The sequence below is a fragment of the Salminus brasiliensis genome, chromosome 7 (assembly GCF_030463535.1).
Source record: "Salminus brasiliensis chromosome 7, fSalBra1.hap2, whole genome shotgun sequence".
NCBI lineage: Eukaryota > Metazoa > Chordata > Actinopteri > Characiformes > Bryconidae > Salminus > Salminus brasiliensis.
Genome location: NC_132884.1, coordinates 25451235 through 25698131, shown reverse-complemented (window position 1 = coordinate 25698131; position 246897 = coordinate 25451235). Strand labels below are relative to the sequence as shown.

Below are 246897 nucleotides of genomic sequence, written 5' to 3'. Positions count from 1 at the left end.
TCACAAGGGCACATTTGAGGAATGTACAGTACCACTGCACATCCACAAGGCTAGGAACTTTAACGAATGCCACTTTTGAATCCCACCAATCCTAATTCCACTGTATTTCATTCTAGCCCAGGGTTCAACTGATGGGGAACACTAAAAAAAGTTTTTCATTGGACAGCAGCATTATGGACTATGATAAAGATATGTGGGGATTATTTTGCAGACCTATTTTTGATCTAATATCGTCTTTATATATATATCAACAGAAATAGAAATAAAGAATAAAGTCTTGATACATTAACTTGCACAAAAAAATCTCCATCTCTTCAGTTACCATTTTGGAGATAAAAGATTTTGTTCAGACAGTGATGACATAGAGCTTGCACATGAAAAAAGTGAACCAGGCTGTTGATATAGCTGCTGAATAACAAGTGGCCACATGAAAGGATTCCCTCCACTTCACTCTCTGCAAAAGTGGAATAACCTCTCATTAGTCTGTCAGCATCACCATGGGTATCTGCACAACTGTGGCATAAATCGTGTAAGTCCAGATAAGCTGCTTTTACAGATAGAGCCCTTGTACAGTTACACCTTAGCTCTTGTTCTCAGCTGTTCATTCTGACATTTTTTTTTTCTGAAACAGGGACAGAAGAGTTGTGGTGGGTTTTGCATCTCACAGAGAAGCAAGCGTTAGCCACATGCTTGCCATAAGATTTTCTTCTGTAGGCCCCCCCATCGTTTACTCATCTTGAGCTCAATAAGCCCTGAGCTATGAGTTTTCCATTGTCTGGAGTCGACACTTAATTATGGATCAAAATAACAGGAGGAGACGTTGGGGAGCTCAAGACACAGGCCTCAGAAGGAAGCGAAGCAAAAGTGAGATAAAGGCCAGCAGTTCAGTGGATAGAGGAGAGGGACTAAAACCATAGAATCTTTTCCTGCACTTAGTAGCAAGCCAAGAATTAGCTCAAAGAGAAATCCAGTTGATAACTATTATATTTCTTTTAATATTATCTCAGTGCCCAATGCCATTATTAACTGTTAACTATATTTCTAGCATATATGTCTAACCTGTGCAAAGCACTTTCAGATGCATTACATCCATGCAAAGGGTATGATATTATTATTATTATTATTATTATTATTATTATTATTAATAATAATAATAATATATGCTTTTTGTTTATGCATGTCATGTAAAAGTAACCAAATAGACAAACGATTATTATTTTGTCATCATTTGTCATTTTGCCTTTTCAATTATTGTCCTATATGTGTTTGTGTGTGTAAATGTATCTGGACTGTTTTTATGAACTTGCTTATACATTTCCAAAAGTATTCCACAGTAGAAAGAGTTCTCTATTGTACACACATTACATTCCTTACACTCAACAGTATGAATAAAAACTAAATAAAAGAACATCATGACATGAGTTGACATCAGAGGTCCTAGTCAAACGCTGAATGCTCTACTTATGACTGTATTAAGCACTGTCAGAGAGAAATATCCTCGGGCTTGTCATGAGATGAACTGTCCCAGTGTGGATTTATAGTCCTCGCCATAATCCTACATTAGTACTTACTGAAAGCCCAAGCTCTCCTGCAACAGGCTGCCAAAACATTCTGAAATCCATGTCAGATTAAAGGAGTCAGTCTTCCTGAAAACTGAACTGAATGTCTGTGAAATTTCTCTGTAAACCTCTAACCTGTCCGTTAATTTATTAAATACATATTATTTAAAATAATTATGTGTTAATATATATATATTGTGATTTACTATTATTTTCTTTTTTTTTTTCTTTTTGAAAAGAAAATTAAACTATTTAATTTCTGAATTTAAAAATGAACAGATCCTAATTTTGTAGGCTTCCCTTCAGCAACAGGCTATTATTTACAGGTTAAAGTAAATTTTAACATATGATTTATGAGAATTTACTAATAACACTCTCATTCTCTCTCTCGCTCTCTCTCTCTCTCAAGAAAGTATTGCACACTGTTCAACTGTGCACTGTAACATGTCACATAAACCTTCCTTTGTCTTTCCTCTTTCTTGCTTGGTTGCTCTGCAAGTTGCCAGAGTACCAGAAGACATCCCAGCAGCAGATGGCTCCTCAACTCCACGTCCAAACTATTTCGCAGGGCAGATGTCTAGAGAGACACTCCTGAGCCCTTGTGTGGAACAAATGTGTTAGGCCTCCCATTGAGCCAAAACTGTCCAATGAAAAGTAACACCATCACACCGCAATACCATCACACGGTAAAGATGCTTAACTGTACAATTCAAAAACTGTTGGATGAAAAGTGTTTTCTAAGGGAAACCCAATCTTGCATAAATGCATTTGTGCACCAATGTATTTAAGCTAGACCAGTAAGGACAAATAAGATATTACTGCAGAATATGTTTCTGAAGCCTTTCTGTCATTAACATGCAAAATCTCACTTGCAAACTTGTTTCCCATCATTGTTTTACATTCAGGGGAAGGAGAGACAATTAGAGTAGTTTAAATCCTCTGGGGAAGCTGTCTTCTTAGCAAGAGCTGAACCACTACCACACTACCACAAACTGTGCCACAAACTTAAAGGACAAAAGCAATGTTCTGCGACATGCTCCACTTTTCCACTTTCCAGTGGATGTAAAAATTGGAATAAATAAAGTTAGTAAGTCTAGTAAGTTTATTTATTCCAATTTTACATCCACTGGAAAGTAGAAAGGTGAAGCATGTAACGGAGCATGTAGCTTTTTGCTTTTGTACTTTATTTATAACAGAAACATCCAGTAATGTTCATAGATCAACAATTTTAATGCAACAAATGCATAGTGAAACCACAGCTGCTGGTATTTTGCAGTACATTTTTATAGATTTGCACATTTCAGAGCACAATTCCTATAATTTTTTGGAATTGAACATATTGGAAAACAACATAATGTGCCAGTACTTTTACACATCACATTCAATTGTAAAGTGAGCAAATATGAAAATCAGCAATGATGAAAATCAAAAACACACGTATGAAAATGTTTTTGAAAATCCACATTTTCAACCGAATTTCTTCACTCATTTTAATAAGCTGTGAGTAAAAAATGAAATAATATCAAATTCCATCACACTTTTATCATCACAGAACAGAGTGACTTCTAAGGTTAAAGCAGTGTACAAAATGAGAAGAAAGATGCCAAGACTAATTGGGTCAGATTAAGCACTTCTGTGTAATGAGACCTCTCACCAAGGGTAGGCTACCTTCCCGGAGGGACCTGATGAAACCGACAGGTTATAAGTGACAGTCAAACGTCATTGTGTTGCTGTGAAACTGTAGTAGAGTGAAAAGCAGCATGTAAAACAGATGTGTGGCTTAATAAATGAAAGACTGTACACTTATATGAAGACCTTGGCTTTTGTTGTGAGGTGGGGGAGTGAGAAATTTGACATATTATTACACATGCACCTCCTGCACCTCCATTCACCTCTAGGTTATGTGAGGACAAAACACACGAAGGCTGAGAAAAAGGTAAATATTTAAAACTGAATTAAAGTTGTACCTGCAGGGCTTGGAGCAGTACTATTGGTTAATACATTTAAGAAGATTTTATAATATAAACAAAAATAAAGATGAGGCAGGAAGGCTCAGAATTCAAACAAAGGAGGTAACTACAGAAGCCAGTGGCAATAAGATGAAACAAGGCCAAAGTGCGCAGAGGAATGGCTATGTGGTGCAGCTCACAACCCATAGGCCTTATTTTTGAATCAAGATCTACAGTAATTGAAAATTGCACAGTGTGTAGAAGAAAAAGGCATCTTTATAGGAAATACTTTCAACAGGTCTGTAAAGGAAAACAGATTGACCTGGAAATACAGAGGTCAGCCGACAGGTCCAGGCTTCCTCTTTTCAGTCTTGTAACTTAGTAATAACTTAGTTGGTAACTGAGGTGGTTTAGATGTAGTGGGCAACATTCTAAAAATGTATAAATCAGAACAAAAATCACATTACTGACAAACATGTCATGAGTTTATATTCTTATATACTATACATTTCTCAGTGAATGTCTTAAGTTACAGTTAATAGCCTCAGTTTTAAAGATATAACACATAACCCATATTGCGTTATTTATGAAGACTTACAACCACATTTGCATCCTGTACTGGGTTTGATGCTTAGGATATTTAAACTGCTGCACTATATTTCTGTGCACTGTTCACACTGCTGTATAGTTACAATTGCTAAAGTTGTACTTTGCTAAATGTGTTTTAATCAGTCTCTACCTCTCTGATTTTATTGTATTTCTTATTTATTATTTTTCATATAGCTTCTAGTAAGGACGCCCACAACTCAGGTTTGTTGTTCTTGTGCAAGTACAAAAAAGATACTCTGTTATAGTCTATTCTGGTTCTCACTAGGCATAGCTGGAGGTCGGCTCCACGTAATGATGCTTGCAACCATGTGACCTGGACCAATCGTAGTCAAGAGGAGAATGCAGAACAAATGAGTCCCATGTTGGCCACAGGGAAATTAATTCACATGCAAAATTGACACTTTCTGTGTGCTATCAGTATGTGAAATCCATGAGACTACCTTTATTGTTGGATTTACTGTATTTATGGTAGTGTTCGACCTTATTCAGAGTACAGTTCAGATCAGTAAGTGCTCTCTGTGTATTGAATTAGTTTTTAACTATGTTAGATCACACTCTTTGCATATTAAATAAATGCTAAAACAATGTTGACAGACCAAGTTATTAATAAAGAGTGATTAAAGTGTTTTTACTGGTATGCTAGCATTTGATAAGTTTGTGTGTGGAACCATTTGAAATATCCCTTTTAACTGTGAATCTTAAATGTTTAGGCATGCAGACAATGGTATGATCATTCTGTACAGGTCCTAACAAATCAAACCACTGCTGCCCACCCTACCATTATCTGCTATCCTCTACTCCACAACATGCAAGCCTTCTCCTGTTGGCAGTCAAAGCTTCCATGAAGACTGCCCCACAATTACCTTTCTCTGGTCCATAGATAAAACCAAAGGGGCTCCCTGCTGCTGATACACCTGCCATACTGGAAGATGTTTGATTTAGTCTCCTCTGGAGCCCACTGGAGTTCCTCCAGAAGTTCTTTTACAGTTCCTCGCCTCAGTGTTTTTGACCATTGTTGGCATGCTTTTCTTCCTTGTTTCACTAGAGACTGCGAGCCCAAAGAATTTATTTATCTACCTCCTTTATTTATCTACCAACCTTCTTTAGATTCGTGGCCAGTGCCTTCATGCATATGGTAAACACACAAACTGTGCCAAGAGCTGGAGAGAGAGGGATGGCATTATTGCTCTCTCTTGACGGAGTGAGAGATGTGGGGAGGGAGAGGAAGAGAAGAAGAAAGGAGAAACAGAGAGCTTTTTGTTTTCAGAGATCACACATACAAATCTAGGGCTCTCATGTGAAAACGTGGAACAAAGTGGTGTGTAGAGCGTGAAGGGGCCTAGACGCAGAAATGAACATCAAGACAGGTAACACTCAGACAGTGTCTGGGCCATGTGGAACAAGGACACAGACGTGTCTCTTACACACACACACACACACACACACACAATATATCAATATACACACACACAAAACTGTACTCACTGGGCACAGAGGGGAATAATCCAATTGGCACAAGATAGTGCTGCCATGACAACAATGGCCTGGACTAGAGAAATGCATGCTCAGTGGGGTTGAGTGATTTGAGTTGGCCAGTCAAAAACATTCCATTTTTGGCTTTAAAAAACACTGTAGTGGTATGTTCTGCAGTAGTGGCATCCTGCTGCTGCCATTGACGGTCACATCATCATTAAAGGCAAGTGAACTAGTTCCACTAACTGCGATACACGCTCATCATGCCACCAAATTTCATGCAGTTTGCTGTTTTTTCACACTTGCCCTATTCTGTTCTTCTCAAAAGAAAGTCTGTCCTTTTGTTAGTGGCACTTTAAGATATTTTAGGTAATTAGGTATTAGGTGTTCATACTAAGAATGTACAGAAGAAATATCCAAGATTTTATTCATACCAGGGTTGTTGTTATCAACTGTCCTGTTCATATCAGGTTCTTGTTTTTAGTTAGGTTTCTTTTTTTTTAAGTTTCTCTCCAAATGTTTCCCCAATTCCAACCACTAGATAGGTCTCCCCCATCACACACATTGTGAAGTCTGGCACATGCCCTCTCTGAGTCATGTGAAGCCTACCACCCTATCTTTTCTAAGTGCTGCTAATGCAATATTAAGCTCAATGCTTTAAGAAAAGTGCTAACTGCCAATTCTGCCATGTCAGCTAACAGATGCCTGTGTTGGTTAGCATCATGTTGAATGATGTGGAGAGAAGGAGGGCCATCACACCCACCCAGAGAGACTAAGACCAATTATAGACTCTTGGACTCCAGTCACAAATGGTTGTGGCATCACCAGCAATTAAATCTTTCATTAGCATAGCTAATGTTATATAAGAACTAGCTAGCTGTGCCGCGCCATTGATGTCCTAAAGTTATAACAGATTACAAAAAAACACTCCATGAGTTGAATAATAGAATAAATATTTTAATTACACAATTTCCACAGACAGTCACTCAACATGGCGTAGAGACAAAATCACCAAAAATACAACATTAGACAGGGTGGGATCTGACAATGTCAATCTCTTTGTATTTGCTGTTAGACAAAAAAATTCCAATGAGTCTTTGTTTAAGTAAATTTGAGGACTAAGGAAATATCAAAGGAGACAAGACAACAATAGAAGCTACACAAAGCAGTTGCATTTGTCTCTGTTTTAAGAGATAGATAGCTAGATAGATAGATTAGTAGTAGATAATATTAGCCAAAGAAAATGGCACACAATGTACACATTCCTTTCTTACTTACATTTAGTTGAAAATGTACTGGGTAAGTGCTAGATATTGCTTTATATGGCACTTTATATCAACACTGAAAATTGCTTCACAATTGTGTTTAGTCTTGCATGTCAAACCCCTTACAATCTGCATATGTTTCATACACACATGTGCAGAGCGTCAGCTGCATTTGACTGGCACATTGAAATTGAAAAGCGATCAGATCTGAGGTGGCCACTGGGATATTCAATCAATTTTAGGCCACCCGCTGAGTCAGCTACTGATAAACGGCATATCTGCACTATCCATTTATTTGCTTGCCCAGTATAAATGTAAATGGTAATGCCATACTATAGACTAAGCCTATTCGATATAGGGCAGCGGTGTCCTGCTCTGGTCTGGTGGGGGCTTGTTTTGTACACACTGAATAAATCTGTTAGCAGGAATGCATAAGGACAGAGATGACTCAACTGTGCAGACTGGAATTCATGAACATGAGAACTCTCCATATCCTTCCATCACTCTGAGAAAAGGGAATCTTTTGGCTTATTTCTTTATAGGCAGGACCAAAAATAAAACCCAACAGAAAATTGTGCAAGTCTCTGTATTATGTTGCAGTACTCTATATTTATATTTCACTGTGGATTCCTTTACCTAAGCTAAAAGCTGGTACCTCCACTGAGGCACCACCAGATACACAATGCTTGTTGACAGATGGAATTGTGAAAGATGACCACTGTCCATGTTGATTATACCGAAACTAGCTAATCAAGTTCCCCTAGTGAGTGTACATTTTACAATTCAGTACCACAGAAGTTGCTTTAAAGCATCATTATGACAAAGATTAATGCTGCTACTTTGTGGTTGTGGTTTGCGGTTTGTAACACTAGACATTTTTAATAATGCAAAGTGGAAGACAAGGAAACAAGAGGAATTCATGAAAGCAAATAGTCATTCTAGCATTAAGATTTTTATATAGATATTACTTGTATGTTTGCTGCTTTATTTTTGCATGTTTGGTTATTCATTCACACCACTGTACATGTTTTGAGCCTAGTAGTAGTTTAGCCCACCCATTCACATAGATAGATAGTACAGAACAGAGAACAATCATGGGGAATGATTTTTGTATTCATTAAGACTGTAGTTAAAACTGATGTATCCAGGATACAGGCAATACATATAATATTAACAGTGGCTGAAAAAATTAGCCAACCAGTGATGAGGATCCATTTTAATGAATTCTCTTACAAAAGGGACACATGACTGACAGCATGATGATGAGGAGGGGCTAAAAACAAAAAAGTAATCTGCACCAATATAAAACTGACAACATCTCTTTCATAGCGCAGCTGCTGATAAGGCATCAATGCAAGTGCACATCTCATATTCCAACAGACGGAAATGGAATAGAGCACCAAGCCGTTCTGACTGATAACCTGTAACAATAGCTTTTCCTTTGGTTTTCATATTCCCTTAGGTGTATGTAATCCGTGGCATCACACACCAGAATTTGTTCTGCATAGCTGATACGCAGTTTCAGAGATGGCCATGAAGCGTGAGATTTGGCTATTGCTTTTAGATGCACGCAGAGCTTTTTCAGGTTCTCATTCCTTTGTATGCAGTTAATGAAAGCAACAGATTCTTTTTCCTCAGCTTGCTGACTACTGTTTTTCGCACCCAAAGCTCAGTAAATGGGATGATGTGGAGAAATATTGCTCCAGTTCCCTGAACCAATATCTTGAGCAAACCATTTTATCTGCTTAGATATGTTATCTCTGCCAATAATCCTTGAGATGGGGTCATTAGTCAGACAGAACATGAAGTTTTAGGAAATGACAACAGCTTGTCTGGCTAACCTTATCACATATCTCAATGTGCAGTCTTAGTAAAGTATAGAATTCTGCTGTAACCCTCTGTCAACCCTGTAAGACAGCTCTGTAAGCGGAATTGTCATCTGCACTATACTGATAGAAGACCTGTTATAAATGCATGTGGATGTATTAATCAGGAATTTAAGAAGTGTGGATTACAGTGGTCTATTTGAGGCTGTCTTGATGACATGAAAATACCATCATCTCATCAAAAGGTTTCAAAAGAAGTGGAAGAACACTGGAAGTTTAATCAAACAAGTCAGAAACCCTATAATTGCATGTTTTGTGAGATCTGCCCATAAGAATCAGTTCCTAATGGTATGAGTTCCAAAATCAGAGCAGTGGTAAACTGTGCCTTAGGCCCTTACTTTAGGCTATGAATGCCAGATCTTACATACATTAACATGTACACCGATCAGCCATAGCATTAACACCACCTGCCTAATATTGAGTATTTTGTGCCACCACAACAGATTTGACCAGAATCTACAAGACCTCTGAATGTATGCTGTGGTATCTGGCACCAAGATGTTAGTAGCAGAAGTCCTGTAAGCCAGTTCAGCGGTTGTCCTTTCTATGACCACTTTTGGTAAATACTGACCACTACATACCAGAAAAATCCCTCAAGACCTGCCTGTTGTTTTGGAGGTGCTCTGACCCAGGCGTCTAGAAATCACAATTTGCCTCTTGTCAGAGGGGCTCAGATCTTTATGCTTGCCTATTTTTCCTTTTTTTAAAATATCAACTTCAAGAACTGAATGTTCACTTGCTGCCTAATATATCTGAACCCTTTGGCAGAAGCCACTGTAGATGAAGATAATCAATGTTTATCACGTCACCTGTCAGTGATGCTAAAGTTATGTATCTAGTATGTTGCAGTTTTACAGTCACTCAGTAAAGACCTGCACCTCTGTTTACCATTTTTAACAACTGTTTAAATCCTGTTAAGGTCTACTGCACATATGCACAATTAGTAGGACTTCCAGAAAACCTAGATTGATGATTCTTCTAATTAAACTGGGCTCACCTATTGTAAATTAAAATATGATTGATTGATTTCTCTTTACTTTCTAATCATGTCGGAGTTTAATTTAATGTGTTAGGTCTTCTGTTTTGCTTGTGCTGTCCCAGCCAATGAATGAGCTTCCTTGGCATTGATACTACAGGAAACAAAATGCTGATGGGACTGTTTTCTGTTTGATGGTTCAGAAAAACAAAACTTAACAATGAAATAAAACTAATTCTATAATACTTTAGGAGTGTACACACAATCATAGTTAAGCCTATAATGAAAATGAACTAAAATTCTACTTCCCAGGAATCATTCAGCCTTCTCTGAAGGCATAGAAAGCCCTGAAGGTTCTAAGCTGCATTAAAGGGAAATTTTATGCGTTTTGTTCATACTACTTCTAAAATGTTTCATACTTCTAGAAATTCAAGTCATTAGCATGCTGCTATTGCCCCCAGCCTCTCCTCATTCATAAACATGCAATGATGTTTGTAAGGCAAATACATTAAGACCAAGGTGCAGAGAAATGCTCAGAGGCAGGTGAGCCTTAACGGGATTTACAAGGCAACAGGGCATCACAGGAGGCCGTTTGACCAGCATCACTGTCAGCATGTACAAGTCTGTTATCAGTGCAGTCAAATAGAAAGAAGCAGCTTGAATATAGACAAACACAGGGGCGGAGAACGATTTTCCATTGATAACACACACTGAGTCAGGAATTAGAAACCCCCAACTAAGAACTACTGATAAGGTTATGAAGGCATAAACCAGACACAAAATTCTCAGACAATTCTTCCCTGGAAACTGAATTTGAATTGCAAACCAGAGGAGCCCTGGGGATCTGGTTCTTACACTGCGACATTCAAATGCACACTAACTGTCAATCAAACATTTACATGGCCTACTGGTGTGACTTATGTCACTTTTGTTACAGCCAGTGACAAAAATGTTCTTTACGCTCACCCATCAGTGTTTTTATTAGTGCTCACGGTAACAGTGTTTTTTTAAAGAACCATCTGCTGAAGGGTTCTTTTGGGAATCTGAAGTGGTTCTACTGTGGAATCACCCTAAAGAAGAGTTTATATATTGGCAAAGTTGTCATAGAGTCAAGCTTCAAACACACATGTTCCACAACCTGTTCTGAGACATCGCTTTGACAAGTGTGAGTAAATCACATGGTCATAAAGAATACATGTAGGATGTAGACTGTAGAGAGAGTGTGTTGGGAGAGGGGATGACCCTTTGCATCTTTCAACTGTGAAGGCTTAATAAAGAGAAATAACTTTCAGAAAGAGGAGGGGAAAAGAAGCTGGGATGACAGAGTGGACTGACAGTAATGGATGAGTGAAGTAGACCTCTGAGCTCCACTGATCTAGCTGGCAGAGAGATGTCATTTATCATTCCTCTGACATACAGCACCTGGACACTGTAAACACTCCTCCACTCACCTGCTCAAAGAAACAGACAGTGAGAGTGAGAGACAGAGGGTCAGAGAAACAGGGTGGTGTTTGGTACATGCTAGTTTACCGCTTTGACATTGACATTAAAAAACATGTACATTTGTGTGTGTATATATATTCTGCATTGCTATAGTATTAAAAATGTATTTGCATGATAATACACAGTACTTAATAACACATTCAGTGTCTACACCTCCAAATTTGCACTTTGTTTTGACTTGCAAAAAATTAAAAAAGGTACACAAACATGTTATCAATTGACCCAGATTTGTGACATCTTTGTTAACAAGCTAGCCCACTCTTTAGTACTCTTCCCCTATCACAAGTAATGCTCCTGATACTGGGAGGGTGAGGACTGACACATGTCTCCTTAGACACATGCCAAATCAGCCACTGTTTCTTTTTGAACTTTCGCCAATGCAACATCACTGGGAAATCAACCAAATGCTGGGTACCCCACACTGCTGCATCTGCAAGCAGTGATGTGGTGTGATGAGCGAAAGCAAGCCATCTTGGGCCCTGGCTGCTGATGACAGGCAGCATGACCTGGGCTTCGAACCAGTGATCCTCAGGTCATAGTGGCAGCACCTTAGTCTGCTTGACCTCTCAGAGCCTGACATTCATGTCTTCAAGGGTTAGCTGCAGTTCAGGTTCCCCTATGTAATGTTTTTTCCATTGGTGGATCTCTACCTTTTCATTTGTTGTCATGTTGAAAAATAACCGACATCGTCAGTGTCCCATCATTTCACTTCCTGAAACTCTAAATCCATTCTCAAATTACTGCCTCAAAATTCTACAGAATTAAGACTATTGCATATGGTACCATTGCATCTGTTATTCTAATTCCTTTTTCTTCATTTATGTCCAAACAGAATTTAAATGCTAAGTACATTTAGCAAAACAATAAATGCATTTGTCATCATGCAGTAAATCTAAAATGTCAATCATAACAAAACGCACCTGTGTCATTCGGCAATATACATTTCACATTTGTATTGGCATGGTTGTTTATTACATGAATCATTGCAAACACTGAATAAATGTCTGGTGGGACCCATGTGAGTCCAGTGACTCAATTTGCCACTAAGTGCTTTCAGACAATTTAAGAAGAAGAACTGTTAATGTTAAAATTTCTTCCCAAACCTCACTGAGGAGTTTTTCTCAGCATGGAGGTAGACTGTGTATAATCTCCCAGCCCCAGGATCAGGTATATTTATAGAAAGCTCATTGATTACCTGCTTCTCTTGTTATTGCAATTATAGCTACATTTAGTTTTGCTGCGATTGTTTCATTTCGGCTTTAAGGAACTACTGTTAGGTATGAATACTGTAACACACATATTTCTTCTTTATTTATTTCACCAGACAAATATTTATTACCATCAACAATAAGTCCATCATCAACAGGGAGGAGGTGCACAATCTGAGCAGGTGGTGCGTGGAAAACATTTCAAAATGTGCAAGATTGTCTTTTAAGTCTTTTTAATTATTACAGCCTGAAGTTTTTAAATAACCCCCTCTCGATTTTGGGTGTCACCCATCAGCATACCTGAAGAACATAGGCAATAGCTCATATCACAAGCTGGAAATATTTTCTTTTCCAAATTAACAAAATTGCAAAATTGCTTGCAATATGAAATAAGCTTATGTTAAGATAACTGAGTTTAGTTGGGTTTTAACACAATAATAACTTTTCTTGTAAGTAATTTAGGTTGTTTTGCACAGGTAATATTTAGTTGTGAGAAATCCTGTCAATCCTCCAGAGTGGCGCCACTGTCTAGGCGTTCTTCATATCATAAAATCATACACTCAGTTCCTTGTGGCTCTGAGAAAGTTAGTGTTCACCTCCAAGCACATTCAACTGTTCAGCTGTATGTGTATAAGCAAGAAAACATAATTTGAACTGAATGTTGTGGGGTTCCCTAAAATTGGACAGGAAATAATATCCACACTGGCTAAATTAACATTTCCTACCATTCTTAATATTCATTAAGTGTTGTAGTGAAGATAAATTAAGCCCTATTCTAATGAATGCATTCAGGTACTTTAGATTGCACCTGTTGCTGACACAGACATGCAAACACACAGCGTATATGGTTTAGTCAGGTGTGGGCTAGAGAGGTATAAAGCCTCCCAGCATTGAGCTGTGGAGCAGTGAAACTGTGTTCTCTGGAATGATGATGCTCCATCTAATTCTTTTAGGATTAATTGAGGAGTTGCAAATGAGGTGGGGTGGTGATCATTCAACATCCTCACCTCACTAATGCTCTTGTCTCTGAATGCAATCAAATCCTCATGACATTGCTCCACAATCTAGAAACAAGCCTTTTCTGTGGCAGACATTTACTTTAACAACAGCTGGATAAACTAAAATACCCTTGATTTCAGAAGAAAACAATGAATAAGCAGTCCTAATACTTTTGTCCATTTTGTGTAGCTCAAAGAGGCTTTGACCACTTCTCTCATATATAGCATATAGCATAATGCTACTATATATACCCACTGACTTTACTAAAGAACCTATGTGTGTAGTGTAGTGTAAAATATTTGCTGGCTGCTGTTGATGTTTGCAAGATGCTCTGTGCAGAATGCAGAATCAGCTGTATCAACAGTAAGTTTTAGATAACAACTAGCCAATGGCAGATATGCTAAAACACTGAAATCAGCTCAAATGGGCTCAACTTTTGACTGAATAGCGGCTCAGTGACTATATGCTGACCATGGTGACTGTGAGTGACTACCGGAGTTTCAAAATGCCTGTTGACCTAAAGAACTGAGAACTTTCCAGTAAAATGGTTCGGCAAATCGGGAAACAGTCACTGGCAGGGGGCAAGACCCTCTCTATTGACCTCAGTCACTGTTGAATAGTTCAGTTTAGCTACATAGCTTTTGTTGCATTCCTATAATACCTGGACCACTCTATCAATTTAGTTCACACTGTGTTGCCACAGTTAAAAAACAATGTTCAGACCTTAGATATTTGCAAGTAATATGTTATGAGCTATTTAATAACAAGGTACAAATTAAGATTGGAAAAAGCTAAATATGTAGAAAATTATTATTTTTATGGTGTTATTAATTGGGAGGTGACTGTCATAAGTAAAACTGTTGTGTTTAAAAAGATCATATTTATTTATTTAGAAATATTAAATTTAAAGTTTTTATATAAGAAATTCAATAACGATATATAGGGTTCAATATTTAGCTAACTACATATCAGTAAAAACAAGACACTAAACACTTTCTCATCATCAACCTGCTTCAGCATTCACGAGTCACATAAATGAACCAGCCTTGCTTCGTGTCGTGAGTAGTTAGATCTCACTTTCAAAGTTAATGTAAAAGAACTCAGTTCTGTATAGGGATAATGGCTGCAGTTATTAATAGCAAGTAGGGTAGGGCTAGGAGAAAGTATAGACAGAATAGACCTGAAAAAACAGGAACATGAAGAGAGGCAACTGGTCAAAAATTGCACTGGTCAGACATGGTGAAATGAAAGTGATTTGAAAGAGAGGCTGAGAGATAATGGAAAAGAGAGACAAAACAGGGACTGTAGTTCTATCTAGAGCGAAGAGGCACCAGACAGATTGAGCATGATGACCCCATAAACATGACGGATGACAAAGTCAAGAAATTCAGAGACACAATCAAACAAAGCCACAGTGAGACTTAAACACAAACCCATCAGCCCCAGAAATGCTGCATGTCTTCAATCACAGTCGCACTTTTTTTTCCGACTCATGAAATTGAATGCTCCGGTTGTTTAGATTCAGGGATACTGAGAGTCTTGACTAAAAAACCTATTACAGCTCACAACTTCACCGAACAAATCAGTTTTAATTTATGTGAGAAGTTTATATTTGTATTTTTTTTAGATATTCCAGATTTAATTTAGGCTTATTTGTGCTTATGCATTTAAATGAGAATTAAGATCAAATGTTGCTGATACATTTTACATCAGTCCTAGTTCTGGTTGACCGAATTCATCAGCTCCACAATAACTATTTAATGAAGTTTAAATGGGTGAGTTAGAGCAGTGGTGATACTAAAATATATGGTGCAGAGACTGGGTCTGTTTAAATGTTGAAACGTGACAACACTGAGGTGTAAAGTACTAAAGGATCATTGTCTGAAGATTTAACAGAGAATTGTGAAAAAATCCTAATGAAGTAAAACTCAGTCCAAAATGTTCAGTTCTTAGAAGATTATAAGATATTATTTGCTCCAACATACACAATATGCAAAAAATAATAATCATTTATATCATAATAATAACAACTAAAAAAGGTGAATAATTCCAAACCAAAATTCATCATTATATTTCCCGTTTCAGATTAATCAAATCTATAAATTCAATCAAATCAAATCAGGTTTATTGTCACATCACATTAACACAGGTGTAAATGTAAGAGAAAATTCTAGATGCATAGTCCCCCACAGTAGTTAAAATACAGACACTTACACTATACATACACTGTACACACACTTTACTATACTATTTTTACTGTTTCAAATGTACAGGTTTAATATATAGTCTGTAAAATGTCATATATGCTATAAAGCACTTGTTCTATTAGGATTAATAGTTCTAAAGGATTAATAGTTATGCAAATTATCACGTTTGAAGAAATAGACATTAGAATTGTCAGAAATACCAACACATTTCATTTTCATAAGTTTACATTTTCAGGCTGTAGAATCACACAACTCACACGGGTCATAAGTAATGTGAGACACAATACAATACAAGACTAAACAATCAGAAGAAAGACTGTTTACATATATTGGTCTTAAAAGCACAGAAAAAATCAAACCCCCAAACCCCCAAACAAATATGGGTTAAAAATGTGAAATGACTTGTGAATTATAACAATTTGTGGAAGGTCTACATAAAGCCATACAGATATCATTATGTTTTCATTACAAACCTGAAAATAAGTGATGGCAACCACAGCTGGCAATGCTGGAGTTATTTCCAGTTCAGGTGTCCTGACATATTACGTGACCAACCATGAAGCTAGCAGTTAGCCAGTAATATGTCATTTACAAGGGCAACAGAAAAGGTCACATATGTCAATGAAACACCACAGTGATTTTTGCAATGAATTGTTCAAATATGATTCATCTGTGCCCTTTCGTTAGTGCATCCATCTATCTCTATCTATTGAAACTGCTCCATCTCAGCACAAAGCACAACACATTCAGCCATGTATCTTTTAGATAAAAGTTAAAAGGCTGAGGCTGACCTGTCTCTCCTGACCCAACTCATCTTCAAACTACAGCGACATTTTAGCATGCCACATCATCCCCCAAATGTAATTGTAAAGTTGCCTGAGCGCTCTCTCACAAGCAGAAGCAGTTAATTGTTAGTGCTGCACTCCAGTGAGATGGCCATGGGACATTCACTCGTCTCTACAAGAGTAATCCTCCCATACATTACACAGCAGTTTGGGCCAGAGTTAGCCATGGAGGATTACACTTTAGAAAACAAACCTAAACCCACCCCCACCATCTCCATGCTTAGTCGAAACTAGGAGAATTATTCCACATGACCTGTTTTTAATGGGAAACCTGGAACTATACTGGGAAACCAAGTATTTTCATGGCTAATTATGTGTATGTAGTATATTCATGTGTGGTGTTTTGATTGGAGTTACTATTTACAGGGTAGTGGAATATAGACAATAACATTAACATAATATTACAACTATAAAAAGTGTTTGTATTTCTATGTATTTATAAACATGAGTGTGTACATGTGAGTGAGTGTAGATTTAAATCTGTCTGTGTGTAGCTTCTATATCACAAACCAAAACTGGAACTTTTCAGGTATGTTTGGATCAGCTGATCATTTGTAAATTTGGATAATAAACCTCCTTTGCAATGAGGCTTGAATATATGCACTTTCTATATGTTTGAGTATGTAATTATTGTAAGTCTGTACACATGAGTGTGTGTATAGAGTGAGCAAAGTCGAACTCTTCCACAGAGAACTCCAGCAGCGATGCAGACGCACCCTGCGGTTTTCTCTCCCTCCAGGAAAAAAATCCAACTCCCCCACTTGGAAGCTAATAAGCTGTTAACAAGTTCACAACCCAGCCTCTCCTCCACGCTCATGCACACCTTCAGGGCACAGCGCTTGAGGGCACTTCTAAAAAATGAATGCTACAAACAGAGTTTAAAAAAATGAACTGAAGTCAAATTGGTATGGAGAATTGTAGGCAATGAAAGCAGAAAAAGTGCTTGTTCTGCATGCAGGAAACGTAGCTGACGTAACTTTACCTGTACGCTGACCTGGATTACGCTCTTAAAAATGCACATATTTATTGTTTGTAAACGAATAAAGGCTGTTGAAGGGACTGGGACATGCAGCCTTCTCCCTCTCCGCCCTTGACTGCATTATGAGGAGGTTGGAGGAGGTTGAGGGGGGGTAGAGAATCAGCTTCAAGCTTCAAATCTGATTGGACTGATCATGCACAGCACTATGATACATTATGTCTTGGAATGCATGAATATTTTGAATGGGTCAAAACTTATATTAGAATGTGCAGCATGTTAGGCCCTAAAAATAATTTCAATATAAAAGAAAAGAAGCTAAACACCACCACCATCCACAAATTCTCATTACACATTCTCAAAACCTGGCTGCTGTCCTGCCATCAGGCAGGAGGTGACCTGTCCGGCACCATCCACCATCACATCTGTTGTGCATTTTTATAAGCCCCTCCATTTCCATTTCAAAGAAGGAATCCGAGATCACACATGGGCTTTACCTTGGCTCATGAACATGCAATGAGGCTGATGGTGGAGGTATATAGTGAAAAGAATACTGCAGGATAAGTTCACCTCATTTACAGAACAAAATGGACAGGGCAATGTAAAGATCTGCCTAACCATTAGCTCTGCTAGTGCTGTATAAAGACAATAACAAAAAATATGTGAAGAAAAACACACACTTTATTAGGAACACTACCGTATGCTAATACTGGGTAGCCTGCTGCATGGATTCCACATGATATTGGAAACATTCCTTTGCGATAATCTCAAAGTCTATGTGGGCTTGACTGTGTCCTGCAGATGTCTCAGGAGCACTTTCATGCTGTGAATCACCCCTCATACCACATCCCAAAGGTGTTCTATTAGATTCAAATCCGGCGACTGGGAAGGTCACTGAAGAACACTGAACTCATTGCCATGTTCAAGAACCAGTTTTTGCTTGGCAGACTTTTGCTTCGTGAGGTTGCCATTAGAAAATGGGTGAACTGTGGCCATGAAAGAAATGCACATTAAGCTATGATTGGTTGGTATTAATGAGCCTAAGAAAGCTTTCCCCACTTCAATACACCACCTACACCAAGCTGGACACAAGACAGGTTAAGTTCATGGATTCATTAATCTGTCTGCAGTCAAGATTCATCAGACTGGCTACGTTGTTTCAGTGTTGAACTGTCCAGTTTTGGTAAGCCTGTGCCCTCTGCAACCTCAGCTTTTTGTGTTTGGCTGACAAAAATGGAACACAACGTGGTCTTCTGCTGTTGTAGCCCCTCTTTCTCAAGATTTGATGTGTTGTACACTCTGAGATGCTTTTCTGCTCACCACAATTGTACATAATGGTAATCTGCATCATGTAGCCTTTCTGTCAGCTCAAACCAGTCTGGCCCTTCTCCATTGACCTCTCTCATGAACACATGTTTTTATCTGCAGAACCGCTACTTACTGGATGTTTTTTCTTTGTCAGTCTGAGTAAACTCTAGAGACTGTTGTACTAAAAATCCCAGAGGATCAGTAGTTGTAGAAATACTGAAACCAGCCCATCTGGCACCTACAATCGTGCCACTCTTAAAATAGAGATCTTTTTTTTCCCCCCATGATTGACTGACTAGGTTTACAAGTCTTCTTTATAAAGTGCTGGGTCAAATGTCAAAAAAAAAAAAAAAAAAAACCTGCAATGCTTTAAATTAAATATATATATACCTATCAGAATTTAAGGAACAGTAACAGTGTGTTTAATGTGAAATGATAAATGTTATGTAAAATACAAATTTATAAAAAAAATCATTCATGATATTATCTCATTAGCCAATTTTAATGAAATGTTGGAAAACATAAAAAATGAGTACTGGTTTGGCACACCACACAAACATAATAAGTGGACTTTAATGTTAAAATGCAAGAAAATGTCATTTTCTCAAGGACCCTTAAAATGAAACAGAAGAGCGTTTTATTATTCTTGCTGTCATACAAATATCTTCACATAGCACATTGTCACTGAAAGTGCATTGGTTTGATAGCTCTTCAAAAGTAACCATCAAAAGACACAAGCTAAAAAGGTTCTCTCTGTACGATTCACAATTTCAGTCCTCATAATGTAGAATAAATAAGTAATTTGCATTTGTTACACAAACAAAACAATGATCAAGACAAAGAAGGAGATTAAATAAACAGTGACAATATTAAGATAAATAACTAAAATGGTTGTCATTATCAGCCTGGAATAAAAATGCAATTTAAATTAGTCACCGAACAACAACCATTATTTGTCTGTGTCATGTCCAGCAGTTAATGAAGAATTAGTGTGTAAAATAGTGAATTGGACAGTATTAGGCAGAAAATATGATGTTTGGTGATCAAATGAGTTAAATGTTAAGCAGATACCTACCCTAAAATCCGTCTGTGCTACCAGTATTACGCATATTGTGAGGATTCACAGAAACAAAAACAATAGCTCAATGATAACAGCTGGTTTTAAATCTACTTAAGTGATGAAACTACTTAAGGCATCCTTCCAAGATCCAACAAATACTGAACTATAGACCTATTTCAATCTTTAAAAAAAATTGCCCAAAACCTTGGAATAGCCTGACCTAGTTCTTGAGAGGAAACAAACAACCAGCTTGGATAGGAGCCATTTAACAGAAAGCACCTTCTTGTCAGTCACAGAACTGAACAGTATTGCATGGTTCAAATCCGGTTAAGAAAATAGACACTATGTCTGTTTTTTGGACATTTTTGGACAGCAGCACTGCTCTTGCTTATTTTATTTCTGTCTTCAGAATCAATCCTTCCAGGTAGTTGGCTTTCTGTGAGCCTCATACTGCCTTACTGGTGGAGTTCTTCAGGGTCAGTTCTTGGGCCACTTTGGTTTTTCTTGCACACTAAATCACTTGGATCACAAGGCTTCTCTTATCACTGCTACACTGACGAAATCTTGCTTTACTTCTCATTTCTATCATTGTTCAACTTTTTTTCCCTTTTAGCTAGTCTTAATAGTCTCTTTATGGCTAAAAACCATCAAGTGATCTTTGATCTTTATCATACTTTAATTTCTCTTAACATATAACTGACTGTATATATATATATATATATATATATATATATATATGACTACTGAGGCTCCTCAACTTTACCTTTACCTTTTACTTCTTCAAGCTCTAGCCTTTTTCTGACTTGACCCTTGTAGTTTTCTCCTTGCAGGCCTTCCATCCTATGCCATTACTCCTCTGCAGATCATTCAGAATGCTGCAACTCATCTGGTCTATAACCTCACACAAGTTTTACTATGTGACTTCTCTGCTGAGATCTGTACTTCACAAGCATCCCGTGGAAGCAGAGTTTTTTTTTCACAGCCCAGCTTTCAAAGAGTTTCTCACTACTTTTTCACCTTGATTCAGAACTACACACCTGGTTGTTGATCTGCTATGTACTTCCCTAAAAACTAAACATGTCTTTAAGGCAAGATTTTGCTGCATTAGTGCCCTTGCAGCTTGAGTGATAAAACAAGCTTCCATGTGAACTGCACATTTAGTGATCTGAAGATTCACCTCTTCATTTTTTAAAAATATGATAAACCTACCATGACCTTCTTGTGTTTTAAATATTTTAAATAAAAAAAGATCATCTCAAAAAGCACATTTATCTTCAAATTATCTCAAGCTGTGGCACGAGTTAAACATTCTGGAACTATCTTCAGGTACTTTGTATTAGTTTGGCATTCACTGTTTATACAAGTTGTAAGATGCTCTAGATAAGAGCATCTGCTAAATAACTAAATGCAAATGTATACTTAAAAGATGGTGTGTTAAATGAACTGGAAGTAAATCCAACATTATTATTATATGATTATTTAAAAACCGCAAATTATGTTTTTTCCTGTTCTTTAAGACTGTAAGGGATGGTTTTTCCTGTTGACTGTAGCCTACATGCAGCAATAATTGTTCAACAACATCTCATAAAACTGCTGCTTGAACACAAATGTGGTTTCACTGAAAAGTTTAGAATCCACATATTTTGCAGAATCTCTCATGTAAGAAGATGTTTACTCTAGAGATGCACTGATTCGATATTCTGATTCGATAGGATCAGATATCAGTCCCGATATTAACAAAATGGATTGGGTCTCGAATAATTAGATAATTAGTCCAATCCATGAACTCGATCCTTTCACTTTAATTTGTTGCTGTGAGACTGCACTAAATGTGCAAATAAATAAATGAAAAATGGCAATTTAGTACATTTGTATCTATGTGTTAATTTGTTATATTATATAAAGTAATGTTTAAGTCATGCCTGATGCCTTAAGTCTCTCCCACTTGGTGAGGTATACAGTTTATTAATTCAGCAATGGTGTCGGACTGGTATTGGGTATTCAACCAATATGCAAAGTTTATGTATCTGAAAAAGCCGCATCCCTAGTTTACATCATTGAGGACTTAGGTGGGACAAGCAGAGCAGATAGGGATATCTTTAATTCAGATTTTCTGTTCCTGAGACAACAAATGAGTCAAAGTCTGTTGTGCCTTTATGTTCGTTCTGATGGAGCGATGAGTATCTGCTGCTAGTGATGATCAGAACACCAATAATCTCTCATTCCATCACTCCTGCCTTCTGTTTTCTGCTGTCCCAAACAGCGGTGCTGAAGTGGTCCATGCTTCAGCACCACGGAGAGCAACTTGTTATCTCTGAACAGCAGCCTGGTGTTTTCTCTTAAGAGTTGCATCTCAATAGGTTGGCATCCATGTGCCAGTGCTTTAGCATGTGTGGTATCTACGTCTTAATTACTGTGGGAAGAAGTCTGGGGCTGGTGGGCTGGTTGCTGCGTCTGTCAGGGGGAGGTGGGTGATTGCAATGAGAAAATGTGGGTCTGTAGCTGCAATGCCGACAACTCAACGCTCCCCTGCTGTGGTTTTGTCTGGCATCAAATCTGACTTGTTTTTCACACACAAAGATACACACACACACACAAATGAGAAAGTACTTTTTGATTATTGCTTAGAATGTTTTTAGATTTTTTTCTATTGTTCTTTAATGTATTTATTTATTTCAAATAATATATTAAATCAATATATAATAAAAGAAGAATTGTGTGCAATCTTAAATATTTTGGCATCAATATGAACAAAAGCAATAGCTAAACCAAGCCTACTTTGCTGAGCATGGAACTGGTACATATAAATGGTTAATGTGGTTTAGGTCCTGTGTTTTTTAAGTACACATTTATAAAAACATTTGCACCTTTTTAGCAGCACTGTTCTGTGAATGGACACACACACACTGCAGGGTGTGACCAGTAGAGAAGACAGAAACTCTGGGTGTCACATCGAAGTGACAGGCACAAAGGACAATGTGACATTTATCTGCCCTCAGACGTTTCTGACACACACACATACACACACATACACACACACACACACACACACACACACACACACACACACACACACACACACAAACACACTCACACTCACACACTCACATCCTGTCCTCCAGAAAAAAGTTGCTCTCATATATCCTGTAGTTCTTGGTTGACAGTTGTTTTCTATGTTACAGGCAACAAACCCATCCGCTCCCTCATGTGGCTATGACAGGTTGACTGTTTGTCATTCTTCTTGGAAAAAAATGTTTTTAATGCCTGGAGGAAACAAACAACAACATGTTTTTTTTTTGGTTATCTATGAAACAAATAATGTCAGAATAGATTTACTTTCTGGAAAAAAACATCATATAAAATCATCCTAGTATAAACTACTGAAATCCAGAATGATTCACACTGAAAAATGAAAAATCTAAACTTTATTATCGTTATGTTGTTCAAAGTGTAGATCAAATAAACCTCATTTGCTATATTTGCAATTGGGCTATTATTATGGCAGTATACACAATATGGGCCAAATTATTGTGACACCTGCTTATTCATTGTTTCTTCTGAAATCAGGGGTATTAAAAAGAGTCCCTCCTGCTGCGGTTGGAATAACTGTCTCTCTCTCTATATATATAAATGAATGAATATGCCTTGTAGCCATCAATATGGTAAACCTATGTGAATGAATGAATGAATGAATGTTTTATAGGTACACTATTGTTAATTTATTAATTAAAAGAGTGAATGACTATATATTGTAACAGCTCTGACACTAATCAAATATACATTAATGAATGTATTCAGCAGTTACATCACTAAATCAATGTGAATAGATAAATGTATGTACTTTGTAGATGCACCAATGTGAGTGAGTAAATGAACAAAAGAAAATGTCCTCTGTCACGACTTCAAATCCACAGTCCAGAAACAGCAGCACCACAGTCTGCTCCTATTTCTGTTCCTTTCTGTCATAGAAATTTGCATTTAAATAAAATTGTTCTCAACATGTCTCCACCAGCTTTAAGGCGCTGCTGAACAAAATATTTATTTATATATTTTAGATTTATCAGCAAATGTCAAAAAAGTATGTTTAAGATAAGGGATGAGCTGGAAAGAACCCGACTGTGGTTTTCATGTGACTTTGATGAGTGGGTGTGTAAACGGACTTTGAGGAGATGTGTATCCAGGCTGGACAGGTTATTATTCTAACGTCTGTTTTAACCTCACAGTGGGTGCCTGCTGTGGCGGTCAGTGGGCCGAGCTGACACATACCAGGCAGAATGACAGTGTGTAGTAACACTCGATTAACTCACCAGCTCAGTCCCTGCAATGAAATCTGGGAACAATGCAGTTTCTCCTTGCAATTGAATCGTGTGTGATTGATTATAGGAAGTCCTGCTGGCAGAACAGTTTTGATGGGCAGCACTACACCTTCAAATTTATCTGTCAATTTTTGTCAGGCCCTTACTGTTATGTGATTTGTACAGTGACAAATTGGGAAAAAAGAATAGAAAACTTGTTTCAGTGGTGAGGTGCAATCCACTGTAAAATGGATTGGTTTACTTTTTCAGGTGAAATTAACTGTGTGTATGAATGTGTGTGACTAAGTGAGAGAGATAATGAGAGCAGCTGTATTTTTCTGGTCATAGCTCAAGTCAACCTTTGTCTTGGCTTAGAAAACTTCAAATTAGTACATAACCTTTAAACTATGCAGATCTTCAAAGTTTTAAAAGGACTACCTATTATACAGGGGGCAGACAGAATTTAGATGTGAACAAATGTATTCTCTGTTTGCCAAATAATATTACTATTTAATAACAGTAATAATAATGTTAATACTCAACATTAGTTTGTGTTTGCTAGAGAACACAGAGTAGTAGTTCACTGTTATTTTGGCCTTTATACACTCATTTTGCCACCTGGCCTTTTTTAATCCAACATAAATAAAACCTATGCATACCTGATGCGAGTTTACTTAATGCCTTTGCTTTAGTGCTTTAGTGGTCTACTATGTATTTTTAGTAGATCATACAGTTATACGTGGCTAAAACAAACACATACAGTTATGAGCTATTATTAACTTTGTCTGTTGTGTGGCTGAATTTCCTTTTAAATAATTATGAACTAAATGGCTGGCTCTGACTGCAAGTATTAGCTTTTGGGAAAATGCTAGGGCATTATGGTAAATGTATTGCCTGTAGTGAATTTGTGTGCCATGCCCAGCAATCTAGAAGAATTGCTCTGTAGTGGAAAATTTACTTTTTACTGCTGTGACTGTGGAGCACAGCATTTTTTGTATAGGGCACTAACGATGCCCTTGCTAAACATAATCCAAAATTATAACAAGGTTTTAGAATAGCAGAGAAGGGCTCAAACTATTGTACACAGTTTCAAGTAAAATGTACTTTTGTCATTTTTTTATATTTCCATAGCCTCCACCCATGGTGGGGTTAGTTTTAACACAAGCCACCTACTGAAAATACAGAGATAAGAGAAGTCTATATCCCTTCACATAAAAAAATCAATTACGCACAGACCTATTGGTCTTATATAAATAGCATATCGCTGCTGCCAATTAAATTTAAAAAATCCATATTTTGTATTTTTCACATAATAATAATATTATTTAACATCATTTAAATCTGACCAACAGAAATGCTCCAGAATGAAAATATTAATGTAGAATAAAGTATTTTTACACTGACTTCCATTAAAAGTTAAGAAAGTCTTTTCCTTATCCTGTGAGGTTGCTATCTAGGAGATGCAAGATTTTTGTGTGACAGTGACGTATACTTCAATCGTATTGCTCTTCTCTGTGTTATGTGCTCCTAGTGTCAAACTAATTTAGATATGGTTCATCACATGTACAAATGCATACAATCACCCTGGTGAGCAAGTGAGTTCGGCTCCTTTAAGGTGTACCCATTACTGACACAGGCATTTATAGTTGCGCATGCACAACTTACTTAATTACCATAAAAAAGCACTGCTAATATAACAGGACGCTCATATAGGCAGTCATGCATGGCTCTAAAGTCACCATGGCCAGTGCCATTCAGTAGATCGAAAGGTATAAATCCTTACAGCACTTAAAAAGGGCCTTTGATTGACATGGGTATTGGGTATATGGGTATATGGGTATTAATTGATAAAGGTATTAATTGAGTATTTTCTTGGAGTTGTGGGGCCCAATGTAATATATTTTCATTTGGGCCTAGAAACCCTGGTAGAGCTGGTAGAGCTCCTCTTACTACTACTTTTAATAATATTCCAATTTATTTACAGAGTTTTTTTAACATGCGTAGCTTAAATTGGTTGAAAATGATCTAAAAAGTAAATTTGAGATTAGTGTGTTTTATTGTTCTTCTTAAAAGTATTAAATCAATCAAGTGTCAATCATGCTTAGGCATAGAAATATAGAGCTTGGTACCATAGTAACAAAGAAAGCTGATTCTCTCCCAGAGAGCTGGGATGGGATGACCAGCAAACTGACCTTAGAGTCATCTAAAGCAGAGTACCAACTACACACTGGCTTGTTTTTTTTTTAGCAGACTTTGTGTCTCTCCATCGCTGTTGAGATGTGTGAGCGGTTCAGACAAGAAACACAGATAGAGCATTTAACAATGACAGATCTTACATTCATTTCTCTCACATGGCACAAATGGGCTCTTACTTTCCACTCTGTACTTTAGAGTTCAGATGCTGTGAAATAATTCGCTGCACTCAAGTGTCACATTTATAGTACCCTTAAAGAAAGCACTCATAAACAATAAACCTACTCTGTACTGGACAAATTCACTCCAGTACTCGACATGTTGTCATCGTCACCCTCACCAGCATCACATCCGCGTCTCTGCCCAGCCTACACCATCTGCCCCACTGGCAGGCACAAATGAGCATGTGTCAGTTGGCAAAGTGGAGAGCAGAGAGCAGTTAAAAAGAGCATGGGAGGAAGTGAAAAGATAGTACAACCACAGATGCTGCCATTAAAAGAAAAGATGCTCCAAGAGAAGCTCATCCCGCATAGCATGTCTCCATAATGGGCCACTAATGACTGGTACATGTTAGAGCCTCTGAAAAATGGATAAGCTACGAGACGCCTTCAGCAGGATGTTCCTCTCTCATTTTTCTGTGTTTGTGAGCAAAGGGGCCATGCATAAACAACAAGGTTTTTTAACAGCCTGACGTGGATGGAAAGGCCACATCTGGGAGAGAAAGAGTGAGAGAGAGATAGAGAAAGAGAGCATGTGTTAACCCTCTGGGGTCGTTCAGCTTGTCGGCACAATGAACAACCCTCATCTTACATTTATTTGAGTAACTCTGGTGTTAACTGTTGTAGAAATGTACAGCAAGTAGCATTTTGCATCCTCAGGGAAACTTCAAACACAATTTTATAATAAATTAAAAATTGGGCCAAGAATGGCTTAGATCCCAGAGGGTTAAACTTGCAGTGATGGATAGAGGAACGAGAGAAATAAAGTGGATTAAATACAGAGGAGGTGCTATAATTCAGTCATGAAGGAAGGATACAAGTGGTGCAAGGTGAACATATTTTATGGGAAACACAACTGAACAAACAGCCTAAATAAGATCCAAGGTTGAAACCAGAGCACACAGGCTGCAGGCTGAAGGGCTGGCAGTAATGAAGAAATACATACATCAGAAAAACAATGGTCTAAAATAGAAAAAAAAAGGCCAAGCAGAAACAAATAACATAGATAGAAGAAGTGATAATTCCCTGTCAACTTTTTTTCTCATATATGCCTAAGGATCTGAACCACTTTGACAAGAGCCAAATTGTGATCTCTAAAAGACTTGATTTTCAAAACATCAGAAAGGTTTTGTGGGTTTTTTCTGGAATGCAGTGATCAGTACCTACCAAAAGTGCACCAAGAAAGGAAAACCACTGAACTGGTGACAGCGTTTATTGGCACCTAAAGCTCATTGATGCAATCTATGAAGGCCCCATCTCACAATTTACACTTGACTTGAAGGATCTGCTGCTAACATCTTGGTGTCAGATCCCACAGGACACCTTCAGAGGTCTTGCGAGGCATCCATGCTTTGAGTGATCAGATCTGTTGTGGCAGCACCAGGTGGACATATTCAGTATTAGGCAGGTTATGGCTAATCAGTGTGAGTATTATGTTCCTATAACAGTCTAGGAAAGGTTTTGTCAAGTTATTAAGTTGGACAATTGTTGCATTACTAAATTGAAAGTTCCAACTCTAAAGTTTTCAACAACTAGTGAATGTCTCATGTAAACACTTTTGTTGATTCTTTAAGCTCTTTAATTCCAGTATAAACATAACTTGCCCAGGTTAAGTACTTGTGTTTAAGATGTTAGCAATGTTTAAGTGCATTCTAGGGTTCCCGTAGAAGTGAATTTCTGTATTTCTATTTTGGCCTAATTTTCAGTTCAAACCTGTTTTGTTCAGCTTGTCCAAAAGCAAATAACATTCCTTTTAAATAAAACCTAAATGCAACAATTTTACTGAAATATTTTTACTTAAAGATGTCACATCAGATCTCTCCTTGTAAAATTGAAGTATGTCTGATGTGGACAAGAACTCTTTCAGGTTAAAAATCTGAAGTGTGATAAGGTGAGGGCTTGTTTTCCATGAACAGTTATGGTTAGTGGCAGAATAGACAGCTGACTGTTACTTTATAAGGTGCAATTGTGCTTTCATTGTGGGTTAGCTTGTTAGCTAATGCTTGACTGTAATTTCACAAGTTGGTTTTACCCAAATACATTAAGTGTGCTGTTTGTAAAACTGGATATATCCCACATATCACTCAACTATTTTATATATATAATATAAGTTAGGTGAATATTTGTTATCACGTTTCAGATTCAAATGGGATCTCTGAGGTGAATCAACTGATAGTAATTTAAGTTGAGTGAGTTTAGTCGATTGCTATCAGCAAATAGATAGTGATTGTTTTATGAAAGCTTAAAATGGCCACACACAAAAATAGAAACTACACTAATGTTGAATTTAATAATTTCTTTCATATTGATGTTTCTCAGCAAGTTCCGTTGACTGAGTCAGATGTGCTGAGTAAAACTCACACCATTCCCATTGGCTCCTGGTATCATCTATTTGCATATTGGGTGTGTCCTCCTCACTTAGTCACCGGCAGCATGTAGTTGTTCCCACGAGACTACACTTGCTTAGATAGTCTGCTGAGTTATGTCTAATGGTTGGCTGCTTGGCCTTAGTGTTGATAGTCATAAATACAGTATGCTGGTTTCTGTGATGCTGGGTGTGGTTTTATGCAGGCTAAAAACTGCAGTGTTCACTTGTAGTAACATGCATGTTTTATTTTAACAATATAAGACCATCATTGAGAGTTTGTTTTATGTTGATTTAAACTGTTATAAGTACTGACTTTCTCAGCAGCTCTAACCTAAAACAGGATGAATTGAGAAAAAATCATAAAATTGTAAAAATAGTGTTTTAATTAGTTTATGATTTTTGTAATAAAAAATCTTTTTACTGTTTGATTTAGGTATGTTTACATACTTGAGAAAAATGAATATATTTAGGTGTACCAAATAAGAGCATTTTAAAAGTTGGTTCAAAGTAATCTTTTTGTTTTTCAGTGTAGACCATCTGAATGCACAATTATTACACCAGTCCTCAGCGGAATCATCTAGCTGACAGGTGTCCATGATGAAGGGTTGGTGCTAGAGCTGGTGATCAATAACCTAACTTATGGGGGGGGGGGGGTATAGGGGAGAGACAATGCTTTCTAGGAGAAATAAAGAAAGTTAAATAACACTCACCATGAGGAATGGTTTCCTTTAAAGAATTCTATTATTTTAGCACAGAGCAATAGATTGCCTTTGACTTTGATGAATGGGCAGAAGTCAATGACTTTGTCAGCGTGAGATGTAATATGCCTGGGGACATTTATTATCGGCACCTTAGCACTACACATTGAAAACAGAACTATCACTATTCAACTTCTCTCCTCCGCTGCTTCAAAACAACTAGTGTAAGCCCACCCATATATTGTCTTCACTGTAGTAAAAAACAAAAACACATAAAATCATGTTGCTGAAACAACCACAAAGCTAGGAACAATGGAAAGGTGGTGACATTTCCTGCCAGCTTATCTTGTAATTTTGAAATTGAAATACTGCCTTTCTGAATATGATTGATATAAGACAGTAAAGACAAGTACACAGAAGCCTCCTAGGATTGTTTTTAAGACTTACTCTGTGTATACGTGTCAATGTGTGTGTGTGTGTGTGTGGGGGTGCGTGTGCTGCTTCAACTAGATGTGAATGGTGATGGAGGCAGGCCATTGGGCACATTGTTCTGCCCTACTTCCTTGGCATTTGCTGGGGATAAATGTGTTGAGGGGAGTCAGAACTGCTGCTGTTGGAGGGCATTCACAGTGAAATGTGTTCAACCTTTTCATGCTGATGAAGGCACTAGGCCTGCCACACTAGCCAAAAGGGCAAGTTGTGTCACTTTATGCATGCCCTTGAACAAGTGGTGGTAATAGTCACACTTTAGAGAACACCCCTTACTTTTTACAGTGTGCTGTCTACAACAAAGAAAACTAAGTGACCCTCCAAAATCTGAGCCCAGATTTTGCTGGTTAATTTTACCTGAATGAAAAATGTGCAAAACCTATTACATTCGTAACCTCCTGACAATAGTTTGTACATTGGAGGTTAGGAACTGCAAACATAACAAAACTACTAGGTTAAATCTATAAGAATCAACTGATAAAAAAAATACAGTAGAGAGAAGGTTCCTTTAGTAAAGACAGTAGTCATGACAACTCAAACAGCTAATTGGACACCTAAGGGTTCTTTGCATTGGTTGAAAAAACAAAACAAAAAACAAACAAACAAAAAAACCCTCCTTAAACACCACTGCAATTCACAACCAACCAACCACAGCAGTTACAGTGTGTAGGGAATGAATAGTGGTGAGTGAAGGGTGCGGGGACACACCTAGTATGCAAATAGATAATGCAAGGAACCAATAGGTAATTAGTTTTTCTTTAAAATGTTGCATATTCAAACCCGGTTTGAGAGGTTTGGCTGATTATATATATATATATATATATGTATATATATATATATATATATATATATATATATATATATATATATATATATATATATATATATAGACAGTATTTTAGTTACAGAAAGTGTATTCAGCCATGTTAAAGTATTTACAGTCTTTTACCATCATAGTTTGACATCACATTCACCTACAATCAATCTCCTGTCTTTGAGTCCACAATTACCTCAGCTACAGGGAGCTTTTCTTCACGCACCTACCTTGAAGTTGCCCTGAACTCCAGTTCTTAAGCTTTCGCCTCCCCATTTCAGCTCCCTTGGGTGTGGTCCAGACTAGCAAAAGAACCCATTGCAAATTATTTTTCTATATAGTACCAAAAAGGTTACAGGTACTATTGTTACTGTTCTATACAGAACCTTTTTTGCTTAGTTTATTCAATGATGTTCACCAACTACTGTCTCCAGTGCACAACAATTAGCATGCCCCATCACTTCTCCCTCTTTAACCTACTTACAGTGGTTTGTTAGCATAATGGCCAATTATGAGCAGATCAATGAGCCTGGCTGTTTGGAAGGAAAGTACAATAAAAGTGGTTCATTTAATTTAATTTACCTCCTAAACCCATTCAGTACTTGCTTTGTTCAGCAGTGACTGTTCTTATAATTTCATCAAATTCATTCACTGCTGAGTCCACATTTCCTTTAGGCCCATTTCTAATCTGGACCTGTACTGCACAGCTGACCTGTTTTATCTCCCTCAAAGCTCATCCAACACTTTGGGCCCGGCCTATCATGAGTCAATCACAATCTTCTTCTTTGCCGCACTGTGCGGTCCTGTGTCCTCAGGCCATTCAAATGTCTGGTTAGTGGGACCACTGACACCATTCCAATCAGCAAATGTCCCTAAATCCAATTCCCTGCGACTAACTCCCTTAGGGAAGAGCTGAAGAAAAGCACATCAAAGCATTTGAGAAACAAGCTTCCTCACTGATGCTTCACAGAGTGGGGTGTTTCATTCACTGATGGTAATTTACAAGAGTTAAATTTGACAAGAATGAGGCTGAGAAAGAGGATGGATGTCGTTTCCATAGCTCAGTACTCCACCTCAGACTACATCCATAGTGAAATTCATTGCAGGGGCACTACATGTGTTTCAATAAGCTGTTGCTGGTACACATAAACATTTCGCTGGCTAGATTGACAGTGATCTTTCCCACGAGGCTCTGGGGGCAGGAGTGGCACCGCGCCTCGGCGAAGCTGCAGGCGGGCGCTTTTGTCCGAGCTGTCAGTCGCAGTTAAGGCTAGTTTTCTTTCTGCTTTTACCTGCATTCTCTATCTTTTCTCCCATCTTCCTTTTCTCTACTCCTCAAGCCATCTTCTGCTCATCTCCCTGACACCACATTAACCTCCTGCAGCAATCTGGAATAATGGAGTGTGAGAGGCCTGGTGACAGAGTGTTATTAGAGCTAGCTCTCAATTACTAACAAGGCCTACCATGCATGAGATGAGCCCATTAGACAGTGGTGGCCACTAAGTTGCTATATGAATTATGTCATCACGTTATGGCCAGTCATGTGACATTGAGTATAGCCTCCTGATTGGGCAGCCCAGCAGCTGTTTAGCACAAATGTAATCTATTAAGTGTTCCCAGTCTGAACTGGAGCAGCCTTTGCTACAGATTCAGTGACTGACATGGCTTCTAACCAGCAATTAACCCAAGTGACCCCGTGCTGGCTAAACTGTGCTTTTGACTGGAATGCCACAGGCATTATGTTCAAAATGGCACTGTAATGTATCCCACTGCCCGGAGTAGAAGACTCCAGTGCACTGATTCATAGAGCCTGGATTAAAAAAGAATCATAAATGAGGACAGGCATCAGTGCGTAGCTTCTAATCACACCGGACAGCTTCCCCCAGAGGCACCCAGGGCTCTAGGAGTTCTTTAACACTACATTAAGCTGAGGAATGCAGACAGATGCTCCATACTAACAGTAGACTAACAGTAACCACAGGCGTTATCGTGGATACTGTTCTTTATATTTAAATCATTAGCAGATCCAGATGACTTGGTTTGTTCAGATGTGAACCCTGTGCTCAAGTCAACATTCTCACACCTAGTACTGAAGAATCTCTCTCTCTCTCTGTGTGTGTGTGTGTGTGTGTGTGTGTGTGTGTGTGAGTGTGTATGTGGTGAAAGGAAGTTTTTGTGAGGGAAAAGGAAAAATCATGGATGCCCCAGGGAACAGTAAATGTGTAATGAAAGAACAACTGCATATGAAATGTGGTGCCTAGGCAGGACATAGATTGAACAGAATCAGAATCAGAATCAGAATCAGAATCTCTTTATTTCACCAAGTATGTTGCACATACAAGGAATTTGTCTTGGTGAGAGCAACACGTATGACAAGTAACAAAATCTGTGTTCCACCACACTTAAGTGAATAGATAGACAGACAGACACACAGATACACTTAATATTAAGAATTCTATTCATTTCTTTAAACATCAGTTGTTAGGTGGATTTCTTTGGTTCCTGTTAATAGTTTCAATTTGTTCTTATAACGCCAATTAAATCTAGAGTGAAGGTGTGAGGTAGAGTGAGAGAGATGGGGTGTGAGTGTGTGTGTTGGTATGAGTAGGGGACTGTGAAATCCTCTGCAGTATAACACTAAATATAATCGATGCATTTAACACACCCAGGTATTTAACACCAATAAAAGTTTGAATTCTTTACAACTATCCTGTGGATATTGATTTTCTGGGGTTATTGATGCTGTTCAGATGAGAACTGACACAGCAGGTCTAACGAAGACTGAAGAGAAATACAAAGCGCTGCCTCTACTATATGAATATAAATAACCACACAGCATTGCATCGGCACCTGCACTGTTCACTTAAGTGTGGTGGAACACAGATTAGTGACGTAAAGGCTAATTCAACACTGTAATTAATAAATAAACACTGGGAATTTTGCTGTGTGTGAGTAGGTACAATATTTGCATTATCACATATAGATTATTAACACTGTGTGGTTGCAGATGTGTTTATTTAGAGTGGGCTCAAAATGCCTGACCACTTTTCGTGTGTCTTTATCGTGATGTATGATGGCAGTGTTAAAGGTGCTAATGTTAAAGGTCCCTGGGCTGGTGACAGGATCAATTTGACAAGGGGGACAAAATCCATTACTGAGGGGGCTTAACTATCTTTAACCTGTGAACAGACTAATCTGCTTAAAATTGGCATGAATTTATTCCACTCAGCACAACAGTTGCCTAGTTGCCTTGTATTGAATCTAGCCTACGCCATCAAACACACACACACACACATATACACCCACGTCTATGGGAAATTAGCCAATTCACCTACCACAAGTGTTTTAAGAGGTGAGAGGAAATCGAAGTACCTGGAAGGAACCAACACAGATACAATAAGAACACACCAAACTCCTCAAACGCAGAGACTAAAACGAGGATCGAACCCACAATCCCAGGCTCCTGGAGCGTCATAAAGCTGTCTCATCTCCAACTTACAAATTTCTCAGTCATTTTATGATTTTTATGTGTAGATATTTTATATCTTATTTATATATTTAGTTTTATACTAAAAGTCTGTTTAGTTGCAGTATTTGTCAAGGTGTACAAAAGTTGAAACATCCCTTATAAGCTTTAATTTTTAAACCCTGTTCCTCTAAATCCAAAATGTCAGTCAAAAATAGCATGACACATCTTGTTCTCTTGCTTGCTGATGGTATGGTACCCAATCTTAAATCCTCATACTGATTTTACATGGTAACATACTCACCTATCAACGTTCAATTTCTTTTTAGTACAATGTGCACTACTGAATTAATTGACATAACTTAAATACTACAAACATTTCAAATCACTTAAGCTGATTAAGTGAAACTAACTCAGAAATGAATAGTTGAGATTCACAATCAGGGTGTGTACTTTTTTGTATATTTTGTGTTGAGATGTATTGATTTAGTTGAGTTATAGTGACTGAGTGAACTGAGTTGTTTTACTGAAATATGGTGACCTTTAGGGTATACCTCATGTTTGGGCAGTGTAACCTTCATGAATGAAACACCTGTACCATTGGCTCCTGGTGACATCTATTTGCAAACTGGGACTGTCTTCCTCCCACTCACTCACCATCATTGTGTATTCATTCCCGCCAAGGCTACCTTCCCCTTGCAGATAGATTTCATAAGTGTATTTTAAATGTTTCAAGAGCAATTTATGTCCTGCATGATTTTTTTTTTTTTTTTGGATGAAACATGCCAGTTTCACTTACAATGCACTTTTTTGTTTGTATTTGTAAGATAAAATTTTTCATGTTTTCATGCTATGATTTAAGGTAAATTATTCAACTGAGTTGTACTGTCTGAGTTGTTCCAGTGAAATATGGTGACTTTTTTAGTGTGCGGTATGTTTGGGCAGTTCAACCTTGACAAGTAAAACTGAATCCTTTCCCATTGGCTCTTGGCACCAGTTATTTGCATACTGGGACTGTCTTCCTCCCACTCACTCACCATCATTATATATTCATTCCCCCGAGGCTACCTTCCCCTATGCAGATAGCATTCATCAGTGTTGAAATGTGGTGTGATTGTATGCTCCTTGGGTTGAAGGCTATTAGAGCAAGTTTAGTTCTATACAGTTTTGAGATTTTCTTGCTCATGTATGACTGATTTGCTTTCAATAGACGTTGAACTTTATCATGTTATGAGTCAGTTTAAATTTGTTTAGTTGAGGTATACTGACTCAACAGACTCAACTGAGCTGAAATATGATGACTCTTTTTGGTGTGCGTTATGTTTGTGCAGGAGATCCTTGATGAGTAAAACTCAAACCTTTCCCACTGGCTCCTGGCACCAGCTATTTGCATACTGGCCCTGTCTTCCTTTCACTCACTCACCATCGTTGTGTATTCACTCCCCCCAGGCAACCTTCCGCTATGTGTACAGCCTCAAAGTCTTTGCAGCTATACCGCATTACAACACTAAAGCTAGTGTTGTAATGTGGTATAGCTGCAAAGACACTGTGTTGAAGGCTACACAAGCATGTTATGTGCTGCATGATTTTGAGGTATTTCTAGTTGAAGCATGTATAATTATCTTGCAATGCATGCTACAGATCTACTTTTTCACATTTTGAGTTAGTGACAATATATTCAGTTGGGTAATACTAACTAAGTTGTTTTAGTGAAATATATAATAATATATAAATAATAATAACAACCTAGAGGAGTAAAACACAATCCTTTCCCATTGGCTCCTGGCTCTTGGTATTTGCATAGTGGGCCTGTCTTCCTACCACTTACTCACCATCATTGTGTATTAATTTCCCCAAGGCCACCTTCTCCTATGCAGTCAGTTAAAAATCTGCCTTGTAGTGTAGATTATTGGGTTCAGTGTTGAAGGGTGTGAGAATAAGTTATCATCTGTACAATATTGTTCTTTTCTTACTTAAGTATGCCTGCTTCAGCTTGCCTATCTGTTTAAAGGTTTAGTTTATCTGTTAAAGTATTAATATCAGTGAAATATGTTGAGTTCTGGGCACTTCTCCTGGCACCAGCTATTTGCACACTGGCCCTGTCTTCCTACTACTTACTCACCATCACTGTGTATTCATTCCCCCTAGGCTACCTTCCCCTATGCAGTCTGCTGAAGGCTGCAATGTGGAGCAGGTGTCTGATTTCATTGTTTAATGCTGTAAGAAGAAGTTGTCAATGTCTGTGCTGTTCTGTGTGGCTATATGTTAGTTAGATGCTAACATAAAGAGGGTTGTGGTCACTGTTCCAGAATTGGTATCAGGTTAAACAGTTTCCTGCCCAAGCAACTGATTCTACTTACTTAGGCTATTGGAGTTTTGGATTGTGCCCCCCATTGCTCTCCTCTGTAATTTAGTTGTGAAGACCTTTGAGTAATGTCAACTTACTACTACTTACTGTAGTTAACTGCATCCAACACTTAACAAGTGGATTGTTTGTACTCAGTTCGTGATGTTATTTAAACTTTTTTTGAGCTAATAAACTTAAGGCAACTGGTTTCCTCAAATCATTTGAGTTTAGATAAAGCCCTTGTGCAAATGACAAATTCCACCTTATTCACATACACACAGACAATTTGAAAATATGAAAAAACACCACACATACAAATGAATTCCTTCTTGCTCTGTCTTGTAGGACTACTGGCTGTGTGCAAATGTAAATTTGCTTTAAAAAAAAAAAATCTAAGTCTCAGTTTGTAAAATCTTGGTAACACTAATTTCAACAGGCTGGATTTTTTCAGCAGTGAGGAAGCTAGACAGAGCATGTGGCGGGGTATTTCAGAGTCCTGCTCTTTCAAAGCTAAATTAAGCAGATTTTATTTTTTTTTCCAGTAATAAGTGAGCAGGCCCTCGTACCATGTTCTGATGAAATTCTTGTTAGGGTGTGGGAATTTTTCCCAGGCTGTTCCAAGCAGACAGGAGTAGAGATTGCACTGGGGTTAATCCGGTTTAAGTCTGGAGGTGGATGCAATCACCCACAGAAATTTCAGGCCACGTGCACAGAAAGACATCTTATCTCTTTTACTGCACTTTAAAGTTGTATTTGTCGTATTCAAGAAAAAAAAAAAAAAAACAAGCAGCGACGCTCATGTTGACACTAGTGCTAAAGGCTGCTCACCCTGTTTCTCTCTCTCTCTTTTTATCTCTCATTTTTGTGTGATCTTTTTTATCCAAAAAAGTCACATTTGGGATATATTTGATTCAGTTGTGCACAATGTTTCCACATTAATAAAGTGTTTTTAATTTTTTAATTATTCTGTTTTTGCACATTGCAAAAACCCTGCTGCGCACGCCTTCTTAAGCACCGTTTAGCTCTTAATTACACAGAGCAAATAAATAATTGTAAAGGATTTCTGAGACAATCTGAGAATGCAGTTCACAGTTTTAGGGACTGACCTGTTTCAGTGCCTGTCTTTTCCTGTCACTGACTTTTGACTTACCATCATTGTTTCTCTTTTGCCTGGAGCAGTTTTCTCTTGGTTGGCATATACTGTCATGATTTTTGACACTGTTCAACTCAATAACAGTTTTCTGCTGGTGCTTGAAATTTCAGCAATGGCCAACATTCTTAGAGTCTACTGGATCTCTGAGCTTACTATGTGTCTTACTATATTAATGTAAAGTTTCTATATGGGTATTGCTGCTGTCCAATAAAATCATGTATCTTCAAGTTAAGTTTTCTCCATGGTTTGAACCCTGTAGCTGCTCTGTTTATTGTTTGTGAATATTTCTGGATATTTAGACCAATAGATATGCTCTAAATCACTTGGAATAATCTCTTATTTTACATAGATTTCTGTTCAAGGTTAAGAACATGTGTGTCTTTTCCAGTAGTTACCATTTGCATATGCATCTTGTAATGTATTTCATGATGTTATAATCATTATCAGCTCACTTTATTCTGGACACATCTAACATGTCCTTTCTAGGTCCTCAATTATTTGAAACACGTGAAGGCAAACATGATGATCTGAAATGATTTCATTTATCTGGTGTAAATATAGTAATGTAAGTGTGTATATAATTCACCTACAAAATTACAATATATCTATTTAAAGCCTAAAGAACAGTATAGAAAACTATGCATAAATAGACATATATATATAAATAATATATATATATATATATATATATATATATATATATATATATATATATATATATAAATAGGACATATAGATGGGAACTGGTTACTAAAACCAAATAGAAAATGATTTCAAGGACATAAGCGAGGGTGACAAAGAGAGAAAAAATAAACTCATAGAGGGAAAGAAAGAGGCAGACTAAGCTAGGGTGAAGCAGATGAAGCTTGACAGTCAAGGTGAGTGTAAAAGGCAGAGCTGGAGGAAAAAGCGTCACCAGCAATAGAAGAGACACTGACAGAGGGCAGGGTGCAATGTCCTCTAATAAAAGTCCCAGGCTGTCATCATACATTACTGTATACTGTTTCCACATTTTTAGCTGTGGCCTAAACTTTATTACCAGAAAGTTGGCTTATAAGACTGTATGACGATAAGAACCGCATTTTGAAGTTTAATTTTTAATGATTTTAAAAACATAAAACTCTTGTTGAAGCGAAGTGAAGTTAAAGTGAAGGAATGTTGAGGTGGAGTAACTTTCACTTGCCTTGCAAAATCTTCTTAATAATTTGTCACCATGCACCAGTGGGTAGGATTTCTATGTTTAATAATAAAAATGCCAACTTTACAGAAGAAGGAAAAAATCCTAAGTTTCAATGAAAGTCAAAAAATCAAGAATTTATTTTGAGTCATTTTGAAGCAATGCGGTGGATTTCTTCATCAGGAGATTTGACACAATGTAAAAAAACAACTACCAGATGCACATGATGTCAAAAAAAAAAGAAAATCTGCAAAAATGGAGACACAAGGTTTTTTGTATTCTGAATATGAAGGGGTTCATCCTGGCTTAGTGTGTTCTCAACAATGGACTGGATAGTGCCACAACTACTTTTCTACTTGTACTAATAAGTTTAAAAGGAACTTTAGAAGTCGAGCTTTGACTGCGAATCAAACAATTCTAGCAAGTCCAAATGACAGACTTTAAAGGCAAAAAAAGAAAAAGAATCCTTTAAAAAGTGAAGCTGCCACTCTTGTCCTTACTACTGAGACCTGTGAGTTTGAGGGGCTTAGCCGTGGAGCTCCTTCAAAGACATGAAAAACCTTTGTAGCCCTGGCACAGTCCTCCAGATTACAGCAGGCTGATGAGACAGGGGAACCCTCGGGCAATTGCACAACTCCTCAGGTGAAGAGAGAGAGCCTGATGGGCACATGAAACACTCAGGTATCCAAAAGGGGAGCACACTGTACTGAATCAGAAGAGAAGCTAACTACAGGACTCCACTTTCTTTGAGATCATGCATTGGTTGGAGCCATTTGATGCAAGATGAAATGGCAAAGCCTGTGCTTTGGCAAAGACTGTGCCAAACCCTGCTTGTGTTTATTTGAATTGTGGTAAAGGCTCTGATTTCAGTGTTATTTCATGAAGGAGGTACCAGCAAGGCAAGCCCAGTGCTGTGTCAGATCTACAGTGTTTTATTCCCCTTTCAAATAGGCGTAGCACCATGGGCAAACATTTTTTTTATGGTTTTATTTCATCATCTTCATCTTGCTTCTCTAACGGATGAAATTCCAAAAGTCCCAGCTGACTCTCACTGCTTTAACTTACCAAATTGATCTGAAGATTTGCTAACTTCTGTACAGATGCTGTTGAGCTCTGCACTGCAGACAAGAGATGTGTGTTTCAGCGCCCTCAGAAAGCTCTGCAAAACCGTTCTCCTTTTTTTGACATAAAAGTTGAAAACAAGTAACTTAACAAAGTGTTGCTTTCAATTTGTAGGATCATATTATGACATGTGGTAGCACATAAACAAAAATGTGGCACCCACACAACTCCTTTCTTAACATTTGCTCTTTTTGTCAAAAGATTGTGATGATGTAACACATTTTATTTCTATGCAACCACTATGTTGCGAAATGCTGTGGTTCTTTTAACCATAACATCATTATCCTTAATGCAACAATATTTAGAAAGGAAAAAGCAACACCAAAAACAGCAATGCCATATTTTAAAAAGATCACAGAAAACTATATGTGGGATGAGAACCTTACTGAGTAATGCAAATTGGTGGCATAGTGACACAGCAGGTAATGAATATGCTTCTCAGATCTGGGGGCCTGGGGTTGTAGATTTGATTCAATGACTCACTCTGGCCATTGCCTGTTAGTAGACTTGTGTGTTCTGTCCGTGTGAGTTTCCTCCAGGTCCCAAAAACACATTGTAAGTGAATTGCCCATGCTAAATTGCCTCATATGTGTGTGTGTGTGTCTAGTACCCTGTGATGGACTGGCATCTTGCCCGAGGGGTATTCTTGTCTTGTGCTCAATGATTCTGAGTAGGCTTCAGACACACTGTGACCCTGACCAGGAAGAAGCGGATAAGTACCCTGTGATGGACTGGAACCCTGCCCAGTAGGTATTCCTGCCTTGTGTTCAGTGATTCTGGGCAAATTATAGACCCACTGTGATCCTGTGGTAAGTAGATAAGGTCAGATTTTGCTCTTTCTCTGATGTTGCTTAATAAATGCATTCATCTGAGTCAAACTGAGTCAGTTGTCTGGATTAAATTAAATATATTTTCAACTTTCAATAAAAGTCAAAGTAAAAAAAATATTTAATTCCAAGTAATTTTGAAGAAAATCTGTTGGTCTATCATGACATTTTGACCCAATTTAAAGAACAACCACCAGATTCATATTATAAAAAATGCAAAAATAGAGTTGGTCTAAGTCTGTTTTTATTTTGATGATACATGCAGTTGGGTTATCTACTCTGAAATTTATCTGAGTTTATCTGCTAAGATATCTAACCAGTCATCACTTAGGCCTTTAGTAACAATCCTTGGTATTTTAAATGCCAAGTACTTTGATAAAATGCCAATATCTCTATAAGCCTTCAAAGATGCTAATTAGGCCAAGGCTGAAGCCATTCCATCTGTATGTGGATCCATTTATTCATTAGCTTATAAACCCAGACCCATTTATGCAGGGCATAAACCTCTGTATGGGGAGACGTACAGAGAAAGAAAAAGTTAATTTGATTCATGACTAGATTTAATGGGGAAACACTGAAGCGTAGGAGCATTTATAATGTACTTTCCATGAATGTTCCCCATAAGTTCTGCTCAGCTGTCAAACCCACTCAGTGCTCCTCAGCTGCACTGCTGCGGAGTGATCGCCCGCACAGACTGCGCAAACCTGGCTGTTTCATGATCAAAAGACAGAAAGAGATGGAGAAGAAAATAAAGAGACAGCGAGGGGGAAAGGAAGCAATCAATTAGCATCCATTCACCCGTAAGTGGCCTCCCATGTCTATATTTAGCATGTGTCTAGATAAAATGCATAAATATTAATTAATCTGCTAATTGTCTGCCTCTCTGCCTTTAAATGTCTACTAAATGATATCAAAAAAGCTCTCGACAAACATAATTGACATTGCGGGGAAATCACTCCCAGAGTTTTTAGTACGTGCAGTGGCAATTATCTTTATCAATTTTTGTTTATGCGTTTGGTTTGAATAAAATTGCATTAAAGCTGTTTAATTCTGCTCCCCCATGCCTCTTCCTTTGAATAATCATGCTTGGCAATAATGATGTGTTTTGCAATGCAAAACACTCACACACACACTGCTCGCTGTCAAACAGCCTGTGTAACCAGGGTGGAGGGTCTTTTGTCTCGGTCTCAGACTAATCCTGGCAGAGAACCTAAGCCGCTAGAGAGGTGAGTTACCAAAATATAAGATATGGTCATTCAGAGTTTCATTTTCTAGGATTATTGCCTCTGTGGCAGTTCAGAAAAATAATCAGATGTCAATGTAAAAATGTTTTAACAGATCCTTTAAGAACCAGAATGGAAGGCGTTAAAAGAGGGGGAGATAAAGGCAGACCGGAAAAATATTCTTTACTAGGGCACATGAGAGCAGTGCTGCCTATGAATTATTTAGCAAATCGTATTAACCTGTGTCAAATACAACAGAAATATGTTGTCCTGGTGAAGCACAAAGCAGCCGAAAGCTCTCTCACACTGTCTGTCACACATTGCAGTTGTGATTAGTATTAGTATATTAGTATGATATAGTTTTAGTATATCATAAAATAAATACAATATAAAATTAATAACTCATTATATAGAATGTGCATAGTCCACTCCCCACACTTTACTATGCTAAAAATAAAGAAATAAATACAAGTGGAATGGCTAAAAGGCCTTTTATGTGTTTTGCAGATAAACCCCCACCAGTATCCCCCCAATAGTTCAAACAAAACAAAACAAAAAAACAGATACATATTGGGTAGAACTTTTCATCAGAAGAACTGTTAATGTAAATGGAATATAAAGGAAAGTTCTATATCATGTTTTCTCCCCATAGAATTGTGTGGCCAAGCCAAAGACACCTTAAAAGCCTTCCCTTTTAAGATCATGTGGTAAGACAAAAGCAGACTGCACATGACACCTGCTGTAAGAAGAGGGCGTTAAGCCAGAAAACCGTGAAACAGGGGTTAGTCATTTCTCAAGGTTACATTAGTCACCAGATGCCCATGTTGACTGGCACTGCTAACAGAGGAGAGGTCAATTATGCTCTCTTGGACACCCAGCATCACCGGGCATTATTTCAAGGTCTCTTGATGTTTTTTTTTAAATTATTTTAAAGGATATATATATATATATATATATATATATATATATATATATATATATATATATATATATATGTGTGTGTGTGTGTTTTTCAACAGTCCTGAAACTGAAGACCATTCATTGTCACCATCTTTTCAATGTTATGGAGTGAAAAAAGATAAAGACAACAGGAACAGTGTTAGCTTGAATGGAAGATGGAATAGAGAATTGTGATGTAGAGATTTCTCTCCAGGTCATCAAGCATTTCGTCAGGCAACCCGGCATGGCACACTCATGAGCCTTGCCATGGTTTTCTCCTTAGATCTTTTAGAGCCTAGCTCCAGATCACACCCTCCAGCTTCTCCACACGCACACAAACTCCCAGACTACCATATGTGCTTCCACATTCTAGGGCATGGGATGTGTGCTCATACACATACAAAGCTCTGCCATACGGAACTTTCAGCTTTTATCTTTGCAGGCTCTTATCCACGATGCTCTTTGAGTTGACTGGGTTGCCTTACACCATCTGACCCCATCTGTTTTTTCTGTGCTCATTTGTGCCCAATTAGGTCTTTAAACTGGGGCACCACTACTTTCGTCATGTTTGACCTCACCAAGAAACGACCCTGAAGCTTTGAGAGCATTGCTTAGATTCAGAAAGGCATAAATTATTAGCTGTATAACCAGGTATTAGCATAATGTGCACCCTAGTGCCATGCAGAGGTGGTGAACAAGACAGGAGTTTGCAAGGCTAGGTGGAAAAGTCAAGCAATTGGCATTTTCTCCTGAGTGCATTAAAATTCTAATTGAAGTGTAACCAGTTCTACAAAAATATGTGAAGGTAGCCTTCTCTTGCTTCAGAAGAAATTTATATAGCCCATGTGGATCGTGATCAATGGTGCCAATATGGGATTGGGAATTGTCTACAACTTTGTTGAGAAACTGAAATACATTGAAATGATTAAAAGAAATTCACATGATGTCCTAAGCTCTCCAAAGTCAAACCGCAGTGTGATTGCAATGCAGCACATGCTTTGAACTGAGCTGAAGTGCTTTTACTTTCTCTTTGAAGGTGCTCGACATTCTGCTCACCGCCAGTCTGAAAGTCAAGCTCTGAGCACTTTCAAAGGTCGAGAAAAGCAAAGTTTTGCTTTTGCATTGATTATTAACTTTCTTCGGTCTTTCTCAATCCTTTAAAGGATTTTTGTCCTTTAAGAGAAAATAGAGAGATATGAGCGAACTATAAGTGTTTTAAAAAGACACGAACAGACGGAAAAAGGCATCAAGAGGCAATGGAGGACGTGTCCCCTTTATTTTCATATTCTTTGGATATCTATATGGGTGGAAAACTAAAGGAAAATAACAGCTGTTTTAGTAAGATGTTGGGCCACTACAAGATGCCAGAACAGCTTCATTGCACTATGGAAGTGTACCAGAGATGGAACACCATCATTCCAATAGATATTTCTTCCTCTTTTTTTGGATGCTAAGACATTGCTCCATAATCTCTCATAGGTATTCAGTTGGGTTTGAGATCTTGTGACCAGTTTTTCCAACCAAATGGCCTCAACTCAAACAGGATTGATGTGCGAATGTTGACAGATCATTGTTGTTTTCTCTTTACCACCAGTGAGCTCCCTGTTGCTCATCAACATGGCACTTCATCCACCAGGCAATCAGTGGGAAAATAACAACAACAAGGTGGCAGGCATAGAACTGCATGTTCACTCGTCATCCTCCAAGAACATTCAGTCTCAAGCCTAGAGCCTCCAACAACAGCAAAGCCCTTTTTATCCTCCTCACTTTCGAGCTCCAATCCAAAGTCTCCTCTGTTGGGATTTTCAGAGAAAATGGAGGGTCCAGTATGCACTGGAACAAAGTTGCTCTACTCAGTCGACTGCTGTCAGGCCACAAGTTTCAGCTAAGAAGTATCAAGGTCGCCTTCTTCCCTCAAAACTCTACGCCCCTGTTATAACCCAGGCCATGTTTTCCATCTATTAGAGCGCTTCGGCCGCTACTACAGTGCCAGCACAAACCATGTCCTTCATCTCCACAGGAAACACACACTACAGCACGCTCAGATAATCAAAAGCATCCTCATTCCCCAGTTAGCAATTTCTGTTCACTACAGAGCACCAGAGAGCGGAGAACTCCTCCCCCACACTCAGAGGGAGAGAACAAAAACAATTGACAAGCTGGAAACCAAGCTACATGGCAGCATGATATCCAGGTTTTATGCATTAGCCAGTGGCATGGGTGTAAGAAACTGAAAAAGGGCTCTAATAACTCCAATTTAGCCAAGCTAATATCCAGCAGAGTCTCCTAAACATCATGAAGGTCTTTCCAGCTGGACATGGCTTAGTAGATAGGACAATGTTATCATTAATGAGGCAGCCCCACCTAATTACTGTTTAAGTAGTGTTTTTAGAGCTGGTACAAATTTAGGGGTGTAGCCTATCTGTATTTTAACATGCTATGCTGCAAGCAAGTATGTCTCTCCAGATTTAAATATCGTCCTATTAACCTGAAGGGCACACAATCTGTTCTAATGCTGGTTATATATTACCCTCCCATGCAGGTTTTGTTTGGTAGTAGAACTCGCCAAGCCTCCTATCTCAGATTTGAACAGATCCATGTGCTATCCACTGGGGACTTTGTTAAGCCCTTGGATTCGGTTACTAATGGCTTCATTAAGTTATCTAATGATTCTGACCTTGCATGTATTAAGCTCTACACACAGACACAGTCATACTTTAGACCTAGTTATATTACATAAGCTAAGAATCTGGGTGTACTACTGTAATGTTTTCATGACAACAGTGCTTAATAGTTCAACAAAAATGTGGTCAGCAAACATTGTTTCACTGATGATTTCTCTCTTTGCCTTATTTCCTCCTGTAAGTCCTTGTATAGAGGGCAAGATTACAACAAGACTTAATGAATGCATTAACATCATTGCTCCATTAAAAACCAAAAGTCTGTAACAGTCTGTGACTTGCATGTCCAAAGCTCCACGGAAGGACTCAACCAACTCAACCCATCATTAACCTAAAGACAGATGCAGGAAAGCAGAACAGAAATGAAGAAAAGGTTTACTGTCCATGATGGCATTTATAATAATCGCCTGAAATTGCGCAATAACCAACTTAATATGACATGGTCAGCTTATTTTTCAAGCCTCGTTAAAGAACATCCTTCAAGTTTAATTTCTTTAAAGAACGATTAACCACTGTCTTCAAAACCCCGTTAGAATTCTCAAATGACAAATGTGATGAGTTCGCTGATTTCTTCAGTCCTAAAATACTTTCCATTAGGGACAGCATAGCTAATGACTATCACCCTCCCACAGACCTCCTACAGTGGGGCAAGAAGTACTATGTCAGCTTTTAAATGCTTTGTCAGCTCATGAAATGCTTACTAAAGTGATGCCACTTCTGAACACTACTATCTGCCCTCTAGATCCTCCATCTACCATTTTCTTTCCAAGTATATGACTTACTATCAAGGTAAGTCATTAGCATTGTTAATTAATTACCCTTAGAGTTTTAAAACAGATCTCGACCCTCCATTTGCATTAATTAGTCATTTCAATTTCCTGGGCAAGATCGTTGAAAAGGTGATATTTATTATTCTGATTATCTCAATTCCAACACATTGAACAATGCATTTCAGTTCAGGTAATGGGCTTATCATACAGAAATGGCAATTATTGCCATTGCTTGTAACTTGCCTGTATTTCTTCTCTTAGATGTTAGTGCAGCTTTAGACTCAAAGATTGCAAAGATTGGGCTGGCCTTTTTGGCTCTCTGGGTCCTAATTTGGTTCCAGTCTTACCTGAGTGGCTGTGAATAATATGCCGCACTTTCTCATTTTGAAATCCAAACATAACACTTTGCCTGGTGGAGTACCCCAGGGTTCCATCTTGGGACCAACACTATTTAGCCAGAGTAATCAATAAATACAATATTTCCTTCCATCAGCACACTGATGACACACAGTCGATGACACAATATCTCCAGCCTTGACTCTCACAGATCTATTAACACCTGGTTTAAGTGTCTAGACAACATTAAGTATTTCTATTTCTATTCTTAGAAACACATTTTTCTACATATTTCTATTTCTATTCTTAAACAGCTGCATTGGTGAAATACTGATTGTTAAATGCCTTTATTAACTTGCTTCACAGTACCTTAGTGGTACGATTATCATTCCCTCAAGAGCCTTCAGATCAGCCATCAGGAACATGCTGGCCGTAAAGGCCAGATAACTTAAAAGTAGAAAGGCAGGATTTCCCATTATGGCTCTAATCTTTGAAACCCTCTTCCTGATGACCTGAGGGCTCCTGATGATCTTTGAAATTTTAATAGAAGGGTTAAGACCTATCTGTTACTATCTGGCTTTTAACTAATCAGACTTACTGTTTTTACTGTTTGCACTATTTCTTTAATGTTTATATGATTTTAGTTATTTTTTGGAGCTCATAAATGTTTCTATATTTCCTTGTTGTAAAATATCTTGTTTTATTTTAGTTATTATGACTGGAGACCAATCAGGCCCACCTGATGCACCTGCACTTGAGTGCGATTGCTTGCAAGTGGCAGTGGGGGGCACCCAAGGTTACATCTTTCATGTCCATCAAGGGACTGACAGTACACACACCATCCACATGGGGGCTACACTTTCACTGGGTGTTTGTATGAGCAGCTCAGATAATGTCTGATGAACATGAGAACATGGAACTCTGCACTCTGACTGTCCAACAGTCTTACTGTCTCACGCTTATAACCTTCCTCAGACCTAAATTGCTTCTCTCATGGGCCTTCCCTAGGTCCTCTCTTGTACTTTCTTTTTCTATATTACTGTTTTCTTGTTTGTCTTTGATCCTTGTTTGACTTTGATGTCGGCATTATTGTGTTTGTTTGTCTTTGATGCTCAATTAAAGGCGCCTTTGGGTTACTGGAAAAGCGGCATATAGTGTTATTATTATTATTATTATTATTATTAATAATAATAGCAGTTTTATTTGAATGAGTGGCTTGACTTTCACCTCTGGTTGTGTTCACAGAAACCTGCACATGGTGGAGCCTCAATTTCACATTGCTTGTGTATAGAGAGCCTACATATTCCAAACAGAACATGCCCCGGGAACTTAGCATGGTAAGTACAGGAAAAAACATCCCTGAATTAAACTGGAATCCTGGATTAGTGGAGGAAAAAGGATTACACGCGGGAGAGTAAGTGAGGCTTTCCACAAGTAAAAACCTTTTTACATTCTTCATCAAATCTTCATAAATAACATTCTGAGCCTGTGGCGACCTGAAACCTCAATTAACTCCCAACGTGACATCGGCATTACATGGCTAATATAGTGTTGGTTGATCCCCATTTGTAGGCCAGAAAGCGAAGTATCAGTGTTTTGGGTGGTTCGTGTTGCAGTTTTGGGTGAAAAGCAGACATCCGTCACCAGGCACAGGTATGAGCTCGCGCCAAAGCGTTGGCGCCTTTTTTTCTTCAAAGTTAGAGCCAATCAGCGTTAACACGAGCACATGGGTGGAGCTTCGTTGCTCGGTAACCGCCACCACCGGCGTGACGTTGCCAGTAAGTGACGGTTGGTGGTTAAAAACGACTCTGTGGGGCAAGATGAGCTCAAAGTTTTATAACTCTCACTTGGGGACGGCTTTGAGTGTTGAAAGGGAGCTGACGGTTCCGGAAAGAGCTCTGATTTACCCTTGCTCTTTAAATCTGCTTTATAGCTCACACTGAGGTTATAAGGCTGAATAATGCCGGCGGTCAGGACCTTCACGTTCACTCCGTAGATGTTAACAACACCAGAGCCGACCAGCAGCTACGCAGCGGGAGCCTTTCACCCCTCACCCGTACAGATGTGCACTAAACTGGAGACAGATGTCCAGCCGGAGCTGAGCAGGCCGGACGGCGATGATGAGGAGGAGATCGACGTGGAGACCATCGAGGCGAAGCGCAGGCCGAGCCGGAGTCCGAAGTGTGCGCGCTGTCGGAACCACGGCGTCGTGTCGCGCCTCAAGGGCCACAAGCGGCTGTGCCGGTGGCGTGACTGTCGCTGCGCCAACTGCGCCCTGGTGGTGGAGAGGCAGCGGGTGATGGCCGCGCAGGTGGCCCTCAGGAGACAGCAGGCGGCCGAGGTGAGCGCACTGCGCAGGCGCGCCGCTCACTCACTTGTATTTTCTAGGGTCGCACATTATCTCTCACAGGCCTTCAGTTTAACAGACTGTCAATGAAAAATACTTATTGCTGGGATTCTGTATTATGTCTAATGGGAACAGTCTGTTACATAAGTTGGTTTACACCTATTTATGTAGCTAACTACAATGTGTTTATTATCAGTATTTGGCCTCACATACAATAAATGATTCCTACCACAGCGTTGGTATGTTTCTTTTGGTGTAGGCAGTGACTTATTATAAGAAGCAGGAGATGATTTCCCTTAGTTTGGTTGCTTTGGGGGCAAGAAGAGTTGGTTATTTGTTCAATAAATCTCTGTATAAGAGCTGTACATTGTGTCAAAAAAGACCTGTTTACGTCTGCTGTCTTTACTGAAGAATATAATCACTATTTCAAAATTCATTTGAACAGTCGTTCATGATCCTAGCTTTTCTATCTACCTATCCTTTTATCTTATAATAAAGCTTTCAATATAACCAAAACAGGTTGAATTCCGTATTTGTGCGACACTCCTAAAAACCAGAACATTGTATTCACTGACTTTCAAAACCAAGCTACCTTTATATGCTGATAACATTTGTCTGTATTCAGACTGTAACTGTATAAAAAGGGACACACGTAATGCAGAATTGCTTTATTTCCTACACAGGGTAAGAAAAGTCAGAGGAGTGCTTCTTTACTCAGACGCTCAGCATACCAGTGCTACAGCAGGGCACCCAGTCTCCTGGCAAAGAGCATTCTGGAGGGTAAGCCTTAATGAACACACATCTCATTAACACATCCAGAGCCTCCCAGGCGACATCAGGAGACAGTGGATTAGTTCAACCATTATGCTACAGATCCCTCTGCCCATAACAGAGCTGTTTGTGTTTATTTAAGGTAATTAAAATTATGCAAATGAAGGTAGGAATTACAGCAGAGTGGACTGATGCAAGTGCTTCAGAGACTGAAGGTCCCTGATGTGCTTCATTCAGCGTCGGCATTAAAGTTCCTGCACTGCTGTTCGTCCTCCAATTTAGATTCATAATATCTTTGTTAGTCAGGCTCTGAATTCTTCAGAAGAGAATTGTATTACGGGTAATGGCAGTGGTAATGGTTTATTGCTTTGTGCTCATTAGGCTCCTGATCAAATTGCTGCTTTTTGTTTATTTCAGGATGTTAGAAAGTGTTCAGCACCTTTGCTTATCCTTTCAATTTTATATGAACAGATGAAATGTTTGTTATGACTGGATTTTGCTATTCTGGTGGATATTTGCCCTGAAGTGTTATTTCCTACATTTTCAAATACAGTTCAAACACAATATTTGAACATGTCAGTAAATTGTCAATAAGGAAGCACTCTAAATAAATATAAAGAAAATAAAAAAGTAATAAAATATATTTGATATTACACAACACTGAAGTTCTTGTATGTGTAAAGCTTTTAACTTTCAGAACCTTATTTCAGTGTAAATAAAAAAGTATGATAATATATTTATATGTCCAACATATATAAATTGCCTATATAGTGTTGCTGTCACACAAAACAAAAATGCTGTCTATTTTGACATATAGTTGTTGTTCTGTACATTGTTTCAAAATCATAATGCAGAAATGGTCCAAAATAACTTTGACATCCATCAGACGTTGAACATGTACATAGACTCTAAAAACACATATTAAGGCTTCTTTATGATTTCCTCATGCCCTAGGCTATAAACCACCAGTGCTGGAGGACTGGCCAAAGAGACTCCACTACCCTCCTTTGAGTGTGAGGATGAGGAAAAGGAGAGCGTTTGCTGACAAAGAGCTAGAGAATGTGATGCTGGAGCGAGAACTGAGACAGAGAGAGATGGAGGAGCTCCCTGAACTTGTCTTCCTCCAGGCCACTGTATCGCCTGCTCCATCCCCATGTTTCTGCCCACTGTCCGACACCAGCCCACCCAGCTTCATGCCCATGTACAAATCCAGTCCAGTGCTGTTTGAGTGTGACCTTCACTGCCACACACAGGAGTTCAAATCCAAGACTCTAGAGCAGTGTCACATGGACATTCTAACACAAAGCTGTGTTCTCCGCACAACGAAAAGCTGGGACCTTTGCAGTGAGAGGGACTCATGCCTGGAATCCTTTCCACTTCCCTCATTTCAAAACTCTTACTATCATTGTAGCAAAAACTCAGGTGTCAACACAGAAAGGTGCATGCCAGAAAATGGCACTGCTGACTCGACTAGCGGCGTGCCAAAAAGTGTTGCTGCTGACAGATTGGATATCGCGTCAAAGCGAGACGGTGCCCTTTCTCTGATTGAAGCAAAGGTGCTGTCACAGGCTGAGCTGCCAGATAAACCCTGCGGGGCACCAGGGCTTGAAAACCTCACACACAAAGACTGGGCCACTGAAAGAAACCCTGTTAAAAATTCCAATGCAAGGCCTTTACCCTTTTCTGTAGAGGCATTGCTAATGAGATGATAAAGGCTATTCTCTATAAAGTCCACTTTTTTATAAATGTGGATAATTGTTTTTCTCTTGCTATGCAATGGAAGAATGCACACCATTTTGAAAGTAAATATTTTGCTTTTTTGATAATATACTGTTTTTGGCTACATCATTTTCTGCCATTTCAAATGAAATATTTTTGTAGTTTTATTTATTTGTATTATCCTCCTTTTTATCTTGTATTCATTCAAAAGCATATTGTTTTACATTTATGCTTTAGTGTTTTATTATGATATTACAAACATGCAAACGTGCTGTGTACACTATGAGCTTTGTGTATAAATATATATATACATATAAATAACTATTATTGGCTGATTCTTTTCTTTTAAGTCACTGCGCAGAGTAATGTTTACCACCCAGGCATATACACTTATACACACACACTGTATTTAAGCAGCAGACTTTTAAAGGCTCTTTGAATGTAGACTTTACATCTATTTTTAAAGAAAACTAATAAAGAAAAGAGCCCTACGGTAGAAAGCATTTTAGAATTACACTGACAAAAAGACATAAATAAAGAAAGAGTTACATTTATTATTGCAAAATATATCAATGTGTATATAATTTTCTTTTAGAAACAGTAATGGGTCTTTTACTCAATACACAAAACATATATGAGAGAGTAAAGCATGTTTTTCCAGATCTATCAGTTTATTCACTGTTCACTAAGCTTTACAGGGTTTTAACAAATTGTTTATTGTGCATTATTGCAACTATTTCACACAACAGACCTCCAGTTTTGTACTAACAACAGTCATAATGATAAATCTTAATGTGTAGAAAATAGCTACGTGTTAGAAACACCTCATTCAGACATTGTTGAACAAAGAGCAAGACCATCATAAAGCTCTAATATTTGGTCCTTTAAATGAAGTGTAACCTATTGTACTTATGCAGGTTTTGTACCGAAAGTCACCTTTTTGTGAGAGTGGTGGAAACATTGACTTGATATCACAGCGCGTGGGCATCTGATAAGGTTGCCATAGCAACATTGTTCTTTATTCTTCAGCATGGCTTTATTCCAGAGCCTTAGCAAGTTTGTTTAACCTGCAGCTGATCTGTATCCTTCCTCTTTTCTCCTCCTTTCTTTTTTTCCCTTCATTACAATTTCCCTGATAGAGGAGGGAGATAGTTTTGACATCTCTGGACCGCGTGGCGTCAACATGGTTGATAGCACCCTGCCCTCTTCTTTGTCTGTCTGTATCTCAGTGCATCTGGGAGCTCAGATAGGGGCTTCACATCTGGAGGCTTGCAGAAGAACTTTAATCGTTCCCACGGGAGAGCAAGGACGAAAATTTTCAGCGTCTCTGAAGCCCTTTCAAAATGAATGTTACACTTGACACCCATGCAGAGCAGAGAAATTCACACACTGCATTTTCCAATGTGCTGTGTATTGACAGACACCCTCCACTGGATGAAACGAGTGATCCTTTAGCTAATTTTAGAATAGATAAACATAGATAAACCTATTTTCTATGTGAAATAAAGGCCTTCACATAATAAATGGATAAACCGAGAAGCATAGTGATTCCTAGGAGAAAAAATGGGAAAAGGGATCAGTTTTTCTTTTTCAGAAAAATTTACATTTATCTTCCTCTTCCTTCCACAATATGGTTGTTCCGCATGATAAAGAGATGCTCTTTAGTTTTTTCAGGATTCTAATCTCTCATAGACTTCCAAAGAACTTCCAAAGTTATGAGGGACAAATAAATCTTAAATATCCCTGCTATGAAAAGACACGCTTCAATTTATTATAGATGTTCTTCTAAAAATTGTGTGGTGGGCTGTACTGAGTCAAAAATAATGTGATGGTCTCTAGCAGGGCAGGCAGAAGGCTTAACCACATTGTTACTTCTATCCCACGTCAACAGATCCCAGCTCCTGTGCCAGTTTTTTTGTGCTAAAGCATCAACTTTAAGACTACTCTTTCCTCCTTATTTCCATTTCAGTCACATTTTTAACAAGACTCACCACATTTGAGACTTTGCTAACCCAACCACCCCTGTGCACCACACAGGGTACGAGAGAGAAAAAGTGTTATTGCAAGGCAGCGCCCCTGAACCCCATCTTCTGTGGATTTATTTTTCCTCTCAATCTGCTCTCATAGCGTGAAGTCACCCCAGCGTGTTTGTGTAATCTAGATATCAGTGTCTGCTCTTTCCTGACAGGATATCAGCAACGTTTGGTATCAGGGCCCACAGGGGCTGCTTTGATCCCCCTGCCAGCTCCCTACTCCAGCAGAATTCGCTGGGTTTGACTCCCTGTGCTTGGCAAGTAGGCTTCCATCCCCCCAAAAGCAGCTCTAAGGTTACACAGTCCCCCATTCCCCAAGCGGGGGTGTCTCTTTCTGTGTGTGTGTGTGGGCTGGCCTTCTGCCCCTCACCTGCTGCACCCAGTAAAAAAAATATGTATGTGTCATTGGCTTAGAATAAATGGATATTAAATATAGGGTAGGGACCTATTATGACTGTGACACACAAAGTGTTATAATCTGAGTTGAGAATGATGTTGGTCAATAGTTGTAGGGATAATGAGCTGGAACTGACCGGTGTGTACCTGGCTGTTAGGAATTAGCTGGTTTGCCATAATATGGCATTATGAAGACCATTATGAGGGTTATTTGTGCTAAACTTGATTATATGCACAAAATTGTGTTCTAGAGAAAATTAAGTTTTAGTGGAGGTTATGTCATTATCAAACCATTAAAATATGAAAATTTATGGTTAAATACACTACACCTTAACACTGTTAAGTGTATTCAATTACACAAGACCAATAAAACGATTTGTTGTCAGAATAATTTATACACAATACGTCCTAATTGCTAGCCATTTGCATTTTGAATTAAAGCATTGAAATAATGAAAACAAATAAAATAATAAAAAGGAGAACATGTTAGTTGTGTTCAGAGTAATTATCAATGAACAGATCTGTGCAAGATTGACATTAAGAATAAGGTCTGGTGTGTTAGATATAATTGTCAGTTCTTATATACTATTCAATAAATATTTACATTTATGGCATGTGGCTGATGCAACTGCTATGAGATTTGCCCAAGGATTCCTATTGGTGTAGTGTGGCGCTTTTCTTGGAAAGGAAATCAAACCATAGTCTGCAACTAGAAAGGCACATGACAAACAGCATTAAAAATAGAAACTATTAAACTACGCCTATAGTGCAACAATGATGAAATAAGATCAAATAAAAGATTGGTATGGCAGCTGAGTATGCATTTTTTATTTTTATTTTATATATATATATATATATATATAAAATATATATATATATAATAAATAGTAAAAATTTACAAAAGTGATTTGAAGTCTAAAAATAAAAATACATACAAGAAGAAGTGCTGTCACAAACAATTTCTCTTCAACACAAATTTAAATGTGTTAATTTTTTAACGCAAATGAATCATTTTACCAAGTTTGGCCCCAATTTCCTTCTGTACGACACTCTTTTTTCAGAGCTAAGTGGCGTATTAGCAGTATTACCACTTCTTTTATTTATGCTGAAATTTGGATTAAATCTCATAACTAACTCTGCTAACATCTCTCTCTCTCTTTCTCTCTCTCTCTATCTCTTTCTCTCTCTCTCCCTCTATCTCTCATTCTCTCTCTTTCTCAAACACACACAGCTTCTCCTCTCCTTGCTTGCTTAATCCATCCATTTATCTCTTAAATAATTGTTAAAGCATTTTCTCAATTAAAGCTTCTGTGTCCAAACATGTTTGATGCTAAAGCTTTACAAAGTATTTATAAAATGTATTTATTAATTTCATTTATTCGATCTCCCACCCAAACATTCAAGCATATGCTAGCTAGCCTTTTAAACTGTAATTATTAATGATAAATCACAGATTATTGTTGTGATTAATGTGATTAAACTGTTTAACAGATTGACACCACTAACAGGAATATATACAAACTAAGATGATATGAAACTTAAACACATTTATTTGCACATATGAACTACATGCAAAATATGGCTGCAATTACCAACAGTCTTTGTGGAAGGCCTTTATAAACCATTAATGTTATATCTCCCCATCAGAAGTCTGTATTGAGGAGTTAAGCCAACTTTGTCTATTTCATGAACAGAAAAGATCTGTTGTTAAGTGTGATCGTGTTTCAACCCACAGTCAAAACAAAAGTTCCAATAAACTTCAGAACCAATCTCTCAGCACATCTACACATTCATATGTGCTCGGGCTTTTTTAGTATTTCTGAGTTGAAATTTCATAAACATTGTTGAAACAGGATGGATCAAGTTCCTTCTGTACCTCTTTCTGAGTTTTCCTACTGTAGAATGCTGGAGCTCCCTCTCTCCCCCTCCGCTCCCACCTATGCCCACTGCCGCAGCTGTGTGACTATACTGTTACCACCCAGCTCCCAGAATCCACCTTTACCCGTCCAAAAGCATAAACCACTGTGTTTCCTGACTCTAACCGCAGTGTCTGCCAGCACACAGCCTGTTCCTCAGGTGTTACATTTGAACGACATGTGAGCATGCCTTGCTTTACATTTACTGCATTTGGCTGAGCCTCTTATCCAGAGCGACTTACTTTTGAATCACGTTACACAGGTAGGTGAATGTAGTGTTAGAAATCTTGCCCAATAGCTCTTATTGGTGTAGTGTGATGTGTTAGTCCGGCAATCAAAACCCTATAGTCTAGTGTTGTTAGGCTATATTGTTACCCACTGCTCTTTACTAACCACCACTCGCCTATAATGTCACAGTCCTGTACATAAAAGGAAGTGATGATGAATTGCCTTTCACAGCAGAACCATTTACAATTATACAAACACTGCTAAATAACCCCAGTAACCCTCACCCATCTCCAATGCCCCTGGGTGAAGGCCAGGATTTTAGATGCCTGTGGAGTTTAATAGGGTGGGCAGTGATATACAGATGAAAATAGCCGTGTTCCCCACCCTGTGAAACCATTAGTGAGGTATTTAGCCTGCCTGGGTTTGAATCTCCTCTATGGGTAACCTTAACCTCCGGACAGCCATAAAAGCCCACAGTCCTGGAAAGCCGATCCCCTCCACTGCGTGTTATGTGGTTGCTGCTCCGTAAAAGTGGCATACAAATGTATTGGCACCTTCTTATGAGTGATTAATTGCAGTAGTGCAAGGCTGCGGAAGAGGAAAAGAGGGGTTATTGATGCATAAACCTCCATTGATGATGTTGAGTTAAAGCTCAAGAAGAAAAAGGATGTGGCTATTGGTGCAACTGCTTGGCCAAAAGCAATGTGTGTGGGGAAAGCAAGGAGAGGAGGAGAGCAAGAAAGAGAGAGAGAGAGAGAGAGAGAGAGAGAAAGTTGAGTTGGCAGAATGTAAGAGAAGTGAGATGGCGTGATATAGCAGAGAAACCTGGTATTCAGCCCAGCTGTGCAGCCTGCAACCCGGCCAAGAACAACACCATGTTTAAGGGCTATTTATTCTAACTGGATTACCATTACAGACATGACAATCCATGCTGTGAATTCTGAGTGAAAGCAAGACCAGAGGGGTGGATTAAGAACTGCAGCTCATTCAAATATCTGTGACAATATATAGCATCAATAAAAACAGGAATCAACCGTTTGGTTCATGATGAAATGGTGATGAAATCAACCAAACAGAGTCCAGTCCAGAACATTTGTTTTGGGGGCTCAACAGTGAGTTTCCTGTATGAAATGCAACACTAACTGAGCAGATGGCAGAGAGAGTGTTCTTTGTAATTCCTACTTGACCATTTAATCACCTTTGTACTAACATGCTTTCTGGAAAACACTGTCCAGAAATATGTTGTAGTTTATTTAAACTATGAAACAATGACAGAAGCTATTGGTCACATGTCATCAAGAAAAAAAACTTTTAAAAATACTATTCTTTTGCTTCATTTGCATACAGAAACGCACAGCGAAATGCGTTAAAAACAAGTGCAAGTAGACACTTGCTGTAACAGTGTGATCTTTCACACACATGCAAAGCAAATATCATGTGGTTTGAATAATGTCCTATAAATGTATTTAAGAATTTTGACAAAACCTTTATTGTAAACTACAATTTCCCATTAGATCTAATGGTTTTCTTTTTGACAACATTCTTTGACGCCCCACTTTGCAACAGTTGGTATGAATTGACACATTTGTGGGTGGAGCCTGGACAGGCCACAAAAAGATTGGTGTTGACTCAAAACTCCAGTAATATGGTGTGCATTCTCTTATGGTTAAGATGGTGGGTTAAGTCTAATTGTTAGGAAACAGCCACTAATCATTCGATTTAAGTAGTATGAGAAAAGCGTTCACTCTTTCTCCCATTCTATCTCTCCTTTTCACACATCTGCAATCATACTTTGACACTTACAGCATGTCTGTAAAACAATAATCAAGTTGAGTATTAACAGTGGCTCTTTATATGAAGCCTCAAGTCAATATTGCCCTTTCCGCTGCCACTCCCACACTTGCTTCCATTACCAGTGAGTATTAGGCCAGGGGCTTTTCACCTATACCCAATGGCCCTCAGGCTATTTGCACCTTCCTCACTGTGGCCATTCTCTGCCTTGGAGGCCCTTCACCTTCTCTGCTCTCCCCCAAGCTCCTGATGGCCTGTCCCCTTCTGGAACATTTGGTCTCTAACACCAACCTTTCTGTCTTGTGTTTTTACTTCAAACAAAGCTATTAATCACCTTAATCGCCCTCAATTAACCTGCTCCACCAGATGCTCTGCACACGTCAAACTCTGAACTGCTCCAGACAGCCAAACAGGACATAAATCAACGCATGGAGCAATTTGTCAAGGCAATTCCGACTAATATTTGTGGAAGCCGGATAACAAAACACTCAACGACATGGAAACAGGCATCTCAGGCTTGGACAGGTCCATGAGCCGAAAGCATTGATGGTAGAGTTGCTATGGAAGGTCCGTGTGCTAAACTGGGCTAGGAAAGATTTGACTCTCGCCCTCCCTGTACGAGAGGCGTAGAGACGTTTACTGCACTCAGCTCTGACCAGTGCAACTTTACCGGGGGTTTCACTCCCTGGGCTGTTGCCAAATGTTTGATATTTTAGACTAAAGTACTTGCTTTGAACGTACACTTGGGTCTATCTTGTTACACTGGTACGAAGACGAAATAAATCGGTACGTGGTCATGTTGTTGACAGGTGCAACGCAGAAGCCTGGATCTATCAGTGAAGATAGACTTGATGCCATTGTGACATTTATGACACTGTGTCAGATTTCGACAGAGGAATAAAAAAGGAGCTGTCAGTGCAGTATTAGATTAGAGTCTTATGGTAATCTAGCAAACAACACATGACAGCCACATCATTACAGACATAACAAATACTGCATCATAATACGTTTGCCAGCATTTGAAACACTGAGCTGTTACATATTTACAGAGGGAAGAAAACCTCTATCATTCATGTCAGCTTGAGCTGTAAAAAAAAGCAATGAACCCGATTTACTCTACACATTATTTAATTACAATTAAATGAATATTTATCCATCCATCCATCTTCTCATCCACTTCTATCTGGTTAGGGTTACGGTGGGTCCGGGGCCTACCCTTAATCATTGGTCACAGTAACACCCCATGGACAGCCAAGAATATTCCCTGGGAGCCAGTCCATCGCAGGGTTTAAATGGATTTGATATTTTTAAATAAATAATAATAAATCCATTTAAAACATTTTTCGAGTTGTCTTTGATGTAATCAATGTGAATTTAAAGCATTCAGTACATTGACCTGGACTTGCTTTTAAAAGCATGTGTTGTGGAGTAGGAGAATAATGAAAATATTGCATTGATTGGTAGCATATACAGCCTGTTTCCCTTCAAACGAATAAACATGGGAACGGTAAAGACATGTGACAGCAAGAAGCATGTCATTCCCTGTGGTTTTATGATATCAGAATGTATTTTGGACATTTGCTGGATAAAAAGGCTGGAACCGTTTGATTTAAAAGAATTTATATTGGGAAGAGCAGTTTGGGACAGAAGCAGTGGCAGAGCGAGTGAGAGAGAGCGAGAGAGAGAGTGTGTATGTGTTTGTGCAAGAGGGAAAGATTAAAATCAAAAAAGGAGAGCATGCTAGAATGCGAGAGTTGTTTGGTGGCTGGAGCCCAAGTGGGATTGTAAATGTCTGGCAGTGTGCCAGGGGCTGAATTTGGGATTCCTGCTGGAGTGTCATGGGCCCTGATATGAACATGTAGTGAGGGCTTAGCTGGCAAAAATGAAAGCAAGGCCCACCTGATCTGTGGCTGGGGCACTTTGAGCAGGGATCAAGGTCTCGTTACAAGGCTTTCGAATATAGCAAGCCCCTCTAACCAAGCAGTGGAGCAACACGGCTCAGCTGCATATATCAGTGGGATTATCGGACAGTGCCTGATACATATGGTATTAGGTGATCTAGATGGATTGGGCGCATTCTCACTCTAAAATAGTCAACCAGTATCAGTGGCCATTGTTAGGCCCACAGTTTCAATCCTCTCACTTTTAGGTACAACCACAGTAGTATCACATGTGCAAATATGAAGGTGTTACAAAAAGTTGGAATATATTCATTAATAAAATAAATATGTTTGTAAAAAAGATGTGTACGTGTGAAGAACCTTGTAAAGATTTAAAGAATTTAAAGAAGTATGTAAAAAGTTATTTACCAGTGTACATGTAAAAAGCATGTTTATTTACACTCATACATCTCTTTTAAAGGATATGTTTCTTTATGGAACTAAAGCTGCTCTTCTATGTCATCACTCAAGGAACTCTACACCTTTATCTTTAAGAGTGAATGACAGCCTTCGAAAAAAGCTAATGTACAAAACTACACACAGAAACACATATGTTGAATGTAAACAAAAGCACCTGTTAACAGGCTCTCTTTATCTGGTCTGTATTTTACAGTCTCTGTGCCCTAAGTGCCCTTATTAGAATACGCTGACCAGGTCAGCAAATACACACTAAATGACTCAATAATATGAAGAGACATAATTTATGATCACATATTTAATTTAGGACTCATTGTAAAACTCCCATGTGCAAAGTTAACAATTTATAAATAACATATATTTATTTTAGTCTGATTAAAAATGCTAGTGCTAATGTGTTAGTTTGGCTGTAACTTAACAAACAACTATATGAACAAAGTTAATTAAAAGGGCTAGAATATCATGTACTTAATATTTTGTTTGCCTTTATGAGGTTACAGTGTATAGTAAACATGGTAGAAACAGATTAATGAGTAATGCTGTGCCCAACATGTTTGAGAATTGCTAACTTTTAGGATGGCTATATAGACTCATTGGTCAACTCGTTGACTTGTTTCTGATTATTTTGGTTCAGTGATTCAAGAGTTAGCAGTTACCAGAAAACTACAGTAATTCCATGCAGAGAGAACATTAAAAGAGCTAATTCCCAATATGTCATCTGTCAATCTGTGATTACATGAGGTTATATTATAAAAAATAATTATTAGCATAATAATTACTATTATTATTTACTATTAAATCAGTTTAATTGATTTATTGAAAAGAGCCACTTCACAAGACAATTTGTTCAGACATCACTATAGTAAACACTATCAGCCAGCTCATTTGCTTGCTTTTAAAACTTTTTTTTTCTTGAAATCCACACTTTGACAGGGTAGGGAACTCCGGTCCTGGAGCGATGAATTCCTGCAGTTTTGTGCGTTTCCTGTTAAAGCACACCTGATTCAACTTAATTGCCATGTTTAGAAGGTGTGTTAGAGCAGGGAAATCAGCCATCAGTTCCCCACCCCTGTACTACATCTTGCTCTGAAAGGCTTATTGTTGACGCAATGTGCAGAGCCAGCAACTGCTTGCTATGGGTGCATTTAGCTTCATGCTATCTCTAAATTTTGCGATGGTTCATAGACACACAGAGAAAGAGTCTGCATGTGCGTGTTTGTGTGTTTGTGTGTGTGAAAGTGAAATCAAAATATCCATCAGGGCACAGACAAGTGTCTATGAGCTGACTTGACAAAACTATGTGGAGCAAATGCACAATACACAGCAAACACAGTGTTGCTTTAAGTGGACGTTGTACAGAAAAGCTCAGGATTTCATCAGATGTTGTTCACACTACTGAGTTTCAGCTTCAAAATCATGTTGATGCTCCACTGACCTCGGCACGCTATGAACTGCACAATGTAACTATGCATTATGAGTCATATTTGTGTCAAATCCTGTAATATTACTCTACTGTGTCTATCCAAACGCTTCCCTCACTCTCGCCACCTCTGTACTACAGCTTGCTCTGAAAGGCTTGTTGTTGATGCCCTGCGCAGAGCCAGCAACTGCTTGCTTCTAATGTATTTAGCTTTATGCTAGTTTGTTGTCTGCTAAACTGATTAAAAAAACATGTATACACGGCACAACAGTGGCCTTCTTAGTGTACATTAAATAGTAGACGTGTCAGGCCTAAGACTGTGGGTCTAGGGGAAAATATGAATCAAAAAGTCATGAGTCTTTTTTAGGAAAGTACCTACAAGAAGCTTGGCTGATGCTTGTAAGGGTGTTCCTAGAACGGATGAAATGAAAAATCCTGGCTATCAAAACCTAGACAGCCCAAGCTGCAATCCACAGGGGAGTTTTATAGTAGGTGGTTTTCAAAGGCTTCACACACCAGCGTTCTGCCTTCAGTGGTCAGAGCACCAGTGCAGTGCAACCCAACCTTGCGGTGACTGGACCAAGCTATCGTTTTTATCCGAATAATTATTTTGATTTCCTGAGGCGTCTCGTTTTGCATGTCTCCACACACAACCTTCCTGTTTGCTTTGGGCTTTGCGCTGAGCTGGGAGAGCAGGCCTGGCGTTTATTTTTAGTTTCCTTTTACGATGAATTGGACAGTTGTGGCCCCGGGAGTTCCATTATGCCATCAGGTGTACAGCACAATTTTGACACAGCTCATTTTGAGAGCCCACCGTGAGGACGGAGAACATTAGCACCTGGAGCGATGGTATTCTGCCCAGAACTGCTCTGTGGAAATACTTCTAACTCTGCATTTAACAACAGCAATGTAAGCGGAACACCATTAAGCCAGAAAGTAGCAATGCTGGAAATTGATTCTCAGTTCTGGCTGCTTCCTTTGTGGAAAAAAACGGATATTGTTGGCACTTATGCTTAATGGAAGTGTGTGAATGTCCCGCAAAGATAGAAACGACACTTTACTAGTCCAGACTGGGCCATCTGCTTCCAGAAGAAGTTTTTGTTGGTAGCTTCATGACTTCTTTGGCATAATTGATGAGGTTTATTTTAAGGTCTACGATGTGGCATCAGTTTTCAGCACATTCAAAGGCTGTGGTGTGTGCAGGGGAGTATATTTTTCTAATGGTTGGCACCATTTTGCCCTGTATTATGGGGTAATTTGTCAATTTGTCAGACTGACAAATATAGCTCTACTCACATTAACTAATAGAGCATGTATAGTCATGCACATGTGTAGACAGAGAGAGAAATGTAATGTGATGGTTCTTCCACAACAGCCTAATTAGGCACGGGATCTCATCAAAGAAAGAAAATACAGAGATATACACTCAGCGAAAATGACTTTAAATGACTTCAAATAAGAACCATCTGTTAATGTAATTTATAAGTCTGCGGGCTGCGCTGATTTAGACTAAAATGAATGTGGTCACATGAAGGACTTTGAGTTGGGAATAATAATGGCATAATAGTTCAGTTGTTTTCTGCTTCAGATCTGGCTTCACTTTGCTGAAGGAGCCACTGAGAGCTGATGAGACTGATTATCAGTGTGCATGTCTGACATCTACACACACACCTACGCAAGAATCTCTTTTCCATCACTACTTTGGTGCTCCTTTTGTTTGGATTTCTGCATCTTTCCACTCAGTGGTGTGTGCTGACGCTATCAGAGAATATCTGTGAGCAAAAAGAAAACCTTATGTCTCCAGAGAGCGAAAAGATGCATGACAATACCATCTCTAAATTGTGTGATGGTTCATAGACACACGGAGAAAGAGTGTGTGTGTGTGTATGTGTGTGTGTGTGTTTGTGTGTGTGTGTGTGTGTGTGTGTGTGAAATTGAAATCAAAATATCCGTCAGGGCACAGACAAGTGTCTATGAGCTGACTTGACAAAACTATGTGGAGCAAATGCACAATACACAGCAAACACAGTGTTGCTTTAAGTGGACGTTGTACAGAAAAGCTCAGGACTTCATCAGATGTTGTTCACACTACTGTGTTTCAGCTTCAAATTCATGTTGATGCTCCACTGACCTCGGCACGCTGCGAACTGCACACTGTAACTATGCATTATGAGTCATATTTGTGTCAAATCCTGTAATATTACTAATATTACTATGTCTATCCAAACGCTTCCCTCACTTTAAGTGACGGTTTTGTATCTCTTGGCTCAAATCACGAATTACACTTTCCTGACTGTGGTGGTGGTGGTGGTGGTGGTGGGGGGGGGGGGGGGGGGGGGGCAATTCTCGCATAATGCTGCTTTAAAGTGTGAACAAAGCTGCTGTAATGGCTAGCAGTGATTGATGCTTGAAACTGCATCTAGGCATATACATGTGACTTTCTGATATTACAGCACAGGCCTGCAGAGGTAAATAGAGCAACTTAAACTTATACTTATGTACTTACAAAAGTATTGTGACCATTGTCAAATAACTTAATAGCTTAAGTGAGAAAAGGTCCCAGAGAGCACAGTGTAAAAAATATATGTTTGTATCATACTAAAATGTGTGATTCAAATAATGTATATTCAAAATTCATATTTTACAGCATCTTTGCTATGTTCACATCTGTTATGGGTTAAATAGTTATAGTAAAAATGGACTAATATTTTTTCAGTGAGTTAATTTAGGGCATATGCAATGTGAAAAGAGACGATCACAAAAAGCATTATGAATGAGAATTAATATGATTATGATTTCATTTTTCTGTTGAAATCTAGAACCAAAAACAGGGATAAAAGGATTCATTTTAACATAGCAATGTTACACACACACACACACACACACATATATATATACACACTTCACAGTAAGGTCAGAAGGAGAACTGTAAAGAAGTACAGGACTCCAGGGAAGGCACAGAAGGCAGCCCTGTGCTTAACTGTCTTTCTACACTGTTCAGAAAAAAAGGCTTTGGCTCTGTGAAGAACCACATAGAAATGAATAATTAATACTTTCTCTTTGGTGCTTTTGGGCTTCTTTTCTTCCTTGTCCTCTCATTCTTTCTTCAGTACCATGAGCATGTCTTATTCAAGAGATTCAATCTGGACCCTACAAACATCATGGCATAGCATGGTTTGAGGCTACACCTTTTCCACTATGGACATGAGGCACTGTGCTACAACTCAAACTTTAGTGGATGTTTATATCATTACTGTGTTGACATGATACTTCAGATAGCACGGAACTACTTCCATCCAAAATGAAGTGAGGGGTTTAATTATGTTTTATTGTGCACCTATTTAAAGACTCTTATTTGTAGCATAGTAAAATCAAAGTAGCTTGTGTTTGGCTTTCTCCTGGATCTACAGCTGGTGTGGAGAAATTGCATGCATTTATTCTTTTCTTAAAGATGAGCAGAAGTTCTCTAGAAGTATCTCTGGAGTTAAAACCAGTTGCCGACCACCTCAGTCGTTATAGTGAGGTATCCAAATCATGGAAAACCAAATAGCTATCAGTTTTTAAAGCAGCATCATGCAAGAATTGCATTTCTTTCTCCTGGGCTCCCCCTACAGCCAGGAAGTGTAATTTGTGCATTAAGCTGCCGCTTTACACGTGCATTTGGAGTAATGTTATTAATGACAACATCATGTAATTCTTGCAAGCGTTCTACCCCCTGTCCCCTACAGAGGCGCTACTCACACTTTTTCAAGTCAGAGGAGCACCAACATGATTGAAGCTGTTATTTTAAGTTACATAAGGTTGTAAAGGAGTTAAAGGATAGAATTGTTAAATAATTGCTACAGTTTCAAAACACACACTGTACCCCCTGCTGTATGCATCACAGGGTGCTTTGAGGTACTAGAATCTTATATATGCAAAATTACACCTAATATAATAATAATAATAATAATAATAATATAAACATTTGAGTAAATCTTTAAAACCTAAGTTTCAGAATTTCTTAGTATTTGTGATGAGTTTTGTGATGACAGCGTGCACTCAAGCTGACATGTACTCCACTGGTTTGTGCAAAAGTCTATGATGAGTAGATCAAACCCACCTGAGATTTGTACACAGGTAGGGATATGATCAGTGCCTTAAATTTGCTTAAATTCAGTCTAGTATAATAGGATGAAATAAACAGCATAGTCTACATGTTTTCATTTTCTCATGTCATTTGTCACATGTCCTTACCCTTGAAACCTGTAGTGCCATGACGAATTTAGACACACATAGATTCCCAACTTCAGGTTGTTAAAAGGTGTAGGTGGGGATGCAGCATGTCCGAACAAAGGAGAGACTCTTGAGCTAAGTGTTTCAGTAAGAGGGGCCCCCCAGTCAGCGTAACCTGATCATCGTTTGAGCTCTACCTGAGTGACAAACCAGTGATTGGCATCATCCCCCCGACACAGACACTGCTGCTGCAGTGCTGGATAAGGAAGAGGAGAGGAGCCTTTGTGTTCTTATCTGGATGGACGTGGAGTCGCCAGCTCTGTTTAGGATCTGTCTTGCTGTCTCTCTTTCACCTCCCTCTGTGCACTATAACAATAACAGTGAACACCACCCAAATCCTAGCTAACATCTCCCTCATGCTTGGACACGTACAGTAGGAGTGTACTAGTTTGGGAACAGGGATTGTGCTATAAATTATCATATCTTATGCTTTTTAACATAGAAATGCTGGCCTGTATTACTATAGACCTGCAGACCTATTCCTATCTTTTTTGTAATGCACTTAAATGTATCCTTTGCCCTTCATACAAACTACAGAAAAACATAATCCAGTACTCCATTTATAGCTAAAGTACATGATTTCACATCCGTCACAGTTATCATCCGCAAAACAAAAGCATGATGTAATTTAGTTTGAATGTTTTGTTACTCATGGCGCATTAAAATAAGCAGAGAATCTCTCAGAAGTGTAGACCATAAATCAATTTATACCCCATGTGTGTTAGCCAGGGTTGGATAAAGAATGAAATTCTTGTATTTGAGTAAAAGTAGGGATATGTTTGGTAAAATGTTACTCTGATAAAAGCAAATACCCAACATTTATCTGTCTAATAATTCATGGGAATAAAAAAACAAATAAAAAATAAATCAGTTAATTTTATTAAAAAGAATCATGTCTGTATTTAAGCTCATCAGTAAAGTAATAGTCTCATTCCACAATTCAATTCTGGTTGGATTAAAAAGAGTTAAATTATTGAAATGCCAAACAGAAAATTGTCTAGTCGTAATTTAAATTAGATTAGATTTGATACAGCTAAACAAGCTCTCCCATTGTTTTGGTAGGAATGGTAGAATGTCACTGTAGGCATTGTGGAAGTCCTAGATAAGTCACTGACTGATTGTGAATACGAGTAGGTAGTGTGGTAGTGTAACCAGGATTAAGTCAGTTTTTTAGAAAGCAGTGTTAGTGTATGTTACAGTGTATGTTACACTACTGCATACATGATAAGACAATATATGTTCATGTCCCACTGCTGAGTAACGTAAGTAAGTAAGTGAGTAAGTGGTGAAAAGTAAGATATTTCACTTTGAGGTGTAAAATATGAGAGCACTGAAACAAACTGCTTAAGTGCACTAATAAAGTTTGTGTATTTTGCTACTGATCACTATTTTTGTAATAGTAGAGGGAATCTTTCACTGTTTTTGCATTGTATGAGATCAAAATAGAGAGACAATAGAGACGAAAATAGAAGCTGCTGACATAAATCTGTGAATATACTGGCTGTAATTTCAATGTAAGTGCAATTCATGATATTACAAATAATGTAATTATAATTACATTATGTGGCATTTTTACATAACTGAATTTTGGGAAAAGGACCACACCCCAAACTTCTCCTCTGGCCCTCAAGTCCCTTATATACCCCTGCTTCTTAGTTGTACTCCATGTCGAACAAACATCGCCCCACCCTTCACCCTAACTCCCTTCTTTCTTCCATCATTAACTACACCAACGGGGGGTTTGGCTTGACGCACAGACCACTCGTTCCATCTCAGAGTGTGGTCCGCACTAGCAGAATTACAGTTGCATTTCAACATTATAGCAAAATAACAATAATGTCTACTTCTAGGGGTTGAGTGAATATTAATTCAAATGGCCTGCTTTCTTTATCATTAAAAGGTTCAGAATTTTGGAGGATGGATCATAGCACATCGTACAGCACTGAGCACAAGTACCTAATTTGCTCCACATCAACAGATTCGCAGCAGGATCTGAGGGGACAATACACCATGGGTATCATTGCCAGGTGTGTGATGATACGATGCTGGCATAGACGCTTACACTGGCTGACGATCAGGGCAATGTGTAGACATGCTCTCAGGGCATGTGACTGAGCTTTCGGTGGTGGCCCGCTAGAGACTGTTTGTTTGTCAGTGATTGCTTGTTGCTTGAACAGGACGGGTTGTATGGCAGTATCCCCGTCACTTTGAGTTCCAGCTTCACAGATGAGCTATACATTATTCAACCACTTTGTTTCCGACATCAACAAAATTACCCCGGAGAGATCCCCTCTAGAAGGTTTGATTTAGCTTGGGTAGAGAAGAAGTGTGTTTGTCAGCGCTCAGTGGCTTTGACATCACAAGCCACACTAAAAAGTAAGTACAAAGCTTTGTGCCATCATGGGACTTGCCTGTAAGACTCAGAGGGCCAGATGGAACTGACAGCAAAGGGTGGATGGAACGACCTAGTTTTCAGCTTTCAAATTGGACGTCAGTCCCGTCCGTCAAATGGTCTTCACTCTGAAAGGTGACTGATCGACTACGTTAAACAAACTGAAATGCATGACAAGCAGAGAGCAAGTTCCTCTCCGTTTGGAACAGAGCCCGTGATAAAGAGAAAAGGGGCAAATGATTTATTTAAAGAGGTTTGATAGACAGGCCGTGGTTAGCTGCGCCACATTTGGCCTATGAGGTGAAGAGCTCATAGTAAAGGTTTAATGGGCCATCTTCGAGTCTCTTTGAACTTAATGGGCCCATCAGTCTCAATCTGATGATCCCATGGCAGCAATTTCACTACAACTGTGCTGGCTCTGCTCCCCGTATGCTATTAGCCTTTTCACTTGTGGTAAATAATGACAGTCAGATGATGCCAGGTTTACAGGGACTTGGTGCACAATGTATATAGGAACGCAACCAATTACAAAGCTGGAAAGATCACAAAAGTAGGAACATTTAAATAATTCATTGATGTCTGATTTTTGAGTAAGACTAGTGGATGGAATCCTTGTCTTTAGTAACAAAAGCAACAAAGAAAGGGCTGAGCACAAACTAATGCAGAATAAAATGTAATAGATGATTTATGTAGTTAAACAACAAGTAGATTTAAGAATGATGATTTCTGGCCTTATTCCCATAGCAACAGAATCTCAACATTTGTTTTTATATTTGGACAGATCCACTCAGATGTGTTTGTACCCTAAAAGTATTGACTTTAATATTTAATCTTCAGGCTGTAATATGGCATCATTTTAAATTATGTAAACAAACCACAGTAAGAGTTAGCCAGACTAAAATACAGCCTCCACACTGCAGAGATAGTTGTAAGCCCTCCAAGAGAGACAAAGGGATCATATACATTCATAAAAGTTCAGAAAATGTAACTGTTTTTATCAACAGATTTTTCAAAAACATATTATAGATATAATGTAAATACAATCAATTTCATATGATTTCATATGATTTTTTGTGACTCATATTGCATTAAAATAAGCTGAGAAATCCTCTCAGAAGTGTAGACCGTAGAACAATTTATACCCCAAGGACAATTGGTTGGATTAAAAAGAGTTACATTTTAGAAATGCTAAACAGAAAATTGTCTAGTCAAAATTGACATTCTCAGTAATATCAAGGTAGATACAGCTACACAAGCTTTCCCATTGTTTCGGTAGAAATGGTGGCACCGAAGGGATTAGACACGTCACTGACTGACTGAATATGAATGATAGTTTAATGAAGATTCAGTCACTTTTAGATCATGTAAAAAAAACTATTTCAGTTTTTCAGTTCTGAAATTAGCTGCATAACATTTGTATTAAAGTAAGTTGGAAAACTTATTCAGCTCAAACAATATAAAATTGTATTTAATCCATTGTGTTTGTATCATTGACATTTTCTAAGCAATTGTTAAAACATATTTTAACCTCACTTTTGGGGTAAGTTGTCACGTTACTGCTGATTTAACAGATGGTACTTTTATTTAGCAAAAACCTAAAGGCAATCTGGCCTTCTATCCCCTACAAACTAAACTGATGGTTACCTTGTGCTTGTCTCTTTTTTTGAATGAATTTTTGGCTGGGGGAGATTTTTAAGTCTTGTGAGATCAGGTCCTCTTCTTCGTTTTCCATCATGCCCTTAACACACCCAAACACAGCTCCCTCCCAGCCTTGCTCCTGGAACAAGGCCCAAGCAGGCCCAAGTCCCAAACGATACTCTGCAAACATTGCTGGTCTTCTCTGAGGAAACTCAATCCCTCTTTTGTCGCTGAGCATAAGTGGTAGTTGAGGACAGATGTGACATTTAGCTGGCTCATCAACTTGTGAGGGAGAGGTGGGCTGCTCTGTTTTCATCCACATTCTGAAAGAAATGAGGCTGTTTACCTAATATGGCCAACTTTTAATCACAGGGGAAAGAGCTTTTAAAAGATTAAAATTCACGGCTGTCTCAGTCCGAATGTTGTCAGAAATGCCAAATGGCTGTGTTTTTATCTCACTTATGCATGAAGAGTCCTGTGTGTGTGTGTGCCTTAGTGATTCATTAATATTTCATAAGAATAACTAATATCTCATACATCTCATTCATGCCAGAACATTTTTAAGTGATTTTGTTAGATCAAATCATTCATACACAGCACTTTAAGGTACAATAGCAAAGGTGCAAATGAATGCACAGATAAGGCTGGCATATCTGCTAGCTCAAAAGACCTGATCAGGGTAGTAGAGAACCACTGTGTTAGGCACGCCACTTTATTGTGTCCATTGACATTTACCACTATATAAAAAGCTCAGTAAGGCAGAGCTATCTGATAAGCAGTCTTAATGAATGAACTCTGGAAAAGTCTGCCATGCAGAAGACAGGGCAGAGGGTGTATGGGGAGCATGCTAGCAGATTAAGTGGCCTTTTCACTTTCAGTGACGCTCATCCTCATATCTTTTCTCACCTGTCAAAGACGCATTTCACACACACTGCATTCTAGTGGTAGATTCTTTCTCCAAACAACAGCCACTTTACAAAGGAATGTGACACAAGCAATGAACCCATTCTCTCCCATTACAGACTCCACTTCACCTGGCAGGCCAGCAACAATTACTATAGTGACACTTGTTCAGTTCTGGGCCAAATTGAAAAAGCAAAATGATTTATAAGCTTCCACCTCTTCTACTGCGGTTCTTAAAGTTGTATGAAACCTCTGTGAGTATTTCCATGTTTAGAGGACAGAGTTAGACATTTGAAGTTTGTAATGCTGAGATGGGTTTGAAGCCAATCAGATAAACATCCTTCCATAAGGAACAATGTCAAAGTAAGGCAACTCAAGGATGTAAACATACTTTTATGAATATCAGACTAACAATAAAAAGAGATTCATTTTAGTGTATTAATGATATCATACGAGTGGGTGATTATATATTTCATCCACTTTAGATGTGATGTTGGTAGTTCCATATGAAGACCTCCTGCATCCTCCATTTAGCACTACTCCTGCACTCAAGCAAGCTATTACTTCTTCTGTATAATATTTTAGTAAAGGATAAATGTCCACTCTTCATTGTTTTATTCAAGCTTATCTCCCAGTAACAGGGAGTACTTCACATTTCATACAAGCATAAGGAAATGAAAGAGAATACCAAAAAGCCTTTGACATCATCACAAAGCTCTTTTTCTTAGGAGCTCAGAGTGATAACAGCCTGATGGAAATCTACACATAAAAAATGATGCGAAACGGTTAAAACTAGATTGCCTCATGTTGCATCAATCCCATATTGTATAGTTTTCAGGTTAAAAGCGCAGTTGGTGGAGTGCATGAAATGAGAATCACCTCTTTTTTGCCTGAGGCACTCTGCTTTGAATGCCAATTCATTTGGCTAATACTGCTCTAAACAAATTAAGGGGTCGACATGCCTCAAAACCCACCATTATTGAAAATGACACCTTTTATAGGACAATAGCCACACTCCCAATGACCCTATTTTTCGCCTTGTAATGTATAGCTTCAAGGCCCTAATGAACACAATTAACAGTATTTGTTTAACCTAAGGGTGAGGAACAGTGCCATAAATTTAATGAAGAATGGATGGCAGTATGTGTGTGTGTGTGTGTGTTGGGGGGGGGGGGGGGTGAGTGAAATAACATTGCTTCAGTCTACCAATCCACACACATTGCAGTTAAGAAGTCACATCATATCCACAGAACAACAAGCAAGATGTTGAATGTGGGGAAAAGAGGGGACTACAAGTTTTCTCGCTGTCAGAGAGAATGATGATTGATTTAGAGAGAAGTGAACACAGTTGACTAACTTTCAGTCTCACCACTGCACTAATGGAAGGGGCGTTTGAAGACACAGGTGGATCACTCGGGCCAAAAGGGCATCTCGTTTCATTGCCCACACAGACATTAAGCTAATTATTCTCTGTAATGTGCCAGCAAGATCATCATCTCCTCATTCGCTGGGAGCAGAAACATAATGATGAGTCTACAGCACTTATATAAGGATAAATTAGATCTACACTGGCTCGTGATTTGAAAGACGTGAGATCTGTTACGCTGATCTTTACAGGATACTGTCCTCTAGTGGCCCGAGTCATACTGGGAGAAATTATGGAAAAAGGGAGTGTAGATAGTAAGTAGAAGTATAGATCCTGAACTGAATGTCCTCACTGGAAATCCTTTCCTTCTTTTGTAAGAGTTAAATAAAATATAAATAAAGTGCCAAAAAGTTGCTGGATTGATACCACTTTTGGTTTTTGGCCAACCAACCTTTCAATGTTACAGTTCTTTACAAATTTAGTAGAAACCACCCATATGAAAAGTTCTTTAGGAAACCATACGTGATTCTTCTATGTCTTTGCTTCAAGCTGGAGAAACTATCATGGGGTAAATTCAAATAAAATGCCCACTGATTACACCACATGTTGCTCAGGCTAGTTAATTGGTCTTGTGGGAACAAAGGCGAAGATTGAGGTTATGCTGCCAATGATCGCCTTTTGCATTGTAATCTCAGAGGCCAACTTCAGCCTAAAGACAAAACACAGATTTACACCAGACTAAGCGTGATGAAGCACCACTATGATAGCCAGAATACATGGTGCCCTCTTTGTTATGCTATAGTTACTATGCCTTACTCATTATGGATAAGACACAGACTGTGCTGATAGTGCTGCTCATAGAGCAGGCTGCAGGAGTGGAGAAAAGGCAGATGGGCAGGGATAGTTTCCCATGACTAGGTGGCGTCTGTACTGGGCCTCAACGCTGGAGAGTGGATTCAGAATTATCAGGGCCATCAGCGTGTGACTGAGGTTTATCTACGAGATAGAGATTTTTCAGTCGCCCGTCAACAGCCGTGTTTGGGGGAACATCACAGAAGTAGAATCGCGACCAAAGTGGGCAAAGCCTGTACACTTATCTGAATGCATATACACACATAGTCATGCACACAGACACACATACACGTGTACACGCAAGACGCTCAGCACTCTTGTGTTTGAGATAGTGAATTATCATGGCGTTTGCAAAGACAATAGGTCAATGTGTTTGTGTTTGAGCTCAGATTGTGGTTATGGATGAGTGCTTGTCACAGACACACTGGGGGTTCCATATCCCTCCTGCTGAACATTTTCTCACAGTCGCAGTAACTTAAAAACCTTAAAATGTGGCAAACCTTACATATTACAGATTTACATTGTGTACAATATAATTCACAATTATGATTGAGGCACTTTTTTCATTTGTAGTTTTCTACCTTATTTTAACACAGCAGTTGTTCTTTACATTGTGTATATAAATTGTGTGTTAATCACTTGGAAGAAGATCTTGTTAACCTAACATTTTAATTACAAGTTAAAGCTCTCCCTCTCTTGTAAAGTTAATCTGGAGCTAGGACTCCTGTTATTACATAATGGTCCCAGTGCTGGGAGGGTGAAGGCTAGCACTCAGCAACAGATACTCAAACTGGCTAATGATGGAAGCAAGGCCTATTGTGGGCACCTTTTTAGGACACCCAGCCATGGATTGCTGTAACATCACCAGGGCAAAATGGTCTCGGGAGGATTTCATACATATGTGACTAAAAGACCATTTTAGGATGTACTAAATATAGTTATAATACCACAAATTACTGGGGCAACCCAGACGTGCAGAAATCAAACGATTTGAACAGAGAATGTTACAAAGCAACCAATGAAGTTTTATTATCTGAAATTACACCTAAACCGAAACTTATCTTAAAATGGGACCCAAACTCCCTGACAGCGCCCCTGCTTCAGTCTGACTTTATATAACTTGCAGTTCAGAATCTACCAAGAGTCAAGTGTTGCTGACAAGCTGCAGAACTTTGGTCTAAGGTAAGAGAAACACAATGAAGACATAGCTTGAAAGCCTGCTGTGATTTTAACGTGGCTGGACATTGTGGTCGAGTTTATGCTGAGTGATCTGACATGACATCTTGAAACACCAACACACAAACTGCCTGAAGGCTTCAGAATGGCCAAGGCCTCAGAACCAGCAGAAGACAAGCCTCCATTCTTATTAACTTCTCGAAGAGCTGCCTGTCAAGGGCTATTTGAGTGTATCGGTTTGGGACAGACACACTCTGTAAAAAACTAAACTACCTATTCTTTAATATAAAACACGTGCATCCGTTGTTGTTTTTTTTTTTTCTAAATCAAGGGTATTAAAAAAAAGAGTTTTTCCTGCTTTTGTTGGAGTAACTGTCTCTACCAGCCAGGGAAGGTTTTCTACTAGATTTTGGAGCATTGCTGCAAGGATTTGATTGCATATAGAGACAAGAGGTCAGGATGTTGGATGATCACCACCCAAGGCTTTCTATCCTTTTACCCCTCGCCTGGCATTAGGCATGGGGCTAGTCTTCTCCTTATAGTCCTATTCTATTGGCAATATGTCTCCACATGGCTAGACAAGTGGTGTGTGTCCATTTGACAACATAAAGTAGCTGAATGCATTCATTAGGAAAGGTTTTTTTAAAAACATTTGGACATGTAGTATATGCCCTCCAGAACACTGTTTTGCTCTGAAATAGAATTCGGAAATGCCCCAACGGAGCTTTCAGGAGCAGTGGGCTTTTTTAGTATATTTATGCACATAGGTTTTGGGTTGGATTTGGACAGTTAGCCTGGAAACTCCCAAATATGTTAATATGAGCGGAATTAGGTGACAGCTCAGTTTTCTGTGAATTATAGGCTGCCCTCGGCTGCACACAATTTGTGGTCGGCTGAGTCCAATATGAGATTCATGCTCATTCCTTCCTACTCTGAATTTAAAGAAGACTGCACCTTGTACAAGTGTACAAGAGGTCGTTAAGACCTTTTCTGTGTGTGTAAACCCTGGAGGTCGTCAAGGCCTTTCTGTGTGTGTAAACCCTGGAGGTCGTTAAGGCCTTTCTGTGTGTGTAAACCCTGGAGGTCGTTAAGGCCTTTCTGTGTGTGTAAACCCTGCTGAACAAGTTTTTGTTGTAGCTGGTTTCAGATGGTCAAGACAGTCAAAAAAGCTAGTCATCTAGCTGGAAACATACCCCACGCTGGTAGCAGGTGGTTTACCAGCTTGTCTTGTACCCAGCACAACATATGTTTGCATTTGAGTTTGATGGACTAGCTGATCTGTCAGCATGAACAACTTGACCAGGCTTGCTGATTTCAGCAGGGAATTCTCTCTCAGAAACAAGTAAATGTTCACAGTTGCAGTTCAGCTCTCTGCCTCTTTGCTGTTGGTTGTGTGCTTATTATTTTGGTAGAGGCTGCCTGTCTTTAGGAACAAGGTGCTAATGGGTGATTCTGCTAATTTAATGTACTGTTTTACAATGAAAGAAACAGACCTTCCCTGCAGGGGCTAACTTGTGGCAACATGTACTTTCTTTTTTATTGGCTAAGTACAGTACAAAAGCTTCTGAATCTAAAGACTTTAGTGTGACTTTATTATTTCTGGTCATCCTGGTCTTCCTGTTGTGTCTGCTCCTCTTTTACACAATGACGAGGTCTGACTTTGAAGCACCCTCAAAGTATATGTACAGTTTATTAGTTATACTAGTTATACACCACAACTGTTTTTAAATTAACCACAATGTGTGGGAAGTCAGAATCTCTCTCTCTCTCTCTCTCTCTCTCTCTCTCTCTCTCTATATATATATATATATATATATATATATATATATATATATAGATAAACACAACTAGTTTACATGGTACAGCTTTTATTTAAACTGATCAAATACAATCATTGCCGAATAGCACCAATATCACCATGCATCAATGTAACTGCAGCACAGTCCTTGAGCACTGCTGTTCCCACAACCTTTTATATTTCATGTTAAATTTTAATTACATTTTTTGTACATTATGTATTTATAAACATATGTGTATATATTGATTTTATACCTGGATTATAAATGTGTCCCTTCACAGAACAGGGAAAAATGATGTGTGCGACATAATTCATGCAGTGATGGTTTAGGTGTAAATTACATAAAAAAAACAAAGTGGTTTTACATGCACTAGTTTAAATCTAGTTTATTTTAATAAACCAGATTAAATCAAGTAACCAAGTCATCATTGACAGCCAACAGCACGGGACAGGAAGCAGCCCGTCCTCGAGGACTCTATTAAACTATTAGGCTCGTGCGCCCTCTGGTGGATAAAAAGAAGCTATGACGGGTTAATGGTTGCTAGGCAACAAGGAAACAGAAACAACACCGCGCTGACTCCTCACGTGCCTGTTCATAAAGAGTCTGACCTGCGAGTCTCCCAGATTGATTTACCACTAGCTTTATATCCAGACATTTTACTAGCTGACATTTCACACGTATTATCAAGCAGGCAATGTCAGCGCCAGGTAAAGCCAAAGAAAAGGAACCTGTGGATATAGTTCACCAAAATGCAATTCATGTGGAGACGATATTGAAAGAACAGAGGAGTCAGAAGCTTTACACCAAATTCAGCATCAACCCTTTTAAAAAGCGTGAGTATAACCTTTTAATGAAAAGTCTGAACTAGAAATGTAATGCTAGCTAATTTACCATATATTTGTAGTCAGCCCAAAGAACACAGACAAACAAACCTTTGCTGAAGATGTTTCAGTCAGGCCTTTCTCAGACATCTAGGCCCTGTATCGTTAGCTCGCTGTCCCATATCTGAATGTACCTACTTCATTACACTGGTGACGAATGGGGTTGTGGTCATTCAGTTCGTACAGAAATTACAGTATGATTCTGCAATACTGAAAATAACTTTAATGTGTGAAGATTATGTGGATACGTATTTCCAAGTATGCGACTGCAACATTAAGCACATTAGACTTGATAATTTGGAAAGAAACAAAGTCAAATTGTGACACACGGATATTTAGCTTGCTAATGTCTATAATATTTCGTTAACAGTCAACCGTTGATTGAACTTAAAGCACCTTGAAGATAGGAACTCTTCGCTAATGTCCAAATAGATTTGGGAGGAAGAGAGAGTTTGTGTGATTCTGATTACTGATGCAACATAATAACAATCTACACTTCCTTTAAGTGCATGTTTTGACTGATAAACCCATGTCGAGGACAACACATGAACAGGCAGAAGAAGACCGTAAGTATTTATTTCGGAAATTTACACTTGAACATTTTATTTAGAGAAATAGTTTCCAGTCCTAGTCCTGGGGATGCCATGCACCTTGATCTCAGATTTTAAATGTAGGGGATAAAATAGAGATGTCCTGATCTTATCCAGTGGATAGGGGCCGATCCAGGCATATTTTAATGGATCAGGTATCAGCTATTTTAATTCTGACCCAGTTCTGAGTCTTTGTTTTACCCATGCTGTTTAGAGCTCCATCTGGAGGCCTCAAGGTGCCATTAACCAACATTATTGACCAGCCGGCAGCAGTAAGGACGTTCTCAGTAGGTTAATAAAAGTGCGGAAAGTCTGCAGGGTGGAGCTATTTTACAGTGGAGCATAAAAAACATAACATAATATCTGAAACTTTATACAATTCTGATGGGAACTCTCTGTTTTACCAGCGGGAGAACCACACGCCTTTCTTTGCGTTTAAACCTGCACTGAAGAGCGTATTCAGAACCAAGTGGAGGCTAACACTTATCCTAATAATAATACACACATGCTACAGAAACCCAATCGCAGCACATTCACCCACTATAAACCAGTCATTTCGCATCAGTAGTCGACAAACAATAACAGAAATCAGTCCAGAGTGTGTTCCACTGCACACACACAGTGCACAGACTGCAGTGTTTTAAAGGAGCTAAGTTGATTGGTGAGTTGATTGGTCATGAAGGAGAGTTAGACTGGATTATAAGATATTAAACACTCTATAAAAGTCATTTTAAGAAAAGTATCCACTAAACAAAATAAATCAGTCTAGAATGTCTCATTATAGAAACTTTTACTTCTGTATTAATTAGCTGCATCTTATCTAAACTCAGTGACTGTATTATTTATACAAACACAAAGATCGGATTGGATCGGTATTGGCTGATACTCAGCATTAAGAGACTCAAATTGGATTGGGGGACAAAATAACCTGATCAGGACTTAATTCAGTTGTGAATTGCTGGAAATTGTTATTTTGCCTGTGGATTTATTTGATATCCCTCTGAAAATATTTTAGCTTAAACAAGAGGGATGTTTTTAATAAAGTATTGTTAAAATATTATTGTTAATTTTGTACATGTTTTTTTCCTTTTCTTTCCATTTAGCTGCCTTTATAAAGATCATCCATGGAGCATGTTCAGAACCAACAAAGAAGTACACTCATCCCATGACAGAGTCTCAAGAAATTGGTTGGATATCCAGTCCTCTGGTAGGTATTTCAGGATTTTTATCTGTAGACTGAAATGAGTGTTATTCCTCTAGATGGATAAATGAAAAATACTTACCAAAAATCTAATATAGACTCAGTAGTACTACACAGTAAAAAGAAAAAAGGTGTTAAATATAAACTTTATTATTGTTCTTAATAACAGTAAACTCATCCAGTGCTATGTTGTGTGTCAAAGAATGAGTGTAAAAACCACCTGCAGTGTGTTTGCTTCATGATACTAAGCCAGAACTTTCTCCTACATTTTAGATTAAGTCAGATCGCACAGACAGAAGACTGAACTTTCCACGGCAGAATTCAGAAATCACCAAATATATGGATGCTGCCTGGCGTCTGAAGGAACAAACCCAGAACCTTGGGTGAAAGTCGTCTCAATACACTGCCTTTTGGACTCAAACATTAAATCTAAAAGAAATTATTAGTCAAATTATCTTTTCAATCTTCTATTAATTCATAGGACCACATAATAAGTAGGGTCATTTTCCAGGCATTAACCTGGGTCATCTATTATTAATCGTCTTGACTGAGAAAACACGTCATGTCATGGATCAATTCTACAAAATGTCATGTAATGTTGAAACATGAATTGAATTGAAATATCTTGCAAATGTGCTCTTTACAAGAGCAAAATCCATAAACATGAAGGCAAGTAGCTAATTAACAACTGACCTGTCTACACTCTTCATGCAGTTTAAATTCCTCTGAATGAGGGCTACACCTGGAGGTGAAAATCATATTATTTCAGTGATATATGACAAGTTTAAATGTGGGTTAATTCCAGAGATCTTTCCCACACTTTGAGATGGGTTACATATGTTAATGTGAATAAAAACAATTTTATATAGTCTTTGTTAAACCTGTACATTTATTGAACTATTTCTTTTTATGTGGTTTGTGTAAGTCAACAAACTCGGTGTCATATCACTATTTTTTAAATACTACAGTGATGTATTTATAGGAACAATTGTTCTTATAAATACATTTGTATAGCAATTGTATTTGCATTTCAACACATTGTCTGATGCAGTCAGGTCCATATGTTTTCGGACAGTGACACAAATTTAGATTGCCTCTGTACACAAGTGAATTTGAAATGAAGCAATCAAGATGTTTTTGAAATGCAGACTTTCATCTTTAATTCTAGAATTTTAACACAAATATTGCATTAACCTATATTTCCACAGACTCAAAAGTAATTGAATAATTAACTGATAAGCAATTTCATGGTCAGATGTGGCCTGTTCCCTCAAACAAATTAAGGACATAAATAGTACGATGTTTGTACTTACAATAAATTTGCAATCAGTACACCATAAATTAAATGAACACTGGCAAATTTGCTGTGTAGATGTTCATGTGAAATGCAAGTAAATGAGAATATTTCTGAAAGCAGAAATATTAGAAGTTTAGTACATTCTTAAACCCTTACAAAGGCAGCAGTTTTATTAGAATAAACAACACTAACTGGATAAAAATAGACAATAAAACATTTTTACCATTACCTTTAGCTACAATCACTCATCAAAGGTGCAAAAGATAATCTGAAGCTCAATCTTGGTGTCAGTGTAAGTCTAAAACCTCATTACTCTCCATCATCCATATCTTTCAGCAAGAACTCAACCTGACAAGAGAAAATACCCAAATTGATCTTTTAAATCCAATCAAGTGTAATGTATTTGGCAAGGAACTTTGTTTTGCAGCAAAGTCAAGTACTCAATAAGGTCTTAAAGATTTCAATTTAGAGTTGGTGCTAAGCACAGTGCCGTTCTCAAGCTTTTGCACACTTCTTCCAGTATTGATAGACCATCTTGGATTTGTCGTGAACTGCACAGATTGGAGTTGGCTGTGGCAGGACAGTCATAATACCTGGCACATCTTACGACAAGTGTTATGTGTTTTCTTATCTAGTGTTTTTGTATCTAGAAAAGTGATCTAACTTGCATAATAATAGCAGAACCCTTTTTAGCTTTAGATAAAAACCATTACACCTGCCTTTACTAAAGAACTCTAAAAGGGCTCCACTGTTATTACAAGTAAAAAAACTTTTTGTAAGGAGTGGATATAAGACATAAGACTGGTGAACCTTTTTAAAATCTTAATGAACATCTATGTGTTGGTGGTGTTCTAAGAACAACTCTTAAATTGGTGTAGAAACTTTCTTTAAGTGAAGGCTCTGCACACTCACAAGTCACTACTTAAAGACTATGGCGTCTCTTAAAGAAACCGTTGTGTCCCTTTAAAACGGCAGGGGGCTGTGGTGTATCAGTGGTTAAAGTGCTGGACCATAGATCACATAATTGTGGGGTTGAGACCTGGTTCTGCTGAAAGACCACTGTTGGGTTCTTGAGCAGGGCTTTTATTCCTTAGAACTAAAACATATTATGTTTAGAGGCTCTTATTGTCTTTATGAGCTTTTAATGTAGACTGTGACTCTGTTGATTGTATTTTTGTTTGGTTATCAATTTGTTGCTTCTTGTCAAAGATGCAGAATCAGTTATAATACAGAGGTCATTCAATAATGAAGATCCAAGGTTTGGATAGGAGGACCTTACGCACAGATCTGAGTTGCATTTGCGGACTGTGGATCGGTACACTCAAAGGTGTCAAAAGTATTCACATTGATTACTCAGGTAGAAGTGTAGATACTAGGGTTTAAAAAGACTTCTATAGAAGTTGAAGTATCAACTTAAGCTTTTTACTCAAGTAAAAGTGTAAAAGTATTGGTTTCAAAACTAATGCCAAAAGCGTAGGCCATGCCACAGGGGCCTATAGTGCTCTACCCTACCTCAAAAAATGTTGAAGAATGTTGGGATGCACTAGGCTGCCTGTTTCAGCTGCATATCTGCCTATTGAAAATAAATGCATTGTAGTAATATCAAATATATTAAAGGAGCATCTATGTGCACTACTGAGCATTAACATGTGTTTCATGGAGCAGAAAACATGATGAGTAGTTGCCTATAAGTATTGTAATGCTGCAAAAACTCACACTTCAGATGCATGTTATCAATAACCTTTATTAGAATGTAAATGTGGGGCTTATTTGGGACATTTCACTCAAGTTCTTTTGAGTCTCTGCCACAGACATCTTCATACTAAGTTATATACGTCTGCTATGTCCTTGCTGGAGTGTGACGTGACATGTGCAGGTGCGATAGATTGCTTATAAACCAATAGTATGTCAGAATGGTAAATGTTTATACTTCTCGTCCAACCACAATCAAATTCACAATTTCTGGATGGCGTGATTTCCTGGATAGGTTTTTTTTTGTTTATTTGTTTTTTTTTTTAACGATGACAAGCCGGAACAAATAATTGCATGAAAATGTAAGGAGTAGAAGTAAAAAGTCGGCTGAAAAAATGACCAAAATGTCTACTTAAGTAAGGTAATGAAGAGGGAGCTTGGATCTTGGATCTTGGACCATATTCTATGGTCTCATATTCATCTTTTGATCTCAAACCCAAACATCTAAAATACAGGATCCTAAATCTAGAAAACATGTGAATATACAGTTTAAACATTCATGCAGAGGTGCTCAACACAATGATGGTTCGTGAGAGGGGGAACAACACACCCAGCATTCAAATAGCTGGTGTCAAAAGCCAATGGGACAGGTGTGAGGAGCCTTATTAATTAATTAAACTCCTCATCAACACCTGCTTCTACCATCTTTTAACTGTCACTGTTGAGGCTTTTTTAAGATATGCTGGTCAATGTACCAGCTGCTTTAGGATGTGTTGGTTGGTGTGCCGGTTGGCAGTACAAGTGCGGGGTGAAGGGCCAAACTACGTGCCGGCTGGCACCAGGATTGCAGGGACTCAACCCTTATTTTGAAATAATGTCTGGTCATTAGGGGTCCTACTGTAGTCATTGTCCAATGGTAGAGGGAATGGGGCTAGTAAACTGCACAGCACAAGGGAGCTACAATAACATTGAAAAAAAAAAAAAAAAAAAAAAAAATATATATATATATATATATATATATATATATATATGTATATATGTATATAAATACAAAATATACAAAACAAACCTATATAATACATAGTACATAATAAAATGTCCAATGAGTGTAGATACAGGTTCCCTAATACACTGGCTACTCAGTGCATTCTGTATACTCCACACATACCTGAGAAATATGAAAGACAAAGGAAATTATATTTTTAGCATATTACATATATATTAGCATATTTAGTACATATTGCATATATACTAATGCGTATTACGACCTAAATGGGTGCTTATTGTGTGAAGGGGTGTATCTTTGAGTTTTGATGGCAACATTATTTCTTGTATTTCAGTGAAATGTTGATAAAGCATCCCTGTTGTTGGTGTTCATGCAGTGTGGCAGAGGTAGATGAGGAAGAAAATCTGCCTCATTTGCTGTGGGTTACGGCTGTTGCACCTCAGTCTAAGGGCTTTGCCTGCTTTATGGGCCCTGGGTCTTTGTGTTTGTTTGAGAAAACTGATGAAGATGAAGACCACAGCAAGAACACAAGAGACTAGAGAGAGTTGTTTTCATGCATGTTCAAAAATACCAAAATAATAGGCACATGCCGTATAGTGCACATTTTATTGCACCTTTAACTGAAAACAGATTGCAAATGGTATATATAATTAATTACTTAATAATTGTATTTAAAAAGCTCTTTCATATTAATAAGGTTAAGAGTAGGATTAGGTTTAAGATTTGGATTAAAAATCTTACTGACAGTTATCACTTACATATATAACAAATGTTATTAATCTTTACTTTAATGATTTATGATGCCACATTCTGATAGGGTATTATAAGTTGTGGATGTACATGAGAACTGAGTACTGAGAAGTTGCTTGTCATCAGCTCTACAGCACCAGTGAGATGGGCAAGTCACAAGCAGTACACTCGCTGCAAATTGGCACACTCACAGTCTGGTCAGCCACATGCCCACCATGTGCTGTACTAGTACAGCTTAAGGCTTTCCATATGTGCAGAGAGCCTAGAAGATCTCAGAAGAATTTGCTGTTCAGGCCTCATGCACAGATTAGCAGGGCTCCTCTACAAATGCAGCACTGTGTTCTCTTGGATATTGTATTTACAAAAAATATAATTTAAACCATTTTCAAATTTGATAGAATATAGGTGTTTGTCCAAATATTGAATGGAGCATAAAATGCTTGGGTATTTATCTACAGTGCTCACCACACTGCCCACAAACTGTGCAAGACAACCCTGTCAGTTTTTTATAGTTTGGCCAGGTACAAAAACAGCATTTAACTTAACTCATTACAGTTATAATTCCCCCTATTTGAGTAGCTACACAAAACTGTCTAAAATATTTAGCTTGTACTGTATTTTACTGTAAAAAAAACATGAATTTTATGAAAAATAAAGTAGTTTTTCTTATTGTATACAAACCCATGTAAAATGTTGCTGTTATTTTAAGTTATACCAGTAATGAGAAATTACATTGTCATTTACAGATAAATACTATATTAATTAAACAGTATTTGTCTGTATGGATGTCAAATTGAACAAAAAATGCATTTAATATTTGCAATTAAACATGCAGAAAAGATATATGTTCCATGTAAATTTGATGTAAATTTTATTAGTTGTGTATTTTTGTGCACACTGTAAAAAATATCAAATTAATTGGGAAAGATTTACAAACAGAAATGATCATTAAGGTTTCTGCAGAGAATATACCTTAACAACGTGGCAACATAAAGTTCTGCAGAAAACAAAATAAACTTATGTGTTGAATGTACTTAAATTACTACACATGTATGTTAGAACAACTCAAAATCTTAATACTATACTTAATACAATCTCAAATACCATTCAAGAATAAAGCCTTTCTTAATGAACTTAACATTAAATAGCAAAAAACAAACAAACCTGATGGCACATATTATCATGTTTCACACCACAGAAAACACCAGCTCTTAAAACCTTTAATACTAAGACCAAACAGTCAACCATTACACAAAATCTGTCCAAGAGAAGGTATCATGTGGGGAACACCATGAAAATTCTGTTTTTATTCGTTTTTGTCATATAGAGTTTGAATTAGGATGTTTAATCTTAGTTTTTGTGTTTGGATTGCTATCACCATTATCATTTTTTTATACAGTGCTTGACAGGTTTCAAGATAATATTTAGTGTAGAAGGTGTAAAATTAGATTTAGGTGTGTCCAGAATGATAAAAATAGCTAATCAAATTTATAATCAAATAAACTGTTACATACACATAAATTGTTACAATCAAATCTCAATGAAGATAAGTTAAAAAAGACAGTACTATGAACATTAACTTTAATACTACGAACATTAACATCATTAAACGTTTCCCAAAACTATATACTATGTAGATGATCAATAACATATTTCTGTACATTATTGAATATGCCATATACAATATACACCAAATACACAACAAGGTGTTTGGTTTTCTGATTGGCTATTTGCTCTATGGAATGGAGTATGACAGCATGCTGGTGTCATAGTGTCACAAACTCACACTAAAAACTTTTACAATTAATTTAGTTTAATCATGGACTGTGGTTCTACACAACTTAAGTGTTTTTTTTAACATGTTATGTATTTAAAACTACACAAATATCTTGTGTGACAAAAGCACAACTATATATCTAAATACACCAAACATTATCAGCTAATACCGTAGATTGTTAATAACTGACATATTAACAACGTTGCATGGGGAGCTATAATAGCATTCCACCAACATAAATACACTTTTAACAGCAGAAAAAGTGCCAAATTACCCCTAAACTCTTCTACACTAAGACCAAACAGCATAACAACATGTAAAGCACAGCTGTGTACCTAAGAAAAGGTAACCTATGGAGAATGACTACACATTGATGGTGAGTGAGGAGGGGGAAGACACAGTATGCAAACAGATGGTGCCAGGAGCCAATGGGAAAGGTGTGTAACTAATCAGGCAGGTGTGGCCATGCCAAAACATACCTTGTGTGCACAAATTAATTACATTGTGTTTACAATAAATAATGAACTATTGTGAACAAATTACTTAGCTTAACAACACTACATATTTATGTTTAGATGCAAACCATGATTGATGTGTGTAAAACACCTCTTTGAATGAAGCAGAGCATTTATAAATCTTGCTACACCTTAATCAAAATATTTACTGATTTTCCTCCTGACCTTTCACCAAAAAAAATCCTAAGGGTGGAGGAGTCTGATAAGACCTTTTTGTTTAATCTACTGGTCTGTGTATTAAAAAGTTTCTGCCTGTGATGTATTCATAGCAGTTGCTAACTCACAGTAGTTATTAAATCATTAATAATGAAGTTTTTATGTGTTAAGATAAATTGATAAGTAAACTTAAGGTGTTATCCTGCACTGCTGCAGGAGTGCTGAATCGCTGAGTCAGTATAGATAAAGATCTTCAAGTGGCACTTTTTCAGACTCAGCCAGTAATCACAATATTGAAGCCAAACGAAATCCCGTCAGTGCAGATTGTCTCTTCATTCTAAATAGATTGTCCTATCAGTTCAAAAGTGCTCTTTGTTCTGGACTGAAAAACCAAGGCCCAGAGGGTCACACTTCAATCAAGTAATGCCAGCAGGGTTGGGCCAGGGAGCAGCTGAAGGCAAATAGTGACAAATATTCACCACCTAAACACCTCCACTCATGCTGAGCACATGGCAGAGTTTCTGTTTCTGATTTGCTTTCTCGACAGCCTATGAAAAAACAATCACAGTGCAGTCAATCATACACCTCCCTGAACCATTCCCAGCCGACAGCTTTGCAGGAAACCATTACAAACGTCTCCATTGTAAAGGCTGTGAATGAAGGCTTAAATCAGATCAGCAAATGTGTCAGAAATGTTGTAATGCAGGTATTAACCTGCTGAACAGTTGTACAGCAAACAATATTTTACTCAGAAGCCATTTTTATTTAATCCAGATTTTTTCTTTTATAGTCTGTATGTTCCTCAGTGATGCCTTCATGTGGAGTATACCGGCAGCATTCCTCAACTGTATAACATTAACCCGCTGGGGTTGTCTTTTTTGCATATCTTCTTAAAGATCACATTTCATGTCAAAATGTTCAGAACAGTCTCCACTCTCTCTATAATGAGACCCATGTTACACAGAGCACTGTGTGTAGAGATACTCTAACCTCAAGCCTGAAAAATTGAAGTCCACTTTCAGACATTCTTCATATCTCTGTGAAAACCTACCTTTACATATGTGGACAAATTGTTTTGGTGCTTGAAATGGGTTAGTTTTACAGTCTTAGTTTCACAAAAGTAGTGGAATTTATGAATAATTAATAATTAGAGGCAGAAGATAAGTTTCTGAGTGTTCATCAGATGGCAGACACACAAATCCACCAGTTAGAGTTGGCGAGAGGCAGAGATGAGTACCTAAATTCACCTTCACAGCCTCATATGTCCAGATGTGAACAACATATGATTTGGCAATGCAATTCAAAGGGTGGACACCACAGTTTAAGAAGACATCATATTGCTGTACTATTACAAAGATATTGACAAAAACCTCAAAAGCCATTATATTTGATCCAACACACATTCACAGACTCCAAGGGAGTAAATGCAATCCAAAACACTGGAAGTTACATTCTGTAACAATCAAAGATTGACCACAGGAACACCCAGCCTTCAACATTGATGCCAGCCAATCCAGTACTATACAAAACAAACAAAAAAACAAAACAAAACCCAACCCAACAACAACAACAAAAAACAACAACAACAAAGGTACTTCTGATGTAATGTAGCCTGTGGGGACTGACTACACATTGGTGGTGAGTAAATGTGTTGAAGACATGCCCAATATGCAAATAGTCAATGCCAGAAGCCAATGGTAAAGGTTTTGCTTCAAACTGTAGCACACTCAAACCCACTGTATGTAACTTAAACAGCACAGCAGACTCAGTTTCATATACTTGCTGAGAAATAGCAACATGTGAGAAATGATTAATTCCAAAATCAGTTCAGTTTGTTTTTTACTGTTTTTCTTACAAAAGATAAATGCAAAACAGACAGAAATGTTGATTGTTCTAAAACAGTATAAGTATTAGAGTATTTATGTTCTAAAACAGTGACTATTTAACATTAAAATTTTGTCATGTATTTTTAGAAAAGAGATTTGGCTGATATATGTATTTATGGCATTTCACTGTTACAGAAACTGTATTCAACCTTTTTAGCTTGACTGTTTTCACTGTAAAATGTACAGACATTTGTACAGTGTAAAATTGCTCAAACAAAATAGATACAAATAAACATACATTATGATTTGATGCCTGTCAGTGTTTTGGCTTAACCATTTTCAGATTTTCTAGGTAATTCTAGGTAATAATTTCAAGGGAGCCTAAGTTGCTGGAGTTCACATAAAAGTCTGCAATCAACCAGTGCTCTTCTCTAAAGGCCTTAGGGCCTTAGGGGTTCTTCACTGGTAACAAAACAGTCACACACATGAATTTCCTTCCTTCTTCTTTTATTCAAATGGGCCTGTGACATTTAACAATATGTCCCTCTGCACGTATAACTCTATAACTGACAGAGGTGTATATTGTATTACTGCAGTGAATGTGCATGGTCATGTACATCAGTAAGACTGACTTTTAATATGAGCCCAGGAGACACTTTCTATTAAAAGTTAATTGTCTCTGCGTCCTAAGATGGTCATAACTTTTGAAGACCAATACCTACCGACAGTGTCTGAGGATGGATGTCTGCTCATTTAGAAGATCATAGATACGGAAGGAAGAGGGCTGAAAAGAGATATGCTGATTATGTACTTATCACAAAGTCTGACCTCCAGGGAAATGAGGGACCAAAATATAGTACAAGCATAATACCTGAGTATATACTGAACTATGGAGCACACTCATTTCATTTTCTTTTTTACACCATCCATTATCAGAGACAGACCATTGTGCCCTAGTTTAAAAAATTGACTCAAGTATACTAATTTGTATTATGCTAGTATGGACCACACTCTGAGGTGGAACAGGAGGAAGGACTTTTAGTATTTTTGGCTTGGATTGGTTTTCTGTGGTCTGCATGTGAAGCCCCCCAACTATTTTTGTACTTTTATACACTGTAACTGTGCAGAAATAGTTCAAAAGCATAACATACTGTAAAAAGCACATTGAATACATTTTATTATCACTGGAAGGATCATAATAATAATTACTATTTTCCCAAGTATTGACAACATAACTTTGCATTAGTTACAACTGCAACACAGCTAACATACACAACACAACAATACATGCACACATAGGGGAAGGTAGCCTGTGGAGAGTGACTTTTCACTGATGGTGAGTTAAGAGGAAAGACACACCCAGTATGCAAATAGGTGGTGCCAGTAGCCAAAGGGAAGGTTGTGAGTTTTACTCAAATAGGTTGTATTCCACACTCAAACCCACTGTATATTACTGACCCAGCACAGCTAACACACCAACATGAGAGAAATTACTGTAGTGACTGTTTTTAATACACTTTAAAACACGCATAAATGTACAAAATATTTTTTTCACGATCATGGTGAAGACTGAAAAATTGTTTTCGGGTGTGCAGACTAGATAAAAAAATTCATACAACTACTTCAACCTGACAGATTTTCTTTCCATAAGGCAGAATACCAAAAAATTATATTTAAATTATATTTAAATTAACATTAAAATTATACTTTATAGTCTTGTATTTATGTATTTTAAACATATTTTACATAAATTTGCTATATTTACACTAATCTCAGCATATTTTAATGTACTATTTTTTTAAAGAATTGTTTTAACACTCTCCCAGTATAGAGCCTATCTTGCTGATAGTTACTCTTATAACCATCAACACTGAGGTCAAATAGACACCCTAAAACACTGTATAAATGTGAACACTCATGGTGAGGTAGTCTAGAGGTACAACAACACAATGATGGTTAGTAAGAGGGGAAAAGACACACCCAGCATGCAAAGAGAAGGTACCAACTAATTAATCTCATCAACACCTGCTTTTGTCATCTTTTGACACTATCAGTGTTGAGACAGTTCAGAGCAGCTCTGAAATCAACACTACACAAATCTAGAGTGGGTAACACTGTACATTCACTGGTGTTTTGCTGTCTGTATGGCCCTCAGAGTGTGTAAAAGGCTTAGAGGAGTATAAATGTCAGCAGCTGCCTCACTATGAGCAGGCAGAATATTGGGCAGATGATGGTGCTCATGAGGAACTCATCACTTGATTACTGGGCCAAGAAATAGGAGAAGGTGGTGCTGGGCTTAGTCAGTTTTGAAGGTTCTTTTAGGAATTCTCTTATACATTTTCCAATAATCCATGTATCTTTGGAATAACACAAAGTTATTAAATGATACATAATAATCAGTGCTATTATAATAATATAGTAATATTATTATTTAAATCATTCTAGTAGTTATTTGATCGTTTGTGAAAATCATTTTATTGCTTACTAGAAGGACTTTATCTTCAATCAAATTGTTTTTTATTTCATTGCAACTTTTAAACTTTAGTAAAGCGAAACATTTGTCTGCACATATCTGTGTAAAGAGCAGGTTGTGTATTTAGATTTGAGTGAAGTGTGTGTCTGCCAGTGATCGTGGGTGGTCTATCTCATGAAGCAACCTCAAATCAGGGTGTGAAAGCAGAATGTTTAAAGCACATGGCCACTCTCCCCTGCTGTGACACTGATTAGAAGAGAGGAGACAGATTAATCAAGGGGGGGACGCTGGCGTTTGGCCGAGGACATCGCTGCTATCGTGAAGGAAATGCGACGTCGGCTTCCATCAATCCGGAACAGCGGGAGAGGCTGAGCGATGAAGCCTCTGCATAATCACCTTATTATTTCACTCCTGAGCCTCGGCTAAATTAATCTTATTAGGGCCTCCATGCCAGTGATGCAACCCTGAATGAAGAAGGCCATGCTACAGATCGGCATAAAGGAAGATGGTTTAAGTGGAAAGCTTAAAGTGAAGCGCTCAGCTTGATATGGATGACGTGACCTGCCGTGACCTTTTCATGTACCTGTGGCTGTTCTTCCCTTGCTTAAATCATTCCAACCTCCCTTTCTCTGTTTTCTGGTGCTTTTCGCCTCCTTTATCTTCCCTTTTTATTACCCTCTCCCTTTCTACCTTTTCCAGTGCTTGACTGCCTTTCTCTCTCTCTTCTCCTCTCTGTGCCTGTAATACATTGCTCACTCATCTACTTTATCTGTCAGGAATATTTGCAGTTTTACAGCTGACATAATCCTCTTTGTAGTCATATATTCTCTTAAAAATGCATTAAAACCTAGAGAGCTACAAAATTCAAAAGCTGAACCCTATGTTTATTGTTTAGTTATGAACCCGAATGCAGAGACTATGTTGTGAATTGTTCAGTAGTTTAGCATATCCTGCGGAGTCCCACAAGCCTCTATTTAAGGCCTATGCCACTGATGTTAATTATGGCAGTAATGTAGTTATGAAAGTGAGAAAGAGAGTGTGGGCTTACAGACAGGGTCTAAACGGGTTAAGCAACCAAATGTGATTCTCATTAATATCAACACATACACACATGTACACACAGTGTCAGGCACAGTAGAGTGAGTGAGAAGTGGAGCAGATAGAGCCAGATGCGCCTGTTTTATGAGAGATGGCTGAAGTAGGAGAGGTAGACAAGCCTGAATCTCAAGGGCAATACAGGGGACACACGAAACAGTGTAAGCAATACACATTCACACATACTCCACTACTGATGTTCACCTGTGCATTGTGAAGTCACATGCTGATTGGTTTATGCTATTAACTGTTAAGTCATTTATTCAAAAACATCTATATTATGTTTGGTATAATCCTAATTGAATACTTCCATTAAATATTATTAATTTTTTGCATTGTTTCGTAGCTCCCACCTTAATCCATGATGTCATAGAACTATTTGATCCTCTGACATGCAAATGTCGACACATCATACTGTGGCAGCATTTATGTATATGTGCCAAGAAAGATGGAGTCTCTCTTCCGATGCCACAGCTGGTGAAGAATGCGTGCAGCCCCTTAAGGGACCTGACACTCTTGGAGGTCTAAGAGGTATCCATAGATTAAACAACATCCCTTGTCACTTACCCTGTATATATCCCCAAAAATAAGATGCTTGCTCCCTGACACTCTCTCAATGTGTTGCTAGATTCACTCAAATTCTTTTTAGACAGGTTTTTTTCTTCTAAACTTTTCACTTCTGAAACATTCTAAGAACAATTGGAATCAAAAAAGTAAACCTTCCAGCGAATACATGCGTGCTCACTAGTGAGCAAACACACAGAGTCACAGTGAGCAGACGTGCCCAGAGCGGTGGCCAGCCATCGCTGCAGCGCCTGGGGAGCAGGGAGGGTGAAGGGCCTTGCTCAAGGGCCCAACAGTGGCAGCTTGCCATTCCAGTGCTCTGAGCCACTGCCGCCCCTCTAACAATGCTACATACAGCTCTTCTTTCATAATGTTAATATGTTAGAAAAGAAAGTGTCCAGTTAAAACAACAACAACCAAACAAGCAACAAAATGTCATTTGGCCAAGGGTGCCCAAACCTATGACTGTATATAGTAACTTTTAAAAGAAAGTTCACACACACACACACAAAGACACAGAGATTTAGCAGTTTCTTCTGTCCCTAAAGTATCCTTGATCAAGGATTTTAAATAATCAAAGCAGCATATGGCCTAGTTAGTGTAAACACACCTGATGCTGGTCCCCCTACACAGCAGGACTCTTTTGCATAGCCAGAGGTGAAATACTGTAACAAACAGATGAAAGATGTTGACTCTGTTTCTGCACATTTATCATGTTTATGGCCATATTTCATGTAAACATAATGGAATATTAAACCACAAAAGAGTCATTTTTGTTAAAAGAATCATTGAATCATTGAAATGAGTCTTATTTTGTATTTTTCTCTCTGTGTGTAACTACGGTCGGTAGCCTGCAGAAGGCAGAAATTCAGAACAGCAGAAATTCCAGACCGTGATCAAATCCCTGGAGAAAGAAATTCAAGGCCTCAAAAAAGCGATACAAGAGAGAGAGAGAGATGAAACCATTCAGGACGAGATATGTGTGCACAGTGGGAATAAAATTAGGATGGAAACAGAAGTTTTAACACAGTTTGGAATCTGCTAATGGTAGAGGTGGGAAGATGGACTGAAACTCACCCTCGAGTAAAGCTCTTGATTTGTCAGTGACTGAAGTGGCAGGAAAAGATGCCTGGCAAAGAATGACTTGAGTTGGAGTTTAAAAAAGTGCTGGTTGCAAAGAATTAGTGGAACTTAAATAAATAATCAAATATTTAAATAAATACTCAACAGACTAAATTTAGAGGTTTAATTTAGTCAGGATTAGGAGGGTTAGGATCGGGTTTTTGGTTGAGGTTAAGGTTAGGATAAAAATTAGGGCCAGGATTAGGTATTAGGTTTTGTCATCTGAAAAGATAGAGCCATACTACAGTATTTAACATAAATATGTGTCCAGTCAAGTAGTGTTACTCTGTTCTCGGGGGAGGTCTTGTGCAGCTCCATCAAAGTTATATGGAATGGGAGCTGGCATTTCAGACCTGCAATGACAGAGACACCATTCTCCTTATTATATGTCAGTGGGGCATCAAAATGATAAGCTGTAATTGTAAAAGTGCTTTGCTATTCATACATATTGTTGCTATTTTTTGTATGCCGTGCTTGAAGTAGAAAAAAGTGTCTCTAATCCCCTTATTTACATATTGACCCCTGTACCACCCCCCCCCCCCCCCCCCAGGTGTTGATACTGTGTACTTACTATGTTAAGCCCACTACTACCAGCATACACCGATCAGCCATAATATGGTCTAATATTAAATAGGCCCCCCTTGTGCCGCTACAGCAGATCTAATTATTCCAGGCATGGACTCTGATTTCTGAAGATGTCCTGTGGCATCTGGCACCAAGACATTAGCAGCTGATCCTTTAAGCCCTGTAAGTTGTTAGGCAAGGCCTCCATGGTTTGCATGAATGAGTCTTAGGTGTACACGGCCCTGTCACCAGTTAACTGGTTGTCCTTTCAGGGAGCACTTTTGGTAGGGACTGATCACTGCATACCAGAAAAAACGTGTCCAAATGCTTTGGAGATGTTCTGACCCAGTTGTCTAACTATCATAATTTGGTTCTTGTCAAAGTGGCTCAGATCCTTATGCTTGCCCATTTCCCCTGCTTTTAACACATCACCTTCAAGAACTGTGTTCCTTTGCTGCCTAATGTATCCATCCCTTGACTGATGCCACTGTAGATGAAGATGATGATGACAGGTGTTTTTCACTTCACCTGTCAGTGGTGCTAAAGTTATGACTGATTACAAAATAATCACAAAAGTGCTGTTTAATGCATTTTAAAGCCAAATCCTTAATTCACTGAAATAAATCAGTTTACTTGGAGTAAAATACAAATATTTTAGTGCAGTCTGTCCTTACAGGTAGAATAATGCTTGACCCAGATTTAGCTCCAATTCCACCGAGTGACCACTGCGTGACCATGTGCTTCACATGAGACTATGCCAAGGTCACTCTAGAAGTGTTGCTCTGTATGAACTAGCAGCAGGCCTGCAACTAATGAATAATCACACACCATCAGCAAGTGAGAGTCATTTTACACATTTTAACACTCTCTCTCTCACACACACACATGATCTCTGATATCGGGTTGTTCCTGGCCTCTTTCCTTTCTCTTTCTGTGCCTTTGACAGTGCACATCCATTATATTGCCTTTATTCCTCTGTCAAAGCCCCCCAGCAATCACCACAACACTCTCAGTGAATAATAACCACCAGCACAAGCCTGTTGCTTGAACATTGATGTGTGACACGTGGGGGGTGTTTCCTTGCTCTTTGAAAGAGTGCACATATTTTATCATTAGGATTATGACTAGTAGAGAGTGTTTGAATTTGCCACACTCTGGACTTCCTGCCTTGGTGCTACGCTCACTTACTGTCATTGAGAGCACACTTGCTGTTTTAAATGTTACAAATGCCCTATCGGAAAGCATAGGCCTGCTCTGTACAGTCTCAGGGGCCTAATTGGATTGAGAAAACACAGAAACATTTGCTATTAAAAAAGGACCAAAGTTCAAGTTACAATGCTGAATGCTAATTCATAAACTATAATAGAGCATTTAGGTGATATAACCATATCTCATGGACTCTCTTGTGGTGATTTTAATTTGATCAGAATGATACTGCAAGAGGGAAACTATAAAAATAAGGAGGCCACTGCAGAGCAATGTTGTGTGATGATTTCATGGCTATATGAAACAGATCTTGCCTTGTATATGTGTAATTGTGTTTCACTTTGAGTCAATTATGCTGAGCAAGTGTAAAATCTACCCCTCCTGGCACTACGTTCATCTCCAAACAAGTTCAGTTTACAGTATGGTTATTTTGCAGAGGTGGATCTATGAGCTGACAGAGAAGAACCAAGAGTTAAAGGAGTTTATGTTCATGCTGGATTTCATGCAAAATCAAGGAGTTGAGGCAACTTATTGAGCCTCATGGAAAAAAAATAATCAGATGAAGGAACAGATTCAAATAATTGAACCTCAAAAAGATGGAATTTAAAGAACCTATATTCTACATCTCTCTAGAGAATTGGTATTTCTTGCTCCTGGGCACCCCCTATAGACAGGAAGTGAAATCCGACCCCTAAAGGACTTAACATTTCTGGACAGGCTGAGAGATACAGAACTAGCAGCATGTGTAGCTTGCAGCATGTGGACTCACAGTAGAGTAGAGCAATATTATCTGATTTTACGCGAACATGATTCATGGTTTTGCAGCATTACACAGATCTTAATAGCACTGTCCTGCCCGCTTCTCCAAAGTTCATTATATGCAATTAGCAGCATGCCAAGCTCAGAGAAGCAACGATATAGATGCCATTCTTTCTATTACAGATCAGTTGAGCATCGCAATGATTTGGAAGCTGTCATTAAGTAAAAATGCTACATAGGGTTGCTTTAACTTATAAGGTCCACTTAAAAGGTTCATATATATAATGAAAAATAATAATAAACAAATAGATAAAGGCGTTCACTGAGCAGGTCCAGCACATACAGTAAATCGCAGCTACCTAAAGACGTTAATAGTAAATTAACAATAACAATAACAATAATAATAATAATAATGCAGTCCTAAGTTTGAGGTTGATAAGACCTCTCAAACACTTTCTCAAACACTTTCTCTCTTTTTTTTAATGAAAATTAAATAATATCTTCTTTGGGGGGACATAGGAAGACACTTCTTTTATCATACATAGAAAAAATAGGAGGTTCAGATGATTTCCACCTAAAAGTAATGCATTTTTAGCAGCAAGGAGTGCTAGCTTAATACATCGAAGGTTTACCCCCATCTTTTCTGGTAACACAGACTCATCTCCTAGTAAGCTTAGTCTTGGAAAGTGAGCTATATCCACTTTGGTGACCTCTGCAATAGCGCCCAAAACAGTTTTCTATATCCCTCCAGATCAGGGCAAAGTAAAGTAATTATTATCAGATTTTTATTATCATTTATTTATTATTAATTATCAGTGATTTTAGTCCCGGTCAAATGCCCCATGTCAGTCATTTACAGACTATGCACGCTCATATCCAGAATATGAGCCAAAAGATTTGCAAGGTGCAACACTTATGACAGCTTTGAGCAAGTCATTGTGTAGCATAGCCTATAGCCTACATACGATCATGTAGAGTTATGATCATGTAGCTGCTAATTTTCAAACCAAAATTTCATTATTACTGTAAGTGTGTTATAAGGACTGTTATCTTCATTTTTTTTTTCTGGAGGTGAAGGCAGCAGATAAATTGAGAACCCACTCCCAGTCATTTATGCTAAGATTTCTTATCCTGTGTAAACTGGTCATAATTTTTCAGACATCCTGATGCAAAATTACATTACTCCACCTCACCATGTCTTGGCTTTTTCTTACTAATTGAAAACTGTGAAATATGTAGAATATAATAAAGCTATGGCATCAGAACATCTGTATTTGATGCCTGAAAAAACTATTTGCGAAACCAGCGCCTTGTCAGCATTTACACTGATCTCTTGTCAGTTTTTATGAGGCACTTTGTAACCAACATTACTCCACCCTATCTATGTGAAGAACAATGTGGAGGAAGATATTCAGCACTCTACATCGATGTGGGCAAAAACACACTGTGCCATGAAAACAAAGTCAGGGCAGGAAACATGCTAAAACAAGCGTTAACACTGGAAGTGACTTTTGTCACAATGGAGAGAATTATTACATGTGAAGAGGGTGAAGTTCCTCTAGGACAGGCGTGTAAACATTGTAATCTGTATGATGTGCTGATTCAAGTACATCTTTATCATTTGCAGAGCTGAGTAAAGTACAGCTTTGGCTGAACCTCCTTCAGAGACAACCAACTCATTTCAAAGGAATATTGGACAGAGATTACACTCCACTATTCAGGAACATATATCAGAGTCAAATACTGACAAAATTATGTCCCTCAGACACAGGACTTTCTGTGCTATACCAAGAACAATTTGTGGAGTACAAGTGGAACAATTAGATTAATAGAAGTCTCTCTAAAAAAAAAGATATTTGGAGTGTGCTTAGTAAAATGTGACCATTAAATGATATGATAATATAGTAGATATAGTAATCAGACGTCCTCAGTACCACATGAAGTGCTACATTTTTTTTTTGATTGAACTAGAAATGATTTTTTTCCAAGTGTGCTGTGTCAGTTTGTCAGTTTGACACTCGGTGCACAGGTATTGCAGGCATTCAGGCATTGACTACGCATTGGCAGAGAACGGCCTCGTACAAATTGTAGCATGTCAAATCAAGGCTTGGCAATTAGAATACAAATGAGCCTATGTTGCTGGAGAGGTGAAACAGATCAGCACTAACTGCAGTTTCTGAGAGTGAGAGAGAGAGAGAGAGAGAGAGAGAGAGAGAGAGAGAGAGAGAGAGAGAGAGAGAGAGATCCTCTCTGGTTCTGTAAAAAAATAAATAACTGACACAAATTTCCACTTACCTCAGATGTAATTAATTAGCATCAACATGTTTTGTGTCCAAATATTACTTCTTTAGTTAGCTATAAAGCTAACATTGCTAAGAAACATTAGAAGCCAATGGGAAAAAAAAAATTTATATTATAAATAAGTAAGCCTTAAGATTAATTACCAGATAATAAGCCCCAAGGCAGAATCACACAAGCTTTGCTAAGACAAAACTTAAGATCCTATGATAAATATTTATTTAATAGGATATTCTCTTAAGATAGTCATCATTGTTTTTAATTTAGGCCATTTCACAGTTTATTATACACAATGTGAAATAACATTTTAAATTTCCCAGTGTTTAATATTCCATGTAGTGGAGAGCAAAATATAAATATCAAAATGGAGAATATCAGTTGAGGTTCTTAGACTTTTAATATTTAAATAATCAGAAAATTCCTCAGAAAATTCCTAAAAAGAATATCAAACGTTTTTAAGCGTAAAGTGAAAAAAAGCACATGTAAGGATGATTTTCTTCTTAAGACACTTTTGTAATTTGGGCACAAGGTTTAGACACACACATGTGTGCAGGTATTAGACTGACCTCCATCACTGTGTGGGTTTGGTCCAAGAGCCCAGATGACTGAGATCAGTGCTATGTCTAGCAGTGGCACATGGTCAGATTTCAGAACACTGCAGAACATTTCAGAATATAATGCTGAAGGGACAATAAGGACTTTCAAATGAATGTGTATGTGTTTGGGGGTGAGATGGGCACAATGAGCATGAATGTAAAGATGAAGAACCTGTAAAAAAACTGAATTTATTTTTCACCTGATTAAGCAGCATTGAGGAAATGTGTTTCTAAGAACCTTACTGTGTATGTGTGTGTAATTGTTTAGATGCATGGTCAACTGTGTGTCAATTGTCTGTGTGTGTGTGTGTGTGTGTGTGTGTGTGTGTGTGTGTGTGTGCAAGCATGCATGTGCATGTTTCTGTGTAGGAGAACATTACTGTGATTAGTGAGATTAATGCTTTGGGGAAAGAGTAGAAGCTTGTGCACTGTCAGCTTCAGCACTACAAGAATTAGCTCAGGCACCTCCACGCAATTAACAAACACACCATTCCAGCCTCAATTTCCCAAATGCATCCTAGTATTAAGATATACTCTCTACTGGTAGAGAGAGTGTTAAGTGTGATGCTCACTCTACAATTAAGCAATAGAAAGTCTTTATGCTAAGAAGATTTTGGGAAATTCAGTAAAGGTAAAAGGAAAAATTGTACATCCAGTGTTGTGGCGTTTGGGAAGGTCCTCAATATGAATATATTTATGGCTAGGATAGATAGTTTGATTGATGTTTGAGAGCCATATAACTGTTAGGAGATTGAGAGGACACTTAATTTTCCAACCACTGGATGTCACCATTTTGAGTTAAACTGTACTTTACCATTAGTACGACAGTTTTTATGACATCTTCATTATCATATCTAAACAATGTTTATCCATTTTTCACATCTGAAGATTGATACACCAGCTGCCCTGCATGGTGTTTAAACATTTGATGATGAAAGGATCAACAGAAATGGTCCAAAATAAAATATAGGTTCAAAATAAAGTAAGGTTCCCTTTATTTTTTGTATACAGTTGCTTTATACATTTAGTTAATTTCAAGAAAAGTAAATCTCTACCATAAACTAGAAAGTTATACTTGAAGGTATCACTAACTGTAACACACAGTTGCTTTATATTAGAAAAAAACCTTTTGGACACTCTGGTTGCACAACTGTTAAATATTATTTGTTCAAATATAGTGGTTCAAAAAAGGTTCAAAAATAATGGTTCAAATCTACCCAGAGATTTTCAAATAATTTCAAAAGCGACATCTTGTATTGCTAGATGTTGATCATGGTGGATTTTGGTGTACGTATTTAATAATTGTTCAGTTGTTGTCATTCTATTTTTAGCTGCTTCTTCATCAACTGTGTCCCATTTGCTTCCAGAAGTTGCCTGTATTTTGTGCCAGTATTTTGGAATCTACTTATGCAATTTTCCTGTGTCACTGGCTGCCCTACAAACCTGTAATAGATCCACCTCCACATTTTATAATATAGACAAGGTAGCAAATACTGTTCCTTATTTTCTTCAAACATACCGCTGATGATTGTCCAACTCTTTCCCCCCCAAAATCTCTCTAACTATAACAAGGCTTTTTGAGGCAAAGCTTCATTTCAACTCTTCAATGCAGGTCATGATTGTGAAAGCAGCACTGCACAGTAGAACAATGCAGCATCACTGCGTCACTGCAGTACACCATCCTCTTAACTATAATTTCAGACAGTGGAACTTGGACAGTGGACAGTGGGACAGTGGAACAACTACAAGCAAGAAGCCTCAAGAAAAAATCTTTTTATAACCTTCTAACTTTAATAACCTTATACCTCTTCTGTACTCTAGGCAACAATTACTTTAATTTTCCTCTGTCAGCTGCTCAAAGGAACCCATGTTTGTTTTAGGTTGGAAGAGTTAGAGAATTTATAATGCTCTGAAATTGTCCTTAGATGTCCTTAGACAAATTACTGTCTAATCAGTTGTAACGAGCCAATTAAAGCCTAATTTGCTTGAGACTTTACATTTGGAAGGGTGGCCAAACTTTTGCCTGCAACTTCACATGTAGGTATTTATGAGATCCCTCTAACTATAAAAAGGAAGATGCCAAAAAACAGAGTTCTGGTCTCTGGATCCTCTCTTTCACACTCTGGTTTCTCTCTCTGAGACTCAGGATCTCCAAGTGCTGGAGCTCAGTGGATTCTCCTACAAATGGAGAACAGGTTCACTGTCACAGCTGCTATCTGTCATACAGCTATTTCAGTGATTCCTGACTTCATGTATGACAGATAGCAGCATTGGAGCTGTGACAGTGAACCTGTTCTCCATTTGTAGAGTGTGAAAGAGAGAATCCAGAGACCAGAACTCTGTATTTTGGCATCTTCCTTTACCAAAATCCAAAATAATGTTGCTAAGTGGTTGCTAGGTGGTTACTATGGTTATGCTAAGTGGTTGCTAGATGGTTACTATGGTGTTGCTAGGTGGTGGCAATGGTATCACGAGTGGTCGCTATAATGTTGCTAATCAGTTGCTAGGTGGTTGCTATGGTTTCTTAGGTGGTTGCTATGGTGTTGCTAAATGGTTGCTAGTTGGTTGCTATAGTTTTCCAGGTGGTGTGCTATGGTGTTGCTAAGCCGTTGCTAGATGTGTGCTACTGTGTGCTATTGTATTTCAGGAGTTGTCATGATGTTGCTTAGTGGTATGCCAGTTAGTCTCAGGTGTCTCAGGAGGTTGCTCAGGTGTTGTCAATTGGTTGTTGTGTACTCAATGTGATTGGTTGGGTGTTTCTAGTGTATTTGTAACATTTAAAGGATGTCGAAACATTTGCACCCCATTCATTTCTGTGGAAAAAAAAATCCGGAGTTGGAATGATGTCAATAACGGGAAAACTGCAGGATAAGATGCACATCGAAACCCTAAAAAAAAAAAAAAAAAAAAAAAAAAGAAAAGAAAAGAAGAAGAAAAATATCAATCATAATTATGCCATAATTATGTCACTAATTTCCATTAAATCTAACGAAATATGGACTTATCCTAATGTAACTGTAATTAATGTAATACATGTTCAGGTTTAGGGGCTAGTCAGCAGCAGTGATGATTAGACACATTTAGATTAATTTAAATTTAAATAAATAACACTTTTTTTATACGAATTATACAAATGTGTAAAGAGTGTTTAGAAAGGTAAGGTAAGATGTAGGAATCCCAATAAATCAAAAAATTATAAATTCATAAAATTAAAGTTATTTGTCACATATAGCCATACACGGTGCAGATAATATATATATGATTATTGTTTTACTGTTAATTGACTTTTTAACACAGCACAGAGTTGCTTTGCTCAAACTCTACTGTAGGGTTAAGGTGAGGGGTTTTCACTCTTATCACTAAAAATCTGAAACCTGCGCGAGAAACAGGAGGCCACGCCCCCTCTAACACACACGCTTGTCCACCAGTACGGGCACACACAAACATACACACACACACACAGAGACACACACACACACGAGGCGAAAGTCCGGATGGGAGGAAGTGAACGCACCTGAGCCGCTGTTCGCCCAGACCGACTTCATGTGTGTCAGTTGTCGCCGCTGGAGGACTGCAGCGATATCGACGTTATTCCTGTAGCCCGGCTGTTTAAAGCCAGTTTAAACGTTCAGGCGAGAAACGACGCCGATGTGAAGCCCGTCTCTGGAGCGAGTGACCGGAGCAGAGCAGCCCAGCACAGGTAGGGGACCGTAAACTGCCTCACACCTCAGAGAGAGGCTCTCTGCTGGAGAAAACAACCGGCTGCGCACGAAACCCGAATCTGGGTTTGAAAAACGACACATTAAAGGCGAGGAGAAACTTACCTGCGTTTATATGCTTTTAGAAGCGGCTTCTTTGATCTTCGGATCAAAGAACATCTTCTAATAGAATATAAAAGAACGGTAAGTTACTTTGTTGTTTTATGGTCCGCATACAAGCAGTTCAGTAAAGTTGGGAGGTAAAATAAAATGAGTGCTTGTTTCTGAAGCTTGAAATTGAGCTCTGCGAAGGCATTAGAATTTGCATGATTCTCTAAAGCATCACCACATCAGATTACACAGTGTCTGTGTCACTGTCTGCATGTTATTCTAACCGGACAAACGGAGTACGCTGATATTATTTTGCATGCTGGCACGTGATCGTTTACTTTGAGTGTGTGTGTCGCAGCTGAACAGAGTATGTATTTATTTTTGAAGACCGGGTGTAGTGCTGGCATTATGCTGACGTCATGATGCCAGTTTCGACCTTTGAACCATTTTATTGACCCTAAAACTCCATGGCATAACTTCATAAAACCATCTGCAATCTGACCCTTTGATAAAGCTAGCTATTTATCTGGGCTGAGTTTCTCAAAAACATGGTAACACAAGGTAAAGATGAAGGGTCATATGAGCATCACATTGACCACTCTGTATACCAGGCAGGATGCTATTTGTGAAACTAGATTTATTTAAAAACCAGCAAGTAAACAAAAACACTAATGTTAGAATAAGTACAAATGACCACACTTGCTTTGACCATGCTTTGATGGTCCCCTATAGATTATCGAGAGATGCTCAGATGATTAACAATCTGTGTTTATACTTAGTTGAGTCTTAACAGGATTAAGGTTAGGGTTAGGTGTACGATTAGAGTTAGGCTTAGATTTTATGAATTGGAGTGCAGCTTTATTCCACAGATATTTAGGTGAATGTTTGTTAAAGATAACCTCCAAAGCATCTACAAGGGGAGCATCACAATAAAGTGTTACTGTACAAATAAACAAGGTTGTGATTTTATGTGTATGAGCTTAGTCACGTCCAGCCTCTTTTCAGGAACCTTTGAAAGCCTGATCAATCCTTCATTAAAGTAGATCAGGTGAGCTGCTGATGGAACCGGCCAGATCCATACAGTGTCTATAGAGTTCACAGAGAAGTCAGCAGTCACACCTGTGTTCTTCTGTGTTCTTTTAACCAACAAATCAGTAACTTTACTGACACACTGTGACTCTTATGGTACTAACCATACTAATACATATGTCTTTCTTCAGTGTGTTCACATCAGTGTGGATATATATAGCTCCTGCAAAGGCACTAGTTTTTGCATGATTTTGCATGAAGGACCACATTATTTTAAATGTTACATCAGTACACTGATATGATATTATTTAGCATTCTTGTGATTGTTTCCTTTGCCCATATCTGTGTTAACAATGTGCATGTCAAGTGTTGATGCTGGATAGAGAAATGGCATAATACTGGCTTTTCGCTGATGCTATTTGCCACCTTTTTAATTTAAAATTATTTTATTGATTAACAATTTGCATGCATTTAAATTGCACTGGTTTATATATATATATATATATATTAGATAGATAGATAGATAGCAAGCAGTGTATTTTTTCTCTGGGAACTAAAAAAACTATCAAGCATTTAACAAACAAAACTAACAGAATGCAATTAAAAGAACACAGGTTTGTTTGCTGATTTCTCTGTGAGCTCCAGCCTCTGTATGGATTTGTTCTAGATTGATTAGATCAACCAGATACTGAATGGTAACTGTAAATACTAGACTTCCTCAAGGAAAGTAGTTTAGACTTACACCCACACACAACATCACAATGTATGGGTTATTTGTTTATGTTTATGTATTAACAAAAGAAATGTTTGCTGCCCAGAGAAATAGCTTTACATTTCACTCTCTCCGAAGCCTAAGTCTTTTGGGACACATCCACACGTCAGACGAATACATCCTATTTGGCTTTCAAGGACTCTGATAGATGTAACCTATTTGGGAGGTAATAACTGTAAAGTGCGGAAAAGCTCAGACACAAGTCCACTCATGAACATTTCCACCACACACCAGCTGCTCGCAATGTGGTTCAGTTCTCTGTCTACACTGCTGCACAAAACGAACATTCAGCACACAACGTGGCAAACACCGAGCTACAGAAAAGGCTAGAACCTTCTGTGAGAGAAGGTGTGGGCAGACAGAGAAGCAGTCATTGAGAAGCCTTGGCCTGAGGACCAGTGAGTGAGCGTGTGCAGGTGTGTAACCTGGCTGGTGACTGTCACACAGATGGAGGTCAGGGTGGAGTGCAGTGCACGGGGAAAGCTGGATGGCTGCCCTGTTTGGGATCAGGTTATGGGCCTTGTATGGGGCTCCAGGCCTGCAGGATAAATCTGAATATTCTGGAGCCTGACACTTCTCTGAGGGAGAAAACAAGCAAAGTAAGGAGCGAGTGAGGGAGGGAGAGAGTGAGGGAGGGATGGAGGGAGTGAGTGAGGGAGGGAGGAGGCGAGGGAGGGAAGAAAAAAGGTGAACCAGTTTCTTTTTGTCAGCAGTGTGTGGAGCTGGGCGGACGCGCATGTTAATTGGTGATTTAATTAGTCCTTAAATATTGCAGCTGTGCTCAATAGGAGCAGGACAGCCACTGCAAAGCAATGAGTTTACAGGATATTAAAGACCAAGCCAGAACAAAATGAAACCGCTTTCTAGCTGAGGCACCATAACAGTAAATATATAAAGAAAAACAAAACATAAAATCAAAAGAAATCAAGTATTCTGTCCCACACACAAGCATAGCACATACATACCTACATCAGGGCTCCTGTAACAGAGCAGCTGTATCAAAGTGGGATTAGGTTAATTATGCACAAAGAACACACAGACACTGCACACAAATGTAAGATCGAGCAATTCATCTTATTTTATAATATCATTTTGTTTTCTGGCTTTTCTTTCAGTTTGCTCTGCAACATGGTAGCGAACTGAAACGAGATGGGAGAATAATAGCATACGCTTTGGAGAGAGAGAGAGAGAGAGAGAGAGAGAGAGGGAGAGGTGGTGACATCAGTGGGTCCTGAAGTGAAACGGTGCAAAACAACAGTAGGCATAGGTGCGGTGCAATAAAGGTACAGTCTATCAAACAGAGAGCTGGAAGAAAGAGAGAAGGAGGAGGCAGAGGAGGAGGAGGGGCTTTGATTTTCAAGCAGGTTAACCTGGCCAGCCAGCAGAACCCCACTGCAATTCAACTGAATGAGAGAGAGAGAGAGAGAGAGAGAGAGAGTTAGCCAGACTGAACAGTGTGAGATACTGAGGAAGAGAGAAAGAGAAGAGAGATTAAGGAAGGAACTGGGGAGCTACAGAGTAGGTGTAGTTGGACAGTGTACAGTGAAGGACCTGAGCAGCTGCTGTATCTGGTTTGTTCCTTGGGTTATGCCTCGCAGTAACCTGAGCCATGTGTGCAGCCTGATAACCCGTGGATTAAGGAAGGTAGAGGCAGCAGTAGGAAGCGCAGCCTTATCTGAGCTGTGCATGATAAAACAACACTACTAGAGCCTTGTTCTGCATTATTCAAAACCGCGATTACCATGTACTAGGTTTTCAGGTACATCATGTGTTTTTTTTCTGATATAGAACTTACTGAATACAAAGAGGAGAGGCCATGCCAGGGCTTTTAGTCTCTGTAGCTTCCAGCTTGTAGACTTGTAGAGTAACTGCCCTCATATTGCCTTGCATTAACACAGATTCCACTAATGTTACTCAAACTTCACTCAGCGCTAATTAACCAGGACTGATGAATACTTTAGGCCTGTTATTCAGTTAGGACTGACATAAAGGGGAACCAACGTCAGGAGGGTATAGCTAACATGCAGCATTTCATATATATAGTAGGGATGCACAGATTCGGCTTTTTTCAGCTCCAATACTGATACCGATACATAAACTTTGCATATAGGTTGATACCTGATACCAATCCAATACCATTGTTAAAATTAATAAACTGTATACCTCACCATGTGGGAGAGCCTTAAGGCATCAGGATTGACGTAAACTTTACTAACAAAACATAACAAACACACATATAAATTTACTAAATTGCTACTTATTTGTCACTAAAATAATAAAAAATATAACTAAAACAATTGTGCAGGACTTATATATATATTAGAATAAATATTAGAATATATATTAGAATAATCTATATATTAGAATAAATAAAATGTATCAGCCATAACTGAAAATAAGTAGCTTCATTTTGTCAAGCACACAAACAGTAATCTTTAGTAATTTTTTAATATTTAGTGTAAACAGTAATTCAAAATGAAATCTAGCAGATAAACCTGAGAATAAATAAGTAACTTGGCCAAATATATAAGCAGTAATCAAACATTTCAAACATGTAAACATTTAGTGCAGTCTCACACCAACAAATTTAAGTGAAAGGATTGGTTCCATGAATCAGCCTAATTATCCGATACCCGGTCCAGCTAATTTTGTTAATATCGAGGCCAATATCCGATCCTAATATCGGATTGGTGCATCCCTAATATATAGTAAACAAAATATGCAGACAGTGAGACTTACCATATTTTCATGGTATGTTAGTAAGATATATTAGTATTAAAACTCCAGAATTACCAATATTATTTTTAGGGATAATAATGTCACATTCATTGCAAAATATATTTTATTGCCTGTTATAAAAATGTTACAAGTGAATAGATACCGCCACTGGCAATGAATGACTATCTTCATAAACCTACAAGCCTCACGTTTCTACACACAGTGCAAATACATGGGATGAGGAACAAGGTTAACATGGAACCATTATCACAGACTAAGTGATCACCCGTGTGTTATTGGGATTATTATTTTCAAGGAATTGTTGATTTCATTGTTCTTCACCACTATAAATGGTTTCTGCAACAAATCAAAAGTATTTAGTAACTGTTTAAATGAAACATTGTTCTCTAAGAACAGGTTGTATTGTTTCTCTCAGTAAGATGTGACACATCCTGCGTAAGTGAACGGATCTAACCAAAGCCTTTTTTGGGTTCTTCTGTCTCGTTCTTGTTCTAGTGAGAAGTTAACCTTATCCTGGACTAAAGAAGAACACAAAGACTTACACCATTGTCTCTGTCCAGCAACCAGGCAGGGAAGAAACAAGGCAGCGGCTGTTGCGTGGTGACCAAAGACAAGAGCCTGCTTTGTGAATGCTTCCTATTCAGCTACATGTCCTGCCACCCAACAGACCCTGACACCAAAGCATAATGCTTTGCTACAGACCTGACTCGGAACATAGACTCCCTTGATGCTTGGCTTGTACCTGTCAGGGAGGGCGGAGCCTTGTTTGATTTTTTGAAGACTTTTTACCCACAGCCCAGGACACCAAGAGGATTTTCACACAAAGTAGGACTTGCAGGTAAATATTGATAGCCACTTAGATGCAGTTAAAAAAAAAAAGACTACTTCTACCATTACATCTACTGTTTCCTGTTAATAACCTTATTTGCCATGGGGCTCCAATTATTTGGATTTGCAACAAACATGATGTAATAAAGCTGAAAATGTGTTTGTTACACACTACTGCTGTGCAAACACAATACATGAACAGCAGTACTGTGCTGTGTGCCTACACTGATCTAAAAGAACAATACTAACCTGTAACAAATCATAATGACGTTCTGAATGTGAACACACATTGGGACAGTTATGTAGCCATGCAAAACACAAAACTGCTTGAAATCTTGTAAAAAAAAAAAAAAAAAAAAAAGGCTAATGTCTAAGGCTTTGCTATGGCTAATGTAGACATGTGTGTGGTGCAATCTTCTGACAGAATTAAGGAAGTGATTTTTCTTTGCTCATGGGCCTGGTACTGGATTCACTGGGGGCAATGGGTTTAAATAAGTTAAAATACCATGCCCATTGAACAGATGTTTTAGATCTTTGAGGTCATGGGTAATTTTGTAACAAGTGACATTTTCTAGGCCGGAGACATTGTTCTGGAGTAACATTTCCAAAATCGGATCTTGTGGTTTTGTCCTATATACATTTGATAACATACAGTGTTCAGTACTTCAGCACTATTATGCACCTGCTACTTAAACTATACTTTACTACTGAACAAAGCACAGAGTATTTTGGTTAGGTTGCCAGTCTTACAATGCCAATTAAAGGTGTAGGAATGTTAGCTCAATTTTAATTTTAATTAGTTTTGCAATTAGTTCCATGGTCAAAAACCCAGACCCAGAATGCTACTAAATAGCTTTCTTACTGGGAAGTACAAAATGATGACACATTATGAGGGTCTATTAAAACTCTGGTGTACTGTGGTTATGTAGAGACTCTTTTGGACACACCCTTGGAGTTGGGCTAGGTTTGGAGTTGAATATGTTGCAATTCTATTACCAGTATGTTATTTTCTATTTGCATGTATCACTGTAAATAATTTACTAGAAAAGATTCCATTGGGAGTCACACCCACAGTGCCCTTGAAATTAAGACATTTACTGGTAGGAATTACAGTATGGCCACATTTACAGTCCATGGTCAGTGTTAAGTTCTCTAATGAGGCCTGTAATTCAGTTCAAACCAAGGCCTGAACTGCATTTCTGCTCACCTTTAACATGGACAAAAATGATAAGTCATTATCTGACACCCTACTTTTCTGACTTGGAACATTGAACTTACTTGCTTAACAATATGTCCAGTGTTCTGCACGAACATGATCTGATAGTGGTGCCAACGAATGCTCTGCAGGGCTATGAAACTCATTTAAAAAGGAAGCCTGATGAGAAGCAAGTCCTGTATAGATTTTAGACTGATATAGAGTTCAGCCGCAGAACGTTCAGAAGAAACATTTTCTTATCATTAATGTCCCAAAGACATTCAGTCACAGAACCTAAAGCTGAGCAGACCAAATTAGTTTCCGAAGCCAGTGGTGATTTAAGTGTATTTCCATCGTAGTCATTAGGGGAAAGTACACTATCACGTCTCTCTCGCTCTTACAGAACCTACTGGTCCAACGCGACTGGAGAAAATGAGGCCTGCTTATATGAGCACCTTGTTTGCTACCAAGTTGGAGCAGACAAAATGCATTAGCCATACAGTCGTGCTATCTTTAAAAATGGCATTGAAAAACTGCAATTAGATTTTTATTCAATGTGTGAAAAGCTGTAATTGCAGTTTTGCACTATTTTGAGAAGGAACAGGAAGAAAAATCAAACCATTGGTAAAAAGTAATTAATGAAATAAGAAAATGGCGTAATAGACTGGCATCCAGTCATTTATGCTTGTTACTGTGCAGTCAACACTGTGTGTTGTTAGTCACCGGCTCTCTGTAAGTGGCCTAAATCTGTCGTCTTTTTATTATACAGTCATTCATTGTTGTAAAAGTTCTGACGACACCCACAATATACTTAGAAAAGTATGTTGTAATGTAATTTATCATGATTACGATGACATATCCTCATACCTCACGTCCACTGTTACAGTGGAGACTGGTACAGCAGACACACTTGGGCAGATAATCTTGATTTTAGCTTTATTTATTAGTGATTAATTTTTCCTCTCTCTGCTCATGCCTTCTCAATTATTGTGCCCTATTTCAAAGCACTGCACGACAGTGACAAGAGGCCCAATTCTACAGGGACTTAATTAACAAAGTGTCACACATGCTCACACTAAACCGCACAGCCGTTTCATCCACTCACCAAAGGAAAACAATTAGAGTCAACAAACAGGAAAAATAACCCGCTAGGCCTTTGTGTTGATCAAGTTTCGCCACACTCATCTCTCTCGCATCTCTTCTTTCTGGTGTACAAAGGGCTGAATTGAAATGAGTATATCATTGCTGTCTCACAAAAACCTTGTATCTCCACAACAGCAACTTTACAGAAGAAGAAAAAAAGCTTCTTAACTTTCAAAGATTTGATAATTTTGGAGCATTTCTGTTGGTTCATCAAATTCACATTAAATCAAAAAGTAAAAAGATAGAAATTAATTAAGTTTTTTGCTTGACAGTGAAATATAAAAAAGAACACCCCTGGCTTGCTACTTTTCCATCCCATTTAGATGAATGTCATTAGGTGAATTTGTATAAAAGTCTATTGTCTGTAGAATTACAAGAGTCCTGACTTTATGCTATTGAGAGATACACTGTGTGGTCCAAAAGTATTCACCAGCCACATGTCACCTAGGGAAATATAAACAGTGAAACTGCATACCTGAGTTGGAGTGGCATTTGTTATCTTGAACCAATTATTCAACATCAGTGCTTGACCTCACCAATGCGCTTGCTCTTGAATACAATCAAATTCTCATAGCAGTGTCCCAACATATAGTGTAAAGCTATCCCAGAAGGGTAGACTCTGTTAGTGTAGCTAAAGGGGGACAAGCTTTCCATTAATACCCTTGATTACTTGAAGAAACATTGAATGAGCTGGTGTCTTCAAACATGTGGACATGTATCAGCTAGTGTATCACTTGAATCCACAATCCTACTCGAAATTAGTTTACAGTTTGCTGCTGGATACAGAGACGTGGTGTATGCTGTGGAGTTTTGTTTGAGAGCAGAGAAGGAAAGAAGGCTGGCAGGCAGCTGGCTGCTGACTGTTCAGCTAAAGCCGCTGACAGGATTGTAAAGACAAGCTGTCGGTGCCACAACCTTGAGGGTCGCTGGGACCACAGGGACAGGCCATTGATAAAAGGATTAACACTTGAGTCCATAGCAAAGGGGAATTTCTTTTCTCCTCATAATGTACACACCTCCACACACACACACATTTCCGCAGTCACAAGCAAGTCACAACAGAGGTGTCAAGGCCCACAGTGATTATTGAGCTCCAGTTGGAATTTCCTTTGAGGAAGCTGTACAATGGGGCGTGTAAAGGTGGCTTGTTTTGGCCCTTGGTTTGCTTAATCTTGGTTATTTTGAATAGTGTTAGATCCTGTAGTTGGAGCTTTAAAACAGTGACTAAAAAGTGATGACAAATGTTACAGCTGATTTCACAATTTGAATGTTAGACCTAACATTTGTATGCCATGGTTTTAACTGAATGAGTGCTTAGTGAAATAAAGAATTGCTTGGTGGCTGTATTTGCAGTTAGTGAGAGAGGCCTAGTGTGCATATGACTAGGGGTTGTTCTGTGTTTATGATGGGGAAAAAAACCCATCAGCCTCAAATATGAAAACTTTGTCATCAATACCCACTGCAGGTTTATAAAACTGAACATTGGAATATTGCCAAATATCATTTGAATGATCAACTAATAATTGGACTTTTTCAGTGCTTTACTGATGAATGTGGTTTTCAGTTGTTCTTAGATAAAATGTAAAGAAACATCTAAATAGCGGTTGAGTTTGTTGGACAAATAATAAATAGTAATAAAGTTTATAATAAAGCTTTTGCTTTTTTCTCAGTGATATATATCTTTATCTCAGATCTAGGGTTCTTTAATTCTTGTTTTCAGTATCTCAGTTTGATGCATTGCAATTCATTGTTTTAATACAGTATATATTTTAAAAATAAAAATAAGGAATATCTGAATATGGGGCTTGTATTGACATGTAAATATGTTAATGTACACCATATGCACAGCTTATGCGCATATGTTTTGAGGTTGAATACAATTTTAAATGATGATTAAATTTCAATTCTCAACCATATTCAGTTTTTTTATGTTTGTGTATAGTTATACATGTTCTACACTACACAGATCAGTTTGGATGAGTAATATGAAAGTTCTTCAATATTCTTCAATATAGGAGCTGGTTATATACCAAAAAATACAACCCCTAGAATTTCAGATGATTCGTGAGAGACCCTTGACATATAGAGTTTTCAATTTTAATACACTGCTTTAAATTAAAATCCACTACATAATGAAAGTGTTTGAGGTTTTAGGTTCCCAATGGCATTTTTTAGGTGTAGCATGACGTGCCTAGTCTGCAGTGTTGTTACCCACTATGCTTCAATTTTTTGTGAAACTCAAACACTGTCTCTTCACTCCGTAGCAGGTGCTGTTCTCCATCACATTCCTGACACTGGTGGTGCTCCTTTAGCCTCCACTGTGGCTGGGTGGCGGGCAGCAGCATGCCGGAGCTGGAGGACTTCCCCCCTCTGCGGGGCCAGCAGCAGCATGTTGACCCAGCTCGCATTCAGCAGAACCTCCTCGAGGAGCAGGTGGAGTTGTGGTGGTTCAGTGAGCCCCGCAAATCCCTGCTGTGCTACTGCGCCTCAGTGGCCTTGATCCTGGGCTGCGGCCTAGGTGGAGTGGGTCTTCTGTCCACCACCACCAGCCTGTCCAGCGAGTGGCGGCTGGGGGCAGGGACGGCTCTGTGCCTGCTGGCCCTGGGTGTTCTCCTCAAGCAACTTCTGAGCTCAGCCGTGCAGGACATGAATTGCGTGAGAAGCCGGCGGCGCATCAACGTGCTGAAAAGCGGCGGCCTGTCTGACGTCCTGGTCGTTCTCATCACAGGACTGTCCCTGCTTATTTGTGGAGCTGTACTCCTGGACATTGCTCTGGCCTACCACATGCCCAAACCTGGTCAGGCACTGAATGACATGTTTATATCTGGAGTGGTGCTGCTAGCGGGCGGAGGGTTTACAGTGTTAGCCGTTGGGATTTACTCAACTGTGGTTTTCCTCTTAGAGGGTACGAGGCCGGAACAGAGTCTGCGGGACAGGGTGATGGGCATTTTCACTGTTTCAGGACAAATGCGTACCAGGAGGGAAACTGCGTCGAGCCTGGCTCAGCTTATATGACTGTGTGACTGCGTTACTGGCCTTATAGGATCCTCATATGAAAGAGAATGCAGCTCGAACAAAAATGCAGATGCTAGAGAAATGGGTCTGTAAACGGATCTATAAGTTAAATCTTCATTTTCTTCAGAGACTTACAGAACAGGAAGGCAAAGATCGATAATGAAATACAGACACTAATGAACCTTTTGCACAGTGGACACATATTGATTGAAGAATGTATGACACTACAGCCATCGGTACAAATCATCGCACATGATACACTATACATATTGTCATGTTTACATCTCACTGTCATTTATGATGTAGGCCTGGTGTGGTCTTGCTGTGGTGTTGAAACTAAGGATGCACAATGATATCGGAATCATAACGGTATTGGCATGTATTTACTTTTAAAAGCCAGATGGTTAGTTTTGGACAATTTATTGAACATTTTGCAGGGTCACTGCTGGACTATTGCGCTAAAATATTTGCATACTGCTCTACTACTCTACAAATAAATGTTTAATTTCTACAATTTATACACATCGACATCAGTATCAGTCGATATGTAGATATATATGTGCAAAATGTCTGAAACAGGCGTTGGCCCAGAATTCCCATATCAGTGCGTCCCTCATTTGAAACATAGCCAAGATCAAGAGCTTTACGCATACACTTTAAGCCTTTACTGTGGTACATGGTACATTAGATTGCACTCCAACAATACACCAATGAAAGGGCCCGGAGTGGTCTAAATAATACATGTTTTTAGGAAGAATTTGCTGCTCTCTTACACCACAACTGCTGCCCTCCTCCATTCTCAATAGGATTCACCAAACATCCTCCACCATCAGTGGACTGTGTGTCCTTCACACTCTCACTTTTGTGGGCAAAGGGGAGCGTGCCAAGTGGGGTTCCGTCTGGACCTTGCTTGTCAGAGCCGTTTAGTGTGTGTGACAGAAAGTATTAGCTGAGTCAGTTTGCATGTCTGTGATTTTATACTGCGACTTCTCTCTGCCTTAGTGCATTGAACACCGCTGATCAAATAAAACCAACACCCCATCAATCCGTGTAAAAGTGGAAGCTCAGTGAAGCTGATTTTATGTTACAACTGTTCTTTAGGATTTTTGTGTTGATGTTGTTATGGGCATATTTCAAAGAGTCAAAACAGCTGCAAAGTAAGCATACATACGTAAGCACACTTACTAATCCTAGACTTCAGCTTCAGTGGAGAACCTGTTTTAATTCCCAAGGGCTGATAAAAAGTACAAGCAGATGGCAATTGGTTGGAATTTTGAACAAATCAGGGAAAAATGTATGTGTATGTGCAGCTGTTTCATTTTCTATGTGACAGTTTTTACAAGAGACAGTGGCAAAACTACTGCCAGTGCAGGTGAGGTGACTGCAAAAGGGCCTGCAACACAGGGGAGCTGTGGTGACTGACTAGGCATTGGCTGGACTACTGTAATCACTAGTTATGAACATGTACAGCCCTGATTCATGGTTTCAACATTAACTTAATAACATATAGTACTTCAACTACTAGCTTACATTAGAGCACCAGCTTGGTTTTTTATTAGTACTGGGGCCCATTTGATTTCAGTTCTCCTGAAGCAAGTATGACCTAGTGCTGTGACTGATGAACAGTTGATAGTGAGATACTATATCTCTCCTTTCTAAGTTTGAATGTGAGAAAGGCCTGGTGATTAAAATCAATTATTTCATTTAGATATTAGCCCTTACAAAATAAATTAATATCAGAAAAACAAATATGCCTGATGGTTGGTATGCACGGCTTATGTTTACACCTCACTGATTAGGTATATGTGTGTGCTTGGAAGCATTACACATACTGTGGCACAAGCACTACTACAGCTGAGTCACTGAGGGTCCTGAGGGGGCAGAGCGGGGCTGAATGAGGGCCAGGACCAGCCTGGGTGGGATGTGTTGACTGATGCCAGTTCTCGCCCTCAACAGGCGTGCCATTGTGCTTAAACTGTTGTCACTCGCCACCATGAACAATGGCTGTCTCTGTGAGCCATTGTCTTTAAGTCACCAGCCTCTCATGCAGTGTCTGATAGTAGCATGCCTTGTAAGCACAAGCATAAGCTTGGCACAGTAATATGCAGATATCTGCACACACACGTGTACAGCAAACAAGATATGCAGGTTTATGTCAGGCATAAAAGAACCTCTTTTTTCTCTTTCAACCATTTAAAAATGCTTTACAGCTGATTTTCTAACCAATGGACCACCAGAAAAATTGTTATATAAACAATATAAAGATCAACTTTATATTTAAATAATATTACATTACAAGTAACCACACTGCAGGTGTGGTTGGTATAGTGTAGTGGGTAACTACACTGCAGTCTTCTCTGTGCCAGACAAGGGTTTGATTCCTCAGCTAGGCAGACACCATGCTAAAACAATAGGAGTCTTTGGGCAATTACATTTACCGACCTGTGTAACATCATTCTTTACTCTGCTATAAAGTCACTGTTTTAGAGGTAATAGATATAGTACATTCCCTAGCACTGGGGTTGTATTTCTTAAACAGAATTAAAGACTAAACACTTCTTACATCTTCTTAGGATTATAGTCCAAAAACTCAATATTATGGCACTGAATGAATAAGTTGATAAATGGAAGAGAAAGAACGACTGTGAACAGGTAGAATATAAACAATGACAATTTGACAAACAGAAAAAGTCATTTATTTCTTTCCAGTCACCCTCTGAACAGTATCAAGTGGAAGCAGAATGCTGTTATCTCTAAACAATGAAAAAGGGGAAATATCAAAACCAGTTCAGGGGACGTGTGGAATAATTATCTGGAGGTTAGCACACCACTGGCTTCTGGTGAGAGACTGTGAACGAGAGACAAGCTGTCATACTTACAACAAATAATATATTCTGCTGCATCTGCAGAGGTGCCAAACAGTACTCCACACACTCCAACCTCGCTGATACAAGTGAAGCAATGCATGCTGAATACACTGAATTGTGGCAGAGTGTTCTCTACATGAAGTCTTGCAATAACATGTAGGAAATAGTAGAAATGTAAAACAGGAGGTTTCTGGCCTAACACTTGGTGCTAGGACCCAGATACAAATACAGATCAGGCAGTGTTATATGGACTCTAATCCTTTCTCACTGATGTCTAGCTGAGATGTTCTGACCCCTGCACACACCACACCACCAAATGACAGAAGAAAGTTTGTATTTAGCTCCTCAACCCAAGTTTCTTCAGAATTAATTCACTATAAAATCCTGTTCTTACAAATAACTGACAAATAAGCATTTCCTAGGAGCTTGTGTGTGTGTGCAGACATGCTTTAGAATTTTGCATTTGCAAATGCAAACACAAGAAACAAGGCCACAGGGCTACAGCAGTGAAACTATAGGATTACACTGCTGCCCGGCAGTGTACAGCCTTATTAATCATTGATCATTTTGTGCAGTAGGTGTTCATTCCATCAGTCAGTGGGGTTCCGCCTTAAAAGTTCTACAGAAACTAAATAATAAAACCGCCACTTCCTTCTTTAGATATTATGATAGATAACAAGTAATAAAACATATGTAAACTAGTTTGTTCCTTAAAATAATGGACTTACATATCCATACAGTTGTTAAATACATAAAAATTCAGTTTACACTAAACAAGTAACAGAGCAAATAGAAAACAACACCAAACCCAGCCAATCGTCAAAATCAGTGTTTCTACAGTAATACATTGTAATACTACTTTGTTATTGCTTGGTTCAGAAAACACAATTTCTCTTTCTTCATCTTTCTCTTACACACGCTAAAGACAGAGGTGATGTTTGAGAACAGCACAGAGCTCTCTCGAGCTCTCTCTCTCTCTCTTCCTTGCTCTTTCTCTGAGGAGAACAGAAGGCCAGGACAGAACAGTCTGCAAATCCCTTTAGTTTGTCCTTAGCTGATAATCTGCCAAATATAATAATACAGTCAATAAACATCAGCAAAATAACAAATTTGATGTTATTGTTAATAGGGACTGTACATAATGTATATATATACCCTGGAAAATGTTTGTAAGTGGGCTGCCTGTGTAGCATTTCTATTGAATAAGTGAAAAGAGCTGAAAGATTAGAGTGCCTCCCTCTCCTCTGGTATCGCTGATGCAAATGGAAAACTGATAGTCTACACTCTATTAAGTGTGGCATGAGACAGTGTGTGTGCATGTGTGTGTGTGAGAGAGAAAGAGAAATACAGAGCGAGAGCAAAGGAATACGTTTTTATACAGGGCAAGGTAAATCTAAATGATTTGTGTGATGTCCTTCATTTCCACATAAAAAAATAATTATGTTATTATTATTATTATTATTATTAAGTAATAACACTAAAGGCCAAGCTGTGCTGGTGTGCTAGATTCAATTTATTTGGAAATTATGTACATACACTATATGTCCAAATGTTTGTGGACACCCATTTCCAATGAATGCATTCAGTTGCACCTATTGTTGCACACAGCTTGTCTATTCGTGTATAGAACTACTACCAATAGAATAGGACTCACTTGAGCAGATGCACCTGAACCTATTGGCACCATGCCTAATGCCAGGAGTATAAAGCCCCCAGCATTGAGCTGTGGAGCAGTTGAACTGTGTTCTCTGGAATGATGGTGCTTTTTCCAATACTTTTGAGATGACTTAGGGAGTTGGGGGGGAGGTGGAGTGGTAATCATCCAACATCCTGACCTCACTAATGCTCTTTTCCATGCAATCGAATCCTCTAAAATTTAGTAGAACGCCTTTCCTGAACAGTAATAACCAGGATAGACTACTTTTTAATACCCTTGATTTTGTAAGAAACAATGAATGAGCAGGTGTCCCAATATTTTTGTCCATATGGTGTATTTGAGTAAAGTAAATTAATTCAGTTTTTTTCTGTATGTGTGTGTGTGTGTTTGTGTAGCTTACCCCCACTCTGTGTAATGTATCGCACCCATGGTAATGCCTGGTAGCCAGTCTTCTCAATGATTTTTAAATATCGGACCTAAATACATGAAATTATGCTCAGTATTAAAGCTTCTATGTACTTAGATTCAATAACCTAAACTATTGAACCTCAGAGACCCACCTGAATGCCTGACACAGTGAAATAAGGGATCTCGAACTTCACTGTAATCGGCCTCTTTGCTTCTTGTTCGTCGCTCTCCACACTAGGCAGTCCAAAGTGAGCTCTCATCATGTACTCTTTCCCTCCCTGTAAACACACGGATGAGTTGATTCAGGTCCACAATTTAAAAACACATTATGCAGGGGTTCACATTTTTGTCAAGTGCATTAGTTGTCCAGTCATTCATAAAAAGGCAACTACGTCAGCAATAGTTTCACAGCAGTACTGAGATTTTTATGGATAAATAAAGCATGTTTTTCTCCAAATGCAGCGCCTTCCAGTTATTGAGGATATGAAACAACATTCTGCATGTTGTTTAGCTTTCATTTTTATGAAACCAGAGAAAGCCTCTGAATATTACCAAGGCTTCAATATCTAAAAGCAAAAAGTTGCCATTATTGCCAAAATGTTTCATTAATTTTTGAAGGGGGTGGTATTTCAGTAAGGTAAGGTGTGAGGTAAGTGTCAAACAAAACAAAAAAACAACAACACATTTTTATGAAAAAAAAACATTATCATACTCTCTCAATCAATAGTTATAAAATCAGGACCTGAGCTGATTTAGGATGAGATTCCTCTCTTCTTTACAACAACCTTACTAACAGGAAAAGATATTAGATCAGCACTCTTAATCTCGGAAGCTTCATGAACACAGGCCCAGGTCTGCTAGCAGATAAGATTGTGACACTGGTGAAGAGTTGGCTCACTTATTGCAAACTGAGATACGTGATGTAGAAAGTGGAGCATGCTTATCAGCACAATACTTAGGTATGGCTCCAGCTCTAAAATCTGTACTAATACATAGCAACTGTTATAAAATCATCACTGTTAAAACATTTCCCATTGTCACCTTATCATAAAAGATAAATTCCCCTTGTACATTAAAAAGAAAGGTATCAACGCCATGAGGGGCCTTGAACTTCCTGGGCAACACTGTATCCATGAACACAGAGACAATGAAGCAGACAGAAAACAACTCCTGAGACAAAAATACCCCAGTTGTGCTACATTAGGTCAGCTGTAACCCTCTGCTTAATTATATGCATGTGACGCATTATGAGTCAAAACAGTACATTAAACATCCCAAATAATGCTATGCTATAACAAAGGCATTTTCTCCACACATTGCTGTAAGATGTTGCACACAGAACCGAGATGTTCTCATAATTTGTTGTTTTCATCTGTATGGGTCCCAGTGGTTTAATAACTGTGTGACACTTTAATATGAGGATCTCGTTGTTCTACTACATACTGTGCAGAGTGTGCAGACTTGCACATGTGTTCCTGTGAGTCAGAAGCATTATTACACACTCAATTCTTCTGAGAGTTCAGTATGATTAGCTTAATTTGGACTGCCCTGACTGTGGTTTTCCTCCGGCTGTACGATGCAAGGGACAGCTTATTCACACTAGCAGTTTTCTAAAGTTTTCACAGCTCTTACAAAATCATGGTGTGACTGGAGGACATACAATCACCACCCTTTACTAGTAACACCTACTTATTCATGTAATTATCTGATCAGCAAATCTTGTGGCAGTCATGCAGATACAGGCCAGCAGCTCCAAGAAAATGTCCAAAGAATGGCCAGACTGGTTTAAGCTGATGGCTACAGTAACTCAGATAATCACTCTGTGATCTTGTGAGGAACAGAAAATAATCTCAGAACGCGCAACACATTCAAACTTGAGGCGGATGGTTACATTAGTGGAAGATCACTCTGAGTTCCACTTCTGTCAGCCAAGAACAGTAAGCTGAGACTGCAGTGGGCACAGCCTCACCAAAACTGAACAGTTGACATCATCTAATGGCTACTTGCAGCATGATTTTGCACCGTGTCACAAAGCAAAAAGCAAAAAAAGCAAACATCGTCTCAGGCTGGAATCATTAATTTGTTCTTTAATTACATTTTAAACATCTTCTGGAATCCATGTCACAAATAATTGAGGCTGTTTGATTTGAATTGAGGAGATGGCGATACCTAGTATTACTCTAGTGTTATTAATAGTGTTCTGAGATTGTCAAGACCATTTAATGTATATCCACATTTCATTTTACTGTTTAAAAAACTCAAAGTTTTGGATGAACAGGTGTCTACAAAGATTTGAACATATAGTGTAAATAATATAAAGCTAAGAAATTCATATTTTAATTTTTAAAATTTACTAAGAATGCTGTAAAAATCAAGGCAAGGTTTAATAAAATCAATATTTATAATACCAGACACAGTAAATAAAAAAAGATTATTAATTATTATTATTTACTAAAATTAATATTTATAATACCAGACACAGTAAAAAAAAGATGATTTATTATTTTTAAAACAATATATATATTTAAAACTAAATTAATGACAGTCTATTATACATGACTAGTACCATCTTATTCCCAGCAGGAACTACTTATACTTATAAGGAAGTACTTATACATATATACAGTAAATAAACTAAAAGAGTACATATTTTGTAGTTTCTAAACTTTAGTTTATAAAATATTTAAGCCAATATAACAAGTAACATTAATATGGCAAGTGACATCAACTTTGAAATGGCAGCACAGATCATGCATTGCTTATGAAGTCATAACAGAAGGCTTATAAAGGTCACATAAAAGCATCACTCACTGGGAAGGATTTGATGACCCACTCTACAGCACTCTTCTCAGGTACCCACTTGGCATTGCCTGTGCTGGTCTTAAATCTGGGTGAGTCAGCGTCGCTGGGCACAGGCACCAGGATGGACACGTTGTTGGCTGTGGAGCGACTCTTAAACTGACTACGGGCCTGCAGGGCAAAGCACACCACACTGAACAAAACACACACTTAGTACTACCACACTGTGTGAATGTGACTCACTGATTACAGAGAGCGTAAATTAATTTTAATTAGACTTATTTGTAAAGATATCCTTTCTGGTCAATTAAACCCATGAACTTTAGTCTTACTGTTCAGCTACTTAGCTTCAGACTTTTATAACTTATCCAGCAAAATATTATGAAACTAATATGTAAGTTAGTTATGAAAGCTGAGTCACAAGAATATTTATTGTTTATCACTTGTGACTCATTAAAACAAGCAAAGAACTTCTGCCGAAAGTACAGATTCTCATCTTACAATACCCCCCTTGACTTCTTTCTTGATTTCAGTAGCTTAAGGAGTTGAAAATGCAACAGTGCAACATATTGTTACAGTCTTGTAGAGACTAGTTTATCTAAATGGATTTTCAACCAGGCTTCTACAGAGAAAGGACAAAAAGGACAAAGCCTCCTTGTTTAAAAACTAAACAACTCTTAAGACACATTGCAGGTAAACCTTAGAGCTGTTTGCAGGGAAAGAAGCGTGAAGCCTGGGGAAGTGGAGTGTATAGTGTGTCTCAGCTGTGTATGTGTGTGCGCCAGTACCTTAACTTTGATTTCTACTCGGCTGTGGGAAAACTTCTCAATCACGCTTTCAATCCATATGAGGGGCTTCACCTGCAGGTGGTGCAATGATGATTTATTAAATTAGGACTGTGATAAATAAATCAGAGCCCATGTCAGCCATGGTAGCGTACAAACCATCACAAAACGCTGATTCTCACTGGCTATTCTGAGTGTGTGCTGGTGGGGTGTGTGTGATGCTCACTGTGGTGTTAAGGCGATAGGACATGAGTTCACTCTCTCCATCAGGAGGAATAAATGAGATGGTCCGGTCGTTCTCAAAGCGAGAGAGACGCACACACTGATGAAACTTAACGTCCTCTAACTCCACTGACTTACTCTTCTCTCCTGTGGAAAGATATAGGACATACATTTCATTTAACTCTCGCAATGCAATAACAAAGGAGAAGAACCACCTTCAGTTCTACAAACGAAACCACCTCCACCACATCTCCTTCCTTTAACTCTGTCAAGTTTTTCATTTCTGAGCCCACTTATCAGGGGCCTTCAAACACAAACCAGAAGTCACCAGAACTCCAAAGTTGCTACTTTATAGGAGAAGCAATATATATATCACCTTATTGACTTGTGCTTAGTAATGTCTAAAGCTTAAAGGTATCTTTGAAGTATTAGTCTATTCTAACTAGCTAAGGTTTTTCTTGGGTAAACAGCAAAGCACTTTTTTAAGTCGCTCTGGATAAGAGCATCTGCTAAATGCTGTAAATGTAAATGTATGTATATATATATATATATATATATATATATATATATATATATATATATATATACTGTATATATTCCAAATAACCATGGACGTTTTGATAGGACAGTGATGGTACCATAAAACATTACATACAGGGAATTCTAGTGAATCCAGCTGTATTACTGCTTAATGGTGGGAATGAACTTAAACAGAAAGATAACAGAAGATGACTTGCTGAACTAGCACCTGTCAAAAGAAAATCACTGGTAAGAGTTTTTCTAACATTATCTATGCTGGCTGCTTCTAATACATAACACTGTAACTACCACAACCTGTACTGTTCAGACAGGAGGCATGTTAATTGTTGACTGAAAGATTATAGATTAATATAGTTTGATAATGCACTCTGTGTCTTCTGTTTTGGTATTGTAGTGTTTTACATGAATGTACGGTTTAATCTACATGTGTAAAGTATATGTGACACAAAAGCCTTCTGATCTGTTTCATTTTTTTATATCTAGGGCTGGGAGATATAGTATAAGGGAAAAACAAAGGAGAGCGTGGATGTGATTGCTCGTTGTTGCAGTATGTTTAAACCTGTGAGAAAGAGAAGGCAGCTGTAGAAAAAGCTTTTGATGATGCTGAGCTTGGTAGCATCCTAAAAGTCCCTAATACCAGTGAGCTTTGGGAATTTAACACCACGCTCCAAGCTCCAGTCTGTGAAATGGACCTTTCATAGCATTGAACTGGGATTGCTGTGTCTTTGCGAAGTCAAGGAAGGAAAAGAACACAACAGAAAAGAATGGCATTGGAGCTTATATGAGCTTTTAAACTAGTTAAATTCGGTGTACTGGTATCACAGTTCCTATAAAAAGTGTGTCCTTGTCTAGAAGTGTCTGATTCTCTTTGTCTCCATCACTGACATTTACAGAGGAGTATAAAGAGCTGTGTGGAGTCGGGCACAGCTCAGCAGTCTCTGTGTCCCTTCAGTAGCAGGAAAGGCCTGCTGGGACCCAGCCCTCATTGCTCACACTCAAGCACCTACTGATGCTATGAGCCGCACCACCGAAAGGTCACATGGGGGGGGGGGGGAGGTGTGACCTCTCAGTCTAATGCCTCCTGATTGGTTCCTTAGGGGCTGCCGCCAGCAAAAGCGAGAAAAGCTTACTGGTGGTGTGAATTATCAGCACTTTGAAACTAACATGTATAGTTGATCCTCTCTGTTAACACTGTGTGAGTTCATAAGTCCTGTATGATGGCTTTTGTAATGCTTATGGCATAGTTGACTAGGATTGCGTTATAATTTCCCTAAAAGATTTTGTCATTTTGTTGGCTTGGGTAATAAACCTGGTTCTTGATTCAACATTCACTTTCTTTTCCTGCAGAGGGCAGCATTTTTCTCATCAAGAGAAAGTGCATCACTGGTTTCATATTGCCACCTCATTACAGGTCAGATGACCTGTACACAGGTTGATGTTACCAGTTACAAGCCACTTGGTACATGTGAATGATAAAGGGAAGTACATCAGGATGTCAGTGTTCCTACAGCACTTCCAGCTTCTGACAAACCTTACTGTTCTTCCAGTCAATGTGTTCTGAACATTAGGGCACATCTGTGCCCAGTCTACTCTTTTTGACAAATTGCTTGCCTATAGATCACTTGATGGGAAACACTTCCAGCACTAGCAGCATTTGAAATAAATTTACTCTCAGCTCCGGCTTGGTCAGGACGTGAAGATGAATGCAAAAGTGAGAGCTGATCTTTAAGGTGATTGACACCTGCTGTGCAAAAGCCTGCAGTGGTGATTAAGGAAAAGAAACAGATGTGAGGGAAGCCATCAATGAAGTACAAATACGAGAGGTAGAGAATGAATTGCCTCCCCTGACTGGTTCAAAATAAGCAGTTAGACTTGCACTAGAAATGCAACATATATGGTTCCTTAATTGTTGACATGACACTGGCCGTACTTGTACTGAAAGAAGCGGGTATTTGCAAAGGAGACCAATCACTGATGAACCGAGGTTTTCATGGGTTTCAATTTCAATTTACATTTATGGCATGTGGATCACACTCTTATCCAGAGCAGCTTACATTTGAATCATGTTACACAGGTAGACAAATGTAGCATTAGGAGACTTGTCCAAGTATATTTATTGGTATTGCATGGTGTGCTTTCCTAGGTGGGGAACTAGTCTACCACTAGAAAATGCTTTGCTATGCTTTAACCATCTGCTTTCATGTAATCCCACAATTTTGGTCCCAAATAATGCAGACCAAACCACACAACACTAAATACATTGGAAGGTATACTGCAATTGCAATACATGATGACACAACAGGGTATTTTATTCTGAACATAAACATACCACTGCTGTCACATAAAACCTTGAGGGAAAAAACTTATTAACTTTCACTTGAAGTCAAAAAATTTTAAGTCTTTTTTAAACATTTCTATGGATCAATTCATCATGAAATTCTGACACAATGCAAATGACTGTCAGAAAGAACTGTCTCATTTAATTTATGACAAAAACAGTACAAATAAAGATACAAGGTTTTTGTGTGACGACAATATAAAAGTCAAATGCAGTGCCTTAGTCCACCGTCTATCTTTGTCAGATAATTAGCATATTTAGGAATAGAATAAGTTAGTAAGGAAGAATTTAATATAAAGTTAGTGAAAAAAAAGTGTCCTTTTTTCTCTTTTTTTGTTTTTCAAAAATCTGAAAAAATACTGTAGCGGCTTTTTTTACAGATGTTGTCCAGCCCAAACTGAATCTGTTATAGTTATGATCACTTACTGCCGGTTGTCTCGAAGAGCACTTTGTCATTGAGCCCCAGCCTCAGTTCAGGCATGCCTGAGAGAACGACTTTCAGTTTGATGCTACCCAGAATCTCACTGCGCAGGACGCTGCCTGTAGCACTAACCTGGTATAACACAGAGGGAAAAATGAGGGAGAGGGAGAAAACAGAAGTATGAGGAGAGAGAGCAGAAGTAAGTGTGAAGGACAAAACATCATCTCTGTCCCCACAAGTACAATTATTTCTGCATAGAATATTCATGTTCTTAATAATCATTCAAAATATGCCTCACAAGACCAAAACACCAAATAAAACCTAGACCACTTCAAGTCCCGAAAATGTAGCAGAGGAGAAAAAGTAAAACAGAGAACGCTGTATGGTAATGTGAATGGTAATGCCCCATTAGAAAGCAATGAAACGTCCACCTGCTGTTAATCGAAGAGAGAGGTGCTCCTGAGAGCTGCTGTGGGCTGTCGTTCAGAATCACAACCTAAGGAGTGCACCAAGAGCCAGGGCATTCAACTTGGGACAGGGGGCAGAATACAAGCATTTTGCAGAAAAAGCATAGGAAAACAGTTCCCTCCATCATTCATTGCAAACCATGACCTTGAGATGACTATGAACAAGGTTGTTTAGATAAACTTATTAAAGAATAAAAATTATGTTTCAAAACTAGGTTCTGAAAGACAGTGCATAGTAGAATACTGTCCACAAAAGTACTGAGACTGTAATATGCTTTGCAATATATACAAATGCACTGGTGAATCAATAATTCACCCAAGAACCAGCCTCAGCTCAGGCATGCCTGAGAGAATGAATTTCAGATTGATGCAGATCAGAATCTCTCTGAGCAGGATGCTGGCTGTAACACTGACCTCAGTGCTTGTTAATCATTTTGTGACCAAAGTTTTTTTTTATTAATGTTGGGTTATGAATGAATTAATAACTTTTTAATTTTTTATTGAGTAAAACTCCCATCTGGAGCTGTGATTGCTCAGCACAGACTAACACACTGTGATTGTTTAGAATACATTGGATACATATTGCTGTCAGGGAGTGCAGGGTTGTAGACACATAAACAAGGTAAAGATGGAATTTAAAGGACATTGGATTAGGGAGAAGGGGCTTTGGGTATGTTCCTCCACCCAAAGTTATTTCATAACTCCACTTAAAAATAAAGGTGCTTCAAATGGTTCTTTAGGTGATGCCATAGAAGGACCACTTTTGTTTTTGTAACAGAGATCTGTAAGTGTGAAGAATCTTTTTTAAGGTTTAAAGAGCCTTTACCTCATGTAAAGGTGCTTTCCCCATTTGAAGGTTCTTGGAGTCTCTATTACAAGAACTCTCTGAAGCACGTTCATTTGTAAAAGTAAGTTATTAGGATGTAAAGATTGACTACTGAGTGTCAGTCAAGACAAGAAGAGACAGAACATCATGTATTTAAAAAGAAGGGGACTCCTGCTTAGTTGATCGTTATAGGAAATGGCTCTCACCTCACAATTAAAATGTACTTGTAAACACAACTGAACTCACCAGTAAATTCACAGACTCAATGACATCCATAAACACTTCATTCTTCCTGTACTTTATTCCCTCTGACCTCCAAGACACAGCATTGGTAACCGTTGCTGGGGGGCGTGGTGCCCCAACCTCCAATTTATGCCCTTGCTGTGTAATATACCTGACACAGATGAGAACAACCAAAACTCAACAAGTACAAACAACAAGAAAACAAACTAGGTAGGAGACATGACATCAGATGTTATAGAATTTGCGTATTTAAAAGAGAAATATATCCCAATCCCAGTGGCACATCACTTTCCTAATCCCACTTGCACTTAATCTTATCCATTATCTTATCTGATATAAGCTACATGCCCAACTTCTGTGGTAATATCTTAAATATCTTCTACTACCAAGCAGTGTTAAAGAAAGTGAAAGGGCCCAGGTCATAGACAGGTTTAAATGCAAATAAATAACTTGAGCAAGATGCATCACTGGGTCCAATGCAGAAGTAATGATTTCTGTGAAAACTGTTTCAGAGAAGTAGCATTAGATATGAGGCTGCTGTTGAGTCAGTAAACAGGCTGTGGAGTTGGTGTGTTGAAGTGCAGTCGGGGACTCCAGAGAGTAACATGTATATCCATAGAGACACACAGGCAGACAAACAGCTGAACTTGTTTTCACTCTATTTCCATCACCTGTGTGATGCAGACATTATATAGAGACTTCATAGTCCATCATTCTGCTATTGCTTCTAATGGTTCGCTGTGTGAGTCTCTATTGAGATGATGCATGTCAGAGAGGCTTTCATATTATTAGTTGGAAAATTCATTAGTAGAATCAGAGTAGCAAAATAAAAAAAATCTAAATTTATGTATATATAAAATATACTGAATTACATGTCAGACTGAGGTGATGAGTGATGAGCATGTGGGTCCAGCTGTCAAAGCATTATGCAGAGCTGTCTAGCACCCTACAGAAATTTGGAAAGCCTGCTAAATGGACACGATCAACATTGAAGGTGATAAACAAGTCAAACTACTTTACTACACTACTTTAGTCTTCAGAGTAAAAATGTGATCATGCAATCACAGAGCATATCTGCTACCCTATGTTTACCACCACAAAATGCAGATTCTGTCAAGATAACTGCATGAACGTTTTCATGGCAGCCAGAAACATCTGAAATATCTCAACAGCCTAAGCGTGGGAGTCTACAACACCAGCTGAAGCAAACCTCTGTGTGTAAAACTACATCCAGTTCACAAAGAACGAATAGGGGCTATAGGCAGCCAGTGAATGCTGAGTTGTGAATAGAATAAATGGTGGATGGCGCCCATTTGAATGATGAATAATGCACAGTGCAGTTCGGCCAGTACTCACTCCAGTAAGATCTTGCTGTCCGTTGTCTGAGGCAAACCAAAGTCCATGACCTCATCCATTAACTCATACACAGTCACAAAGTTGTCTCGTATGCTCTCCTCCTCCAAGGACTTAAAATATTCTGTGAAGACCTAAAACAGGACTAAATGAGGATACGCTATATGTCCAAAACATTGTGAATACATGCTCATCCACAATGTTTCTTCAACAATTTTAAAAGAGGATAATGTGACCAGCATACTGCAAAGATTGATATTGTTGCTGTCATGCAAAAAGTATCTCCACAATGGGAAGTTTACAGAGAAAGGAAAAAACCTTTTGAAACTTTATTGATGTCAATACAAAAAGTTCGTGGGAGCATTTCTACTGAAATTGTACACAATGTAAAGAACAACTGCCAGATTCACATTTGGTCAAAAAGTGATAAGGGCCATTTACGTTTACAGATCACGTATCTTAGATTAGAATGTGTGAAAATCACACTTACTTCCACTATCTTGTACAGGAAAGAATACACAAGGGCAGCATTTGTATTCTTCTTGGTAATTGCTACCACTAAGTGCCAACTGTTAAGGATGTGTCAGCTTGTCTTGTCAAAGATATTAGAATTACAATAACAACACCAAATACCACTAAACAAGCAAGACATGCATATGGACAGAAAAAATTATTAACTCTTTAAAGGATACAGTACAGGTTGCTGTGTTTAATGTATAAAAAGTGTGTGGAGCCATGGGTCACCACAGGTGACAGTTCGGCTTCTTCTTCCCTCTTCATCATGATGGGCATGAAGTGGTCAATCTCACTCATGTCAACGCTGCCCATGTAATTTCGACAGATGAGCACCTAAAGGGGTGACAGTTCAGTCAGGCAAGGTCATGACAAGCGAGTAAACACTGTTTTACGCTAACATGAAAATTTGAGAACCACTTTATTCTTGTTTGCAAACAACAGAAATAATATAAGAGTATTTGGATCTGCTTTTATTCAGTTTGAATGTCCTAAGACCATCAAAACAGTCCCCAGCTAAGTACCAACCAAACGTACCAACACTGGCAACATTATGCAACTCATGTTCAGTTACTGGTTGCAAGAGATACTATCAGACATAGTGCTTATTTCACCACAGGAAAAAGGTTGAGTCAGCATGAGCGAGGGACTGAGTCAAATATTTACTGACCTCTGAGAGCAGTCATATAGAATCATCTTGGAGGAATCTAGAGTTATGAATAAACTTCATTACTTTTTTAAAGAAAGATATTTGCACAGAGGTCAGATAGGGTGAGTGACGGCCAGGAAATAAGAAACAGAAAGAAAATAGTCACTGGAAATATGTTGAAAATATTTTGTGTATAGCACACATTTTTTAGGCATAGTGAAATATTACAAAGCCAAAGGATACTACAGAATTAATGGTCAGTTACTTCCTCTGCTCATGATACGCTCTATCCAACTAAGTATTAACCCCTTAATGCAGGGCGGCTCATAACACTAAGGTGGATTTTTTAGTAACTACAGGGATTTCTGTTCAAACTGATGGGACTAATAGAAGTTTGAAAGAACAAACCCTAGGTGGGCCCTAGACTTCTTAAGGGGTTAAAATACCTGCGCTGCCATCTGATTTAGAATATCCCTGTCATGTTAGTGAAAGTCATATTACATTTATGAACTGGAAACTATATTACTATATACTAAATTACATGTCCAAAAGTTTGTAAGCATCTGCCATCCAACGTTTCTTCTGAAATCAGTAGTATTATTACACTTTATAACACTCTGCAGACGTTTTACACTAGTTGTTGGAACATTGCTGTGAGGATTGCTGTGATTGCATTTACCCAAAAGAGAATTATTCAGGTCAGGTATTAATGTTGGAAGATCAGTTCTGGACTACAATTGCCAATATAACTCACTCCAAAAGCATTGGATGGAGCTCAATCACACCAGGGAAAGGTCCAAATCTGGGGGGATTTATACCCCTCTAGCTGACACTTGCCATTGGACATGATGACCTTAGGTACATATGCACCTAAAGGTCTGTGTCACAAAAGGTGCACCTCTAAACCACTAATCAGTGTACAAATAGTATATGTTTCCCATGAATGCAGAACATGTTTTAGCATAGCATAGATTCTAAAAAAGATTCTAAAAAAATTATCTGGTAGACTATGTGATAATGAGTGTTCTGCTGAAGAGCAAAAAGCAAGAGCAGGAAGAGGAGAACAGGATAGAAATATCAAATGATGATCTCTATATGTTTCCGTTTGGGGTGTACCAATACTCCAATTCTGCCTCTTTTTTTGGCTGAACATCTAAAGTCACTTGTGACTATACTGTGAGTTTCCCATTTCTGAAAAGGAGATTTATAGGGGTTTTACAGGCTTAAATGATTTCCTCACCCGGCTGTGTTTAAGCATGGTGAGGAGTTAGGGAGGAGCAGTAAATTTCTCAGTGCAAGGTTGTGCCAATCGAGGTCATAAATGATGAAAACCAACCATTTTAATATGACTTGGATTGAAAAACAATAAATAATATTTATGTTCTCTGAGATTATGCAATAAAACATTATTATATTATTCTAGTTGGTGTTATAATTATAATCATGTTTTAAAGTCAGTGCGGTAGAACTATTTTGCAATACATTACAAACCATAGAGTTTGGGTCATGAACATGTGAAGCAAATGTACATTTATCTATATAATCTACTGATGGTAATTACAGTGAGTATAATAACATTACAACAAATATGCCAGTAAAAAATAAATTAACTGCAGATATATGAACAAAACAGCATATTGTAACATATTTTAGGTTTAGTTAACCTTTTATTAAACAGGCTGTTTTGTGTCTTTAAGGCAGACATATGGCTGATATGATGCACATTTTTGGGTTTAAGTACATAATTTTCCTATTAAATAATTTAGTAAATACATAACAAACATCATATTATGTCTGCTTAAGTCTACAATTGTCATGTGGTGTGACAGGTTTATGCAAATTAAATAACCAAATAACTATTTATTAATAATTAGAATATAATTAATTAATTATATTCTAAAATCATAAAAATCTTAACACGCTACAAATCTGCTGATTTCCTCAATAGGTTTTTATTCAGGCATGGCGTAAGAAAGGACGGGCAAGGCAGTGAATAACATAGAAATCTGCAATTTACCTTCATGATACACACTACATTATATACTTTTTCAGAAGTGAAAAATGATATTAAAACATAAAATATTTATGACTGGGTGGCTGTGGCACCTGACATTTTCTGGGTGGTAAAATAGTTTTTCCTGTTTATGATTAATGATTGAATGATTTAATACAATTATAAAAGTCATGAAACGCCTAAATACATTGGAATGTTTTTAGAAGCACAAATGCACACTAAACCCCTTTAAATAAGAATGTAAGAAATTAAGAACAACACTAATTGAAAAGAAACCATCATTTTGAAAGCAAGTCTCTGTTTTGGTTACTCTCTATTGGGCAAAAAACTGTATGAGCTACAAATAATTCTTACATCTGTGTAAACAGACAGGGTTAAACTGCTGCTTGGCTGAGCAGATAGGGATATGTAAATGTTTTCAGTTTCTGTGACATTACAAACACCGCAAATTCAAAATGGACTGTGATCAATGTGTTTTAAAACTTTTTACAATGACCCTTTAAATGCATTTTTGCTGCCTTTCTTTTAATAGTTTAAGTAGGTCATACTTGTGGTCTAATCGATATCAACCACCTGTAAGATATCTCTTAATGAGAGTCAAGTCTTTCGATTGAGGGTAAAGTCAATAACAACCAATCAAAGGGAGAAGGACATAAAGTACGAAGCTTAGTTTTGTCCTCTGAATATACCATTTGATTGAAATGTTAAAAATCTAATATTACAGTAGGTACAAAACAGCATGTTACACATGAGGTAGGCACACATCTAAGAAATCAAAGAGTGTCTGCTAATATAGTGTGGATTGAACAGGAATACCCTAAGGTGCAAGATACTGGATTGCTCTAGGGCACAGACAAGAAAGCTTTCATCAGCACTGCCAGGGGTCACAGCCATATCAGAGGGTAATCTATTCAATTAAAGCCTTTTGGCTGTCGCACGTCTTGGCCTTGACCTTGGTTTCTCTCTCTATTTGTCTCTCTTTGCTTCAGAGGTAGCCTATTTCTATTCTAAATGAATATACATTTTTTTTCATTATTGGCTTTAATTTATCACATAACAGTGAAAGCACCGGTGAGCTGAGAAGTGAAAGTACTAGGCGCATACAGATGCATAAGGAGGGGGTAGTTGGCAATGTGAACATGTAGGCAATGTGAACAACCTGGTTTCGGACATTTCACTTCCAGGTTACATTTTGTCAACTGAGGTGGAAGGTTTTGGTTAGTGCAAAGATATATACATAGAAAATGTTTATGGGCAATGCACAGATGTTTCAAATGTTCATATTTAATGATGTATTTACTGAACTTCAGAAATACTGAACATGTAGGTAATGCTGGGCTACTGCACTATACTAGTGCATCTCAAATATTTGAGTGTAATTTTTTTGGTCATAATTTAATTCTGGTGAACTGTCATGTATTTTACATTCATTGCATGTACAGCATCTTAGCACATGGCCTTGTGTTTCTTGTCTGCGCCTTAGCCCCGCCTTGTCATTAGTGTTCCCACCTGTGTCTTCTTTGTAGGCTTGCCCTCTTGTGTTTGTCTTAGAGGTTCCTTGTTGGTCTGTGTATAAGTAGTCCCTTTGTTTCAGTGTTCCTTGTCTGGACTTGTGCCTGTTTCATGTCAGTTCATGTCGTGTCAGCTTGGTCTGTTTATTCCCTGTCTGTTTGTTTCTTTTGTTAGATTTCTTTGGTTCCTAACTTTGCTTTGTTACATTTTACATTAAATTACTTGTTTTACTATTATTACTTTATTTATTTATTTTTTACTTTTACTCATGAAATATTCTAATAAATACTGAACAAAAGAAAAAAAAAGGTGTAACGTCACTTTATGTGTAATAAATATAAAATGACAGTTTACCTTTTTGAATTAAATTATGAACAAAACTTTGTATTACTTTTTTATGACATGCACAAATAATTACTCAATTTACTGAAAGTCATAGAAATATGTTGAAAAATGCTGACAAAAAAACTGCTGAAGCTAGTCAGATTGGTTACACTGGTTGAGCAACCTAGCTCTTGACCAGCACAGGGTGTGTTTTTGTTAAAGTCTGATGGTTCAGTTCGTCTATCAGCATGATCAAGGTGGATGATAAGCATGACCAGCATGACCATGCTCTTCACCTGCATGACCAAGTTTGTGGGCCAGCATGGCCAAGGAGGATGATCACCATGACCAGCATGACCAAGGTGGATAATCAGCATGACCAGCAAACTACCAAACTAGTCAACGAGTATGACCAGCTTGGTCAAGTTGTTCATTCTGACAGACCAGCTAATCCATCAAACTCAGTATGAAAACATCCAGTTTAACCAGATGGGTTACCAGCATTGTAGTGTATGTTTCCAGCTGGATGACCAGCTTTTCAACCTCATTGACCATCAAAGACCAGCTTAAACTATTATAAACCAGCCACCAGCTAATACAATATGTCCTTGAGCTGTATTTTCAGCAGGGATGTCATGCTAGCTATATATCTCTAGAATACTAATTTAAGTAGATATAGTCCCAGTTTCTACAACTGGTAGATACAGTGTGTGTAATACATAGCTACATACATAGATCCTGGCATCAGCCCACTTTAACTTTATGCACTACTGCTTCTATCATGAATATTCATCTACACTGAAACGTTAGGGCACTTTTAACTTGGGTCATTAGGCTACTTATCTCTCATTTGCAGCTCCCCTCAAACAAACCTCCCTAGAGAACAGTTCATGTTATTTTAGTGACATGCACACCTGCTTTCCTGGTTTCTCGTCTCTGTGTTTTGCTTCTAAACCTGAATCCTTGCATGTTTAGGATACATCATGTGTGCTACGTGTGCTACATTCTCGCTCTATCACTCTTCCCGACAGGTGCAAACTCACTCGTGACCCACTGGTGCTCGTGTCTCTTAAAACACCTTACCTTGCCTTTCAGGTCCAGGATGAAGATAGCGGAGGCTGCCATCCTGGTCGCATAAATGTGTGAAGAAACGGGGTCGATAAGGAAGTTGTAGGTTTTTAATCACACGCCTGGAGAAGAAAACCGAAGAGGTATTTCCATCCCTGCTCGCGCGGCGCTCTCTCTTCCGGGTGCTGAGGCGTCGAGCCAGTTTTGCAGCTTTTCCTCAGGGGCTGTCCGTCAGCTTTCACACACATCCAGCGCGGCTCTACGACACGTTTACAAGCCCGACACCAACCCGCAAGCGCCCGAAGTTCTGTTTAAAGCAGGGACTCGCTCACTTAATGAAGTTGGAGGTGGGTTTTTGGTGGGTTTCTTCTGAATTGGTAATTGAACGCCCCCCCATGGAGCGTGAGGGACGTGTCGCGTATGAACAGCTCCAGCATCAGGGCTTTCATTTTCGGCCGAGACCTGGGCACTGTGTTTGAGTTTTTGTGAGCATTTTAATGACATGCTCTCTCTCTCTCTCTCTCTGTGTGTGTGTGTGTGTGTGTGTGTGTGCATCATATAAAGGACTTAGAAAAACACAAAAGGTTTTTAAAAACTACATTTATTTAATTTAATTAGGCTGAAAACGTGATACATATTTGTCAAAGAATGACTTCCCCGAACCATTAACACTAGCTATAATGTCCATGTCTGACATTTCCAATCGATCAAATCCTCTAATGTCAGAAAAAAAGTTTTTAACTTAATGTATTATTTGTCATTTATATTTTGGGCATATAACACTTAAAAAAATAAGAAATTATAATTTTACTGTAAAATAAAAAATTAAAATTGCACATTTAACATTATATAAAAAAAAATCTTATGGCTACCATTAGACACCTTTTTCCAGCCCTGGTACTCAATTACTCCTGTCCTACAGATTATTTGTCGTTTCTTACCTGTTTAAGCATGCATCCCTCAGTAGCTCAACCAGGGGTGTTGGAAACACCTAAATACACATGGCAGTGGGGTACCTGAGGACCTAACATATAAATACACCAAACTCTGGCATCACTTTATGCCAGAACATCATACCAAATTTAGTTTTTGGACCTGACCAAGTTAATGATCTCAGGAGAGCAAACACAACAGCACAAAAACATTTATATACTTAAAGTAGGAGAATCTTTTATCTATAAATAATCGTACTTAAAAAGTCTGCTGCTGTTTCCATCATCCCCACAAACATTGTAGTAGGTTGCTCCTACTGGTGGCGGCCCAGCACTCCTCACACAGTTCTCCTTTAACTAACCAATGGTGAACTCTATCTCATCCTCATCTTCTTCTTCTTCCTCTTCTTGTTTCCATGTATGTACCTCTCTTTCTGCTCGCTCTCTCTCACTGGCCTGAATGTAATTGTCCTCAATAAACCCATCGTCATCCTCCTCCATCTCGTCCCCTTCGACTGAAACTGCTTGCGTGCCCCTGCCTGAGGGGCCCTGGGTGGAGAAGCCCACCTCAAAGCTAGCAGGGTCGCAATGGCTGGTGGTGTCTGTTTCGCTCAGCCTTGAGTGCCTATAGCTGGCCAAGTACTTATGCACGATTTTACACTTTGCCCCCACAGCAATGAGGACCGAGACAGCGATGGCTGTCACCAAAACAGCAACGAGGGGTTTCCAGCCGCCTGAAGCACTTTTCTCGGCATTGGCAATGTCTGTGAGGAAATTGTAACCGGGGGTAACAGATAAATGGCAGATGTAAGTTATATCTCAAAATATCAATATTTATGTTAATAATTTATATTACCAAGTCACAATATAACTATACAGAATTGAAAATCTAAAATAAGAAAATTGTGGCTTATGATTACTTCAAATCATTTGAATGGTTCTAATTAGGCATGACCATGAAGTAGTATAGACAAAATGGACCAACCAGTATTATTCTTTGTTGTGTTTGCTGTAGTGGTCTCCACCAAAGGTTCTGCCAGCAGTTTACGATGGATGTGCTTCTGGATGATGATGTTAAGTGCATGCCCTGTGTCAGTTGAAGAGTAAAACAACAACATTTAAGGTCAGTACAAAAAGTGTTCTTTAATTTATTGTAATGATATGGACTAATATTGTATTTGTGTGGCCATTAGGATGGAACGGTTTAAAATTTGATGCAGGCTTGCAGTTGGTTATTCAGAAATATTGACTTTTTTTGCTAACATTATTAGTTTAGTGCAATGACCTTCCATCCTTATGAGCACAGTTATGTTACATTACGCTATGAGGAAAAGTATGTTATTGTCTTTATATAATCTTAGGTCAATAGTACTACCCTAAAATCCTTAGTAAATACTGCTCCAAGACATTTAACAATTAACTGTTAAAGTTTTAACATAAAATCAAACAAAAATAGAGAAAAAGACAGACATGTATACACACACACACCATGGGAGTGTCTTTCCGAGGCCATCTGCTTATGCACTCTGTGTGTGAGCTCTACAAACTCAGGCCACCCATGGTCTTTTAGGACAGCAGGCAGAGATGTTTGTAGGTAATTATTGCCCAGAAAAAGCTTTTGCAACCTGGGGAAGCTTAACAGGGCATCAGTCTCGACTGCAGCCAGCTTGCATCCACTGAGATCCAGTGTTTGCAGGGATGGTAGAGGGTAGAAGTGCTTCTTCCCCAGTAGAGGGAGGTAGTTTCCTGATAGATTGAGTGCAATCAAGTGGTCAAAGCTTTGCAGCGACTTGAGACCTTGAGCGTGGGCTAGGTTTAAGTGATTCTTCGAGAGGTCCAGCTCGGTCACGTTGGGCCATATCTGCTCTGGTATTGATGTAAGGTTTCGCCTGCTGCAGTCAAACGCAGTCTGAGAAATAAAAGTGGTTTTGGCAAAAAAAATAATAAATTAGTCTTTAGGGTTAGATCTCACAAACGAATCCCATCTTGAGATTCTATGTTGGATTAATTTGTGTAACAGTCATTTTCATGGAATCCCTTTCAGAATGTAAGCAGTTTGCCTGAAACCCAATAATGACTTCTTTGACACAGAAATCTCGAGACAAGTCATTGTTTTGGCATCATATTTGCTATAATTACACAACATTTATATAATAACATACATATATATATATATATATATATATATATATATATATATATATATATATATATATATATATATATAGTTTTTATTGTTAAGTTATCAAAGTTGTCAGAATCTTATTGTCAGTCATTTTTCAGCAGCTCCATAAATGATGACCATTAACATGCTTGAGTCCAGTGACTGTCATCAAAAACAGGAAATAAGAGCCTATAAACAGGATGTTCCCAATGCTGTCACACTTTTCTGGCATTGGGGAAACAAGCACTTACCTTCTCTCTGTTGACCACACAAGGGCCCACAGTAAAGAGTGTGTGGCATAAACCTGAGGCCCAGAGAGAGACAAGCACAAACAGAGGGTGAGCTACCGACCGCATGCTCTGCTGTTACCTGCACAAATAAGAGTGAATGTTTTCCTTAAAGCATGAACTTGTTTAAACCACATTAAAGAGTGAACAAAGCTAGAGAAGCATTCCAGAAGATAAATACTTATAAATAATAAACTGCGCTCACAGCGTTCAGTAAATGAGCAGAAATATCGAATTTCTTCTTGTTAAGTTTCTCCATTGTGGTTTTAATGAGGCTGCAATGGAGGAGACTTGTTCAAATCCATCACAAAGAGATATTTCTATGCATTTACTGAGCTAGTTTGCTGTTAATGACTGTAAATTTATAGAGCGTTTTATACTGGTGAGACTGGCAGTAGTGGTAAATGGTGGTAAACAGTCATCACCACATACATAGTTACTGCATTGAACATTAATCATTACCTACCCTGGATTAAACTATCAAAATACATTCTGAGTGTAGAGGAGAGTGTGTAAATGCATGTGGGTGTATGCACTCTTTACAAAGTCTGTGTGTTTTTCATGTTTATCAGAATCTTGTCTTGGCAGTGAAGCCATTGTTCACAGAGACGTCTGCTGTGTTATTAGGGCCCTTCCTCTCTCTTTCTCTCGCTATTCATTTCAGCATGTTGGCTGTAAACACTCGTCAGGAGCTCCCTTTTATCTCTTCCTGTCTTGAGGTACCCTGTGCATAACAAGGGCTCAGGGTCCAAAGCACCACCAAGTGTGACTACACGTTTGCATGTGCTTGTATGTGCACAGCCACTTTCAAGTACATATGCATATGTGTCAGGACTGGACAATATAATGATATTTATTTATATTGTGATTAATTACAAAATAAGCAGAGATTTTAACAGTGATGAATTGCTTTTGTATGGAAACAAACATCCATGTGGCATTTCCTCATTAAGATATAATTTGCAAAGTTGGCTCAGTATTTGAGTTCTCCTCTGTTTTGCCTCCATGTTGCAGACTGGACAGGGCAGAGTCATGTGAGTACACATGCGGCAGTATTTTTAAGGAGACAGTACATAAACACACAGTGAAGAAAGTACTAACAAAATAATTTATGTATTAACAGACGTATGATGATTGGAGGTTCTGAATGCCAGTTTTGATTTATTTTAATTAATTGCCCAGTCTTACCTGGATAGCATCTTTAGGTTGGCACTACAGCTCTGTCAAGTACCCTAGAGTTGGGATTTCCAACCCTTTTTCATGCCAGGACCCAAATTCAGATGTAATGTTTGTCTGAAACTATCAAATATTTTTTGGTATGAAATTAGTCATACCATTAAAAAAATACCCATGTGACCTATTTTGTTACTGTGGGCTCTATTCTCCTGTTCAGTGCAATGTATTGATGAAATGCTGGCTTATTCATTTATAATTTCATGCCCATTTGGTATTTTGCTGGTTGGAAACTGCCACTACAACAGTGTATGCCATTTAAAATCCACCACACTGGTCCTGTCTTGCATCTGTTAAACTACCTTGAGTCTATGTGCTCTTGTTGTTGTATCTTGGTCTGTGTCTTCTCCTTGTTCTGCCTCTTGATTATCTTCCGCACGTGTTCAGTTCTGTGCCCCGCCTAATTTTATTGTTTTCAGGTTTCTGTGGTCTTTAGGGTTTGTTTTTATACCTTTCTGTTTTCTTTGTTCAGAGGCCAGCATAGACATGTTACACAGCTTGTGGGATTTGATTTATTGTACCTAATGCTATTGTATCTTACATTTGGTGTTTTCCCTTTGATCTTGTCTTATGGATTCATGTTCCCCTGGTGCTCCTGTCTGTCTGCTTGTTCCACCAGATCCAACCCTTACCCTGCGTCTTTGTCTGCCTCATCATCACCCAGATTACACAGTGCAGTATGGGAAATGTTGAAATGTTTTAATTTTTTTAAAGGGCCCTTCTTTTTTCTGTTAATTTCAAAGAAATATCATATTCAGGTATTGTTGAATCATTGTCATACACAGTATAATATTTATGCCATATCTCCTATTTCTAATAAACTTTATGCCATATCTCCCATTTGCTAATATGTAGCCTATATATTGTATTTGTTGTGTAAAGATCTTTAGGACAGTAGTTTTACAGAAAAATGTTCATACATATCAACATTAAATATACCTTTAATATATCGTCCCTGTAACGCATAAATCTCCAAAATGGTAACTTTATGGAAGAAGAAAAAGTCCTTCTCAGCTTTCGATGGAAGTGTAAAACAATTTTACTCAAAGTTGTTTTGGAACATTTCTATTGGTCCATTCATCATGACACAATGTAAAGAGCCAGATTCATATTCTAATAAAACAGTGATACGGCATCAGTGGAAATCAAGGTTTCTGCATGACAGCAACATTATATGAAAACATGGATATGGCAAAAATTGCATTACAGCGACAATATTCATGTATTTCACCGCATTTATATTGGAGCTTTTGTCATAAAACATTCACAGGGAAATGTAAAAGGCGGATGACATTTTAAATGGTAAAAATGAGTGCTAAGTATAAAGGTTTTGATATGACAGCAACATTTTTGACAGAAAATTTAATTTTATGGAATTAAACATAAAACATAAGCCTACCATAATAGAAGGTGACTGAAACACTTTCCCTCAGTTTAAATAAGAAGGAGGACAATCCAAAAAGCTAGGTCTCTGCTTGACTTGTCCTTATAAATCTAAGTTTAACATGCCTGTCTCTAATTATCATTTTATCTTAGTGTAATATCTGTTGGTTTCTTCGAATGTGCAAACTGGCAGTTCCGTCTCCGAATTACTTTGTCTTTTGTAGCCACCTAACAAGTCCTTTACTTGACCTCGTCCACAGTAGCAGCATTGTAAGTAAAATCACCCTTCCCCCACCTCCCTCTCCTGTCTTTCTTTACTCCACTCTGTCTCAGAAACCATTGTATTGTCCTGGAGACTTTGCACTGTCAAAAAAGTTTGATCTTTTAAACAGCTGTTGGATTTCTGTCTCCTCCGTAAATTGTTTGCTTCTTTCTAACTAACTGTTAAGGAGTTATATTAGAGATATTCAGTTACTTAGTTCATTCCATTTCTAAGCAACAGTACAAGTGTGAAAGCTTGATTATGTGACCTACCTTGATTATGTGACCACTTTTGCTGTATGCACAACCTATGAAACAAAATACCTTATTTTCTGTTCGTAAAATCCAGCATAGTGAGTTAGCCCAGACTCCTTATGTGTGTAGTTAAAGTGTCCTAGTCCAGCCTACCAACTTTGTGTTTGTCGTGTTGTGGTTAAAAAGACAACATAATGAGCCATAGGGGTTAATAGAGCACAATGTGTTTGTAGTTAACACACAGTGAGCAACATCAGCAGTGAGACAGAAATATGATGGTTTCTATAGCCACATTTAAGAGGATTATTATTTAATTAGAACATTCTGCAAAACTGTTGAATAGCACTGTTGTGGTTTAGAACAGGAAACATCGTCATGATTTGGTTTTTGCAGCTCAGCTTTGACACAAAAAATTTTAGTTTGAGTTATCACCATTATGGCTTTCATTTGAATCAAAGTAATAAACACACATACTGTGTTCAAATATACAGTCATTTAAACAACGCAGCTTAAGTAGCATTTGATGTTTCGTGTGATTGGAGCCTGCTGTAAATTGGGATGTGAAATATAGCACTAAGCAGACATTCTTATACTTAGACTCACCTACCTGAGCTTTGGATCTTTAGTTCCTGTTAATATGGCAGAGTGTAGGTTTTAATCTCTTCAGTTGTCACATTTTAGGATTTAGAAGACAGGCTCATTGTGTTGGACCGTCTTTCACAGGAAGAAAATGGAGGCATATTGTGCAAAGGTTGTGCGAGGTGTGCCTTTACCTTGTCACTTGAGGAAGAAGTTAATGAGTAACTCAGTAACAACACGCAGCTTTGCATGGCCGCCCTGCCAGTCACAAGAATCAGTCATACACTGTAAGTGTTGTACTGGAAAAAGGTTCTTAAATTAATGGAACCCTCTACAAGAGGTTCTTCAAGTTAGATTGGGTTGGGTTCTGGTTAGAACCATTGTCTTTACTACAGAACCTTTGAAGAACCCATTTTAAGGGTGTATAGTGGAAATCACACTGTGGCCTATACTGAAGTCTGATCTAAAAATGTAAAATTTGGAACTTTTTCTATCTTTTAGATCTTCTTAGACTTGCTGTAGTTTCTGCTTTCTACTGACTTGCCTTGTCAGAATGCCGACTACTGTTGTTCTAGTGTTCCTCAGGACTAATGAAATGATTACACAATATGTGACACTTATCAACTAGCTTCATGGCACTCTATCAGTTATACACTCACATGACTTCAATCAGTTTCTCAGTTGTGTGTGCGCTGACAAACACTAGCCAAATACATAAACACAGGGAGATACCAAGGAACATCCATTGTTACTTTGTCTATTTGAGTATCTTCTTGGCTTTTGAGAGGGCTAGACACAATGAATAAACAGTTTCTCTGCTGTAAGTGCTGTTTGACTTTGAGTGACTAACCTTGATTGTACTGAGTGGGGGGAGAGAGAGAAGGAACACTGAAAACAATAGGGCCATTTCCTGTACACATCTTATGGAGGTGTGTGTTCATCTGTGCATGCATGCTTGTATTTTTATATGTATACAGGGTGTCTGCAAGTATAAAGGTTGTTTACATGTGGGTGGCTAGATGCGTGTAGACATGTCCATATATCTTCTTTGAGATATATTAGAGCTTGTAAAGGGTAAACCAATGTTTGTGTGCGTGTGTGTGTGTGTGTGTGTGTGAGACTGTAAGGTGGTTAAGAGAAGAGGAAGGAGAAAGGATTATGAAGCACCCCCCGGGACAGCTGCAGTGGCTTCACTCTCTTTAAAGGGAAAAAACAACACCAGGCCAACAACAATAGACACTTTGTCTTAGAAAAGACACAGATGAACTGGTCAAGGAATTTATATTTTAGTGTGCTTCGTGCATCATAAGAGCATCTGTTGGTAACCCTCCTGATCATACTGTACACACACACACATACACACACAAGCAGTCAATTTGTCTGTTATATTCCATTGAGAACCATGTTTTTGGCTGTGGTCACTTAGGTGGTCCTGAGATTTCAGACTATTTTTGTGCTTTGGCTCCTTTTAACTATCCGAAAAACACTCATTTCCTTTCGTAATGGGAACCGCCAAGTCTGTTCCCTCTGTAAAAGAGAAGTGATTTGTCCAAGTGGTATGTTAATCAGTGATTTTATCGGCGGAGTGTTTGGCTTGGCCTCTCTGAGTGTGTGAACACACAGGCTTCAACAACCTGAGACTGCATTCAGACTCAACAGAGTCAATGAGATGCTGCTAAACACTCAACATTCTTAAGACATCTCTTTCTGTTACAAGGTAACTGATGTTTAAAATATGCCAAGATATTTCAAGTGCAATTAAAACATATTCACAGACTGAGGAGGAGTTAAGAGTTAAGGAAATTTCATAAGGCCTTCTGATGAGGCCTTTATTCAAAATGGATTTTTAAGCTTATTAAAGGAAGAACTGAGTTGGAACATTCTTGTTGGGTTCACACAGAAATGTTAAGTCTGCATCTCCTAAACAAAACATAGCTGGTCCACTAAATCCACAGAATCTGGGAACATCTTCAAGTGAAAGACAAAAGGGCTGGCCCTTAAATACAAACACCACCTGTAGAAGCAGATAGGCCAACTTTGTTATGCAATAAGGACTATTGTTTGAGTAATGTATTGAACATATGGATAATTGCTATGCTTTGCACATACAGAAAGAAACCCCCAAAAATGAAACTTTAAAACAGCATTTTAACATTTTCATGTATACTAAGCCGTTCTCATTCTGCCCCAGTCTATGCAAGTGTCCCCTGCTCCAGCTGTGTTCCAGCGGGGCTCATGGGAAAAGCAGGGTTGCGGGCTGAGCAAACACTCAGCAGACAGGAGACCAGCCTTCCTGTTTCTGCTTTGCCCGCCTGTTTGATTCCTGCTCGGCCTGCTTCCTGGTCACATATCAGGTCCAGCAGCACAGCTTCCTGCTCCAGAGTCTCCAGGGCAGCTCACCCTCTCAACTAGCCCTGCCTTTATCTGAATCTCTCACTTTCTACATTGTGTATCTGTCCACAGTTTTACCTTTATCTAGATCACATGTATACATCGTAGGCTACCTGAGGAAACTATATGTTGAGTGTTTTATCTGTAAAGTAAGTCATTATTGGTTAAAAAACACTAACATTAGAATAGATACACTTGTGTATTTGTAATTGTCATCCAATTGACCAAAAATCTACAGTGTTCTGCCAAGTGTGTCAGTCAGCCAACAAATACTGTATTTGGTGTTCTAAGTTTGCTTCTTTACATTTGCACTAAAGGTACAAGACTAATGTGGCTAACACTAAAAGCTTATACTTACAAATAGTATTCATGCTCTATCAAGCTGTATACCAAAACCATCTTATGGGGGCATTTAAATAGTTACTTTCTTAACACAGCAGTTTCCCTCAGCCCTATGGGTTCTACATTATTCATAATTTAAGATATTGTTTTAATTCATCAGTGTTGTCTCTATTTTTATAACATAGCATGCATTATAACAGCATACAACCTTCAGTAATCATTGTAATTCCAAAATAATCTTGATTGCTAGCCTAGCCACTGAACCATCTATATCTAGCAGTGAAATTTACAAAAACAAACAAGACAAGTTTATTTGTCCAGCGCAGTTCATATACAGAGGTTATTCAAGGTGCTTTACATAAAGAAAAGAGAAAATACGAGAAAATAAACACAATTAAAAAAGAGACATAAAAGTGATCAAAAGAATAAATTAAGATAAAATAAGAATTAAAAATTAGAACCAGAGTAATGTCTTCTGTTCTCTAGGTTCTGGTAAAAAAAAAAACTCTTGCAGCAGAATTTTGAATTAACTAGGGCTGTTTAATGGGAAACTGTTTTGGGAAGTCCAGTTAAAACAGCATTACTGTAACTATTCCTGTTGAAGATAAAAGCATGAATGATTTTGTTGGGACATTAAACCTTTGATTCTGACTGCTTGCACAATCTTTTCTGTTTTGTTCTCATTCAACTCGATGAAATGTTGCTTCATCCAGTTATTCATGTGTTCCATAAACTGGCACAGCAAATCTACAGGATCATAATTAACCAGAGTGTGACCAACCTGGGTATGTTGCAGGCTCTTTCACATGCTACAGGACACCAAAGCACAAAGTTCTTTGACATTATTGTCATTGGTATTATCCGTGTGGTTGTTAAAATCACCGGGTATTATAAAACAGGACTTATCAATAGATATAACTGACACTACGTCAGCGAAGTCATCAGTGAATTAGAAGAATATTTCTGAGGCCTGTAAATAATTCAGTTCTATTCAGTTCTATTTAAAAGAAGTATCCAAAGGAAACACAGCAAAGAGAACGATTTACAAAAAGAGCTGGGAATCACAACGGAGTATGAGAGTTTAGTCTCAGGTCACACTGGTTTCTCTGTAAACTTTAAAAAGCCCACATGTTGGAAGAGTGTGGAGGTTGAGAGGGATGAATGTGGTAAGTGAGGTGGTTGTTGTAATGGCCCTGCTGGATGGTGCAAGTCATCATAACTTTTATCCAGGTTCAGAAACTCAGCCATATTTTCTAGTGTAAAATATGAAGATATGAATTGAAAATCAAAGTAATTTACTGGTGTATGGAAATAGAGTTGCATTATCCATCTGTGAGTAAGCTGACTAGTGTTAGACTTGTTTCGTTTCACATGAAAAAAGTGCCCTGTTGGTGATATGTTTAAGCACTAAGCACTTACCCATCCTCCAACTAAAAAGATCCAATGGTCGAGTGTCCAGGAATTTCAAAGGGCTTGATATGGCAAAGCTAACTGTTGATCTTAAATATATAGTATCACTAGCAACATATTTAGAACAAAAAAGTTATGCCAGACATTTTGTAAATCCATTCATGCACAGAAAAGCTAACTTTAACTCTAACTTAACTTATTGTCCTATGACATTAATTAGTCATTTCAGTCGTTTGAGTCCTCCCTTCTCTATACTGTAATGATAGTTAGAAGACAATGGTTACGATACAGTATTGTTGGTAGCAAGTCAAGTCAAGTCAAGTCAAGCGGGTTTTTATTGTCATTTTAACTATATACAGAGAACACAGTGAAACAAAACAACGTTCCTCCAGGACCATGGTGCAACATAGACACAGTGCATACAGAACACAAGTGCAACACAGTACAAGTACAGACAGACAACACAACACAGTACAGACTAAGAATGATAAATAATTTAGGGGTAGTGTGCAAATTATGCAGTGTGTAATAAATGTCCAGTGTCCAGTGAGGTAGTAAGGTTATTTGTGCAAATTGCTTCCCATATTGTCTGGGGTAAATGGTTGGTGAGAGAGAGAGAGAGAGAGAGAGAGAGAGAGAGAGAGAGAGAGAGTGCATGGAGCAGAAAAAAGACATCAGTTCAGTCTCTGGATTGAGAAATCTGATTGCTTGGGGGAAGAAGCTATTGCAGAGTCTGGTCGCGTTGGACCGGATGCAGCAATGTTAGCTATCTCACTTAGCATCCTTCTGCATTCACCAGCTAGTGAAAGAAATCCAATAGCTCACCCCCAAAAATCCACCCCTAAGCAGCTGTAGTTTTTCAAATGTTTCTCCCACCTTTAACACACCTCATCATAAGAGGGATAATGGTGTTGCACACTCCTGTATGTTGTCACTGTCACACAAAAACCTTGTATCTCCACTTTTTGGCATAATGTGAATCAGGCAAATGCATTTTTTGCATGTAGCCATCTGACTCTTTCTCTGTTGTTGGATTAGAACACTGTCCATCAGTTCATTCCATTTCCATTTTGCTGCTGTATTCTTCCCTTTCCCTTGCACTCCTTCTTCACCCACCACCCCCACCCCCCCCACCCCCCCACATTCCTGTTCCCACAAACCACAACAACACACTCACAAATGCTATCAGTGTTTCCTAGTTGTGGTCACACCGATTCTTGAGGAATTCTGGCAGTACTAAGTTTCTCCCATGCTGGTAAAAAGAATGTGAAATGGGCTGTGGTATTTCTGCTTGATATGCAAAAAAGAAGGAGGCCAGTTTTATACCTGATAACCTTTGAAAGAGTGTGATCGAAAAGTGGAAAGCAGATTAAGTCTATGCATTTAAATTGGCAGTCTAGTTCCAAAGTCAGAGTGGCTAACTTTAATGGTAGTCCTTGGCCTATGATGGCCTGTAATGCTCATTATCATCCACAGTGAAAAGGATCTATGTAGCTGTCTGCATGCAGAGAATAGCATTAAGTTAATAAGGAACCTGAGAAAGGATACTGAGCGTGTCCACAGGAAACAGGAAGAGACAGTCATGGTTGAAAGCTATTTCTGGCAAACTGTATAGCAAAAGATTATTTTCTGGTTTGTCATCAAAGCTGTTAATGTCAATGTATTAATCATCACCGACAAATAATTTTCTTACTCATAGTGATGTTATAAGTTATAATAATTGTACTTTGGTAGAGTTAATGTTTAAGATTTCCATTGCAAAAATTTAATCTGAGACTGATTCTCTCCTTTGAACCATTCTTGAATGAACTAAAGTATTAGAATTACAATAATTTAGCTAACTATGTAAATAGTTAGAAAACTGAAAAGATGCAATTAAGTTGTTACATTATCATAGCAGAACTCATAAGGAGGCTGCTAGAGCTGCTAAAAAAAAGCACATTGCAGCACATTGGACATGTTATGATTAACACTTCCTCACGTTTTCCACTGCCTAATAAATAGAGCTGTGGGGGATATTAAATGAGGAAACTGGGTCAGACAGGTACACTTCACATAGGTTATTGTAACAGGCACAATTTTCCGCAGAAAAGCTTGCATGGCTACATAGGGCCTTGTCAGAAACCTCACCTGCAGTGACTACATTTCTGAACCAGGGCCTTAAACTCAATCTATAGTGTGTCATTCCTGGTCAATATAGGTATCCCTGTCTAACCCACCCACTTCACCAGATCAGATGATGTTGATCAGATGAGCAAGTAGATAAAGGAGCGGGTTGGGAAGTCATTTAGTAATGTGTTGTGTTAACAGAGGCATTCTTCATGTCAGCTGTTTATTGATAATAAAACGAACACTATTTTGACTTTAATATACTCCAACAGCAAATGAACTTGTGTGTTTTGCTTAAAAAATATTAATCCTTAGCAAAAACAAAATGCAGTAGGTTGTGCTACAGTCTCCCTACTTCACATTTCAGTCTTCTATTTGTGTTATCAAAACAAATCAATAATAAGGTCATGGTTTCTGAAGTTCATTCTCAATGTGTGTGCATGTGCTGAGAAACTATTGCAGTGCAGCCAACAATCCAACAATAAAGGCAGCCTTGTACTTCTTTTATACAGTGATAGAAAACACAATAACACACAGAAACCACCAACCACCCGATCTGGTACATTTCATTATGGGCAACATGAGAATACACACAATTTTAATGACTTAAAGGGGACAAAGCCAAGTGAGTAGTTGTTCGGTTAGATATGTTTATACCAGACTCTGAGACCTCCACGTAGTGCTGGTGGTGGAGAGCATTGTGCCCCAGTAGTAGTGGGCTGACTCATGCTGAGATGCCCTGCTAAGCCAGGAACAGGGATTTCCACCTGACCATAACCACGCCCTGAGTCAACATAGGAAGCTGGAACTGTGTTTATTTTACTCTTACAAGCTGTTGTAAAACAAAATTTGGTTCTATATTGCCACTATCCTATGCTTGAGAGAGTATGAACTCTCTGATCTGAAGGTCAAACTCTATGCCATATGTGGCAATGATTTCTTCAGACTTCCAGGAATTACGGACATCAAGAAAACATGATTCCTAAAACATGCTGCCACCCTCAAGCCCTGACACTTGATCTGCAGCCTTTTTTCCAATATGGCAGAAATAAATGGAGTTGTGAATATGTCAACACTGTACAGATTACAGATTTCCCCAGTAATGCAGCGCACTAATGATAGCAGTGAAATGGACACCATATGGCACATATATGACAGGATCTAGACCAGAGGAAACAGGATGAATGCTAAGTTGCAGTCTTGCCTTATCTGTTCTTGAGTTACACGGACTGATTTATGACATTAGAATAGTTTTGGTTATGTATCTCCCCAGAATGACTGCCCTTGGAGACCTCGTAGCCTTAGGGTGTATCAAAGACTGCTTAGGTGATGATGGCTCATGCATATTTTGAAGAGTAGCTGCTCTTTTGGTTGTTCCACTGTGGCCCTAGTCAAATGCACATTGTACAAATGACTCCATAGGGTTGGATTGACCATGAGGTCTTATACTAATATACTAGGCAGCGATGTGAATGACACTCCATAGGCTTGTATCTTGTCAACACTTTCATGTCTTTCCTTTTGTCTCTCTCTGTTTTTCTATTCTTTTCAGAAACTCTCTAGATATCGCTCCATCGCTCATGTCCTTGACCTTTCTGTCAGATATCCTCCCTCCGCTGACACTCTGTAAGTAGCTGAGTAAGTAAAAACTCCAAGACATCTTCTTTTTCCCCTCCGCCACTGTGTTTATTATTCCACGGATGCATGAACGGATAAATCATCCGCAGCAGATGCAGGGCGAGCTGACAGAATTGTTCCAGTTGGAAACTTACAGTAAAGCTGGATTTCTGGGAGCTTTCACCAGAGTGCCATTTAAAGTCCCCTGCTCCCTATACGATGCATGTAAACAGTCTTCGGTGTAGAAGGTAATGACAGATTTTTAAGAAGAGTTTTCAGGGCTGATCCGATATACTTCACCGTTATCGCCGGGGGATTTCCTGCAGAGTCTGCTGGGAGCTATCAGAGCACCCACAGCCCCTGGGATCCCACGCTGGGCTTCCTCAGTAAGGAACGGTGGCCCTGGTGCCTGCCCCTACATTATTCGCTCCCACTATTTCTCTCTCGCTGCAGCAGCACTGGTCTGCGTGTGGAAACCTGCCAGCTCCCATTAAAATGGGTGGAAATGGGAATGTAATACAAACTTTCACACAGCTATTACAACTGAATACACACACACACACACACACACACAAACTCTAAATGAAAATGTGAGACCGTGCTATGTTTTACAGTGATTTCAGTTCAATGACTTCAGTTCACAACTGTGTAAGGGATTTTTTAAAGAACAGTCCATAGAACATAGAACAGCTTCTTAATGTAATGTGTAAAAAATGTTTTATAATGTTTGACTTTTTACTCATAAATTTCAGCTCCTATTGTTGTGTTGTCTTTTTAGAAGTTCTCCTCGTGGCCACATGGTTTTCCTCCCAATGTTCCTATTCCCTCCTACATTAATCAAAAACACATGTTAGGTGAACTGGCCATGCTAAGCTGCCCCTAGGTGTGAGAGTGTGAGTGAATGAGTGTGTGTGTTGTGCCCTGCGATGGACTGGTGCACTGTCTAGTGAGTATTCCTGCCTAGCTCAAAATGAATCTGGCTAGGCCCCGGACACACAGCGGCCCTGATTAGAACAAAGTGTACATGAAGATGGATGGATGGATGTTTTCCATGCAATAACTGAATTATAAGCCTCACAGTATGGACAAGAAGCTAAGGCAGGGGTTACCAGTCTTATCCACAAAGGTCCAGTGTAACCGTAAACTTTACAACAACTATTCCACTGATTTAGACTTCAAACAGTTGAGTAGTTTTGTGAGTTATATGCACCTGCTTGGTTTGGATGAACACCTTTAGCCACAACAGCCTTTTGTGGATATGATTTGTGATGCATGGGCTAAAGGAATAGCTGTCCAACATTTGTCAACCTAACCTGTCTACTATACATAAAGTGTTTGGTTTATTTCAAAGTCATTTATTACTGCTTATAGTAAAAGCTTATAGTGTATTCTTTCTTTATTTTTTTGACCTGACTCTACCAGTGCTGGGTACACACCGTATGTACAAAGATAGGAAAAGGAGTAATAATTACAAGCAAAAGAAATGCAAAATGCACATGAACTAAGGGTATCACAGCATGGACAGTCTGTGTGAACACAGGGAGACTGAGATGTTATCTGGCTACAGTCATATACCTTCATACAGCCATCACCAAAACAAACAGGAGGCACAATTACAGCAAGACAACAAAAGACTGGTGTACAATAGGCAGCAGGCTGAGAAAAGGTATGCAGGCCAAATCCTCCACCCAAACCCCCCCAAAACCCCTACCTCCCCCTTTCCCTTTATTATTACACCCACCCTCCCTCAAAGCACCCTGACTGTATTGACACAGCGTTCACTGCTTTCCCTTGTGGCTTCCTCTTCAAAACACTCCATTACACTTCATCAGCTAATCTCCACATTTAAATGTGCACACACACACACACACACGCTGCAACCACAGTTCATCCATATTTTTGTATAATCATGTGTTTTAGACATAGGTGAAGGTTACTTTAGCTCTAGTATGTCTAGAAACTGGAGGGAAAACCTTCAGTACTAAAATGCTTATTTGCTTGATTGGCTGATCGGTTGATATAAATCTAAATAAATGTAATTAGTGTTTTATTTGATGTGCTGGTGGAACATTTCTGTGTATTAAAGTGTTATTAAAAGCTCTCTTTCTCTTTCTATTTCTCTGACCTCGCAGGAAATTACAATAGCCCACAACCGTGACTTGCTGTTTGTTACCGTGTCAAGTTCACTGCTCAGATTTTCTAGGCAAGGAAAGCACAAAAACAAAAAATAGCGCTGAATCCTCTTCCGCTCTTCAAATGTCTGCAGTGCGCCAGCAGTAGTTTCGCTGATAAGGAGATGTAATAGATTTTCTTATCTTTCTTCATGACATATTTATAATTCTACTGAATCATGTCCATCTGAGTAAGCGTTCCTAAAATATCGCTAGAATTAAATATTAGCACTCTAAATCAAGACACAAAAGCCTTACACAAGCTCTGTTTTATAAATCAAAGCCAAATCTTCAGCCTCTGCTCCTTTGCCTTGAACTCCTGGGCCAGTTCAAAAACAGGAAACCCAAACAATGTCACTCTGAGTCAACTTTTGATTTTGTGAGGTGTCAGGAAATGGGGAGAAAACAGCAAATCACTTATTTCAATGCCCACCCATGCACCAATTAGCGAAGTGTGCACTGGAGTGGGACAAATGAGCGTCTAAACGTGTGTCTCTGGCTTCTTCTCCGCAATTAAACTAGAGGTGGCTGAACATTCAGACACAACATACAGGCTGAGATTGTTCCTCATTTCCTGACTTTTTCTACCACACTGACAGAAGTACCAGAGACGTGCAACACCAATGCTACTCATTTCTGCTGGGCTTCCATTGTGCACAAGAAAAACATGGAAAAGCAAAAGTCCATCTGGTGTTATTGTAAGATTATCAGAGTGTCTGAGCTTCTGGGATTTTATGAAAAACACAAAAAATCTCCAAACCAGATGAAACCAAAAGCTCTGTGTATATGCATTGTGCTGCGTCAGCGTTAAGGAAACTGCACATGGTCAGGCAAGAATGCACAAATTACTACTACTCTAATAAACTCCTGATTCAAGCAAATTACATTTTCACTGCTGTTACAGTAATGGCACTGAAGGGATTTGACAAAAACAGTTCAACTGTACCATTTCTCCTTTCATGTAAAATAAGAATAGGAAATCCATCACTGACTCATTACTTATACATGTATCCGAAGGCACAGAGATCTTATGATATGAGCTGCAGAGTCCTGGTGCCTGGTGTATCAAGGCATGTTTCATGTTAGAAGTCAATGCATAATGTTTAATATCAATTGTCTATGAATAAAACAAATTTATCTGTGTCTGTCTGACTAAAATGGTTGATTTGTAACATAATGAAGAACTAATAGCCAAAGTAATATAGGTTACAAAAAGAGAAAGATCCCTCTATATTTTTATTTTTCTAAAAACAAACGTTAAATAATTTTGATAAAAATGTGAGAATATGAGGCTACCCCCCCCCCCTCTGTTTTTTTCCCTCCCAAGGCTACATGTTCTGTTTATTTTTTATTCAGCAAATAATAATTAGGCCAGTTCCAGTTCCTGAGAAATATGTATGTAACTTAGAACATAATATACATGTTTTACAAAGAAACTGCATGGTGTCTCACCTCTGTGACATACACTACATGGACAAAAGTATTGGGACACCTACACATTACTCCCACAGAAGCTTTAATGACATCCTGTTCAAAATCCTTAGGCATTAATATGGACAGTCAGGTTCTTCCGCATTTCTGCATTTCCAGAGGTAGTGTGCTTTAAACCTCTCCATGAAACTTGGCATTGTGCTTGGTGATGTAAGGCTTGCATGCAGCTGCTCGGCCACGGAAACCCATGAAGGTTCTGGCACACAGTTTTGGTGCTGATGTTAATGCCAGCAGAGGTTTGGAACTCTGCAGTGATTGGACTCAGCAGAGCGGTGGTGACTTTTATGCACCATGTGTCTCAGCACTCAGCGTGCTTTGTGGCTGATTTGCTGTGGTTGTTTAACATTTACACTTTGAAATAATGCCACTCAGTAGATATCTAGGAGGGGAAAAAATTAATAAGCTGACTTGTTGCAATGGTGGCATCCTATTATAGGCCCATGCCCAAATTTGGTGAGCTCTTCAGAATGTCCCATTTTTTAACAAATGTTTATAAAGGCAGACTGCATGATTAGGTACTTTGTTTTAGGATTTTTACATACCTGTGGCAGTTGGACTGAATGAAACACCTGAATTACATGATTAAGAAGTGTGTCCCAATACGTTTGTCCATATCATGTAAGTTGGAAAGTGTGTTTTCTTACTTGTACATGCACATGTGTTAATTGTATTTTCATTAATCAGGTATAATGAGCATTAATTAATAATAGTAATAATAATAATAATAATAATAATAATAATAGTCCCCCAGTCCTGAAATACTGAAGAAAAGCCTAGAAAAAAAATACTAGAAAAGCCTAGTCTTCATAATATTATGAATTTACACCACCCGCTGCATCCGCAAAGCAACCAGCATTGTGGATGACTCCACTCACCCTTCACACAGACTGTTCTCCCTCCTGCCATCAGGAAGAAGGTACCGCAGCATCCGGTCCAACACGACCAGACTCTGCAACAGCTTCTTCCCCCAAGCCATCAGACTTCTCAACTCAACTCAACTTCTGAACTAATGTCTTTTCTGGTACAGGGACACTCTCTCTCTCCAACCATTTACCCCAGATAAAAAGGTGAAGCATTTTTGCACAAAGCATTTGCACTAATAACTTTACTACTTTACTACCTCACTGGACTCTATTTATTACACATTGCACAATTTGCACACTACCGGCAATTATTTATTATTCTCTGTCTGTACTGTGTTGTCTGTCCGCACTTGTTTGTTTGTGTTGCACTTGTGTTTTGTATGCACTGTCTATGTTGCACCATGGTCCTGGAGGAACGTTGTTTCGTTTCACTGTGTACTCTGTATGTAGCTGAAATGACAATAAAACCCACTTGACTTGACTTGACTTGACTTGACTATTATAAAACAGGGTGTACAGTTCCCTCCATAGCAGTTGATAACCTCAAATTCCTATACCAAATCATATCTTCTGTGATAATCTGTTAAACATTAAGGACAAATGAGAAAAGAACACCCAGCAAGGGATCTGAAGGCTGGTGAACAACAGGCAGCAGACTGAGGAAAGATATTAAAGCTAAACACTTCATGCAGAATATCTCCAGATCTCCTGCAAAACCCCTGTGTTCTCTTGTTGTTTTTAGTTTAACTTGTGTTTTTAATGACGATTTCACAAGTTGATTTGTGGTCTGTAAGACATTTTTGTGTGGGTCTGGGGAAATGCTTTGGACCACTGTTCTGATGGAAGATCCAGTGATGACCCAGTTTTAGCCTCCTGGCAGAAGCAGTCAGATCTTTCTTTGAAATATCCAACAATAGTTTAAGGTCTTTGAAATCAAAATGGCACAACATTAATGATCTTACTTTGTGGACCAGAATACATTTCATGTATTATGTAGTGTTCTAGTGGACTAGTGTTCTAGTGAAGTGTTGCAAAAGTATGTACCTTTTTGATCACAGCAGGAGCTTTCTTCAGGCAAACCACCCAAATAATGTGTTAGCCTTGACATGCAGTCTAATTATTATGTTGGAGACTTTTTTTCCTCTATAGGCAATAACTCTTTCTTCTCAATGTGTGTCAGGGTGAAATTCCCAGTCCTTACCAGGCAGGTTTAGATATTATATATAATATTGCATAATTAAATAATATGTAATACGATTTCAGAATGAATTAAACCTAGTTTCATTATGTCTCTTTTACCTAAAGAAAATAAAGAATGTAAACTTGCAGGTAAACTTAAAGAATGGTGAATTTACAAATGACCCAAGAGATGCCTACAAAGCCCTTGCAATGTTGAGATAATACCTGCACTGTTGATTTTAGCCACACAGATGGACATAAATGAATAAAGTAAATCAGTAAAAAAAATCAGCTCTAAAAAAGTTGCTATGTAGCCTAATATTTTTATTGCGTAGTTTGGCTTAAAAAGCCTCAGCACATCACTGTGAATATCTGTCAGTATATCTGAAGCATTACAGGTCCAATATAGGCAGCCAAGGTACCATATTAAGGAAATGCCATTAGGTATAAACAGTATTCTCTAAAAGCATTTGGCAAGACCAATTCCTGATATAAGAGTTACCCCTTCTAAAAGCTTATCACCTGCCAGGGGGGCAAAATGTTATTACAAATTTCTATTACCAAAGAATATCCCCACCAGTTTTTACAAAACTCCCTGTAGTTACTGAGTAATACGTATGTAATAGTATGTAATACGTATGTAATAGTATGTAATAAGCCCTGGATTTAACGATAACAAGATAATTATGCAATGATAGATCAAAATCTCAACTTTGATTTCCTGATATTTACATTTAAATGTGTTCAACTTGGCACCCTTTGTTCCAAACCATAATATTTTTTTAAATGAGTAAATGTATTAGAACATGTAACTGACAGGTGTTTGTGTTGTGCACAAGTTTTAGTTTTTAGATTTTAGTTTTAGATTTTAGTGTTTAAATAGTTAATAGCACTGAATTTTTACTCTTGGTTTAAGCATTCTGCTTCACCTGTGAACACTGCATTTTGTGGTAAGAGAATAAACCAACATGAAGACTAAAGAGTTTTCTATGGGAAAAAATGAGAAGCTGAGGAAAGAGAAATAATATTGATGTTGATGAGATTGATGAGATTGATGTTTTTGATTACCACTTGATGACAGAAACATTGTCAGAACTGTCAAGAAAAGTCAAAGAAAAGTCACAATCCACCTTTCAAAAAAGCTGTACCACAAAATGCAGTCCAGTAAGCCAGACAGGATTTTTTACAGACAAAGATAAACCACAGAAGTTCTAGAAAATGTTATGGGTTTTTGAGACTGAGAGAAATCTCTACCAAAGTGATAGAAATGCCAAAATGTGAAGAAAGAAAGGATCATAATTCAAGCATAAGTGCCATGGCTTGGACTTGCATGGCTGCTTCTGAAATGGGAAAATCTTTACTGATGACGTACCTCATAATAGCACTGCTGAAGTATACTGAAACATTCTGTCTGCAAATATACAGGGAAATGCATCCAATCTAATCAGGAGGAACTTTATGCAGCAAGATAGTGATCCAAAACACCGGGGGGGGGGGGGTGTTTTGGGGGTGTTTTGGATCACTATCTTGCTGCATAAAGGGGGGTGAAATTGCGCTTTTCCCAGAACAAGGCTGCAACATGGAACCAAACGAGAACAAACCAATACAGTACAGAAATGTTGCAGAAAGTGCAACATGTAAGATGTAGATTACAACAGTAAACTAGAAAGACAATACAATAAATATGACTCATTTCTGAGTTAAGATAGTGAGTGTAAGGTGCATAAATATTTAACATGCTGTGTAATGATATCCAGACATCTTATAATGCACATGAAACACAGCAGGTACTGAGGTATAAAAGTATAGAATGTATAAATAAGATGCAGACAGATTTACATGCTATGACATGTGGCTCAGAGGGTTTAGTTCAGTCTCTGTGAGCAATGATGCAGCTGCTCAGGATGCTCTCCATAGTCCCCCTGTAGAACATGGTGCGGATTGGAGGAAGAAGATGAGCTTTCCCCAGTCTCCACAAAAAGTAGAGGCGCTGCTGGGCATTTTTGGCTATGGAGGTGGTGTTGAGGGACCAGGTGAGGTTCTCCATGATGTGGATGCAGAGAAACTTGATGCTCTGGATGATTTCCACAACAGAGCCATTTATGCTCAGTGGGGTGTGGTTGCCTCACACTCTTCTGAAGTCAAAAACTCTTTAATCTCTTTAGTTTTGTCCACATTCAAAGGCAAGTTGTTGGTTCCAGGGGAAGAATGTTTCAGAATGGTCAAGTCAGTCACCAGACCTTCGCCCAATTGAATATGCATTTCATGTCCAGAAGAGGAGACTAATGAGAGAAGAGCCCTAAAACTGTGGTAAAAGCCTGGAAAAGCATTACAAGAGAACAATGCCACAGTTTGGTGATATGGTCATATACTTATATATATATTTTATATTGTAAATATCAAGAAACAAAAGCCGAATTTCGGGTCATTATGTTCACATTATATTCAATCTCAAACTTTTTAGAAATGTTTTTAGAATATAGCAAGAAACTAATGAACTGGCCTGGTCGTTCCAGTGTGTTCAGACTGTAATCAAAAACATTCTTTTCATAATATTTGGGATAAACGATTTGTGGCCTAATGACTGTATGCAATACAGAGACTATGCAAATCTGCATTCCCTCCTCTTTCTCTCGCTCTCTCTCTCTCGCTCTCTCTCTCTCTCTCTCCCTCTCTCTCTCACCCTCTACGCCTTTTCCTTCCTTTCCCACCCTGAGTAAGTACAGAGTGGAGTGGACAGTGAGCCAAGAGTACAGATTGCATGTGTAATATGACTTCTCAGTGAGAAAAGCCAGTTCTTGTGACAGAGCATTTTATCCAAACATCTTATTCTCATTGGAAATGCGCAACAACACACGGCATCGACTAGCGAATTGGAAAACCCCACTGGAATGTGGTAATCTCTGATGCCTGTTTTACTTGGACAGTTCCATTTGGATTTTTGTATCAGAAAGCACTTTGGATTTAAGCAATGATTTACCTCATTTGTCTCTTTTGTGTCATCAGTACCTTAGGTAAGTTCAATAAGCTACAGTCCTGTACAGACTGTTTATATGTGTACACTGATCACAAAACCAAGTTCTTTACTCACAAGATGCATTTGGTCTATGTTGGATACTAACTACTGTATCAAATCCCTCTGCTGAAAAGGGATGATACTTTTACTTGAATCTCTTAACTGTGTAAACATGTGCTGTTGTTAAAAAAATGTGTTTATCCACTTATCAACTATCAACTTTTTACATTACATTCTAACACTTTCTTTGTGGTCATGTTTGATGTCCCCAACATGTCACCAACAAGTGTATCAGGAATATTCTGGAAACAGTGGCAGTGGGACAAAGATAATTTTACAAAAGATCTCACTGAAGAGACCCATAAAGGTGCTTTTTGGAGTATTTTTTTGCAAGTGTAAGAAATCTCATGCAGTACTAAACTGGTGTCCCATATAACAAAAAGTGAGCAGTTAAATGTAACCTAACTTTCAGTGTCAGTGCCTCACTGGTATTCGAAGAGTGTGTGTGTTACAGATGCCTGTGGCTCATCCTTGTTTCCTAGTATTGTTCTTGCCATGCAGAGAGGGAGTATAGTGGAGGGCTTGAGCAGGATGCAGTGTAAAATGTTTTTGTCAGTTCAGTCTAAAGAAATTGCTTCATGCACTTAAATAGAGGTGCTATAATAATAGTTCTATGGAGCCATAGAAGAGCCACTTTTGGTTCCATAAAAAGATGTTTATAATAAAGATATGTCAGTGTGAAGACCTGTTAAATCGATAAAGAACTTTTAACTTTAAGTGAAGGGTCTGTAGACCTTTAACAGATTCTTCATATTGGCACACCTCTATTTCAAACATTGTTCCTTATGGAGCCAAACGTGATTCTTTGTGTCATCGCTCAAACAACTATTTACAGCACTCTTATAGCAAGAGAGTGTGGTAATAAGCCACATAACATGGTATTTAATTCAAATGAAGACTTTGAAAGAAACAATGCAAAGCACAATAAAAAAGATAAATACTCATTAGTTCACATAAAATATTAATTCTTTAAACATTATAAGTCAACATCTGCCATGTTCCACTTTTTACAGTGTTCTAGGGAAAGAAACTTAGTAGAAGACCTCCTCATTTGCAATACGGTTCTGCAAAAATCATTCAATAAAAGATGCTTTAGGCCACCAACAGGATTTTTCTTTGGTGTTTCTCTAAAAGAACCTTCATTCACAGAGCATACAGCTGACAGTTTTAAGGAGTATAGAGCAATAAATCCTGAGTACTTTAAATTAGTATTAAATCAGTATTAAATCCTGTCTAATCCTTATAATTCTACACTTGTGTATTCATTGTTCATTTCCTCACCAACTGTTAAGCAGTAATGTGCACTGATGAATTATGGTCAGACTTTATTGAAAAATGTGAGCCAGAATTTTGACAAGAATATTTTTTGACTAGGAAATGTCCATGTCATATTGTGATAAGTGATAAGCCATATTATTAAGTTCACTGTAGCTACCCATTTTTTAAATACTCACCACTCCTTCAGTGAGTATAAGAAGAAGATGAATAGCTCATACAGGTTTAAATGTGTATATTTATGTTAATACATACATCGTCTCCCAGATGCAGTCCTGGACCTTACCATGATGTCAAATGGCGCCAATACTGCCCAGCACTTTGTCCTGTCTTGCATTTCTGGGGAACGCAACTTCGAAGGACTGGAGCTTAGCATCAAAAAGGATAACAGCATACTCATGCTCCCCAACATGCCTCATTTTACAGTACAGAAGCCTCGACCTAAGGCAGTGGTGGCTTCTGGCTTTGGGAACCTTGAGCATAGGGGCATCTTTTACTGCCTTTCGAACCAGGGGTTCAATCACCATTCTAATGTCACCCTCATCAGCAATTACAACAAAGGTAAATGACAGCACATGCTATATAAGTATTTTTGTCATTGGAAATGTACAGTAGAGTTTAGACTTGATGTTGTGACTTAATGAGTTGGGCATTATGCCTCTAGAGTTACTGGGAGGTTGGAGTTTCAGTTGAAATCAAAAGCATAAGCTTGTGCTTTCTATAGGTCTCTTTAGACCACAGAGGCTCTCTCTAATGGCTAATAAAGGAGACACAGTGCATCTGGCCATGGATGTCCTGGGAACTGAGAAAAGAGATGTCACATGGAAATTCAACGGTAAGATCTTTGCAGATGCAAAGTGTGTTTTGGGTGCATTTGTATTTCCATGCATCTGATTCTGCAAATAGGCAGTACAGTGAAAATCATTATGGCAGTAATGTAATTACCTGAATGCAAATGCAATACTGTGTCTGTCAACAGGAAACAATCTCAGTAGGCAGTTTTAATATTATTGTATGTTCCAGGTAACTACTACTACATGACACACTGGGGAGACGTCAGCAATCGGACAGCTGTTCTCACCTTGAGTGATATTAATCAGAGCAATGCAGGAATCTACAGTGCAAACTACGTAGGGGACAGTCCACTGTATGGAGCCATGATGCAGTTAATCGTTCGGGGTACGGCAATCCCATATCACTATTTGATTCCACAGAGTAAGTGCATGTGTTTTTCCTGGCACTAACATTTCTTTATCAATCCCTGTATCTTTTTCAGCTTGCCCGAAGAACAAATGGGGCACAGACTGTGACAAGGAATGTCCTGAGTGTCTGAATGGAGGTGTCTGTCATGACAGAGATGGTGACTGTGTCTGTCCCCCAGGTTTCATGGGAACACGCTGTGAGACAGGTAGGAGGCAGGAGAGATCATGTTAGCCTTAAAAAACTGCAAGTGCTGGTAGATTTGAGTGATAGTGCTTAGATATTTATGTAGTGAAACACGTTTGCTTGACAATGAAAGGAGGCCGTTCATGAATTTGAAATGTAACCAATGAGTCCCAGTTGTTTTTGCGCAGTTCATTTGTTGTTTGACATGCCAAAACCTTCCATTACAATTGATAAGCCTCTTACACTGCAACCTTGTGTACAGTTAATGATCCCAATACTTATTATACAGTATCAGCTGTGAGTAATTTGGTAACCACTAAGCTCACCAATCTTTAAACCCTAAAAACGCCTATGGACCACCAACGAGCTGAAAGTGTTATTATAAACTTCTATTACCATAGAATAGTATTGTGAATAGAAGTGTACAGAAGTCTCTGTAGTTTCTGAGTAATACACCTTAGTGTGTAATAAGCCTTTTTGTTTTAAGGGGTAAGAGTCATCCTGAATTAGTCCTATGAAAGTTTCAATGTTGTTCTTTCTGCTTGGATATGAAGCATACTTAATGGAAGAGTGGGCTAAAATGGGCAGAGACTGGTGTAATCCAAAAGCACTTATGCTAAGGATGCATAACCAAGTATCAGTAAAGGGTGCATATATCTATTGTTTATCTGGGAGCTTATTTGACTAATATGTTGTGTAGTTAAGTTGACCCAAGCAGAGGCACTTGCAGTTTAGAGATGAATATAAGATTGACAAACACTGCAGTGTGTTTAAGAGGTTAAATGCCTTTCATTTTGGTGTGTTTTACAGCATGTCGAGAAGGAATGTTTGGTCGAAACTGTCAAGAGGCCTGTAAAGCTGATACCGGGTGCCAGGATTTAACTTTTTGCCTTGTCGACCCTTATGGCTGCTCCTGTGCAAGTGGCTGGCATGGAGATCGCTGCCATAAACGTAAGATTGACTGTTAAAAAAAGTAGCATACTGTTTCATGAGTATCGTATTAATATTATGTTCATGCCTCACTGAAATACCGCAAGGTGTCACTAAAATTAATTAAAGTAGCATCAAATATTTGTATTTTGTGACTTTTATGGTACTCAGGCCTATAAAACTTTTCATATCACTGGCTGCCTGGATACTATACCAATACAATTGCCTAATAACACTACAACTGCTGATACAGTACAATAGAATATACATTTTGATAAATTGAAAATTAACTAAAACATTATCAATGGGAATAGAGACAATCATGTAGAATCAAAACTATATTGAAGACCAGTTTACAACTTTGACTCGTAACACTCATTTTTCATTTCTAGCCTGTCCTGACGGGATGTATGGAGCAGATTGCCTGCTAAGCTGCAATTGTAAAAACAAAGGGAAATGCAGTCGCTTCAGCGGCTGCCATTGTCCAACTGGCTGGAGAGGACAACACTGTGAGAAATCGGGTTAGTATATTGTATATCTTCATTCTTTTGTTCACCTGCACCATCAGCCACTTGTTTTTGTTTATGATATCTTTTTTCTGTTTACATTTTCCCACTAGATCGTGCTCCACAGATCCTGGCTATAGACAGCAATCTGGAGTGGAATCTACACTCCAGCCCAAAGATCTTGTGCTCTGCAACAGGTCATCCACTTCCCAGCCACACTAGTATTGAGCTGCGTAAGCTGGATAGCACAGTGCTGAAGGTAAAAAAAAGCTTTGCTGTTGCAGTAGTTTGCAGTTCCTATAGTTCCTATAATTAATTGAGTGTACACATACAACCCTATCATTATCTATAAATGCTTTCACACAATTGCTAATAATCTAACTGCTTAAACCTTGATTATCAACAGTATTGAGGTTAGAGTTAAGATTAGGTTCAGGTTAGATTAATAGTACAGCTTATGTTTTTTTCCATCTCCTTTTCTAAAACAGCATCCAGAATCCTTAATTAGTTGTTTGTTCAACAGGCCTCCCGCACTACAATGGATTCAAACAAGAGCACTGCCCAGTTTGAAATTCCACAGCTTACAGCTGAGCATGGAGGTCTCTGGGAATGCAGAGTTTCGACGAATGGTGGGCAGGACTCCCGCAAGTTTAACCTAACTGTTAAAGGTAAGTCTGTTTTTAGTCTGGTATGTCTACAAATGTGCATCAATGACTGGTTGACCTTATCCTAATTTCACAAATCTTCACCTAGAGCCCCCTTGCCCCACCACTCCTCCAAAACTGGTTGAAAAGACAAGCAGGCAGCTTGTTGTGAAGCCAATGGAAAACTACAGAGGTGACGGCCCCATTGTATCTACCAAAGTCCTCTACAGGCCGCTGGAGACACAAGCTCCCTGGTCTTCCATCATAGGTGAGAAAACAGCATTTTGTTCTTTCAGTTTTATAGAAATTTGTGAGTTTTTGAGTTTTTGTAGGGAATTAACAATACAAAACAGTTTGTGTTTTTCTATTTCAGTTTATTACAGTAGCGGCTCTATTACCCTAATGAACTTGAAACCAACAACCAGGTATCAGGTTCGGGTGCGACTCAGTAGACCAGGAGAAGGAGGAGAGGGGCCAGAGGGTCCAGAAGCCATCATGGAGACTGACTGTCCAGGTGAGTTCACTGTAACACAAAGGGAGGCAAAGCATACGGAATGAGGAAAGCATGTAGGAAAGGCTTGGGCTGCTACATGTATAAGCAGATCTAGCCTCCATTGCTGCCTAGACAGGCCCAGATAAAAGTTTGTATGTTGGTTGTAACTGACAGAAGCAATTTGAGAACCAGTCTGAAGTCCAGGTGACTTTTGTAAGTGGCTAGGCTGTGTTTTAGGGTCAGTTTGTGCTGTGGAGCTTCACTGGGTGCTGAAGCTATAGCTGCGAAATAAGCAGAGTTGCCAATCGCAGTAGACAGGCTCTGACTGCGTATTCTGTTGTCGTTAGAGCCCTTGGCCAGGCCGGAGATTGATTTCAGCTCTCAAGAGGGGCGGAACGCCACCGTGAAGTGGCTCCTGCCCAGCGGCCCGAGCCAGGCCAGTGGCTTTTTAGTGCAGCTCTACGGACCGCTGGAAGAGAAGCTGTGGGAGGAGACCACCTTGCTCAGTGTGCTCTCCACAAAGCTCTACAACCTGGAGTACCACCGCGACTACCACGTGGTCGTCCGGCTGGTCAACTGTGGCAGCCTTGGGCCTGCCTCAAAGCCCTATCACATCCGCCTCAACAGCCAGGGTAAAGCAAATCTTTCTGACCACCAGGTGGCACTCATAATGTTGCCTCGTACCGAATCTAGAAGGGTAGTTGGCTTAGTGTGATGTTAAGCAATTTTCTTTGGCCACTAGGTGGCACAAGTAACTAGTGGAGAGCACTAGATGTCCTAGATATTGCTGTCCGATACATGCCTAAGCAGGGCTCTTGGCTTAAAATGATGTAAAGCAAGCCTTTCAGACCACTAGGTGTCACTCATAACAAAAAGAGATCAGAATATGTTCTTGCTTTCCGGCAGGTAGTTGACTCAGAGTGATGTAAAGCAACTCTTTCTGGGCTCAAGATGGCACTGCTAATCTAGCGCAGAGGGTCAGAGCCATGGTTTCATGTCACAGCGTTGTCACATGCCTGCTTCAGCAGGGTAGTTCATGATTGCACTGGCTAGGACTTGGATTGTTCAAGGTTGTAGAGGCAGTATTAGGGAGACATGTAAGTTGTGTTTGTGGCACCACAATGAAAATCCAATGCATTTGGCAGAATAAAGGTTGATTTGTAAGATGTGAATCTTAGGTGTGTTGTTTTATTGTAGAGATTTATCCAGTTATTGGACTTAATTGCTGGCATTTTTGCACTCTTTCTCTGATCCAATCCAGGACCCTCGTCTCCAAGGAATGTACAAGCTGACCCCTTGTCCATTAGTGGAGTCAGAGTTCGCTGGCAGCCCCCTGAGGACCCCAATGGCGGTATTGTCAAATACACCATCGAATACCAACCAGTGGGTCAGGGCAACTTGCAATGGGTAGACACTGATGATGGGAACAAGACCACCAAGGATGTGACTGCCCTGAATGGAAGCACCTTGTACCAGTTCAGAGTGCGAGGTTTCTCCAAAGTGCCTGGTGATTGGAGCAAGTTTGTGCAAACCAGGACCCAAGGAGATGGTATGAAAAAAATAGTTTAGAAATCAGCTTCTTAGAGTAAGTTAGAAAATATCACAGGAAGCTGCATTGTTACACATTTAAACAATGTTTTTTAAAGATATTATACCGTATTTTCAGAGAATCCCAGCTCTATTCATCAGTTTTCTTCTCATTTAAAACCTTAAAAATCGTGAATGTGAAATATCTGATGTGTTATGATGTGTACCTCAGGTTCTTCCAGCTTCAGTCCCACCACTCAGGGGGTTGGCAGGCCCATGGCAGAGGATCATCAGCTGCTGTGGGCTGTGGTTGGCTCAGTAGCAGTCACCTGCATTACCATCCTTCTAGCCCTACTGGCTCTCTTCTGCATTCGCAAATCCATAGTCAAACGCAGACGCACCTTCACCTACCAGTCGGGATCGGTGAGTGCACACATACAGCTGAGGCTGTTCTAGCTGCCGATGTGTTTATTTCTTAAGCAGTGCACAAGACCAGCACATATTCATCTGCTTTGTTGTACAACAAAATTCTTTGGTCTCATTTTTTTTAAACATTTGAAAATACCCGTTGCTCTTTACATTGTGGGAATATTTTGTGACAAATTGACCTGAAAAGTAACTTGATGTTAAGCTAAGAACATTTTTTCTTCTTGCTTCATCCCCGACTCATACATCTACACACACACAAACACACACATTGACACATAAAAGGGAGAAGAGACCATCTTGCAGTTCAACTCGGGGACCCTGACACTGACCCGACGACCAAAACCCACCCCAGAACCCCTCACTTACCCTATTCTGGACTGGGAGGACATCAAGTTTGAGGACGTCATTGGTGAAGGGAATTTTGGCCAGGTGATCAAAGCCATGATCAAAAAGGACGGAAGCAAAATGAGTGCTGCCATCAAAATGCTGAAGGGTGAGGCTCACACTTCACTAACTAATGAGCACCATAACAGAGTAACGGAATTAATAAGCCTATAAAAGCAGCATTGTACTTGAATGCCTGTTTAATACCAGTGTGCTTTGTGTATTTGTCACCCAGAATTTGCCTCCGAGAATGACCACCGGGACTTTGCTGGGGAACTGGAGGTATTATGCAAGCTGGGCCAACATCCTAACATTATCAACCTCATAGGAGCCTGTGAAAACAGGGGTGAGTGCGCCATCTGCTGGCCATGCTGGCTACTTATACATGCTCACCACACATTAATATAATAGAGAATTGTTTTATTTGGACGTTGACCATTTTAACTGATCACTAGATTCTCTCAGGTCATCTTTCTTTTGTAAGAGTTTTCTGTGGATTTACAAAAAACAGTGTAATCTGCAAGCAGGGTCTCAATCAAAAACCCACATTTGCGGTTTTCACAAAGGTTCTGACATTCACCAGTGTTTTCTTATTTAAGATTTGTTTATTTTACAAGAACAATGGGACCCATCATTGTAAGAGCTGTTAACAATACTGTGGTTTAAAATACTTTTATGTAATTAACAAAAATGCTATTTTCTCGTGGGGAAAAATTTAAGACACCACCATATTTATTGCTATTTAAAATACCTTAAATCATCTGCACTTCAGCTGCAGATGATTAGAACATTGATTGAAAGGGTTTTGGATGAGTCGGTCTTATTTAAACCTCAGACCATGGTGAGAGCTATCACCATAATGAAGTGCCAAGAGCTCTCTGAGAAAAATTTCATCATGGGACCTACAAGTAGGCCTGTCACAGTAACTGTTGTTTTGGATGATAAATTATCCCAGAGATTATTGCGATAAATTATATCATTGCCATTTAAAGACCATTTTATGCCACTGATATAATAATAATAATATAATAGCATAATTCAATTATACCCTTTTAACTTTGAGCTCACTCTTTTAACTTTCTGGCTTTATGTAGTGTTTGGGAAAAAACTGCTATTAGCCTTGAGTAACATGTATTCACCTGTCGCTATTGATGTTGCTAGTGTGCACTGTTGTTCTACACGATAGATGTTGTTATCTGCTCACAGACTCGAGCTTGCCTCAAACAGAGAGCAGATGAGCGAACAGAACAGCGTGACTGGCTAAAATACAAGCAAGTAAACACTATGGGCAATATCGAGGACAGCAAAAGTGATCAAAGTCACATTCATATATTGTACAATAAGTCAGTAATGCAGTTATTGTGACAGGCCTACCTACAATTGGTTCTTGCAATAGCTTATATCCAAAAATCAGGTGTGTAAGTGGATATGTCTCAAAATATTCTCATGTTCTATAAAATCCATTTGTTTAAATATATTTTTAAAAAAGGTAGTTTAAGAAAATCACTTATGGAAGACTAATTTTCTCTCAGGACCTGCTTTTAGAATGTCAAAAATACTGAGCTATTACATAACATACTCTTAAACAATGACATATTTTAGAAAGATTATAAAACATGGTGGCCTAAGCATGTACGGTTGTGGCAATAGTGGTTTACTTCTCTTCATTGAATATGTGACTCGCAAAAGTCTGAAGGGTACAGAAGTGTCTTAACTGCTCAGATCCAACCAAATTCTGTGGAATTTAGTATGTATTTCTTCAAACTGCAGCAGACACTGACATTCATTTAAAGCATAGACCTACTGTTAAAGTAACCGTGGAGTTTCTCCAAAAAAGCCTTTTCTACACTGACCAAATAATATTGATTTGTTTATTTCCTAATGGTCATCTGAACTACAGGCATTATTTACAGTGATTTGTGTAGCATATTGGGTGACCTTCATGAGACAAACTGGGGGTTGCATCCCCTGTTCAGGCAGGAACACCACATTAAACCATATGACATTCCGTAGGAAAGGAATCAGTGTGTTATTTTGTCGGGTGACAAACAACCTGACCGTGTAGTACCTCAGACAGAGGAGAGGTAGAGTCACAGGTGATGTTGAATAATGACTGAATTCAGTATAGGCTAAAAACTTTTCAATTGTGAATGTTTGTTGTTTATAAGCTCTATCATGAAGAAAAGCTCTATCATACAGAAAGCTAATGTGATGCTGTTGGTTAACAGCCACAATTGTGTGACTGTATATTGTCTCAGTAACATACTGACAGAAACAAACTCCCTTTATGAGTGTGTACCATATCTATAAATAAAGGCTTTGGATTGTGGTTAGAAATCTGTCATAAATGCATAAACGCTTCCAGGGACCCCCTGTTGATCAAACCTCAATCAAAAAATATATAGTATATAGTCAGGTTTTTCTAATCTTCCTTTTATTATGTTTTTTGTTTGTTTCCTTTTTATCTGCATCTGCAGGTTACCTGTACATTGCTATTGAGTATGCTCCATATGGCAATCTCCTGGACTTCTTGAGGAAAAGCCGTGTTCTGGAGACAGACCCAGCCTTTGCTAAAGAACATGGCACGGCCTCTACACTTACATCCCAGCAGCTCCTGCAGTTTGCTGTTGACGTGGCAACGGGCATGCATTACCTTAGCGACAAACAGGTACAAACACAGTGACTATAGGACCACGCCATGAAGCGTAAAGCAGTTGTCTCTGTGTGTAGGTATATGAGAATAGATTTTGTAACGCTGTAATGAAGTTGTCCGAACAGATTGGTAATTGCTGCAAACTAATATAGTAAAATATATATATATTTTTGTATTGTGTGCCACCAGTTTATCCACAGAGATTTGGCAGCCAGGAATGTGCTGGTCGGAGAAAACCTGGTGGCAAAAATAGCTGATTTTGGATTGTCACGAGGCGAGGAGGTATACGTCAAAAAGACCATGGTGGGTAGTTTTTCTACTTAAGCTAGCAACTTTCAGCTGTTTGCAATTAACCATTCAAACAATGGTTTAAATATTTTCTGAAATAATTACTAGTTGCATTTAGTGTGAACATCTTTTGTGGGATTTGAAAAAGGTGGTCACAGCATGCAAACCCAATAATATAATTGAACCAGAGGCTACTAAAAAGATGAGGGTCAAGAGTTTTCTCAGAATCATTATTTGTGTGTACCAACCATAGTCTAGCCACAGGTTTTAATCTTAATATCTTGTTAACCACATATGTGTTAAACACACTGTATTGCAAGTCTGCCACGCTACACATTCTTTTTGCACTTCAAATATGGTGTTAATCACAAAACTCTCCCTTAAACACATATACATTCACACACCAGCCTGTGCAACAGCTGCTTTAAAATGAATAACAAAAATTCTGGCAGATCTTGGTGGATATATTTCTTTTACCAATTGTAACTAAAAATACTTATTTCTTACCTTTAAATGTCTCGGTTACTGAATTTGCTAACATTCTATTCACAGTCTGGGCCTTACAAATTGACTTTAGTCTTTTATAGTATTACACTGAGGATAGTAGATCACATTCTACACTCAAGGTTTGTTTAAAGGAAGTGCTGTCATCATCAGGATTTGCTAAATCAATCCATTTTGAACAATTCCCAATATTCTAGCCTAGATAAGAATCCACATGTGGAGCAGTAGGGGTTGTGTGAGGTGTGCTCCAAGGTTCAGTTCACAGTCCTGAACTTTTCATGTGGAAGTTTAACAGAACATACAAAGCAAGACCATACATACAAGAGGCACAATATTAGGATCTGAATGCAGTGAAGTACTGTGTAATCTTGTGAACACACACAACACAACTAGAGCGCTTCAGCACTTCACTGTACTATCAATTTACTATTGTTTGCTTTAGGGGAGACTGCCTGTGCGATGGATGGCAATTGAGTCGCTCAACTACAGTGTCTACACCACAAAGAGTGATGTGTAAGTATCGCTTACCACAAACAGTTTGCCCCAGATCTACAGTTGGTCTAGTACTGTAGAAGACAACACGAAAAGCAAAGGCATGTTTTACTGGGAAATAAATGTTTTATAGGAAAGCTCACAAATAATTAGATGCAGGACATAATTCATTAATAACAGTTAATAACTGTTATCAACATTTAGCATTACGTTTTAGTGACTATAGTTGTTTTCCTCGTTTTTAGGTATATTATTAGCAGTCCTGTATCAGTTAATGCACAATGTGGTGTCAATGACAGCCAGCCTGTTATTTCAGCCCAAAACAACAAATCATTCTGTGATTATCCTGCATGTATCCCTCTCGCAGTGGCTAATGGGCAACTGATAAATAAGAAGGGAGGAACTGATAACAAAGCAGGAAACTCCAAAGCTGCCACTGCCACTAGGCCACAACGACAATGTCAAAAAATCCTATTTTTACCCATGAAGGAACTTGGTGTACTGAAAAGTTCGAAAACAAAAAAGGGGTGTTTGTGTAATGGCCCTCAAAGAAAGGAGCTGGCAAACCAAATGCAAGAATGGCCGGTTTAGATATATAGATTAGATACATACTGCTCACAAAAGCACAGTATACTCTAAAATTGATTCAATTTATTCATTCAAAGACTTCTGCTATGAAGGGCTAATTCAAGTCTAAAAATGAAAGATGCTTGTTTGCAAACTTGTTTTAAATAAACATTTTTCTACTTTTTTCCTTCTTTCTTAGCTGGTCATTTGGGGTCCTTCTGTGGGAGATTGTAAGTTTAGGTAAGTTTAGATTCTACTGACTGATAAACACACAATACATACATTTCATACTGGAGTTGACTGATATGTACAGTTCTGTCTCAGGTCAAAAAAGCACAACATAGCTCCAAATAGTAAATAAAAACAATTTGTAAAATAGTTGTTTGTCAGGTCCACCACCAGCTCACCTGAGACACAGTATTGTGTCTTATCAATGCCACTGTCTTTGTAGGGTGTGTCTTTGTTAACTGTCAATAGCATCAGTTTTGGTTGTTTAAAATATTACATAAATATTCAGTGACTGCAAAGACTATCTAGTTCTTACTGTGAAGTCATTAGTATGAAGGCAAAGTGTACATTGGGGGCCGTGAGCCGTTTGTAGTTTTAGACGTTAACAGTTTGATGCAGTGTTGTTAAAACTGTATGAGCTGTAAAAAGCCACAACTCAACCCAGAATATGCTAGTGTTGGAGAAACAGTTGGTCATGCAACATCGTTCATAACATCAAGTAAACTTTAAAAAGGGCATACACTCTTCATCTATGACTATTAGCTGGCGTGTATTTGACTGAAGTGAGTAATAAGTGATTTACTGAAATAAGTGTTTTACGGCAGGTGGGACTCCTTACTGTGGCATGACTTGTGCTGAGCTCTATGAGAAGCTTCCTCAGGGCTACAGGATGGAGAAACCCAGGAACTGTGATGATGAAGTGTAAGTACAAGCCCTCCTACTAAGTCCATAGCCCAGTTGTTATTGTTTTACCATATTACAGCAGGAGTTACTACCTTTTAACCATGTGACAACAGAATTCTCTAAAGGGGAGTAAAACTATAGCAACAAACTGGAAATGGAAACAGGTGACGTTCTTCTAATTTCACCTGTTGTTCTAACAAGAAAACAAATGTATAGTAACTTATTCACTTGTCTATATTCACGTCTTATTTATATGTCTATGTACAGTTATAAGTTTGCAGGTTTGTTTTTGTGCTTTAAAGCAATGTGACTGGCTAAACTGTTCAAGTGGTTGACATTTTTAGCAACTTATCTCTGGTTCCACTTATTTGTTCTTATTGCTTTTCAGTCTTGTGCAATCCATTAAAAGCTAACACTGTGTAGACTCCACTGGCTAGCGTCTGTTTTAAAGGAAGAATTTCTCTGTTCAGGTATGAGCTGATGAGACAGTGCTGGCGAGACAGACCTTACGAGCGACCACCATTTTCTCAAATATCGGTTCAGCTTAACAGGATGCAAGAGGCTAGAAAGGTAAAAACCAGCAGTCTGAACACAAACTGATGGCCATTCCAACTTATTTTAATCACAGACTTCTTTACTTCAGTTTGGCTCCATCCAACTATCTGTTTATCATATAACTGTTACACTCACTTACTTCTGCAAAGATATGTTGGATGTTGCTAACAAGCAATGGCAGCCTATAAATACCAAATAGCACTGTGCTAATGACCTGTCTAATGACATGTTTCATTAAGCTGTGTCAGAAATGTCAAATACACTTGCATAAATGGTCCCGTGCTGGGTTTCAAGTGTCAAGATGGCCACTACTACAGTATATCATTTGGTTACTACTGACTAGGGTAAAGGGACATTGTCTAAATGTGTACTGTCTCCTACAGGCCTATGTTAACATGGCTCTCTTTGAGAATTTCACCTATGCTGGAATAGATGCTACTGCTGAAGAGGCCTGACTACCCGCCCCCCCAGGTTCCAGCAGGTTCCACAGTCCGAGGGAGGCTCACCACAGCAGGGCACTGCGCTACTGCCAACCGCCTGCTGTCCGATTTCACCGCTCGAGGAAACATTCAACCAGGGCCACATGGCTATAAAGGAAAGACTGTGAAAGGACACTCACTTGTAGGGCCTGTGCTTCCTTTGGCTAGATGGTGGATGATCTCAGACCTGGTGATATCGATTGGTAGTCAGCCTTTGAGTTCTCAAAAAGCAAATGGAGCCTAACGTATAGTACTTGTATTATGGTCCTGTACCTGCTGGGGTCTGAGGGGATTTGAAATACTCAGTGGACTTGTTGTTGTTTTGGAAGAGTCGTCTTGTGAAGTTAATGGAGTGGACATACATCTCTGTGGTTCGCACCAGTGGACAGAAGTAACGCGCCAGTCGTTTTATGTAGCACTTGAGAAAATGAAATGGAAATAAAACTCATACAGTGTACAAAAGTCCTTTCACTGCCATATGTAGATATTTGACTTTTGTTGACTTTGATTGTATGTACATAGAGAGTACTGTATATCTTAAAACACCCTCTTTTTTACATATTATCTGGCAGTACTTTGCTTAATTAATGCTTTTGTGTATCCGTCTATGTTACATGTACAGGTAAAAGACAAAACTGCACTTGATATCATTTTGTTTGATAAATAAAGCATTTATATGATGGACTATTTACTGATTACTTAAGACAGCCTGGATGGCTAGTTCAACGTGTTCATCTAACTGTCTCTCGCTCTCTTTCTCTCACTCTGCTTTTTCTCTTTCTCTCGCTCTCTCAAATGCTTGAGGTCAGGCCTCCTGCCTGCTGCAACTGGGTGATCTGTCAGAGAATTTCCTCTTGGGTGAGCCACAGGCACTGGACCTGTCACGCAGAGGATGCTTGGTTTCCTTCCCACTCTTTAAGTTCTTGTAAACCCATATACATACACTATTATATTGCACATTTACACTTCGCACTGTATCATTTGTATGAGTTTATAACTTGCAGATGTCCAGAAACACTTACTGTTTGTGTGTCACACAAGTGATTTCATTTATTTTTTATTCCAGGTCATTCTGGGCCATTTCTATTGGTCCATTCAGCATAAAATGCTGAGATAATGTAAAGGGCAGCTGGTGTCTTCAAATAGAAAAATAAAACCTAGGTGTGGAAAGTGGACAAAATTACCTGTCTTTAGTAGAATCAAACCCTTCTACCCTGAACTGTAGTGCAGCTGGATCCTCCACAACTGTCCCTAAAATATGACTAATTGATTACCACTAGCATTGCTTCTATCATCATATCCACATAGACACAAAGAAAGTGTCACATTGATTTCTCAGATTTGCCATTGTGCAATTATAGGTACCCATACCCAATACAGATTTACTAAAATTTGCTTAGATTGCTAAAATGACATAAAAAAATGACGCACACAAATTTGACTTAAAAATGAGTGCCTTATAATGATCCCAATCAACACTGAGAAGATTGAGAGAAACTATGTGAGTACATTTTGTGAGTGGCAGAGGCCCAGTATGGGTGACAGACCAAATCCACTGCACACACACTTCCTACTGTGCTGAAGCTCTATCAGATAGAGCCGCCCACTGCATTCACCCCACCCCCCACCCCCACCATACCCCCATACACCCAAAGTGAAATAACTCATTAGTTTTGTAACACAAACACCCACAAGACATTTGTGCAGTTCTGAAGAGTCATGGGTTAAGGCAGTACCTGTTCACAGGATGGATCTAAAGCTCACCTGCTCGACATTGCTCTCCATTTTGATAGTCCGAATCAGTTGTGACCCTCACCTGTCAGAACAAGGTAAGCAAAAAATGGATCTGCTAAGTATGTTCGTTTGAGAAATATGGAGCAATATTGTCCTCATAGCAATGGCAGTTGTTTTATGTGAAATATATTTCAGCACGATCCATTTAACATGGATTATTTTAAAATCGTACAACGAAGGTTAATAAGTAAAACTGACACTCAAAAGGTTTTGTGAAATAGAATTTCTGTTAAACATAAAAATTAAAAATAAATGCTGAGCTGTACGCAAAAGGTGCCCACACTTTTAACAGTTAATTGTATGTTTTAGTGAATACCGATCCATAATTATTTGGACAGTGGCACAATTTTTATAGTTTTGCTTTTCTACACTACCTCAGTGGATTTGAAATGCAGCGCTCAAGATGTGATTGAAGTGTAGACCTTCAGCTTTCATTCCAAAGGTTAAATAAAAACCTTGCTTTAACAGTTCAGGAATTTGAGTTCAGGAACAGCTCATTTTCACAGACTCAAAAAAAAACAAAATTATTTATGAACACAAGGATTATATTTAATACTTGAATGAAGTCAAAAACTGCCAGTAGTCTGAAACCCAGGGACATCAACAATTGCTCTTCAATCTTTGTGTCTTCAAATTTGTTTTTATCAAGTGAAAAGCATGCGTAATTGGGTCAAGGTCGGGTGTCTTACTCAGCCATTCCATTTTTTGCTTAAGAAGCTTTTGGGTTGCTTTTGTAGTCAATTCTGGGTCAGTGTTTTACAGCATTCAACTGAAACTGAGAAGAAAGTATATATTCTCCCACTTCAGTCAACCTGCTACTTATATCAGCAGACGCAACCTTAATAAACACCAGTGACTCAGTTCCATTGGCCAATACCATAATGTAGTACCATAGTGCCTTTATCATGTTTAACAGATGATGTGGCATGCTTCAGATCCCAAACTCTTCATTTTCTTTTCCATACTCAAGTTCAAGTGATGATCGTCAAATCAAGTTTTCTTGATTTGATTGGATGTGATGTGGAGAAGGTAGTTTTTTTTTTTTAAAACCATGAAAACAATTAAGTGAACATCTACTTTAGTTGACTTCTATATTTTCTCTAATCTGTTTGTTTTGGGGTTTTTTTTTTCAGCCTAACGATGACCTGTTTCACTTGCTTTGACGCCTCTTTGGATTGGATATTGAGTGCTCCCATTAAAAGCCTCTGTCATTAAATAATAAGGGAATAGGCCACATCTGCCCATGCATCTACTTATCAGTCAACTGTCCAATTAGCTTTGAGTCTGTGAAAATGAAGGAACTATGTAAAAAGCACTGTTATTCAGTTCATGCAATATTGTTGTTAAACTAATTGAATTAAATCAAGTCTACACTTCAGTAACATCTAGATTGCTTTTTTTCAATTCCACTAAGTTTGATTACAGAGGCAAATTCACAAAAATTGAGTCACCGTCCAAATACTTATGGACCTGACTGTAAGTCTGCTCTGCTATATATTGGCCTTTACATAATTTACATCATTTTACAGAAAACTATTTATTTATTTAAATGATAGTAATTATTTATGATTATGATTTATGATTATAAAAATGTTTTACAAAATGATTTGATATTTGTGAGACATTTCTGCTGCCACATTAACTATGAAGTATTCGCAGAATACATTATACAATATATTATAATTGTAGGCTCTTTCCTTTTTCAGTCATGGCCCTGCTGGCTGATGAAGTGAACCCAAAGTGTTTCACCAAATATCTAGTGGATCTTACCTGCTTCTGGGAGGCACCTGAGGGAAAGTCTTATGAATTCTTCTACAAAACAGAAGAGTGAGTATCATATGAACTGAACTGAATGTTGAAATATTATTAACAGAACTATCTTCTGTTAGCAAACAGACAGTCATTGGAGTATGTATGACTGTATAAATAAATGTTGTTGCCGGAGGTTTATATAGATATTCATCATATGCATGAATGTCATGCAAATACTGGGCTTTTGGATTTCTTTGGATTGCAAAGGATTTCTTTAAACTGTTCTTTTTCCGAGGTGGAATGAGTGAACGACATACACAATTCTTGGTTTTTCAATAGATGCAAGTTTATGGGGGTTTTCTGAAATCAACACAGGGTCAAACTTTTACACACAGGGTCAAACATTTACATACAGCATATGTAATATTAGGTTAACTGTCCTTAGCTAGTTGTGACTTGACCAGACGCTAGTTTCTGTCAGAAATGTGGTTGGACGTTTGATCACACTCACTGGTAAAAGTTTAAGAGTTCACTTAAATGTGTTAAGTGCAGTTCACATACACAAGACTTTCCACTTTGACCACCCATTTGAGTCCAGGTTAGAGGTCATGCTGAACTGTCTGGTCAAAGTGTTACTTGCTAAAAGACATTTATCCCATTTTTGCTGTTTGTATCTTGTACAAATATGTCAAATAGAGTCAGACGTAACAGCGACAGTGACAGAATAATCATGATGTAGATTCATTTGAATTTGGTGGTCAGTATATAAGAGGTGGTGCTCAGTGTACAGAGTGCTGTTACAGTTATGCAGAGTAATGCCAACATTTTCAGCAATTAATATAATTAATACATTTCAATTATACATGATATGTCCAAATGTTTGTAGACTCTCATTTAAATGATTGCATTCAGCTACTTGATGTTACACCCTTTGCTGATAGAGATGTGCAAATACACACACTGCTTCTCTAGTGCTTGTAGAGAAGTACTGCCAAAAGAATTGGACTCTCTAGAGAAGATACACAGGAATCTGTTTGCACCACACCTGATGCCAGGTGTGGGCTAGGGGGTACAAGGCCCCCTCCCCAGCATTCAGCTGTGGAGCAGTGAAACTGTGTTCTTTGGAATAGTGGAGCTCCATCCAATCCTTTTGGGATGGGTGGGGGAGTTGACAATGAGGTGGGTGCTCCAAAATCTAGTAGAAAGCCATTGCTGGACATTAGAGACAGTTACTTCAACAAAAGCAGGATAAACTTGTTTTAATATCCTTGATTTAGAAAGAACAATGAATGAGTGGGTGTCCCAATACTTTTGTCCATATAGTGTATGTCTTGTTTAGAACTGCCTTTTTTCTTTCTGCACTCAGTAGCTATAAAACAATGGTTTCAAGCTCTATACCATACAGTATCAAATAATTACTTTACTGGTATAGTAAAAATAGTACTTTACTGGTAGCTAAACTGTGTGTGTAAACATGCATCATTTTAACAGTCCAGTTTCCTAAGAACACACATTTGAGACACAAATGTAGGTGTGGTTTTAAGAAGTTGATATGTGACCACTACATGCTCAAACAGAATGTAAAGTGGTGCAAAAGCTCCTACAGACATGGTTAGGTAACATTTCCACAATGTAAGATAACCAGCATGAGAGACTGGTATAAACAATGACGATGGCTTATTTTATTATGATTATTATTTGCATATTAAAATTTGCATTGCCTGTCCAACATATGGGCTGTCTATTGTACTCATTCTAGGTACATCACATTTGTTGTGACAGCTTTGCATTGTCTTCCTTTTTTAATGTATACTTACAGAAGATAATGTTCCCTTTATCTTTGTTACAAACAACTTGCAAGGAGACTTCTACACTGTGAAACGTGTAAGATCCTTCTGCAGGTTATCCATTTTGAAACTGTGGAGGAGCATCGCTTTAAGTAACCTTCAAAAAAAACTTTTCTTGAAGGTTCTTTAAAGCGCCTCAAGAGGTTTCTCCACACTTTCAAATTGAAGAACCTCCAAAAGTTCCTCAAGGATCTTATGTTTTTAACAGTGTAGCACTGATGCAAAATAACAGCAGAATCTGTCATATTTTGGGTGGGAAATTGTGTTTCTTGGTTGCAGGGGAGAGAGCAGATGTAATGTGAGTGAGCAGAGGAGTGAAGAGGGAAGAGTCCTCCATATTTGCATCTTCCCAGCCAAAGATGTGTATATGTTTTCATCAACAGACCTGAGATTGGTGGACACACACACCAACACAACTTTTTCTAGCCAAATCTTTGTAGAGGAAAAGCGTAAGTCTACAAATGTGATTTTCTGTATATCGCTGCTGTTCAATGAAAAACACGGATCTCCATTTGTGTCCATTTTTTTGTTTTCTCCATGGTTTGAACCCTGTAGCTGCTTTGCATACTGTGTAAATATTTCTGGATGAATAGACCACTAGAAATGCTCTAAATGTCTTGGAGTATGTTACATTAACCTCTGTTCAAAGTTAAGAACAGTTTTGCTTTCTCTTGTAAAGTCACCAATTTGGAGATACATGTTTTTCATTGGACGACGATATGCACTCTGAAAATAAAGATGTTCCAAATGGTTCTTTGAGTGATGCCATTGAAGAACCACTTTTGGTTTCATAAAGAATAATATTTGTAATATAGTTGAATGAGTGTGAAGAACCTTTTGAAGGTCTTAAGAACCATCACTGGATCAATAGGTTATTTTGCAATGTCAATGTTCTTCAAACCTCTCTATTACAAACAGGGTTCTTTACGGTATCATTCAGAGAAACCTTTGTGTCACCTTAGTTTTAAGAGTGTAATGTAAACCTTATTTAGGGTGCTAAGTAAAAGTACTTACTGAGTAGTAAAGCAGAATATTAATAAATGAATTCATTATGTAATATTTGGTGTGCATTTATGTCCATGTTTACATCCCTTCTTTGCAGTTCTATTGGATCCACCATCGCATACATCTCTTCACCATACTGGAAAGGTTGGACAGCTCCTGGTCAGGTGGCAAATAACAACAGTGATTTCAAATGATTTGTATGAGTATGAGATACGTCACTCTTCTGAGACCTTATCAGGCACAGTTGCACTGGTGCGTTACAAACCCACTCTATTTCAAAGTAGCACTACTTCTATTTTGTTCCCTAGCCTTTTACATGTATCAACTGTGCTATTGTTATTACTCCCTGTAGGCAAAGAGCCCCAAATGTGAACACAGGCTGATCTCCCTGGCCCCAGGAGAGATGTGCACAGTGCAGATGAGGATCAGGCCCAATAGCTTTGGTTTCAGAGGCCACTGGAGTAACTGGTCACCCTCGGTTACAGCCATGGTGCCTCAGCCTGCAGGTGAGAAAGCAAAATGAGACAATAGAAAGCACCAAGGGACAATAGACTGCACTCACAAAGGGCTTTGAGTGGCTGTTGGTTTCACATGAAGAAAATATGCTGGAGTTACACACATCAGTGACATGTTGCATCTAAATACAGGCACGTAAAGTGTTTTTTTAATCTATATGTAGGAGCTGTTTGTGATCATTTTTGTTTTGTTTTTGTAAACAAAAAACCATTTGTTTCTGTTCAAACTTCTGCACTGGTTCAGGCATGGCCACGCTCACAACTAATTGCATAGGCCACTTAAGAGTGCATTTCTGGTTTTGGTGATGAAGTTAAATGCCTTATGTTTTGGGAAGTGCAATCTTGATTAGTAAACCTCACACTTTTTACATTGGCTGCTGGCACCATCTACAGTGGAGAAAAAATTATTTAGTCAGTCACCAATTGTTCACCAAGTTCTCCCACTTAAAAAGATGAGAGAGGCCTGTAATTGACATCATTGGTAGACCTCAACTATGAGAGACAAAATAAGAACAAAAATCTGAAAATCACATTGTCTGATTTTTAAAGAATTTATTTGCAAATAATTGTGGAAAATAAGTATTTGGTCACCTACAAACAAACAAGATTTCTGGCTGTCACAGACCTGTAACTACTTCTTTAAGAGGCTTCTCTGTCCTCCACTCATTACCTGTATTAATGGCACCTGTTTGAACTCGTTGACAGTATAAAAGACACCTGCACACAACTAACTTGCAAATAAATTCTTTAAAAATCAGACAATGTGGTTTTCCGATTTTTTTTTCTCATTTTGTCTCTCATAGTTGAGGTTTACCTAAGATGTCAATTACAGGCCTCTCTCATTTTTTAAGTGGGAGAACTTGCACAATTGGTGACTGACTAAATACTTTTTTCCCCACTGTATTTGCGTACTGGGTGTGGCACAAGTAAAGCAAAGGCAGAATATATCTAGCCAGTAAAAGATACATTTCTCACTGCATATGACCATAATTCAACAAAACACAATATGACTCTACAGATGATATCAAATAAATATTGTCAATGTATCAATTTTAACTGTAATTTTCAGTATTAAATAATACTACTTTTCTTTTTCCTTCATGGTTAGTATTTGGTAATGGTGTGTGCAACATGTAGCAGTATAAAAATACAGTCCACACTGTATATTTCATGTTACACAAACTCAAGGCGCAACCTCAGACTGGTCAAAATGTAGAAATACATAGTTTCGAAACTTTTGTTTGTTTTGCAGATGATGTTGAATTACAGTGTCACACTCCTGATCTTCATCAAATCCAGTGTAAATGGAATGAGGAAAGATACGGTTATGGGATTTACAGCCTACATTACAGACAACCACCTAGGTAGCACTGGATCTTTTCATTCTCTGCAAAATGTGTTTATTCTTTGATATTCGTAGTAAAGAAAAACAAGATTTAAATATTTTGCTTTTGTGTTTCAGAGGTACTTGGGAGATTTGTGACAGGTCTGCTGCTTCTGGCATTCAGTGTGTTCTCTATGGAGAAGAATCCACCATTTTTGAGGTTTACCTTACAGCTGAGCTACAGTCTTTCAACCAAACCTTTTACTCTGACATGTTCAGGATGAACAATAGCAGTAAGTGTAAAGGCAGTAGTAGTAGAGCATGTTTAAGTGAATGTAATGTGCTTGCTAGATCCATTCTTCATATTTAATTATCCAATCAAACCTTCTTAAAACAGCAGAGGACCTACAGAAAGGTTTTGCTGACACAGGAGTGGCTGTGCACTATTCTACTGTGCAGCACTGCTCACACAAAAATAAATTGGAATGGTCATTGCACAAAAACGTATCTGCAATCTAATCCCATAACTCAACATCTATCAGTATACTAAGGAATAAATAGATAAACCAGGGGCATTTTGGAAGTGTAGTAGTATGTTGAAGGTAAAATCAAGACATGTTTGGAGAGGGAAAAAAGATGAACCTTGCTTATTTATTATTATAGAAAACATACCTCATAATCCAACATTATATCACAAAAAGCAAACTAGGTTTGGAGAGACTTATTTATGCAGTATTTATAAAAAAAAGTATTCATCAGCTTCAATATTTTTCTCTTTTATAGCTTTTTACATGTTGAATCATGCTCAATATAATTTGGCTTTTCGAGAAAAATGGAGAGACTTATTTATGCAGTATTTATAAAAAAAAGTATTCATCAGCTTCAATATTTTTCTCTTTTATAGCTTTTTACATGTTGAATCATGTTCAATATAATTTGGCTTTTCGAGAAAAATGTACAATTTTACAAAGTAAAGTAAAATTATATAATGTAAAAGAAGTAACTGCATAAATATTCACCAACTGACCTAACCTAATTCACCAACGACCTAATTCAACAGAGGTCCAGGCAATTACTGCTAGTATTCTCACAATTAGTGAAATGATGATCACCTGAGTGCAGTGAAGAGGCCTCTTAAATGATTGTGGTATAAGGACACCTGTCTGGAAGGTCCAGTCACTAGTTAATCAGCATTCACAATGAAGACAAAAGAAAAGAAGTCTTAGAGAAAAGGTTTTTGAGGAGTGCTAGTCAGGGATAGACCAAAAATTCCAAGTCAGTGAACATCCCCTGGAGTTCAGTTAAATCCATCATTAAGAAATGGAAGGATATGGTGCATGTGTAGATCTGCCTAGAGCAGGCCATCCTCACAGGGTGACCATGCAAAAGAACACTAGTGAGGGGGCCACCAACACATCTATGACTATTCTGAAGAAGTTATGAGCTTGGAAGTTACCGTTTTCATTTTTCACTGTGCAGCATTGTTTAGACATGATTATCATGGAACAGTCATAAGAAGGCTTACGTGTTTTCAAAAGATATTGTCGCTGTCATGCCAAAACCTTGTATCTGTATCTGTAGTAATCACTTTTTGATTATATAATGTGAATCTGTCAATTGTCCATTACATTTAGGGCATTAAGCTGACACTCTTATCCAGAGCAACTTATTATCCAGACAAGGTTACAGGTATTACAGAAGTGGGCTAATGTAGTGTTCAGAGTCTTGCCCAAAGACTCTTATTGGTGTAGCACAGCACAGTTACCCAGACCAGGAACCGAACCCTTGTCTCTCACATGGTATAATAGCTCACTGGCAGATAGTGGTGTTATCTGTTGCACCACACCAACCAATGTTGTATCACAATTTTAATAGATCAATGAAAATGCTCCAAAATGATTTGGGATGGAATGTATTTTTACACTGACTTCCATTGATAGTCAAGAAAGTTTTCTCTACCTCCTGTAAACTTGACATATACTAAAATACAGTATCATAAGCACTACCTTATTACTTAAATCCAGAAGATAGTCACGATAGCCTATACAGCACGGTCCAAATCTGAAATATAAGTAGTGTATGTTTTTGTGTCTCATGAGAACTTTATCATTAGGTTCTTACTTGGCTTCAGTTGGGTTTTTTCTTTCTGTTATTAGTTAAGACCAAAGCTCCAGACGGGCTGAAGGAGCAGAGTGATGGAGAAAGGCATTGTCTGAGCTGGAACTCCCCTCTTCCACTCATATCCCAGCACCTAATCTATCAGATTCGCTACCAGCTTCAAGGCGAGAGTGAGTGGAAGGTGAGAAATAAGAAAGACCGAAAGACCAATGACTTAAATGATCAATACGTCTACTTTAAAGTTAAGTTGTATTGTCCAACAGTGTGTATCTATGTTTCGGAGAAGAATTTTAGAAAGACGGAAATGAAATGTATGATTTTACTGTAAGGGCATTAAGACTACAAAGAAGAATAAAGTATAATGACATAGAAGGAAACAGGAATAAGAAATATGAGAAACTCATATTTCTTGCCTCATTACTTGTCTATATTAATGTCTGTGGTGACAAACAAAGTGTCTTTGTTGTGTCAGCTTTTTACAGTGCCAAGTCCAAAGACTAACACTTGTCTTGATGTGCAAGTGGGCAGCCAGTATTCCATTCAAGTTAAAGCCATGCCTAATGGATCATTGTACAGTGGTCACTGGAGTGCTTGGTCCAAATGTCTGGTTGTACAACTGCCTTCAAACACAGGTACTGAACACAGTAAAAAAAAATCCTACGTTTATCAAAACATAATAATAACTTAACATTTTTTAAGTTGTCTGTACATTTACAGACATGATAAAAAGAGTTTTTTTTTTGCTTTCTTAAATTACATTTGAATTTATGTAAAATTGCAACATTATCTAACTGTATCTAATCTAAATGTAAGATTCATGTCCATACTAATATTGTGAGCAGGCAGCATGTACCGCCAGCCGCCAGCAGTGGGCCCGGCCAGCAAAGTAGGAAAGCTGGTGGGGTTGGAGCAAAGAACTCCAAGCCTCAGAATTCCCAGCGGTAATCAACGCTGACCAGACCCACCTGTGTGGCACGGTATAAATACACCCAGCCAAACACACTTCCCCATCGCACCTTTGTAGAGGGGCGAATGGTAACAGTGGGTTTATGTTGTGAACAGAAAAGAGAAAAGTGAACAGTTGCGAACAGAAAAGTGAACAGTTGTGAACAGAAGAGAAACGTTTAAGTTGGCAACAGCGAAAAGCTGAAGCAAGAAGAGAAAAGCATTTGAGTTGTTGTCTTTAGTTTGAGTTAACATCACTCCTGGTTTTCCTTTGTTTGTTTTCCCGCCGTTTTCTGTGTTGCTTATGATCAGTGTTTATATGGTCACCCCTCACAGCCGTGGTGGCACAGTGGAAATACAAAGTGGAAAGTTATTATTTTCAGTGTTGCTGAGTGCTCTAGTGTTCACTCTTGTGCTACCACAGAATTGTTCTGTCAGTGTTAAGCAGATTGTTTATTTGGCTTCAGAACTTAGTGTTGTCACTTTACTGATGAGGTTTGATCATAATTCATGAATAATCTGTAAGATAATTGTGTGTCTCTTCACAACATTTAATACAAATGTCTATAATTTAGTTTTTCCACAAAATTTGAATTATGATATTTGACTTTAATTTTGCTGTTTGGCAGCCGTTGCTACATTTAACCTTTTGCGTTATAAAACTTATAATGAAAGCAGTAGACTGTATTAACAGTGGAAAATGTTCACCAGCTTTTCTACTCCCCACACAGGATTGCTGTTTATTGCATGTGTCCCTTTCAGCTTGCTCATCATTTCTGTCATTTTGTTCTTCCTCCTCTCCAGATATGTCAGGTAAGCCTATTGGACATATGTGATATTGCACTAATTCATTAAGGCTGAAAGCCAATTTTTGTATCCTAATGTCATGAATGTTGTCCATTAGTAAAGTAAAGCAGTTTCTGTGGCCACCAGTCCCGAATCTTAATGAGGTGCTGGAGAGCTTCCTGAAAGACATCAACAGTCAACACTGGGTAAAGTATATATTGGGGCTATTTTTATAGCTAGTTTAAGTGAAAATAAATGGGTTATTCAGTCAGGAAAGTCAGCAAGATAAGTAATGGTTCATATCACTATTGTCATTTCCAAACTTTGTAATTCCATTTAAAAATAACAGCTATCCTAATCTGGACATTTCATGGATATGAGATTTTGAGATGGCAGCAACACTGTCGCATTGCATGCATTGTGTCTGAATACTGTTAGACCTGAATGAGACTGTACCGCTAACCTAGGAGCCCAGCTTCAGCACCAAGCTGTGTGATGAAGACATCCCTGCCTCAGTGGTAGAATTAATGTCTGAAGGAGACGCTGGCAGGGACATTGCAAGGAAGCCCTCTAACTGCATTCATTTCCCTCAACTTGGCCTCTTGTCTGAGGACAATAATGGAGAAGATGCCATGGAAGGTCTGGAGGAGAACCGGGAGTATGTGACCTTAAACACTGGCGAGGCCCTCCCATGCCTGACTGGGAATGACTACGTCTACAAGGTGAATTCTTCTTCTGGTCAGATGGGAGACAAACTCTGTTGCTGTTGCTCCTCAGCCTGTTACATTGCCCTCCCAACACAGACCACCAATATCCTCAACCACTCCTATGTGCAGGCTGGAGATGGTGAAGCTCCGATTCCAGTGTGTCACTACACCAATCTAGAAGACACATCAGCAGCTCAGGCAGAGTGAGGATTCAAAGTATGGGCACAACCTTTTGGGTCAAGCATACACACTTCCTGCCCAACAGTTTGGGACTAGAGCATGAGACTAGAATGAAGGGCAGTCAAAACCAGGTTCCCATGCATCTCTCAGCAGAATGTAAATATGCACAACTAGTTTCTTGATCTTGAAGCCTGAGTTGTGAAAAATGTTTGGGCATTCACCCTCTTTAAAGTGTAAGTCATACTGCTTGCAGAAGTACACCCAAAGCCTGGCCACAAAGTACAGTTTCAACAAAACCAAATGAGTATGCAACCTCAGAATTGAAACAAAAAAATGATTTCACAACAGATAAGATACAATAGACACACATCTTTCAATTTACAGAATTGTCATTACTGATGCACTATATTCAAATGTTTTAACTAAAGTATTCTGGCCAGTTGATTAAATGTCTATAAGTGTATTAACAGAACAGTAACTGCTGTGTCCTACTCTGTTATTACTACTTATTATGTTGTTACTACTTATTATTTAAAGGTAAGTAAAATACAAATGAAAGCAGGTTCATTTTCTTTAGAGTAAAACACTGAATCACATCACTGTTCAGTGGATATGAGAGTATAAGCTGAATGTATTTGCAAAGCATTACATTTCTACTGAGTGCAATCAACCTAAGTAGCTTTAAATATATAAAGTGGATATGAGATCACCACAGTGCTGTAGAGAACACCTTCTTCTGTAGTAAAGTGGATAAATGTATTTTCTCTATATTAAGCAATATTTTGTAATCAGTGTTTTGAACATCATGTAATATTTCTCAGTTAAGCTTTGTTCTGTACATTAAAATGAAAAATGTATTGTAACAAGTAAAACATTTTGAGTAATATTTACAACCCTGTGTAATGCATTTACTGAAGACTGTTTTTAATCCTCCTATAGTGTTCTGGTCAAATTAAACAGATATATACGTTTTCTCCTAGAACAAACAATATTCATTCTGATCATAAGCTTACGTGACTTTGTTCACGCAGGGCAACACACACACACACACACACACACACACACACACACACAACATTGATTTTAAGAGTGCTTTTTTAACTTTAGTACACCTTGGAGTTCTGGGTCAAAATTCACCAGAGAAATGAATAAGTGGCATTATACTAAGTGTATTCATTTTCAGGCAGTTCAGGTAGATCGTCCAGCAGTTCCTCTTCTTCACGTATGTGCAACACTTTTCTGGTGTGGATCAAGGTGAATCCAGGCTGGAAGCAGGGGAAGTTCATTAGGACACAGTTCTTAGAAGAATGTCTCATCCTGCAGTTTTGATATAGCAACACTGTTCCAATCAAACCGGTTCATTTTGAAAATAACACAAGGTTATTTTACAGGCCATAAATAGCAAAAAGAAGTTTGAAACTTTTAAAGTTCACAAGAAGTAAAGTTGCTTAAAGATCCACCACAGTATTAGGTGATCTGGATTTTCTATGGGATTATAATAAACTATGAGCTGATCATTTTTGGGAATGAACAATGAAATCTCAAAATCTACTTTGCACTTTACTTCACTATATTCATTCTGAATTAATAAAACCAGTCATACCCTTAACTGGTTTTTTGCTGGACTTGACTTGATTTCACTGTTAAAGTGCATGGGTAAGAGTTTAAGAGATGTAATGCATTGTAGGCAGCATCATTGTGGTGATCATGTACAGCATTTAAATAAAAAAAATTAATTGTTTAATTGCTGGCTACAAAAGTCTGAATAACAAAGTCAATCAAATATTTAACAAAGTGATTTTCAATAACTTTATTCAAGAGTTCAAGAGCATTAAAACTGAAATCAACAAATAAAATATTTGGCCCACTAAAAGATGAGCACACACACATTCAGACAGACCTTAAAAAGACAAATATATTATGTGCTGAACACAGAAAAGGGGGAGATTCACTCTCCAATAATAAAATGTCCATCAAGGCACCCAACACTAATTGGGATTTAAAATAACTTGATTTTAGGTACAATATTGCCATTCTGAATAGTCCAAGTGCTCATCAGTGCTGATGTTCACCGACGCATTTCAGTGTGATTTCCTGTAATTGCTCATGGTACATTTGCATTAAAAGAAAACTACTCCTGTTCTCCCCAGTCACAAAAGGCTAAGCAGGTGGCTCTGGTACATTTTACCAGACAGAAGCAGTCAATTTCAGCCAGGGCATCTTTTTTTTTTTTAGAAATCTTCTGAAATACAAAACAAGTGGATGCCCTAATAATGCTCTACTGAGGTGCTTGTGTTTCCCCTCAGAGTTAGGTAGGGTATCAGTCAGCCTTCAGGGCATACAGCACATCATCCTGGCTGACGTTTAGGCGAACACGGAGCAGCAAGTCTAGTCGGCTGGGCTCTAAAAGGAGTAGACGACAGGCTCCCAGTCTCTGACATACAGCCAGACCCTCCGACACACTTACTGGTTGCAGACCCTCCATACGACACAGAGCCTGGTGCTGCACAAACACCTAAGAAAGAGACAGACACTGGTCACTGTAAAGCATTAAACATCTTAATGAGCTTTGACCCATGCATTTGGGAAATACAGTAATTTTAACTGGAAGTCCTAAACAGTGTTAAAAGTAGAAGAATAGTCTACACAGTCTTCACTCAGCAGACTCTCAACAGCAAATGGCACTCTTCAGTACACCTTGGCCATTAAAGAGAAGGTAAACATATAAATATGACTACAGCTACACTTTTTTTTTTTTAATCATAAGCATCATCACCACCATCATGCAATTCTTTTTAAACAGTCAGCTGAAAAGAAAAAAATAAAATAAGATTACCTGTTGGAAAGTAGCTTCTTCTAGACCTAACCTGCGAAACTCTGCTATCACTGCTCTCAAGAAGAGCTGCTCCTGCAAAGAGGTACACCTGTAACAAAAGTCCAGAATGAAGTATTCAGTAGAATAAGCAATAATATCCAGGTAAAACCTAATCAAAAGATGATCTACACCTGCACACACACAAGACTATGTTCATACCTGATAGCTGCAATATAGGCGGAAGAAAACATCTCATCTAAAGCTTCCATCACATGACTCATGCCGACCAAGCCGGTGCTGCTCTGTTGACTGGAGTGCTCACAGATTTCTGTGGCCCGCCTACATATATCTAAACAGCGGCGTGCATCACCCGACAGAGCTGCCACCTGCGAAGCAACCAGAATAACCCAAAAGCAAGTCAATAAAATGTTACCTGAAAATATGAACGTTTTCTTCTTGAAACCAGCTTTCTAGACGTTGTGTGGGTGATCACTTTTACCTTTCTCGATACCAGCTGAAGAGCATCTTCCTCAAAAGCCTTTACCCTGTTCAGCCGAGATGTAATAATCTGCTGCAGCTGCTTAAAAGTGTATGGCTGAAAGGACATACGCGTCAGCCCCTGAAGATGCACACAAATAGAGACTTCATTAACAACCACATCACACTACATGGATAACCAATTTATATATTTTTAAATATAAAATAAAAGTAAATAAATAAAAACAAGCAAATAAATAAAACACAAATTTCAGTCCAGCAACCCAATTCTTGGGACACCTACCAGGCGACTGGCCACACGGTTCATCATGATTCTCTCAGGCAAGTCCATAGTGTTTGCAATGGTCAGCACCACCAGACGGGCATGGCGTCTTGTTGGCCAGTCAAACAAGTTATACATGACATTCTGTTTCCTGGTCCACAAGAGGTCCAGCTAGGTAAGCGGTCATTTAATAATAATAATAATAAAAAAAGAAAGTGCATTTTAGGCCACACTCATGGACATGAAGGGGAACAGATACGACCAAAATGTGACAGTCAAACTATACAAAACGTCTAAATTGATTAAATAAATAAATAAATAAATAAATAAATAAAATCAGTTGCATATCATTACTAGTTGACAAATATTCAACATAGATGTCAACCATCTAGGCAGGAACATCTCTTAGAGAAACAAAAACACACACAAAAGTAACCAAAGAAAGTCACCTCATCCACCAACAGCACTGTGGTCTCTTTTTTTGGTGCGGGCATACTGAACCGCTTCTCTAGTAGGGCTGCGGCATGATCTGCTGTCGCCTTCTGATTAGTCAGTTTCTACACAGCACAGCATCAAAGTCAAGTTGAATTACAGCAGAGGCATGATGTAACTAAAGAGATACAAATGCACAAACGCAAAGGACAAGAGAGGCACAGTGTTGCACACCTGCAGTATCTGAACATAAGCCTGGTGTGGGTCAGTCATCTTCATGCCATTGATTTCTAGGAAGTGAAACTGAGGGATCTCATCCTGCTCCGCTGCCTGCTGGAGAGATCTGATTACTTCATGCACTGTGGCAGTCTTCCCTGTGCCAGGAACACCAGAGATATACATGCACCTGAGGAAAACAAAAGTACTGCACATCAGTCAAATGGCACATGTGCCACACCCACACGTCATTAAAGATTAGAGCTTGACTCACCCTCCTGTGCCATCCATGATCTTACTCTCCACAAAATTGTAAATGTCCTGGAACTCCTGTTCTCGACATGGTAGAGATTCAGGAACTGAGGACACATGCAACCTGTTAGATAAAGACAAGACAAAAAAGGGCAGTAAAATGTACTGCTTATTACCTGCCTCAAACTTACTAAAACTGACTGGAGTAGAATAGAGTTTTACTATAAAGTGCTGTTAAACAATAAAAGTAAATAAATCTGAATATATAAAACAGCAAAACATGTACAGAGGAATCCAGAAAGAAAAGAGTGCTGAAACTCTAGTGTAAAAAGGGTATCTTAAGTTTGGAAGTAAAAACAGCAACAGAGGCATTAAGTGGTACACCGTTCCGCAGCTTCAGAGCACCTGGCATAAACTCAGGATCTTAGAGATCTAGGAGGAGATCAATTCTATGTTTGTTAGAAGGGACCCATTAAAAAACTGGATCCTGTAATGAAAGGGAAAGATGCACATATTTGTCACTGTACTGTGTACAGCAAAATGTGCATTTTACCCATATGTGGTGGTCACACACACACACACACACACACACACACACACACACACACGGAAGTTTGGAGAGTTTATCCACATATGAGAAACAATTCTGCCATTTAAAATAAATTATTAAATATACCACCAAGGACACAAAAGCAAAAACATCTGAAGAATTTTATTTTGCTTTTGACCCTCGCTCACCTTAACCTTGCCTCTTCTAGCACATTCCCAGGCTTCCTGGCCGGCAGGCTTCTGGTGGGAATGCTAGGGGTGGCATGACGAGGTGTCCGAGGTGTAGATGGCGCAGCCTGTAATTTAATACCAGAAAAATACACCAACAGACTAATCACTTAATCTTCAAAAGACAGGACATTTCACGCATCAGGATAATTTTTTTGAATGAAGAAAAGAAGGGGGGGGGGTTCATAAAACGGGCAGGCCTTCGGTTATAAAGAAAAGGCCCCCCCCGGGTAGAACAGTATGCAACAGGGTTAAGCCAGTAACCACTGTACTGTGTACCTTCTTGCTGGGAGTTTTGCGCGGTGTTCTAGCAGACGCTCTGCGCTTTTCAGTAGAACGAGGAGTTTTTGGGCCCGCTGTCCGCCTGCTCCTCTTCACAACAAGTTCGTCCTCACTGTCCATTTTCACCTCCTCTTCCTCGTCGCTACTGCTGTCTAGGTCTATCTTAGTAGGCACGAAGCAGCCATCGTCATCAGCATCTTCACCATCAGACTGCAGGTCATCATGGCTACTCAGCATATTCCTACAACATAATTGAACAATGCTCTCTTTGTACATTACATTTAAAGTAAGGATTTAAGCCACAACAACCAAACTGAAAACATACAGCTGCTTTTTGATGCGTGAAGACACACGCTGGGCTGACTTCCTTTTAGAGCGTGGAGTAGCAGCAGTCTGTGGAGGAGAATCTTCATGCTCTTCCTCAGCCCTGAGGACAGAACAGCAAATTAAGCATTGAGTGCAATCAGATACAGCATAGGATACAGGACCAGACAAAACAGCAAAAGGAGGTCTTCAGAGATGCATTTAAAAGTGCATTTGTTAGATTAGAAAACCCAAAATCACTATAGAAGTAGATACTTACAGTACAGCAAGAGCTGGCTCTCTGACTGTTGTAGACTCTCTTCTCCTGGATGGAGTTCTAGACAAGACAGGAGGAAAATGATTGACCAAGTTTGCAGATTCTTCTAATTAATAAAAAAAAAAGTCCTTCTTATGACGATTGGTGTTATTCCCCTTGACGCAAGAAGTAACAAACAGAACACTAAAACAAGTCACCAGTTCGAGTGAAAGTGGACATTGGAAATCAGCTAAATGCACCATAAACTCCATCACCAATTGTGTAAGGGTCCAACACAATCCCCGTGCTCAAATCACCGTCAAGTTAAGGTAAAATCTTACTTCTGTCCCCTAAGGCTGGCCCTCCTGGGAGTGGAGTCTCTCCTACGAGGAGTCCTGCCTTTACTGCCAATTGTTGACCCTATCTCAAACACATCATCCTCTAGGGGCTGGACCCCAACAAAGTCCCTGAGAGGGCAGTAGGATGCTTAAGATTTCACTTACGTTGTACAATCAATAAAAGGCATTTTTGTACTTCTACAGCTACAATCCCCAACTAGCTTGGTGTTAAATCGACTGTTAACTTATCTTCAACTGAATGGGTCATTGCCAAATTTAAACTACTGCCAAAAAAGTCTACCGGCAATGACTGATTTCTGGAAGAGCATAATGTTCAGATGATGTTAGGGTACTCCACTAATATATACAGATTATGTGCAAACAAATTACATATTCATTAATTTGTGACACAAACAAAGGCAGATTAAGTCCCATTTCTACATTTTAAAGTTCTGCATGTACCCCACCCCTCACACACATCATTAGATATCATTATATGCACAATGGCTTTTCCTATACACAGTACTTGTAATCTAACCTGCTGGAAGCGGTGTTGTCTAGGTCACTTGCATCTGCTTTTTCTTGGCTGTCCAGACGCTGAATGGAAAGATGTCCCTCTTGTGTGCAAGATTTAAGAGGGATTGAGAGTGGGGTGAGCCTGATCGTTATGGAGATACGAGGAGGTGGTGAACTGCCCAGTTTAGTGGCCAGGTCTTCCTCCACTTCCTGGTCTTCATCCAATAACTTACCAAGAACATCATCTCTAGTAAGCTTTTTACTTGGACCTGGGAAGGCACAACAAGACAATGTCTGATTTGTACTATGCTACATTATCTACGGCACCTGTTCATATGCTTGCATTCGTCTCAAAACCCTTAAAAATAAGCCAAGGAGTCTAACAGCACTCACTGCAAAGGTCCAACTTCTTGCGAATGTTTGGATTTGAAGAAACTCTGCTTCTCCTCTTTGCGTTCAGTAATTTGGCTGCAGAAAGCTTAGAAGCAGAATGGGCCGACTCTGCCTCAGTCGAGTTCATCTTGCCTGTGCTCATGCTGCCGCGGGCGCTGACACCAGTCATAGCCCTCTTTATTACGGTGGGGTCCGGAGTTGGAAGAGAACGAAGTCTGGATGCACGCTGGGCAGGTGGGGGAGATTTGGGGCTCTGAGGAGGCTGAAACAGCTCAGAATCCAAAACCTGAAATGCCTTGGTGTCCCACAAAAGCTTAACAAAAAGGGTGTCCTTGCCCTCCCCATCTGGAAATGGAGCCTCGGCAGGAATCTGTTTAACCTGGATGCAAATAGGGGAAAACAAACTATTAAAAAACAGATACACCAAGTCACCTATAGGACATCTCCTAAAGATGCAGGCGCTTAGGAGCAGCCTCAGATGAGGAAGGTGTGCATTTTTACTAGTATGGCAGACTAACCCCTTCATCAAAATCCCCAAGTGCCTCAACGCTGCAACATGTACTACAGGAAAAACAGGGCAGTCACATTAGATTTTACACACACACACACACCTGAACTGCTCCCATAATCGTCTCAGCATCCACCTCGTTGTCACAGGAGCTGTCTTGGTAGTAAAAGACTTCTTGAGGGTGGGGGTCTCTGCCCAGAAGCTTTCTTTTGTTGTGAGGTACTTCACACATACGTACAAACCATTGCACCACAGCCTTTTTCTTCTTTCCAGTGTCTAGGAACATTCAAGGGTCAATAAACAACACTTGGACACCTTGAATAAACCTTAGTGGTCAGAGTTAAGATAGAAATGACAATTAATTTTTTTTTTTTTTAAGTGTGTAGAGTTTCCTACCATCACAGAAAAGCTTCAGAAGCTGTGCGACAAAGGGGTTGTCCTCATCATCTCCTTCAATAAGTATGTACTGGCCTACAGACACCACAGCTTTGCCCGGTCTCCCATCGACAGCAATAGACAAAGACCTGAGGAGTTTAAACGAGTCAAACAAGTTAATGACCATTTCTCTTATTAATGACCCTTTCTACCTTATTTAGCACACACACACACACACACACACACACACACACCGACAGACTTACTTATAATACGCTCTCTTTAATTTCCTGTCTTCAGTAACCGGGTTGCCTTCCAGTTTGTAAGTCCTTCGTATACGCAGCATGGTGTAATAGCGACTCATTTTGCTGACCTTCCAAAAAAATACAGCCGGTTTAAAGCGCACTAGCTAGCTGTAAAGCTAATTAGCTTAGCATGTGCATGGACCACGACACTGTGACCCCATATTACACTTACTTACTTTTCGTGGATCCTCTGGAACTAGATTAAGCTTCAGGAATCAAAGGGACTTGTATGTTGCATGTGCTGTTATCCCTGCTTGATGGAAACGCGATATAATGGTTAAAAAAAAGACAACAGGGTGCTGCTCCTTTAGTCTACACGAACCCCTGCTGCCTGAAGACACGACACAACTTTTTCCCGCGAAAGAAAAAGACTATTTGCATACCGACATATCATTGGACCAATGCGACTAGTCCACGCCCATTGACCGATGACGTCGTTGGTGCGTGTTTTTCTGCAAGGAATGCCTTACCTTTACCTTTACCTTTACTTTACTCCCTGGCAAGATAAAAATGCATTTTTTATTTTTTGCACAATTTAAGTAATAATATATTTGGGTGCGTCTATATTTATATACCCTGTACGTATAATTGTGGCCCTGTGTTGATTTCAGACCCCCCTCCCCCAAATGTACAAAGTTTATATATATTTTTTTAAATGTATGTTGTAAATTCATTCTGCCCCAGACAAAAAAAAAACATTGAAAGCACCAAAAGATGGCATATCAAAGCAAGCACATCACTAAAACAAAAAGGCCTAAAAAAAAAACTGTCATGAGGGATTTCTCTCACTGAATTAGAACTGTTTGGGAGAAGTCCCACCCCTCTCCAAAACGAAGATTCTGGTTGGTTCTGTAGCTGAGCTTGACTGTGTTGCCCCGCCCCATCTGAAAACTACATTCTGATTGGTCCTGCTGCAGTCATTGACTCAGTCAGTGTGGTCGGGGTTTGGGGAGAGTGGGATCTTTAAAAGCGGCTGAACTCAGTTAAACAGTAAGGGCCGGATCAGAACCTGTACCTGTGAATTACTTACAAAAGATTTAAGTAGCTTTCAAAATATTCAATCACCTTTAATAGATGCAAATCATTGTTTTAAGAGTCAAATAACTTAAATTTAAATCATTGTTTAAAAGATTTTAATCAATTTTCCAAAGAATCACAGGTCTGATCATCTTGAACACACATTCCCACTAAAATACGGATCTAGGGCAGTTAAGTGGAGATGATAAAACACAAACCAAAAAAATCCCCGAAATAACATTTGTTGAACTTTCGGTTAGATTCTTTTCCTTAAATGTCCCTTCTGTTTGTTTGTACCACAAAGGTGTCTGTGGCTGGTAGGCAGTTATACATCACCGCAATGCAAAAGCCTTGTATCTTAATTTAAACATTTTCTTTTTAGAATTAAAAGTAGCTTAGTTTTCTGGTATTTTGCCTCGCAAAAGTGTACCTATGACATTCTTTGCAGTTATTCTATTACCCATTCTGTTATCCTCAGAGTGAAGAGGCAAGAAATAGCATTTGCAAATAGCAATACAATTTATTCAAGAAAAAATAAAAACACAACAAATGAATAAATCTAAACCAATCTTTAATATGAGAAACTTAAAAAAAAGAAAACTACCCTGAACTGTATTTTAAGGTTTACCCAAACCACCAACACAGTAAAACTAGCCGAACTACAGCAGGGGTTGGAAACAGGCTTCTAACCCATCGAGTCTAGAGACACCAGGAAGAGAAAAGACCGACTGAGAGGAAGCCACAAATAAAACCACTATGCAGACAGACCTAACAACACTACTAAACTGGCAAAAGACGACCGCAAACAGACCAACACATCATCAGTAACCCTGACAGAGCACAAAAGCGCAACAACGACCGACGAAAGGATGAACGCCTCTCTGCGCCGTATTTGAAAGAGAGACCCCGCCCCTTTTCAAAACCTCTCTGTGCTTGATTGGCCAACAACATGATTGCTGGTGATTGACAGCTCTCTTCACCTATAAATACAGAGATATAGGCGGGAGCAAACAAGCAGAGTAGAAAAGAGAGGACATTTACATTTACATTTACATTTACATTTACATTTACATTTATGGCATTTAGCTGACGCTCTTATCCAGAGCGACTTACAAGGGTACTCATATTACAGAGGCCAGTGTAGTGTTAGGAGTCTTGCCCAAGGACTCTTAAGGCGGGCAGTCATGTAACACTAATGATACATCAGATTAAAATCACATTAAGAAATAATTTAGAAAACTTATTTAAAGTTTTTGAAAAGTGATTCGATTTTTTCCCCCTTTCGCAGGGAGTGACACTGAACATTCATCCAAACTTTAGGACCCACCTTCCAAATTAAGTTGAATCTAATTTCAGTTCATTTTATTTCATTGCTATTTGTCACTTTGCTCTAGCTGATATTTAGCTTATGTAAGAAAATTCACTTATGTTAATGTTAATGTTCTAGCATAAACTATGATTTATGCCCAGTGTCATGCTACTTTTATACTTTTACTTAAGTAGTAAGAGGAAACCAATATTTAACCCATATTAGTATTTGTACATTTACTTAAGTCCTTTTTAATAGGGAGAAAAGCAAAAGGACTTTGCTAAACGATCCAGGTCAATGAAAATATCCTGCTTTGTGAAACATTGTCCAGGTCATATTCTGCGGATCAGAGACCGAGGTGACCGGTCCACCTCACAAAGCCAGGTCTTCTCCTTTGGATTTTACTTTCTTCACTGCCTCCAAACAGATAACTGAAAGAATTTACTCACAAACAATGTACCAACCCCCCCCGGCCCACCCAGCACTCTAGGTGTCAGTAATTCACCTTCAGTCCGCCATAGAGCTGAAGAGGAAGCGCAGTGGCTTGTCTTCCGCCGTGAGCGCGTTTCATTCATCTCTGTACTGGTAGAAATGGCGAACAGGACAGTTAAAGATGCGAACAGTATACACGGAACAAATCCCCAATATCTCGTGGAGAAAATTATACGAACTCGAATCTACGAGTCTAAATACTGGAAAGAGGAGTGCTTCGGCCTCACAGGTGAGAGGGTGCAGTGCGCTGGCTAACCACATTAGCCGGGTTGGTAGCTATTATGCTATTTAGCTAGCATTGCTTCTTAGCTAAGTAAACTGGTTCCAACTTCGCAGTTTTATTTGTTAGCCACTCTGTTATCTAGTTAACATAAGCTAACTAAAACTAAAACGTTTTCAGTAGCCACATGTGTTTGCACTGAAGCAAGCAAATTGTCTTGCTGTTAACATAAAGCTACATTAGCTAGCTAGTGCTAGCTAGCTGTTAGCGGCTAGACTTGTATTTCAGTTGCAGGTTTACGTTGCCTGCTTTTTGGTTTTGGATGTAGTGCGATAGCTTTTGTTATTACGTTAATATATTATATTGTTGTTGGATACGGATCTATTTGTTTACTGACTGATTAAATGTTGGGTATTCTTAAACTTAACCTAGAAGAATTTCATTTCAGAGCCTTCATTACAGATCTCTCTAAACTAGCTAGCTAGTGCTAACTCAGGAGTTGTATTAAACCACATGTCCAAAGGTTTGTGGACACCCTTTCTAATAAATGCATTCAGCTACTTTGAGTTGCTAAATATAAATATAAAGCCCCCCAGCATCCCACTCCAATGCCTTTGGGTGAGGTGGGGTAGTGATCATACAACATCCTGACCTCACGAACACTCTTGTTGCTGAATGTAATCAGATCTTCACAGCAGTGCTCCACAATCTCATAGAAAGTCTTTCCTGAACAATAGAGACAGTTGCTCCAACAACTTTATTATTATTTTATTTTTTAATACAGTCCCTTTGGGTTGTGGGCTCGATACCTGGGCTCAGCAAGTTGCCACTGTTGGGCCCTTGAGCAAAGCCCTTTACTCTCTCTGCACCCCAGTGCTGGAGTTGGCTGCCCACCGCTCTGGATGTGTGTGCTCACTGCCCCTAGTTCGTGTGTGTGTGTGTGTGTGTGTGTGTGTGTGTGTGTGTGTGTGTGTGTGTGTGTTCACTACCACTGATGGGTGAAATGCGGAGGACACATTTTGCTGTACATAGTGTAGTGGCAAATATGTGCACCTTTACCTTTATATAGTGTATGTGTCTGGTTGTATTCCCTAGGTACAATGCAGGAACAATATTTTCAGGTGACCTGCTCGAACGGCATCCCATTGCAGTTGCAGAACTGTGTAAATGCAAGCTAGTCTTCCAATAGCATTAGTTCATTATTTGGTGTGTATTGTACTTCCATTAGTTTTGACTCTAAACTCTGATCTTTCTTTTTCTGATGGTTAACTTAAAGCTGAACTTGTTGTGGACAAAGCAATGGAACTCAAGTTCGTTGGCGGAGTGTATGGCGGAAACATCAAACCTACACCTTTCTTATGTTTAACACTGAAGATGCTTCAGATTCAGCCTGAGAAGGACATCATTGTAGAGTTCATCAAAAACGAAGATTTCAAGTATGCATCTAACATATATACTTTATTTTCCTGTGATCTGTCTGTGTTTGATCTAATGTGTAAAAATGTCCCTGGTGTCAGTTGGGCTTACTGATCCTTCCATGTAATGCATATTCATGTACATTTCATAAGTAATTATAATAACTACACCAGTGGTCTCCCACTCTGCTCCTGTTTTTTTTTTTTTTTTTGAATTAATTACTGACTTTAGAAGTCTTTAATTGGCTCAATTGGGTATGTTCGGTTTGGGTTGGAGTGGAAACAGGAGGTGGGTTCTATTTAAGTACAAAAATGTGACAAAAATATTGGTTGACGCGTTTAAAGAAGTGTCGATTATGCACATCTAACCTGTTTGTAAAAACATTATTGAAAAGGTCGGAAGAATCATGAAGTAATATCAGATGCGCTTTGCTAATGAGTGCATAAATCTTCAGTCACAGATATAATGCATTCAAAATGGTCTTTTGTCAAGTTTATAGGTTTCTCACACATATTCTGCAAGTAGTAAACAAAATTTCCAATACATTGTTTAAAAGTGGAGGCAGAACGTTTCTGTGTGGATTGATGGAGCTCAGATGCAGAGTAAATAGTTGGTTTGCAGTATTATGTATATTTATGTATATATAAAAAAAAATGGAGCAACCGCCATAAGGGGGAGGGGAGGAGGTCACAGTCTGGGTGTATACTACACTATTTCATTTAAGTATTCAGAGCATTTACGTGAGCATTTGTTGATTGCACCTCATTATTCATGTTTACATTTTTGTGTTTTGTCTCCAGATATGTTCGTTTGCTTGGAGCAACATATATGCGGCTGACAGGCACATCAGTGGACTGTTACAAGTATTTGGAACCGTTGTACAACGACTACAGAAAAATAAAAACCCAGAACAGAAATGGAGGTAAAGAAGCACACCGAATACAACTGGTTCATGAATCGGTAACCCTACATAGTAATATTTACTAAACAAATTAATCTCTCAAACTACTTTGTCTTCTCAGAGTTTGAGATAATGCATGTGGACGAGTTCATAGATGAGCTGCTTCATGCTGAGCGAGTGTGTGATGTCATTCTCCCAAGGCTTCAGGTTTGTTAATGTGAATGTATTACTTTGAATACTGCGGCATGGGATTGATTGTTTTCATTTGAGTTTGAAAATATAAGCTCTGTGGTTCTGAGACTGAGTATGATCTTTACAGAAGAGGCAAGTTCTGGAGGAAGCTGAGCTGTTAGATCCGCGTATCAGTGCCCTCGAGGAAGACCTGGATGAGGTGGAGTCCAGTGACGAAGAAGATGAAGAGGAGGAGAAGGTATAATTTGTTATTATTAATAATATTATAACAGTGATTACTAATAATCTTCTTCTAAAACATTTTGTTAACTTTTGTAACTTCACAATTTTTGCATCTGTAGCCGGAGCGAGTACAGACACCGGAGCCACACAGACGGAGTTACAGAGATATTGACCGGCCTCGCAGGTCTCCCTCTCCTCGCTACAGACGAAGCCGATCACCCAGAAGGTTAGTGTTTAATGAAAGTTTTACATGTGCCAGTGCTCTAACAAAATAGCACCAAAATTAATCCCTCCTTAATTTATCAGCAACTTAAGGTAAAAAAAATAATAAATAAAGATGGGTGCAAGGTGTTTATATTGGAATCATATTGGCATCTGAAGATAATTGCTGAAAAATATTGGCATCAAGCAGATATTAAATTTGACAGATATTTCAAGCTGATGTATTTACTGACTGCTTTTGAGATGTTTGTTCTATGGCTTCCACTAATTTGTATGAAGTCTGTATGAAAATTATAGTGCTATAACGCAGTAAATGCCTTAATGATTATTTAACTTTTCTTTTTACCTTGATACAGACGAAGCAGGTCCCCTAAGAGACGAAGGTACACACCTCGTGCTACTTCATCCTTCTCACTTTTATTTTTGCATGCATGTTTCTCATCTGATCTATGCTATATCAAGCCACAAAACATTATGGTCTGAGCTCTCTTCGTCTGCTCCTGCAGCCCATCACCCAGACGTGAGCGAGAACGGGATCGCCATCGCAGTAAGAGTCCCCGCCGACACCGCAGCCGGTCCAGAGACAGGAGGCACCGCTCCAAATCTCCAGGTACAACATTTCAGCTCTAATTAGTGTCTTGTAACAAGCTGTAAAGAGCTGAGCCTGTTCAGTAAATTAAAAGGTTTATCTGAGTTTAAAAATGAATGTTGCCGTTATTATTTGATAACTATATTAATGCGTTTATGTCTGCATCGTGCTATTCCAGGTCACCACAGAAGCCACAGACATCGCAGCCACTCAAAGTCCCCAGAAAGGTAATGGAATGCTATTAAAGGATAATTATATGCTCGACACACTACTTAAAGGCATATTCATTGGGACAGAGATTGTGTTTATTCGTAAAGTCTATATGTTTGAAGCCTGTATGTTATTTGTCTCCTAACAGCCGGTCGAAGAAGAGTCACAAGAGGAGTCGAAGAGGAAATGAGTGATTTCTTTTTTGGGGGTAGATTTTATGTAAAGCTTGTATTGATTATGTGTAAAAAAAAAAAATTGTTCATGATGTCAATCTTCTCACCGGATCGCCCATATGTTTTGCCCATACAAGTTCCACACGTTTTTGATACTGTCTTATCCTTTTATACAGTCATTTTGATGGTCATATTTCTCACTCCATCAAGTCCAGACAGTTTATTATTAAAGTATGTTTTGGCAGTCCTACCGATTTTTGTAATAATATGTTTATCCACACATCTGTGTCAATTATGAAAATGTTTTACTTTAATAAACTGTTGTCACAGTAATTGTTCATGTCCATTCCTTCATAGTATACAGATACTGCAAATGTTAAGTGTTGTGTTTTTTTTTTGTTTGTTTGTTTTTTTTAAAAGTAAATTCAGTGAATTAAGTTTCACAGTGCTTGAAAGGGCAAGCTTAGGGCTGCCTAATTTCAAATATGTCAGGTTGTGAGGCATTTGCCTGATTGAGACACCTAGGGCTCCTTCACTAGAATCATTATTCAGTTTTACATTATTAACATTTTACATCTCAACAACTGCATTATGCCTATATTTGACATCATAGGATTATCTCTCAATTCCTGTGTAAAATTTGAACACCTTAGTAACAAGCCACATTACACACAGTACAATGTCTATGGGGCCAGGACAAGTTTTTAAACAGAGGCATGAAGTTCTTAGTTCATTAATGAATCATTAAAAATCATTAGCATGTTTTGACTAATTATGACTGATTGACAAAGGACAGATTTATATGCTTATAAAAGAAAACTGACTAATTGACTCTTACTTTTGGCTCTAGATACAGCCTCTGTACCATCTAGCACTGATTAAAGCTTATGGTACATCCTCAAACTGCTGCCACACCAGTCAGCACACATTCTAAAACAGCTGCCACACCAACCGGCACATCCTACACACAGGTTCTTCACAATGTGTAGAGTGGACTATCACTTAGTGTCTTTAGCCTGTCATTAGAAGACAAAATAATTAATAAGAAGAAGACTCCTGAGCTGAAGTATGCTTGGTGCTTGGACCTCTAGTAACACTCTGGTTGGTGAGAAGGGTTGGTGGGTTTGAGGGACAGTGAGAGATGGCATGATATCACTACTGCATTGGTTCCAAACCCTGGTCCTAGAGTACCTCCATCCTGCACATTCTGGCTCAGTTTAACTCTGGAAGGTGTTGTAACTTTACTGATTGGTTGAATCTGGTGTGTTTTGAGCTGGGAAAATGCTAACGTGCAGGGCAGGGGATACTTCAAGACCATGTATCACCACTGGATATTGTTATCAGGCCAATATTAGCAGAACATGCTGGATTAAAGGATACTTCTGTCATAGCACAAAGTTTTAGCGTAAAGAAAAGTAAAACAAGTCATGTTTAAATGGCATGGTTTCTTAAGGACGGGTGAGTCTTGGAAGAAACTTTACATTGGTAACGAACCTTTACATCAAGGGTCCATGTGTATGGATAGCCCAGCAAGACGCATCAGGCTGAATTAGATTAGGTAGGGGCCTTGTGTGATGTGTAGGAATGTGGTTGAAGTGCGAGCTGCCTTAAGGTGTGCCGGTTGGTGTGCCATCTGCTGTAAAATGTGCCAGATGATGTGTTGGCTGCTTTAAGATGTGCCAGGTGTTTTATGTGGTGATGTGCTGGTTGGTATGCCACTTGGTGAGCTTACTGTTTAAGACATGTCAGTTGGTATGCCGACTGCTGTAATATGTGCCAGTTATTGTACAGTTGGTGTGCCGTCTGTTTTAAGATATGCCGGTTAGTGTGCCGGCTGCTTTATGATGTGCAAGTTTGTGTGCCAGCTGCTCTAGGGTGTGCCGGTTGGTGGGCCTTCTTTTTAAGATGCATTAGTTGGTGTGCCGCCAACTTTACGATATTCCAGTTGGTGTGCTGGTTGCTTTTAGATGTGTCGGATGCTTTAGGATATGGTTAGTGTGCCGGCCGGCACTACCAGTGCCAGGTAAAGGTTTAATAAGTGCACGCAGGGATTCATCCCCTACTGACATCAGATCCTACTGACATTCAGTAAATTCCGCACAGTGTGGAACACAAACTGTACAAATAAGTGTACAAATACTACTTTGTGCATCGCGGTAAATTAAACCACATTAGTTTCACTGTTCAGAAAAAAAAGTCCCGCCATTCACCTAAATCGATGTTCTTATTGGCTCTACATCTGAGTTTGACTCTCTGTTGCTCCGCCCCCAACGAAATATAGATGTTCTGATTGGTTCCTATGCGAAGTTAAACTCCCTGTTGTCCCGCCCCCGCCGAAAACGTGATCCTGATTGGTCCTGTTGCCAAGTTTTACTCTCTCCTTGTTTAGTGGGGGTTAGGGAGAGTGGATTTCTTTTAATTAACCACTGTAAAAAGTAGTCTTAAACTTAAACTACGGCTTAATACCGTTATCGTATCTCATTCTTGCCATCCCTGTCTTGGATTAACTTCATTACTTAGGAGGTGAGACTTTTATTATGAAAACCAGCCCAAGCGGCAGCCATTGAGTAATGGCACAGTTGGTGCCTTCACTCTTATGGACACTGGTCTTCACATGCAGAGAGCCGGCTGAACACTGCTAACCTTCGGCGGTATAGTGTCAAATAACTCTGCTATTATGGGTGCCATCGACACATAAACATCAGTGACGGTAAATTGGTTCAGTCTGCCGTGCGTAATGCGTGTTTACATTTTACACACAGTGTTTATCAGCCACAGACAAGTGTGTGCTGACTTACTGAAGGTAACGGCGTTTGGCTAGCTCAGTGTTGAATGGCTAGATAACAGTTCCAGTGTAGCTCGGCAGGTAATCTAAAAGGTGAGCTATTGAACTTCACTTGTAGTGTGTGTTAGCTAAATTTGCAGGGGTAATCCAACCTGAATTACTCGGTGTAGCTGAAATATGTGTGCTCAGGATGATGTTAGGACTGATCCCCCCAAAAAGTTGTAGTTTTAGTACGCCTAAATGTAAGATGACACTAGCTATCTCTACATTGCTACTAAAACGTGTCTCCAAATGACCTCTGGTCCTCTACTCCACATGCACTGCACAGTTTCAGGTAATCCCGTAACCTACACATCTGATCCTCAGCAGGTAGCTAGCGATCAGGTCCTTCCTGAGCTGGTGCAGGCGTGTTGGAGAAGGTGGCTAGTTCTTGAAACTGTGCAGGGCATGGGGTTCAGGGTTGGAGTTGAGAGCCAGTGATCTAAATGACAGCAGTGCTTATTGCCATATTATGTCTGATTTTGTGTACAAGCAGGCAGCAGCTGTGAGGGATGGACACCTGGACGCCCAACCCACGGGCCAAGCCCTTCATTCCTAGACAGCAGCGCAGTTTCTACCTTACTTGGAAATACAAACTCGCCAACAAAAGGGCAATCCGAAGACTCTGCCAGGCAAGTAGGCGTATATTAGACAGACTGTACAGGAACTTGGATAGCTTAATTCACCACTTACAGTATTACTGAGGAATCACAACACTGTGACTGAGTAGCAAATAATACTATAATAATAAAGTAGAAAAACAGTAGAACGTGTTTTGATGTATGCTGTATGAATTTTGATTTCACAGGCTGGTGCAGTGTTGTTCTTGCTGATTACAGTACTTGTGAACATAAAACTTATTCTTGACACAAGGAGAGCTGCAAGCGAGGATGAAGATGATGCAGGACGAGACTATGGTAAGGGCAGCCTGTCATCAGTGCTGACCAGTTCTGCTGGCCTTTTTAGGTCAGTGTGAGCTTGTTTTCATCTGGCTTTAACACATTATGTTTTATTTCGAGGTGGCATCTGGATATAATTTGGCTAGAGTTAATTTAGACTCTACCCTACCCCTCTAGTTACTTTGTATTAAAAGAACAACACAGATGCTGTATGTCCATAATGTTCCAGTGCAACCCCCCCCCCCCCCCCTTTTTTTTTTTTGTTGTTAGGTCAAATCTACACTGTGTGTTTGCATCGGACTGTTCATCAGATATAAACGCCATCCGATCACCAAATGCCTCCCGTATTATTATGTTGCCTTGTAGCTTATCACTGTACATTTTCTCAGATGATAACTTGGCCAACATGGAGACCCCACGAAGACCAGCCAGTGGGCGCAAGGTGTTGGACATTGAAGTGTACTCAAGTCGCTCCAAGGTGTATGTTGCAGTGGATGGTACCACAGTGAGTGACTTCCAGTATTCGAGTCCCTTCTGCAATCTTTTTCTACCCTGTTTTTTCCCAAGAAGCCTCAAGTAGTGTTTTGCCTGTCATGTATGCTAGTAATGAGTCAGAATGTTGTCAAATTTGGCTGTGTCAAACAGACAACAGATTAACTGACTGTCATATCACATAAGCAATCTTTAAAGAAGCTAGGGGCTTAGTTCAGTTGTAATGTATGTACTCATCTAGATATTTACAAGTCTAGTCCTCTTATGCCTCTGTGTTTTTAGTATTGAAGTTATGTACTGTGTTAAGGAAAGTCATATATGGGTCAAACCTGTTTGTAATGTGTTTCCTGTAGGTGCTGGAGGATGAGATGCGGGAACAGGGAAGAGGCATACATGTCATAGTGCTAAATCAGGCCACTGTGAGTAGAGCTGTAGGATCTAGAGAATTGTGTACAAAAAACATAACTGTAGGGGAATGTCTTTCGTTTTATGATAAATATTTGTAAGTAATTAAGCAAGAATAATATTTTTGTACAATTGATCTGCACATCTCTGCTACAAATGAAAACATCTGTTTAGTAATAAATAGAGCAGTAAGTGAAGTGTAGGAAACCTTATAACTAACCAAAAATTGTTAATTGTTAAATTAGTATATGCTTAATTAATGAAATTCTGATCCTGATTGAGTCAAATATGAGAAGCATTTTCCAATCAAAATACTTATGGTCAATGTAATGGAGATGTTTATCTACATAAAAATAAATTTTACCCTGTTAGTCTCTCTCGCTCGTCTTAGTTGCTCTACAATTTCTTTATCTGGAAATATACTCTATGGACCTGCTTTTTTAGTTTCTTTTGAAATTAGGTGTATTTTTAAAGAGTTTATCCTTCGTTTGTTGGAGTAACTGTCAATATGTCTAAAATGGCTAAGGTAGGCTTTCTACTAGATTTTGGAGCATTGCGGTGAGGATTTGGTTGCATTCAGCGATCTAACATTAGCCAAGGTGCCAACAAGTTCATGTTTATGTGCTCTAGAGAGTCCTATTTTGTTGGCAATACTACTACAGGGATTAGACAAGCTGTGTGTGTGTGTGTGTGTGTGTGTGTGTGTGTGTGTGTGTGTGTGTGTGCGTGCATTTACACATCTGTGTCAGCAATCGTTAGAAGGGGTGTCTACAAACATTTGGACATTATATGTAATGTATTTCTATGTCTGATTTGAGTTATTTTATACATTCTGTGTAGTTGACTTCTATGACATGGACAGGACATTCTGTTCAACTTTCTGTTTAGAGCAACTGCAGCTTATTTTAGACATCTCTCTCTCTAAAGCTGAGAGGTGTCAGTGTTACTTTTTAAAGCGCTCTTATCTCCTCTTTGGTTCAACACCCCTCTCCACTGTGCCAGCTGTGTTTTGTTTTCTGCGTCCCAAACCGCATTCTTTTTCACTTGATATATGAATGCACTTTTAGTAAGCTTGTGTTCAGCTTGGGATGCAGCCTTTGCGTTTGCTGTAAAAGATTGTGAGCAAAATTGATCACAGTGCACTCAATTTTAAATGCACTATTGTCTTTTTGCAGTGCTTCTGGTATTGACAATCAGGCAATATCCATTTCCATAGCCTACGTCACTATAACTCTTAAAAGATTTGTTAAATTAAATCATTTAATGGACCTGTAGCTGGTGGTGTTCAGACATAATGTTTGCTTGACACATTTTAAGGACTCATTTTAAGGTCATTTTTCAGAAGCTTTGACAACTGCTGTTATAATTCCAACTAAAGAAACTAAAGTACTGGTGCAGGCTGGGACTTGAAGTGATCTGTTGTCTTGCCTGCACAGGGTCATGTAATGGCAAAGAGAGTGTTCGACACCTACTCTCCCCATGAGGATGAAGCCATGATCCTCTTCCTCAACATGGTCACTCGTGGTAGAGTCCTCATCTTCACCATTAAGGTTAAATCACAATCTCTATCTTGAACACCTTCTTTTTAACATGCATGTTCATTTCTTTTCTTACTTGCAAATCTGAGGGGGTAAGCATTGCTGACTGGTGTGTTCTGTGTGTCGCTCAGGATGAAGGAACCTTTCATTTGAAGGATGCTGCCAAGAACCTGTTGAAGGGGCTGGGCAGCCAAGTGGCAGCAACTCTGAGCTGGAGGGATATGTGGGCACTGGTTGTGAAGAAAGGAGGTCAGAGTCTTGGCTGACTGTGTTCATTTGTTAATAGGGGATTGAGCTAAAACACAGGAACCCGTAATGTGTGTCTGCAAAAGGCCTGAAATAATTAGTTGTCAGCCGTAGTAATAATGAAAAACACTGACATGTCACTGTGTTACATACTAAACAAGAGCACTCTAAGGCACTGTGATATTCATATGGCCATTGTGCTGGATTGCAGCACATCACAGGTAGCTTTTTGAGGTCAACATAGTTTCGTTCACTAGTAAAAAATAAAAAATAAAAAAAAGGAAGGAGGAAGTAAGAAATCATGTCAGAAGGCAAAATGGTTTGAAAATCATTTTATCTAATCATAAATTCATTCATCATAGAAATAATTGGTTGCTATGGCTGCATGTATACCAAAATTAGATTGACACAGTGAAGATTGGTTGTACCTGATGTGTGTTTGTTTGTGCTTAGGTCAGGTATATGGTGAGAAGCATTCAAAGTCACCCGCACTCTCTACCTGGGGAGACCCTGTGCTGCTGAAAACTGAGGTCCAGCTCACTGCTGCTGAAGGTACAGGACTTTCTCAAGAATCTGCTGGTTTTATTTACTGTTTGGCACTGCGTATTGTGGTATTACTGTAGTGTTACTTTGAGTGCGTAATACAGCTTAGAGAGACACCAGCTTATTTGTTGCTGTCACACACAAAAAAATAATCTTCATTTTTGCTGTTTTTAGAATATTTAAAAAATAAATGATTCTTGTTCTTTATATATTGTTGGAATTTAATGATAAATGGACCAATAGAAATGGCTTGGAATATGTAAAGTTTTTTTTCTTTGTTATTTCATAAGCTAATAAAAAACAAATTCCTGGATTGTTCCTGATGTGTTAATTATGAAGTATACTCTTATTATGAAACAATAGCTTATGTCTGTCATGAAATACAGACATATTACAGTCACATTACCCTCTATAATCTTAAGTCATTCTGTCTTTGGACAAAGCATGCAATGTATGAACTGTGTTTTGGGTCTTACTCTGCACATTGACACACCTGACTCTGCAGATGAGGGGTTTATTTGTTAGGTAATGAGAAGCACCAGGGGTTCTAGATTAGAGAGAGTTCAGAACTGTGCAAAGTGTGGGGTCTCCCAACATCAGCATCTCTGTTGCTCACTGTGCAGAGGCAGAGTGCCACTGGGCCGAGACGGAGCTGAACCGTAGGAGGAAGCTTTTTTGCAGTAAAGTGGAGGGCTACGGCAGCATCTGCAGCTGCAAGGATCCAGCTCCCATAGAGTTCAACCCAGAACCAGTAAGTTAGTAATAAATGTATTAGAATGTCCAGAATGTATTAGAATATGAGTAATGTGTTAGAGTGTTACTGTATTGGCTGTTGGTCTTTATATGTAGGTAGCGGCTATAGTATGTTGAGGTTCACAAGTTGTGTTTTTTGAAGATGTAATATATCCAACAGGATGGCATAAGGTTATGTCAGCACTGCACAGGCGTCAAGTTCCTAATTTAATTACTTCTGTATATTGTCTCTTCTCTAGCTTCCCAACAATAATGTCTACAATGTCCCAGTTGCTGTCATTGCTGGAAACAGGCCCAACTATCTCTACAGGTGAGTGGGATTTTGTTTCAGTATCCTGTTCTGTCTGTAATTAGGCTGATAAAGAAGGTGCACACTGTTTGTATATCTGCAGAATGCTGCGATCGCTTCTCTCCTCCCATGGCGTGAATCCACAGATGATCACTGTTTTCATTGATGGATATTATGAGGTGCTCATTTTCCAATTTTTCTACTCTATAAAGGCTTGCCTTTTATATTGTACTCTCTCTGTACAATTTCAGTTACAGAGGATTTCCTTTTTTTTCTTACATTTTCATGATGCTTTTTCTATTTTCATTGTTAAACAGGAGCCTATGGATGTAGTGGAGCTGTTTGGTCTTAAAGGGGTTCAACACACACCAATCAGCATTAAGAATGCCCGTGTTTCACAGGTGATTTATCAGGACTGTTTTTTTTTGTTTGTTTTTCTCTCTTCTCTCTAAAGTCACAGTCACGCAAACCTTTTTTATTATTTATTTATTTATTTTTGGTAATTGTTTTTATTTTACAATTTGACATAATTTGAATCTGGTAGTTCTTTATATTATGTCAGCATTTCTTGATGAATAGTCCAATAACAAATTTCCAAAAGAACTTAATCAGTTGATTTTATATTTTAATTATATATTTTTTTTATCTTTTCTCCTAGCACTATAAAGCCAGCCTGACTGCAACTTTCAACTTATATCCGGTGAGTACTGTCCCCTCAACATCTGCAGTAAAATGATCTTGCAGATGTACCCTGGAAGATCACAGGTTTACTGCATAGGTGTGCAATCGACGGATGTTTCAGATTCTAAAATATGACATTAATATGAATATACTCTGTATACACAATATGGACAAAAATATTAGGACACCTGCTGATTTCTGATTTCTTACCAAATCAAGGGCATTAAAAAGCCTTTATCTTGGTTTTGTTGGAGCAACTGTCTCTACTGTCCAGGCATTCTACTAGATTTTAGAGCATTGCTGTTGTTGGATGATCACCACCCCACCTCATCCCAACTTTAAATAGCTTAATGTGTTCGTTATGTGGGGTGTCCACTAACATTTGGACATATACACACCATGTGTGTACATGGAGTATATACACCACCCACACACCCCTTCTGTAGATTCTGTATTCATAGAATCATTTTAACAATCATGGCAAACAATCTCCTTTTATTGAGCCGCATTACTATTCTAAATCATTAATTGGAAATTAGTGTATTTAGTTTATTGTACTGTTTCTCTGTGATACAATAACTATGACCCACCATTTTATCTGGCTTATTGCTTTATTTTACAGTCTACTAAAGTGTGACAGGAGAGATTTTTACAACAGCTGCAACTGTCTTTTAAAACCTTTTTTGCATGTTTCTGTTTGCTTTAACACATCGTTAAATTTCAGGATGCAAACTTTGCCATTGTCTTGGAGGAGGACCTGGATATTTCCATAGATTTCTTCAGGTGAGGGTGCTTTTCTGAACTGTTTGCAGTACATAGCCATGCTCACTAGAGGGCAGCCAGCTCCCTTAGAAAGGGTTGCATATGTGGATTTTTTTGTAGTTTAAGTAGACAGTCCTTGGACAATGAATTAAACTACTAGCAGTACTTTTTGTGTAGGTACCTTTTAGATACAATAGCATTGATCTGTAACCCGCTCCCTTTTTTTCTTTAGCTTTCTCAGTCAGACCATTCATTTGCTGAATGAAGATGAGAGTGTCTATTGTATCTCAGCCTGGAATGACCAAGTGAGTACTGCAGGCATATTCTGTGCAACATATTCTATTATAGATAGATAACCATGATGGAGTTCAAGGATTAACCTAATTAGATAATGGCTTCAGATTGCCACAGTTATATGAAAACCAATATATATATTTTTATGCACGTTTTGAAAACATCAGCAGCCTCTTCATGTTGTTTGAACATTTTGTAAAAAATGGGCCAAGTGATCATTATAAAACATGTAATCTAACTTATGCAGACCCATACTTAACAGTGACTGAGACCGTTGCCATTTATCATACAAAACCAAAATGTTGTTTTGTGTATGCAGGGCTATGAGCACACAGCAGAGGACCCTTCACTGCTGTACAGAGTGGAGAGCATGCCAGGGTTGGGCTGGGTGCTCAAAAAAAGCCTCTACAAGGATGAGCTGGAGCCCAAGTGGCCCACACCTGAGAAGGTCAGGAATCTACAATTAGCCCATTTGTGATGTTAACAAACTCTGTCTCTTGTATACAAACAAATATACCTTCTGAGAGAAGTACTCTTCACATGTGCCTTTTTGTAAACATTTAATTAATAGTGTTGTGTTGTTTCCTGTTAGCTGTGGGACTGGGATATGTGGATGCGGATGCCGGAGCAGAGGAAGGGGAGAGAATGTGTAATTCCTGATGTTTCACGTTCCTATCACTTTGGCATCATCGGCCTCAACATGAACGGTTACTTCCATGTGAGTAGGAGTGTGCATTTGTATGATTTAGTTTTGTATGAGTCCTTCCTTTCCTTCATTCTGAAATTTGCATTGTGTACATACATTGTGTATATGTTTGCCACTTAATGAGTTGCTGCATTGGTGTGTTTATTTTGAATAGGGTTGCAACAAATGACTATTTAAATTGTCAAGTAATCTATGGATTGTTTAAATGAATAATTGATTATTCAGATTCTGAATTGCTCAGTTACCTTATAACTCTAATGTAGTTAGTAGCTTTAAAGTTTTGCTTGTGACTGATTGGCTTTTTTTGTTCAAGGGTATAACTATTCGTAAAGAGAGATGTTACGCATTACGAGAACATATTTTAACCTCTGCCTGGATCTCCTCATCTAAAATGTCTCTGGATTGACTTAAAAAAATTCTGCTCGTTACACTCAGCTCGTGTCCATATGAGCCTCCCACGCCTCACACCAATATAACTCTGCTCTCCACTCAGACACTCCAGAGTGATGTTGCTGCAGATGTGTGGCTCTGTACTGATTTTATGCACACACTTTATTTATGTGACCAGACAGCTGCTCAGTCTGTTTGTTTTCACTGCAGCTCTGGGTTAAGATTAAGGGTATTATTTCTGTTTAAAGTAACTGGCGACAGGGCCAGTGGCCCCTAAAACTCATTAGTGCGACTCACAACTTGCAGGACTTCTACTGCATCTACTGCTATCCAGATACTATCAGGTCTTGTGGAGTGCATGCCTCTAATGGTCAGATCTGTTGTGGATGCTTTTATCCGTTGTGCTGATCTCGTACTGAACTGTGACGTCTGTGTAAAGAGAACAGACTTGCCTACACTGATGTAGTTAAACCCCTGCACCAATGTTTCTTATTCTTGTTATTCTAACTTTAAATACACATTTGAACACTTGACTGACAGCATGATGACAGAACCACTTTAATACTAAAAATTAGTGACCTTTGTTTTAATAATCTTTTGTGTAGGAAGTGTACTTTAAGAAGCACAAGTTTAACACCGTCCCAAATGTCCAATTAAAAAATGTTGACAGGTATGTAAAAGATCCAGCTATCACTTTGATGTTTCACTTAATTGTTATATATATATATTTTTTCTCATGTGCACATACCATTAAAGATTTCTATTAATTTTCTGTGTTTTCTGTCATCAGCTTGAAGAAAGATGCCTATGAGGTTGAGATCCAGAATCTGTTACGGTAAGTACACCTTACTCTATTAGCAAGTTGGCCATGCTTATCAGATTAGGTTACCAACAGTTACAAAGCAACTGTCCTAATGTAGTTCCATTCTGCACTTTGCTTTCCCAACAATATTTAAATGAGAAGGACGCTGCTGTGCAGTGCTCCATGACAGTATTTGTACTAACTTCTCAAGCGTTGAGCTACTGAGAGGATACTAAACGCCGTCTTCATTTTCTCTCTGCAGTGAAGCAGAAGTCTTGGACCACAGCAAGAACCCTTGTGAGGACTCCTTCATCCCAGACACAGAGGGCAAGACCTACATCATGTTCATCAAGATGGAACAAGAGACAGACACCAGCACATGGACTGAACTAGCTAAGGTAGAACTCACTCAAACTTACTAAAGCCAAATCACTGACAGTAGAACTTGAGCAGCAGTTTTGGCCTTCAGATGCTGCTCAGTGATCTCAACGGTACAAACTAGAGTGGAGAGTGATGTTTGGTTGTTTGTGTTTTTGCTGTCCAAAGTGTCTGCATGTGTGGGACCTAGATGTGCGAGGCTATCACAGAGGGCTATGGAGACTTTTCAGAAAGAAGAACCATGTTCTTGTAATGGCTGTTCCAGTCTCTCCCTACTCGTGAGTCATCTGTTCACATTACAAGCCTTATTCTTTTCCTTTCTGCCTTAACAGTACATGTTCATACTTGTGACCCATAGGACATTAACGTGAACACCCGAGGACCCAAATGCAGATTTTCTTTTTTTTATATATACTTGATATAGGGCCACATGTGAAAGTAGGTGATTTGAAAAGATCAGATTTGTGTTCACATGGCTCTGAAAAAATCTGATGATGTCTCATATAGTAATAAAAATGTCTTTTACACTTGAACCTGTACTGTAAACATTGCCTATCTCTGCCTCTTTAGCTCCTTATGCCGTTTCTAAATGAATTGTCTCTCGCAGCAATAGGAAACCTGCTCATGTTACCCCTATTCATCTGGAACCTCCGCCTAAAGAAGAAGGAGCCCCTGTGGAGCAGATGTAGAGCAGCTGCAGCCAGCTCCCAGGCTGCTTCTAAGCAGAGGCCACACTCGCACTGGGCCTGCAATGGCCCTGTGCTGGGAGAACCTCCTCCCACCAGGCCACACAGAAAAGCTGGACCAGTTACTACAGCTTGTTCTTCTCCTCTAGAGCATTGTACATGTGCTGCTTGTTTGCACTACAAGCTATTGCGTTATGTGAAGCGAGCATTTCTGGGGTAAAGAGTAAAGCTGTTTCAGCTACTGGGAGGAGTTACAGTATGTATTTGGAAGTGTCCAGTGTTTCAAGCTTCATGCATTTGTGCTGAGAATATGGAGATGTACCTTTTTGTATTTTGTCAGAAAAGAGCCGGTCAACATTTCTTAGCCTTGGTTTGGTACTATAATAAAGGGCAGGGCTAGCTTGAGAGTATTATTTTGTATAAACTGGAAGCCTAATTGAGAGTATGGAGGACAGTTGGACCAGAAGGGAAAGGCTATATCATACTACTATTTTTTTAACACTACTGAATGCATTTGGTTTCACTGTACATACATTTTAACTTAAGACTATTTATTTTGCCAGTTGGGGTTTCTTATGTTAGTGAGTTCACTTTTATTTGAGAACGATTTACTTTGATGACGAAGGCCTACAATTGTTTACAAATATAAAGTTCTATAGACTTATATTTTTTAAACAAAAATGATCATGTTTGATGTTTTTCATTCAGGAGGTGGTTGGTAGTAGATACTAGGTTGGTACTAGAACTGCTTTTGTTTCTCACCTGATCCTATAATAGGGAGACCCACTGTTGGTTAGAGAATCTGGTTGGTGCTCTTGTCGAAATATAAAGCATTACCTCAGGTGACATTTTTTAATTAAAGGCTCCATGACGATGCATTCGTTCAGTTGAAAGAAGTGGTCAAACATGCAGTTTTTCATAGACCTGTAAGAACTGTTAAATTCATTTAGGTCCTGTGCTGTGTTAAGCATATGATTTTACCTGATAATCTCCATCCTAGTGGGGAATACCTGAGGTTAAATAATAGTTGGAGGAGTTGGACATGTATAACTACATAGCGGTAGCTGTGAGTACCATATATTGACAGACAATGGAATGGACTAATGTCTTATCAATGCAATCTCAGCTATGTCCTAGGTTTGTCCTGTTGTAATGTGACTGCCTTTTTTGATAACAATCCTGTAAAAGTGACTTGTCCTGCAATAATATCCACATAATTTCATGACACAACAGATGAGAGTTCAGTGTCTACCGTATGTTTTCGCCACAGGCATTACATTTGTACTTTGCTATACCACTAAATATTTTGTATGCGAAAATGTGCAATAGTTGAGAGAATGTGTATCATATTTTAGATTTTTTTTTTCTTTTTAAAATGACTGACATCATGCCGTATCAACCAAGTCCAACTTTTTTTTTCTTTTACATCTGTTTGTGTAACTCAAGTTTTTTTTGTTGTTTGTTTGTTTGTTTTTTAATAAAATGAAATGTTTGGTAACTGTTTGTATTTTTAAGATAATATAAGAGGTTTTTGCCTGTAGGCATCTTTGATTACCTCCTCCACCCCTAAAACACTTATTTAAACAGGAATTCCTGGGATCACTCCCAAAGGGATTTTTAACTAGGCACCTTTGTGGAAGCTCCCCAGGGGATACATTTGACATGTGTTGTATCCTTATACTCAGCTTTTAATTACAGATTGATGATACTGATACTGAAGTGTTGTGTATTTAACACTAGAATATTGTATTTACAGGACATCAACATGATTCTTGCTTTGACGTTGATGTTAAATATACATAACCTCAGGGAAATGTCTTCTGAATACTAAATTGTGCGGGCATTGAAATACAGGCAAATCTGTGCCCTGCTTGGTTTCCAATGTAAATGTTTGCCCACAGTGGATTTATTTATGTGTGGGCTTTAATGGTTCACTGATGAGGCTTATTTCATAATGATGTACTATATAGTGCCGTTGTATATGTGGTATAAAGAGTTTCCAGAGAAACAAAAAAACATATACACAGAAGGAGACATGATATCCTCAGATGGATAGGGCTGTGATGAATTATTGAACAACAGTCTGAAATGTCAGGTTTATTTAAATGGATTACAGTGTAAAACATTATAAAGGAATGTGCACAAAGCAGTTCAGCAGATGCCTACTAGTGGTAAGCTGTGATTTTGATCATTAGAGGTTAGTTAAAAAAATAAAAAAGGGATTCTGATGTATTAGCTCTAAGCTACAGGCAATACACTGGAACATTTTTGGCTGGGGGTTGGGGCCCAACAACAGTTCTTCAGATGAAACTGATCCCTACCATTGTCTTTCTTTTAAAGCATTATGTCTTAATTTACACAGAAGACATTCCTAGTGTATCTACCTACAGAACTTTCTGATTTGACATTTTTAAGAATAATTAGACCTTTTTGAGGGTTCTTCACCCAGTGGGTACTGAGTATATTCTTCCAGTGTTTGCCTCCTTTCAGTATGTGCTTTGGCTTTAGCCTGCCTTGTTTTTAAGGAATCTCAGCCAGTCCGCTGCTCCTGCAGTGGATGCCTAGTCCCAATGCTGTGATTAAGTCTGGGAGGTTTTGCATGTTCGGCTACAAAGAGCCATATTCTGCTAGAAGTTCCAACAATATCACTGTCGGAGAGCCTTTAATTTGAACCCTTTAATGTTCAAATTTCATTATAAATTGTTACAGTAGAAGAGATATATATGGTCATTTTCTCTTTTTTTTCTCTCAGTGTCATAATGAGAAGGGAATCTGTTGATAGGATGTCTGCAGTTATTGAATGATACAGGATAGTTCAGGAACCTTATGAAAGCATCAGTCAGGTCTTATGGTTCCCAATTGTCACATCCCTTCGAGTTTCAATAGATTGTTCGTTACACTGGTGGTTCCATGTCCATTTAATCATGAAACCCCCTTGCTCATCCACCTCTTCCTCATCTCGATATTCAGAGATCTCTAGCATAGTCTGACCTCCCCCTCACCCATGGTTTACATGCACACCTTGCACTTTACAAATTCAGACATTCAAACTGTGAGGAGCATGACTGTAATTAGTGCTGTGAGGTGCTGGTTGCAGATGTTTTGAACCATTCACTAACTGCAGACCTCCATGGGTACATAAAGCTTCTCAGCATTTCGTGTTTGGACATTCAGACAGAAAACCAAAGCAATAAATCATATACACTGTATGTCTAAAAGTGTCCAGACACAGCTTTTTGGATACTTCTGGAGTGACTTTCGCTTTGGTGCACCCACTGCTGAAACCAATGTTCAATCTCCATACAAAAACAAACAACACATTAAAAAAAGTAATAATAATAGAATGGGACACTTTGAAGCAAGTGCACAAGCATCAGCTAGTGAGGTGGCAGTGGAAGTGGAAGTACCTCACTATGCTATACATTTGTGGCTGAATTCAATCAAAAATGTTTTAACATCTATGTTTTAACATCTATGTCTTTCCAGAAGAATAAGGTCTGTTATTAGCAATAATATCCCTGCAAAGACCTAGATGCTACCTGGATGAGCATCAGTGATGGTATTAGGAGCAGACAGATATGATGCCAATAGGAATAATAAAAATAATAATAATAACCACCAAAGATTTCAGTTACCAGCAAAGGCCTTATATGTTGCATTTACATTGTAATACATTAGAATGTTCTCAACATTGGAGATTCTGGTTAAAGCACAAAACTAGCTCTGTACCCCTTCATCACTAGAGAAAATAATGTTCTCAACTGAGTCAAATCAAACCTATTCTCTGTCCCTATTTTCCAGTCATCATCCTTTAACAAAAGCCTTTACTGGGTCAATATTTGTGATACTGTGCACACACCTAATACAAGCCTAAGAAAAGTGAATTACAGAGTGGCAACATCTGTTCAGTCAGTCCATGTCCATTTACGATAATAACCCCAATTTAATGTGCAATATTGGCATGTGCGAGTTGTGTCCTTTAACCAAGGCGTAAGACCACTTATTCTCTGTTTTGTCTCAAATAACACTGCTTCCTGCTGTGCTGTAAAATGACTGGCCAATAGAGTTTCTTCAAGTGAGTCAATCTGAAAAGGCCTGTACAACAAAGTAATGAGCAAACATGGATGTTTATTGACTTAAGCGATGAATATGTGACGGCTGATAAGTCTTTACTCTAAGTAATGACTCTATAATGATTCACCTGTCAAGTAATGTGGCATGTTGTTGTCACTGCAAGAATAATTTGTTCTTCTCAGAGTGCTTCAGTTGTGAAACAGGCCTTTATTATTTATTTCGCTCTACATTGATGCTGTTTCATTTGTAACGAAAGGTTGAAAAGCAGCATTACTTATTGTGTAAAGCTATAAAGAATATAATTAAAGTAAGGGTTGCTTAAAGCAACATTTTGTAGAATACCTATCTACTTAATCCCTCATTAAGTCTGCACAAATTGATCCTCGTGTAATACATATGGTCGCTGTCCAATGAAAAACATGTATCTCCGAAATGGTGACTTTAAAGGAGAAGGCAAACATGTTCTTAACTTTTAGTGGAAGGTAATGTAAAATAATTTCAATTGGTCTGTTCACCCAGAGTTGTTTACACAGTGTACAGAGCAGCTACAGGGTTCAAATCATGGAGAAAACTTAAAACAGACAAAATGGAGATACATGGATTTCGCTGGACAGCAGTGATATACAGTTATGGGCTGCAATATTCGGCTGGAAACCTCTTTGTTTAGTCTGATCTCTGATCTGGATAAATGTCTACAAGCCTTGTGAACTTTCATAAGCAGTTCTATAAACAGTTCATCTATGGCTATTCACAAGTCAGAACATAACATGTGTCACTTAACTATCTTGTTTGTCCAGATAGCAGTACAGGTATATGGATACAGCCATCGCTGCCAGCTAAAAGAGAAATAGAGGAGCAAAGCGATTAAACTTGATATGCTTAATCTCATGTAAATCAGGTCATATCCAGAAAGATAACAGCTTGTCATTTCCACTTGATCATGACATGCTAAACAGCACCGGTGATTAATTAATAGACAGTTTAGGAACCTAAAATTGTCAAATTCTGTAATGTTAAAAATTATGTTTATCTTTTCTTAAAACCACTGTTGTGATACTGCTCACACATTAGCCCACATTAGCTGTACTTCATGTTCTGAACTTACCTCAACTCCACACACACCTGCAGCTACTCCTCCTACAATATCGATTTTCTTTTTTATGTTTAAAGTAAGTCGTCCATAACAGCCCTAAAGACAAAAAAACAGGTTCTGTAAACCTTGATTCTAAATTCAAACCTAAATGAACTTCTTAGCATTACTTCATACTTCCTGTTTGATGTTTTCTTAGTAACGCTTACATTGTTTATATATCAAAAAGAGTCTTTGTTAATTTTTATGATTTCTATGATCCCTTTGTGCATTAAAATTGTTCGAATTTGACTAAACTCCTCGGGTGTCATGGCTTGAATGCATGCAAAACAGTCAGTTGTACACTGTCCTTTCTTACCTCTATCTCACTTCTCAGTGCTTTCTCCATATCACAGAGGATTTCTGTGATTTTACAGCAGCTGGGAGGGTACATATCACCATTTGCCTTGTAATAATATGAGTCACTGAAGTCTGTGTAGTTGGTGAAGCCACAGCAGCGCAGCTGTGGAACAGCACAACAGGAGAAATCGCATGCAGTTAGTGGTAATTACACTGAGAGCCAGTGTACAGCGGTAAAGCATGTGTTACTGCATTAAAATGAATGAAACTGGTAGGTATGTCCTACTGGGTTAATGTATCTGTCCCTTCATGGTTGCATGGTGCAGAGTATTGATTCTAAAGCTCTGGGTAGGTTTTCATTACTCTGTCAAATCCTCTTTGGCAGTTTATTTAGCAAGCCAGTGTTCACATTTTTACCTCCATCCGCCTCATGCTGGCCTATAGGGGTTATGAGGGTGGGTGCTGTAGTGTGGAAATATGACTGATGAATTTTGCAGCCAGCCACATACTGAGCTGCCTCAGGCATGGATCAGTGTGTGCGCTGGTTTGTTTAGTGGCGGCCCTGTAAACATGACCACACCGCAGGGATAGATGTGCTTTGATTAGCCTCGGCTTACCTTCGTCATGGTCGTGTTCCACATGTCTGTGAGCACTTTTTCTTTTCCGTACTGCTGCTTCAGAACAGGTGTAGACCATTCCTTTAGGATGTTCTCAAGCTAGAGAAAAAACAGATTAAGCTTGTGGTAGGCAGAAACTCAACAATATGGGGAAATGGAGGTAAAACAACTTAACTAATACAACTGAAAAAATGCCTGAAAAATCTTTTGCAAAAATGTAATTCTTAGATATGTAGTTTTCTTGTGAGGAAAATGTTAGTACACCCCACATACTTCTTACCTAACATTAGATTCAGGTGTACCACATCAGCTACAAATTATTAGAACGTGGTAAGTGAGGAGTTTGGAGGAGCCTGTCTTATTTAAACCTTAGACATTTAGGGCCTGTTTACACCTCATTAACATGTGTTTTTGGTGATTGGATCTCATTCGTATTGCACTTGTCTGCATGAAAAGCCAGATGTTAACACCCCCCAAGATGCATTGTGATCGGATTATGATCAAATCACTTAAACCACATTCTGAGGCGGGTCTTGTCCACATTTATTTCAAGTGGAAATGGAATGCGTTATACAGCCAGGCAATTTAGATAAGACACAGTTCTTTTCAGCAAGTAAAATGGAAATGATGTATGTACCATTGTGCTTTTAACGCAAGAAGGTAAAATCGTGTCACACTGGGGATGCATTTTATTGACAAGTGTCAACAGATTCCAGACAAAGTGGATCCAGATACTATCCAGAGACAAAACACATGATAATGCCAGATGTAAAGGGGTGCTCCCTGAGGCCTTCAGAAAGAAGGTAGTAGATTTATGTGAGTCCAGGAAGATTTTAAAAGCCCCCAAAACTATAAGTTATTTTTCAACCAAAGGAGGAAATTTCCACAATTAGGACAAAGGGTGTACTAACTCTATACACAGTACAAATAGGCTCATATTCATTATTGTTTTTGTTAAATAAAATTTTAGATTTGATTTAGATTTACATTAGAATGCATCAGAATGACAGAATAGGAACTGGAAAGGCAGGGTCTGAGTTTCCTACTCAAACGCATCTATCAGTAACAGTCATGCTCACCGGCTTTTCTTCCTGTGTACGAGCCTCTGATCACTGTCCTTACTTTGAGGCTATACTTGTTTTGGGTGTTGATGAATGCCCCAAACAAATACAAACTCAAAGTTAGGACAGCTCTGAAGATGATTATCTTCTGTTGATTCTGATCAGAGAAACACAATTTCCATATATATTGATGCTTTGGTTGGCAAGGTTTCAGCCAATTATGTTACATCAAATGATCAATTCATGCAGCAAACTACATAAAAAGATGCAGTGATGCGGCAACCCTTGCCATTTGCTTGAATGTGCTGCCCTTTGTGTATAGCTCAAGCATGGCTTTGTGCTCTCTCTCTCTCTCTCTCTCTCTCTCTCTCTCTCTCTCTCTCTCTCTCTCTCTCTCTCTCTCTCAATTAAAAAAAGCCTCTATGTGCCATTCTGGGTTGTCCTCCGCTCTCCTGCTCTGTTCTTTTTCACTCCCATTCTGTTATTTGCTGGGTTCTTGATTAATAAACCCTGATGAGTTTCAATCACACAAAGACTCATTTGCGGGAGAGCTGGAGTGCTGGTGAAAAGGAGAGATGGATGGATGGATGGATGGATGGATGGAGGAGGTAGTGGGTGTGTTTGTGGGGGGTGGAGGGGAGTGGGGGGGGGTGTAAAGAGGGGAGCAGGGTGGGAAGGTGTGGCAGGTTGGTGTGAGTGGACCTCTGCATGCCTGGGGGGACGTGCAGACAAGCTGCAATTAAAAGACCCCCTCCTCCACCCACCCCCCAGAAGAATGAAGAGGGACACAGATCAGTAGGGTTATTATGCACTAGCTAGGCTAATCCATCACTGTCTAATGCCATTCCCTCACATTTTGCGGCAGGACAAAGCGCTGCAAGGAAAGTGAGGCTGCTAAATGCCGAGCTGAGATCAGTTAGCGCTAAACAGGGCTGGATGCAGCTCATAACCATCACAGACCCCCGAGGTGCTGAGAGAAGCATATTCTACTACCATAAGGACAAAGGACAATGCATACCACACTTACTGTGTGGTGGTATAATACTGTATTCCACATAACTCAAACAAAGGGCAAGTTTCAGTTTCAGCAGTCTCCTCATGCAATAATAGAATAGTTTGATAAAAATTTTAATTTAATTATGAAATATAATTATACAATTATGCAATATATTTCCTTTTTTCAGTGGGCATGAGCTTGATAGTGTAGATAGTGTTTCTGTCCATTCAGTGTCCAGGCAGCTCAGTGTGGGGCTAACTGCAGAGATAGTGACCAGTTGGCTGGTTGGTAATTCTCCCAAGTTCAGTCGGCCCATGATGCTTTTAGCCTTTTTAAGCATATTTTCATAATTTTCCCGAATTAGTCGGGACTGTTACATAGCAGTTTTGGGGTTTTTGAATTGGTATGTTTTACAGCTCTCTCGTTTTTCAGCTATGCCAAGGTAAAATACAGTTTTTCATTATTGGCCGGCTTTAAAGTCATTGCCCTTTTCTTAAACCATGTCTGTACATACTAGGATTCTCATTTGCATTCAGTACAGTCGGACTGCAGCAGACAATAGCAACATTAAAACAGCAGAGAATAGTCTATTCAAACAACATGTCGCCTGCTTTTACAGATTTTTCAGGTAGATGCATATATTATTCAAATTCTCATTTGCTGTGTTATTGTTATGCCTGTGTGTTCCATACTTATCAAAACAGCAACAGAAGAGGCTGGTTATAGATGAGCATATGCATTATTAAAACGGCAATTCTTTCGTCACGATAATGAATAAATGGATGGTTGCGTGTGAACGATGGTGACAAACAGCACATTAAATGTGCTTGTGCATGCCTAATGTTCCCCCTAACCGCTCAGAATGTCTATAATTCAAACATATGTCCTTCTCTGTTCCTCCCTCATGCCTGCTGAATAGCCTTAACCACATCAGATAGCTGATGAGCTGCAGTCTTTCATCCGGATAGCCATGAAAATGACGTCCCATGAACAGCCTGATTTCATGCTTGCAGAAATAGGCGGAGGACCATTTCCTAAAAAACTGGACAGAAGAATTCCTCTACAGACCGGCAAAGGCTGTCTTCTCAAGGCTAATGGACTATCCCTAATGACAGGAGAGCATAAATAAACCTGAGCGTTCAGGTACACTCCACCTCACTGTTTGACACCTGACTTGCATTAGCTGAAACTGTTCTATAATGACACAGATTAATTGAGTAATTTGTGCAGAAAGGTTTTATTTTCTTTATTAAAATGCATTATTCTCTTAAATCGCCTTCCATAACTCACTCGGAATTGTTGTAATTATTATACATTTCACTAAATGGGCACAGCTATATATGTAAATAGCCTGTTTTGCATATAAAATGCTTGAACTTCAGTACCGGAGCTGGATAAATTGCTAAGAGCGAGAGCGGTGGCATGAAGCCTGGGGCATTTGGATAGTCATTAAGAGGCAGAATGTACTGGAGCTGCCGCAAACTCCTCATATTTAATGATGACCAGAATATGATAAGAATTTACATGGAAATAAAACAGACAGGAATAAGAGACATCAGAGAGTGTACTGGGAGACAAGGGCCTCGGAGCAAAACTTACTAATGACGAATAGGTCAGCATAACCACTCCAGTTGCCAGTTCAGAGATGAAAATGACCAGAATGATGGAGAAGAACTAGGCATACAGGGAAAGAAAGGGAAGATGGTTCATTATGAAGCTGAGCACAAAGGACTATGTACTACTATCAACTATCAAGGGATAGCACCTGTAGGACTTACTTTTTATAAAACGCTAAATCATTTTGTTTACCTTTGTTGTTATATTTGATATAATAACAACTACAATATGCTTGATGATGTGACTACTTCTCATACCATTATCAGAAGACATTTGCTCTCTTTCTTGGCTCCGCAACAGCCCAGAAATCCCAGCAGCGCCATCACACCTCCAATGGCAATGAAGAAGAAGCCAACGTTGACAAAGTGCAGCACGTCCAAGGAAAATATCCCCAGAATCCGCACATAAGAATCTCCATCTGCGTTTAGCCAAATACCCACAGCAGCCAGTGCTAGACCCCCCACCTGCCAAAAAACAGGTACAGTCTTACATAACATGGACAACTGACAACATGTATAGGAAATGATACTGATCAGAGAGGTAATTTATGATGTTGTTTGTTGTATTAATCAAAAAATAGTTGATGCCGGGCTCTCTATTGCTGCAACTGTTTAAGCATTGGCCCTATCAACTGCAATGCTACAGCCATTCATAGCTCGGAGTCCAAGAGAGCATAATTGGCTTTGCAATCCCAGATTCCTTCAGAGGAACGAACGTCTTCCCTGTCAAATTTTCAGCAGTAACATTATTATACATATGGCTGTTTATTTGAATGAATTTGTAGTTTTGTCAATTTCATTTAAGTCATATACAGTTTGGAACTTTCTATTGGACCCCATTTTAGGAATTTCCATACAATGCAAACATGAGATTTTAATAAATGTTTGTAGGTATTTATAAATAAATAAATAAATAAATAAAAAAATAAATAGCTTTCCCCTAAGCTAGTACCATATTGATTTGCTAGTGTTACTATCATACACAGTAACTATCGGTATTTCTAGCCACAGGGCCCTACACAACTATTGGCATCTCTAGTAAGATTGACTGTAACCTTTCATATTCATCTTTACCAAGGGTCTCAGTAACTCTGGAGGGCACTGTTTGAATTATCCTTAGTGATCTGACATTACTGCCATTGTGCACTGGAGGCATGTGTGCTGCCACAGTGCTAGATCATTAATTAATGGCAATAGGCTCAATAAAAAGCAAAATGGGTCTCTATGGTCCAGAGCAGTATATTGATATAGCTTTTTCTCAAATCAAACAAGATGTGCTTTTTTCTCTGTAAGTATAAAAAGAACACAGGCCCACATGTGAGTCCACTCCATGAATTTAAATAATTCAAAATTATTTTTCAATTTTAATAAGCTGCGATTAAAAGGCTTTAGCTGTTTCAACCAGTAGTTTTCTTAAAATACCACTTACAATTTCTTGCTGTTTCTTTTTTTCACAGTAAAATGTTGTCTTCTCATTCCACTGAAATGTCAAACAGTCTCCAGGCCACATTTGTACTTATGTTTGTGCAAATGAATTCTGCTTCAGTGACAGGTGGGTTAATGAATGGGTTAATGTCTGTGCTTTGGTTCAAACATGACACTGTAACTGTCTCTGAAACCCGATAGTTCATGTCAAATGCAATCACAACTGTCAGAGCAGTTCCTCAGCGACTCAGCTGCCTGTCATATAAAACACACACGACTACATTACATTGTGCCTTTTTCACTTTCACCATTTTTTTAACATAGCCTCCAGAATAGTCTCCATGTTTTCCACCATGGCTTTCTTCCACCTGTTTTTGATAATCCCAGCAGCTCTCAGCAAATCAGATATGACAAGCATATCACCCTCAACTTCTTGTCTCCAAACGTTTCCTGCTGCCTGCCATAATTGCTCCTGGCATTCCCTTTTTTTCAGCGGAGCAGGCCTGATTCTTTAATGAAATGCCACGTGTGGGGAGTGTCGTGTCAGGAGAAGATGCAGAGAAGAGATTGCATGTAAATCACTTTACTGGCAGGAGAAATTCAGGAAATGAAATTTACCGCACTGCAGAGGACGGGAAGCTTCTGGATGCGTGGGCAATGCATTGCCATTGCACAAGACCAAGAAATCATTGAATGCCAGGGTCTGGATGAAGAGAATGTGCGCTTTATGCTTCAAAATGTCCTTGATTCTTTGAAAGAAAAGTCGTAATTTCTTCTTGCTGCATTAGCGTCCTTGCCCCTTAGGGGCCAAACTGACTTTTGCCTAAACTTCACATGGCACAGGCTCTCAGATCCTCCCTTACTGGTCTGAAGACTCACCTCTTTAGCCAGTGCCTAAGTGACACCTTTGCATGCCTAACCTCCATGTTTTAGTGTGTTTATGCTATGGTAGGAATATTGTCTTCAAATTTATAGATTCTTGCAGAGGACATGCCCTCTTTCTGGGCACTTTTTTGTGCATTTGTGTCTACCAATGACATTACCTTCTGTACTATAGAAATGAAGCCAAAACTGTCTGCCTTGTTGTCAAATTTACAACCAAAGTCTGTGCATTAGCCTGCCTATTTATTTGGTAGACCCACCCCTTCACCCAGACCAAGTGTGTCTCAGACCACCTTTACTGTTCTTTCAGCATGAAAGCAAAGCGGATTTCCACAGCAAAGAGGCTGTCAGTCACTTCATTCCTAAGTGTAACCCGGCAGATATGCCAATATTTCCATCGGGACAGCTAACTGTTGAAATTAGACACTGGTGGTGAAAAGACAGTTGATAGGAGAAAACGGGATGGAAAATGGTCTGTTTTGTCACAAAAACAACTGGACATGGGCAAAGATCACACATCATACTACAACCAGCCAGCAGAGGCACTAGACTTGAGGTTGCTTTACTTTTGAAAGTTACAGTTGCACTGTCCATGTTTTTTACAGTTAATTATTTTTACAGTCGCCACACATTTTTACAGCTTTAAACATGTCTGTTTAAGTTCCGCCTTCTCATCCCCCAGTCACAACATCCTAACCATGGTGGATGGCTGTGTATCCCCAGTGTCCTTTTAAAAAAAAAACATGTTGCTGTGGTGGAAACAAAGCTGCTCAATCAACACCACTCCAAAAGTCGAGGATAACTAAACCTTACCTAGAGACGGATGAAAAACTGCTTTTGACCATCACATGCTGTGCCAGACTAAATGTTTAAACTCTTGATTGACCAGAATTCAGTCATATGGTGCACATGAATGGTACATATAGAAATACAGCAGCTGTACAAATGCAACAGTCCACAGCTGTGAGGGAATCTAATTAGCATGGCTTATAAATATATTATACTCTGCACCCATTTAATAATACATTAAAACAACAGCAAGATGTATAAGACCCAGCTTCTTTGGATCTCATCAGTGCAGCAGATACCAAAAGGCAAGATAAACTGGTCTTCATGCATTGTGTTAGTTTCCTCACAATTGGATCGAATAGGATTTTAAAAGCCTCTTTATGAAAGCTGACATTGATTAGAAAAACACCAGAGAAATTAGTAATGACCAAAAGTGCAGGTTGAACTCCAGTAAAAATAGGTAGGTAAGTAAATAAACTAAAAAATAAATCCACGCAGCGATAGACAAAAAAAATCGGCCTCCGTTCCAGTGACATCATTAGGCAGGAACATTAGCTCACAAAAAAGGTGACAAAATTAGAAGCTTTAAAGTTAATGAGATGAAAATTGCTGTATGTAAGAAAGTGTGATTGCCTTGTCGATGATGTACGCCTCAGCGTAGGACTGTGACATACAGTTTGGAAACTCCTTTGTTATATGTTTGAATTATCGGGGGGTGTAAATTACTTTCTGCACATTCAGAGGCAGCCTGAATCTCTTTAGTACTTTACACAGCACATAAAAAGCTCTGGCAATAAATACAAGAATGCAATTACTCTTCTAAACACCGCCACTCCTGCCCTCCCTTCTTAGGCTTATATGCATACATGTAATGAGAAAACACAACATGCTTACCAAGATTAACAAGTTGAACAAAACCATCATAACTTTGACAAATGTGAAGCAGCCCATTTTAATCTGTAAAGAAAGCAATAAAGATAAATCAGTGCAGACTCTTTACTGTTCTTACACACACACACACACAATCTCTCTTTTAGACACTTTGCGACAGTCTGTTTTAAAATAATTGAGCATATTTGATTGAATATTACATTAATGCAACATTGTCTTTCAGCTGATTCGCTTATGTCAAGAGCTATGTTGCAGCTAATATGTACAAATGCAGGTATTTGCAAGGTATTTTGTTTGATATAAGTATTTAAATCAAATAAATCAACACATTTTAGGCGTATTTTAGGATTAAATGAAAAAATAATAAAGGCATAAAAGTAACCCACCTGTTTGTGGAGAATGTATGTGTTCTGCTTTAAGGATGGATGGATAGACAGGTGAGTGAATGATATGAGAGTGAGAGAGAGAGAGATGCACACAGGTGAGATGGGTGTGTGGTTAGGTTATGACATTGCTGGCTTAAATAATGGGGTGTGTGTGTGTGTGTGTGTGGGGGGGGGGGGTGCTGTGTCTCAGTGTTTTGTTTCCTCTAAAGTACTGACCACAACTACAGTACACTATTCACACCATTCAAACACTATTTACATCCACCAAGTATTACTATTGAAATAATGGAACAGAAAATGTGGCCGCCTGAATAAACGGAAAGTAATAATCTGGACAATCGTCTGCGCTTGTCCCTCACACTGTTGTTCAATATTAAAGTGTAGCTATCACTCCCTGCAATACAATGGGGCCCATGCTCTGAAAACAGACTGTGTTCTTGTTTAATAGGTCACGTTTGTTTACTCCCTGATGTTCACACAGCAGCAGGTTCCTTTGTGTTCTTTATTCTGTGGTTCCTTTGTTCCTTTGTACACAACCCTGTGATGTTCCCTATGTCCGCCTGTAGAGGGCAGTATTGCAGCACTCAGCTTTAACTCACCCATGGAGGCTAGGCTTCACTAATTCACCATTGTGGTGTCCATGGTTCACGGAGCTGATTGATGTCCTCTCTGAGGAGGACGGTGTCTTTCTTTGTCCACTTTTCTGTTGAGAAATGCCCAACAGAAAACAAAGAGATAATCATATCAGCCAGCGGGAGATTCAAAGAATTAAGCACTGACCTACTCTAGGAGCTGAGCTTCTGGGACGCGCAGAATGAGCAAATTAATAGCTGATGTTTCCTAGAAAAAATAACAAGGTTTGAAAAATAACTGGAGAAATATTTATGGCATAAAGGACATCTAATAGAGAAAAACACTTAGCATCAAGACGTGAGCTTAATTACTCAAGTGCATTATGGAGTCCATTTGCCATAATTGCTCTTGTGAAATCCTGTGATAGAAGAAGCGTTTAGAAATATATATGGCTCCTACCCCATTGTTTCCTATGGGCGGTCATAAAAAAGACCATCTAGCGGTCACCCCTTAACCTCCCACCTCATTCTTTCCTTTTTCTGCACTTCACTCTTTCACTCCATTCCAGTCATTTTCAACTAGCATTCCAACATGTGCAATCTCCTTCCCTCTCATCTCTGTTCTGATGACCTGTACCCCCCCACCCCCAACACCCCCCAACACACACACACCACCACCATTTACCCACCCCTCTGCCTTCTTGTCATCATGGTCAGTATTTGACATGACTTGTACATCCACAGTGGTGGCCCTACAGGCAAAAATAATTAAAAAAAAAGAATAGAAAAAAGATAGATTGCTTGGTCCACTATGCTGAAGTTAAACACATATAAGCCTCAGCCTTCTCTGTAATATTCCTTTAATGGCCCTATTGTGAGTTACGACAATCTAACCATCCAGCACCATCATTAAAGCAGCAGTCCTTAATCTCTGGGAGAAGAGGACCTGTCAAGCTTTGGTTTTGCGGTTTTCAGGTATTAAACCAGTTAATAATCTCTGCGCATAGTCCTCACACTGAGGGAGAAAAAATAAATTCACTGGTCATTTTTCATCATTCCGATAACAAGCGATGGAGGTTCCATAGTGCTGATTAAGCTAGTAAAACATGGCTGACTGTAATGAGGTTGACTAGATTGACCATTACCTGCTTGCTCCAGGGCTAGTGCTTAGGTGATGGATCTCAGGACCCTGGCCTGTGCCCTGCCTCATGAAGCTCCTCTTCCCAGGGACGGTAAAGAAAGGGAGCTCTCTTTATAGGCTAGCAAAGCTCTAATGAAGAAGAAAGCACTCAGAACAAAGGAGACAAGCCATGTGTTGTGTTTCTACCGGCACGGCGAGAGAAACGCGCAAGAAAATCCAAAGTTATGATGCCATTAACAGAGATGCACTTTGAAAAGGACCTGTGCTCTGTAAATCATGATTCAGGCCCACCACCCGGCTGATTATTGCACATTATCTAAGGCCATAAAACAGTAACTGTAGGGGAAAAGACGCATCAGGCATTCTTTGCTACTGGTGCATGAACCCTGTAATGCGCATCCTGTGGACAGCAGCCAGTGTAATCACACTGTTTGTAAACATGTAATGTAGGTCCACGTGTCAGGCTTGCGCTGCCATTTAGGTGAGGAATTGCGACACTAGCGACACTCGAAAGCTGTAGTGACTATGCCTAAACACACAGGTTCCCCTGCGACCCCTATTGTCTCTCCCAGTCTTAATTCATCACTGGCAGCTGTAAGCAAATGCATATTAATTTTAGCTGCTCCTTTGTGCCATAGGCGACTAGGCCAATAAATCAGAAGACCGGAGTGGTGCCTAATTGACTACAGTTTATGGAAGACAGCGATGGAGCTAGAGAGGGAGAGAGAGAGAGAATCCTATGTGCAGCAGTGTAGCATACATCTCTCCTTTGTTCTTTGTGTTGTTGTTCAACGGCCTGGATAGTCACTGCAGGCCAGACAAAAGTGGACAAGTCGAATTTACGAGAATAAAAGCTTCCACAATCAGTGGACCATTTAAACAAAACCTTCCCTGGTATGTGTGGAAGTGCGCTGCCTATGGAAAGTTTCTTTTGAATTCTCCAAAAATTAATGTTTATCGTCAGTGTCCTTCAGGACAACATTAAATAAATAATGATTTACATAAACAGGCACGCATGAATTACTATACATGCATATATATAGTTCAAATTGATCTCAGTGTCTCTGAGGAAAAGGCAGAAGCTATTGGTGTGTTGTAAACTAGATTTTTTCGCAAAGAGTGAAGGCCTGCTTTTATTTCTGGATTGCAAAAACACAAATAGCCTATAACATACAGCTTATAATGCCTTTTGAATCACTGTATTCAAAGGTGCACAGAGACTGGATCACTCCTGAAGTTGGCAATTAGTGCATTGATCATATACAGTGGGGAAAAAAAGGATTTAGTCAGTCACCAATTGTGCAAGTTCTCCCACTTAAAAAAATGAGAGAGGCCTGTAATTGACATCATAGGTAGACCTCAACTATGAGAGACAAAATGAGAAAAAAAATCAAAAAATCACATTGTCTGATTTTTAAAGAATTTATTTGCAAATAATGGTGGAAAATAAGTATTTGGTCAATAACAAAAGTTCATCTCAATACTTTGTTATATATCCTTTTTATTTGGCAATGACAGAGGTCAAACATTTTCTGTAAGTCTTCACAAGGTTGGCACACACTGTTGCTGGTATGTTGGCCCATTCCTCCATGCAGATCTCCTCTAGAGCAGTGATGTTTTGGGGCTGTCAGCGGGCAACACAGACTTTCAACTCCCTCCAAAGGTTTTCTATGGGGTTGAGATCTGGAGACTGGCTAGGCCACTCCAGGACCTTGAAATGCTTCTTACAAAGCCACTCCTTTGTTGCCCTGGCAGTGTGCTTGGGATCATTGTCATGCTGAAAGACCCAACCACGTTTCATCTTCAATGCCCTTGCTGATGGAAGGAGGTTTGCACTCAAAATCTCACAATACATGACCCCATTCATTCTTTCATGTACACGGACCAGTTGTCCTAGTCCCTTTGCAGAGAAACAGCCCCAAAGCATGATGTTGCCACCCCCATGCTTCACAGTTGGTATGGTGTTCTTTGGATGCAACTCAGCATTCACTCTCCTCCAAACACAACCAAACAGTTCTACTTTGGTTTCATCTGACCATAAGACATTCTCCCAATACTCTTCCGGAACATCCAAATGCTCTCTAGCAAACTTCAGACGCGCCCGGATATGTACTGGCTTAAGCAGGGGAACACGTCTGGCACTGCAAGATCTGAGTCCCTGGCGGCGTAGTGTGTTACTGACGGCAGCCTTTGTAACGTTGGTCCCAGCTTTCTGCAGGTCATTCACTAGGTCCCCACGTGTGGTTCTGGGATTTTTGCTCACCGTTCTTGTGATCATTTTGACCCCACGGGCTGAGATCTTGCGTGGAGCCCCTGATCAAGGGAGATTAGCAGTGGTCTTGTAGGTCTCCCATTTTCTGATTATTGCTCCCACAGTAGATGTCTTCACACCAAGCTGCTTGCCTATTGCAGATTCAGTCTTCCCAGCCTGGTGCAGGTCTACAATTTTGTTTCTGGTGTCCTTCGACAGCTCTTTGGTCTTCACCATAGTTGAGTTTGGAGTGTGACCGTTTGAGGTTGTGGGCAGGTGTCTTTTATACTGTTAACGAGTTCAAACAGGTGCCATTAATACAGGTAATGAGTGGAGGACAGAGAAGCCTCTTAAAGAAGAAGTTACAGGTCTGTGACAGCCAGAAATCTTGCTTGTTTGTAGGTGACCAAATACTTATTTTTCACCATTATTTGCAAATAAATTCTTTAAAAATCAGACAATGTGATTTTCTGAATTTTTTTTCTCATTTTGTCTCTCATAGTTGAGGTCTACCTATGATGTCAATTACAGGCCTCTCTCATTTTTTTAAGTGAGAGAACTTGCACAACTGGTGACTGACTAAATACTTTTTTTCCCCACTGTATGGCCCACTAACCTGTTTGTTATGCGTTATGTGTTTAAAAATCTGCTCTAGCACTTTTTGCCAACACATCTAGTCTCCAGTTTCACTCATCTGCTAATCTGCTGTTTTAAGGCCTGTAATCCATTACCTACTAATCATTCAGCTGCTACAATAAATTGTTCAGTAACTGCTATGTGTGTCACACAGCTCCAGGGGCCTGAGGTTGTGGGTTCAATCACTCAGTGACTGCCTGTGTGGAGTTTGGCGTGTTCTCCCTTAGTACATGTGGGTTTCTCCCAGGTGCTTTGATTTCCTCCACCTCCCCAACACATACATAGTAGGTGATAAATATATGCTAAATTGCCCCTTGGTGTGAGTGTGTGAGAGTGTGTGGTACCCTGCAATATCTCTGGTACCCTACCGCCTCGTCCAGGGGGATATCCATGCCTTATGCCTAATGATTCTGGGTAGGCTCTAGACTCACAGTGGACCATCCCCCTCAGCCTCTGGTCCTCTGCAAAGGCTTCACATTGAATTTTGGATTTCAATGAGAATTTGATTGCATTCAGCCACAAGAGCATAAGTGAGGTCAGGTTCTGATTTTGGATGATACGTTCTGGATCACAAATGCCATTCCAAATCAGTCCAATACAGTTCCACTTTATACCCCTCTAACGATAGCTTGGCATTGGGCCGAGCTGCCGATTCTACTAGCAATGCTTTCCTGTGGAAGCTATAGTCATGCTGTGTGTAAAAAAAGAACATCTGTGTCAGCAATAGGTTAACTTTAAGGTAACTAAATTTACTAATTAGAGAAGGCAACTGGATTTGTAGTTTCAATTGAGATCTACAGAGCAAACACACACACATTCAAAGGCTGGAGAGGAGAGGATGTAAGCGGAAGGCTAATGTGAAGGCATGGTCAGGAAGCAGAAGGTCAGCTCACAGCTACACACACGCATTACACACACATTATATACACATTAGCGTGCAGGCGAGAAATGAAGCTCTAAATAGCTTCTGTGTATGATTCCTCATGTGTTCTCATTTAAAACAGAACTAATTGCTTTCACTTCTTTGGGCACATCAATAATTTCACAGTCCAGTAAAACCTGACAGTCAGAGCCAGTGTTATTATGTGTCCTCATCTGAGCAACATTCTGCATTTTTATAATGTGACAAGTTCCACTCTGTCAGACGTAAATGGCAACACTTTCAGACTAACTGTAGCAAGTGTATCTCTAGCCTGAGTCAGCTGTTGCCCTGGTTGTCTTTTATCAGTCAAAGAAAGCTGTCTGTCATTTGTCTGGCAGAAGTGTGCACAGTGTAGTGTTCCGGCCCTTATTCAAGCACTGATCTACAAGCATGATGGATTTGAAATGAGCTATTTCGGAACCTTAGTCTACATGGAAAGAGGGGCAGGCTACATTAAATAATTCCAAAAAGGAATGGAAAATTGGTTTTCCATGATAAGGCCCCTTTAATTGATCCCTCCAGTGTCCAAGACAAGGAAGCCGGAAGCCTTGTAAGTGGTTTCATGGGATAGATGTTGTGCATCTTTATGGTGGAGAGGTTCCAGCTGTAAGCCTGTGAGGTGCGGTGGGTGCCTCCTGGTCCTTGGCAAGGGGATTGATGGTGATATGGAGGCTCTCATGCAGTAAATGGCTCAGGGCGGCTCTGAGATGAGCATCCCTGGCGCTTGGCTTTCTTTAACGACGCCTCCCCTTTCACCTGCGGAAATGTTAACTACGTCCTCGGGAGCAGTGAAGCGGAGCCATGGCTGGCGGCCATATTTCATGCAGATGGGCAGGTTAAATATGCCAGTCTCACGTTCAACAATAGGCCACCCTTCTTTCCTTCTGCCTTAAATCCTCTATTTTCCTTCTCATTTCCCCCCTCTTTTTTGCTAGATGCCCATTTCACTCGCGTTTTTTTTTTTTGTATCAGGCATGCGAAGCATCTCATTGAGGCATTATGAGTGATGGCCCGCTGCAGCTCCAGAAAGGTTAATGTGTGGGATGATTGTAAATTGTTTGGCTATTTCAGTGGACAGACAGAGGAAGGGAGAACTGAACCGTAAAATTTGATCGCATTCACAATCCTGCTTTGTTTTTTCTTTCTTTTTCCACCCTTTTTTTCCCTAGACACTTCTCATTCCTACTATCTGTCTCTGTAAAACACTGGTTCAGAAGGAGCAGAGATGTGGGGGGAGTGGGTTTAAAAGTACTGTCAGAGAATAAGAATGAGAACCAGTCAAGACTTTTTTGGGCCTGTGGGATACACTCACTGTCCACTTTATTGGAAACACCCTTACTCATTGGACACATTACCAGGAACACCAAAAATTTCTTCACTGGCCCACCAGCCTTACATACAGTGTCATACAAACATTTGGGCACCTGGGTCAACATTTCTGGTACTGTGTTAGTTGAGTGAGTCGAAGATGAACTAATCTCCAAAAGACAAAACTTAAAGATGAAACATTCTTTAGCACTTTTACGCGAGATTTTACAATCTTAAAAAAGAAAGGAGCACTGTACAGATGTTTTAGAACTCCAAGATATAAGCTCTGAAATAACTTTGTCTTCGAGTTATGCCCTGTTTCCAATCACTGTTAGGAAAGACTAGGTGATGCAAATTTAAAAACCCTCTCCCAACAGTCAGAAGCCATGTGCTCCTCTAAGCAGCTTCCTTGTACTTACAATTAAATTACTGACACTCACAAAGCAGGAGAATGGCATGAAGGCTATGGCAAAAAAAAGCACTATTTCCTCAGTTTGTGATGTAACTAAGAAATCGCAATTAACAGGAATGATGGATATCAAGGTGGGGTCTGGAAGACCTGCTCAGAGAACTGCTTGTAGAATCGCTTGAAAATAAATTAACACAATTGTTTGACTGCAAAGAGACCCTTTTCCTTTTTGTTACTCTGAACCTGTAAAAGATGATGATAAAAAAAGAAATCTACCGGGGCTTTGGCCCTGACAGAGATTTGTCAAAACTGCTCTACTGAGAACTAATAAAGGCTTCAATCCTCCTATTGTATACCTCAAACACAGTGAGTGAGACTTTTATCTTGTGATGCATGTTTCATGCGTGTCACAGCATCTTAAGGAATTTGAGCATGTCTGTAGCTGATGGAAACACTGATTCATTCACCCTTTAGAGTCCGATATTTCCAACATGGTGCACAAAAACAAGGGTTTTGATCTGGATTCCCGCCGACTTTTGAAGTAATTTAGTGACTGATTTAAATATGGGCGACATGAGTCGGCAACTTGCTAAGGATGGCATGGGGCGCCCACACAAAAGATTTGGTATGGTTATATCGCATTTGATGTCATATCATGATGCCACTGTGTCATAGACAAATGATCCTTTGTGACAACCATCTAACTTTCTAGAACAGCACTGATAGAAAACCTATAAAAAGGTAAAGGTGCACATATTTATCACTGTACACTGCACTGCACCTCAGTCTGCAGGCACCTGTTGTGACATCACGCTGATGACATCACAGAGCCTTCTCCCTCAGTGGCTCAGTTAGGATTCAGCAGATTCCGAGGCGGTTGTGTTCTACGTTAGACGCTTATCTAAAGCCACAAACATTAGAACCGAGAAACAGGTTCTGCGTCTTCTCTTTCACATAGAATAAGGTATGAACCATTTATTGATTATTGATTACAACAACAAACTGCTTGTGGCAAAAGAATGTTGGAAATGCCCGCAACCTGACATCACATATGCTAGTGTGTGTGTGTGTGTGGGTTCAATCTCAGCTGGGTTTAAAGGCCTACACATTCACTCTCCACATAAAAAAAAAAAACTTCTGTTTTGTGAGCAGAGGTTCATCCTCAAAGGCTCAAGTGAAGTTCAGTTATAATTACAATTTACTGGAACTCTGTCAGTGTATAAGTCTGAGGCTCTGAAACAACCAAGAACCCATTCTGCATTAGAAGACACCCACAGATCTGAAATAAAGCACATATAGATATAAGAATAAACTAAATGCACACTATAAACAGCAGACTGAAACATTCCATGGATTTAAAAACAGTGATTTATTTTTAAATTTCCACCTAAAGTAAACAGTAAGAGCGTGCGATTGTTCTAAATGTATATTTATTTATTTTCATTTATTTACACATCTCTCATATTTACATTTGACTTTGTATTTTCATCAACAGTGAAATGAGTGAGAGTGAAGACTCATCTTTGGCAGTGCCTAAAAGCTCCCTGGAGGAGGCTAAAGAAGCCCAGTTCTCTTCTGAGGATTCTTTGCCCATAGGTAAGTGTGATCTTTATGGGTTAGGCTGTACAGATTTAAATGTTCTTCTGGAGAACACTACATGGTTGTTACAAAGGTGAAGCTGTATACAGTGCATGACTGCATACCTCTCTTATTCTTCAGCGGCTTTAACTGGCATCCAGTTCCATCCCATACTTCCCATCCCACTTTAAAATACTCATCTTTACCTTTAATGACCTAATATTGACCATCTTGCCAAATGCTGATTCCTGCCTTTTGTGCAAGAGTGGTCACTGTGACTCTTCACTAGCATAGAATCATAGGGCAGCTCTAACAGAGGTGTCTATGAAAGGGTGATGTTCTACAACAAAGTCTTTGAGCTATTCAATATTCAAAGGGCTACTAATTACTTTTGGCCATGTACACTCTAAAAATGAAAGGTGCAGCAAAAGGTTCTTTGAGGGATGCCATCAAGAAGGGATGGTTCTTCTATAGGAAAACTTTCTTCAACACAGTGATGGCATCTGCCATCTTTTATGGAGTGGCAGTAGCATCTCGACGGCAGACAAGAAGAGACTGAACAAACTCATAAAGAGGGCCGGCTCTGTCCTGGGATGCTTCTTAGACCCAGTGCAGGTGGTGGGAGACAGGAGGATGACAGTCAAGCTGGCATCCATGCTAGAGAACAGCTCCCACCCCATGCATGAGACTCTGGCAACACTGGGCAGCTCCTTTAGTGACAGGCTGCTTCACCCCAAGTGTGGGAAGGAGCGGTATCGCAGGTCCTTCCTTCCTGCTGCCGTCAGACTCCAGAGTGTAATGTGTACTCCTGGAGCTAGTACAGGTTCCTGGTATGGTGATAAAAAACATGTGTTGACTGTGTTTTTTTTTTATTCTAGAGAATTCTAGAGAGTGCAAAGAGGGCAGTGAGGACAGGGAGCAGCAGCAGCAGCTCCAAACTGCAGGGGTAGATGAAGAAGAGGAGGAGGATCTGGCCTGGAATGAACCATCCACATCCAGTGGCCTTTGCACCTCCCAATCGATGAGGAGTACATCAATCAGCTCTGCATGGAAATCATCCAGTATGTTTGATTGTTTATTTTTGTACTGTTTACATACTGTTTATGTATTTTTTTTAAAACAGCAAAAGAAACTATTTAACACATTTTGTTTTATTTTCAGGCAACTCAACAAGAGGAGACAAAGGAGAACTGTAAGTCATGTACAATACACCTCATAAAACACCTATTTCTTCAGGCATTCATGAAAATCCCAATGATTACTTTAGATTTCTGCATACTTGAACACATAAGATATAAACAAAGTCATTCAGAGGGGCTTGGTGTGAAACTCTTCATTTTAGAGAAAATTACTCTGTCATGATTGTTCATGATGGTGGCAAATGGACCCAGACATCTGAACCTCTAAGTTCCCTGACAGAAAGTACACCAAGTGGTTGGCATGATGCTCCATACACTTTTTACCCCAGTTTTCAGAAGGTTTTGTGTATAAAACATGTACTTAAAATTGCATATCATTAAAATAGTGGAGTGGTACATGCAGGGCATTGTGTGGCAAGACATAGTCCCCAAAAATGAATTTCTTTAGATTTGCCACTATTTTACCATCACCAATATAATATAAACCTCAGAAAACTCTGTTAATTTCAGAGATAATAATGCCCATTTTTGTGTTGTAGTAATGGCAACGCCTGGTTCCGTTCACCACCACTGTATCTCAAATGCTGAGCTTATATATAACACTGTGTTTATATATTCTATAATAAACCTCTTCTCTACCTCATTAGGAACAGGGCAGTCAACCAAGTGCGGAAATGTACATCTACGGCTGTGGGGAAGCTGACTATTTCATACCACCAGGGTAGGATTTAGGATTACAATTCACCCTGAAGTTCTGTAGTACTTTTCAGTGTAACATGTAGTATGTGAAGTTAGTAGCAGAGTAATTGTCCTTTGGTAAACATTTAACATGCAGCATTTAAGAATGTAAGTGCTTTATTTGTATGTTGTATGTATGTCAGCTCCCTTTATTAAAACAGTCATGTATTGTACATATTATGCTCTGATCAAGATCACTTAAAGTGAAGAGTGAAGTAAATCGTTTTTGTTCATTAATAATAAATAATTGTCCACATTTGTTCATTTCCAGATTTAGAGATAAATATGGATGGGACTTCATAATGAAAAGAAGACAGACTGAAGCCTGCAGAGCTGGTCATCAACTTCTTCTCATCAAACCAGAGCAGCCAAACAGTGAGGAAGACTCTCATTCTTCTTCCTCTGAAAGCAGTGAGGTAGCCGGAGTGCCACCTCCTGCCCCTGAAGAGTGTCAGTCGTCTTCCTTTTCGGAAAGTGAGGTCGACAGAGAGGAATTGTCTACCCCTGAAGATAAGCCGGCACCCTTCAGCACCCAGCAGCAGCCAGAGGGAGAGGCAGGGATGCCTGAGCTGCACGATGACAGCAGTAGAGGAGCAATTAGGGCAAATCCAACTTTCCAAATGGTAGAGGCTGTGGACGAGGAGGACGGCTGCAGCTGCAGCCCACTTTGTGATGCAGCTAAAAAGGCAGCCAAAGCTTACATTGTAGCACCATTTCTGAAAGCCTCCCAGTCACTTCGAGGGAAGATAAGGAAGGTTTTCAGAATGGTCTCTGTAGTGCACTCCTCCTCCTCCTGTTCTTTCTCTTCTCCCCAGGAGGGTCCTTCTGCAAGTTCTTTGGTTCAGATTGCGACCCCAGATGTCCTGGTCCTCCATTGCCTGGTGGTGGAGGCAAAGTCCACAGTGAGGCAGGGAACAAGGAGGCTCAGATTTCCCAAGTTTAAGGTATGTTGAGTGTTAAGTGATTGTGAAGATTTTATACCGTAAAATCTCTTATTTATTTGTATTTATCAGAAAAGTTGTTTTTCTGTCACTTTGTTACTCCAACAGTTCCTGAAGAAGACAAAGAGGATTCACCCCTTGTAGATGGTCCCAATAATAACAGTTGCTGCTAGGGGTTGCTAGAGAACCAAAAACCGTATGAGAGTATCCATGCTTTCAGTTCTGAAGGGAATGATTCTGAAGCACAAGTCCAGCTCCTTGGGCTGGTGGTGGAAGCAAAGCTCCCACATCCTATAGTGATGCAGGACTTCAGGAGACTGAAGCTTCAGCTCCCCTTCAGATTAATCTAATTGAGCTTTTTTGATTCAGCTTTAAGGTATGTGTGTTTCCTCTTACTTCGTCAGTGACAAAGCTCTATATTTATGATGATCATTTACATCCAGTTCTTTTATTCAGTACAATCTTGTTCAATCTTTATTATTTTATCCCTCCAACAGATCCTGAGATAGTTGAAAAGGCTTAACCCATTGTAGACACCTGGAACAGTAACATCTGATTAATGAGTGCTTACACAATGTTTAACATCATGAAGTTCTGCAGGTAAGGTTTATCCTCAGGTGATCCTAAAAGTCCAGCTCCATGGGCCATTCGAGGCAGAACCTGTTCTCCCAAGGCCCCTAGTGATGCAGGACACCAGGACACTGAGAAATCCAAGGTATGTGAACTCACTTCAATGTTCCAGATAATTGGGAAGTTGCCCCTCTAACAGATCCTGTAGAAAGAGTATCCAGTCTGAGAAGATGTCTGGCGCTGTTCCAAAATCCTGTTCCATTTTGTTTAAATAATGGTTTGGTGAAAGCTTTTTAACCTCTTAAACTCCATAGAACCAGGTTCCTCACTTCTAGAACTTTTGAATGACCAGTTTGCCCTGTATTCCATGTAATTGCTTAATGTCTTTCTTAACAGGGGAGATGTCTAATGCACAACTTTACATGTTTAACGTAAGTATATGAAGTATTAGAAGTCTGTATAACAGTCCTTCAGTTCCAGGGTGCTTCAGGTCCTCTTAAGGACCAATCCAGCGACCAGCCTTAATCTAACGTTAATTTGTTTACAGGGGGATGATGCTGCGTGGTTGTAAATGTGACTGTTTATTCTCTTTTCTCCAGTTACAGTTCTCGTGTCCTCAACTCACTCCATATTTTCATAACCTTTGGCTCACTCTCACATTAGTCACCCTTTTCCTTTATTTCATTCCATCTGACCATTCATTCTGCTGCTTTCTTGTTATCTGTTGTTCTATCCAGTGTCGACCAGAGGAGGATGGGTTTCTCTTTTGGGTCTTGGTTCCTCTCAAGGTTTCTTCCTCTTGCTCTGAGGGAGTTTTTCCTTGCCACTGTCACCAATGGCTTGCTAAAAAGAGGCTTGGACCTGGATCTCTGTAAAACTGCTTAGTGTCAACAATTCAAAATGTATTTATATCCATAAAGATAAGACCATCAAAAAAAAAAAACAAAAAAAAAACAAACAACAACCCTGAATTAGCCAATTGGCATGACCTTATTGATTAATGCCAGTGACTGAATCTAGTTTAACAGCTATGCTTAGGAATTCGAACACACCACCTTAAACCAGGGGTATATTTTAGAGAACCATCTTGGCTTAAACTGTAAGATTGGAAAACATTGGGCTGTATTAGTTGCTGGCAAAGTGATCTTTCGAAAACTGTCTGGCGTGCTTGATTCCTTATATCATTGGATAGTTTTATCTAGTGTGCTACAAGTGTATCATGCACAGACATGTTGCTGGGGTTTTTACACATGGCAGTATCCCCCTGGGTTATGAGTGGTACACTAATCAAAAGTACCCAGCCAACAGTGGTTGTACGGGCAGAAAGCGACCACTGACTAAGGGTGTACTGCAGTCTCTACCCTATGCCAGTAAAGTGGAGCTACAAAGTAGATGTTCCTGATAACGTGCCCAGCAAGTTTATGTTCAAGTCTCAAGTTGTGATGCCTGTTTGTTAGATGATGTTCAGTAAAGAAACAGATAAAAGCGGTGTGTAATTTGGAGCATTATATTGGTTTATATTACTAATAAAACAGTGAAACACAGAGTGAGTGCTTTGATTTTGTCCTTTGTGCTCATGTATATCACATATGACTAGCTTCACCAAGGGAGCTGTAAAGAGTGGATCCTTGAATATCAGCCCAATGTTTTTTTCAATTGAAATGGGTCTTGATATAAACAAATGACCAAATAATGTAGTAATGACCAGGTTATGAGAACCATGTGTTATACTGTGTGCTGAATGTGTGGGTCATTTCATATCTGCTGTTTTCTGGAAAAATTGCACCACATTTCATTACAGTAGGTTACACTTGCTTTCTCGTTTAGGTTTTTCTTCTTTGATGCTGCACATTGGTCACTGCAGTGTTTTTGTGTGTGTTTTGTGCTCTACCGAGAGTGACATTGCTGGTGCTATTGGAGATCTATGAATGGCCTGGAGCAATAGAACCAATCATGGGTCTCTCTTTCTGATATCTGGACAGTTAAACAAGCCTCTGGAATATAGAGAGTGAGAGAAAGAGAGAGAGTGAGAGGGAGATCTCAAGAGTATGATTCCACGTATCATGACCCACACACACATGCACCTGACGCCGATTGGGTATACCTTTATACCTTTCCATTCAGTGCACATACACACACAGCATGGCCTTAAAACAAGCTATAGAATATCTTCCTTTAATAGGCTACAGTGGATGTAAGCAGCCATAACAAAGGGACAGAGGAGGGAGAAACAGAGAGAGAACTAGGGTTGGACGATATACACTTTTTTTCATACAGCCATATCATCTCAAAGTATTACCACAATATCTGGTATTAAGGGGTTTAGGGGGGTCAGGGGCTGTATGTTGCGCAAGTTGGGCAAATGGTTCTATCTGCATTATTTAAAAACTGAAAAATGATCAAATACAAAGTTCAGTTTGTTTATAGCGTAGAAACTAAGTGGACAAGCACAATTTTATATTTGTTATTCATTAAGTGTTAAATTGTCTGACAACTGCCAGTGTTAAACTGCTCTGAATCAGGAGCGAGAAGCTGCTTAGCAGGATAGCAGTCTCCTCACTACAGAACAAATTCTCCAAGTCTGGCTGACAGAAAGCACATTTATAAATGTTTAGACGTTAGAGAATGTTTTAGATTGAGTGGCTGCTGCTGTAAGGACAGAAAGCTGTAATTTTTTTCTTTATATCTTAACTGCTATGTTATGCTGACACAAGTGTTGAGAATAAAAACTTGTGTCTGAGAGCGACACAAGTGTTGGTACTAACAGAAAGGCAAATTGAGACAGGTAGTGCCGTGTTTGGACTTAGTCAGCTTGCATGATCTAGCTATATTTAGAGAAGTTAACCAGAATGCTAACCATCACAACACAGTCTGTGTTCCAGCTAACTGAGGCTCAAATCACACACATGTTGAGGATAAAGCAGCATACCTGACAGCGCAGAGTCGAAGGAACAACCTTGACCACGCTGCGTAATTAGCCTGGCTGTGCTGGTCCACCAGTATGACCAACTTGACCAAACTGGTCAACTATCAATCACACCTTTACGGTAGATTCTTGAAGATCCGACATGACAACGACCCAAAGGACACAACTAAGTGAACAAAGGAGTGGCTTCAGAGAAAGGCTGTAAATGTCCTTGAGTGGCTCAGCCAGAGCCCAGACCTGAATCAATGTAAACATCTGTGAAAGAATCTAAAAAATGTCTGTGTATCGACACTCCCCATCCAACCTCATGGGCATAAATGTCCAGAAACAAGGGTGCCAAGCTTGTAGCTACTTTTCTAAGAGTAGTATAAGGCTAAGGGTGTTTACCCCTAAATAACCTAGTTCTGTAAGAAAAATAAATGAATTAATGAATTGCATTTTCTAAAAAAACTGTTTCACTTTGGGAATTATAGGGGATTGTGTGCAGATGTTTGAGGCAAAAAATTAAATCTGCAACCTTAGAAAAGATGGAGAAGGTGAATGGGGTGTGCAGAATGTGTGTGTGTGTGTGTGTGAGAGAGAAAGAGAAACAGCAAGAGCCAAAGTAGAGAGAGTAAATGGAGAGAACAAGAGAGAGAGAGAGAGAGAGAAAGCACATCCTCCATTGTCATTCCCAGCGCTAGCCTGCTCCAGGCACGATCATCTCAAATGAAAATTTAATCGGAGGCCACGCAGTGTGTATGTCTCAGTAAAATGGAGATTTATTATTTATTGGACATTCTGAGCTGGTTGAGCCTCATTAATCATATGTCATATATACATCCTCTTTATACAGACCCACATCACTGATATATGAAACTCGTAAAAATGCACGAGCACTGAATGGAGAGGAACAGCAGAGCGATGCCAGGTGTGTGTCTGCGCTCGAGTGTACGATGCGCTTGCCAAACACTTCTTTGTCTTATCCCCTGCTGCGTGCCAGGCCTTCTCCCTAAACCGCTGTCCTTGCTGCATTGTGTGTGTGTGTGTTGCCCTCTCAATAATTATACCCTCTTCGCTTCCCTGCTCAACAGATGGACCGCCGCCTCATTAACTTTAATACATCTAACATCAATTAAGACGGAGTTAATTGGGATGCTGGAAAGGTGATTGCCAGCCAGTGCGGCGCATGCGAAAGCCCAGCGCTTAATAAATGAGACTCGTCAAGGCGAAATATGCCAACAGAGGGGCCGACGGGCCCCATCACAAATGGCCGCTCTGGCTGAGATTAGTGCTGTCGTTTCACTGCCGCGCTCACCCACCCCCCCCAAGCCCCCGCCCCCTCCACACCGCTTTTATGAATGTATGGAGCTGACCTTGGAGTAGCCCCAAAGCTCTGTTCCTCCGTCTTTGCTGCGCTAGTTTTTACAAAAATGAATAATAATAGGTTTCATTTGATTAGTTGTATGTACATGTGAAATGTCAAAGACTTTGTATTAGATGAAAGCATCCATAACAAAGAGGGAGAGAGAGAGAGAGAGACACCAGTCCTTTTTGCTTGCTTTTACTTAATGAGATGATTTGGGCAGAAATCTAATTTACACAATTTCCCCTTGCCCCAGATGTAATCAATCAGCCTAGACATGTTTGGTGTCTAAAGTTTACTTCCTTAGTTTTTCACAGGAGCTACGAGGCTAATACCGCTACCATCATACAAACTGCAGGCTTTAATCACCACACATCTCTCTCACACTTTGGTTTTTAATATTTAATAACAAAACATATACAGTGTGTGCAGAATTATTAGGCGAGTGGTCTTTGAGAGGATTCTTTTTATTATTGAACAACTATGTTCTCAATCAATCCAAAAGACTCATAAATATCAAAGCTTAATATTTTTGGAAGTTTTGGAAGATTTGGCTTAGGAGGATATCTGTTTGTGCAGGTAACTATTACTGTGCAGAATTATTGGGCAACTTAATAAAAAACAAATATATACCCATCTCACTTGTTTATTTTCACCAGGTAAACCAATATAACACAAAATTTAGAAATAAACATTTCTGACATTCAAAAACAAAAACAAAAAACAAATCAGTGACCAATATAGCCACCTTTCTTTACCATGACACTCAAAAGCCTTCCATCCATAGATTCTGTCAGTTGCTTGATCTGTTTACGATCAACATTGCGTGCAGCAGACACCACAGCCTCCCAGACACTGTTCAGAGAGGTGTACTGTTTTCCCTCCTTGTAGATCTCACATTTCATGAGGGACCACACAAATTCTCTATGGGGTTCAGATCAGGTGAACAAGGGGGCCATGTCATAATTCTTTCTTTTTAGACCCTTACTGGCCATCCACGCTGAGTATACACAGAGTATTTGGATGCATGTGATGGAGCATTGTCCTGCATTAAAATCATGTTTTTCTTGAACGATACCGACTTCTTTCTGTACCACTGCTTGAAGAAGGTGTCTTCCAGAAACTGGCAGTAGGTCTGGGAGTTGAGCTTCACTCCATCCTCAACCCGAAAAGGTCCCACAAGTTCATCTTTGATGATACCAGCCCATACCAGTACCCCACCTCCACCTTGCTGGCGTCTGAGTTGGAGTGGAGCCCTCTTCCCTTTACTGATCCAGCCTCGGGCCCATCCATCTGGCCCATCAAGAGTCACTCGCATTTCATCAGTCCATAAAAGCTTAGAAAAATCAGTTAAGATATTTCTTGGCCCAGTTTTGACATTTTATCTTATGTTTCTTGTTCAAAGGTGGTCAATTTTCAGCCCTCCTTACCTTGGCCATGTCCCTGAGTATCGCACACCTTGTGCTTTTTGATACTCCAGTAACGTTGCAGCTCTGAAATATGGCAAAACTGGTGGCAAATGGCATCTTGGCAGCTTCACGCTTGATTTTCCTCAATTCATGGGCAGTTATTTTGCGCCTTTTTTTTCAGCACGTTTCTTGCGACCCTGTTGGCTATTTGCCATTAAATGCTTCATTGTTCGGTGATCACGCTTCAAAAGTTTGGCAAGTTCAAGACTGCTGCATCTCTCTGCAAGACATCTCACAATTTTTGACTTTTCAGAGTCCGTCAAATCTCTCTTCTGACCCATTTTGCCAAAGGAAAGGAAGTTGCCTAATAATTAAGCACACCTTATATAGGGTGTTGATGTCATTAGACCACACCCCTTCTCATTACAGAGATGCACATCACCTGATCACTTGATTGGTAATCGGCTTTCAAGCCTATAGAGCTTGGAGTAGGACAACATGTATAAAAAGGATGATGTGATCAAAATACTAATTTGCCTAATAATTCTGCACACAGTGTACTTGCTGGTATGCTCATAGTTCTCTATTAAAACACTATATATCAATTTCACGTATAAATCTTGTCTCATATAAATAAATCTCCTGTCTGACAAAGAAGGAAAAAACCCTAACTTTGAATGAAAAGATTTTATTCCAAGTCATTCTGAAGCATTTCTAATGGTTTATTTAACATGAAACACAATGTTTAAATTGGGCCTGTTCACACCTGATATTAACATGCATTTTAAGGCTTTTAACACAGGGTTGTCGGTTCGATAGCCAGGTACTTAAAGCTGCAACTGTTGGGCTCGTGAGCAAGGCCCTTAACCCATGGTTGTTGGTTCGATAGCTGAGTTCTTAAAGCTGCGACTGTTGGGCCCTTGAGCGAGGCCCTTAACCCTCCCTGATTCCCGGGGTGTCGGAGTGATGGCTGCCCACTGCAACGTGTGTGTTCTCACTAGTGTAAATAGAGAACAGTATATTAAAGAATAAAAAAATAAAACAATTGCTACTCTGCTTCCCCTACAGTTGTAGAGTGTAGTTTAGTTTACATCACTGCTATAAATACAAATTGCATGGACAGCTCTACACACTCACTTTTTGACAAGCTTAAGTGAAAGCACCTCAAAAGTTAAAGCATCTCAGGTTATGCTGCAGCACTCAGTTCTTGCGAGAGGTCTCGTACATGCTCCACTGAAGTTACAGAGTGCAGCAGCATTCCCAACTCAGAGTGGTAGGGACAGAGATGGCGTTCTCACTGTAACAAGTTTTGAAAATAAGGTAAAATTGATACATAATGTTGCTATAGACCTACTATAATACAACATAAACTACATGTCCAAATGTTTGTGGACTGTTTGCTCAGGAATAATGATGCTCCATCCAATACATTTGACATAAGTTGGGTAGTTGGGGATGAATTGGGGAAGGTGGGGTGGTGATCATCCAACATCTTGACCTCACAAAAACTTCAAATTCTCATAGCAATGCCCCAAAGTCTAGTAGAAAGTCTTCCCTGGACAGTAGAGACAGTTACTGCATCAAAAAATCTTTTTTTTAATTTCAGAAAAAGCAATCAATGAGCAGGTGTCTCAATACGTTTGTCCATATAGTGTAATCCTATTTGAGATTTCTTAACACATTAGAGGAAAATCTGTGGTGATT

At 38.9% G+C, this 246897-nt stretch overlaps 11 protein-coding genes and 1 long non-coding RNA gene across 16 annotated transcripts; 8 read left to right on the top strand and 4 right to left on the bottom strand.

Moving 5' to 3' along the window:
- Positions 1-48935: 48935 nt before the first annotated feature.
- On the top strand, positions 48936-51766 carry dmrt2b (doublesex and mab-3 related transcription factor 2b). The gene is made up of 3 exons (XM_072683240.1): positions 48936-49280; positions 49970-50066; positions 51012-51766. Exons 1-3 carry the CDS (start codon positions 48936-48938, stop codon positions 51764-51766), a joined length of 1197 nt encoding a protein of 398 aa, XP_072539341.1.
- Positions 51767-76900: 25134 nt separating this feature from the next.
- On the top strand, positions 76901-79858 carry cfap144 (cilia and flagella associated protein 144). Its single transcript, XM_072683037.1, has 4 exons — positions 76901-77151; positions 77706-77765; positions 78893-78996; positions 79264-79858. Exons 1-4 carry the CDS (start codon positions 77013-77015, stop codon positions 79375-79377), a joined length of 417 nt encoding a protein of 138 aa, XP_072539138.1. The 5' UTR covers positions 76901-77012; the 3' UTR covers positions 79378-79858.
- A 22315-nt stretch (positions 79859-102173) lies between these two features.
- Positions 102174-112499, top strand: LOC140559509 (uncharacterized). Its single transcript, XR_011979893.1, has 3 exons — positions 102174-102386; positions 107531-107873; positions 112466-112499. It is a non-coding gene; the product is annotated as an uncharacterized lncRNA (long non-coding RNA).
- tmem125a (transmembrane protein 125a) lies at positions 112500-114258 on the top strand. Its single transcript, XM_072683036.1, has one exon. The coding sequence runs from the start codon at positions 112545-112547 to the stop codon at positions 113214-113216; it is 672 nt and encodes a 223-aa protein (XP_072539137.1). The 5' UTR covers positions 112500-112544; the 3' UTR covers positions 113217-114258.
- A 1631-nt stretch (positions 114259-115889) lies between these two features.
- On the bottom strand, positions 115890-134597 carry ap1m3 (adaptor related protein complex 1 subunit mu 3). The gene is made up of 12 exons (XM_072684323.1): positions 134238-134597; positions 128835-128991; positions 128633-128700; positions 128146-128276; positions 126793-126940; positions 125259-125385; positions 121959-122101; positions 121736-121807; positions 120960-121118; positions 118301-118426; positions 118141-118216; positions 115890-117145 (listed from the first exon to the last, which is right to left on the bottom strand). The coding sequence occupies exons 1-12, from the start codon at positions 134277-134279 to the stop codon at positions 117123-117125; spliced, it is 1272 nt and encodes a 423-aa protein (XP_072540424.1). The 5' UTR covers positions 134280-134597; the 3' UTR covers positions 115890-117122.
- A 210-nt stretch (positions 134598-134807) lies between these two features.
- On the bottom strand, positions 134808-141475 carry c7h1orf210 (chromosome 7 C1orf210 homolog). 3 transcript variants are annotated; one of them, XM_072684322.1, is made up of 6 exons: positions 141345-141475; positions 140756-140790; positions 137570-137687; positions 136643-137063; positions 136140-136241; positions 134808-135918 (listed from the first exon to the last, which is right to left on the bottom strand). In XM_072684322.1, exons 3-6 carry the CDS (start codon positions 137672-137674, stop codon positions 135512-135514), a joined length of 1035 nt encoding a protein of 344 aa, XP_072540423.1. In that variant the 5' UTR covers positions 137675-137687; positions 140756-140790; positions 141345-141475; the 3' UTR covers positions 134808-135511. The 3 variants fall into 3 exon arrangements, with proteins under 3 accessions (XP_072540423.1, XP_072540422.1, XP_072540421.1); XM_072684321.1 differs by lacking the exon at positions 140756-140790 and having other exon boundaries at positions 141341-141475; XM_072684320.1 differs by lacking the exon at positions 140756-140790 and having other exon boundaries at positions 141345-141474.
- A 16144-nt stretch (positions 141476-157619) lies between these two features.
- Positions 157620-172673, top strand: tie1 (tyrosine kinase with immunoglobulin-like and EGF-like domains 1). 2 transcript variants are annotated; one of them, XM_072684318.1, is made up of 23 exons: positions 157620-157903; positions 159508-159801; positions 159965-160075; positions 160264-160419; positions 160517-160648; positions 161437-161577; positions 161949-162077; positions 162176-162321; positions 162586-162730; positions 162816-162974; positions 163080-163220; positions 163547-163831; positions 164461-164748; positions 164959-165149; positions 165438-165648; positions 165775-165885; positions 168017-168207; positions 168382-168495; positions 169427-169497; positions 170243-170283; positions 170877-170973; positions 171426-171525; positions 171894-172673. In XM_072684318.1, the coding sequence occupies exons 1-23, from the start codon at positions 157861-157863 to the stop codon at positions 171963-171965; spliced, it is 3369 nt and encodes a 1122-aa protein (XP_072540419.1). In that variant the 5' UTR covers positions 157620-157860; the 3' UTR covers positions 171966-172673. The 2 variants fall into 2 exon arrangements, with proteins under 2 accessions (XP_072540419.1, XP_072540420.1); XM_072684319.1 differs by lacking the exon at positions 163547-163831.
- A 1018-nt stretch (positions 172674-173691) lies between these two features.
- On the top strand, positions 173692-185848 carry mpl (MPL proto-oncogene, thrombopoietin receptor). Of its 2 annotated transcripts, XM_072683035.1 has the most exons (13): positions 173692-173818; positions 175490-175610; positions 177662-177831; positions 178485-178639; positions 178740-178893; positions 180155-180266; positions 180365-180519; positions 182383-182525; positions 182817-182976; positions 184021-184102; positions 184194-184281; positions 184543-184797; positions 184912-185848. In XM_072683035.1, the coding sequence occupies exons 1-13, from the start codon at positions 173737-173739 to the stop codon at positions 184987-184989; spliced, it is 1755 nt and encodes a 584-aa protein (XP_072539136.1). In that variant the 5' UTR covers positions 173692-173736; the 3' UTR covers positions 184990-185848. The 2 variants fall into 2 exon arrangements, with proteins under 2 accessions (XP_072539136.1, XP_072539135.1); XM_072683034.1 differs by having other exon boundaries at positions 184543-185848.
- Positions 185849-186847: 999 nt separating this feature from the next.
- Positions 186848-193823, bottom strand: orc1 (origin recognition complex, subunit 1). Its single transcript, XM_072683033.1, has 18 exons — positions 193667-193823; positions 193452-193558; positions 193207-193334; positions 192914-193086; positions 192303-192681; positions 191932-192178; positions 191080-191136; positions 190822-190923; positions 190494-190737; positions 190176-190282; positions 189460-189561; positions 189204-189375; positions 188987-189094; positions 188559-188708; positions 188277-188396; positions 187997-188163; positions 187799-187886; positions 186848-187477 (listed from the first exon to the last, which is right to left on the bottom strand). Exons 2-18 carry the CDS (start codon positions 193547-193549, stop codon positions 187283-187285), a joined length of 2637 nt encoding a protein of 878 aa, XP_072539134.1. The 5' UTR covers positions 193550-193558; positions 193667-193823; the 3' UTR covers positions 186848-187282.
- Positions 193824-196343: 2520 nt separating this feature from the next.
- prpf38a (pre-mRNA processing factor 38A) lies at positions 196344-200786 on the top strand. The gene is made up of 10 exons (XM_072683032.1): positions 196344-196537; positions 197805-197964; positions 198745-198866; positions 198967-199052; positions 199165-199275; positions 199379-199485; positions 199838-199864; positions 199988-200091; positions 200249-200297; positions 200429-200786. The coding sequence occupies exons 1-10, from the start codon at positions 196408-196410 to the stop codon at positions 200472-200474; spliced, it is 942 nt and encodes a 313-aa protein (XP_072539133.1). The 5' UTR covers positions 196344-196407; the 3' UTR covers positions 200475-200786.
- A 2266-nt stretch (positions 200787-203052) lies between these two features.
- pomgnt1 (protein O-linked mannose N-acetylglucosaminyltransferase 1 (beta 1,2-)) lies at positions 203053-214624 on the top strand. The gene is made up of 22 exons (XM_072683031.1): positions 203053-203163; positions 203774-203909; positions 204086-204194; positions 204566-204681; positions 205022-205087; positions 206510-206623; positions 206743-206860; positions 207311-207409; positions 208024-208151; positions 208393-208463; positions 208546-208621; positions 208760-208843; positions 209101-209142; positions 209848-209906; positions 210118-210190; positions 210499-210627; positions 210772-210897; positions 211881-211945; positions 212066-212110; positions 212340-212475; positions 212624-212733; positions 213063-214624. The coding sequence occupies exons 2-22, from the start codon at positions 203790-203792 to the stop codon at positions 213142-213144; spliced, it is 1968 nt and encodes a 655-aa protein (XP_072539132.1). The 5' UTR covers positions 203053-203163; positions 203774-203789; the 3' UTR covers positions 213145-214624.
- A 3367-nt stretch (positions 214625-217991) lies between these two features.
- On the bottom strand, positions 217992-226982 carry LOC140559503 (tetraspanin-1). Its single transcript, XM_072683029.1, has 7 exons — positions 226926-226982; positions 223194-223400; positions 222919-222993; positions 219262-219360; positions 218664-218807; positions 218321-218404; positions 217992-218051 (listed from the first exon to the last, which is right to left on the bottom strand). The coding sequence occupies exons 1-7, from the start codon at positions 226980-226982 to the stop codon at positions 217992-217994; spliced, it is 726 nt and encodes a 241-aa protein (XP_072539130.1).
- Between the last annotated feature and the right edge of the window lie 19915 nt (positions 226983-246897).

Coding starts and splice junctions, on each gene's coding strand:
- tie1 (XM_072684318.1), top strand. CDS start 157,861: ATGATTTACCTCATTTGTCTCTTTTGTGTCATCAGTACCTTAG. Junction 169,498..170,242: donor TACACCACAAAGAGTGATGT/GTAAGTATCGCT, acceptor CTTCTTTCTTAG/CTGGTCATTTGGGGTCCTTC. Junction 170,284..170,876: donor GTGGGAGATTGTAAGTTTAG/GTAAGTTTAGAT, acceptor GTTTTACGGCAG/GTGGGACTCCTTACTGTGGC.
- orc1 (XM_072683033.1), bottom strand. CDS start 193,549: ATGAGTCGCTATTACACCATGCTGCGTATACGAAGGACTTACAAACTG. Junction 192,682..192,913: donor CGATTATGGGAGCAGTTCAG/GTGTGTGTGTGT, acceptor ATTTGCATCCAG/GTTAAACAGATTCCTGCCGA. Junction 188,709..188,986: donor CAGTGCTGTTGGTGGATGAG/GTGACTTTCTTT, acceptor CCGCTTACCTAG/CTGGACCTCTTGTGGACCAG.
- tmem125a (XM_072683036.1), top strand. CDS start 112,545: ATGCCGGAGCTGGAGGACTTCCCCCCTCTGCGGGGCCAGCAGCAGCAT.
- pomgnt1 (XM_072683031.1), top strand. CDS start 203,790: ATGGACACCTGGACGCCCAACCCACGGGCCAAGCCCTTCATTCCTAGA. Junction 206,624..206,742: donor TCCTCATCTTCACCATTAAG/GTTAAATCACAA, acceptor TGTGTCGCTCAG/GATGAAGGAACCTTTCATTT. Junction 212,734..213,062: donor GTTCCAGTCTCTCCCTACTC/GTGAGTCATCTG, acceptor TGTCTCTCGCAG/CAATAGGAAACCTGCTCATG.
- LOC140559503 (XM_072683029.1), bottom strand. CDS start 226,982: ATGGGCTGCTTCACATTTGTCAAAGTTATGATGGTTTTGTTCAACTTG. Junction 222,994..223,193: donor GCAAATGTCTTCTGATAATG/GTATGAGAAGTA, acceptor CTGTATGCCTAG/TTCTTCTCCATCATTCTGGT. Junction 218,808..219,261: donor GGAACACGACCATGACGAAG/GTAAGCCGAGGC, acceptor GCTGTTCCACAG/CTGCGCTGCTGTGGCTTCAC.
- cfap144 (XM_072683037.1), top strand. CDS start 77,013: ATGTCAGCGCCAGGTAAAGCCAAAGAAAAGGAACCTGTGGATATAGTT. Junction 77,152..77,705: donor CATCAACCCTTTTAAAAAGC/GTGAGTATAACC, acceptor ACTTCCTTTAAG/TGCATGTTTTGACTGATAAA. Junction 78,997..79,263: donor GTTGGATATCCAGTCCTCTG/GTAGGTATTTCA, acceptor CCTACATTTTAG/ATTAAGTCAGATCGCACAGA.
- mpl (XM_072683034.1), top strand. CDS start 173,737: ATGGATCTAAAGCTCACCTGCTCGACATTGCTCTCCATTTTGATAGTC. Junction 180,267..180,364: donor CATTACAGACAACCACCTAG/GTAGCACTGGAT, acceptor TTTGTGTTTCAG/AGGTACTTGGGAGATTTGTG. Junction 182,977..184,020: donor ACAACTGCCTTCAAACACAG/GTACTGAACACA, acceptor CTCCCCACACAG/GATTGCTGTTTATTGCATGT.
- ap1m3 (XM_072684323.1), bottom strand. CDS start 134,279: ATGGCAGCCTCCGCTATCTTCATCCTGGACCTGAAAGGCAAG. Junction 128,992..134,237: donor TCCTGGACCTGAAAGGCAAG/GTAAGGTGTTTT, acceptor TCACCCCTTTAG/GTGCTCATCTGTCGAAATTA. Junction 126,941..128,145: donor GACAGCAAGATCTTACTGGA/GTGAGTACTGGC, acceptor CATCTGTGTCAG/GTATATTACACAGCAAGGGC.
- c7h1orf210 (XM_072684321.1), bottom strand. CDS start 137,674: ATGCGGTCGGTAGCTCACCCTCTGTTTGTGCTTGTCTCTCTCTGGGCC. Junction 136,242..136,642: donor CTCGGAAAGACACTCCCATG/GTGTGTGTGTGT, acceptor CAACTGACACAG/GGCATGCACTTAACATCATC. Junction 135,919..136,139: donor CACAACAAAGAATAATACTG/GTTGGTCCATTT, acceptor ATTTCCTCACAG/ACATTGCCAATGCCGAGAAA.
- dmrt2b (XM_072683240.1), top strand. CDS start 48,936: ATGTTAACAACACCAGAGCCGACCAGCAGCTACGCAGCGGGAGCCTTT. Junction 49,281..49,969: donor GGAGACAGCAGGCGGCCGAG/GTGAGCGCACTG, acceptor TTTCCTACACAG/GGTAAGAAAAGTCAGAGGAG. Junction 50,067..51,011: donor GGCAAAGAGCATTCTGGAGG/GTAAGCCTTAAT, acceptor CTCATGCCCTAG/GCTATAAACCACCAGTGCTG.
- prpf38a (XM_072683032.1), top strand. CDS start 196,408: ATGGCGAACAGGACAGTTAAAGATGCGAACAGTATACACGGAACAAAT. Junction 198,867..198,966: donor AACCCAGAACAGAAATGGAG/GTAAAGAAGCAC, acceptor TTGTCTTCTCAG/AGTTTGAGATAATGCATGTG. Junction 200,298..200,428: donor CACTCAAAGTCCCCAGAAAG/GTAATGGAATGC, acceptor GTCTCCTAACAG/CCGGTCGAAGAAGAGTCACA.